Below are 288,358 nucleotides of genomic sequence, written 5' to 3'. Positions count from 1 at the left end.
TAATACTTACCTCTTAAAAGATTTGAGATAAATTTGAGAAGACATGAAAATTACTAGGTAAACACTAGTATTTTTCTTTCTCTCTTCTCTCTCTCCCTCTCTCTCTTCTCCCCATTCCCCCTTCCATCCATTCTCGTCACTCTTCCACACAATCATGCTGACAAATGTTTAATACCTGACATCTGACTCTGGGAGAAACCTGATTTACAGAGTTCCAATTTCCATGGTGTAAATACTCTCACCATGACAGATTTTAAGCTACCAACTTGATGGAATTCAAAGTGGAGTTAAGAAATGGGCAGTATGGCACCACTGTGTATCCACCATATAAGTACTACTATGGTCTGAATGTGTCCCCCAAATTCAACGCTTCTACAAAAGGGCCTGTGGAGTGGATTCTCACTCTGCTGGTCATGGAGTTAATTGCCTTCCCTACACCCTCCAACATATGAGGACACAGCAAGAAAGGTGACACCGCATACTAATGGTATCTTGGACTTCCTAGCCTCCAGGACCGTGAGAGAATACATTTGTGTTCTTTACAAATTAACCAGTCTCAAGTATTCTTTTAAAACAACACAGAATGAGGGGGCCAACATTGTGGTGTAGTAGACTAAGCTGCAGTGCCAGCATCCCATATGGGCACCAGTTCAAGTCCCAGCTGCTCCTCTTCAGATCCAGCTCTCTGCTATGGGCTGAAAAAGCAGATGGCCCAAGTGCTTGGGCCCCTGCACCCATGTGGGAGACCCGGAAGAAGCTCCTGGCTCCTGGCTTTGGATCAGCCCAGCTCCAGCTGTTGTAGCCACTGGGGAGTGAACCAGCAGATGGAAATTTTTTTCTCTGTCTCTCCCTCTCTCTATCTGTAACTCTACCTCTCAAATAAATAAATAAAATCTTTAGGGGTCGGCACCATGGCTCACTTGGTTAATCCTCCGCCTGCGGCGCCAGCAACCCATATTGTCACCGGTTTTAGTCCCGGTTGCTCCTCTTCCAGTCCAACTCTCTGCTGTGGCCCAGGAAGGCAGTGGAGGATGGCCCAAGTGCTTGAGCTCCTGCACCGCATGGGAGACCAGGAGGAAGCACCTGGCTCCTGGCTTTGGATTGGCGCAGTGCTGGCTGTGGTGGCCATTTGGGGGGTGAACCAATGGAAGGAATACCTTTCTCTCTGTCTCTCTCTCTCTCTCACATTATCTAACTCTATATGTCAAATAAATAAAAAAATCTTTTAAAAAATAAAATAAAGCAACAATCAATGGAACAAGACAGATACAATAGATGCAAATAACTTCAACAGCACTTATAAAATTAAAGGTAATGAAATTTCAGGAAATGGTGAGTTCTACATATTTTGTATCTTCGTATTTAACATAATTTATTTAATTGTAAGTTTATATAATAAAATTTTAATGGCAGCTGAAAATAACAACTGACTTATCATAAGAAAAAAATAAAGTGCTGGACATGTAACAATTGGCTCTGTAGCTTACTCCAGTCAGCACTGCTATGGCGTTTATCTGCAAATCAAATGGGCAGGAAACAAGTCTTGGAAGACCTGGGAGGTGGGAGGGGAATACCAAAACATTTTTAACCCCCGATTACCCACATATCCACCAGGCACAGCTCGGTTAGTGGCTGTCATTTACAGAGATGCAGTACTAGAATAAACATCACTGGTTATTCAGCTGATTCTAGTGCCATTATTCTTATTCTCCAATAAGCCATCCCTGCGAGAGACAACTCTGTATGAGCCCATCAGGGAAGAGAATGTCAGCCTTTCTTGGTGACTCCTGGGAAGTGCCTTCTCTCAACTAACCTAAGTCCCTTTTGCTATTGCAAAGGCTCATTCCTGTCTGCTCTGTCTTCTGTGAGGATGGAAACAGCTGGCTACCATCCCCTGCATTATAACTCTTCGTGTAAGGAAATGAAACACCCCAAACCAGCTTCCAAATCTGTTCAGCTGTAAAAACAGGCTCTTCTTGAGCAAAAACAAACAATAAATTAAATGGAATTGGGAGTTGAGAAGTGCTGCATATTTCACTCCAGGGAAACACCTCGGGCCAGGTTATACCCTCGTCAGCGCCTAGTGATCAAAGGCTCATTTTCCCTGGAAACAAATTCAAAGAATGAAGCAGACAGGATTATTAATCAAGTTGCTGTTAGCATTTTGGGCCATCTTACAGAACATCCTTACAAAGGAGGCATCCTAGGCTTTGTCTTGTAATAAGATTGTAAGATCTTGGCAACATGCGTGTCACCTTGTATACTAACACCTTGCTTGCTATGTCCAAGGTTTTCTTCTTTTTTTTTTTTTTCAATAAAAAATAATGTAATAAATCAGAGTAGCTGTAGAAGTCACAACTTGGGTAGTACAAGTAGGCCAGCGGAAGCTAAAATGCCAACCAATACTCAGAGGTATGCCACCCACATTTTAAGGCTAGAGTTATTAGCTCTCTGTCACATCCCCAGAAAAGAATAGAAGAGTTCCTTTTGCCTGGATCCTCAAATGGGACATGTCTGGGGGGGTTGTTTCCTACAGCTGAAGTTCACCCCTGCTTTCATCCATGGAGCCTGAGAAATTCTGTGATCCTGACCCACAGTTAACACTGGATGTGATCACCTCTCTGGCACTTCCTCATTAGCCTCCCATTTCTCAAGAAGAGGTTACAGAGTTCCAGAAGAAGACAGGAGGCAGAAGCATCCTTCACACAATTTAAAGCACACCCAGCCACTGGTCGTATCTATATATATGATGTGCTGGTGTTCCCTGCTAAGATACACAACAGACGTTGAAAACTGGCAGCCCACAGTCCAAATCCAGCCAGGATAGGTTCATTACGTGGTCTTTAATCTCTTTAATTAGTACTTGAATTAGTTGGATAGTATTTTAAAAGTGGGAAACTTCTGGGGTAGGCATTTTTCCTAGCAGGTAAATCATCAGTTTGGATCCTCACAAACCCAGATCAGAATGCCTGGGGTTAAGACCAGCCTCTGGTTGCTGATTCCAGTTTCCTGCTAATGCCTACCCTGGGAGGTAGGGATGTTGGTCCAGGTAGTTGAATCTCTGCTACGCATGTGAGAGACTGGGATTGAGTTCCTGACTTTGGGCTTCAGGCTGGCCTAGTATCAGTTGTGGACATTTGGAGAGTGAATTAGTGGATGTGAGTTCAGTGTGTGCATGTGTGTGTGCATGCACACGTGTGTATGTGTGTATGTGTGTTTCTCTGCCTCCCAAATAGTTTTAAAATAATAAAATATAACTGACTTCTTTTTAAAAAGTAAATATAAAACTAGGAAATTTCACTTACAAATGTAATTTCTAACTTTTCCAGAGGATTTTGTCACAGTGTGTCACACACCACTGTGGCAGCAAGTGTTATAGCTGAATGTGACTGCTCCTCCTAGAGAGTACAGTCCACACTGCTTCCTCCAACCCAAGTGTCCACTGCTATTTATCATTGTCTTTACACCATCAGATCTTGTGGTCAGTCTTTTTTTTTTTTATATATCTTTCCTCCATGCTAGTGGCCTGAGATATTTTAAGAAACAAGAGGCAAAGCCATGTCCTCCATGAGAAGTTAATATGAAAAGGAACTTGATTTTGAGATTTAAAGAGATTGTATAAAGCAGACAAAGAAAATGATGTCCACCAAACAGCTCTGTTGCTTTGCTGCTGGCTTTCCTGTTTGTTATCCAGGAGCTGGCAGAATCGCCTGAATATGAAGCACTGGGGATTGTGCAAGGAAAGAAACCAAAGCATTGGTCAGTGACCCACCTGTACCACTCCAAAGATGGTCTTTAGCAGTTTCTCTTTGCTATTTACTTTCTAGCATTATTACAATATGAATGTGTTACAGAAAGTTCAGAAAATAAAGGAAGGACATCTTCCTCTCAGTCTCAACATCCCCTCTTCTAAAGAAGCCATTACTATTTGTTCACTGGGAATCACTGAAGAATGTCTGGTATCTATGCGTACTTATATTCATTGTTGTGCACAAATGAAATTGCATTGTGGTCATTTTCACTTAATGATATTGGCAAATGTATTTCTTCATGTTTTGAAAGTGATGCATTTATAGTTTTTTTTTAAATAATGCTCACTTGCTCACTTATAGTAAATCATTCAAATAAAAAAGTTAACAAGAGATTAAATTATCTAAAATCATTTTCACCAAAAACAATGGTTACTTCCACTTGAAGATCAGTATTCACCACAAACATCTTCCATGTATATATACAGACAGAAGATGAATGGATGGATACATGGATAGGAGGAAGGAAGGAAGGAAGGAAGGAAGGAAGGAAGGAAGGAAGGAAGGAAGGAAGGAAACACATTGATCAACAGATCAATAAATAGTAAATAAATAGCAAAATGAGATCATTTTATCATAAGATTTTGAAGTAAAAGCTTTACCCATAATTTTTCTTGATTTTGAAAGTGAAGCAAAAAAAAAAAACTAAGATGCTATTCAGCTTCAAAAAAAGAATGCAGAACTATGTGAAAAATATTAAGTGTTAGATAGTTATCTATTGACTGACTCTTCTCTACGAAAAGTCTGGAAACCACCATTCCTCATTTTATTATGCATATTACTTTTAATATTTGGATTTTATGACACTTGCATTCTGTTCTGTAACAGTGACTTCAATAGTTGTTTAGTTTTACTGCTGTACTTAAATAACATCAATACTCACCACCAATAACCTTTTATCACAGCTGCTCCATTTTTGAGATTTTTGTATTCCTTCTTCAACTCATTGGCAGGATTAAATATTCCAATATTTTGTCTTGTGTGTTTTTAAGAAATGCTCTTAGATGTTTTATTATTTAAAATTATGCTTGAAGGGTGACTTGGCAGGACCCATAATTCTCAGCTCACATTCTTCCTCAGAACCCTGTGGGAATTGTTCTAGTGTCTTCCGGCATTGGTTTTTCTATGTAGATTTTTGAGAACAACTTGGTGTCTTCCCAGTTAGTGCTTGCCTTCTCTGTTGGCAAGCCTGTGTAAACCTTTCCTTAACAATGTTTTAACAGCTTCACTAGGATTTATCTTAGTGTTGATTATTGCATCACCCTTGTTTTGGACAATATGTACCCACTGGATATGAAGATTCAAGTCTTACGGGAAACTTTCAGGAAGCTGAAGGCACAGAGAGACCTTGTGAAGACCCCACTCAAGGTCACATAGCTCATAAGTGGCAGGATCTGGATTTAAATACAGTTAACTGTTTGAAGCCAGAATCCATTCCTCCCCCTGTCAAGCAGGATAGTTAAACCTGGTGAAGAAATGTGCTAATACTTCCTCCACTCTAAGCCCACCTAATCAGATGGCTAAACAGAAATGACTCCAAGAAGATCTGCATTTGACAGATACTAAGCAATTTAGACAGTCCCCCACATTTGGAAGTCACTGTCTGTTGAAAAGATGCCAGTAAGGGTTTCAATCATTCTGTTACTGTACTTTTGGGAAAAAAAAAAAAAAAAAAGGAGGGGGAGGGAGAAGAGGAAAAGAAAAAGGTAACCAATCAAAAGGAAGCAGAAGGGATCAACACTGTGGCACAGCGGGTTAAGCTCCACCTGGGACACTGGTGTCCCTGTATGGGCACCAGTTCAATTCCTGGCTGCTCCACTTCTGATCCAACTTCCTGCTAAGGCACCTGGGAAAAGAGCAAAAGATGGCCTAAGTACTTGGGCCCCTGCACTCATATGGGAGACCCAGGTGGAGTTTTGAGCTTCAGACTTCACCCTGGTCCAGCCCTGCCCATTGTAGCCACTTGGGGGAGTTAACTAGCAGATGGAAGACTTCTCTCTGTGTGTCACTCTGCCTTTCAAATAAGTAAGTAATTAAATTTTTAAAGAAAAAGAATCAGAGGGAGTAGATATGAAGTGAGAGGAGCACAGTTTGCTCCTGCTACTCTATAGGCCAAGGACAGAACTGCCTTCATTCCCTGGTTTTATCCCTAGACATCCTTTCCCCTGAAGGCAACTGTACCAGTTTCTTCTAACTTCTTGGCTCAGCACAGAATCACCAAGAAAAGATCATGTGCCTGGCACAGTCAGCTCCCTAGAGGACTGGCATAGACAGAAATTCTCCAGGTATGGCTGGGCACAAACCCCACCCTTCTCCAGACTAACTGATCTGAGGCTCTGAAACCTCAACTTTCAGGATGATTTATTGGGTTTGACATTCCCTCTAAAAAAGACCAGGCTAAGGCAAATTTGTCTGCCTTCAACCTACTTGGAGAACACAACCATAGACTCACAAAGTTGGAAAGGGCTTTGGAGAACAATGAGTCCACCCCTTCATTGTAGAGGAGAGGGAGCTAGCTCTTGATTTTAATGAACTGTGATATTAGAAAACAAGAGGCCGGTGCTGCGGCTCACTTGGCTAATCCTCCGCCTGTGGCGCCGGCACCCGGGGTTCTAGTCCTGGTCGGGGCGCCGGATTCTGTCCTGGTTGCTCCTCTTCCAGGCCAGCTCTCTGCTGTGGCCCGGGAAGGCAGTGGAAGATGGCCCAAGTGCTTGGGCCCTGCACCCACATGGGAGACCTGGCTCCTGGCTCTGGATCGGCTCAGCGCCGGCTGCAGAGCGCCGGCTGTAGCAACCATTTGGGGGGGTGAACCAACAGAAAAAGGAAGACCTTTCTCTCTGTCTCTCTCTCTCTCTCACTGTCTAACTCTTCCTGTCAAAAATAAAAAATAAAAAAAAACAAAAAAACAAAAAAATTAATAACAAGGGACATGGAGGCATGGGGGTATAGCGACCTGGAAAAATATGAGAATGAGTAGAGGAATAACCAGAGTAGGATTACAGGTGTGGTGGATGTCCTGCCCATATTCCTTTTACTGGACAGGCACATTCATTCCCCAGCAGCTTTGAGCATTTACTGCCAGTGGCTCCCCTGCTACCCTTCATCTCATTTTCTCCAGAGAATGTCTGAACCACCAGGAGCCACCTAGCCTAAGAGATTATGCCCCTTACCTAAGGTAGTACAAAAGCTAGCTATTTCTGACTGAGACAGGAATATACAAGAACAGCTTCTTGGGGCCGGCACTGTGGTATAGTGGGTAAAGCCACCGCCTATAGTGCTGGCATTCCAAATGGGCTCCAGTTCAAGTCCTGGCTGCTCCACTTCCAATCCAGCTTTCTCTGCTATGGCCTAGGAAAGCAGAGACCACTTTCTCTCTTTATCACTCTCTCTCTCTCTCTCCTACCTCTCTGTAACTCTGCCTTTAAAATAAATACATAATTTTTTTTAAAAAAACTACAGCTTCTTTATATCAAGGTAGGACCATATCTGTGGGGGAATGTATGCTCCAGCGCTTCCCACGGGATATGTCTGAAGCTGGACCACATTCTTATCTCCAGTCCTTGCCCCTCCTGCTTCCCTCACCTCTTCAATAAATCACACACACCTGAATTTCTGTCTTAGTCTCTGTTTCCAGAAAGGAAACCTCAGACAAGGAGGATACTAATCTGGGAAAACAGCAAGTAAATTCTCAATCTACTTTGCACTTGGACTGAAGGAGACTTTGCTCCCAGAATAACTAAGGATTTCTGTATTCGCTATTTTTCTCTCTCCAGTGTTTCAGCTAGGAAAATATCTACTAAGTCTGAAGTCCATTCCTAACTATACAGTCATAGCAGCACTGTGTTCAGGTCCTACGAAGGGTCTGTGCTTCTGCTGGTGACATATGACCATTCCTTCTCCCCAGAGTTGGGTACATCTTGTAAAATGGGGTAGGGCAGGAAACATAGTTGATTCTCAAGAACAGTCTCTAAAGGAAGCCAAATGATCCAACAAATGCCAATTAGTGCCATTCAAGGAGAATTGCAACAGTGCCTTTAAAATATATTGCTTCATTTACAGTTACTTCTGTTCCTCAAAGTGGAAGCTACCTAGAGAAATTTGGTATCATTCTGAATTCATTACTGCTGTTAAGAATTCAGTGGCAGCTACGCTGACTCCAACATTATAACTGAAGACCATCATTGAGTCCAGAGCTGAGTTTAATACTGATCCTCTTTCTTGTTGATTACTAAAAATAAGTATTTGTAAAATATAAGCTTTACAAGGCTCCAAGTTGGAGCCTTAGCATAGAAGACAAAACAATCAAATAGCCATGCTTTATCAGTGAGCAGATGCAAAGTTATGCAACCACGAAAAGGAACAAATGAATCTCAGTGGCTGAAAATTACAAAGGAGTATTTCTTGTTTAGGCCACAGGCCTACTGCAGGGACCATGTTAACAGTAGTAGACACTATGACAAAAATCAAAGATCACTCTGGAAATTAATTACTCAGCTCAGAAGTGATATGTTAGTTTTAGTCACAGCAAGAATTGGTCTCAAGAATAGCTGGACAGGGCCAGTGCTGTGGTGTGGTGGGCTAAGCCTCCACCTGCAGCACTGGAATCCCATATGAGTGCTGGTTCAAATCCCCGCTGCTCCACTTCTGATCCAGCTCTCTGCTATGGCCTGGGAAAGCAGCAGAAGATGGCCCAAGTCCTTGGGCCCCCTCATCCATGTGGGAGGCCCAGAAGAAGTTCCTGTCTCCTGGCTTTGGATAGGCTCAGCTCTGGCCATCTGAGGAGTGAACCAGAGGATGGAAGACCTTTCTCTCTTTCTCTCCCTCACTCTTTAGCTGTACTTCTCAAATAAATAAAATAAAATCTTTAAAAAAATAGCTAGACATATTCAGCAAAGACATTTAGTGTCTAACCAAGCTTGGATTCCAACTCTTTGAGTATTCCCAATAGAAATCTATCCACTTAGGAAACTCTCTACACTGAGCTGTACTCCATTAATAAGTATTGATGAAATTCCTACCAAGTGCCCAGCATGGTCACTATAGTATGAACCACACAATAAGCTTAAAACATTTTATTTATCTTGTAGAAGATTTTAAAAAGTTTTAAAAAAACTACTTCGTAAGAGAGCATCAGAATTAACTGACTTATTGCTAACCGCTGAGCCAAACATTTTTCAGACTGCTGGTACATGGCTGAAGAAAGGATGTTTAAAATTATACTTTTTCTTGGAAGTCTGTCTGTCTTTCTGTCTGTCTATCTATCTATCTATCTATAGCTGACTTTTACTCTACAAAGTGGTCCAGTTCTGTGAACTGAACATAGTTATTAGCACTGCATAGAGTACACTGGGAAGGAAACACTAACCCATCCAAAGTTAGGGAATTCAAGCAACAAACCAAGAACATGTCCTGCCAGGGCTGCAGGTGGGGGAAGGGATTAAGAAGAGGGGTGAGAGTGTTGAAGATGTGCCTAATAAAAGACTGCTTGTTGGAACTTGTGGGAGTGGAGCCCTTTTTCTTAAAAGGTTAAACAAAAAGCAGGGCCACTGTATTTCAGCAGGCTAATTACCAAGAGTGACTTTGACCTTTTCCGTTTCTGGAGATTTATGATAGAACATTTTCCTTTGACATGGCACAGGGCTCTTTGAATCCAGGTTGAGTGTAATCAGGTGTGCTTCTGGTGGAACCTTTTCTTTGCATAAAGGCATGCCTGTGTTCCCAAGCATGCTCAGGAAGAGTCACATGGTGGAAGACTGAATACCAGGCTGCTTAACAAGCACCTCACCCGTTGGAGAAGTACACTTATCTATGGAGAACCACATTTAGTAACAGAGTTGAGGAAACACAAAAATAAACCATTTCACAACAGAGACTATTGTGGACAATGAGGGCTGTGGAACTGGAGCCTCTGAAAATTCTTCCAGAGACCAGTTAATCTAATAAAGCCCTTGATATCCATGGGCTAAGCTAGTGGGAAAGTTTGACATTCCTTCTCAGAGCCAACAAAATTCCTAGGTGAGTTTTTCAGGTGGTTTTTCTTGAGTTCCCAACATGCCAATTTCACACTAACTAAATGTCCCACCTATTCAGGATAGTCATATTTCTCCTTATTCATCATTTTAAAAACTTATTTGTAGAAAGAGAAAAGATTTCATGTATTTCATATATACAATTTTAATCACATAATGATACTTCCCTCCCTTCTTTTCTTTTTTTCCTTTTAATTTTTGCAATAACATACTTTCAATTTATTTTATAGTCACAGGCTTAATACTTCACTAAATAAAGAATTCAACAAGTAGAACGTGGAAAAACTGTTCCACAGGAATACAGACAAGGGCTATAAACAAAAATCAAATCTCAACATGTCAATTTCACTCATATACATCACATTTAAACTTGAGTTTTGGTTAACTCTGATCAGCTCATCCATCCAAGTTAAGTACACAAACTCAGTGACCTTGGTAGTTGCTTTGGCTCAGTTTTTTTGTGCTAATGAAATAAAAGGTATTTTTATAAGCTCCAGCTGGGTTTGCTAAATAACTGATTCCAGTCACCTTGTAATGCTTGTCAAAGCTAACAAAGGAGGAGAATCTAGTAGAGGAGCCATCAACTGAGCCAACTTGGAGAAATTAACCTGCTCCCAGAAACACAAATCAAGAAGCAGATACTATCTGTGAATGGATCCTGGGTACACCTCTATATCCCAAAGGCAGTACTACTGAACGTAAAGCTTTGTCCTGCATCTACCACTGCATTTTTCTCTCAAAATTGCCTCTTTCAGATGGAGCCAGCAGATTTTATTTTACCACCATTTGCTAAAGGTCTTTAAAAAGTTCATGGGGGTGGTGTTTGTTCCAGTGGTTATGATGCCAGTCAGGATACCTGCAAGCCATATCAGAATTTGCTCTGTGCTTGATTCCAGCTCCCAGCTAAAGCACACTCTGGAAAATAGCAAAGTAGCAGGTAGTGGGCTGAAGTATTGGGTCACTCCCACCACATGGAAGGCCCAGCTTAAGTTATTGGCCCCTGCATTTGGGGAATGAACAAGATTAGAGTGTTCACTCTCATGCTCGCTCTCTCTCTCTCTCTCTCTCTCTTCCTCTGCAATAAATAACAAATAAATACATTCTTTACAAAAGTTCATGGAAAATATGCATTATCTTTTTCCACAAACTTTTTGAAGTATAAACTATAAACCATAAACCATTGGTCAGTCTTGCTCTTTATAAACACATTTTGAAACCTCAATTCAACTCAATTGATTCATATTAATAACCTTACTTAACTATGGTGAGAAAGATGAAAAATGTCTATTTGGAGAATTAACTGATGTTAGAGATCACTGATAGGTGGGTTGATGGAGACAGCAGTGGTTTAGGATTATTTGGACTCTTCATACTTCTTATTTTCCTGAAATGCTGGGGTGAACATAGAGCATTAGGTAGAGCTGACTTTGCTAATTACCCATTGATAAAGGGCAAATCTGATGATAGGAAAGAAGCAGGAACTTCCTTCTCTGGTTTTGACTTTCAACATACCAATGCTCTGGAAAGATAAATGGAAGCAGCATTACGTTGCTACTAGTTCCATTTTTCAGATCTATTTTTAGAAAGCTATTGAAAAGAAACTCTTAATCCAAACAAGAACCAAACGGTGATGCCTACATCCCCCCAGGGAGAAGCAAAGCATATGGCTATTTATAATAATGACAACTGACAGCAAGCGCTTTAAAAAACGCTCTCCCTCTGGTTGTCAGTTCTGGAATGGAGTTGGAGGCCAGCGAAGCCCTGATAACATTGGTGTATTGTTCCTGTAGGTCCTAACCTCAGCAGGCTGCATCAGTATCTTCTGTCTGAAGAAGTTGCTTTCTTTTCATCAAACACATTCCAGAAGTCAACAGTAAAAGCACTGATGAGGGAGAGCAGATTGATCCATTAACTCTCACCCAGTTCCTTGGCTGAACCCTTGCTTCACATTCCAGTTTTAAAGATTTGGTGACTTATCAAACAGGAAACAAGCTCTGAAAGGAATTGTGTCTTTGGAGGTTCTTGCCAAGGCTCCTTCTTATAGCCTGTGCATCCTGGAGAGGATGAGAAACCTGATTTCCTCACAACAGTTTCTCTGAACATCTCAAACACAATGTGCCTAAATCATAGGACAGGGAATCTTCCAAACACATAATCTAATCAAGGAGTCATGGACCCTGAGATTTGTGTTTCTTTGCTTTCAATAACTCCCAGGTGATAGTAAGCAGCCATTGTTGTAAGACACACTTTGAGGAGCAAGGAGCTAAAAACACTGAGAATATGACAGAAGTCAAGGTAATTGCATTCCTACTCATTGGAATTTGAACTTAAAAAGTTACCTGGCTAGGTATATATTGTACATACTTGACAAATGATATGGCATTGTGTACAGGGGAAATAAACTCATAAGAAACTGTGAAACTGCCAAAAATGTGCTCATACAAACTCCCACACAACAGTATTGGGATGAACACTACACCATTTTTTTAATACTTTTTATTTTTTTGACAGGCAGAGTGGACAGTGAGAGAGAGACAGAAAGGACTTCCTTTTTCCATTGGTTCACCTCACAATGGCTGCTGCGGCCAGCGCACCACGCTGATCTGAAGCCAGGAGCCAGGTGTTTCTCCTGGTCTCCCATGTGGGTGCAGAGCCCAAGGACTTGGGCCATCCTCCACTGCACTCCCAGGCCATAGCAGAGAGCTCGACTGGAAGAGGAGCAACCGGGACAGAATCCAGTGCCCCAACCAGGACTAGAACCCGGGGTGCTGGTGCCACAGGCAGAGGATTAGCCTATTGAGCCATGGCGCCAGCCGAACACTTCACCATTTCTAAAGGCCCAAAAAGAATAAAGAAGTCAGGCAAAAAAAAAAAAAAAAAGGCACATATGCCTCTAAGATGAGTAGATTGACAGGGGAAGAAAACTTGCCTACTGATTGCACTCAAATCCAAAGCTTAAAGAGAAATAATAATGAGTATTTATGCTAAGTTCTGCTTCAAGGTCACCATTTTCAAATTTTTTAAAATTTATGTATTTATTTTAAAGGCAGAGAGACAGGCAGAGATCTCCCATGCACTGATTAACTTCCCAAATGCCCACAACTGCCAGACCTGGGCAAGGCCAAAGAGGAGAGCCAGGAACTCAATTCTGTCTTCCAGGTGGTTGGTAGAAATCCAACCACTTGAGGTATCACAGTTGCCTCCCAGGGTGCACACTAGCAGGAAGTGGATTCAAAAGCACAGCCAGGACTTGAACCCAGGCACTCTGATCCAGAGCCTTAGCCACTATGAAAACCATCTGCCCCAAGGTAACTTTTAAGCTAATGAAGCACAAAGGGCACCCAACTGGGGTGTAGCCTTTAAAGGCACCATTCCATGTGACTAAAATAAACATCAAAGGTGAGAACCAAAGCACAATGAAGTTCTGCATCAACAGATCCAAACTTGTGGCAAGTTGCAGCTCCTCACTGGAATCCAAGTTTCATTTCTGTCTGAACAGATGAGCTTAGGGTAACAGTTGAACTTTGTTTTAGTCTTCCCCAAGTAGAGTGTCCTCTTACCTGAAACTCTTAAACTCACTGATAAAGTTTGATGTCAGACAAACCTGGCATCAGTGCTCTGGCATGCCAGTCATGTCATCTTGGATACCATATTTACCTTTTATCTCCTGCAAAATTCATAACTTGTATTGCATTGCTGTGCACTGTAAACAAGCTAATGCACAGCCCAAGGAGGTTAGTACAAATAAATCAGTTAGCCAGAAAATAAAATGCACTTGTCCTTCCAATTACTGAGGAAAGTAGAATATCTTTGTGCTCAGAGCAGCTCAAAATTCTAGAAGTAGAAGGAGCATTATAAATGTCCAAGGATTTCCTTCAGTGGTGGATTTGATGGCTGTGAAATATTTTAGGAGAGAGAAGACCATAATTTAAAGTAGCTTGACATCAATAAATATTTCCTTAGCATTTAGTTGTAAGAGCTCTGAATCCTCCGTCTGTTCAGAAGTTTCTAATTTAAAAATAATATGGTGGTTTTGGAGTTTGTTAATCCACACCAACGTCAGAAAGGCCAGGTGCCACCGTAGTTTTCCACACTTAGGGATACACATATGCTACCTTATTTCTTTGTGAGATGAGGAAGGAAGACAAATTGATCTCCATTACCCTTTTGCCCCCATGTCTCTTTGATTATATTTAGGAAAGGTTCAGAAAGAACATTAGTTCTAATAGGGTGGAATTGGCATTTGGCAGGCTAGTGCCCGACTGTCTACATAACACCTTCAGTATTCTTATGGCTCCATTGCTAACAAGCTGCACTGCACACCCATCTTTTAAAAATAGATTTATTTTATTTAATTAAAATTAGAGTTACAGAGAGAGAAAGGAGGGAAAAGTTTATTCTCCAAATGGTCACAATGGATGGGGCTGGGCCAGGCTGAACCCAGGAGCCAGGAGCTTCTTCTGAGTCTCTCATGTGGGTGGCAGGGTCCCAAGCACTTGGGGCATCTTCCACTGCTTTTCAAGGCACATCTGTAGGGAGCCAGATTGGTGATGGGTCAGCTGGGACTTGAACCAGCACACCGATATGGTATGCTGTCAATGAAGATGGCAGTTTTATCACTATGCCAGAACACAGGCCCCTGCACAGCCATCTTGACCATTTGTTTTCAAACTCAGATAGCCCTCTTCAGATTACAGAATTGGATGAAGAGTTTATGGCTAAATATTTGTTAAAGCAACTAACAAGTCCCTCAAATAAGTTTCAGGTAAGTCCTTAACTGAAAATAAGTTTTTTTCTGTTCACATTTGATTTGCTCCCCCACTTCTTTCTCCTTCCTTCCCCATCACCCTTCACTGGTGAACCCAGACCAGATACACTCAGGATGCCCACAACACAGAGATGGCCTTCTGTTGAACATGGTCTGTGTTGTCTTACAACACCAGCACCAATTTACTGTGTGGTTTATTCTGATTTCAATAAGATGGCACTTGGACATCACTTCCTGGATTCAGTGCCTCGCCAAACATATATTTCTAAATGTGTCTAGTAAGATCTTTTTACTGGCTGATGTACCCCGTTTCTTCATTGCTAAGGACCATGACTTATTCACTGATGTATGCCCACAATCTATAATGTGATATGCCATATAGTAAGGACTGTGCAAACATTTGCTGAATGAATGAATTTCTATATACCACAATAGTGATTTTTTAACATATTCTGCAGTCCAGCAGCCTCAGTTTCATTTGTAGATTTCTTAGAAATGCAAATTCTCAGGTATTCCAGAAGACCTACTCAATGGAAAAATTTAAGAGTGCAATCTGGCAATCTTTAACAAGTCCCCCAGATGATTCTGATACATGCTAACACTGGAGAAACGGTACACGGTACACACGAGAAACAGTGCTCACTTTGGCTACACATGACAATCACATGGGATGTTTCTACATATCCTTGAACCATCCCTTCTCTTCAAGATTTTATTCAATTAGCTTCATGTGGATTCTGCAGTCAATTTTTAAAAACTCACCCAAAGAGTCTCATATAAAGCTGTGGTGGAAAGCCACTCTCTTGAGTTTTCCATTTCCTTCTCCTTTCTCCACTACATACACATAAAATTACAGCTTAGTGCTACTCTATCAATGCCCTGCTCTCTCCCAGAACAATGGCACCAGGGATCTTTCATCAGACACAGCCTAGTTTCTCTAACTTCATTATTTAAGGTGTGATTTATGAAATTACAGAGTTTGCATCTCCTGACAACTTGTTAGAAATTCAGAGTCTCAGGCTCTACATGGACTTGCTGTGCCAGAGTCTGTGTTGTATCAAGACTCACAGGTGACTCTTGTGCACATTGAAGCCTGAGGAGCACCAGACTGGGAGAGAGAAAGCATCAAGCATGGCTTTACAGAGTACACAAGGACAATCATACTTTGCAGATCTTTAGATAGAGATCAGTTAGAGTCATATATTGCCATCAGCTTTCAATAAAATTTCTGAACAGGGCCAGAAATGTAACCTTCAAGTTCATATGGCTTCCCAGGTTCATAGCATAGAATGGAATTCATGAGTCTTGGCTTCCATTGATTGTTGGCTGAAGAAGATAATTACCATATGTATGTTTGAAAAGCTAGGCTATCCAGGAAGACCCATACATGCACAAGTCAAAATAATGCATCATGGGTGCTTCTAGCCCGACTACATTCACTGAGTGATTACTATATTTCAGGCATCATGCTAAATGTTCAACACACATTAATTTATTTAATTTCCCCAATAAACCCATCAGGAGCTGTGAAAATAATAAAGGAGGCAGAAGCATGGAGGAGTTAGGTACAGCTCAGAACCAGAACCAAAGTTTAAACCCATCTTTCTCTGGAATCTGCATAATAACCACAAAAGGATGTTCCACCATTACTCTCAAAGAGAAAGAACACTGGCCCCAAACAACTGTTTTTAAACATTAGTCTAAAATCCCCTGACTGTTCCTCCAACAATTAGAAGAGCCAGAATTAAACAGAATGGTTGCTGTGCCAACCCACAGAAGTGAAATATAACCAGGCAGCAAATTAGAGTAAACATTTAGGAATCCTTTGCATGTGGCACACGACTCCACCCACCCTTCTTGGCACTGGCCACGATGCTGATTATATGCATCCCGCTGGCATTTCATGTCCTCATGCAAGTCATACAGAGCATCCTCCTTACTGCCGAACAAGAACATGACCAGACTCATTTGAGTAACTTGGCATGTTACGGTGTTGACTCAGTAGTGCAGACAAGGGCAAGAGCTCCAGCTTAACATTCCTCCACCCCCTTTACCCTTTTCATTCAATCATCTGGAATAAGTGGAGGGAGAAAAGATGTCTGGCATGATGGTCAGGGCTGAAGGTCATTTGCTGAGGACCACAATTGTTTGAAGATCTAAGTAACCAACTGGCCTGGAGCCATTGACTACAACTGATTAATAAGCGTTGGGAAATATATCCCATCTAAACCTTTTTTGCCATGTGAGATAAGGAAGGGGAGGGACGAGAAGGCATCCAGGGGCCTATGTTTGGAGTTGAATTTATGCACCACATTTGCCAGTCAGTCAGTGTGGCTCATCTTTCCCCACATTCCATTTTACTGATTGTCCCCCTTAACACAATGGGATTTTCACACCTTAACCCAATTTGTAGCTATGGGAGTTTCCCTTGAAAATTCCCTGAGCACTGGTCAGAGGTAGGTGCCCTAAATTCTTTTCTTTTCTTTTTTTTTTTTTTTTGACAGGCAGAGTGGACAGTGAGAGAGAGAGACAGAGAGAAAGGTCTTCCTTTTCCATTGGTTCACCCCCCAATGGCTGCCGCGGCCAGTGCACCATGCTGCGCCGAAGCCAAGAGCCAGGTGTCTCTCCTGGTCTCCCATATGGGTGCAGGGCCCAAGCACTTGGGCCATCCTCCACTTCACTCCTGGGCCACAGCAGAGAGCTAGCCTGGAAGAGGAGCAACTGGGACAGAATCCGGCACCCCGACCAGGACTAGAACCTGGTGTGCCAGTGCCGCAGGCGGAGGATTAGCCTATTGAGCCGCAGTGCCAGCTGTGGTCTCTCTTTTCATTGGGTCACAAACACTCTTGTTGACAGGTAACCCCAGGTGAGAGAATACTAGGCTGTGGTCATTGAGCCCTTGCTGAGTTGGATGGAGTAACTAAGACACCTTGCATCAGATGTGTGGCCCTATGAGCTTATTCTTTTTTAAATTTTTATTTATATAAAAATAACAGATTTCATGTATTTCATATACACAATTTTAAGCCTGTAATGATACTTCCTATCCTTCTTCCCTCCCTTATTCTTAATTAAGAACATACCATTATCAATTTATGCAATTCATACCCCAAGTTTCTTTGAGATCCCCTCGACTGCTCATAAACTCTCAAAAATTATTACTAAGGGGCTGGTGCCGTGGCTTAGTGGTTTAAGCCACCACCTGCAGCACTAGTAACTCACAGGCTCTGGTTCAACTCCCAGCTGCTCCACTTATAATACAACTCTCTGCTAATGCACCTGAGAAAGTAGTGGAAGATGGCCCAAGTGCTTGGGCCCCTGCCACCCATGTGGGAGACTTGGATGAAATTCCTGGCTCCTGGCTTCAGGCGGGCCCAGCACTGGCTATTGCAGCCATTTGGGGAGTGAGCCAGTGGGTGGAAGGTTTCTCTCTCTGTGTATCTCTGCCCCTCTCTCTGTAACTCTGCCTTTGAAATAAATAAAAGTAAATCTTAAAAAATATTATTATTTGAAGAAACTTAGAGATAACCTTGTCTAAGTCATTTGTTTCATAAGTGAAAAAAAAATGGGGTCCATCTACTTGACAGTTTGCAAATATTATGCAATAGATGGCAAAGTCAATGGTAGAATGTGGAGCTTTGATTACCAAGCCAAGTACCAGCTCCACTGCAGGTGTGGAACAATGGGTCCCAAATCTGGCTGCTCAGGATCACACAGAGGTCACTTAAAGATATAGATCTCTTGATTACACTTTAAGATTTGTTGAGCTAATAGAAATCTAGAACAGGGCCCAGGAACCTGTATTTTAAGTGCTTCCTAGACATCTCAGTACCTACTCAGAAGTGGACTAGACTGTACAAAATAAATTTCAGAATAAGACCTTTCATAACTATATGAACAAAAATCATGAAACATTCTTAAGGCAATTACAGTAGATCTCTGAGTTATCAAATCTTTGATTGGGTCTCTACGCAAAGCTTCATTAATGTTGAGTTTCTCCAAAATATTTTTTTCTTTATATCAGAACACCCATATGATCAAATTAGTACTGCTTCCATGTTCATAAACTCAAAAAAGTAAGAAGGCTGGATGTGAAATCCCACAGTTGAGTAGTGATAAACTTAGATCTGAATCAAGATTCTATTATGTGTGTACATTTTACCTCCTTTGAACTATTGAACAGTGGTGATTTGAGAGATTGTGATGCAAACACAAAACTGATGATAGAAGAAATCATTCAAAGCCTTGGTGAGGAATATTCTCTAGCCCTGGGGATTTTCTTCTTATCCTTGCCTTATTCATTCCCCTCCCCTTCTTTCACAGAGAGGCTTCACAAGGACTGAAGGAAGCATTCATAATAGTTTTATTTATTTATTGAGAGACTATGGCTCTGCCTTTAAACTTGATTCATTCGTCAACAGGAAGGTGGGCTAAGAGAAGGAGTCTCCTAACACTCATTTTTAAAATGGCATCATAATTTCAGTCACCTTTCAAAGTCCAGATAGAGCATGTCTGATATTTTTAATAAATATGAGATTTTAGTCACTTATTTCTAAATTTGTTTTACGTGATTTAAGGAGAGTTAAATTCTTAATAATAGGGGGGTACTGCTTAAAAACAGGAGAGTCCACATTTAATTCAATAATGTTTGTTAGAGAATAGCTTAGGGAGTATTTTGCAGTATATGAAGTCCAACTTTGGGACTTTCTATATTTCCAAAGGCCTTCTGTGCAGTGACCTTTTCTGCCTTGCCTCTTCAATCTTTAAAAATAACTCTCTCAAGAAAGGATCAGAAACTCATTAACACTCAGGTGTTAATGGCTGACAAGGATAGCACTTAGAGTGGTTTTGAGTTATGGAATATTTAAGAAGAGGTTAAACTAACATTTGGCTAATTACTAGTTGCTCAGAATTTTTTTGTTTTGTTTTGTTTTCACTTTTTTACTTGAAAGGAAAAGAGATAGAAACAGAATGACAGAGAGAAAAATTTCCCCCTTTTTTCTGGTTTAGTACAAGGGGATTCAGAAAACTTTTCATGCAAAGCTCCAACATGAGAGCAAGCAATCTAAACTAACCCAATCAGCTTACCTATCCCCCTTGGCCATAGTGATTAGTTCAGAGTTAATCCTGTGACCGACCCAGACCAATCAGTGTAAAGTACAATGTCGCTCCCCGTCTTCATGGAGGAACGACACAGAACCCTGCGCTGTTCTCTCGTCTGCTCAGCCCTTCCCGGGTTAGCTGCTGGTTCTTCCCGGGTTGGCTACCGACCCTTCCACCTCCGTGGAAGGGCGGTTCCCCTAGCCACTTTCCCCACTTCCACGGGGGAGCGGCACACCGCTGGCCGGCTCTCTCGGGGGCTGCACAGGTGTTCCTCAGGTGTTCCTGGTGCATGTTGTCTCTCTCCTCCTTTATAGTCCTCTTCCACCAATCCCAACTCTGCTACCCACACACCGAGTACACTGCTCTCCTCCAATCAGGAGTAGGTCCTACAGTTTATTGGTTGAACTGGAGGCTGCTGTGTAGAAGCTGTTTCTCCCTTCTCAGCGCCATATTGTGGAAGAGCAGATGCATAGAATAAGTCTTAATTCCAGTAACTTAGTCTAGTCCGAGTTGCTCCCCACAGTACAAGACTTTGGAGGGAAGTTGAGGATCGTGGAATTCTGTTAACAAAATGCTTTCTCTTTTAGGCTAGACATAAATAATGGATCTTGTAGCCTCAACAGGTGCTGAAAACCATATAGGGACTGTAGGAGGAACATAATACATCTGAATATAGATTGGTTAGATATCTTAACTTTTAAGAAATTCTTTATCTTGGTCTATTTATATTGTCATACTTAATAACTCTCTACCATCTATGTATTGTATATCTATATACTATACTATACTATACTATACTAAACTATACTATACTATATCCTATGCTATCTATTCTATATTATTTGGGAGTAGGTTGTAAATAATGTGACCCTTTACCTTAAAATGCTTCATCAAAGAATGCCTAAGTAAAAGGACATCATCTTATTCCCTTATGTAATTGCAAAGCAGGTGTGGTTATAACCATGAAGTTAACATTAATACAATACTATAAATCTTCAGCTCATATTGGAATGTGATCCATTGTCCAAATAGTATCTTTTATAAATATTTTATTTGCTATGCTCCAGGTCCCAATCCAAAATCACATTTCCATCTCTTTTGATAGTTCTTTTAATCTGACATGTCTTTTCATCTGTCTTTTTTTGAGAGTTCTTAAAAGTCTAGGTTGCTTTTTATTAGCATGTCATTCATCTGGAGTTTGAGGTAGAGATCACTTTAAACCTGCATATGCTTAATAGGACCTCAGTGAATTTATGTATAGTGAACGGAAGTTAAAATATAGGGACATTCTTCATGCATATTTTATTAGCAGACCACAGCTTGTAAAAGTAGGAGTGCATTTATAAAATATTATGTGTAGAAGAGGGAGAATAACAAACTTGTAATTTTGGAAATTACAACAGTTTGACAACCTGTTGCCTACATTTTCCCTAACTACTGACAAACTGAGGAAGAACAGGAATTATCTAACTCCTCTATTAAGGTGAAAGTGCTGAATGTCTTCATGCTAATAATCAAGAAGAGGCCACTTTTCACTGTACTCTCCAATGAAAAGGACAAGGCCCAAAAATAAAAAAAAAATGGGATTTACCAATCAAGAAGAGAGATGGCCAAAAACTGTGAGATGCTGGCAGCAGCACAGTATCTGAGTGGTGAAGTGGGAAGAATTGTAGGCGAGGAGTCACAAAGCCAGGATCCTACTCACTCTCTGAGTGATCTTTGGCAGGATGCCCATACTCTCTGGAGTACAGTTTCTTTATCTGTAAAATGAGGGGGTGGGACGAGATGCTCTCTAATGCCCCTTCCAGCTCAATGGGTCTATGAAAGACTCATATCAACATCATTCAAAATCTGATCAGATGCCAGACTGGGCAGCAGATCAGAGAAAAGGACTGTCAACATGCACAGCAATAATGGTAGGGTCTGTGTTAAAGATGAGAGTAGGAGGGTATTTTGGAGGAATAGGAAGGAATTTGGTAAGTGGAGGGAGAAGGAGGGCTGCTGAAATGGACAGCAGTCCAAGTGGATGCACAGTCAGAAGGCAGCACACGATGTTCTTGAAACAGCAGACTGTCCTGATTAGTGTAGAGGTGTGAGTTCAAGAACCTAAACATACCAACAGCTTCTATGCAATATAGTCAGTGTGCTATTGTGGCCACTTTTAACATGGAAACTTTAACTGATGAACTCTGTGAAGATGAATTTGCATATAAAAGAATCCATGGGAACTATGTAATGACTGGCTTGTCACAGCTTCATAAGAATTTTTTTTTTAACTATTTAGTACCTATGTCTCTGCAAAAACTTTCTTTATCTGTAGATAGCAACATTTCTCCATCTTTTCACAGACAATTTTGACTCATGCCTCAAGAGTCCTTGCTACTATTAAATGGTTTCTCAGTGGTGGAAATCATGCCCTTCATTGAAAATATATCATAGCTACATGAGTTCATTTAATCTTCATTAATTCTGTAACAAGAGCTATTATTTTCCCAATTCTACAAATAAATTTGTGCTCAAGATGAGGCTATTTAACTTGCTTACAACTGGGATATGAATTTAAAATTATGCTGTTGACCTCCATGTTGATTTGGACATATTTTCATTAACCATTGTAAATGATGCCTTATTTTCTGAAGATAGTGAAGGAGGCTCGAGTACTGAAGAAAAAGATCTCAAGGATTCTCCCTAAAGACATCTTTCTAACACTAGTCAGATTATTGGTGCCAACTTCAGGCAAATACTCTGAGTGTCATTTATACAGGAAACAGAGGTGATAATAAGAAAATGTGTCTGAACTAGTTATAAGTGTTGTCACCAAAATGTGTTTTAGCTGGTTATACATGCTGTCATCAAAACAATATTGCTGAAATCATCGGAAAGTATTTTCTATTAGCTTAAGGTGCCTTTACATGTATTTGGGACTTCATATTATGACTATTTCAAAAATTTAGTGAAAAAAGTAGAATTAAAAGGTAAGTTCATTGCGTTACAAAATTTTTAAATCCATTTTTTTTTACAATACATGTCTTTCACGAACTTCTTGAAGACCTCTCATATGCATGAGGAACCAGACAATTTATTTTTATGGCAATGAGACATCAATTCTCTTTTACTCACAAATCATGAACCAAGTTCAAAGACAAGTAGAAGAAAACATGAAGAAGGCACATTATTTAAGGGAATGTATGTAAAATATCCCTGGAGTAGTTTTTGAAATGACTATTAATTAATGGTAGCAGAGATTGTGGGCATACTTATAAGATGAATATACACTTTGAGAGTTTTATTGTTGTTGTTATTTTTCAATATTTCACATCCTTTGCAGTGTTTTCAACTTCTACTGATTTAGTGAAAGAAGATTATAAATCTGCGTCTATCTGGGGTAGAATTATAATTGTTGGTGATGACTGTAAAGTTTGTTCTTGTTAACAGGATTTCCTTCCTCCCTTTTTCTTTCTTTCCTGTTTCATTTTTTAAGTTGGTAAATTCTACTCAAGGAAAATAAAAAGTGGCCCTCATTAATATACAAAAGTAAAGAGCCATTCAGGGGCATTAGACCAAATCCTATGACAATAAACAAATTCAAAGACTTTTTAAATTTTTTAATTAAACCAGGAAGACTTAATCATCTTTCCTATGGAATTCTCTTTTGTAATATTCTATATGGGATTTTTATACCTATGTCTTCAGTATAAAGCCAACTTCAAAGTACACATTCCTGAGTTCTTAAAAAGTTCACTTCTATTTGCTGGAGACTAATAAGATTTATTAAAAATGGATTTCAATTTAAGTTTATGTGAAAGAGGTTTTATTTTCTATTGATTTTTATGGCAATAGCAGAAATCTGTTACCAAAATCTGTATTACATTTGTATGACTGCAATAACAAATTACCACAAACTTGGTCATTTAAAAGGACACAAAGCTATTCTCTTACAATTCTGCAGATCCCCAGATCAGTTTAACTGGGCTAAAGTGAAAGAGTCAGCAAAACTGGTTCCTTTCCTAGGCTCTAGGGGAGAATGTGTTTCTTTGCTTTTTTTAAGCTAAGTACTTTGAACATCACTAACAGCCCAAAAACAGTTCGTTTTTGTCATTTTACAGATCAGGACCACAAGGCACAGCATGGCAAAGTGACTTATCCTGAGTCACACAGCTTCTAAGGACCAGAGCTGGAATTTAAACCTATGCTCTGAATCTCATACTGCCCTTCCTCTTAATCATGAAATATCAGCAAATTTTAAGACTGTAGAAAACAAATTACTTATCTTAAAAATGATGCCTTGGATTAAATTAATATACTTCTCAAAAACAATGCTGGGGATATTTTAAAGTTTGACACAGTTCTTTTTCTTTTTTGACAGGCAGAGTGGACAGTGAGAGAGAGAGACAGAGAGAAAGGTCTTCCTTTTCCATTGGTTCACCCCACAATGGCTGCTGCGGCCGGCGTGCTGCGCTGATCAGAAGCCAGGAGCCAGGTGCTTCCTCCTGGTCTCCCATGAGGGTGCAGGGCCCAAGGACTTGGGTCATCCTCCACTGCACTCCCGGGCCACAGTAGAGAGCTGGCCTGGAAGAGGGGCAACCAGGACAGAATCTGGCACCCCGATCGGGACTAGAACCCAGTGTGCAGGCGCCACAGGTGAGGATTAGCCTATTGAGCCGCAGTGCTGGCCATGAGTCTTCTTTTTATTATGTGCTTACAAATCAATGCTGTTCATTTGCAATAAAGTAGTTCACTTTCTTTAAACAAAGTCAGGGATTCACTACAACCTTGTTTTTACAGTTAATTTGAGTTGTATTTCTTTTCCTCCAAAAGGATGGTAACATCAAACAGTGTTCAATAATTGTCTATAGGAATAGGACACCAATTTTCTTGTTATATTGAAGTCCTATTGCCCAGTGGATGGTAAGGAAACTCTGATAAGGTCATTCACAAGCAATAATCACAACAAACCATGTGATATCTTTGTTTGTTTACAAAGTCAGGCATTCAACATGGCTAACTACATATATTCAACATGGCTCTCTCTATAGATAGACAGACAGATATAGCTATAGAGAGATATATATAGAGAGAAGGCATGCCATGTTGAATATATATATATATATATACACACAGAGAGAGAGAGAGAGAGAGAGGTGTATTTCTTTGTGAGGCAACAACAGTGGCTCTATTTGACTAAATTATTTGTAATAAATTTCTAAGTCATCCCTTAGCATCTTTGTTGACAGCATTCTTTCACCTCCCAACAGCTTGGTACAGCTTGGTCCCAAACATCTCCTGTTATCTACTGATTCAGCACAGTAAGACCTTTTCTTGGATTATGCTTGACGATTAGGATGGAGAAGGCCTGGTCTCTGTTCCCAAGCAAGTCACAAACAAGGGAGAAAGCTGATAGGGAAACAAATACAGTGGTATGAACTATAACAGAATCGTGGGACTTGTCAGGGGTTATTGCTTAAGTCAGGTTTTTGAGCAGTGTTTTCCACAATGAGTATCAGTGTCAGGGGGCATAGCATCTTCAAAGATACACCAGGAGGACAGTGTGCTCTCAGGGCTGGGGAGGTCATTAGGGGATAGATTATGAAACTCTTTTATCTATGCTAACAAGCCTAAACTTGATCTTAGGGGAAATTAGGAAGCATAAAAGGATTCTAAATTGGAGTGGGACAGCACCTACCCTAAAATAACACACCCAGTTTCTGACACCCTAGAAAAATTCCTCTATATCCTCATTGTGTTCTCCTCTCTGCAAAATCCCTTCAGGCCTTTAAAGGAAAACTGGTGTCAGTGATCCCAGAATTCCTTGATCAACGTAGGTCGGAGCACAGCACTTGAAATTCTGAGTCCCATTAATTGGGCTGTTGCTTCCTGGGGGGGGGGGGGGGTGGAGGGGAAGGGTTGCCCTTCTATTCGCATTCTGTGGGAAGGGTGGGGCCTGTGGGACTCTAACTTCTTTCAACCACAGCAGCTCACTTGGTTTCTTACACAGACTGGTTTTCCTAGAGGGGGTTTCCTCTGGGAAGAAATAAACCCAATTACTGAAACAGACGTTTCTACGCCATCCCCAGTCAGTGTTGAGGTGAAGCACCCACGAAAGATCTGGCATCTAGTTCTCCCTCCGCCTCTAACCTGTGATTTATCTGTTGTCAAGGTGTTGAAAGCTGCATGTGGGTCAGTTTTCTTCTATATGTCCACAGAATAAAGTCATTCCTAGAGCAGGCAGGAACCGAGAACCTTGATTGCAGTGACTGAACAACAGCACCAAGGAGACTCCCGTTCTCCATGTAACAGACCCAGCGTTCATTCTACTACTTCCAGCTCCCTGCCACTCCTCCGTGCCTCCACCCATGGCTATTGGCTGAAGCCACCAACCAATCCACCAGCCTCCCTCAGTAGCCTAACTGGTCTTGCTGCTTCTTGCCCTGACCATTCTCAACAGCAGCAATCAAAGCCATCCTGATACAACTTCTAGGCTCAAGGTCTAAGTTAAATGAGATTTGTATTAACTACATCACAGAGTCACAAAATCAAATAAGTTGCAATAACTCTTTGAAATGTGGAACATAGTTGTTTCTATCTCCAGCTCCTAACTTAAATTAAATTAACCTGCTTAAGAAGCAAGGTGAGGCCACTTGGCATTGCCAAGGGTTTCAGAGGGGCCTCCCATCGCTCATCAGTCCCTCCATTTACTTCCTCTTCTGTGATCACCTCTAGCGCAAACAACACAAAGTTCGCAGAAAGGACCGCTGGCCCAGCACTCCAAGCTGGGGAAAGAAGTAACAAAACTGAATACTGCCATCTACTGGGAAAGAAAAGCACACAATGCAGAAAACTAAGAAGAGTTAATTCAAAGAGACAAAAGATTTCCCTTAGGCTGAGCTGCTAAGGAAAGATGAAAGGAAATAAAGACACAGGTGGCAAATGGTGGAAGCAGGAAGCTCTACAGGTAAAATTAAATGGTCCTGAAAGGGCATGTTTCCCACTCCATTTTTCAGAGGGAAAAGTCAAAGCTCAAAAACTCAATGATTAAATAACTACAGTCACTAGATCTTTCGCTTAACTACTGATGCATTGCTTTATCTTCCAAATTCCAACTAAGCAAAGCCCATTCTATCAACATTTTTGGTTACACAGTTACCCGTCTACTGATGTACCTAGGAATGGCATATTCCTGTGTGTTTCAAAGGTACTGATATAGCTAAATGAGAAGACAGTGGATGGCACCAAAATCATTTATGGATGAGACACAGGAACGGGAACTGGGCAAATAGAGAGCCTGAGTCATCAGAGGGAAAAGCCACGCAAGAATAAAAGAAGAAGAACTATGCCCCCCAGTAATCTCTTATCAGTAGCAGCATTTACTGGAGGAAGCTGTTTCCAACAGGTATTCTTTGTTCTTTGATGAGTACTAGTGACAGGGACTAACCCCACAGTTGTTATGTTATCCTCAAATGAAGAAAACCAGAAAATTCCACTGAACCATGTTCTATATATATCCAAGTTCTTGCCATTTCTTCCCACCTACACCATGGCCAAGTTGAACTGATTACCATCGTCTCAGGAGCCTCCTAGTTGGTTGTCCTGTTTTTAATCCTGGCTATTCTCAACAACAGCAGCCAGAACCATCCTGTTACCACTTATGGGCCCAAGACCCTCCAAAACCTCCTCTCCTATCTCATTCATCAATGAGTGAAACTCTTTAGCTTAAGATGTCCTACTACCTACAATCTGGACACCGTGTCATTCCCAACCCTCTGCCCATGACTTGCTCACCTCTCAGTGCATTAACCTCCCCACTTTTTCTCTAACCAAGTAAATACCCCCGACAGGATGCTTGCACTAGTGATTCGCTCTGTCTCTAAGTTTCCTCCCTCAGGTAGCCTTACAAACTACTGCCTCATCTTCAACTCTCTGTTCACAGGTCATGTTCTCATTAATCCTACAATTTAAAATTGAAAACTCTAACTTTTGTTATTATGTTTACAGGTTTTTTGGGAACTTATCACTTTAAGCATATAATTACTTACGTATTATCAAGGTGGAGAGAAACCAAGAAAGCAGACCCCTCAATTTGTAGCAGTTACTACATTCATGGCCCTTTGCTCCCAGGGTCTTACCTTCCAGATCTTGTTTGCTGGTCAGAAGGTTCAGATATGGGAAGGAAAGCATTGAGAAACCAGGTTGCAATCCAATTGCAGAAGACCTAGCAGCGAACTGCATATTTTTCAGAGGATGATGGGAACCATAAGCAGTGTTGATTTGATCCAGCACAAATGTCTTCAGTGGGAAGAAGGAAGACATCAGAGGCCGGGAAACACTAGAGTCAGTTGGTGTCAATGTCCTTGAACAGGAAGTGGCCATCCCGGTTTTCCCCTTTTAGAGAGCTCAATGCTGGCCTTTCCTCAGCAGAGAGTATTCATGATCAAGTGTATGTGCCTTCCTAGGGCTGACATCCCTGCTTCTAGGCTACATACTGAGCAATCAAGATCTGAGGATTCCCTGTCCTGATGGTCATGCAAGGTCCCTTACTCAGTTCCGTTCACCTAGAGGTGACTCATGCGCACATATACAGGTCTAAGGGTGGCAAAGGGGGTTTCTGCATGGAAGAGCGAGAGGGGTGAATGCTGACATGTGTAGGTCCTCCCACATGGACACAGATGGACATAGGATGACATGGGGGCAGGCCATGGGCTGGGGGCTCCATTTTGTTCTGGTTCTAATCCCAACAGAATGAGAAGCAGGCCTGGTTACCATAGTCTCTGGAGGGAAATAATGAGAGGCTGACACAGGATGGTCACAGAAGAGGAATGTTGGAGAAAGAAGACCTCACAACTTGGCTGCTCACTGGGGGGCAGCCCTGCCCCCGTGTGGTATCTTGGGATGCTTTTCAGATCCAGTAATTACAGGTCTGGCCAAGGGATGGGATGGGGTGGGGCTGAGGTAAAGTGGGTGAGGTCCTTTGGGAAAAGGTGGTTAGCTGTCCAAGGCTGCAAAACTTGATTACTGGCCAAGTACAAAGCACAATGTTTGGCAGGGAACAAGGGGCGGGGCTGCTCCTGGCTGCCAGGCTTAGCCAGGTGCTGGGTCTGCTGTGGATGTGTGGGCATGGATGCCTGCACTTTCCCCACAATGAGCCGTTCCTTGGCTGTCTTCAAATGACGGCTGAGGTAAGAACACATCTGGGGATGCAGCTGACCCTTAGGAAGATGACCTCATCTCTGCCGCCTGAGTGCTTGGGGAATCGCAGCCCTTTGCCCAGTGGCTATTTTAATAATGTGATACTTACAAGTATCCTTGAGGATTGCAACCCACACTTCCACAGGAAGTTTTCCCTGCCTCTTAGAGGACACAGAATGCTTCACATGGAGGGTTACAAGTTGGGCTACACGTCCTTAAGGTCCCTTCTATGACTGAGATGCTCTCCTGTTCTTCCCTACTAACTGCTCACCATCTCCGGGGTGGGGGGTGGGATTCTGTGCTGAACTCACAGGTATGGAGAGAGAAAGCAGTACTTCAGTGAGTCATTGTGTTGCTACTGAAGAGGTACCCTGATAATTCTATGATCAGTGGTGCATACTTTTACAGTCAGATTTAGTACACTTTTGTGAGTTTCAATTAGGCTAGTAGGTACAATTAGATCCTTTTTATTCTTGAATGTAGATAATTATAAGCAAATTCATTCCAGTTGTTTAAGATGGTACACAAGGAGAAAAGAGATAAAGTTCTGAAAAAATTGGAATAATGAAGATTCTTTCACTGGGGCAAAGATGTTGTCGATTTGGCATAAAACCGTGTATTAAAACATCCCAGTGCTTTCATGGGCCAATTCCTGTGGAACTCTTTATTCCCACATATGATTCTGGGTTCAAAAGCACGACTAATTCTATAGATCAATATGGAGACTCTAGGAAAGAAGAAACAATAAAATGCACAGTCCTAGAGTGGGGAAGTCTAACTTGAGGGGAGAGAGAGGAGGAAGCAAAACTTCTCAGAAAAAAATGAGTATTAGCAGGAAACTTCTGTTACTACCAAGTGGACAGAAGGCTTTGGGACATTGTGAAGAGATGCAGGGAAAGACATTAGGAGGCCTTAGTCCCTGGCAGATAGCAAGAATGCTTCCTCCTGGCTTCGCTAGACCTTCAGGATCCAAGGACTAAAGTGAAGGGGCCTGCTACCTAGGTAACAGAACAATCGTCCCATTTGACACTTTATGTAAAACACAAGGGGCTGCACACAGAACATGCACAGTGGCCAAATCTATTCAGAGTACTGGGGACCCAGGTAGGCCCTTCAGCAGTATAGGAATGATGATAGCTTCCAAAGGAGGCAGCCATGGTGGAGATTCCAGAGAAAACTAAGGGTGCACCACCAGCTGTTCCATGCAAGTCATCTTCATTTAGAAACTCCTGGCCGGCGCCGCAGCTCAATAGGCTAATCCTCCACCTTGCGGTGCTGGCACACCGGGTTCTAGTCCCAGTCGGGGCACCGGATTCTGTCCCGGTTGCCCCTCTTCCAGGCCAGCTCTCTGCTATGGCCCAGGAGTGCAGTGGAGGATGGCCCAAGTACTTGGGCCCTGCACCCCATGGGAGACCAAGATAAGTACCTGGCTCCTGCCTTCGGATCAGCGCGATGCGCTGGCCGCAGCACACCGGCTGCGGCAGCCAGTGGAGGGTGAACCAACGGCAAAAGGAAGACCTTTCTCTCTGTCTCTCTCTCTCTCACTGTCCACTCTGCCTGTCAAAAAAGAAAAAAAAAAAAAGAAAGAAAAGAAACTCCCAGAAACTGGTCATGAGGCACGGATTGGAGTTGGAGGAATTTGTTTGGAAGATAATGTCATAAAAATCTGATAAGGGGAAGGAAAGTTATACATGGAAGGGAAAGTAGTAAATAAAGTCAATGTGCCATTGAGTAAATTACCACTGTGGGTACGGGACCTCAGTTCCACCAGGCATCTCTGGGAGACAGTGAGCCACACATGCTCTAGGGGTAAAAGGAGCTGAGTATTCACCAACACCCATCAGTCGGTTGAAGAATTCTCCCAGATAGTTTTGATTTCTCAGCACTTCAAACTTGCCTGGTTCAAATGGTGTTTTTATCAAGTGTCCAAGACCCCAGGCTATTTGACATATTCCTCAGTCATGATTTCATGACTTCTACTAATTCTCCTTTGTCCTCCCTTCCTCTCTTTCTTATGGTCTCTTTATTTTGCTCCCTCTCTCCACATAAACTCACCTTATTTAATTTTTAGGTGAGTAATAGTAACATTTCTGTTACTCAAAAAGTGGTCACAGGGACAGGAATCTTGGGAAGGCTTTTCAATTTTCTTAGATATCAGCCTCTTTTTTTTGGTCATTAAACCACCCCGCCATGACCAGATCTTTAGATGGACTTTTTCATTCAATCCTCACTTTATCCTTTAGGTTGCTTTCTACTGCTGCCATTCCAGAAATGGAGATACCGAGACTTGAGTTAAAGACCTTTCCAAAGACACAGAGCAATGAGTAGCCAGGCCTATATAGTTGTTGATCTGAGATTGTTAACAGCCATATTCTCCTGCCTTCAATTACTCTCAGGTAATCTGTGGTGCTTCCATTAGTTGGCCTGGATACACTGGATGAATTCATTCCAACAATGTCAAAGAAATAAGTAAAGAAATATAAGGGCACTTCAAAAGCTCATGGAAATTAGAATTAAAAGACAAGTTTATTTTGGCACAAAAATGTTCAAAAATCTGTGCACAGTATTTTCATTGTACAAATTTCTGTTAACTTGTTGAAGACCCTTCATATTCCTCTTAATAATCTTGTTAACCAGCCGCAGCTGGCTCACTAAGCTAATCCTCTGCCTGCGGCACCAGCACCCTGGGTTCTAGTCCCGGTTGGGGCGCCGGATTCTGTCCTGGTTGCTCCTCTTCCAGTCCAGCTCTCTACTGGGGCCCGGGAAGGCAGTGGAGGATGGTCCAAGTCCTTGGGCCCTGCACCCACATGAGAGACCAGGAGGAAGCACCTGGGTCCTGGCTTTGGATCGGTGCAGTGCACCGGCCGCAATGTGCTGACCATATCGGCCATTTGGGGGGTGAACCAACGGAAAAGGAAGACCTTTCTCTCTGTCTCTGTGTGTAACTCTGCCTGTCAAAAAAAAAAAAAAAATCTTGTTAACCTACATGTTGAAAAGTGCCCAAATCACAAGTGTTCAGCCAGCTGAATCTCTACAAAGTGAACAAGACAGTGCAAGATCCAGCGATGACAACACAATTAGAATCCAATTGGACCTCTCACTCCTATTTTCGCCATGATCAAAGATCAAAGTAACTGCTATGTTCATTTCTAACACCATAGACTATCTTTTCATGTAATTGGGAGATATTATGTTATACTCGTAAGATCCATTCATGTTGTTTCATGTAGCTCTAGCTAATTGATTCTCAATATCTCATGTGTGTGACTATAACACAGTTAATTCATCACTTTGTTTTTCATGGATATTTGGGTAATTTTCAGTTTGAGACTACTGCAAATAGTGCATTTATGAAATGTCATATATACATCTTTTGCATTTCTGTATGCATTTCTGCAAGGTTTATGCTCACAAATGGAACTGCTGGTTCATATAGCATGTTCACCTTCAAGGGAAAATTGGATGCATAAGTTAGTCCTCTCTCTGTGAGCTTCCTTTCTTTCCAGGATCTGAATGCTTAGACACCTTTCCCAGGCCTTCAAATACATACTTTCTATGTTTGATTCAGCTTTTCTTGTTTCTTTCCACATGGGCTTATTTTCTATTATAAGTTATTCTCACATATAGGAAGCAAAAGTGTACTCTCAACACATTTAGTAATTTATTTCTATGCACTTATTTAATTTCATGTCCTATCTATGTCAAAATAACTCTATAGACTAAGTGTTTTAAAAAGTCTAAGCATGAGTGATACTCCCAGCTGCCTTGTCTGACTCTAGCTTGCTTGCTTTGGTCTGGATTTCCCACTGCCCTTAGAAGCTGCTATTAGCCTGCCCATTTCAGACTTGAAAACCAAAACCAAGGACTACTGAAGTATAGAAGCCAAACGCCTGGTTAGCACCTTTCCACTGTGCCATTGAACTGTTAGGTGCCCTCAAATCACAGGGTTCTCTGGCCCTTCCAGCTTCCTTGTGCCTTGCTACTGTTTTCTGTGGTCCACGTCTCATTTTTAGCCCTTTTTTGATGCATCAGCATTCTTAGGGTGGGGGCAGGGAGTGCTCTCAACAACACAGATTGTTGGGTCCTAACCTCAAAATTTCTGTTTCAGTGGTGCTGGCTAAAGCCCAAGAATCTGCATTTCGATCATGTTCCCAGGTGATGCTGGGCAACTGATCTAGAAAGCACATTTTGAGCTATGCTGTTTAGTGCCATTTCTATTTTTCTTTAGAATATTTGAACTATCTTTTCAAAAGAAGGTATTGTATCTACGCCACATGTTTCTAATTTCCTCACACTGGATTGCACCCATCAACCAGAGAGTGATAAAACAGAGGATTTTAAAAGAGCTGGACCTGGGTTCCTTCTGCATCAATTTTAAGAAAACAAAGCAATGATATAAATAGTAAAACAGGTCGTCCCCCTATAACCAGGAATCAAAAGCTCCTTTTCAACTGAGGGTTATATTTAAAGGCACTTTCTTTACATTTTGGACATATTTGGGAGGAGGGGAATTAAACGGAAGGTTCCTGTACAACTCAAATCTCCCCCCTTCCATCATTTTAAAAAAATGTCATTTATGACTGCAGGCTTGTGAAGCCAAATTTATTTATAATTCTCAGTAGCCCTCGGGTTCTGGGGCAATCTAAAGACACAAACCTTTCTTTGTTTTTAAGTGAAATATCGGTTGAATACACATTTTATGCATATTTGTCCAGATTTAGCCGAAACAACACAAACTCTCAGCTATCAGGAAGTGTACTGTGATGTACAGTAGATAAAACAAACACAAGGCTGACTTCATACAATGGCATTCATGGTGTTTTGTCAACTTTTCAACCTTCACAGTGTGGGGTGTACACTAGCAGCCTGAGCTGTCTGTAATCACAGCCCCATCTATCCCTGCGAGGTGGGAGGCGTCGGGTGAGGGGGAAGAAGCATGCCCTTGCATCTGAGAGGAAACAGGCAGAGCTGTTTCTCAGGCTCGCCAGGCACACTCCAAGCAGGACAGCTTCCATGTAAGGGAAAACTGCTCCTTTTAACAGAAGATAAATTAAGCCCTTGGGTTAGAGTGCAACCTTTCAGGGCACAATTTGGATGATAAAAGAAAATGGAGGTTTCCTCCAGTTGGGTTAGAGGGCCTAGTAAGGGGTGAGGTTTATCTGCTTTCCTGCCTTGGTGCTAATGAGTGATAAGGAGCTCTAATGTGAAGACACCCCGGAGCTGTTAAGGTGCGTGTGAAATGCAGACAATTCATCAGCAACAACCATCTGCCCTACACCAGAAAAGCCACTTTGGTGTGCTGGGATTTCAGACCAAACTCTGGAAAACACAGAAAATGGAATCTGAATTTGAGAACACTTGCACCAGCGCAAGGGTCAGTCTTCTGGTATCATCCCCACTAAAACTTTTCAAATAGGGCCCCAGGTTTACAGATGAGGAGACTGAGGCACGTTGTGGTTAAATGACAGTCTGTACCTCAGTTTCCTCATCTGTAAACATGGCTGATGAAAGAGGAGATAAATATTCAAACCCAAATCTGCCTGACCGTAAATTCTCTCTTATTATTACTTATACCTCACTCCTATATATATATATATATATACACACACACACACATACACATATATATACACACACACTTGACTTCTAATTGGAGTTTGTTTTTTTTTTTTTTCAGGGAGTGCGTAACAAAATTTTTAAGGTAAGCATAGATAGGTTGAGAGCCCAAAGTGGCTGTAACTCACCTCTCTAACCCAGGGTACATTTTCTTGCTTTTTCTCTCCCAGACCCACCAAAAATCATTGATTACATGACAATGGTGTTTCAGTCTAGTGAAAACCTGCTCCAGTGGAAATTTGAAATTTTGGGTCAGTACTGCCACTGATAACTGTGTCACCTTGGAAACTGGTTGAACATATGTCATTCATTTAATCAATATTCATTTACTGAGTAAAGATTTATTACAGTGCTTCCACTGTAACAGGCTCTGTGCTGGTCAGTGCAGACAGAAGCTTGCACAAACTCGGCTATTTGCTTTCAAGTTGCCCACAACCCACTGAGGAATCCAGACATGTAAGCATGTTTAACATTCATCGTCACACCTCACGGCACAAATTTCCTATGAGTGCTATGAGAACATGGCTCCAAAAGCCATTGCTTCTGCCTGAGAGAGCAGAGGGGTCAGGGAAGTGTCGATGAGAAAGGAGGGAACTGAAGGAATTTGCAAAGAGGGTAGATTTCAGGGTAAAGGAAGAACATGTGAAAGACCCAAGGTCATGTTCATGAATCTGAATGGCATTTGATAGAGCTGAGTCATAAAGTACATGGTATACTATATAAAAGAGTTTGAACTTTATCTCCTAAGTTGTGGGACATGGAATCATCAGGTGGTTAAATTTGTGTCTTGGGAAAATCACTTAGCTGGTAATATAACAAATGAATGGGAATAGGATAAGACTAGAGGCAAGGAAACCAATTAGAAAGCTGTTACAAAGGTTCAGGTAGGACATGATGTTGGCTTGATCTATTAAAGTATGTGCATGAATGTGTGTATGAGAGAGGAACAGAGATTCTATAAGGACTTGGCTCACACAGTTACAACATCTCAACATCTGATGTCAGTAAGTTAAGAGACCCAGGAAAGTTGAGGGAGTAAGTTCCAGTTCAAGTTCAAGTGTAAAGGCAGAAAAGATCATTGTCTCAGCTTGAAGACAGACAAAAAGAAAAATTAGCCTCAATGGTAGAATGAGGCCCACCCACATTGGGGAGGGCATACTGCTTAACAGAGTCCACTGATTCAAATGTTACTCTCATCCAGAAACAGCCCATCAGACACACCCAGCAATAACACTCAATCAAATGCCCCAGTACCTCAGGATTTAGTCCCCATGAAACATAGACTTAATCAGCTCAACTGTGTGAACCACGATAGAGCCGTCCAGGGAGAGGAAAGAGTATGTGTAGAGGTCTCATGTGAAAAATCATTCGCTGTACCCATGCAACTGAAAGGCAATGCACATGGCAGGAGGATTAGTAGGAGAGGTAAAAAAAAAAAAACATGTGTTTGTTTCTTTACCCAGTCCTAGAAATTGTAGTCAGATACACAATGGAATACCACTCATCCGCAAAAAAGAATGAAATTTTGTCTTTCATAACAGAATGGATACAACTGGAGACCATTATGCTCAGTGAGATAAACCAGTCCTGAAATGACAAATACCATATGTTTTTCCCTGATTTAAGGTAAATAATATACACAGTACGGAAAAAAAAGGTAATGCATATGGGCAAAATTGACATTTTGATATTGATTATTGTTTATAACCCTTGTCTATACCCCTGAGGAACAGTGGCTTTTTTACTTAATATTTGTTGAATTATTTATTTAGTGGAGGGTTAAGCTTGTGATTATGAAGTAAATTGAAAGTCTGTCATTGTAAAAATTGAAAGAAAAAGAAAAGAAGAGGGGAGTGAGGGAGGGATGGCAGGCAGAGTGGAAAGTATCACTATGCTCTTAAAACCTTACATGAAATACATGAAATGTTGTTCCCTTTATATAAAGATAGAAAAAATACAAATATGTAAAAAAGTTGATCAGCTAAAAAGAGTCTGAATTATCCAGAAACCCTTAAACCAGAGTAAGGATTTGAATCATTTTTCTAAATGTAGCAGAACATTATACACAGGCTTTACACACAGGTTAATTAGACTTTTATTATAAGGTTATATTTTTTAACTGTTAAAAATGAATTGTATGGGGGCTGGCGCCGTGGCTCACTTGGTTAATCGTCCGCCTGCAGCACCGGCGTCCCATATGGGCGCCAGGTTCTAGTCCCGGTTGCTCCTCTTCCAGTCCAGCTCTCTGCTGTGGCCCAGAAGGGCAATGGAGTATAGCCCAAGTGCTTGGGCCCCTGCACCCACATGGGAGACCAGGAGGAAGCACCTGGCTCCTGGCTTTGGATAGGTGCAGCACCAGCCGTAGTGGCCATTTGGGGAGTGAACTAAAAGAAGGAAGACCTTTCTCTCTGTCTCTTTCTCTCACTGTCTATAACTTTACCTGTCAAATAAAAAAAAAATCTAAAAAAAAAAATGAATTGTATGGTTCAGAAATGAAAATACATAGGTTAAAGATGATTTCTACTCTCTTAGTAATAAAGTTTAGAGAATGAGTTAACATGAAGAATATAAATATGTTCTGAGAAACAACAAAAATTATAGATCTCTGTGTGTATGTACAAAATGTGAATACTCAAATAGAGAATATTTGTAAGGCGGTACATTTATATAAAATTCAGTACAAGTGAGGTCAAACAATAAAGAAATACTGCTATTATTAGTGTTGAATTAGTGTCCTTAGTGTGCTGTACATTGAGATTTAATGCTATAACTAGTACTGAAACAGTATTTTTCACTTTATGTTTCTGTGTGGGAGCAAACTGTTGAAATCTTTACTTAATGTATGCTAAACTGATCTTCTGTATATAAAGAGAAACGAAAATGAATCTTGATGTGAATGGAAGGGTAGAGGGAGTGGGAAAGGGGAGGGTTGCAGGTGGGAGGGACGTTATGGGGGGGAAGCCATTGTAATCCATAAGCTGTACTTTGGAAATTTATATTCATTAAATAAAAGTTTGAAAGCAAAAAAAAAAATAAAAATAAAAAGTGATTACCTATCTTAATATCTAAGGCCCACTTTTTTAGATTTCTTTTTGTGTACAAATTGTGCCTATTTATTAGCTCAGATTTTTCCAATTCAGCAGTAAATTCAGAATTTTTAAGGGATAAATGTAATCTGTTTATAACTATTTTAATTACTGATCTATTTGTATTTATTTCAACTCTCTTATTTTCCTTCTTCTACTTCTTAAGATGTGTCTGCCTATTTGTTCTCTTCTTATGCCTTCAGTTGTGCTACCTTTAGTTTTCCCTGAACTAGCTGGGAAGCTGCATCATATATAACTAGTCTGTTCATTAACATACACAGGAATGGACACTTAGCCAAGAGGTTAAGATGCCCATTTCCCACATTTAAGACCTGCGTTCTGTTGTCAGTTCTGGCACTTCACTCCAACTTCCTGCTAATGTGAACTCTGAAAAGCAGTAGTGATGACTCAACTGATTTGGGATTCTGCCCCACACATAGGAGACCTGGATTACATTCCCAATTCCTGGCTTTAGCGCAGTCCAGCTCTAGCTTTTATTATCTATTTTTTTTGTTAAAATATCCATTTATCTTTATTTTTTTAAAATACAAAAATCAAACATCAGACCATTGTGCTCATCACTGGACAGGGGGTTGGGGTGGCTGGACACGGCATGGACATCAAAGAGCTTCAGCGCTGTGGCGTAGAGGGTACCACTGCCATCTGCAGTGCCAGCATCCCATATGGGTGCTAGTTCAAGTCCCGGCTGCTTCACTTCTAATCCAGCTCTCTGATATTGCCTGGAAAAGCAGTGGAAGATGGCCCAAGTGCTTGGGCCCCTGCACCCGCATGGGAGACCCCAAGGAAGCTCCTGACTCCTGGCTTTGGATTGGCACAGCTCCAACCGTTGTGGCCATCTGAGAAGTGAACCAGCAGTTGGAAGGCCTCTCGCGTGCGCACATGCGCTCTCTCTCTCTCACTCTCTCTCTACCTCTGCCTCTCTGTACCTCTGCCTTTCATAAACAAATAAATCTTAAAAAAAAAGAGCTTCCCCCTTCATATTATCACCCTCCCAAACCAGCAGCTTCCTGCACATACACCTAAAAGCAGCTACTGGAAAGACTTTTCCCAAGTCTGGACAAGACCCCACCAGTCAGGGAACCCCCGTGTGAGGTGCATGCAGAGCAGGGAAGCCCTGCCAGGGGGCAAAGGCTCAGCATGGCCCAGGGAGCAACCAGGGAGTCTGCTGCTTAGGTGGACAAGGCCTTCCGGGGCCCCCAGGTGCTGAGACTGGGTAACGAGATGTGAGCTACAGGCAGCCAAGGGGACCAACGGAGCCTGCACAGCTGCTTTCCTGTGTCGTCCCCGGGAGGGAGTCCCAGCTAGGGGAGTTCCCAGAGTGAGCAGCATCCAAGACATGGCCCAGAACCCTCCCTGTGCCACCTTGCAGTCTGGCAATTGTTCTCAGGAGCACCTGCCCACACAGCATGCCATGGCCACCTCTCTGCCTCTCGTGAGAAGCAACCTGGAGGAGCAGGGTGTGCCAGCACCTGCTGTTCCGAGTCCTCAAGTTTAGTGTTCCTTTTTGGTCCAGACAGTGCTAGACTGTTCGGACCCTCTGACGTCAGAACCTTCACTGCACTACGTCTGTGCGGTCTATAACCTCAGACCACGCAGCTGTTTTTGGGTGGCCCAGCATGTCCAGGGACCCAAGAATCTGGCTCCACTGAAGAGGGTCCTGCCACAGACCACTCCCTTCTTACCAGGTGTCAGGAAGTTTGCAGGCATTTGGGGGAATGAACAAATGCAGGTGCTCTCTTTGCCTCTCCAACAAGTAAGTTTTGGTTTTTGTTTGTTTGTTTGTTTTGACAGGCAGAGTGGATAGTGACAGAGAGAGACAGAGAGAAAGGTCTTCCTTTGCCGTTGGTTCACCCTCCAATGGCCACCACGGCTGGCACATCGCACTGATCCAAAGCCAGGAGCCAGGTGCTTCCTCCTGGTCTCCCAGGAGGGTGCAGGGCCCAAGTACTTGGGCCATCCTCCACTGCACTCCCGGGCCATAGCAGAGAGCTGGCCTGGAAGAGGCGCAACCGGGACAGAATCCAGCACCCCGACCGGGACTAGAACCCAGTGTGCCGGCGCCGCAAAGCAGAGGATTAGCCTATTGAGCCGCAGCACTGGCTCCCAACAGGTAAGTTTTAAAAACATACTGTATTTTTAATAAATTAATCTATAACTCTTTTCTTGTCCTAAGCTCAAGAAATAGATCTCTCTCTCATAGTTCATGTCAATATCAACTCTACAGTACAGTTGAATAATAGAATGTTTTCACTTAATTCTTAAGTAGTGACCTCTAACATCCCTCTTTTGTCTTTCATGTAGATAGTATGTAGTGTTTTATTTCCCCCTGGTGTTAAGCACAAACTAATTGCAATGTATTTGCCAGCACATTTCATCAATTTCTATGCTTACAACTGTGCCTTGCATTCTATTTCTTCCTTTGAAATCTTTCTTTCTCTTTAAAAGATTTATTTATTTATTTAAGAGGCAGAGTTACAGACAGAGAGATGGAGAGACAGAGAAAGAGACTATCCATCCACTGGTTCACTCCCCAAATGACCACAACTCGGACCAATTCAATTCCAGGAGGCAAGAGCTTCTTCTGGGTCTCCCACGTGGGTGCAGGGGCCCATGCACTTGGGTCATCTTCCACTGCTTTCCCAGGACATTGACAGAGAGTTGGATGGGAAGTACAGCAGCCAGGACTTTAACTGGGGCCCATATGGGATGCTAGCACCACAGGTAGAGGCAGAGCCTACTATGCCATAGTGCTGGCCCTTGAAATCTTTTCTTTCTTACCAAACTATATCCTTTCGGTTTTTTTCAGCAAGGGTGGTGGATTTTTATGAATCTTAATTGCTGGTTCACCCTCACCTTCATTGAGAGTCACAGTTCAAATGAAACCCAAGGTTAGCAGTTAATTTTCTTTAGTACTTTGAATACATTACCACATTATCCTCTAACATCATTTACTGCTGATGAAAAAAATGCCCTTATTTCCTTTTTTCAAAACTCAAAACAAAATAATTCAAATTCTCTTGAAGGTTAACACACTAGACAGCTCTGGCCGCTGTGCAAGAAAACAGCAGCAGTAAATTTCAAGGCCTATGGGCTGCTTTGCTCAATCCACCTGCTGAAGGGGAGCCATGAGGGTCTTAGATGTTTTTACATGCCATGAAAAAGTCACAGAAGGCAGGACCTGAACCCAGAGGTTTCCCCCCATATCACAACACTGGTGTTCTTTCAATTAGCAGCAAAGAATATCTTGTTCTACAAGCTCTCCACAGTTTTCCAATTTTTGATGGAACTAAGGAAAGGTAACCAACAAGTCCGAGAAAGGTGGAATGGGAAGGAATTCTGCAGTATTGATAGAGATTCAGTGATGGATCCAGCTAGTGATAGAACCAGCAGTAGAACCAGTCCTTGACTTTCAACTGGGTGTTCTTTCTATGACCCTGCACTGGTCAAGACAAAGAAGGGACAGCCGCACGAGACCCGCTCCCGCCGTGGAGGGAAGCTTTCCTCTCCAGAAACCGGCAGACCCATGCAGTCTTTCCCTGTCTCCCTGCTTTCAGCAGTAGAATTCAGAGTTGCTATATTACATCTATTTTCTTAATTGTAAAAATCCACTAAAGCTAAAAGAAAAATCTTATATAATAAGTAGGAGGTTTTTAAAGTCATGTTAGCTAAAATTGTGTTTTCATAAGGAGTAAATCTTCATTGTTATTTCCAGTTGATAGCAGATGTAGTCAAATGGAAATAGTGTGGCACAGAACTGGACCAGCATGCTGAGATTCTCTCATCTCTGCCTACTCTACATTTGAGATCTTGCCACCAAAACAGGTGGAGAATGAGATCTCAGTTTTTGAGATACGTTATCAAAAACTAGAATATCTTTCCAAAGAACTCAGTGCTGATATGTTGTGGTGGCCCATATGTGGGTTATTCATGTCTATGGCATTCTCTGTGGATTTGGGGGATGGAAGAGGTACTTTAAACATGGCTATTACTTAGACATGACTAACACTTTTGCTTCAACTTCAAAATATTTCTATATCAGAAAGACATTGCTTTTTTCAAGAATTAAATTGTGATTTATATATCGTGGATCTTTCTCAAACATTAATCAATTACTTTTCACCACTAACCAGAACTGAGTTACATCTCAGGAACTTCAGTGGTACCACTCCTGTTCTAGTCACTGTCTCTCTCCTGTATTATGCAGTAGCCTGCAAATTTGGCTTCTGTTTCCTTTCCCTCTTTTCTCAATCAGCAGCGAGAAAGATGCTGATGAATCAGTCAGGCGCTCCCAATGCTCCAGTGGCTCTTCCCTATCAGAGAAGGAGCTACAACCATTTGATGCCTGGAGAACTCCTCTTGCTCAGTCTTTTCATGACCTTATTCATCTCATCTTCTCTTCTTGTTCTTTTAACCCCCTTCAAGCTCAAGACATTTTCCAACCCCAGGACCTTTGCATTCACTGTTTCCTCTACCTGAAACTCTCTTCACCTGTGTTCCAGATGGAATGTTTCTATCTCCCCTAAAATTCATGTTTAGATTCTCATCTATAATGTGTTGGCATTAGTATTCAGGGTCTTGGGCACATAATTAAGTCAAGATGGGTGAACAATCATGAATGGTGTCAGTATCCTTATAAGAAGAGACTCCAGAGCTTGCTCCCACTCTCTGTCTTCCACTACATGAGAACACAATGAAAACACATCCATTTGCAAAGCAAAAAGAGGACCTTCACCAGACACCTGGTCTGCTGGCGCCTTACCTCGGGACTCCCTAGCATCTGAAACTGTGAGAAATGAATTGCTATGCCACCCAGTTTTTGATATTTTTGTTACAGCAGCCTGAACTGAAACACTTCACCTTTGTCCTTGGCTAACTCTGTTCTAACATTCACGTCTTTATCTCACTGTCATTATTAGCAAAGTTTACACATAGAACCTATTCAGGAATTCCTCTTACCCACCTCAGCTTTAGAATTTATCACAGAACGTAGATAATATGTTATGTTTTATTTAAAGGATTTCTTTGTATTAGAATACAATCTGGCACATGGTAGATATAAATATCTTTGAATGAATAGATATGTTAGCTGATTTTTAACAAGCATCATATTACACAGTTTATATAGCTCTTGCTTAATTATTGAAGCAGTTCTGACTTGTAGATACTATTATCTTTATTGGAAAGATGGGGAAACTGAACTACACAGAAATCAAATAATATCCCCAAATTCACTCAGGTAATAAAAGTTGGAAAATGACACCGTGGCCTCTGTTTTTCAGCCTCCTTAGTCCTCTTTGCTTTGAATGGTTGAAAAACATAGTTGTATTCATGGGGTAACCTATGAAGCCTGGCCCACTGAACACATTTCTTGGGTGGTGTGTAACTCTGCAGCACACGACTCACAATACTCTGCAGTGCAGCATTAAGGAAAGCAGATGTCCCTCTCCTACTTCTCTTTGCTATGAGTGTGAACTTCAAATAGTTGCCAAAGTCTACAGTGACAGCAATACACATTCATCACTTAGAAGTGTACCCACTTATAGGGTATGCATGCACATACTTTACAGTTGCTTTTTTGGGAAAGAACCACACAAGAAACAGAAAACATGCATTTTCCCATCAGAAATGACACACACCTCTGTTTGTGTGTCTATTATTCTGTAGTCATATGTTATCTGTGCTTCAGTTGGTACTTTTAATGGGGTCTTGCTCCTTGTTGAGGGAAAGATACCACAGACCTTTTCTAAGGCAGAAATGACCTGTTCTTCTGACCTGCTTGTAGATATTCTCTTGCCAATGATTTTAGGGCTGTCTCTGAGAAGTATGTGTTGGGAGAAGGGGGCAAGGGAGTGAATTCCTTTCTACACTTGCTTGTATGACACCCATGGGTCACACTGGGTCAAGGAAGTGAGCCGGGGAAGTATATGACATTCCTGACCCCTTTCATCTCACAGACCCTGTAATGATGGTGCCACGGAACATGAGATGGACACACATTCACACACTCAAGCGTATATTGAGCACCTACCCTTTGCTTAGCTGTGTGGTAGTCAGCATGACAACACACGTATGAGGGGGAACTGTGACCTCATGCCTACACTATCAGAGAAAGAGTATGACTTGGGGCCGGCGCTGTGGTTCACTTGGTTAATCCTCCGCCTATGGCGCTGGCATCCCATATGGGTGCCGGGTTCTAGTCCCGGTTGCTCCTCTTCCAGTCCAGCTCTCTTTTGTGGCCCCAGAGGGCAGTGGAGGATGGCCCAGGTACTTGGACCCCTGCACCTGCATGGGACACCAGGAAGAAGCACCTGGCTCCTGGCTTCGGATCGGCACAGCACCAGCTATAGCGGCCATTTGGGGGGTGTACCAATGGAAGTAAGACCTTTCTCTCTGTCTCTCTCACTATCTGTATCTCTACATGTCAAATAAAAAAAAGAGTATGACTTAAGCTTTTCAATTTATGATAGTCAAAAAGTAAGTGATGACTTGAATGTAATTCAGTAAGAAGCTAGACCATGAAGATGCACTTTGAGTAGTCAGAGAAGAATCAGATTACTTCAACCTAGAACATTTGGGAATGTTTTCATAGTGAAGGTTTGACGCAAAAGAGAAAAACCATGAGCACTTGCAAAATAGATATATCAAAATTTCAAGTAGAAGTGGTAACTCAAATAGACACACAAAATTTAGTATAACTGAATAGGATATAAAATCTATTTGTCTACTAATGGAAAGATTATGGACATTTGAATGTTTGCAAAAAATAACTGAGCAATCACATTTATACCATTAATCTAGAAAATTATGGAAATGTTGTCCTCATTAGAAGCAAAACTCATTGTTCTTTACTGCAGAGAAGTTCTAAAATGCATTCCAAAAATGTTTCACCTAAAGAAACTCTTCCATGTAGATGATATCCAAAGGAATAAATTGAACACACCAGTGTTTTCATGTCTGATTCTTATTAAATATATTAATGACCCATTAATTCACTGCAGAACCTAATATATTCTTTATGTCATAAACAAAACATTTTAAAAGTCAAGTAGGCATTCTCCTGATGGCTGCTCACCATGGAGTCGAATTTTGAGAACATCGAAACTCAACCAATGGCTTCCCAAACTGTTACTGTGGGAATTAAGTCAGGAGGGGTGAACTGCCATGAATGGTATCAATATTCATATGTTTTGCATTATTTGAAGCTGACTGATAGTTTCAATCTTCTGAAAAATGGGGCCAATTATGATTCCCCTCTCCTATCCACATGAGGTTATAAGGAAACAACAAAAGCAGAGTGGGAAATCTTCAGAACTAAAGAAGAAGAAAATTAAACGTTTGTAACCACTTTGCTATATCCCAGGAACATAACATTACTTCAATTAACATTTTATTTTATCCTCAGTTCACCTTGTGTAGCATGTTATAGATGGGGTATTATGGTTTATTTGTGCTTTTCTGTTAAAAGGAGGTTTCCTTGATGGTTAAAAACCTAAAGTATTTGTGATCACCTTCCTGCCTCTATGTGGAGAAAACAGAAAAAGCAAGTTCTGATATTGGCAAATGAAAAAAGTCGCTTGGAAATGAGTCCAGATTTATTTTTCAGTGTAAAGTCTTGAAATAAGGATAACAGGGAAAATTGAATAGTCACTGAATGTGGGTAAGTCCCTGGAATTTTAATTTTCTGATTAAATTTTCACTACGATTCTACTTTCTTCAGGTTTGCCTTGCCCCTTAAGAAATGAAATGGAGGTAGAAGGTAATTCATGACACTACAGATAGTCTCTCCACTTTAGAAAAGGAGGTAGCCCATGGCCTTAAGCCTGGTTCCCTGGAAGCAGAACCTAAAACAGGAATTCTAGTGTACCTTCTTGATTGTAGGGAGAGAGATGGGAACAGTGTTGTCAAGAATGGGGGCAATAAGGGAAGCAAGACAGGGCAAAGGAAGGAGTTGGGCTCAAATTTATCCTCAACTTGGCCCCCAGGGAGAGCTCTGGAGTGTGAAAAACACCACACAGTGGTCGGATGTTGGGATTAACCTTTTTTACTCACATGTCCCTCAGTTACTGACTGTTAGGAATGCATTAACCCCAAAAGCAGATTGTCTTCTATTTGGTAATTTTCTAGAGAGAGGAGAACTTCAGCTCTGAGCCATTAGTGGCGCACCTTAATAGCAGGTGGAGGATGAAGACTCCAGCCTGAAAGGCAGCCTAGGTTATGGAATCAATAGCATCTATTGCATTCATTCTTCTTTAACAGGCATTATGGGATTTACTTGATGAGACCTACAAAAGGTCCTTGGAAAAAGTAACACTGAAATCTGAGCCTTAGACTGGGCCTTTGGCCTAGCAGAAGTGCATACATTTGATACCTAGCTCTAGCTCCTAACACAAGCTTTCCACCAGCATACGCCCTGGGAAGCAGCAAAGGTAGCTCAAGCAATTAAGTTCCTGCCACCTACATGGGATACCTGGATTGTGCCCCCAGATCTTGGTCCTGGCCTTACCCAAACCTCAGTAATTTTAGGCATTTGGGGAATAAACCAGAAGATGTGAGAGCTTGCTCTCTCTACCTATTTTTTTTTCTATTTCTATGCCTCTCAAATAAACAAAAGAATTTATAAAAGATTTTTAAAAAGCAGGCTTGAAAGTCCAGTGTCGTGGCTCAACTGGCTAATCCTCCACCTGCAGCACCGACACCCCGGGTTCTAGTCCCGGTTGCTCCTCTTCCCATCCAGCTCTCTGCAGTGGAGGATGGCCCAAGTGCTTGGGCCCTGCACCCGCATGGGAGACCAGGAGGAAGCACCTGGCTCCTGGCTCCTGGCTTTGGATTGGTGCAGCAAGCCGGCCGTAGCAGCCATATAGGGGGTGAACCAATGGAAGTAAGACCTTTCTCTCTCTCTCTCTCACTATCTAACACTGCCTGTCAAAAAATAAAAACAAAAAAAAGCAGGCTTGAAGAGTGACTAAAATTTCAATGGGCAGATCTATTTGTTGTTCTTTTGATGTCAGACAGCAGACACAACACCTTCTCATAGTTTCTACTCCTCCTGCAGCAATGACTGGCTTCCCACTACAACATTCTCCTATCTATACAATATAGTGGTAATTAGGAAGTGGCTGCCCAGCCACAGGGGACACTGTCCACAGTTCTTGCAACGGAGTCTATCTATATTTGAATTTTCACCTGTGGAAAGGAAGGAGCAGTGGTAGTGACATTTCTAAGCCACATCTACAAGAAGCAGGCATCCCTGTTCACGTTGTCTTTGCCATTTCCATCAACTGTGTTATGAAATGGCAGAGTCATAAAGTGGATAGAGACTGTGTTTACTTGTGTTGAATAGAACTCTACTTATTAAAACCTTAGACATGAGCCATAGTACAGTGTACTAAATTAAAACTTCTATTTGTCACAATAATATCTTCTTTTTTTTTTAATTTGACAGGTAGAGTTAAAGACAGTGAGAGAGACAGAGAGAAAGGTCTTATTTCCTTTGGTTCACTCCCCAAATGGCCACTATGGCCAGAGCTGCACCTATCCGAAGGCAGGAGCCAGGTGCTTCCTCCTGGTCTCCCATGTGGGTGCAGGGACCCAAGCACCTGGGCTATCCTCCACTACCCTCCCGGGCCACAGCAGAGAGCTGGACTGGAAGAAGAGAAACCAGGACTAGTACCCGGCACCCCAACCGGGACTAGAACCTGGGGTGCCAGTGCCACAGGCAGAGGATTAGTCAAGTGAGCCATGGCGCCAGCCCACAATAATATCTGAACTGATAATTCTCACTATTGTGACATTGACAAAAATCTTTTTGCCAGATAAAGCCAGAAAGTAGAGTCATTTCTGATGCAATAAGAAATTTTCTCTTCTGATAGTATCTTGGATTTTTCTAACTTTCTTCTGTGTATTTTCTATAGCTTTGCCATGAACTGGTCACTTCCTTGTAACAACATCCAATTTGAGTTGTGGAAGATCCTATTTCTCATTTACTGTTTCTACTGTTTACTAGTTCTACTGTTTACTAGTTACTAGAACTGTTTACATAGTTCTCCTCTCTCTAGAAAATTACTGTTTCTCATTAACTGTTGAAAATGTGTATTAAAGAGAGTGACATCATATATACCCAATCAATTCCTGTTGCCAGTGTTGAGGTTAGCTAAGGGTACATCTATTTGTGAGGTACTGTACTACTTCGTACTATCATGATAATAGCATTTATATTATATTATATCCCAAGTCTTCTGGAATAACAAGAAGATATTGAGGGATTGGAATGGTAAAGGAGGATATTATTTTCTGACATTTTGACAAGTAATGGTACTTTCTATGCAGAGATTCTATTAAAAATGCACACCTATTCAGAGATATGATAATATTTGTTGTAAGCCAGCACAATGAATGTAACATTGAAAGTGAAATTTTCACAAAGAGTCAAATTTCTGAGTGATACTTGTAGAAAAAGGAACTCAGATATTTGAATCTTCATCAACTTCACAGTCCATGTCACTTTCATTATGCTGGCATACAATAAATATTATAAATCACTTAGATTTTTTTTTTTTGACAGGCGGAGTGGACAGTGAGAGAGAGACAGAGAGAAAGGTCTTCCTTTGCTGTTGGTTCACCCTCCAATGGCCGCCTTGGCCGGCGCGCTGCGGCCGGCGCACCGCGCCTATCCGAAGGCAGGAGCCAAGTGCTTATCCTGGTCTCCCATGGGGTGCAGGGCACAAGCACTTTGGACCATCCTCCACTGCACTCCCTGGCCACAGCAGAGAGCTGGCCTGGAAGAGGGGCAACCGGGACAGAATCCGGCGCCCTGACCGGGACTAGAACCTGGTGTGCCGGCGCCGCATTGCAGAGGATTAGCCTAGTGAGCCGCGGCGCTGGCCAAATCACTTAGATTTTATATAGACTGTATAGTTCTTTTTAAAATTAGCATCAATGCCATCATCACTGATGGAGAAAGAAATGTGACAAATAACGTTTCCTTCAAACTTGGAAGAAACTATCTGGAGTAGGAAATATGTACATGAAACCACATCCAGCAAATCTCTAATACCTTAAATTATTTTAAATGTTTTTGGCAAATTTTAAAATTTGTCAATAAAATAAGTTACTATCACAAAATATGAGTTAAGGAATGGAATCCAAAATCTTTTAGTCTTCCAGATTAGATAGTATCAGGCCAAATGATTAAAGTAGAGTAAATTCTTTTGATGTTCTGGGAAAGAATTCCTTAACTAAAAACATACTATATTTTATGTCTCATAAAGGATGTTTTATAATGAAAATTTGTGTTCCACAAGCCACTAGAGTTTTGTCAGAGTTTAACCAGGCGTCACCAAAAACAGGTGATACTCTTCTCCCCTCCACCCCTCTTGCTCACATCACTACTCCCTCAGACCTGTTTAGCTCTGAAGAACACGTTCCCCAACACACAGCCTGTCTTCACAAAAGTCTGTCTGGTTAATCCACAACGTCTGAGCAATGCACCGTGACCATTTTCTGACCCACTAACACAGCTGTAGGTTTTACCATGTTCCTGACTACAATGGCCTGTATAGCATTTCAAATACAGAGTCATGACCTCCATTGTTTGCCAGATGGGCTGTGAAATGTATGCTGATGTTCATAATAGGATTATACAAGGATGTTTGTTGTCTGAAAAACAATATGAGAACTATCCTCCTTTCGTTCTTTTCCCCCAATGGATTTTCTCTTTTACAGGTATTAGGAAGTCTAATTTTGATTAAGAAAATATCAGCTTTCAGCTTTACAAGTGATGATTCATTTAGGCATCCAATCTGATGGTATTAAAAGTGGAAAACAAGAAAAATTAGCCAGGTAAATTAAAGTACAAAAACATGTAATACAGAACTATGCATGGCAATTTGCAGCATGTACATATTTCATGCTAGAATTAAACATAGAGATTCAACTCAAGTCATTTATAAGACAAAGAACTGTGTGTGTGTGTGTGTTATGAGGGTGACACTTAAAAATATAGAATACAGGTGTATCCATGATACCACTGTTCTTCAAATCTTGTTTTATTTTGTATATAGTTATTCAGTTGTGATCTATCTAGTTTATTGCTTTGGAATATCAGCAAAAGTAGATGGTGTGTTTTTAGGATTTGGGTTTAAGGAGTTTACTTGAGAGGGGATGATGGATTGCGCAATACAGGGATACAGAAGGGACGTGGACAATGAAGAACGTTCATAAAGGGCATGTGGGATTGAGTGGGATATTGCCATGGGCAACATGGCTCAACCCCCATTGAGATCCACAAGAGAGACTGCAGAACTTGCTGCAGAATTGTCCCAGTGAGGTGCAAGGAAACTCAGGCAATTATTCCCTTGTGATTTTCCACACAGGTTGACAGCCACTCCTGGGATGCAGAACAAACATAACCAGCTTCTTGGAGAGAGCTGTCAAGTGGAGAAATACAAAGTCATAAGCACACCCAGCAATATAGCAGTGAATTCTAGCACAGGTCAAGCATACAGCCTCTGCTACATATGCCATCACCATGTCTATGTGGCTATATCTTTGCAGAAGTATATTGCCACCAGGGCCTGGGGTCTGAAAGAAGCCAGTCTTGAATCTGATTCTCCCATTTATTTATGAATTATTTTTATGCCATACTCTATCAATTTGACCTTTGCGGGGTGGAGATTGGAACTCTATTTCCTCTTATCCTCATATAACACAGATATGAGAGTTATTTCAAGGATTAAATTTGATAATGGCTGCATTAAAAGCATCTAAAATAGTTCTTGGCTTATAATACACACATGATAGATTTTAGGATCATATTCTCATCCCCTACTTCTGCCTCCATTCCCCCTTCTTCCTTCTCAATAACATTGTTGATAATATAATAGACAGTAACCTCAGATGGAGGTTAACATATATCAAGGCTCCCCCAAGGCCACCATCAAGTCAAGTGACTTCTTAGAAGGAGGCACAAAACTCAAAAAAGCTGTTGTGCTCATGTTGGGGTTTATTATGGTAAAATAATCCAGATTAAAATCAGCAAAGAAAAACGCACATAGAGAGGGGTCTAGGAGAAACTGAGCAGAAGCATACTGGAGTCTTCTGCCAATGGTGTCACATGGACAGCACTTAATTCTCCCAGCAGTGATATGTGCCAACTAGGGAAGCTCCCCCAAGCCTTGGTATGTAGGGTTTTCATTGGGGGTCAATCACCCAGGCACAGACACCCCTGCCCCCAAGTAACATATCTGAATGACTCTACTTTCCAGCCCCTTAGGAGATAAACTGTTAAGTTGTAGCCCAATTAGAGGTAATGCCTCAGATGACTCAGAGAACCTTTGGGAGTTTTTAAAAGGTATCTTCAAAGGCCGGCATTGTGGTATTCCTGGTAAAGCCACTTAACTCCAGTATGCCATATGGGTGCCAGTTCAAGATCCAGCTGCTCCTCTTCTGATCCAACTCCCTGTTGAGGGCCTAGGAAAAGCAACAGAGGATGGTCCAAGTGTTGGGCCTCTGCCACCCACATGGGAGACCTGAATGAAGCTCCTGAATCCTGGCTTCAGCGTGATCCAGCCCTTGCCATTGTGGCCACTTGGAGAGTGAACCAGTGGATGCAAGATTTCTCTCTCTCTCTCTCTCTCTCTCTCTCTCTCTCTCTTTCTCCATAACTCTACCTCTCAATTAAATAAATGTTTTTTTAAAAACATTATGTTGGGGGGCTGGCGCTGTGGTGCACTGGGGTAACACCCTGGCCTGAAGTACCAGAATCCCATATGGGTGCTGGTTCGAGTCCTGGCTGCTCCACTTCCAATCCATCCCTCTGCTGTGGCCTGGGAAAGCAGTAGAACATGGTCCGGCTCCTTGAGCCCCTGCACCCACGTAGGAGACCTGGAAGAGGCTGCTGGCTCCTGCCTTCAGTTCAGCGCAGTTCCAGCCATTGTGGCCAATTGGGGAGTGAACCATTGAATGGAAGACCTTTCTCTCTCTCTGCCTCTCCTCTTTCTGTGTAACTCTGACTTTAAATAAATAAATACATCTTAAAAAAAAAAACATTATGTTGGTTCAATGGAACAGTGCTAACAGAAATTTAATGCAGGCCACAAATGTGACCCCCATGTGTAACTTTAAAATTTCTAACAGCCATATTTTTTTTTTTTTTTGACAGGCAGAGTGGACAGTGAGAGAGAGAGACAGAGAGAAAGGTCTTCCATTTTTGCTGTTGGTTCACCCTCCAATGGCTGCCGCAGCCACCACGCTGCAGCCAGCGCACCGCGCTGATCCGATGGCAGGAGCCAGGTGCCTCTCCTGGTCTCCCATGGGGTGCAGGGCCCAAGCACTTGGGCCATCCTCCACTGTACTCCCGGGCCACAGCAGAGAGCTGGCCTGGAAGAGGGGCAACCGGGACAGAATCTGGCGCCCCGACCAGGACTAGAACCCGGTGTGCCGGCGCCGCAAGGCGGAGAATTAGCCTAGTGAGCCGCGGCACCGGCCAATAGCCACATTTTTTAAAATGTAAAAAGAAAGAGGTAAATTTATTTTAGCAATATATTTAACTCAATATGTCCAAAATATGTTTATATAATCAGCATAAACTTATTAGTGAGATACTTTATATTCTTGTTTGATACCAACACTCTGTTTCCCTTAATTGTCTTTGTTGAACATTTTATCAAATTCATACACAACAATTTCTTGCATATGTCGCATCATATCAAAGCTTTTAGTAACAAAATTTTATTCCCATATTAAACACTAGAAAATGGATTCAGAGAAGTTGGGCAACCTGCTCTGAATCTCAGAGTTAGGAACAGATCATGGGGTCAAAACTCTGTTTCTCTCAGCTGAGCCTTCCTGTACATCACCCCAAGTAACATGGGTGTGAAGGGAGTAATGGCTTGTAGCCAAGGTGGACCGTGGGACCCAAAGTGACTCAGAAAGGCTGGGCAATAAAAGGGCAGAGCTATCAGCCTTTCAGAGCTCTCTTCTCCAAAAGGAAAGAATGAAAGCCCTTGGAAAGCCCTGCAGTTCCACTTGAGCCTTAGATCTTAGGATAAGATGTAAGGCCACCATCTTACATTGGTAAAGAATGAAACTATTATTTACAAGTCATTTACAAACACATTTCAATTCATGAGGCAACATTTCATGCTAATTTCTGGGAACTCCAACCAAGTATCCAGTCACTTGGGGAAATTGTACAGTTGGAACTCTGAGCATCTCCTGAATCAATCCAGTGTTTCCAGATATTTAAGGGCATCAACCCCACGGATATTTTTTGCCCTTTACCAACCTGCAGTTCTAGGGTGACCTAGTGAGAGAAGTAAGTTGGTCCCAGGCTCTGGCACCTGAAAAGGCTGAGCAATTGGTTGACTGCTCTGCCAACCTAGAGGTAATAATTCAATCTCCCCACTAACATACCTTGCAGCCTACTGGTTTGTCCAGGTTCCACTTTGCTGACTTCATTATTCAATTACTTTCCCATCAGACTACCACTTTGTGTGTTAGTTGGCTATTACTTGATTGCAATCCAGCATTAATCAAAAGCTTTACTAGAAAGAGTGATACATTAAAAGGGCTGTTTAACAGAGACAGCAACTACTCGGTCCTTTTTCATCAGTGGTTCTTAGCCTTGACTGTACAATGGAATTGCTGGGGAGCTTTAAAAAAAAGCCTTGATTCCCAGCAAAAGTCTTGATTCAATTGGTCCAAGATGTGATATGGGCATCAAGATTTTCCAAGCTTCCCTAGTGATACAAATACACTGCTCTGTAGTCTGTGTACATTATCCCTCAGTTAAGTAAGCAGTATATGCTTAAGAAAAGTAAATGGACCGTATTTCCTAAGATTCACATAAAAATGCCTTTAGTGAATAAATGTAATGTTATGGCATTAGTTTTACTGGATAGTAAATAAAAACATTCAAACAATATTTCTGCCATGAGTATTTTATAACACATTAAAATATGAAGCTATAGGGCCAGTGCTGTGGCGCACTGGGTTAATACTCCACCTGCAGTGCTGGCATTCCATTTGGGCACCGGTTTCTAAAGTCCCGCTTGCTCCTCTTCCAGTCCAGCTCTCTGCTGCAGCCCAGGAAGGCAGTGGAGGATGGACCAAGTTCTTGGGCCCCTGCACCCAAGTGGGAGACCAGGAAGAGGCACCTGGCTCCTGGCTTTGGACTGGCGTAGCTCCAGCCGTTGCAGCCATTTGTGGGGTGAATCATTGGATGGAAGACCTTTCTCTCTGTCTTTCTCTCTCACTGTCTGTAACTCTACCTGTCAAATAAATAAATAAAAAATCTTTAAAAAAAGAAAATATGAAGTTGATACTCATGATAGCTTCTTTTATAGATAAAATCCAAGGAAGAATAAGTTTATCCTTTGCTAATCAGACTACACTTTTGTTACTAGTTGTTCCTCTAGAAAAAAATATTATCATATTGTGTTCAAATTCATAAACCACATATATTTTTTGGAGGCTGTGGATAGTGTTTAACAAAGAATGATAATAATCCAGGGAGGATGTGTGGCCTAGTGGTTAAGCCACCAGGTAGGATGCTTGCATCCCACAGGAGCACTTGAGATGAGCCCCAGATCTTTTCTCCATCCTAGCTTTATGCTAATGTCCACCCTGGGAGACAGAAGTGATGGTTCAAGTGGTTAGGTCCCTGTCATTCACAAAGAGAGGCCTGGATTGAGTCTGTGACTCCTGCCTTTGGCTTGGCCCAGCTTCTGACCATTGAAGACATCTGAGGAATGAGCCAGTAGATGGGAGTTCTCTTTTCTTTTTTTTTTTTTTTTAAAGATTTATTTATTTATTTGGAAGTCAGAGTTACAGAGAGAGAGAAAGAGCTGTGCCAATCCAAAGCTAAGAGCCATGAGCTTCTTCTGGGTCTCCCACACAGGTGCAGGGGCCCTTTCCAGTTTTCCTTGATCTTTCCCGTGGCTATGGGAGTATTTTAAAAAATTCATATAGGAATGGAATTAAAAGATAAATTCATTTTGATGCAAAAAGAAATTTAAATCCTTGCATGGTTTTTTATAATAAATGTTTTACATGAACTTTCTGAATACTCCTTGATTTATAGAATAAAGTGTTTTTCACTGAAATAAAATCTTTTTGTTTTATGCAAATGCTGAAGTACTCTCATATATTGTTGCTACATTTTATCCATTGCTCAGAAGTTTTAAGAAATATATGAAATATTTGGGGAGAGGAACCTTAGCCTATTCCTCAGTCCTTCTTCCTCAGCATGCCACGCTCTGGATCTTTCTCTTTATCCTCCATTATTCATTAGAGTTCAATTGTCCTGGGTGTCAATTTTCTCTCTAATAAACATGCAACACACTGAACTTCCCCTCCAGTCAGCTGGCTCACATCAGAGTCAGAGTATATCTGGGGTATACCCTAAGCCATTGGTGAAAATATGCAACATACTTTATAAATGAGTGAACTTACAGTGAGATTCAATACCTGCCCAAAGCTCTAAGTGAATAGGACCAGGAGCCAGGAACACCATTGTGGTCTCCCACATGGGTAGTAGGAGTCCAAGTACTTGAACCATCTTCTGCTGCTTTCCCAGGTACATTAACAGGAAGTTGGATTGGCAGCAGAGCAGCTGAGCCTTGGACAGGCACTCCACTATTGGACACTGGCATTAAAAGCAGTGGCTAAATCCACTGCACCACAATGCCAAAGCAAGGATCAGTGTTTTGATACTACCTTTTGAAAACCTTTGGGTAGCTCTTGGATGTACATCTGTAGAAGACAGGAAAAGAAAGCAAGATTAGAGAGAAGATGTTGATCTGCAGTTAAGTTATCAAAGAGACCTCCACTTTGGGGATCTCAGAAACTGTTATGGCCCTGTGGTTTGGGTGAGGGTCCTACTCCCTTAGGATGATCAGTCAGTGGTTTCATTCAGCCCTTTGAAGGGGAGGTGATCACAAGGGAGATACTTCAGGGCCATCTTCTGCAGTATCCTGGAAGCTGGGACATAAGTTCTCCATTACTGAAAGAGCTCTTGAGGGAACACCACAGAGTGCTCCCCAGGGTTGTTCTGAGGGGACCACATTAACCTAAAAACATGTGTCTCCAAAGACTAGGCTCACTAATACCAAGCTAGATAAACACTGCTCATAGCAAAAGAGAAGGCCCCATTTTTTTGTTAGTGAACTTTGTTGCAGTGATTGGCAGTACAGAGTTACACTCAGAAGATCACAGGGAAAACTGTACTGATCTGTAACTGCATTGTGCCCACAGGTTGATAGGCTCTCCTTAACTGCCTACCACTAAATCATAGTTCAGCTACTGAACTGTTCAGGATTTAGCCTCTCCCTTAAAACAATCTAACTATTCCAATAAATACAATTATTCAAATGAATGGCAACCTTTAAAATATGTATATACAATCAATTGTTTAAGGAAAACATCACACCAACACTCTGTAATCACTTCCACAAGGCAGAAGCATAGGGAGGATTTTCTAATTCTGTGAGATCAGTATCATCCTATTACCAAAACCAGAAAAAGGCACCATAAGAAACCTGTCAGCCAATATCTCTAATGAACATAAAAGCAAAAATGCTCAATAAAATGTTAGTAAATTGAATCCCACAATGCATGAAGAGAATTATATACCATGATTAAATGGGATTTATGCCAAGTATGCAAGCTGGTTTAATATTCAAAGGTCAATTAATATAATCTGTCACATCAACACACTGAACAAGAATAATCACACAATCATATCAATAGATACAGAAAAGCATCTGATAAAATTCAGTATCTATTCATGATAAAAATCAAGATGAAAGGCAGCCGGCGCCATGGCTCACTAGGCTAATTCTCCGCCTTGCTGCGCCAGCACACTGGGTTCTAGTCCTGGTCGGGGTGCCGGATTCTGTCCCGGTTGCCCCTCTTCCAGGCCAGCTCTCTGCTGTGGCCCGGGAGTGCAGTGGAGGATGGCCCAAGTGCTTGGGCCCTGCACCCCATGGGAGACCAGGAGAAGCACCTGGCTCCTGCCATCGGATCAGCGCGGTGTGCCGGCCGCAGCGCGCCGGCTGAGGCGGCCATTGGAGGTGAACCAACAGCAAAAACGAAAGACCTTTCTCTCTGTCTCTCTCTCTCTCACTGTCCACTCTGCCTGTCAAAAAAAAAAAAAAATCAAGATGAACGGGAAATTTCTCAACTTGATAAAGAATATTTATCAAACATCTATAGATAACATCAGACTGAATGATGACAGATTATGAGCTACACCATTAAGATCAATAGCAAAGCAAGGACATGCCCTCTCACCACTCCTTTTTAAAACAATACCAGAAATCCTTGCTAATGTAAGAAAAGGAAATAAAAGGTATACAGATTGGGAAGGAAGAAATAAAGCTATCTTCTCTCACAGGTGACATAATAATCAATGAAGCAAATCTAAATGAATAAACAATAGCTAAACTTCCAAAAGTAATAAATTATTATAGCGAAATTGCAAGATAAAATGTTAACATGCAAAAATCAACAGCCAACTATTTACTAGGAATGAACAAGGGGAGTTTGAAATTAAAAACATAATTGTGTATAATTTTTATGTGCCAGCTAAATAATTTTAATTAAGAAAGTAGTACAATTTATAGTAGCATGCTGAAAAGTGAATATTTCAGTATAAATTTTACAAAATAAGTACAAAATTTATGAGACAAATCCCAAAACTCTCATAAAAGAACTAAACAGATACATATTTCATATTTAAACAACCCAATTTAAAAATAAGTCAAAGACCTTAATAAATACTTTATCAGAGAAAATATGTAGATGGAAAATCAGAATATGAAAAGATGTTGTACATTATATGTCATCAAATAAATGCAAATTGAAGTGAGGCAGGACTACACATTCATCGGAATGGTCAAAATTCAGAACACTGACAACACCAAGTACTGGTGAGGATGTGGAACAAGAGGAATACCTTTGGCTACTGGTGGAAATGCAAAATGGTACATTTGAGTAGACACTTTGAAAGGCAGTCTGGCAGGTTTAACAAAATTAAACATACCATACTAGACAGTAATTGTTGAAAAGTATACCCATCCAGAACTCTGCATATGGATGTTTTCAGCAGCTTTATTCATATCACAAATACTTACAAGCAACCATGTATAATTTTTGTCACCATTGTCCCTCTGTCACACCACTATAAATTGAACCAACGTGTGCTCTGGCAATTCACCCTAAGAATACAAATCCCACATTCCCTTTTGTAAATAAGTATGTAGCAAGTTCTCCTGATATCCGAAATGGCAGTTTAAATGCAAAATATAATTTCTTTTAAATATGTATTTTTACAATATTTTAAATATGTATTTTTACAATATTTTACAATATTTCTTTTAAATATGTATTTTACATATTTAAATATGTATTTTTCTTATTTTTCCAATAATCTTTTTAGTACTTGGCTCTTGTATGCTTTGAGAAATACGACTTCCAGTTAACAGATCAGAATTTTATGAACAGACATTTTACTTTTGGTGAAAGCTGCCCTGGGGGTCCTGGAGGATCATATCCCTAGGCCAGGTTGTGAGTTCACATTGCTTCTGGATAGGAAAGCAAATGGAATCCCAATTCCTTACACCTAAGCTGCAGTACAGCAGGCTTTTGTAGGGATGGGCAGGACTTTTGATAAAAAGACTGTATATGGCCTTGGGGCAGCTGGGCAGGCAGGTGAATGCAAGGAGAGGTTCTCAATGGTGGTATTGCTACAGTTCTGGGACTACTTTCCTACTCTTGGAATTGTGGTGAAGTTGACATTTTTGGAGGATATGGTTAAATCAGATATACTGACCAAAAAATGAAAATTAAAGATAAAATTTTTAAAAAATGTTTATAATCTGCTGCATAGACACTGCCACCTCCCTTCAAGGACTTGTCCACACTTGGGAGGGTGACTTTAGCATCAGAGTTCTCCACGAGGCTGGCCAAGGCTGACCAAGTTTTCGTTTCTCCCTCTCCCCACTCCTGCTTCCCTCCTCTACTCCTGGTCCCAGTGTTTGCATTGGGGGAAATACAAACTGTGGCTGGAACTAAGATATACAGCAGCCTTCAGAAAAGAGCAATATCCTTTAGAATATTTCCCACCCAATGTCAGAATCCCTTTTTAACCCCTATAATGGTCCTCCCTCATCCATAGAGGATCCATTCCAAGACCCCTGGTGAATGCATGGAATCTCACATCGTACCAAATGCAAACATACAATATTTTCCTATCCATGCATACCTATGGTGAAGTTTTGGGGCACAGGAAGATATTAATAACAATAATGATGGAGGCCAGCGCCGTGACACACGAGGTTAATCCTCTGCCTGCGGTGCCGGCATCCCATATAGGCGCCAGGTTCTAGTCTCGGTTGCTCTTCTTCCAGTCCAGATCTCTGCTGTGGCCTGGGAAAGCAGTAGAAGATGGCCCCTGCAGCCGCTTGGGAAACCAGGAAGAAGCTCCTGGCTCCTGGCTTCGGACTGGCGCAGCTCTGGCAGTAGCGGCCATTTGGGGAGTGAACCAACGAAGGAAGACCTCTCTCTGTCTCTCTCTCTCATTGTCTGCAACTCTACCTGTCAAATAAATAAATAAAATATATTTTAAAAAAACAATAATGGGCCAGCACCGTGGGTCAATAGGCCAATCCTCTGCCTGTGGTGCCGGCACCCTGGGTTCTAGTCCCGGTCAGGACGCCGGATTCTGCCCCAGTTGCTCCTCTTCCTGTCCAGCTCTCTGCTGTGGCCCGCGAGTGCAGTGGAGGATGGCCCAAGTGCTTGGGACCTGCACCGGCATGGGAGACCAGGAGAAGCACCTGGCTCCTGGCTTTGGATCAGCATGGTGCGCCGGCCACAGCAGCCATTGGGGGGTGAACAAATGGAAAAAGAAGACCTTTCTCTCTGTCTTTCTCACTGTCCACTCTGCCTGTCAAAAAAATAAAAAAAAAAATTAAAATTAAAAAAAACAATAATGATGAAGTATAACTATTACAACAAATCATAAAGGGTGATGTGAATGTTGTCTCTCTCTGGAAATAACATATCATACTTTACTCACACTTCTTGTGGTGATAGGAGACGACAGAGTGCCTGTTCAATGAGATGAAATGAAGTGAATGACGTAGTCATTGTGACACAGGGTTAGCTGCTATTGATGTTCTAATGAAACATCAAGAGGAAGATCATCTGCTTCAGGTGATCCTGAATCGTGGAGTTTTAACAAAGTTGGGTGAGCAGCATATACAATGTGGACATTCTGGACAAAGAGATGATCCATGTCCCAGGTGGGAAAGAGCAGAAAGGTTTGTGATTTCATTATGCCACTCAGAACAGCAGGAAATTAAAATATATGTACTGTTTTTATTTCTATAATATTCCATTTAATATTTTCAAGCCATAGTTGGCCACAAGTAACTGAAATTGCCACAGGCAAAACCTCAGATAACAGGGGACTACTATCTTCTTAGGTAGAACTATCTCTATGTACCATTCCATCTTTGAACCACTGTAACAGAAAGTCAATGTTCCTTCATGTTAATTTGAGATTTATCTCCCTCTCAGTTTCAGCCTTTGGAAACTAAACCTACACAATGTTATACCACTACACACCCACCAGAACATCTACAGTCGGAGTCAGAAAATGTCATGCATTGTTGATGATGTTGAGTAACTGGAATGCTCATATTGTATTGTAGTCATTTGAGAGAAATGAGCATATATGTATCCTATGATGTAGCAATTCTGCTGCAAGGCAAGGATCCAGCAGAAATGTACACATGTGTTAATAAAAGGATATATAGAAAGATGCTTATAGAAGCACCATTCATAACAGGTACAGCATGGAAATAAGCCAACATCCATCAACAATAGGATAAATAACTTACATAGTGATACAATGGGATACTGTACAGCAATTGAAATGAACAATTGTCACAATACAATAACATACACAAACCATATAAGCAAAACATCAAATGAGAATAATTAATTAATTAATTAAAATTAATTTATTGTGTTAGAAATCACACTATCTCGTAGAAGGGACCAGTTTCTAAAAAGAAGTACTAGAAGGGCTTCTGTAATATAAATACTATTGTTTCTTGATCTGGGTGGTAGTTATACAAGGGTGTTCATTTGGGGAAAATTCAGTGAGTTATACTCTTTATTATTTGTGCACTTTTCTGTAATACATCAATAAGAACAATTACTTCAAAATGAACTTTATAGTAAATATTTTATCTTTAATTGCAGAGAATCGGTGTTTATTTTAGAGAGTGATTGTTATTTCATAGCAATGTCTGCACTGGGTGGTTGTTCCTTTGTGTTTCTTTCACATAAATGCTGATTTCATGAACAGTCAAGTGTCTTGGTAAAGAACATAAACACATATAGTGCAGTAGATGCACAACTCCAGAAAGTGCATTTCTTTATTTCAAAACAGCTTTGTTAATGTATAGTTGACAAAGAGTTACCTTATCTAAAATATGAAATTTGAGAGTTCAGATGTGTGTGTGTGTGTCAAACAGCCAGCATGGTCAGGTTAGTGAACACATACATTACTCTCAGGAGCCTCTTTGTGTCACCAGGTAATCTCTGCATCCGGGCTCTCCAGCATGACATAATGCATACTCTATGTGGTTTATTTTGAGATCCAAATAGATGCATAAACACACACACACACACATACACACACACACACATAGATAGATAAATAGATAGATAGATAGATAGATAGGTAGATAGATATAGATAGATAGATAGATAGATAGATAGATAGATAGATAGATAGATAATTCCTTTTGGTTTCTGAGTAGCATTCCATTGAATGGATGTATAACAATTTGTGTATCTACCTACCTCTTGATGGATACTTGGGGTGTTTCCAATTTTTCATAATCACAAACAGACCTGCCTTGAACATTCATTTGGAAGTCTTATTACAGAAATGTTTTGCTTTTTCTTATGTACATACTGAGGGATTTAATGGCTAGCACATATATATGGTAGGTATATTTTTAAGACTTGTGACTTGTTCGAAGGCAGTTTTTGACAAACACCATCATAAAAGTCCACCCTTATTCAAGAGGATACAATTTACACCTTCATCTCTAGAAAAATTGGTCCCCTGTATTTTGCCTCCTGAGATGGTACCCCTCTATCTTCTGATTTTTTAAATTAATTTCCTTAGGAGAAAGTGTAGAATAAGGAATAGATTCTACTGATTACCTATCTCATAGTAAACCTCTTTTCCTGTGTCTTCTTTGTAGAAATTACAAATGCACAGATACTTCTGGGATGAAAGCATTTAACATATGATGATGCCTGTCTGCTGGTTCCATATCAGAAGAGTACTTCCATTCCCTTGTCTTACTATTTTTAACTTTATCTGAATTTTATTAAAATGTACACACCTTTCATCCTCCACAGTATTTTAAACTCAATTCTAGATTAAAATAAAACCTAGGTATTAGCAAAAGAATATCAGGAAATATTTTAAAAGCCTTTTTAAACTAAGCAGATTATAAATGAGTGACCTAACAAATTCCCGGGTTTTGACACTTGCTCACTGGCTAAAAACTGTGCAAGAAGCTCATGACTCTGTGGTGGCCATGCCGCAGACACAGATCTAGTTCATCTGGACCTCCTACTGTTGGATGATGGGAACAGCATGTGTGGAGTCCCCTGGGACAGGAGGCAGTTCCATCCATGGATCTATGCAGCTGAACACCCTACTCTGTGGGCAGGACTGACTCAAAGTTATTTCGGGCAGAAAGAGAGGGTGGAAAAGATAATGAAGTAGATGCTGGGATCTATCTGTGGACTGGGGAAGACTGTGATCATCTTGGAGATTGGTTGCAGACCTTCATGTCCAAAATGCTGATGACCACCCGCAGAGGTTATGACTCAGGGGAAGAGGGCTTCAGGGCAAATTACATAGTGTGAGACTCGCAGGATATTTTTGTAAAAATGAAATCAAGTTAAAATCAACAGCAGTGATGATCTTTGTAGGAAAAAGGAGGACTGCAAAATTAGCCTAGGAGATGCCTTTCACCTGATGACACTGAAACACGTGTGTCTGCTCCTAACCATAAACACTTTATCTGGACTCTGCATCTCATCCCGTTCCTCTCCAAGCTATTTCTTTCTTTAAAAAAAAAAAAAAGCTTTGAGGTATAATTTATTGACTATAAATTTCATCTAAACAGGTTGAGCAGGAAGATTTCTCTCACAAAATAGCTGAATACTGGGGCAGGCATTAGCCCAGTGGTCAAGACACCGGTTCAGACACCCATCTTCCATAGCGGATAAAATGCCTGGGTTTCATACCTGACTCCAGCGTCCTCGAATACAGAACCTGGGAGGCATCAGTGATGGCTCAAGTAATTGGGTTCCTGTCACCCACATGGGAGACCTGTGATAATTCCTGGCTCTAGGATTTAATCAGCCTAGTCCAGACAGTTACAGGGATTTGGGGATTGAACCAGTAGATGGGAGCTCTCTGCCTTTCTCTGTGTTTGTGTCTCTGCCTTCCAAAACTAGTAAGTAAATAAAAGTCAGAGTCATGAAAAAAAATAAACTACACAATTCTTCTTCTGGCCCCAGTCCCATTGTGTGCCCTTTTCAGACATCTCTTTGACCTACTTCATGGAGCTATAAGCGTAGCTTTACCATGCAGTCAGATGTCACATCACCTCTGTGCATTGATGGGTGGCAAAGGGTGGTGATTGGCCTGGATGTTCTACAAAAGGTTCTTTGGTCACTCTATTGATTTCACAATCAGCTCTTTTTTCCTGGATTTATGGGCCTCTGGCTTGACCTTATCTGGGCTTGTTTTAGGGAGAATGACTTTCACCTCTCCAGCAGTTCACTCATCAGACCTGTTCCATCCGCTTTAGAATTCCTAGAAATTTCTCCAGACTTCTGGTCTACTAATGAGACCAATTTCACTGACTTTTAGGACCTGTTTTATACAACTGTCATTTCATTAGGCTTATGCAGGGTCTTAGTCCACCTGTACGAGGATGGACTGGGCCTGAGGAAAGGTAAGTGTGCCGCTCCGCTTGCAGTTCCCCAGCCTCCCGATCATCCCGGAGACAATCAGTCGCAGCGGGGAGCCAAGTCTAGCAAGAACTCACTTATTTCATGCATAACAGAGCCTTTTATAACACAAAACTGCGGAGTCATTGGGGCAGGGCATAAGGACCAACCAATCACTTAAAGGGTCACTTTACAGGGCTATTTTCATAGGACTAGCCATATGTCTATACACTTGCTATCAGTTTTTGCCACTTCCCCTGATATTGTGTAGCCAATTAGTTTTGGTGGTAAACAACTTTGGATTCCGCTCACCTTACTTCCTCTCGGCACCATCTTTGAATTGCCTCATGTAACTAATTTCCCCACAGGCTTAGGCTTTGTGGAGTGAAAACGGCTGATGCAAGTAAGTTCTGGCTTAGGAATTTCTGGCTGAGAACCTCCAAAGTTGCAGTCTTCCTTGGACAGTGCACACACCTATGAAAAGCCAATCGGATTGTCTCCCCTGGCAATTGCAATCAGTAAATAAAGGAACTAGAGTCTGTTCATGGGTGGTGGGATGAGGAGTTGGAAACTCAAAGATTATCCATGTCTCAGAAGGGCAGGGGGAGTCCCAAGTGAGATGCTCTTATGAATCATCTTGGTTCTGAGTAGCAGAAGTGGTGGCTCAGCAGACTCTGTGGTGAAGAGACACAGAGATAGAGGTGGAGGAGAGGACAGAAGAAACAATAGGGCCAGTGCATGACTGGCAGCTAAGGAATGCCTGATGCCAAGCAAGCACCAAGGACAGCCAGAAGTGACATCCTCCTGGTCCTCCAGGTCCTGAGATCTCCCTTGTTCAGCCTACTCTCCAGTGTTTCTCTAAAACAGTGAGCACTCTGAGAGGTTTTGTTGCGTTCTGTGGAAAGTGCAACAAATGTCCACTGACTTTGTACCACTGAGGACTGGGTTTGAGAAACACTGAAAATGGCTGCAAGGTTTTGTCTGAGGACAACACTTACCTAAGTCATTCACTACCAGAAGCTCAAAAGTTCCTCCCAGCTGTTCAGGAAAAGAAAGTGAAGGGAGAAAATGGATATATGAAGCAAAGGGAAAATAGGAGCAGCAATGTCACAGGGGAGAAGAGAGACACACTCATTGTTGGAGGTCAACTGTACACTGCTTTAAATTATTCTCAAATAAAAGGGAACATCCAATTTCCTTAGAATATATTTGACTAGGGGCCAGTGCTGTGGCATAGCGGGTAAAGCCTCCGCCTGCCGTGCCAGCATCCCATATGCGCATTGGTTCATATCCCGGTTGCTCCACTTCCAATCCAGCTCTCTGCTGTGGCCTGGGAAAGCAGTAAAAGATGGCCCAAGTCCTTGGGCCCCTGCACCAGTGTGGGAGACCCAGAAGAAGCTCCTGGCTCCTGGCTTCAGATTGGTGAAGCTCCGGCCACTGCGGCTAACTGGGGAGTCAACCAGTGGGTGGAAGACCTCTCTCTCTCTGCCTCTCCTTCTCTCTCTGTAACTCTGCCTTTCAAATAAATAAATAAATCTTTTAAAAAAAATACATTTGACTAAACACACTTACGGCTGTCTGAAATCCATTTGACCTGTTGTGTTTTAAAAAGAATATTCAGAGGCCAGCACTGTGGCATAGTAGGCTAAGCCTCCACCTGCCATGCTGGCATCCCATATGGGTACAGGTTTGAGCCCAGGCTGCTCCACAAATATTTTTTAAAGATTATTTTTCTGTCATATAAAAGAAATCCAGGGAAGGTAGTGCAGTGATCTTTAGAAACCCAAGAGTTTTGGCTATTTTTCAGCATCACCATACTTAACACAGGCTTTCATTTCCAAAGTAATAGCATGAGCATAAGATGGCATTGCAGCTCTAGTTGTTGAATCTGTATTCCAGATGGCAAAAGTGAGAAAGGGAATAGAATCAAACATGTTTGCTTTTCACCAGCCCCTTCTAAATAGTATTTGCCAGAAGTCCTACCAGTAACAAGCATTTTATGTTTTGTTATTTCTAGCTATAAGTGAGGCTATTAAATATGGGATTTTAGTTACATCCATTCCCATGCTTAATAATATAAGGATTCTATTAAAAAAAATAGAAGGGAAGAATGAATATTGTTTAGACAGTTAGGATTCTACCCCTCTATATAACACAAAATTAACCTTAAACATATAAACAATCCTTATTGTGCTACATTGAAATTTTTGAAAATTATATGTGCCTTGACCTTTTTACTAGGTTCAGTATCCAGTGCTTTCACCTATGTTGTATCACACATTTCTACAAAATTCTGTTACTAGATATTATTAGCATCACTTTATAGATTAGAACACAAAAGGTCAGCCTGTAAAAGAATTTGCCCAAGGCCACAGAACTAAGATATATCATAATTAGGACCCAACTGAAAGTCCCCTGATTCTGACTTCAGAACTATTTCAATGACATCACTTCATCCAGTGACCTCTCCTGCTCCAGGTCACATTTCCTTCACAGCGTCTGTCTTCCAATGGGAAATTATATATACTTATGCCCAACTACTATCTTATCTACCTACCTTATTAGCTAAGTCCATCAGCTATACAACACTATAAAGTATTTATATCCCTTACTCAATGTTAAAAAAAAGTGATACACCAAAATGGTGACCAATATTAAATCATCTAATGCCATATTCTATGGCAAAGAAAAATGTAGGAAGTGAGCACTTAATTTTTATTGAATTAAGTTCTATGCAATCAACCCATTTTTTTTATTAATTCAATACCTACTACCACTAAGAGAGATCTTTAAAGCAGCCAGATGTAATGCAGCATGTCTCGAAAGCCTCTACAGCTACACACTAAATGCAGAGATTGACCTTGCTCTTAAGTACCCAGAAGTTTCTGAGACTCAAATTTCATGAGCATACTTTCTTTGAAGCATTCCAAGTTTTAGTTAAAAACAGAGCCATTAGTATTTATCTCAGTACAATTGGTGGGGATGATTACTCATAGAAGTGGATTAGATGCAGGGATTGGTGTAGTGGAGCAGCAGGGTAAGCCTCTGATTGTGATGCCAGAACTGCATATTGGAGCACTTCTGATCCAGTTCACTGCTAATGTGCCTGGGAAAGCAGCAGAAGACAGGGCTCAAATACTTGGGCCCTTGCAACCCATGCCGAGACCAGAATGAAGTTCTAGGCTTCTGGCTTAGGCCTGGCCCAACTCAGACCATTATAGCCATCTGGGGAGTTAGCAAGAGGATGGAAGATCCCTTTCTGTCTTTGTCTCTCCTTTCTCTGTCACTCTGCTTTTCAATTAAATAAATCTTTAAAAAAGAAGCATGTTAGATACAGTAGAACCCAGTGTCAGAGCACCTGTCTATGAGGTTTGCTTCCAGACAAATCTATATTCTAACTACAAAATGATTTTAATAAAATATGGAAAGCAGGGTAAGAACTTAAGGGGGGGAAAGAATAATGGAAAATTACTAGAGGCCTTGTCTCTTCAGAGAGGTAATCAATATTGATCAATGCTAAGAGCAATAGAAAAAGCATTGAGTGATTCAGAGATGACATATAAGACAAAAGGAACATATGCATAGATCACAAACATTTACAAAAATATTGCACCAGTCTTATTAAAGACAGTAGGTGAAAAGAAACAAGGAAACCACAAGAGAAAACATTTTTTGGAAAACAAGATACCAAAAAATTATTAAATTTATCAGTTATTAAAATAGATATGAACAAGTCATACTGATTAAATATGGATCAAAGACATTTTTACTCGTTGATACATGCTGAAAACAAATAATAATAATAGATTAAGAATTGACTTCATCTACAATGAAATAAGAAGTATACATTGCCAGAAATGAAAACTATGAAGCCCACATACCCTCTGGACCTCAAGGCAGAAGGCAGGTGTGGTTGGCACAGAATGTCTCCATTATTGCTCAGGAAACAGATTTCCTACTTGTTGTGGCACAATATTTAAAAGCCCATCTAATGCTTCTTTGTTAGTCATAAAATCGAACTCTGTGGTCTGGGCATGGGAAAAGGCGGATGATGTCCCTCAAGAGACCCAACCTGAAACCAAAGAGCAGCAGGCGGTGTGCAGCTGGAGGAGAAGTAGACATGCCACTTGTAATTACCTATGACCTATCATGGGGGCCTCAGGAGACTGCTGGAGGTGAGGCACAGCCAAGAAGAGAAAGCTGCTCCCAGCTTACAGCACAGGTAGCGTGACTAAACGGCCGTGACTGGGATCAACCAGAAATCGAGAGGGTTGTGTCAAAGATTAAAAAAAAAAAAAAAAAAAGATTTCCTGAGGTGTTCAAAGATAAAATAAACCCAAATAGAAATTTCAGTCTGTTCTATCTTCCTGCCTACCCTTAAAACACACTAGAAAATAGCCTGGCATTTCCAAGGCAAGTAATGGAAGGGAAATGACTAGGTCACACACTGGGGGAGAAAGGACTAGACCTCACTATAATAGTCCAGCCAAGTCATTGAACAAACAACTAAGCCAACATCATACCCTCTGGAGAAAGAGTCATCATCCAGTACTTGCAAGGAAACAAGAAAGTAGGGCCTGTACACAGGAAAAAAAAAAAAAAAAAAGGCAACAAAAACTCCATGTGAGACAGCAAAAGGGCCCAGATGTCTGACTCAGCACACAGACTTCAAAATGGTCACTGATGAAAACCTCACTGGAGGCAAGAAAAATCACCAAAAAAATTTTTTTTCTAAATAAAAAATGTATAGGGCTATAATAGGAAAAAAAAAAAAAACCTTGCTGGAAAGAAAGATATGAATTTACTGCTTTAAACAGACATGTACTCCAGGAAAAATTGATACAAGCAACAACAGTCATATGTGGCAAAGTCACTGAACTTCAAGGAAACGAAATGAGCATATGTAGATCCACATTTTCCAAGTGAAAGAAAAATTTAGCTCAACAAAAAGATATTACTCACAGGGTTCAGCTCTGTGGCTAAGCGGATAAAGCTACTACCTGTGGTGCCAGCATCCCATATAGGCACCAGTTCAAGGCCTGGCTGCTCCTCTTCCAATCCAGCTCTCTCTGCTATAGCCTGGAGAGGCAGTAGAAGATGGCCCAAGTGCTTGGGACCCTGCATCATGTGGGAGACTAAGAAGAAGCTCCTGGCTTCTGGCTTCAAATTGGCCTAGCTCCAGCCATTGAAGTAGTCTAGGGGGGTGAAACAGCGGATAGAAAATTTTTCTGTCTCTCTGCCTCTGCCTCTGCCTCTCTGTAACTCTGCCTTTCAAATAAATAAATAAATCTTTAAAAAAAAAGGTATTGCTCATAAACTCCTTCAATTTAAAATTTAGAAATCATTTCTAAATTACTTAGAATAAAGAGGGAATCAAAACTGAATTTCTAGGCACTGTTGTAGGGTACAAATCAATGGCATAAAATTAAGAGTCCATAGATAAATCCACAAATCTATGTTCAAATAATTTTTGACAGAGTATCAAAATATTTAGCGGGGAAATAACAATCTTTTCACAAACAGTGGCAGGACAAATAGATACCCACATGTGAAAGAGTGAAGTCAGATCCTTCACCCACATTATCTACAATGGTAACTCAAAATGGATCAAATACCTAAATCTAACAGCTAAAATTGTAAAACTCTTAGCAGACACAGGGGTAAATCTTCAAGATCTTGGATCTGCAAATGGTTTCTTAGATATGATATAAAAAGTATCAGCAACAAAATAAATTAGACTTCATCAAATTATAAGCTTCTGTGCACCAATGGAAAGTGAAGAAAGTGAAAATACATATCACAGAATGGGAGAAAATATTTGCAAATCATATATCTGAAAAGGAACTAGTACCCAAAATATATAAAGAGCTATTACAACTCAAAAACAAGGTAACAATTTTAAAATGGTCAAAGCATCTGAATGACATTTCTCTAAAAATAAATACAAATGATGAACATGTTTATTAAATGATACATAACATTTATAGTCATTGGAGAAATGCAAATCAAAACCTCAGTGCAATACCACTTCAAACCCATTTAGGATGACTATAATAAATGTAGAAATGGAAAATAACATGTGCCGATGAGGATGCAGAGAAATTGAAACCGTAATACATTGCTGTTGGATATGCAAAATAGTGTACTAAACTTACTAGCTATAATCAGAAAATCCATGAGGTTTCTCCTCAAGAGAAACAGAGCTTTTATTTAGCTTCTTTTAAGTGGTGGGAAAGGGAATGGGGGAGGGATTGCTAAACTGTTGGTTTACTCTGCAAATGCCTGCTATTGCTGGGGTTGTACCAGGATGAAGTCAGAAGCCAGAAGCTCAATTCAGGTCTCATATGTAGTGGCAGGGACCCAGCTCCCCGGGTCATCGCCTTCTGTCTCCCAAGATGCACATGAGCAGGAAACTGGAATCAACCAGGAATGGAGCCCGGACTCAAATGCAGGCACCCTGATATGGGACAGCTTCTTAAACACTGAGCCAAATGCCTGTCCCAGGATGCAGATTCTTTATCCAACAAATGCCTAACCTGATAGAAAGATAAGTCTGAAGATAGGCAAAAATATCAAAACTTCACTGAAAATGTTGTCTTTGATCAAATACAGAATGTTCACTTTTTCTGCCTCCCAGGAAAATGATCTTGCTTGTATTTGTGGGGAAGCTGCGGAAAAGGCTTGTCCCTTCCCTGATCTCACTTTCCAAAGTCTCAGTGACACTCACCAGCCTCTACAATAACACTCAGTTGCAACTTGCTGGTTCTGAGGCAACTTCACAAAGCCACATGGCAAAAGAGCGAAAACAACACTCAAAGTTCCCTCTTTGCTTTGCAGGCAGCATAGAACAGAATCATGTCAGAGGGTAAAAAAAACCACATGAACTCAGACTTCTTAAACAATCCAGTGCATCCCAGACAACTGAGACCAATAAGCACAACAGCACTGGTTATTTATGAGACACTGTCAGGAGAAAAAGAACAACAGAAAAAGAGCTTAGACTGCATGAAAAAGCCAGCGGTCTCAGCCCCGCGCAGGGCTCCACGATGTTCTGGTGCATTGTTCGGTGCTGAATGTGCACAGATCACGGGGCTTTTCATCGCCTCTTAAATCCACTGCTGCTCAAGCATGAAATATCTTTGGATTCCATTAAAAAAAATAAATGTGCTAACAAGCTGTTAAACCACATTTTACAACAAACGCATCAAACTGATGACTTAGCTTCAAAAATATGAACTAACCGAAATAATAAAGGCTTTGTAGAACTTGGATAAATGAAGTGATTGCCTCACAGTGAGGGAAATCTGTGAAGCACATCACTATGTAATCAAAAAAATAAGTTCCCAGTCCCCAGAGGAACATTCAACAGGCTCTGCCATTGCCTCCCAACAGTCCTGAGCCCAAAGGGTTTGGACAGGAGGAAAAACAACACAGGTACAAAAAAAGAAGTGGGCGGGAGTGGGAGAAAGAAAAAGAATCAGTCAGCTCTTTGATTAACAAGTCTGCATGCTGGATTTAAGTACAAACAGCTGCCTAGCCTCCAACAGCCAAGCCTAAATCTAAACACTCCACTGTTTACATAACCCAAACTTAATCAAGTGACCATATAATCCACCAATTTAAAGTATCCCTAAGAGTTTCAATGTAATGTTGCTTTTCTCACAAGCCAGTCTGTCAACAAGCTGTTTGAAAATGCCAGCGATTACAGCTCCATTTCCAGTCCTGCAGCATCTCCCGCGTGGTCATGCCACAGGGATGTGTACAGGATTCAGGACCATAAACCATTTCCTGTTGTTCTGCTGCATAGTGCACAATGCTTGTTTATTAAATCCAGAACCAGGTTGTACTTGTAAGGGAGTTTGGTGTGATGAAGCTTACTATTACAGCAATATTTACTAATAAGGAAATGTATTTGTTAGAAACTTGTTGGGTGAAAAATGCCATAGAAGATGAGCTGTGAGATGACAGATAATGGTAATTTTCATGAAGGAAAAATGAGAAATGGGAAAATATCACAATAAAGATACTAGAAAGTGGAAAATGCTGATGAACATTAAGGCTGAAAAACACCCTAAATGTCTACACCATCTGGGCCCCACTGTGGGGGAATAGGTATGGCACGATGGGGGCTATACCAAACTAGAATTTATGTTCCACATCTAAGTTAAGTGTGTTCTGCTTAAGGTCAACCCATTTTAAAAAATAACATCTGTGTTGAGATATAATTCACGTGCTGTGTAATTCACACATTTTAGGTGTGAAATCCAACTTGTATAGTTACAGATAGTGTGACCATTAACACAACCACTCGTAGGGCATTCTCATTCCCCAGATGGAAGCACATACCCTGTAGCAGGGTATTTCCTTCCAATCCCTCAGCCCTGGGAAACCAGGAATTTACTTTCTTTCTCTACAACTTTGCCTATTCCAGACATTTCACATAAAAGGAGTTTTATAATATATGCACTTTTTTGTGACTTGTTTCTTTCGTTTAACATAATGTTTTCAAGAACTCCAACCCATTTTTTCAACAAATGTGGACCTAGCATGGCCAGATCTTCCAAATGCTAAGAAGAGCTGGAAATCATGATTCTTACATGAAATTTCCCAATGTTTAAATATTGGCCACTAAATTAAACTAATTAAATGTATACTGTACAGCTTTCCCTACACTGTTGGTCAAACAAATGATGTCTATATGCTGTATTCACAAACAGGCCACCATTTTGCTTCTTCTATGGTTCACTGGACAGAGGGAAGGAAAAATAAGGAATCAAACAAGATTCAAGAAAGCAGCGTAGGATCAAACACATCCAGACAAGCAATGAAGACAGGGAGGTCTAAATGGAATAGACAAGAAAGCTATCACAAAGTGTCTGAATCTGGACTTGGTAAGCAGCCCAGGGAAAGTTCAATGTACTCCTCAGCCTTCCACAGCCTCCAGCAGGCTTGCTGTGACTCTGCCCTGGAGAAGGCCATCTGCATGGCAGAAAGAGAACTTGCTCTGCTGCACACATAGGCCATGAAGGAGCTAATTCAGTTCATCTCTAGAGAGAATGAGAGAGCCCAGCACCTTAAGCAGGATAATTCACTGAGTTATTGTTCATTTGTGTGGCTCTCTCTCTCTCGCTCTCGTGTGTGTGTGTGTGTGTGTGTGTGTGTGTAGGCATTCCTCATGTTGGCCAAGCCCTTCCTGCCTTCTTTCCTTCAGGGGGTTTAGAAAGTTTTCCAAATCACCTTTCTAATTGTCCTTGTAAAACCTAAAGCCCTTGGGATAATAATGCTGGATGTTAATCACCGAGGGAAGAAGACAGAAGATTATTCCTCAAATAAGCCAGATGCCAAAGGAGTGGAAGAGGAAAGACCGCCAGATGAGGACAAGGGGGCTCCTCTGTGGGTTCTAGGAGCAGCCCATAGCATGCACACACTATGAGAATCATAGGCACAACACTGAGGAGAATGCTTGCTTATCTAGGAAGACTGATGGGGTTACCAATATCAGCAAAGAATTCCAGGCTGAAATTGTCACAGAAGGAGAAAATGTGTGTCTTCCAAGTGCCATGATGTCCCAACCATGGGAAGACATCAGCAGAATCTCCATGACCTGGACTGGAGAGGGGTCTTAGCTTCAAGTCTGCATTAATGTACAATTTCTCAAGGGAGAATATTTCAATAGTACTATTATTGATTTGATGGAAACCTATTTTTCTAGGAACATAAACCCTAAATTCCATTCCCATCAAATTCAAATCTTTACTATTTCTGGGATTTACTCTCTTTAGGAATTTCTGCTTGCAGGTTTGCACTGGATTTAACTTGGGTAAAATTCAAATGCATTTAAAATGTATTTATTGTCTACAAATCATGTGCCAGGATAGGTTCAAGGGAGGCACGCACTTCACCCCAGGGAATTCGCAGTGAGGCAAGAATTGTATACATTGGTGGATACTGTTAATATGCATAAAATGCTAATAAGTTACATTAGACTAAAAGCCTAAAATACATCCTCCAAATAAAAACTTCACTAAGCGAAATTTTACAAATATAACATGTTCTCCCTCATATATTGAAACTATAAATTCTAGACCTGAAAACAGAACAGTGACAGCAAGATGCTGAAAGCAACAGGAGGCATAGAGGAAGGTTGGATAACAAGTGCCAAATCAAATAGAAAGAAGGAACAAGTTCCTAAGTAGGGTTACACAGCACAAAGAGGTGACCATAGTTCTGGAAAAGTTATTATATATTTTCTCAGCAAATACAAGAGATGAGCTCCAAGACTCCAATCATGGACAAAAATTACCCTTTATTGAGTCAACACTCTGTATACATATATTGGAACACTGCCACTCTACTTCATAAATATGTGTAAGCACTGTTAGCCAAAAAACTCTTAATTTTTTAAAAAGAAAAAAAAATCTTCAGATCTATACAAATGCCTCTAAAATATATAAAAGTGTCTTAAATTTATCATTTTTAAGTAAAGGGAATTAGAATGATCATAGATAAGTTAAATAATAAAATGAGTAAAATGTATGACTTGTAGCTACTGTATATGTTTCCATTACAAGGATATGTTAATGGAGCAGCTGAGAGGAAATCTCAGTCACCAACTGACTTCTACTTCAGACTGGGGAGCAGCTGACTGGGCTCTGAACAACTGCCAGACTTGGAGCAATGAAGCCGTCCTGCTTTCTTCCTCCACCCCACTCCTTCAGAGTGCCACACTTAGCAGTGAAATGTTGGGTAGTGTTCCTCTCTTCTGCTTCTACCAGTATCAGAATCAGCATCAGCAGGAGATACCATCTTCTTAAAGAGAAGTGAGAGGAGAGTGTGACAGCTTATGTCACTGGTGATACTTCCACAGGGACTCTGAGTCTGGTCTGGAACACTAGCAGGGAGGCAGGGTGCCCACCTAAACCCATGAAGTGAGAGCATATTGCTTGCTTGCCATCCTCATCACAAGGGCTCCTAGAAAATACCAGGGAGGAAGCGCCATCTTAAAAGGTGAGTACAGACTGCCATGGCTCATGTGCATGTGATGAGGGGATTTTATCTGAGGGATAAATCTGTAGTCCTCACTGATTTTGAGTCTGGCCTGGAGGGTTGGCAGGGGGTAGGGTACCCACTTAAGCCTCTGAGGCACTCCCTTCCTCTCTAAATCACTGGCACCAGTACTCAAATTGCCAAGTTAGAACACTGACAGGCAGCTGGCGGGAAGGCGTTGGCCCTCTCCATGCATGGAGCAGCCTTGCAAGGCTCCGAGTGTCTCTCCTGCTCCCTGTGACTGTGGGAGTTCTGTGACTGCATGATAGGGTGAGGAGCAAAACCGAGTCTCTGGGCAATCACTGTATCTGGCTTCAGAGGCTCAGAATTCCCTGAAAGCCTGTGGTGGATCATTGCAGAGGGTTCAGTGCTCACACTGAGGATCACACAGATCCTTTGTGTGGTTCTTGAGAAATTGTGGGTGGGGTGGGTAGCCACTGTGGGCTCACCCTAGGCATTGATCACCTTGGCAGAAAGGAGGTGAAGCAGTTATCACACCAGCCAACATGATCATACCTTCCATTGTGCCTACAAGAGATCTACCACACCCAATGTGAGTGTCACCCTGGACTCTTGCACCACCCCTAAGCATTGACTAGAGGTCCCAGGCCCCAGCTAGCACACACCTCTGAATATCCACTGAAGAAGCAGATGTTCGACTAAGCCACAGAAGAAAATTTCAAAGTTAATAGCCATCAGAGGAGAAAAATCAACAAGTGGTTCCACAAATCCCTAAAAATAAATGTAAAACACAAGAAACATGAACAAGGAAGACAATATGACTTCCCCAAAGGAACACAACAACATTTCAATACTAGAATGAAAAGATGAAAAGATTCATGAAATGCCTAAAAAGGAATTCAAAAGAATGATTGTAAGATTACTCAAAAGCAATGAGAAGCAAATTCATGACTTAAAGTAATCCATATAATACATGGATGAAAAATTTTACCATGAAATAGAGATACGGAAGAGAACATAAACATAAATATTAGAAATGAATAATTCAACATGTCAAATAAAAAATATAAAAAATATAGTGGAAAGCTTTAAAAACAGACTTGGTGAGGCATGAGAAAGAAGATCTGAGCTAGAAAACAAAACTTTGGAAATAGACAAAAAAGAAGGAAAGGGCAAGCACTGTGGCATAGCGGGTAAAGCCACCGCCTGCAGTGCTGGCGTCCCATATGGGCGCCTTTTCAAGTCCTGGCTGCTCCTCTTCCGATCCAGCTCTCTGCTGTGGCCTGGGAAAGCAGTAGAAGATGGCCCAAGTCCTAGGGCCCCTGCACCTGTGTAGAAGATCCAAAAGAAGCTCCTGGCTCTTGGGTTCAGATCAGCAAAGTTCCAGCCATTGCAGCCAATCCAGAAGTGAACCAACAGATGAAAGACCTCTCTCTCTCTCTCTCTGTAACTCTGCCTTTCAAATAAATAAATAAATTTTATTTAAAAAATGAGAAAAACTAAAAATATTGTTCAAGATTTATGGGATACTATTAAAATGTCCAACATACATATCTTAAGAATTCCTGAAGGTATGGAAAAGAGAATGAATAAGAAGTCCTATTCAGTGAAATAATAACTGAAAACTTCTCTAATTCGGAGAAAGAAAGGGAAATCCAAGTACAGGAAGCACACAGAACTTCTAATAGACATGACCAGAAAAGATCTTCACCATGACACATTATAATCAAACTTTCCACAGCAAAACATAAAGAAAAGATTAGATTACCTTCAGAGGATCTACAATTAGTTTCAAACCGGATTTCCTATGAGAAACCCTACAGATTAGAAGAGAATGGAGATGCATAGTCCAAGTCTTAAAAGAAAAATAAACTGTCAACCAAGAATATGGTACCCTGTGAAGCTCTTATTTATAAGTGAATGTGAAATAAAGACCTTCCATAAGAAACAGAAATTGAAAGAATCTTTCACCATTTGTCCAACCTTACAAATGATGCTTATGGATGTGCTACACACAGAAACACAGAAAGATAGATGGTCATCATCCTGAAAGAATGTGAAGGCAGAAAATCTAGTAAAAGTACAAAGCAAATCCAAAACAAATAGTGGGAATATTTATGGGAAAACGGCAGGGCCAAGTCAATACTAATCAATAATAATCTTGACTGTACATGGCTTAAATTCTTCACTTAGAAGATAGAGACTGGCTGAATGGATTAAAAAGCAAGGTCCATCTATTTGCTGCCTGCAAAAAACACACTTCACCAACAAAGATACACAAAGCCTGAAAGTGAATGGATTGAAAAAGATATTCCATGCAAACGGAAAGCAAAAAAGACCAGGGAGAGGCATCTTAACATCAGACAACATAGACTTTATCACAAAAACAGTTAAAAGAATCAAAGAAGGGCAAAGAAGGGTAATGATTAAGGGATCAATTCATCAGGAAGATGTAACTTTAGTAAATGTATATGTACCCAATGCCAGGGCACCTGGCTATTTAAAAGTAATGTTAATGGATCTAAAGAGATACACAGGCTCAAATACAATAACAATGGGGGATTCAACACACCACTTTCATCAATGGACAGATACTAGACAAAAAAAAAATCAACAAAGACACAACAGAACTAAAGCATACAATGGGCCAAATGGACCTAATTGCTGTCTGCAGATACAGATGCAGAACACACCCTCTTTTCATCAGTGCATGGAAATTTCTCTAGGATAAGCCATGTGCTAAGCCATAAAGAAAGTCTCAATGAATTATAAAAAATTGAAATCATACCATGTATCTTTGTTGACCACAAATGAAGCTAGAAATTAACAATTTATGAAACTCCAGAAAATATGCAAACACATGGAGACTGAACAATAGGCTCCTGAATGAATAATGGGTTATAGAAAAAAATCAAAAGAGAAATCAAAAAATTCCTGGAAATGAATGAAGATGACAACACAACATATCAAAACCTATGGGGCAGGCGCCGTGGCTCCCTAGGCTAATCCTCCACCTTGTGGTGCCGGCACAGCGGGTTCTAGTCCCGGTCAGGGCGCCGGATTCTTTCCCGGTTGCCCCTCTTCCAGGCCAGCTCTCTGCTGTGGCCCAGGAGTGCAGTGGAGGATGGCCCAAGTGCTTGGGCCCTGCACCCCATGGGAGACCAGGAGAAGCACCTGGCTTCTGCCTTTGGATCAGCGCGGTGCGCCGGCCCTGGCAGCCATTGGAGGGTGAACCAACGGCAAAGGACCTTTCTCTCTGTCTCTCTCTCTCACTATCCACTCTGTCAAAAAAAAAAAAAAAAGAAGACCTTTCTGTCTCTCTCTCTCTCACTGTCCACTCTGCCTGTTAAAAAAAAAAACAAAAAAAAAACTATGGGATACAGCAAAAGCAGTGTTAAAAGGGAAGCTTAGAACAATTAGTGCCTACATCAAGAAACTGGAAGGGCATCAAATAAATGATCTAACAATGCATCTTAACGACCTAGAAAAACAAGAACAAACTAACCTAAAATTAGTAGAAAGAAATAATTAAAATTATAGAAAAAATAAACAAAATTCAGACCAGAAGAGATACAAAAGATCAGTGAAAAGAAGAGCTGACTTAAAAAAAATTGATATAGCATTTGAGCAACTAAAAAAAAAAAAGAGGGAAAAGACCCAAAGCAATAAAATCAAAGATGGAAAAGGAAATGTAACGAGATACCACAGAAATAAAAAGAATCAACAGGAATTAATACAAAGAGCTGTATATCCACAAATTGGAAAACCTAGAAGAAATGGATACATAAAACCTACCAAAATTGAGTCATGAAGACATAGAAAATTTAAACAGGCCAATAACCAAGACTGAGATTGAATCAATAATAATGAACCACCCAACAAAGAAAAACCCAGGACTGAATGGCTTTGTGCTGATTTCTACAAACTTTTAAAGAAGAATTAATTACAATTCCTATAGGCCAATATACTTGATGAACGTAGATGCAAATATTCTCAACAAAATCCAACAGCACATCATAAAGATCATTCATCTGGACCAAGTAGGTATGTACACATGGTTCAACACATGATAATCAATGTGATACATCACATTAACAAATCGAAGAGTAAAAACCATATTATTAATCTCAATAGCTGCAGAAAAAAACATTTGATAAAATATAACATCCTTTCATCCTTATGCAAACTGGATATAGAAGGAACATACCTCAACATTATCAAGGAAATCCATGACAAACCCACTTCAGCATCATATTGATCATATTGAATGGGGAAAAGTTGGAAGCATTTTCACTAAAATCTGAAACCAGACATGATGCTTTCTTTTTTTTAAGATTTATTTATTTATTTGAAAGTCAGAGTTACACAGAGAGAGGAGAGGCAGAGAGAGAGAGAGGTCTTCCATCTGATGCTTCACTCCCCAATTGGCCGCAACAGCCGGAGCTGTGCAGATCTGAAGCCAGGAACCAGGAGCTTCTTCTGGGTCTCCCATGTGGGTGCAGGTGCCCAAAGACTTGGGCCATCTTCCACTGCTTTCCCAGGCCACAGCAAAGAGCTGAATCAGAAGAGGAGCAGCCAGGACTAGAACTGGTGCCCATATGGAATGCTGGCGCTTCTGGCCAGGCGTTAACCCACTATGCCACAGCGCCAGCCCCATAATGCTAAAAAAAAAAAAATTCACCACACCACTGATATTCAATATAGCTCTGGAAGTTTTAGCCAGAGCTATTAGGCAAGAAAAAAAAAAATCAAAAGGATACAAATTGGAAAAGAGTAAGTCAAATTATCCCTGCTTGCAGATGACATGATCCTAAATATACAGGGAAAACAAAAGACTCCACTAAGAGACTATTGGAAGTCATAAAAGAGTTTGGTAAAAGTTGAAGGATATAAAATCAATACTCAAAATAGCCTTTGTATACACAGAGTATGCCATGAGTGAGAAAGAACTTATAAGATCAGTATCATTCCTAATACCTACAAAATATGTAAATACTTCAGAATACATTTATCCAAGGAGATGAAAGATATCTACAATGAAAATTGCAAAACATTAAAGAAATAAATGAAAGAAGACACAAAAAATTGAAAAATATTCCATGTTTGTTGATTGGAATAATTAATATCATCAAAGTGTCCATACTACCAATAGCAATACATGCATTAAATGCTATCCCAATCATAATACCAAAAATATTCTCATATCTAGAAAAAATATGCGAAATTTATAGGGAAACACCAGAGACCCCAAAAAGCTAAAGCAATCTTAAACAACAAAAGCAAAGCCAGAGGCATCAGAATACCAGATTTCAAGATATACTACAGAGAAGTAATAAAAGAGCCTGGTATTGGAACAAAAATAGAGGCATAACCAATGGAACAGAATAGAAATCCCTGAACAAATCCATGCATCTATAATCAACTAATCTTTGACAAAGAAGCGAAAATCAATCCCTGGAGCAAGGACAGTCACTTCAACAAATAATGCTGGGAAAATTGGGTCTCCGCATACAGACCTATGAAATAAGACCCTTGCCTTATGGCTTATACAAAAATCAACTCAAAATGGATCAAGGATCTAAATCTATGACCTGATACTAGAAGAAAACATCAGGGGAACTCTGCCAGACATTGTTATACGCAAAGACCTCTTGGAAAAGACCCCAGAAGCACAGGCACTAAAAGCAAAAAAAGACAACTGGGATTACATCAAGCCAAGATGCTTCTGCACTGCAAAGGAAACATTTTCCCTTTTTTTATTTGACAGGTAGAGTTATAGACAGTGAGAGAGAGAGACAGAGAGAAAGGTCTTCCTTCCATTGGTTCAACCCCCAAATGGCCGCAACAGCCGGCGCTGCACCAATCCGAAGCCAGGAGCCAGGTGCTTTCTCCTGGTCTCCCATGCGGGTGCAGGAGCCCAATCACTTGAGCCATCCTCCACTGCCATCTTGGGCCACAGCAGAGAGCTGGACTGGAAGAGGAGCCAGTGCCCATATGGGATGACAGCACCACAGGTGGAAGATTAACCAAGCGAGCCACGGCGCCGGCCCCAAAAATATTTTCAAACTATGTAACTAATAAAGGCTTAAAAATCCAGAATCTCTAAAGAGTTCAAGAAACTCAGCAACAAAAAAACAAACAATGAAGTTAAGAAATGGGCAAAGGACATGAACAGGTCTTTTTCAAAGGATGAAATGGAAATGGCCAACAGACATGTGAAAAAATGTTCAGGATCACTAGCTATCAGGGGAATACAAATGAAATCCACAATGAGGTTTCACCTTACCCCAGTTAGAATGGTTCTCATACAGAAATCAAAAAGCAATAAATGCTAGTGAGGATGTAGAGAAAAGGTACTCTAACACATTGCTGGTGGGAATGTAAACTAGTATAACCATTATTGAAGGCAATATGGAGATTCTTCAGAAGTCTGAAAATAAATCTACCATACAATCCAGCCATCCTACTCCTGGGAATTTACCAAAACTAAAGAAATCAGCATATGAAAGAGTTATCTGTACCCCCATGTTCATTGCAGCTCAATTGACGATAGCTAAGATATGGAATCAACCCAGATGTCTATCAGCTGGTGACTAGATAAGGAAATTGTGATATACATGTATATATAATGATATATGTTGTACACACACACATACACACACACACACACACACTATGGAATACTACAGCAAAAGGGGTACAACTGGAAACCCAGAAACCATTGTTTGGTGAAATCAGCCAGTCTCAAAAAGTCAAATGTCAAATGCTTTCCCTGATCTGGAATAACTAATAGAGTACAAAAAATGTATTGTATATGAGCAAAATTAACATTTTGAGATTTGATTATTGCTTGCACCTTTTTTCTATGCTGTTGAGAAACTATTTTTTCTTACTATTTGCTGAATTTTTTACTTAGTTGAGGGGTTAAACTTATGATAATGAAACAAACTGAAAATATATCAGTGTAAAAATTAATAGAAAAATAATAAAGGAAAGAGAAGTGAAGGTGAGAGTGTGAGCATCAGGCAGGGTAGGGTGGGAAGTATCAGTATATATAAAATACATAAAATTTACTCACTTTATATAAATAAAAAATAAAAAGTATATGTTAAATAATGCCTCAACTGAAGTTCATTTTTGGTCAAAATGGAAAACTCAACAAGTGACAAAATACAGACATTGTCAAGACTAAAGCTCCTAAATACAGCAAGTTTCTTATTAAAGGTCATAAATTCAAAAGCAACCCATTAAATAACTATTTCCCAAAGTGAAATCAAAACCATAATATACAATATAACAAAGGTGGTGGGAGAAATGATTAACAGGAAGTGATTTGGGGACATTATCTGTTTGAAAAAATATATTTATATTTCTATCTTGTAACACATGCTACATTTATTTTAGAATGATGTAAATACAGGATTGATATCATAAAAGAAATTGAGGAAGTTACAGTGAATATTTATCTCATAACAGATTGAGAAATATTTCTTTCTTTTAACTTTTATTTAATGAATATAATTTTCCAAAGTACAGCTTATGGATTACAATGGCTTCCCCCCCATAACTTCCCTCCCACCCGCAACCCTCCCCTTTCCCAATCCCTCTCCCCTTCCATTCACATCAAGATTCATTTTCAATTCTCTTTATATACAGAAGATCAGTTTAGTATATATTAAATAAAGATTTCATCAGTTTGCACCCACATAGAAACACAAAGTGAAAAATACTGTTTTTGTACTAGTTATAGCATTAAATCACAATGTACAGCACATTTAGGACAGAGATCCTACATGAGGAGTAAGTGCACAGTGACTCCTCTTGTTGACTTAACAAATTGACACTCTTGTTTATGGCATCAGTAATCACCCTAGGCTCTTGTCATGAGTCGCCAAGGCTATGGAAGCCTTTTGAGTTCACCAACTCTGATCATATTTAGACAAGGTTGTAGTCAAAGTGGAAGTTCTTTCCTCGCTTCAGAGAAAGGTACCTCCTTCTTTGATGACCTGTTCTTTCCACTGGGATCTCACTTGGAGAGATCTTTCATTTAGGTTTGTTTGGGTTTTGTTGTTGTTGTTGTTGTTTTTGCCACAGTGTTTTGGCTTTCCATGCCTGAAATACTCTCATGGGCTTTTCAGCCAGATCTGCGTGCCTTAAGGGCTGATTCTGAGGCCAGAGTGCTGTTTAGGACATCTGCCATTCTATGAATCTGCTGTGTGTGCCGCTATCTGCTGCTTCCCATGTTGGATTGTTCTCTCCTTTTTAATTCTGTTAGTATTAGCAGACACTAGTCTTGTTTATGTGCTCCCTTTGGTTCTTAGTCCTATAATTATGATCAATTGTGAACTGAAATTGATCACTGGGACTGGTGAGATGGCATTGGGACATGCCACCTTGAGGGGATTGAATTGGAATCCCCTGGCATGTTTCTAACTCTACCGTTTGGGGTAAGTCAGCTTGAGCATGTCCCGAATTGCACATCTCTTCCCTCTCTTATTCCCACTCTTACATTTAACAGCAATCACTTTTCAGTTAAGTTTCAACACTTAAGAATAACTGTGTATTGATTACAGTATTCAACCAAAAGTATTAAGTAGATCAAACAAAAAAAAAAAATACTAAGAGGGATAATGTATTAAGTTGTTCATCAACAGTCAGGGTAAGGGCTGATCAAGTCACCGTTTCTCATAGTGTTCATTTCACTTTAACAGGTTTCCTTTTTGGTGCTCAGTTAGTTGTCACCAATCAGGGAGAACATATGATATTTGTCCCTTTGGGACTGGCTTATTTCACTCAGAATAATGATTTCCAAATTTCTAACAGGGATCACTTTTCAGTTAAAATTTAAACACCTAAGAATAATTGTGTGTTAATTATAGAGATCAACCAATAATACTAGAACAATGAAAATACTAAAATGGATAAAGTATTTCATTGTACATTAACAGTCAGGACAAGAGCTAATCAAGTCACTGTTTCTCATAGTGTCCATTTCACTTCAACAAGTTTCCCATTTGGTGCTCAGTTAGTTGTCGCCAATCAGGGAGAACATATGATATTTGTCCCTTTGGGACTGGCTTAATTCACTCAGAATGATGTTTTCCAAATTCCCCCATCTTGTTGCAAATGACCGGGTTCCATTGTTTTTGACTGCTGTATAGTATTCTATAGTGTACATGTCCCATAATTTCTTTATCCAGTCTACTGTTGATGGGCATTTGGGTTGGTTCCAGGTCTTAGCTATTGTGAATTGAGCTGCAATAAACATTAGGGTGCAGACCGCTTTTTTGTTTGCCAATTTAATTTCCTTTGGGTAAATTCCAAGGAGTGGGATGGCTGGGTTGAATGGTAGAGTTATATTCAGGTTTCTGAGGAATCTCCAGACTGACTTCCATAGTGGCTTAACCAGTTTGCATTCCTACCAACAGTGGGTTAATGTCCCTTTTTCCCCACATCCTCTTAAGCATCTATTGTTGGTACATTTCTGAATGTGAGCCATTCTAACGGGGGTGAGGTGAAACCTCATTGTGATTTTAATTTGCATTTCCCTGATTGCTAGTGATCTTGAACATTTTTTCATGTGTCTGTTGGCCATTTGGATTTCCTGTTTTGAAAAATGTTTATTGAGGTCCTTGGCCATCTCTTAAGTGGGTTGTTTGTTTTGCTGTTGTGGAGTTTCTTGATCTCATTGTAGATTCTGGTTATCAACCCTTTATCTGTTGCATAGTTTGCAAATATTTTTTCCCATTCTGTCGGTTGCCTCTTCACTTTCCTGTTTCTTTTGAAGTACAGAAACTTCTCAATTTGATGCAATCCCAAATGTTAATTTTGGCTTTGACTGCCTGTGCTTCTGGGATATTTTCCAAGAAATCTTTGCCGGTACCTATATCTTGCGGGGTTTTTCCAATGCTCTCTAATAATTTGATGGTGTTGGGTCGTAGATTTTGTCGCTCCCCCTCTTCGTGGAGGAACGACACAGGACCCTGCGCTGTTCTTTCGTCTGCTCGGCCCTCCCCGGGTTTGCTGCTGGTTCTTCCCGGGTTGGCTACTGTCCCTTCCACCTCCGTGGAAGGGCAGTTCCCCCTGGCCACATTCCCCACTTCCGCAGGGGAGCGGCACACCGCCGGCCGGCTCTCTCAGGGGCTGCACAGGTGTTCCCTTAGATGTTCCCCTTAGATGTTCCTGGTGCTTGCCGTCTCTCTCCTCCTTTATAGTCCTCCTCTGCCAATCCCAACTCGGCTGCCCACACGCCGAGTACGCTGCTCTCCTCCAATCAGGAGCAAGTCCTACAGTTTATTGGTTGAACTGGAGGCAGCTGTGTAGAAGCTGTTTTCTCCTCTCCCAGCGCCATATTGTGGGAGAGCAGATGCATAGAATAAGTCTTAATTCCAGTAACAGTCTAGTCCGGGTTGCTCCCCACAGATCCCCCTTTTTATTTTTTTGGTGTTGATACGCGCCTGTCTTCGGTGTCCCGCGGCACACACTCTGCTCTACTTGCTAGAGTTGCCACAGGTTCTTACAAGTCCTATCAATCAGGCAAACCGAATCCGGGTCCTCTCTTCGCCATGTTGTGAGGAGGTTTTTAGGCACTGATGCATGCCTGTGTTCGGTGCCCTGCAGCGCATGCTCTACTCTGCTAGAACTGCCTGCAGGTGCTTACAAAACCTATCAGGCAAACCGAATCCAAGCCTTCTCAGCGCCATATTGTGGGGAGGCTTATTGGTGTTGATTCGTGCCTATCTTCGGTGACCTGCGGTGCATAAGCTGCTAGCCGCCCGCAGGTGCTCATCGCCTCACTTATCGGGCAGACCGAATCCAAGCCTTCTAATTGCGGTATTGTGGGGAGGCCTTTCTATTTCTCTATTTCTCTATCTCCGGGCATTCCTATTTCTCCCATTTTACTTCTATCTTCCAGCATTCCTATTTCTCTCATTTTACTTCTAAACTTCTGTTTCTCTTATCCCCGCGGCTTCCCGGCGCCCGCCCCGAGGCTGCTTCTCGGCGGCTTTCTGGCTCTGAGCCGCTTCAGCCCGCGCCTCTCTCATCTGCGCGGGTTCGCGGCTCTGCGCGGCTCGGCTTTGCACGCACACTCCGCGGTCTCCGCGCTAGCCCCGCGTTCCCTATCTATTTGTGCCCCGCACGCTCTGTCTGCGCGCGGCAGCCTCCGCGAGTCACACAGCGTAGCTTACGTCTCCGCCACTAGTATTCAATCTAAGTTCCCCGGGCTAGCCTGGCGAATTCAACCCAGCTCACGTCTCCGCCCCACGATTTGGCTACCCGTCCTTTGCTCCCTGGGCTAATCAGACGGATCCCAACCAGGCTTATGTTTCCGCTTCTGGTTTTAACATTTCGCCCCCTATTCCCGGGCTAACTTGAGAATCCCAAAGTGGCTTTCGTCTCCGCCTCGGCCTGCCCCCCGCGGCTTCAATTTCCCCAACATTTTTCTCTACCCAGTATGTTTCCCCAAGCTTTCTTCCAACAATATTCCTCCCTCATTTCTCCTGGCTTCTCCCCACAGTCCGTATCTGAGTCTGTTTGTTCTAGCTTTCACTTTCGCTTTCGACCTTAGAGATTTCTCCCAGCTTCCCCCTGTAGTCCGTATCCGAGTCTATGCCTAGGCTTTCAACAGCTTCTTCCGGCACCCTTTCGTCCGGCTTTTCCCTAGGCTGTTTGCTAGTCTCTCTCTCCGAAATTTTCCCATTTCTTCCCGTTTCTTCCCTCCTAAGTTTCCTATCCGTCCTAGGTTTCCTATCCGGCTTTTCCCTAGGCTGTTTGCTAGTCTCTCTCTCCGGTAATTTCCCAGTTCTTCCCGGGTTTTCCCTCCTAGGTTTCCTATCCGAGTCACGGCACCATTATGTCGCTCCCACTCTTCGTGGAGGAACGACACTAAACCCTGCCTAGGCTTCATATCCGAGTCACGGCACCATTATGTCGCTCCCCCTCTTCGTGGAGGAACGACACAGGACCCTGCGCTGTTCTTTCGTCTGCTCGGCCCTCCCCGGGTTTGCTGCTGGTTCTTCCCGGGTTGGCTACTGTCCCTTCCACCTCCGTGGAAGGGCAGTTCCCCCTGGCCACATTCCCCACTTCCGCAGGGGAGCGGCACACCACCGGCCGGCTCTCTCGGGGGCTGCACAGGTGTTCCCTTAGATGTTCCCCTTAGATGTTCCTGGTGCATGCCGTCTCTCTCCTCCTTTATAGTCCTCCTCTGCCAATCCCAACTCGGCTGCCCACACGCCGAGTATGCTGCTCTCCTCCAATCAGGAGCAAGTCCTACGGTTTATTGGTTGAACTGGAGGCAGCTGTGTAGAAGCTGTTTTCTCCTCTCCCAGCGCCATATTGTGGGAGAGCAGATGCATAGAATAAGTCTTAATTCTAGTAACAGTCTAGTCCGGGTTGCTCCCCACAGATTTAAGTCTTTAATCCATGTTGAGTGAATTTTTGTGTAAGGTGAAAGGTAGGGGTCTTGCTTCCTGATTCTGCACGTGGAAATCCAATTTTCCCAGCACCATTTATTGAATAGACTGTCCTTACTCCAGGGATTGGTTTTGGATCCTTGATCAAATATAAGTTGGCTGTAGAGGTTTGGATTGATTTCTGGTGTTTCTATTCTGTTCCATTGGTCTATCCATCTGTTTCTGTACCAGTACTATGCTGTTTTGATAACTGCCCTGTAGTATGTCCTGAAATCTTGTATTGTGATGCCTCCGGCTTTGTTTTTGTTGTACAAGTTTGCTTTAGCTATTCGAGGTCTCCTGTGTCTCCATATGAATTTCAGCATCATTTTTTCCAGATCTGAGAAGAAGGTCTTTGGTATCTTGATTGGGATTGCATTGAATGTATAAATTGCTTTTGGGAGAATGGACATTTTGATGATGTTGATTCTTCCAATCCATGAGCATGGAAGATTTTTCCATTTCTTGGTATCCTCTTCTATTTCTTTCTTTAAGGTTTTGTAATTTTCATCGTAGAGATCTTTAACGTCCTTGGTTAAGTTGATTCCAAGGTATTTAATTGTTTTTGTAGCTATTGTGAATGGGATTGATCTTAGAAGTTCTTTCTCAGCCGTGGCATTGCCTGTGTATACAAAGGCTGTTGATTTTTGTGCATTGATTTTTATATCCTGCTACTTTGCCAAACTCTTCTATGAGTTCCAATAGTCTCTTAGTAGAGTTCTTTCGGTCCCCTAAGTAAAGAATCATATCATCTTCAAAGAGGGATAGTTTGAGTTCTTCCTTCCCAATTTGTGTCCCTTTAATTTCTTTTTCTCGCCTAATAACTCTGGCTAGAACTTCCAGAACTATACTGAATAGCAGTGGTGAGAGTGGGCATCCCTGTCTGGTACCAGATCTCAGTGGAAATGTTTCCAACGTTTCCCCATTCAATAGGATGTTGGCCGTGGGTTTTTTGTAAATTGCTTTGATTGTACTGAGGAATGTTCCTTCCAAACCCAGTTTGCTTAGAGTTTTCATCATGAACGGGTGTTGTATTTTATCAAATGCTTTCTCGGCATCTATTGAGATAATCATATGGTTTTTCTTCTGCAGTCTGTTAATGTGGTGTATCACATTGATTGTCTTGCGCACATTAAACCATCCCTGCATACCAGGGATAAATCCCACTTGGTCTGGGTGGATGATCTTTCTGAAGTGTTGTTGCATTCTATTGGCGAGAATTTTATTGAGGATTTTTGCATCTATATTCATCAGGGATATTGGTCTGTAATTCCCTTTCAATGCTGCATCGTTTTCCGGATTAGGAATTAAGGTGATGCTGGCTTCATAGAAAGAATTTGGAAGGATTCCCTCTTTTTCGATTGTTCTGAATAGTTTGAGAAGAATTGGAGTTAGTTCTTCTTTAAATGTCTGGTAGAATTCAGCAGTGAATCCATCTGGTCCTGGGCTTTTCTTTGTTGGGAGGGCCTTTATTACTGTTTCAATTTCTGTCTCAGTTATGGGTCCGTTTAGGTTTTCGATGTTTTCCTGGTTCAATTTAGGTAGGTTGCATGTGTCCAGGAATCTATCCATTTCTGATAGGTTTCCCAGTTTGCTGGCATACAAGTCCTTGTAGTAATTTCTGATGATTCTTTTTATTTCTGTGATGTCTGTTGTTACGTTTCCTTTTTCATCTCTGATTTTATTGATTTGGGACTTTTCTTTTTTTAGTGAGTTAGGCCAATGGGCTGTCAATTTTGTTTATTTTTTCAAAAAACCAGCTCCTCGTTTGGCTGATTTTTTGTAATGTTTTTTTGGATTCAATCTTGTTGATTTCTTCTCTGATTTTAATTATTTCTCTTCTCCCACTAGACTTGGGTCTGGTTTGCTGCAGGTTTTCTAGATCCTTGAGATGCATTGAAAGCTCATCTATTTGGTGCCTTTCCAATTTCTTGATGTAGGCACCTATTGATATAAACTTTCCTTTTAACACTGCTTTTGCTGTATCCCATAAGTTTTGGTATGTTGTGCTGTTATCCTCATTTACTTCCAGAAAGTTTTTGATTTCTCTTTTGATTTCTTCTATGACCCATTGTTCATTCAGGAGCATGTTGTTCAATCTCCATGTGTTTGCATATGCTCTAGGGATTCCTGAGTTGCTAACTTCCAACTTCATTCCTTTATGGTCTGAGAAGCTGCATGGTATGATTCTAATTCTTTTGAATTTGCTGAGACTTGCTTTATGGCCTAGTATGTGGTCAATCCTAGAGAAGGTTCCATGTACTGCTGAGAAGAATGTAAAATCTTTAGCTGTAGGATTGAAAGTTCTGTAGATATCTGTTAGATCCATTTGGGCTTAGTGTCGTTTAAATCTACTGTATCCTTGTTGATCTTCTGTCCTATTGATCTGTCTATTTCTGAGAGTGGAGTATTGAAGTCCCCCAGTACTATTGTATTGGGGTCTAAGTCTCCCTTTAAGTCCGTTAACAAATCTTTTAGATAAACCGGTGCCCTGTAGTTAGGTGCATATACATTGATAATTGTTATATCTTCCTGTTGAATTGATCCCTTAATCATTATGTAGTGTCCCTCTTTGTCTCTCTTAATGGTTTTTGTGGTAAAGTTTATGTTGTCTGAAATTAAGATGGCTACGCCTGCTCTTTTTTCATTTCTGTTGGCATGGTATATCTTTTTCCAGCCTTTCACTTTCAGTCTGTATGGATCTTTGTTGGAAAGATGAGTTTCTTGTAAGCAGCAAATAGATGGGTTTTGTTCCTTAACCCAATCAGCCAATCTGTGTCTTTTAACTGGACAGTTCAGGCCATTCACGTTCAATGTGACTAATGATAAGTGGTAACTTTGCCCTGCCATTTGCCAAAGATAAGTTCTAATATATGCTTTGAATTCCCTGTGATCTTTTGCTGTGAGGTTTCTTTCCTTGGTTTCCTTCCTTTACCTTCTTTCATATTGATGACCGCGTTTCTGTGTTTCTGTGTGTAACACATCTTTAAGCATCTTTTGCAGGGCTGGAATAGTGGCGACAAATTCTTTCAATTTCTCTTTGCTATGAAAATTCTTTATTTCACCTTCATTCACAAATGATAGCTTTGCAGGATATAATATTCTGGGCTGGCAGTTTTTCTCTCTTAGTACCTGGGCTATATCTTGCCATTCCCTCCTAGCTTGTAGAGTTTCTGATGAGAAGTCAGCTGTGAGTCTGATTGGAGATCCTCTGAGAGTAATCTGATGTTTCTCTCTTGCACATTTTAGGATCTTTTCTTTATGTTTCACTGTGGTAAGTTTAATTACAACGTGTCGTGGTGAGGATCTCTTTTGGTCATGTTTATTAGGGGTTCTGTGGGCTTCCTGTACTAGGATTTCTCTGTCCTTCTCCAAACCTGGGAAATTTTCTGCTAATATCTCACTAAAAAGGCCTCCTAATCCTTTCTCCCTCTCCATACCTTCAAGAACTCCTAGAACCCGAATGTTGGATTTTTTAATAGTATCCTGCAGATTCCTGACAATATGTTTTAGATTCCTAATTTCCTCTTCTTTTCTTTGGTCTGACTGTATCCTTTCCTGTTCTCTGTCTTCTAAGTCCGATAGTCTCTCTTCTGCTTCACCCATTCTGTTTGTAAGGCTCTCTATTGTGTTTTTCATTTGATCTATTGAATTCTTCACTTCATTATGATTTCTCGTCACTATCACAGTTTCCTGTTGTACTAGTCGTTTCGTTTCATTTTGATTCCTCCTTAATATTTCATTTTCACGAGAGAGATTTTCTATCTTGTCCATTAAGGATTTCTGTAGTTCAAGAATTTGTTTTTGAGAACTTCTTAATGTTCTTATCAATTTTTTGAGATCTGCTTCTTGCATTTCTTCTAACTCATCATCTTCATAATCTTGAATTGGGGTGTCTTTTTCATTTGGGAGCATCATGGTGACTTCCTTGTTTTTATTATCTCGGTTTTTGCGTTTGTTATTTGGCATATTGGAGATATTTGGTTTCTTCACTGTGGTGCTTTTTCTTGTTATACTATGACTCTAGATTAAGTGGACCGTCTGTTTTTGATGGAGCCTTAGAGGCTTCAGATGGGTGTGGCCTGAGAGCTCTGTTTGGTGTGCCAAAGGTGACACTCCCAGGTTAGGCATGGTAGATCTCTCTCTCTCTTTCTTTCTTTGATTCAAAAGGGAAGTAATTCCACACAGCTGAACGAAGTTGGAGGTAGTTAGCAGGCAAATGATATACCCACAGGAGCCAGAGATCGGAAGCTCTTTCCCAAGGACCACACAGGGAATGTGTTCGGCCCTCAGGGTGGGCTCAGATTCTCCTTCAGTCTCCTACTGGGTTGCCAAAGTTACGGAATTGTAGCGTCTCTGGAGAGTACTCACGTGAATTCCGTGAGTTCTCTCCCCCACCGTCTCTTTTTTCACAGTCTCAGTTCAGTAGCACCACAAATTTACTAGGTCCTAATCTCCTGTTAATTCGCCCTGCCCAGAGTCAGGTTTTTCTGCTAGGCTCAGGGCCGGTGCAGACCTGAGGTCGCTCTGCTTATGATGTATGTCCAAGATGGCGCCTGCTCTTTGTCTTGCTCGCCCTTGAGAGGTGAGCGGAGAGAGAGAAACCTGTGTCCGTACCAGTCACCTTTTTTTTCTCTCTCTCTCTCTTCCAGGTAGCCTGGTGAAGTCCCCTCCCCCCCCCCGGGGGTCGTTCCCTCTAGTCTCCTCTCTCTGCTTGCCTGCCAGTGCCTCAGGCTATTGAGGTTCGGCTCACCTCGCGTTCCAGCGCTGGTGTGTTGAGTCTGCCGCTGGTGTCCTGAACTGTGGGCTCCCACGCTCTCCACTCAGGTCCACTGTGAATCACGCGTTCTGGAAGAGTTTCTTCTGCTGTTTCCTCCCCTACTCTTCCTTGAATCTGCAGTATCTCCACTTTTATTAAACTGTCTCTCCCCGGACTATCAGTGTGCTCCCTTCCTATTCCGCCATCTTGCCTCCTCCTGAATGTTGGGTTTTTTAATAGTATCCTGAAGATTCCCGACAATATGTTTTAGATTTCTAATTTCCTCTTCTTTTCTTTGGTTTGACTGTATATTTTCCTGTGCTCTGTCTTCTAAGTCCGATAGTCTCTCTTCTGCTTCACCCATTCTGTTTTTAAGGCTCTCTAATGTGTTTGTCATTTGATCTATTGAATTCTTCATTTCATTATGATTTCTCGTCACTATCACAGTTTCAAGTTCTACTAGTTGTTTCATTTCATTTTGATTCCTCAATATTTCATTTTTGCGAGAGAGATTTTCTATCTTGTCCATTAAGGATTTCTGTAGTTCGAGAATTTGTTTTTGAGAACTTCTTAATGTTCTTATCAATTTTTTGAGATCCACTTCCTGCATTTTTTCTAACTCATCATCTTCATAATCTTGAATTGGGGTGTCTATTTCATTTGGGGGCATCATAGTGTCTTCCTTGTTCTTGTTACCTTGGTTTTTGCATTTGTTTGGCATATTGGAGATATTCTTTGGTTTCTTCGGTGTGGTGTTTTTTCTCATTACACTGTGACTCTAGATTATGTGGACTGTCTGCTTTTGATGGATCCATAGAGGCTGTGATGGGTGTGGCCAGAGAGCTCTGTTTGGTTCTTCAGGGTTAAGGGTGTGCCAAAGGTGATTCACCCAGATTGTTCTCTTGATCACACTCTCTCTCTCTCTCTCTCTCTCTTTTTTTTTTTTTTTGACTCAGTTGGGAAGTAATTCCACACAGCTGAGTGGAATTGAGAGTAGTTGATGTATGAAATCTGGCCCCTGTGGGTATTCATCTGCTTACCTCTAGGACCACACAAAGAGTTTATGTAGCCCTCAGTGTGGTCTCAAATTTCTCTGCCTTCTCTCGCCAGGTTGTCCAGGTTACTGAGTTTGTGTACTCAGTGAGTTCTCTCCCCCATCACCTCAGTTTTTCACAGTCTCAGTTGGTTAGCTCCACACTTTCATTAGGTGCTAACCTCCTGTTATTTCTCTCCAACAGAGTCAGGTTTTTCTGCTTGGGTAATGAGGGGCACCCGCTTTACATATGCAAAATGGCATGCGCCGCTTTACATACGTAAAATGGCACCTGCCCTTTGTCTTGCTCGGTTTTGTAAGGTGAGTGGAGAGAGAGGCTAATGTCTGTGCTGGTTTCCCCTATTTATTCAATTTTTCCTTTCCTCCAGTCAGCCTGGTGAACTTTCCCCAGTGAGGTTTCAGGCCTCGTTCTCTGCAGGCTCTTTCTGCCTTTCCCCGCCAATGTCTCAGGTTACCGAGGTCTTTGTCTCACCTCTCCTTCCAGTGCTGGCGCGCAGACTCTGTGGCGTGGCTCCCTTGGCTCCCGTGGCTCTGGCGGCTCCCACGGCTCTGGCAGCTTCCATGCGGTGGGCGACCTTGCTCTCCCCTTAGGTCCTCCGTGTCACATCCACTAGATCTGGAAGAGTTTCCTCTGCAATTTTTTTCTGATCCTTTTCCTGAGGCTACAGTAACTCCACTTTTATTAAACTATCTTTTCCCGGACTATTGGTGTGCACCCTCATTATTCCACCATCTTGGCTCTGCCCCTCCGAGAAATATTTCTAGAAGTGTGAAGAAAAAGCAGAGAAACCATTTAAATGTCGATATTTTAATATGTAAAGAGTTAAATTTCTGTATGTCATAAATGAGAGGCTTTAAAATTATTGGAATATATATTTAAAGCATATTTTAGTGTTAACATAATATATGCAATATTATGTAAATATTCTAGAAAATGATGAATGTCCCAAAAGAAAATGCATGACATATAGACATAAACAAAAAGAAATAATCAACAAATATTAAAAAAAAAGGTCAAACTCACAAGCACTAGAAAAAAATTTCTAATAAAGACAAGGAGTTACCAACCAAGCTGGCAACAATCTTTTGAAGTTCATCATTTGGAAAAAGAAATGGATGTTCCAACATGGACAGTTGGTGGTAGCAAAATTTATAGTTTTGCTATAGGAAAATTTAACAATATATATCAAAAGGCTTAAAAATGTTCATCTCATTTTGCTCCATAATTTCTGCCTGGAAATTCAGTTTAAGTAAATAATCCTAGATCCACACTAAAGTTTATGTTCGAGGATATATACTAATATATACAGTCTGCATAATGATGACAGTGGTCCCAGAACATGATAACAAAGCTGAAAAATTCCTGTCCTCCAGTGATGTCATAGCTATCATAAAGTCACAGCACAATGTATTACACATATGTTTGTGGAGATATTGGTGTATACAAACTACTACATCGCCAGTCATACAAATGCCAAAAATACTGTTACGTACAGAATATAGTGCTTGGTAATGACAATAAGAGACTACGCTACTGGTTTGTGTACTGATTATACTACATCTTTTATTGCTGTTATAGATTTTGTTTCTTTTACTTATAACAAAGGTGGAATGTAAAATAGCCCCGGGAAGATCCGTCAGAAGTTCTGGAGGAAGGCATTGTTATCACTGGAGATGGCAGCTCCATGCATGTCATAGTCCCTGAAGACCTTCCAGTAGGAAGGCATGGAGGTAGAAGATAGAGATATTGATACTCCTTACCCTGTGTTGGTATACGCTAATGTATGTATTTAGTTTTTATGTATGTTTGGTTTTAACAAAGGAGTTTAAAAGCGAAAAGACAATTTAATAGAGAAAAGGTTCTTGGAATTTTGTTCAATTTGTGTTTGAAGCTAAGCGTTAGAACAAAAGTTTCAAAAAAATAAAAATTTTATAAAGAAAAATTTATAGTAAGCTTAGACTAACTTATTATTTAAGATAACTTTTTACTTCATTTAAGTATATAGCCTGTGTAAAGTCTAGAGTAATTACAGTAATTTCCTAGCCCTTGACATTCACTAAATACTCACTCAGAGACTCACCCAGAGCTATGTCAAGTCCCGCAAGCTCCATTCATGTAAGTATCCTAAACAGGTGTCCTCTATATTATATTTTTACTGTATTGTTTCTGCTTGGTTACAAAAATCATTACCATTCTATGACAATTGCTTACTGTGTTCAGTGCACCAATAAGATGTATAATTTACAATCTGAGAGCAATAGGCTACACCATGTTATCTAAGTATGTTACAGACTATACCACGTAGGTTTATATAATTTTACTCTACCATGTTTACATGATGACAAAATCACCTAGTGACCCATTTCTCAGAACTGTCCCCATAATTAAGCCACACATGACTGGAATATATAATGACAAAAAATGAAAACAATCTAAATAACTGACAAAAGTAGACTGATTAAATAAAAAATATTGCATGAACATGATTAACTGATGTCATAGTCAAAATATCATTTTCTAAGAAAATATATGACATATTCAAAGAGTTCATGGAAATGTGTATTATGAATAAATGTCATGGATTTCAAAATTCTGTTGCACCAAAGTTAATTTATCTTTCAATTTCATCTTCCATGAACATTTTTAAGGGCCTTCAAATGATGACATGAAAATGCTCATGATGTAATTTATAATGGAAATATTTACATGTAACATGAGCTAAATTTTGTTTAAAACAAAAGAGTTCACACCTGTGAGAAAAAAGACCAGGAGCGTATACAACAGAATGTCAATGGAAATCTCCATAGTAGAAGATTTGTTATGCTTATATTCGTACTTATATATATTTTATATCTATCTTTATATATATTACTATGTATGAGTTTTCTTATTTTTTACATTTATCTATATAAACCAGTTTCCAAATGCATATGGTTTTCAAATGATTGATTTTATCATTTAAGAATTTACAAATGGAAGAGGTGTTTGGCTTAGCAATTAAGATACTATTTGGGCCACCTGCACCCCATTTTGGAGAGCCCCAGTTTCAGTCTTGGTTCTACAACAGGTACCAGTGTCCTGCTAATCCACACTGTGGGAGGCAGCAGGTGATAGGCTCCATGAACTGAGTCTTTGGCACCTATGTGAAACCTGGATTGAGTTTCTGTCTCCCAGCTTTAGCCTGGCCCAGCCCCTATCTGTTGTGCGAGTGGACAGATCAATGGGTGCCTTCTCTTGCTCTCCCTCTCTATTTCTCTCTCTTTCGCTGAATACCTCTCAATATATAAAATGAAAAATTTTTAAAGAATCTATACAATAAATACTACCCTAGAAAGAGAAAAATCATTCAATTCTCTAAAAACTGAGAAGTAATCAAATGCAATTTGAAAAAATATGCAATATTCAATTATTCTGTTTATAATAGAATATGAAAACCCATAAAATAAAAATTTAGAACAAATATTTATGAAAAGAAAAACCATTTCAAAATAGCAAGATAAAAAGAGTATTAAAGACAAATCGGGGGTGCCAAGGTTGCAGCACAGTGGGTTAAACTGCTGTTTGTGACACTGACTTCCTGCACTGGAGTGCTGGTTTGAGTTCTGGCTACTCTGTTTCCAATCTGGCTTCCTACTAATGGTTTCTGAGAATGCAGCAGCAGGTGACCCATGTGCTTGGGCAGCTGCCACACACCCCTACCTTCTGGCTTTGGAATGGCCCAGACCTGGCTTTTGAGGCCATCTTTAGGGTAAATGAGTAGATTTGAAGACTTCTCTCCCCCTCTCCTTTTCTCTACTGCTATGCCATTAAGGTAAATAAATATTCATTATGTCTATAAATATTAATATGTATGTTTATTTAAAAAAGAGACAAGGGGCTGGCACTGTGGCGTAGTGGGTAAAGCTGCCACCTGCAGTACCAGCATCCCATATGGGCGCCAGTTCAAGTTTTGGCTGCTCCAATTCTAATTCAGCTCTCTACTATTGCCTGGGAAAGCAGTAGAAGATGGCCTAAGCCCTTAGGCCCCTGCACCCATGTGGGAAGACCCAGGGGAAGCTCCTGGTTCCTGGCTTTGGATCAGCACAGCTCCGGGTGTTGTGGCCAACTGGGGAGTGAACCAGTGGAAGGAAGACCTCTCTCTCTCTTTCTCTTTCTGCCTCTCCTTTTCACTCTGTGTAACTCTTTCAAATAAATAAATAAATATTTAAAAAAATAGACAAAGCAGGAATCAACTAACTAAACAAAGTAGAACATAGAATTAATAACTACAAAAACTTCTTTTTTTGAAAGAGAAGTAAAAAATTTCTAACATAAAAACAGCCATCTCCACTATTGTTTGAACAAAGGAAAGCTTACAGTTTGTTTTGCCCTTTCCTAAAAATTACTTTTCCCTGTGAATTCAAAAACACTATCATGGCTGCTCTGAGGGTATCTTCCCATCCCTGGAGGTCTATAGTTCTGATTGTGTGAACTTTGAAACAGAAGGTAAAGTCAATAGCCTCCACAAGGTGGTAAGTCAAATGTAGACTCCAAATAGAGCTAGGACTCTAAGAGGCATCAAGAATTCCCATAGAATTTGAATATCCTGTGATCAGAATTTTAAAAAATCACAAAACACATGAGGAAATAAACCACTCCAAAGGAGATTCAGCAAGGAAAGCATTACTCACCCTGTCACACACACACATACAGGCTTCAAAAAAGTTCATGGAGAATGTGCATTATATTTTGAATACATCTTTTTCACAAACTTGTTGAAAGCCCATTGTATATGTGAGCATATAAACAAGTATTTACCTATAACATATGTATATATTCAGATGCTCCTTGACTTATGATGGAATCAGGTACCGATAAACCAATCCATAAAATGAGATATCATAAAATGATACACTGAATATTCCTAACCTACCAAACATTATAGCCTAACCTAACCTACCTTAAGCATTCTCAAAACAAAGCAGAGGCCGTTGCCACGGCTAAATTGGCTAATCCTCCACCTGCGGCGCCAGCACCCTGGGTTCTAGTCCCGGTTGGGGCGCCGGATTCTGTCCCATTTGCTCCTCCTCCAGGCCAGCTCTCTGCTGTGGCCCGGGAGTGCAGTGGAGGATGGCCCAAGTGCTTGGGTCCTGCACCTGCATGAGAGACCAGGAGGAAGCACCTGGCTCCTGGCTTCAGATCAGCACAGTGTGCCAGCTGCAATGCGCTGGCTGTAGCGGCCACTTGGGGGTGAACCAACAGAAAAAGGAAGACCTTTCTCTCTGTCTCTCTCTCTCTCACTGTCTAACTCTGCCTGTCAAAAAAAAAAAAAAGGCAGAATCATTTGTGGACATCTGATAATCTAGGAAGACACTACATTTCAATGCTGTTAATATATGGCAACCAAAATATCAAGCTTCACACTAAAAACCTATAGGTTAGCTCTCTCTACTATTATCATCATGTCCCTGCACTTTTTCAATTTTCACATAATGTCATCTTCTTTTCACTTTCCTGATTAGTGCTACTTATGTATTCAATCCCATGGTTTACGTTATGCTTTCAGTGTCCACATTAGCTTCATGAGTGTTGAGTCTCCAGGAGTTACATGAGACACATTGGTTTCTTTGGTTTACTAACTAATCCAACTGTGTTAATTCACCCCTGCTTCCACTGATAAGCACCCTGTCAAATCCGGGTCCAAAAATTCCACTTATTCAACCTGAGGCCATCTGTGTCTATATGGTCACTTTCTTCTCCAAATAAGATCCTTCCTAGGAGAATATAATAGAAACTAACAAAGAAAGAACAGTGTTCCTGTGAATAATTACTTGAGTGATAATCTTTAGCTTATCTATATCAGATTGCCACTCATGCATGGTTTTGAAGTAAATTTAAACACTTGCTCACCAACATTTATAGTATTTTTTTCTTTTTTCCAGATTTATTTTACTTTTTTTTAACATTTTGCCAGATTCACTTCAAATGTAGATATCATATGCATACACATATACACTATTTTTCTTTGCAGAGATTTCCACAGTTAGGTATTCATGATAATGGTCACAATATGAGGAAGGGAGAGTATATTGTCATTTACATGGTATGATTCAATGAAGATAAGTAAATAAATATGCAATGACATGATAGCCATGGAATTTTTATACTCTATTTCAATTTTCACAAATAAGAGAAAACATGATGTTTGTCTTTCTGTGTTTGCTTGCTTCACTTAGCATAACGATCTCCATTTGCATTCATTTTATTGCAAATGTCAGGATTTCATTATTTTTATGATGGAGTAATATCCCATCACATATAAATAGCACATTTTCTTTACCCAATCATCAGTTGATAGATACCTATGTTTATTCCACATTTTTGCTACTGTGAATTGAGGTGCTATAAACATGGGAGTACCGGTTTCTCTTTCATATGTTGATTTGATTTCTTTTGGATATATTCCCAATGGTAATATGGTAGAATTATTTTTAGTTTTCTTAGGAATCTCCACACTATTTTCCATCATGATTTTACCAGTTTGCATTCCCACCAACATTAACTGTATGTTCCAAGATTTTCTTGACTGGAAGCAATCAAGAAACTCAACTGACCTTAGCTTAAACAAAAAGATATTAACAGCTGGAACTGGCATCAGGACCTAGTCTCTCCATTGTCTGCTCTGTAACTCTCTGTGTCATTTCTTTGGACATACAGGTTCTCTTCTCACCATGGCATCTCCAAGGCTCCATTTTCACAGTTTAAATTCCAGAAAAGAAGAACATCTCACCCAGAAGTTTAAGGTAAGTCTTATGCTTGATTTTTATAGTTAAATATCATTTTTTGAACCAATCACTATATGAGCAGGTTACAATGCAATGATTGCCATGCCAGAGATAAGTAGCCAAGTCTGGAATAAAAGATAGAATCAATATCCCTTAATGTGGGGAGCAACCAAGACTAGACTAAATTACTGGAACTGCTAGGACTAATTCTATGCATCTGATCTCCCACAATATGGTGCTGAGAGAGAGCAAACAACTTCTACGCAGCTGCCTCACCAATTCGACTAACAAGCAGCAGGAGCTGATCCTGCTCCTGATTGGAGGAGAGCAGCGTGCTCGGCGTGTGGGCAGCAGAGCATGGATTGGTGGAAGAGGACTATAAAGGAGGAAAGAGACAACATGCACCAGGAACACCTGAGGAACATCTGAGCAACCCCTGAGAGAGCCGGCCGGTAGTGTGCCGCTCCTCCGCGGAAGTGGGGAAAGCGGCAGGGGTGCCGCCCCTCCACGGAGGCGGGGGGGGGGGGGGGGGGGAGCCGGCAGCTAACCCAGGATGGCGTCGTTCCTCCGTGGTTGGGGGAGTGACACCTTAAGAATTATTTCCCAGAATAAAAAAATGTACATTTTTACAAAACAAATAAACAATCAAAAACCTCAAAAAGTAACTACAATAACCTCTGGTTGCTCCAGTCCTTTTTCGTGCCTCTGAAGTAGCCCTTATTTTACTGCATAGCAATGTTTTATGTTCTGTCTTTCCTCCACCAAGTTTAATTATGATTTTACTTATATATATATAAAATAGTACTAGGACATTTTTCTTTAATTTAACTTAAAAACATTCAAACTTTAGGTCAGTTACTTAAAATATTTACCATAGTGGAAAAATTTCAATAATCAGTTCTACTGAAGAATCGTGAGGTTCTGTATCAATAACCATAATGACTTGGTAATAATTATTATTGTAGTTAGTATATTTCATACTTATTACATGCCAAATACTATGCTAATTTTTATTATTTTTATCTAAAAAATAAAAGTAGTCATAACTAACAAGTTAATACAGCAAAGTCACATGATACAAAATTAATATATAAATATCAATAGTATTTCTACACATACCAACAAACTCTTCAAAAAATAAACAATCACATTTATAATAACTATTAAAAATTTAATGATAAATTTAACCAGTGTGTTGAAAGATATGTACAATGAAAACCATTAAACACTAAGGAAAGAATTCAAGGAAGATATAAATAAATAGAAATATATCCCCTGTTCATAGATAAAAATAATTATTATTAGGGGGCTTCGAAAATTTCATTGAAAAAAGTATGTTATAAAAAACACTATGCATGGAATTCAAAAATATTCTTCACCAAAGTAAATTTGCCACTGTTTCATATTTCCACAAAAGTTTTGAAGTATCTTCATATTATTAAAGTGTCCATATACCCCCAAAGAACACTTCAATGCAATGATTATCAAAATTTCAATGAAATTTTTCACAAAAATAGTGAAAGCATCCCTAAAATTCATAGGCAGCCTTACAAAAGCCTGGGTAGTCAAGCAATGTTGAAACAAAGAACAAAGCTAAGTGCATCATATATCCTAATTTCAAGATCTATTACAAAGCTATAGTAATCAGTTAGCCAGACACAGAAAAGACAAATGCTACATGACCTCACTCATATATGCATCTAATAAAAAAGGTGAGCTCATAGTAACAGAGAAGAAAGGCTGTTCCAGGAGGTTAGGAGCAAAGGAACATGTTGGTTAAAAGGTACAAAATTTCAGCTAAAAGTGTGGGGAACCGCAGGCTGGCCACCTGTGGGAACTTCCTCACTTTGCTGTTTGCATGGCCTGTTGTAACAACTTGTGCAAAACAAGTTAAGGAAGTGCTGGCTGCTGAGAAAAACAAGTCAAGGAAGTGCTAACCACAGGATGTCCTGAAGACACACAACCCCATGGAGCAAGAACTTTCATCCTGAGGCACTATGTGCCCTTCAACTTGATTGGACTGTGCCTGCATGGATTGCATGTGAACAGACTTGCCATTGGCTGGGAGCGTCCTGCTAGAGGAACCTTGGGTATATAAGGGGGATAGTATTGTGCAGAGAGAGGGCTTGGCTTCTTTTCTTTCGCCTTGCATCTGGATGAATAAAGTTCCATGAGAACTGAGTAAGCAGCGATCGTGTCTTTACTACGCTGGACTCTCGCTGGTGAGCGTCCGGCAAAAAGGTGAATATGTTCTAAAGTTCTTGATATCTAGTACTCAGCATGGTGACAATGGTTGATAATAACATGGTGTACACATTAAATATTATGAAAGTATTCTCAAGTATCCTACCACACACATGCGTGCACACATATACACATACACATAGTCATTATGTACTTAAAATTATATATATGAAACACAAAATTTTGTGTCTTTCTATAAATAAAGCAACCAAATAGTAAGTAGGTAAATTGGTAGATATGGTAACTTGATGGAAATAATCATTTTACAAGTATTCATATATCAAAACATTATATCATATACCTTAAAATATGCAATTTTTGTCAATCATAGCTTAATAAGAAAGTAAGGGACAGGAGAGTTCAACATAATCACCCAAAGTCACTGAGCCAGTATGTGGTAGAGTCTGATGATAGTTTAAGTCCAAGTCCAGTTGGTCTTTCTCTTAACTAGACTCTGACACTGCCTTAGCTAGTATATGCACTTCCTTTGACTCATTCCTTTAATATGACCAGTAATTAAATCTAAATAGTGTCATTTTCTCAAAGATCTTCAAGTGCCCTCACAAGGATCAAGCTACTCACAACATAGTATCAATAAAGAGCTATATTTGAATTATGAATGATGCTTAAGTTTTGAGGTATAAAGAATTTAATGTTACCTTAATCATACCTCATCTAGATCAAATCCCATGATTTTAGCCTCTTATTTCTGTCCTTATTACTGAAATAGTAAACATAATGTTTATATACTTATATGTTGAATGGAGACTTTGGATATATAAAATGTAACAGAGAAGAGAATACTAATGCGGTAAGATTTCATTTAATTTACTCTGAATCAGGCCATTTATTAAGTGATTTCCACCATGAGACCTTACTTTCTTGAAGAGCAAATTGATTCAATTAAAAATAAGAACATTGCACACTAACTATAAGAAAATAAATCTGGGATCAATAGTTTGAGGTTTTCCTACACAATTTCAAAGATCCTTGGTAATTCCCAGTAGCAACAGAAGTTAGATCAACAAAGGATAGGAGTGTATCTTACTCTCAAAATAATCTGAATAATTATGACTCAGAAAAGCATCACACTGCAGACTTGAAAAATTCAACACAATGTACTCTTGTAGTTGAAAGGCTAAAGAATCCTGAGAAGCCTCAGAAAGACTATCAGAAACAGAGCAGAAAAGTTTATTCACCTCATCATTGGAAATAAGGTTTACCCACACCTAAAGCTATGGGCATCATTTGGTCAGAATAGCTCAAGAAAGCCATGAACTGGCATGGAGACAACCAGAGAAGAACAACTAAATCAAACAAAGAGCTGCTTTATGAGAACAGACTAAGAAGTTGTATTCATCAGTTTGGAAAGACAAAAACTTTAAAAGAATATAACAAAGAGTCTAAAATAAAAAAGAGTTTGGCTAACAAAACAGAGTTTACCTTCAACATTTAAAAGTTAAATCTAAGAATAATAGAGAAAATTTCTGTTGTTAGCAACCATAGCAAGTTTGTAATCCTAAGAAATGCTACAGTTCACAATATAAATAATTTTAAAATAGTAATAATTTATTGAACTATTAATTTAGTCAGAAGGCTATGAAGCAATGAATTTGTGGATGATAGATTTATTACAGGTTGCTAAGTAGACCAGAGATAGTGAGCCCATGCTTTTAAGTTTCCAACACTGACATGAAAAGCAACCATGAAATTGCTTTCATAAGACATTTTTCTTACTGTTGATGAAAACAGAAAATTGTACTATTAGTAAACTAAGTCAACTAAAATTAAATCCTCATCTGTTAATATCTCTCTGAAGAGTTAATTCCTCCATGATATCAGTAAGATCTGGCTCTCACTAAACTTAGCTAGCTCTGGATATTCCCTGTCCAACTATCACCCAGGGTCTCCTTCAGTGTAATACAGAGATCCATAAGCAATTAACAGAAGACATCCTAAAGGGCTATCTGACTAGTTGAACATGTTGGAGCTCTCCATAATTCCCAGTGATGTCTTCTCATTTCTGTGCATGTTCCCCTCTTTGCTCTAAGTTCCTAGTGGAAATATGAGACTTTGACAAGTATGGCCAGAACCCTTCCATGGTTAAGGTATGGGTCTTTGGCCCAAAGGTTAAGGCACCTCTTGGGATGTTCACATACCATATCAGAGTGCCCAGATTCAGTCCCAACTAAGCTTCCAATTCTACCTCCTTGCTAATGTGTACCCCAGGAAGCAGCAGGTGACTGGTCCCTGCCACCAACATGGAAGACCCAGATTGAGTTCCAATTTCCTGATACAAGCCTGGCCCAGCACCAGACATTGTAGGCATTTGGAAAATGAATTGGCAAATGGAAAATCTCTTTGTATCTCTGCCTGTCAAATAAATTATTTTAAAAATTGCTTGTTGTTATCCAAAAACCTCATAAAAGCAGCTGAGTAAATCACTTTTTTTTTTTTGACAGGCAGAGTGGACAGTGAGAGAGAGAGAGACAGAGAGAAAGGTCTTCCTTTGCCGTTGGTTCACCCTCCAATGGCCGCCGCGGCCTGCGCGCTGCGGCCGGCCCACCACGCTGATCCGATGGCAGGAGCCAGGAGCCAGGTGCTTTTCCTGGTCTCCCATGGGGTGCAGGGACCAAGCACCTGGGCCATCCTCCACTGCACTCCCTGGCCACAGCAGAAGCTGGCCTGGAAGAGGGGCAACCGGGACAGAATCCGGCGCCCCGACCGGGACTAGAACCCGGTGTGCCGGCGCCGCTAGGCATAGGATTAGCCTGCGGCGCCGGCCTAAATCACTTTCTTGATATACTAGTTATCCAAGTACAAAAATGTCTTGGGTTTATGGACCAATGTTTCTTTACACTGCCCAGATACAGGTACAAGGGATGATCCTGACGACAGTCTATGATCAACTGTCATGTGTCTCTCTGTGTCATCTGAAATGTTATTGTGCCAATAGACACTGGATTGATTGAATTTAAAGGATCAGAAGTTAATACAGCCAGAAGGTATAAAAGGAAGAGAATTTTAGACAATGAGGTAAAGCAACAGTCACAGATAAAAGAAACACCAGAACAGACCCATAAAAGAGCATTGATTTTTTAGCTTTGCATGCTATTGTATTTTAATTGGATTTCTCTGTCTTTTGAAGATCACCTGCTGGCAATTATAGAAATAATGAAAAAACTGTTTAGCTCCAAACACTTCTCAATAAAACAAACTCCAGGTTTGGGGGTTGTGTGAGAGTTGCTGCTATTAAATAGAAGAAATAAGTCTGTTATGAGGGAAAATAAAGTGTTTAGCTAACATCTACAGATTCTCTTCAATATGATGTGATTAAAATGACATCTCCAGAGGCAGACTTGTTTGTTTGTGAAATTGTTGCTTTAATTGGGTCATTATGTATAGAGTTTCCTAAGGAAAAGCCCGAAGGGTAGTATTCCTTTTAAATATAATGTGTTTCATTCTTTTCAACATTTATTACCACAAGCCCTGGAATCTGGCTTCTCTGTTATTTAGGAAATGTTTGGCTGTTTCCCAAGAAGGTAGTTTGATGATTCTAGGACACCAAGTACTCAGAATGGTTCTACTGGGTAATTCAGTAAGTGCCAGGCATTCTCCCTCAAGACCATTAAATCTAAACCTTGCATTCTAATGTAAATGGACAAAAGGTATTTTAATAATAGAACCATAATAGTGAAAATTGCAGCCTCACAAATAGAAGTGACTGACAATCCAATAACCAATTATATTTAGTTTTAAAACAAGTTACATATTCATTTCCAGTAAATTGGCCTTTCTGATTATGATTGCTCACGGATAGGGTGATGGAGAAGTAGAAAGTAAAAGATCTCAGGAGGAAACTAGGCAGTGAAATCAGACTCCAATTATCTGATTCTGCTGTTAAAGGGAAGGCGCACAGATCCAACAGCATTACATTGCCAGGTTTTTCAACCCTTTGGCGAATGTAGGTACAGCCATTATTTCCAATGATTGTGACCATCCACTTACCATGAAAGGTTTCCACTAAGAATAACAAAAGCTGATTAGATTTCACTGCCTTCCTGGTTACCATTCTACCCTAAAGTAACCATGTTGCATGCTGCTAAAGGAGGAAGATGTCCACCCAAAGAAAGTCAAGGAGGAATTTTCTAACTGTAGAGCTGTATAGTTCTGCATACACTCCTATGGACTCAATTCTAAGGGTACAGTTTAAAAACTTGTCATGGGACCCCAAATCCCATTGAGCTGGGTGGTAAAAATGTCACCTTAAGTGTTAAAGTGATCATATTAAGTGTTAAAGTAAGCATATAGATAGGATTAAGTGTTAAATGGACCATATAAATAAGATCAAGTGTCTGGTAATAATAATAGATAGAATTAAAAAAGAGAGAATGTTCTAACATGGGAAGCAGTCCACACAGCAGGCTCATAGAATGACAATCGCTTTAAGTAACACTCTGACCTCAGAATCAGCCCTTAAGGCTTTTGGTTTGGCTGAAAAGCCCATGAGAACATTTCAGGCATGGAAATCCAAGACACTGTGGCAAAAAATGTTCAACATGAAGGATCTCTGTGAGTGAGATTCCACTGGAAATAGGGATGTACTTTTCTCTAAAGGGAGGAGAACTTCCACTTTGCTTATGGCCTTATTTAAATACTGACGGAGTTTATGGATTCAAAAGGCTTCCAGAGCCTAGGTAACTCATGTCAAGAGCCTTGGGGGGTCACTGGCATCATACATAAGAGTGTTAATTGTTAAATTAACAACAGGAGTCACTGTGCACTAACTCCCATACAGGATCTCTGTCCTCAGTGAGTTGTATTATGAGAGTTAACTGTAAAACTAGTTCTCAAACAGTTCTGTGTGTGTGTGTAAATTGTTAAAATCTTTACTAAGTAGAGATTTGGTCTTCTGTGTACAAAGTTAACTGGAAACAAATCTTAATGGAGAATGGGACTGGAAAGGGAAAAGAGGGAGGAAGAGGGGTGGGAAGGCAGATATTATGAGAAGAATAACTATATTCATGAAGTTGTACTTATGAAGTTTGTATTTCTTAAAAAATAAAAAAATTCAAGGCAGATGTCTTGCTTTAATGAAGCCCGGAAGTACTCTCATCTGAAATTCAGAACTCACTCTAAGTATTTCGCCACAATTTCCTTAAGACACTTGGTTAAATTATCCCAAGATTCAAGTTAAAACAAACAAAAAAAGAAATTTCAGTAATTTATAAAGATATGTCTAATTTTTATTTCTATACCAGCTTAAGGGTATAACTAAGATTTGTTTTTAGGTCATAACAAGCAACAGGTAGGCAAACATTTCTCATAATTTTATTTTAAATATAAATATGAAATAACAGAGTGCCAGACACATTAAATAACATGTCCAGGGTTACACAACTAACTAGGTGCAGGGCTGGGATTTAATTCCACACTTCTGCTCACCATCCAAAGGAAACACATTGATTCTTAGTAATAAATACTTTGGTTCCTTTTGAAAAATGGTGACCTGGGGTGGGCATTTGGCATAACAGTTAAGTAGCTTGGGATGCCCAATTCCCATACCAGAGTGCTGGTTCAAATCCTGGCTATTCTGTTTCTTTTTTAAAAAAGATTTATTTATTTATTTATTTGAAAGTCAGAGTTACATAGAAAGAGAAGGAGAGACACAGAGAGAGAGAGAGAGGTTTTCCATCCACGGTCACTCCCCAATTGGCTGCAATGGCTGGAGCTGTGCTGATCTGAAGCCAGGAGCCAGGAGCTTCTTCCAGGTCTCCCACATGGGTGCAAGGGCCCAAGGATCTGGGCCATCTTCTACTGCTTTCCCAGGCCATGGCAGAGAGCTGGATCAGAAGAGTAGCTGGGACTCAAACCGGTGCCCATATGGGATGCTGGCACTGCAAGTGGTGGCTTTACCTGTTACGCCACAGCTCCGGCCCCCGTGGCTACTCTATTTCCAATCCAGCTATCATGTACCCTGCAAGGCAGCAGTTGATGGCTCAAGTACTTAGGTCTCTGCCTCCCATGTGGGAGACCTAAATGAAATTCCTGGCTCCTGGCTTCAGTCTTGCCCAGCCCTGGCTATTGACGGCATTTGGAGAAGATATAGTGAATGGAAGGTATATCTTCCTCTCTTTCAATAAATAAAAAATATGGAAAAAAAATACTAACCTATCTCAAGTCAGCCACATTCAAGAATACTTGACAGGAGCAAACAATATTTCTAAAAAATGTAGATGCTGAGTGAATGCCTGCTACATTCAAAGTACTGAGGTACAGGTACTGAGTTGAGTGCTCTATGTTATATTCTATATTCTCCAGACTTTAGAACCCCAAAACTATGAAATTTATAAAGTCCAAATACCATATTTTTATAATATTGATAAGCCAAACCTCTGAATTTCTTTAAAGATTTATTGATTTACAGAGAGAGTGGGAGACAAAGAAAGAGTTCTTCATCTGCTGATTCACTCTCCTGATGTGTATCTGGGTCTCCCACATGAGTGGCAGGGGCCCAAACACTTGGGCCATCTTCCACTACTTTTTGGAGGGCAACTAGCAAGAAGCTGGATCAGAAGTGTAGTTGCTAGGACATGAACTGGTTCCCATATGGCATGCCAGCATCGCAGGTGGCAGCTTTACCTGTTATGCTACAACCTCAGCCCCACAAGACTCTAAAGCTTTGACTCACAGTCACAAAGCCAATTAGTTAGGTGTAGAATTGAGAAAAAAACTCAGGTTCCTTAAATTCTAGAATAATACCACTCTTGAGATACAATTTAAAGAAGTATGAGAGAAGTCTTAGCCTTCAAGAAATGTATAGTCTAATTGGGGAGACAGATGAAAACATCATGAATTTTTTTTAATAGCACAAAATTTAAATTCCAACAAGAATAGCAAGACAAATTGCCACAGGAGCATATTATGACCTATTAAGGATTGTGACTCAGAAGAATGAGAATCTAATGCAGGCTGACAACCTGTCTTCATGGAGAATAAACTTGGCCACATGAAAGAAGTCAGTAGAAGATACTTGGAAAATGATTTATCTGGTAGGACTTATATGTGAGTAAGTAAAAGTATTGTGTCAGGAAGACTAATATTACTATGGAAATTCAAGTAGGGTTTCTATCAGCCTCCTATCCTTGATCATAGCATTACTCTAATTTGTTTCTGGAGGCTTTTTCCACTAGCGAACTCAAAATTATATACTTAAAATTCTCATGTCTCAGATGAATAAATAAAAGAATGGAATTTACGATTAGAATTACAGATAACACTAGAAAAGAAAAGAAACAGTACCTTTGGGATTAAAAAATATTACTAAAGAAATTCACCTGCTCTCTGCCCTCATTCAAAACTACTACGATTCCCACAAAAGCATAGTTAGAAGCTGCTATCAGCACATACCTAAGCACAGCCTGCTTATTGGCACACTGACATCATCTGGTTAGGGTAAATTGCTTCAGATTGTGGAAGGCATTCAACAGACAAAATGTCTTCACCAATTTAAGGTAGAGAAGAGGTGTTTAAGAGAAAAGAAAGAGGAAGGAGATTGAGGATGTGCATTAATAAGTGACTTTTCAAATATAAATACACACTTAGTGAGAAAATGCTTCTAAGCTGGGGTCATTTCCTGTACAGACAATGTAGCTTTTCTAAAACCCGTACTGAATTGCTGCCTGGCTGACTATCTAAGCTAATCTAAGACTATGTCCCCTCAGCAGGTGAGGGATAAACTGAACACCAGTTAATCAGGCATAATGGAAGTCTAAGTCTATGAAGTAGTGCATGATTAACCACTTGGAGAAGTCCTGCCAAGGGCATGGTGCTAGTAGTGGAGCTCTTCATTCATACTTGATGTAAATACAATTCATTAGTAGCTACTTAATGCTAAACTGTGCTGAAAAGAATGTCTTAGTGCTGAGCTATGCTGAAAAGTGGATGAAGTGAAGTACAATGAGACATTAAATTATCAGTTTTATCTTACATGGGAACACAAAAATAACCATCTTTCTTGGACAGAAATAACAGGGTCAGAATTTTTCAGCTCAAATGCTGATAGTTTAAGAAACCTTCATGCTATGCTTGCTAGAGTAGGGATGGTACAGAAAGTGCACTTTGGTCAAACATATATTTGGGGTAAATATCATATAGTTATTTTACCTGTGTGGAGACAGTTACTCAGATTGGACCCTGGAAAGGTCTCTAAGTTTAGGTAACCTTGACCTGTATTATAGCAATGACACAGAGCCTTGTCCAAAGCTCTCAGGATATGCTAGCAGTGATCCAGAAAAGCAGTGGGGGAAATGTGAATGTTGATTGCAAGTGCTGCACAGGTCAAGACATCAAACAGTGAGGAGTGGACCAATTAGACACAGTCAAATAGCTTGCCATGGTGATACCTGTGTGGTTTGTTTTAAAAGTAAATTTCTAGGTTCAAAATTAAGACAGTAGGACAAAATCTAGCAATACTATGGAATTGCGGAGTATTTTCTGAAAATTTCTTTTTATTGCATACATATTTTTTCAAAGATTTATTATTGTTTATTATTTATTTGAAAGATGGAGTTACAGAGAGAGGTGGAGGCAGAGAAAGAGGTCTTCCATCCACTGGTTCACTCCCCAAATGGCCACAATGGCCACAGCTGTACTGATCCGAAGCCAGGAGCCAGAAGCTTCTTCCGGGTCTCCCATGCGGATGCAGGGTCCCAAGAGCTTGGGCCATCTTCTACTGCTTTCCCAGGCCATAGCAGAGAGCTGGATCAGAAGAGGAGCAATCAGGACTCAAACCGGTGCACGTATGGGATGCCAGCACTTCAGTCCAGGGCATTAACCTGCTCCGCCACAGCACCAGCCCATATTGCATACATTTGAGGTATACAACATGCTATGTTGATATACATAGTGAAATGACTATCATAGTTAAGCAAATCAATCTACTCATCACCTTCCATAAGTACCTCTTTTTTGTGATAAGAGCACCTAAAAATCTACTCTTTCAGCAAACTTTCAGTATATTGTACAGTATGATTAACTATAGTTCTCATGCAGTAGGTTAGATCTCTAGACTTACCCATCCTATTTATTTGATCTATATCTTTCCATTTCCTCCACTTCTCTACATCCTGATAACCACCATGATACTGTTTCTATCTTTGACTTTTTCTGAGATTCCACTTATAAATGAGATAAACAAGTTATTTTTTCCTTTTTGCCTGGTTTATTCAACTTAAATAAACAGGCTCATCCATGTTATTGCAAATGGCACTATTTTGTAGAGTAAATCTTTACTCTAAATATACTGTAAAATAAAGAAAAATAAAGAAATACTTCCATTTGCAATAACATCTAGTGATGGATAATTAGGCTAATTCCATATTTTGGTTATTGTGAATAATATTGTAATGAACATAGGAGAGCAGAAATTTCTTTGAGATGCTGATTTCATTTTCTTTGGTTATATACCCAGCAGAAGGTTTGCTGGATCATATGGTAGTGCTCTTCTTAACTTTTTGAAGATCCTATTTACTCTTTTCCATAATGGTACCAATTTACTTTCCCAACAGTATAATAGGGTTCCCTTTTCTCCACATCCTTGCCAACACTTGTTATCTTTTTGTCTTTTTGATAACAGTTATTCCAGAGTATGAAGTGAAATCTCATTGAGATTGGATTTTAATTTCCCTGATGATTAGTGATGTTGGATTTTTTATGTATCTGTTTGTCATTTATATGTCTTTTTTTGGCAAATCTTTTGCCCAATTTTTAATAAGTCTGCTTTTATGCTAGAGTTATATGAGTTTTGTAGCTATTTTGTATATCAACCCTCTATCAAATGCATGATTTGCAAATATTTTCTCCCATTACAGAGATTATCTCTTTACTCTGTTGATGATTTCCTTTCCTGTGTACAACCTTTTTGTTTAATGTGGTCCTACATGTTTATTTTTGCTTTTGTTGCCTGTGTTTCTGGTGTGGTTTTGAAAAATCATTGCCACAGTCAGTATCGAGGACTCTTTCCCTTATGTTTCTCATAGGAGTTTTACAGTTTCAGGCCATACACTTAGGTCTTCAATTTGTTTTCAGTTGATTTTTGTGTATGCAGTAAGTTAAGAATCCAGTTTCAGTCTTACATATGTGTGTAGCGATTTTTCCCAGTACCATTTATTGAAGAGACCCTCATTTCCCCTTCACTTCTTCATGGTATCTTATTCAAAAATCACTTGACTTTTACTATGTAGATTTACGTATTTCTGGGATCCCTATTCTATCTCATTGGTCTCCTTGTCTGTTAAAATGCTAGCACCATATAGTTTTTTTTTTTTTTACTTTAGCTTTGAGATATGATTTCAAATCAGGAAGTGTGAATATCTAAATCATAGCAAGTATCTTTTCCAACCACAATGAATGGAACATAGAAATAAATACCCACGGCCGGCGCCGCGGCTCACTAGGCTAATCCTCCGCCTAGCGGCGCCAGCACACCGGGTTCTAGTCCCGGTCGGGGCGCCGGATTCTGTCCCGGTTGCCCCTCTTCCAGGCCAGCTCTCTGCTGTGGCCAGGGAGTGCAGTGGAGGATGGCCCAAGTTCTTGGGCCCTGCACCCCATGGGAGACCAGGAAAAGCACCTGGCTCCTGGCTCCTGCCATTGGATCAGCGCGGTGCGCCGGCCGAGGCGGCCACTGGAGGGTGAACCAACAGCAAAAAAGGAAGACCTTTCTCTCTGTCTCTCTCTCTCACTGTCCACTCTGCCTGTCAAAAAAAAAAAAAAAGAAAGAAAGAAATACCCACAAGGAAATGGAAAAATTCTCAAATATGTAGAAACTAAATAACACACTCTACAACAACCACTGGGTCAAAGGGCAAGCAAAAGAGAATTTAAAATATCTGTTGATACAAACAAAAACAAAAACACAACTTACCAATGCTTACAGGAAGTTGTAAAATCAGTAAGAGGGGGGAAGTTTATTGTGATAAACACCCACTTTTAAAAAGAAGACAAATTTCAAATAAACAACATAATGTGACACTTCAAGGACACAGTGAAGAGAGGAAAGGAAACAATAAACATCAGGGGAAAAACAGTTCAAATAGAGACTAAAAAAAAAAGAAAAACAACAACAAAACTAAGAGTTGGTTTTGTTTTGATGTGCTTAAAAACAAAGCAATAATTGGCAACCCTTTAGCTGGACTAAGAAAAAGGAGTCAAATAAATACTGAAAAATGAAAAAGGAGACATTAGAATGGATGCCTCAGAAATAAAAAAGGATATGGGGGATTATAATAAATAACTATATACCAACAGATTGGGTAAAGTAAAGCAAATAAAAGCATTTCCAGGAGCATACAACCTACTAGGCCTGAACCCAGATGAACAGAAAGCTTGTAGGAAACAATAACAAATAGAGAGATCAAAGTAGTCTTCAAATGCTAACCACCAACAACAGAAGCCTAGCATCAGATGGTTTTATGGCTAAAATCTACCAAGCATTCAAGGAATTAATATCAATCCTTAAGCAATTTATCACCTCTCCCCCCCCAAAAAAAATACAATGTTAACAGGATCAAAAAATACAAGCCAATATCTCTGATGAGCTTTGATGCAAAAATTCTCAATATAATGGTAGCAATCCAAATTCAACAATACATGATACTAGACTTGTTTATGTGCTCCCTTTGACTCTTAGTCCTTTCATTATGATCAATTGTGAACTGAAATTGATCACTTGGAATAGTGAGATGGCATTGGCACATGCCACCTTGATGGGATTGAATTGGAATCCCCTGGTATGTTTCCAACTCTACCAATTGGGGCAAGTCAGCCCGAGCATGCCCCAAATTATACATCTCTTCCCTCTCTTATTCCCACTCTTATGTTTAACAGGGATCACATTTCAGTTAATTTTCAACACTTAAGAATAACTGTGTGATAATTACAGAATTAAACCAGTCATATTAAGTAGAACAGACAAAAAAAATACTATGAGGGATATATTATTTTTCACTTTATGTTTCTGTGTGGGAGCAAACTGTTGAAATCCTTACTTAAGGTATACTAAGCTGATCTTCTGTATATTAAGATAATCGAAAATGAATCTTGATGTGAATGGAAGGGGAGAGGGAGTGGGAAAGGGGAGGGTTGTGGGTGGGAGGGACGGTATGGGGGGGGGAAGCCATTGTAACCCATGAGTCGTACTTTGGAAATTTATATTCATTAAATAAAAGATAAAAAAAAATTCAACAATACATCAAAGAGAGTATACATGATGATCAAGTTGAATTTTTCCCAAGGAAACAGAGTGGGTTTAACACTGACAAATCAATCTATGCTATTCATTACATTAACAGAATGAAAGATGATCATCTCTACAGAAGCAGAAAATGCATTTGACAAAGCTTGACATAATTTTATGGCAAAATCCTCAATAAAATATAAAAAATGTTAAAGGCCATTTATTAGAAGTTCACAGTTAACCAGCTAATATTATATTCCATGAGACAAAACTGAAAACTTCTCTTCTAAGATGTTATACAATCCAAGGATTCCACTCATAACTTCTATTCAACATAGTAACTAGAAGTACTTGCAAGATCAATCAGATGAGAAATTTAAAAACTTTTAAATCAGAAGTATGGGCCGGCGCCACGGCTCACTAGGCTAATCCTTCACCTTGCGGCGCCGGCACACTGGGTTCTAGTCCCGGTCGGGGCACCGGATTTTGTCCTGGTTGCCCCTCTTCCAGGCCAGCTCTCTGCTGTGGCCCAGGAAGGCAGTGGAGGATGGCCCAAGTGCTTGGGCCCTGCACCCCATGGGAGACCAGGATAAATACCTGGTTCCTGCCATCGGATCAGCGTGGTGCGCTGGCTGCAGCGTGCCAGCCGCCGCGGCCATTGGAGGGTGAACCAACGACAAAAGGAAGACCTTTCTCTCTGTCTCTCTCTCATACTGTCCACTCTGCCTGTCAAAAAATAAAAAAAAAATAAAAATAAATAAATAAATAAATCAGAAGTATGAAGTAAAATCAACTATTTATCGACAACAGGATCCTGTATGTAGAAAAACCCTAAAGATTCTACCAAAAAAAGCTATTTGAGCAAACAAATGAATTTATTAAGGTAGCAGAATAAAATACAGCATGCAAAAATAATTTTCATTTATTATACCAATAACAATATTTCTGAAAAAAGAAATCAAGAAAGTAAAATACCTATACACTGAAAATTATAAAACATTGATTAAAAAAGAACTGAAGGTCTTTATTTGTAAATAAAGATTCCTATGTTATTAGACTGGGAAGAATGAATGCAGTTAAAATGTCAATAGGATCCAAACTATCATGTAGATTCAACAGAGTCCCTATCAAAATTTTAATGACATTTGCACAAAAATAGAAAAGCAGCTTCAAAATTTATAAGGAATCTCAAATGATCCCAAATAACCAGAACAATCTTGATACCTGAATACAACAAGTTGGAAGCATCATACCTACTAGAAATTTTGTAATGAAATCACTTTCTCATGGAAATATATATATATATATATATATATATGGAGAGAGCTAAATTATTTTAGGTGGATAGTATTCTTCACCTATAAATGAGAAACTGCGCTTGGTACTCTGATAATGATGGAGATTTGTATCACATGAATAAAGTATTGCTAAAGAAATATTGAGCAGCTATGTGGGTGCTCTGCAGCAGAACCAGCCAGTACTGTATATAAAGAAAACAACTAAGGTCTTATTTGAAGATCATTGTCATTGTGCAATTGGTGTGCACATAGTTCTTCCCAGTCTCCCCAGCTGATTTGGTTTTTCCCCTCTGGGAACTCTGTCCTTCTACTATTTCCCAAAGTTAATAATCTTTCCTCTTCTATGGACTGAAATTGCTTGTTATTTTCAAAGTTGGGCACAGTCACAAACCCCCGGCTCAGGGAACATTTTTTTTTTTCAACCAAGAGACCCTCCTTCTCTTCTAAATCCCTGAAGGGATCACAGGAAATATGGGTTGTCTCTTCTCTGTTCAGGGCTTTAATTCAAATCCTTGCTGATGACATCTGCTGAGTCAGCACATGGTCTTCGAAGATGCCATTGCTGTATGAGAAACTGGACTTCATGCACAGAGAGGAGGTGAATATGCCAGACATGCAAGCATTCCACCTGTGACATACCTCAGCAAGAGGGTACTGAGAGTTGCTTAAAGCTTAACTTTAACTAATACCAATCACTCCCATAATCCCGAGGTGATTTCCTCTGGTGTGACACTTGTCCACTGCCACCACCAGAAGGGCCCCTAAATTCCCACAAAGCTTTTAGTTTAACAAAACAAACTGTATTGGGAAAGTTTTCTCCAAATACCCAGGCCCTCAAGAGATTGCATAAAAGAGTCTGCCTTCTTAGATTCTAAACCCAAAACAGAGATTCATTCATCTTCTTGAGTAATCCTGCACAACCTGTTGTCTATCAGGGATAGTTGCTGGACATCCATTGAATTTCCCAGGTTAATTATCCAAGTTCCTGCTGGTCTTAAGAACTGGGTATCGGGGGCGGAGCCAAGATGGCGGAGTAGTGAGGGCGCGCACCGATAGTCCGGGAAAATTTAGTTTAATAAAAGGGGAGTTATGGTAGCCTCAGAAAAAAGAACCAGGAAAATATTGCAGAGGAAACCCTTCTGGATTGAGTGGTCGTGAATCGGAGGACCTACTGGGAGAACAAGGTCGCCCACCGCGCGGAAGCCGAGCCGCGAGACCGAGCCGCGGAAGCCGAGCCGCGGGACCGAGCTGCGCAAGCCGAGCTGCGGGACCGAGCCGCTGGAACGCAAGGTGAGCCGAACCTCAATAGCCCGAGACACCAGCAGGCAAGCGGAGAGAGGACACTAGAGGGAACGACCCCCGGGGGGGGGGGGGGGACTTCACCAGGCTACCTGGAAGAGAGAGAGAGAGGAAAAAAAAAAGGTGACTGGTATGGACACGGGTTTCTCTCTCTCCGCTCACCTCTCAAGGGCGAGCAAGACAAAGAGCAGGCGCCATCTTGGACATACGTCATAAGCAGAGCGACCTCAGGTCTGCACCGGCCCTGAGCCTAGCAGAAAAACCTGACTCTGGGCAGGGCGAATTAACAGGAGATTAGGACCTAGTAAATTTGTGGTGCTACTGAACTGAGACTGTGAAAAAAGAGACGGTGGGGGAGAGAACTCACGGAATTCACGTGAGTACTCTCCAGAGACGCTACAATTCCGTAACTTTGGCAACCCAGTAGGAGACTGAAGGAGAATCTGAGCCCACCCTGAGGGCCGAACACATTCCCTGTGTGGTCCTTGGGAAAGAGCTTCCGATCTCTGGCTCCTGTGGGTATATCATTTGCCTGCTAACTACCTCCAACTTCGTTCAGCTGTGTGGAATTACTTCCCTTTTGAATCAAAAAAAAAAAAAAAAAGAGAGAGAGAGAGAGAGGTTTACCACGCCTAACCTGGGAGTGTCACTTTTGGCACACCAAACAGAGCTCTCAGGCCACACCCATCTCAAGCCCTAAGGCTCCATCAAAAACAGATAGTCCACTTAATCTAGAGTCATAGTATAACAAGAAAAAGCACCACAGTGAAGAAACCAAATATCTCCAATATGCCAAATAACAAACGCAAAAACCAAGGTAATAAAAACAAGGAAGTCACCATGATGCCCCCAAATGAAAAAGACACCCCAATTCAAGATTATGAGGATGATGACATAGAAGAAATGCAAGAAGCAGATCTCAAAAAATTGATAAGAACATTAAGAAGTTCTCAAAAACAAATTCTTGAACTACAGAAATCCTTAATGGACAAGATAGAAAATCTCTCTCGTGAAAATGAAATATTAAGGAGGAATCAAAATGAAACGAAACAACTAGTACAACAGGAAACTGGGATAGTGACTGAAGTGAAGAATTCAATAGATCAAATGAAAAACACAATAGAGAGCCTTACAAACAGAATGGGTGAAGCAGAAGAGAGACTATCGGACTTAGAAGACAGAGAACAGGAAAGGATACAGTCAGACCAAAGAAAAGAAGAGGAAATTAGGAATCTAAAACATATTGTCAGGAATCTTCAGGATACTATTAAAAAACCCAACATTCGGGTTCTAGGAGTTCCTGAAGGCATGGAGAGGGAGAAAGGATTAGGAGGCCTTTTTAGTGAGATATTAGCAGGAAATTTCCCAGGTTTGGAGAAGGACAGAGAAATCCTAGTACAGGAAGCCCACAGAACCCCTAATAAACACGACCAAAAGAGATCCTCACCACGACACATTGTAATTAAACTCTCCACAGTGAAACATAAAGAAAAGATCCTAAAATGTGCAAGAGAGAAACGTCAGATTACTCTCAGAGGATCTCCAATCAGACTCACAGCTGACTTCTCATCAGAAACTCTACAAGCTAGGAGAGAATGGCGAGATATAGCCCAGGTACTAAGAGAGAACAACTGCCAGCCCAGAATATTATATCCTGCAAAGCTATCATTTGTGAATGAAGGTGAAATAAAGAATTTTCATAGCAAACAGAAATTGAAAGAATTTGTTGCCACTCGTCCAGCCCTGCAAAAGATGCTAAAAGATGTGTTACACACAGAAACACAGAAACACGGTCATCAATATGAAAGAAGGTAAAGGAAGGAAACCAAGGAAAGAAACCTCACAGCAAAAGATCACAGGGAATTCAAAGCATATATTAGAACTTATCTTTGGCAAATGGCAGGGCAAAGTTACCACTTATCATTAGTCACATTGAACGTGAATGGCCTGAACTGTCCAGTTAAAAGACACAGATTGGCTGATTGGGTTAAGGAACAAAACCCATCTATTTGCTGCTTACAAGAAACTCATCTTTCCAACAAAGATCCATACAGACTGAAAGTGAAAGGCTGGAAAAAGATATACCATGCCAACAGAAATGAAAAAAGAGCAGGCGTAGCCATCTTAATTTCAGACAACATAAACTTTACCACAAAAACCGTTAAGAGAGACAAAGAGGGACACTACATAATGATTAAGGGATCAATTCAACAGGAAGATATAACAATTATCAATGTATATGCACCTAACTACAGGGCACCGGTTTATCTAAAAGATTTGTTAACGGACTTAAAGGGAGACTTAGACCCCAATACAATAGTACTGGGGGACTTCAATACTCCACTCTCAGAAATAGACAGATCAATAGGACAGAAGATCAACAAGGATACAGTAGATTTAAACGACACTATAGCCCAAATGGATCTAACAGATATCTACAGAACTTTCAATCCTACAGCTAAAGATTTTACATTCTTCTCAGCAGTACATGGAACCTTCTCTAGGATTGACCACATACTAGGCCATAAAGCAAGTCTCAGCAAATTCAAAAGAATTAGAATCATACCATGCAGCTTCTCAGACCATAAAGGAATGAAGTTGGAAGTTAGCAACTCAGGAATCCCTAGAGCATATGCAAACACATGGAGATTGAACAACATGCTCCTGAATGAACAATGGGTCATAGAAGAAATCAAAAGAGAAATCAAAAACTTTCTGGAAGTAAATGAGGATAACAGCACAACATACCAAAACTTATGGGACGCAGCAAAAGCAGTGTTAAGAGGAAAGTTTATATCAATAGGTGCCTACATCAAGAAATTGGAAAGGCACCAAATAGATGAGCTTTCAATTCACCTCAAGGATCTAGAAAACCTACAGCAAACCAGACCCAAATCTAGTAGGAGAAGAGAAATAATTAAAATCAGAGAAGAAATCAACAGGATTGAATCAAGAAAAACATTCCAAAAAATCAGCCAAACGAGGAGCTGGTTTTTTGAAAAAATAAACAAAATTGACACCCCATTGGCCCCACTAACTAAAAAAAGAAGAGAAAAGACCCAAATCAATAAAATCAGAGATGAAAAAGGAAATGTAACAACAGACACCACAGAAATAAAAAGAATCATCAGAAATTACTACAAGGACTTGTATGCCAGCAAACAGGGAAACCTATCAGAAATGGATAGATTCCTGGACACATGCAACCTACCTAAATTGAACCAGGAAAACATCGAAAACCTAAACGGACCCATAACTGAGACAGAAATTGAAACAGTAATAAAGGCCCTCCCAACAAAGAAAAGCCCAGGACCAGATGGATTCACTGCTGAATTCTACCAGACATTTAAAGAAGAACTAACTCCAATTCTTCTCAAACTATTCAGAACAATTGAAGAAGAGGGAATCCTCCCAAATTCTTTCTATGAAGCCAGCATCACCTTAATTCCTAATCCGGAAAACGATGCAGCATTGAAAGAGAATTACAGACCAATATCCCTGATGAATATAGATGCAAAAATCCTCAATAAAATTCTCGCCAATAGAATGCAACAACACTTCAGAAAGATCATCCACCCAGACCAAGTGGGATTTATCCCTGGTATGCAGGGATGGTTTAATGTGCGCAAGACAATCAATGTGATACACCACATTAACAGACTGCAGAAGAAAAACCATATGATTCTCTCAATAGATGCCGAGAAAGCATTTGATAAAATACAACACCCGTTCATGATGAAAACTCTAAGCAAACTGGGTTTGGAAGGAACATTCCTCAATACAATCAAAGCAATCTATGAAAAACCCACAGCCAACATCCTATTGAATGGGGAAAAGTTGGAAGCATTTCCACTGATATCTGGTACCAGACAGGGATGTGCACTCTCACCACTGCTATTCAATATAGTTCCGGAGGTTCTAGCCAGAGCTATTAGGCAAGAAAAAGAAATTAAAGGGATACACATTGGGAAGGAAGAACTCAAACTATCCCTCTTTGCAGATGACATGATTCTTTATTTAGGGGACCCAAAGAACTCTACTGAGAGACTATTGGAACTCATAGAAGAGTTTGGCAAAGTAGCAGGGTATAAAATCAATGCACAAAAATCAACAGCCTTTGTATACACAGACAATGCCATGGCTGAGGAAGAACTTCTAAGATCAATCCCATTCACAATAGCTACAAAAACAATTAAATACCTTGGAATAAACTTAACCAAGGACGTTAAAGATCTCTACGATGAAAATTACAAAACCTTAAAGAAAGAAATAGAAGAGGATACCAAGAAATGGAAAAATCTTCCATGCTCATGGATTGGAAGAATCAATATCATCAAAATGTCCATTCTCCCAAAAGCAATTTATAAATTCAATGCAATACCAATCAAGATACCGAAGACCTTCTTCTCATATCTGGAAAAATTGGTGCTGAAATTTATATGGAGGCACAAGAGACCTCGAATAGCTAAAGCAATCTTGTACAACAAAAACAAAGCCAGAGGCATCACAATACCAGATTTCAGGACATACTACAGGGCAGTTGTAAGCAAAACAGCATGGTACTGGTACAGAAACAGATGGATAGATCAATGGAACAGAATTGAAACACCAGAAATCAACCCAAACATCTACAGCCAACTTTTATTTGATCAAGGATCCAAAACCAATTCCTGGAGCAAGGACAGTCTATTCAATAAATGGTGCTGGGAAAACTGGATTTCCACGTGCAGAAGCATGCAGCAAGACCCCTAACTTACGCCTTACACAAAAATCCACTCAACATGGATTAAAGACCTAAATCTACGACCTGACACCATCAAGTTACTAGAGAACATTGGAGAAACCCTTCAAGATATTGGCACAGGCAAAGAGTTTCTGGAAAAGACCCGGGAGGCACAGGAAGTCAAAGCCAAAATCAACTATTGGGATTGCATCAAATTGAGAAGTTTCTGTACTGCAAAAGAAACAGTCAGGAGAGTGAAGAGACAACCGACAGAATGGGAAAAAATATTTGCAAACTATGCAACAGATAAAGGGTTAATAACCAGAATCTACAAAGAGATCAAGAAACTCCACAAAAACAAAACCAACAACCCAATTAAGAGATGGGCCAAGGACCTCAATAGACATTTTTCAAAAGAGGAAATCCAAATGGCCAACAGGCACATGAAAAAATGTTCAAGGTCACTAGCCATCAGGGAAATGCAAATCAAAACCACAATGAGGTTCCACCTCACCCCGGTTAGAATGGCTCACATCAGAAATCTACCAACAACAGATGCTGGCGAGGATGTGGGGAAAAAGGGACACTCACCCACTGTTGGTGGGAATGCAAACTGGTCAAGCCACTATGGAAGTCAGTGTGGAGATTCCTCAGAAACCTGAAGATAACCCTACCATTCGACCCAGCCATCCCACTCCTTGGAATTCACCCAAAGGAATTTAAATTGGCAAACAAAAAAGCGGTCTGCACCCTAATGTTTATTGCAGCTCAATTCACAATAGCTAAGACCTGGAACCAACCCAAATGCCCATCAACAGTAGACTGGATAAAGAAATTATGGGATATGTACTCTTTAGAATACTATACCGCAGTAAGAAACAACGAAATCCAGTCATTTGCAACAAAATGGAGGAATCTGGAACACATCATGCTGAGTGAAATAAGCCAGTCCCAAAGGGACAAATACCATATGTTCTCCCTGATCGGTGACAACTGACTGAACACCAAAAAGGAAACCTCCTGAAGTGAAATGGACACTATGGGAAACAGTGACTTGATCAGCATAGCCCTGACTGTTAATGAACAACTTAATACATTATCCCTCTTAGTAGTTTTTTTGTCTGTTCTACTTAATATGACTGGTTTAATTCTGTAATTAATACACAGTTATTCTTAAGTGTTAAAACTTAACTGAAATGTGATCCCTGTTAAACATAAGAGTGGGAATAAGAGAGGGAAGAGATGTATAATTTGGGACATGCTCAGGCTGACTTGCCCCAAATGGTAGAGTCAAAAACATACCAGGGGATTCCAATTCAATCCCATCAAGGTGGCATGTACCAATGCCATCTCACTATTCCTAGTGATCAATTTCAGTTCACAATTGATCATAATGAAAGGACTAAGAGTCAAAGGGAGCACATAAACAAGTCTAGTACCTGCTAACACTAACCGATGGAATAAATAAAGGGGAGAGTGATCCAACATGGGAAGTGAGATACTCAGCAGACTCATAGAATGGCAGATGTCCTAAACAGCACTCTGGCCTCAGAATCAGCCCTAAAGGCATTTGGATCTGGCTGAAAAGCCCATGAGAGTATTTCAGGCATGGAAAGCCAAGACACTCTGGCAAAAGATCTCTGCGAGTGAGATCCCAGTGGAAAGAACAGGTCTTCAAAGAAGGAGGTACCTTTCTCTGAAGGGAGGAGAGAACTTCCACTTCAACTATGAGCTTGTCTAAAGAAGATAAGAATCGGAGAACTCAGAGGGCTTCCATAGCCTTGGAAACTCATGACCGGAGCATAGGGAGACTACTGATGCCATAGACAGGAGTGTCAATTGGTAAAGTCAACAACAGGAGTCACTGTGCACTTATTCCTCATGTAGGATCTCTGTCCTTAGTGTGCTGTGTATTGAGATTTAATGCTATAACGAGTACTCAAACAATATATTTCACTTTGTGTTTTTATGGGGGTGCAAACTGTTGAAATCTTTACTTAATGTATACTAAACTGATCCTCTGTAAAAAAAAAGAAAAAAGAAATTATCAGTTCCCAACTTGACTCTCACTGGGATTAAACATGACAATAGGTCTGATCTGATTTCATCATCATTTAAAAAAAATCATCTATTATTTTTCACTTTATGTTTCTGTGTGGGAGCAAACTGTTGAAATCCTTACTTAATGTATACTAAGCTGATCTTCTGTATATTAAGATAATCGAAAATGAATCTTGATGTGAATGGAAGGGGAGAGGGAGTGGGAAAGGGGAGGGTAGTGGGTGGGAGGGACGGTATGTGGGGGAAGCCATTGTAATCCATAAATCGTACTTTGGAAATTTATATTCATTAAATAAAAGTTTAAAAAAAAAAAAAGAACTGGGTATCAGGGGCTGATATTGTGACTCAATGCTTGCAATGCCAGCATCCCACACTGGAGTGCTTTTTCTTTTTTTTTTTTTTTCTTTTTTTTTTTTTTTTTTTTGACAGGCAGAGTGGACAGTGAGAGAGAGAGACAGAGAGAAAGGTCTTCCTTTTGCCGTTGGTTCACCCTCCAATGGCTGCCGCGGCCGGCGCGCTGCGGCCGGCACACCGCGCTGATCCGATGGCAGGAGCCAGGAGCCAGGTGCTTTTCCTGGTCTCCCATGAGGTGCAGGGACCAAGCACCTGGGCCATCCTCCACTGCACTCCCGGGCCACAGCAGAGGGCTGGCCTGGAAGAGGGGCAACCGGGACAGAATCCGGCGCCCCGACCGGGACTAGAACCCGGTGTGCCGGCGCCGCTAGGCGGAGGATTAGCCTAGTGAGCCGCGGCGCCGGCTTGGAGTGCTCTTTCAAGTCCTGGCTGCTCTGTTTCCAATCCGCTTCCTGTTAACGCGACTGGGATGGCAGTGGACAATGAACCAGGTGCTTGGGCCCCTGTCATCCATGTGGGAGAACTGAATGGAGTTCCAGTCTCTTGGCTTCAGCCTGACCCAGCCCTGGCTATTGTAGACATTTGGGGAGTGAACCAGCAGATTCACTCTCTCTCCCCCTATAGTAAATCTTTGAAGAACTGGGTAAAAAATGTACATTTTTTTGAAGGGAGGGGAACCAAATATGAGGAGTCTTTTAAAAATGCAGGAAAAATCATGCTATTATTTAAATCCATTGTCTGTGAATTTTCTAAAGTACCCTTTTATCCTTCTATATTTTATAATCATTTTTAAAACTAAATAAATTTAAATTTATGCAAGTAAGAATAGTGCCAGAAGTTCTATTGGGTCTTCTCCTAGATACACCATCTTCAATATTTTGCTATATTTGTGTGATAATCCTTTTGATACATATACACACATGCTTATACAAATGAATATATATGCACATGTAGTACATTTTTCTCTAGCCAATAAGTTGCAAATATCATGTATCTTTACTTATAAATTATTATGCACTTTCTAAAAATAGGGATATAGTCTTATATAATTAGAGTATAATTATCAAAATTAGGACATTTAAGATTTAACCTGCAGTTAATATTCATACCATCAATTGGCCCAAACGTGTTGATAGCTAACCCATTGCCCTGCACCCCAAAGTCCAGGATCACTTAAGGTATTTTAGTTGTCACGACATTTTAACCCTCTTTAAGAGGTTAAATGGGAAGGGTTCCTCAAAATTTCTTCATCTATATGGTATTAATACATGGATGAACAGAGAATTGTTTTTGAAGACTTATTTATTTGGGGACTGGCATTGTGGCATAGCAGGTAAAGCCAACACCTATAATTTGGTCATCCCATATGAGCACCTGTTCAAGTCCTGGGTGCTTTACTTGCATTCCAACTCCTTGCTAATGAGCCTGGGAAGGCAGTGGAGGATGGTCCAAGTGATTGGGCCCCTGCATCCACCTGAGAGACCCAGAAAAAGCTCTTGGCTCCTGGCTTTGGACCCAACCAGTCCTGGCCATTGTGACCATTTGGAGAGTGAATCAGAGGATGGAAGCTCTCTTGCTCTCACCCTCTCATGCACACATGCTCTCTCTCTAACTCTGCCTTACAAATAGATAAATAAAATTCTTTTTTAAAATTGTTATTATGACCCAATGAAGTGAGGTAGGACTATTCTTATTCTCATCTTACAATGAGGAAATGAAAGCAGTGGACTTGAGTAATGTGTTCAAATTAAAGCAGCTTGTAAGATCAGTATCTTGAACTACAGCAATCTTCTACCAGAATTTGTACTCTTAAACCACGATAATGCACTGCCTTGGCACAAGTGCACAAATTCTTTCTTCCCCAATTCTAAGATGCTATTAATAGTGAACATAAACTACTACTTGCAATAGAAAACAGGTGGCCTGGTATTTTTAAACTAATAATACCTAATTAAATTATTGCTAATGTTTCCCTAAAAGGGAAGAATCATATAGAGATAACCCAGAAAATCCATTTGGGAGGAAAAATAAAGACTAATGAAGCCACGGTAGGGAGATAGAAGTAAATATGTCCTATAGATTCAGGAAAGAAATGCCTCCATAAGGCGCAGGGTACCTGTCTTGATCCTTGAAGAAAAATCTGAGTTTCTATGCCAGTGTCTGGGAAAGAGATAACACCAACTGGGCAGCTCATCTGCAGACACAGAAATGTACTAGGGAGTAGGAACATGGAACCTATGCCAATCAGTGGAGTGAGGTTTGGGACAGGAGGCAAGAACATTTGTGAGAGCCCAAAGATGCTCCTCAATCTTGTCAGGCACAAGTGACAGGTGGGAGCAGTTGAAATTTCTAATAATTTTATTGACAGAAGCACAGGGAGACTTGAGACTCTCAGCCATAGGGGACAGGGAGATCAGGAAAACTTTTGTCACTGCCTTTCTCCAAGCAATGTAAATGCTGTTACAACCAACTCAGATGAGTTATATTCCTTTAGCACAAGTGGCTCAAAATATTGAAGGTCACAGGTTTGCAAACTGTGCTCAGTTGTCCTACCAGGCATTACATGTTAGAAGAACCAAGTTTCCATCCCCCTTCCAACCACACCAGCTCAGCTTCTGATTGATTCTGGGCTCCTTTGAAAACTTATTTGAAGAAAAGGGGGTTAAATAGGACTTTAAAAAATACTGTTGAGCAACGAAAATATCACCAAGATGATTTGAATTAGTGTCTATTCAATTAAAGGTAAAACACAAAACACAAGGAAGAATTTGAGAACATTCTCTGCTCTAGTTATTGGTGACTCCACCCAAGGTTAAAGATGACAGATAAATGGAAAATGCCCTCTGGGCCTCCACCATATGTAGCAAACTCTCCAATTGTAAGGTTTGTAAATGTATGGTGCAAAAGATACAACACTGTTCAACAAGGCAGTTATACCTTCCCCGGCAGTCCCCAGCCCCAGTGCAATTGAGAAGAGCCAAGTGACTGGATCTCATTACTGTATCTGCAGACAACAAGAAGTATGGCACTTCTGAATCAAAGCAAATGGGTGGAGTTCTCTGCAAACCCTCTTAATATGTTCCTGCCACCATTGAGGCCTTGGACTGTCATGATGGAAGCAACCTGGGCCATTCAATCACGACATGGAGGAAGTGCCTTGGAGCAAACAATAATCTTGTTCCAGTAAGGCACTGATTTGTAGAGAACCAGTCCAACCTAACCTAATTCAGTGAAAAAGTATATTGATTAGAAGCTGAGAAGGAGTTTATTAAAATTACCATATATATGTGCCTAAAACAGTGGTTCTCAACCAGAGGGTTTATCTACACCTCCTCACCACCTCCCCATGTCCTGGGGACATTCGGCAATGTCTGAAAACATTTTTGGTCATCATTGTCAGGGGAGGAATGTCCTACTGCCATCCAGTGGGCCAAGAACACTGACAAATACCCTACAACACACATGACAGCATCCACAATAAAGAATGAACTGGCCTAAAATGTTAGTAGTGCTGATGTTGAAAATCCCTGAGCTAAAAAAGGGGACTAGCGTCTTCACTTTTGCTGGGAAATACTTACTTTCCGCACAGATATCCACCAAAAAAAAAAAAGATACACTTATGCCTACTATGTTTTCAAGGTTAACCAAAATCCATACATTTCATAGAATTTTTAAACTTATTGTGATGTAACAAATTTCTACAAGCATAAAAAATTTACCACACTGTCTTTTTGTCCCTATTTATAAAATAATCAAACATCAGTCATCAAAGTTGATCTGTATTGTATACTTAGCAATTCTTCACTCCTTCCTTTTCATGGATTCAGAAATTCATGTTCAAAAGCAATTTCTTAACCTAATTCCCTCATGTTTCTGTAGTTCAGAAAGGTTAGGTGATCTTGTAGTGATCATTATTTGCAAGTGCCTATACCAGAACTAGGCTTCTCAATTCTCTCCTCGCCATTTTTTTCCACTACATCACTCTATTCTCCTTCATTAAAAAATGAAGGTAGAGGTAGAGGTCTGACAAAAATAAACAGCTGTGTGAGCCATAGGTAGGGCTGGAACAGTGGCAGTGCATCATGTTTGAAGAGGATGCATAGTTTCCAGGTGAGAGTGTTTGGTTTCGACGGGAAGGGCAGTGTAGGAAAGGCAGACAGCCTTCACAGTGAGCTCACCAACACAGCATGTCCCCATTCAACCAGTGCCCCACAAGCCATGTGGCCACAACTGTCTGCACCATCTTTCCTCCCAGGTAAGCTGAACAGATGTACAAGATAGAACTGAACCACGGTTTGGCAAGAGCCATTAGAAAATTCACAAAGTAACTAGATTAGACAATTAGAACATCTACTTTCAACCACATTAATTATGTGGCTTTTGTCAAGCCAGCATGGGCCTAAATTTTCTCACATTGAAGTGAGCAGCATGAATTAAGTCATCATAATAATCACATAATAACGTTTTTGAGTGGTTTCCATATTCCAGGAACAGTGTCATGCACATTTCATTACACACTCAAGATCAACCAGGGCAGCATTACTTTCTTTACAGATAAGGAAACAGGAACTCAGAGAGGCAAAGCAACATGACCAACACTCTAAATAAGAACCAGTATTTGAATCAAGATCCACCTGATTACAAACCTAGTTTCCTTAATGTCTATACCCTGCTGCTCCCCATACTATTTCTACAACCTTAAATCTTTAGACTCCCTATTCAAAGTGATTTAGTTTCTGTATGTGATCTGTGGGATTTCAATCAATTGGAAGCATAATCCTGGGTCCTTCTCTGAGATTAACCATCTCAGACATTTTTATTACTCATTCAAAACCCTAAAGGGAAAATGGATTGTTATTAAACCTCACTGGGTTTGGTTCTCACACTAAAAAACAAAATGCAAATAAAATTTAGAAGTCTGAAGCCCACAATATTCAAAGTTAAATCAGAGTTTGACAGAATATCAAAGTGAGCTGGAAATATACATAGCAAATGAATTACTGGAAGTAAGAGTTCTATCAGGCTGGCGCTGCGGCTTATTTGGCTAATCTTCCGCCTGTGGCACCAGCACCCCCAGGGTTCTACACCTGGCTGGGGCGCTGAATTCTGTCCCGGTTGCTCCTCTTCCAGTCCAGCTCTCTGCTGTGGCCTGGGAAGGCAGTGAAGGATGGCCCAAGTGCTTGGGCCCTGCACCCGCATGGGAGACCAGGAGGAAGCACCTGGCTCCTGGCTTCAGATCAGCGCAGTGCACTGGCCGTAGCGGCCATTTGGGGGGTGAACCAGTGGAAAAGGAAGACCTTTCTCTCTGTCTCTCTCTCTCACTGTCCACTCTGCCTGTCAAAAAAAAAAAAAAAAAAAAAAAAAAAGGATATCCTAAACTCAGATTCCTTTACCCTCATCCTCCATTTATTTGGGGATTCTTCTGTGGTAAGGAGAGGAAGAGGAGGTAGTTTGAGTTACCTTTCTGTTAGTCACCTTTTATTCCTTCTCAGGGATTCTCAAACTCTCTCATTTCATTGACCCTGGCTGACATCCAATTCCCTGTATGCTGTGTCAATCTAAACACTAATCTACTTAATCAGTTCCCTCAAAATGTCACCAAAATAAGGTGGGGATATATTCAACAGAATTGTATTAACTTGAAAGGAAAATGGTGGGAGGAAACACAAAGCAGATAACAGAAACAATATTAACACTGAGTACCAGTGTTCTTAAAAATACATATGCCGGGGCCAGTGCTGTGGCACAGTGTGTTGACGTCCTGGCCTGGGGCGCCAGCGTCCCATGGGGGTTCCGGTTCAGGACCCGGCTGCTCCACTTCTGATCCAGCTCTCTGCTGTGGCCTGGGAGGACAGTGGAGGATGGCCCAGGACCTTGAGCCTCTGTACCCATGTGGGAGACCTGGAGGAGGCTCCTGGCTACTGGCTTCAGATCAGCGCAGCTCCGGCCATTGTGACCAGTTGGGGAGTGAGCCATTGGATGGAAGACCTCTCTCTCTCTCTCTCTCTCTCTCTCTCTCTCTCTCTCTGCCTCTCCTCTCTCTGTGTAACTCTGGATTTCAAATAAATAAATAAATCTTTAAAAAAAAACACATATGCCAGGCCGGCACTGAGGCTCAATAGGCTAATCCTCCGCCTGCGGTGCTGGCACCCCGGGTTCTAGTCCTGGTTGCGGGCACCGGGTTCTGTCCCGGTTGCCCCTCTTCCAGGCCAGCTCTCTGCTGTGGCCTGGGAGTACAGTGGAGGATGGTCCAAGTGCTTGTTCCCTGCACCCCATAGGAGACCAGGAGAAGCAACTGGCTCCTGGCTTAGGATCAGCGCGGTGCACCGGCCACAGCGTGCCGGCCGCAGCAGCCATTGGAGGGTGAACGAACGGCAAAGGAAGACCTTTCTCTCTGTCTCTCTCTCTCACTGTCCACTCTGTCAAAAAAAAAAAAAAATTCCAATCTCATGACCTGGAATTGGCCACTATTTGTCCTCGGGGTCCCAGTCCTCTCATTTCAGAAACCCTGGCTCTTCCTCTTCAAGCTGCCTATAGAAAGAAAGTACTAAAATTTATTTTATCATAAGTTACAATTTTGATCTTTTGTTTCTATCTTTCCCATCTGGAGCATACCTAAGATGGTGAACTTTGATTGGAAGTTTCAAGGTTGCAAAACAGTTCACCCAACCAGGTTGACACACCCCAAAGAATCACCTTCCTTGGGAAAAGTTGGGCTTTGTGACTCAAGAAGATCTGCAGTTAGAGTGACAGATGTTACAACAAAGCCTTTCAGAGATAAGGGTGACAGAGGGGCTAAGAGCAAAACCAGGCAGCCCCACTCTGCTGGGGAAATTTCAGTGCACCCTTGGTGCTCAGATGCCATAAAGCATCTCCTAGCATTCAAGTCTTGTGAGAAGAATTCAAGTTCAGGGAGTAAAAGAAATCCAATAATGAAGACTTACAATGTATACACCAAACATTCATTGGGTCCTCTTTCCTCATTTAGTAGAGAGTATACATGTTTGGTAGTTACTTTCTGAACTCAAAAAACAATTGGAAGTGGATGGGAGGCAAAGTCACATAAATAATTAGGTACAATAAAACAATCCACTTGAGTAACTTTATTTTGAATGGGGCGAGTTCAAAGGTATACACATACATAGGAATACACAAACAGAATCTTCCCCAGTCAGGAAATCTTAGAATTTTTTCAGGAAGGAACTGTTTGGACAGGAAAAATATCATGTGCACCATGCCCTTTCATCTATTCTATGTTACATGACTGCCAAACTGTCATTTCATACTCTTAGGAATGATGGGGAAGAATAGAAACTAGATTCCTAATGAGAATCAAACCCTTTGGAGGAATGGAAAAGAGACCCCAAGAAGCTGTGGACTTCCTTGTAGGGATGCTCTTTGCAACTCTCATCCTCATTTACTCTCCCTTTCCCAGGCAGCTTCTGACACACAGGCTCACTGATAAGCAGAGGGGAAGCCAGCCAATTTTCTTTGTATCCAGATCAGTGGCTGTGAGCCACTCATCATTTACAGCCATTCTCTTGAGACCTGAGGGCTGACCTCATGCTTGTAATCTGCTGGGAGGTTCCTAACCTCATCCTGCTCTCATTCTGGCATGGTTTCCCCATGATAACTAGCAGAGCTTGAGATAAGGGAATAGATCTTGGGTTTCACTGTGAAACACAGGACACTGAAACCCAACATTAGTAGGCTATCACTAGTGAAGTTTGATAGAAGATAGACCTTTTCTGATCTATCTTCTCTCTCCCATTCTCAAACTTTATAACATCTCTCATTTGGTTGGATGTCACAACCACACACTGGTACAGACAGTCTGTACAGTCCAGTTACGGATCACTTAAAGAAGATGTTTTGAGAACCAAGAGTGAGGATGATCCACCCCAACTTTTTGTTCTGGATCAAAGGAAACCCAACGGCTAGTGTGTGTAAAGAGTCTGAATGGTGGCATGGGGCTTGGATTCTCAGTGTGTCTATGCTGTTTCTTCACTGTAGAGCTGTGACCTGTTGTTTAACTTCTCTAAACTTGACAATTGCTCTTGAAATTTTAAAAAAAAATAAGAATAGAAAACATGAACAGGACTGATCCTGTCTATAAGTGTAGAATAAGATAAAACATTTAATTGAATCACTTTATTTCAAATAATGTGAACTCAAAGGATGACACATACATAACTGATACACAAATAGAATATGTGCAAGTTAGGAAATTTTACAATTTTTCATGTTGGAACTATTTAGAATGGATAAATAAATGTCCCATACCCTTTCATCTATACTACACCTTGTGACTGCCAAACTGTTTCTTTTCATCTTCTGAGAAGCAATAGAGCAAAAAAAGAAACTAGATTTCTTCAAAGATTTCATGAGATGTGTGTTATTAAAAAACTGTGCATAGATTTCAAAAATTTCTTTCACCAAAATAAACCTATCTTTTAATTCCATTTTTCCACGAACTTTTGAAGCCTCCTCATATAATAGAACCATCTACATATGTTAAAAAAAAAAAAACTACCTTTATAGCAAAGTCCATTGGTTATCGTGGGCAGTGTTCAGAAGCACCATGATGCTCTGAGACCTAAACTAGAATAAACAACTATGGTATTCCAGAAAATTCTTCTAAATCCTCAATGCCCTCAGCCATGGGTAAGTGGAAAGACCGCTGGACACCTATATGAAATGCAATGGTTTGGTGATTCTCTCTGACCCTACTCACACAGTGAGTCATTCAACTATGATTCATTTGTACTCGGGAACTTGGCAAAGAATGGCAGGACAATGAAGGATGTTTCTTTTTCCCTCTTTGCCCCAGGATTCTGAATCATCAGGTGTCTTTCCATCCCATTTGTCTCCTGGGAATGATTGTGCTCTCTGACGTATGAAGCCCTGTTGTTTGGGGCATATTAATAAAATTAGCCTTTCAGGGACCAATGACTGGACACATCTGTAAAGTTCAGGATGAGCTACGTTATGCTGCAGTAACAAAAACAAAGAAAGTTCAGTGGCCTAAAACATCAAAGGTTTGATTTACTGCATGACCATCATGGGGCAGTTGGGGCTGAGTTCAATATTGACCTCACACTGAGAACTGGGCTGACAAAAGAGCCTTTATTTGGGATATTTCTGGTCATCATGGCAAAGAGAAAGAGATCGAATGGTGATCTTTTTACTCTCTTAGAGCTTTCTTCTGTGTGTAACTTGCAATCACTTCTCACATCCTTAGCTAAAATAAATCACATGACTATAGCTGACATGAAGACCTGGAAGGAATGGGAAACATTTTTGAATAACACTAAGGATAACGATAGAAATGATTTTTTTATTACAGCATTTCAAAGAATTTTGTTTCAGGAGCTCTGTTTTTGTGATGATAAATGCGTTTTGATCATGCCCTTTTAGGTACATCCTACCTAGTGGAAAAGACTCAAGAAATCTTCCATATCCTTGCATAAATCCTCTGTTGCCCTCTGTGACATGAAAATCAGGTCTCCTGACAAAGAAGAAACAAAGGTTTGCTTTCTGAGTTCCTAAAAAAAATGGGTATATCTGGAAGCAGGTTGGGGAAAATAAAGCTGCCGAAGTTGCTTTGATAGAAAAAGAGGGAGATAACTAACCTTGAGCAACATGTTCTATTGTCTGAAAATCCTCGAGGCACACATGCAAAAATAGCAGTTTCAGCAATTCACATTATACCAATGTTGGACCTCAGGACGTGCCACACAAAATATGGTTGCAGGAGACTAGAAGATGCCACCCCAAAATACATCTCTTTAGCACGATTATTTTAAGCTGGGTATTCTGAAAAACTAGAAGACACAGGAGTAGCTCTGAAATGGTGTCCTCTTACAAAAGAAATTTACATCTACAGGGACATTTTCATAACTGAAAGTGTCTGTATCAAGAAGAGAAGTAAAGTTTATCACCTTCCATACTTTTATACACATAACAAGAGAATTTTCATTCAGAACATCCCCCCTCCCACCAACCCTCTGATAATTTGTCTCCCTGATCCCCCAGAAGCCCCAAACCTCCGTTCCTCTCTGCAGGTCACTGTGCTATCATATCAGCTTCAATCCTCGGGTTCTGTTTTGAGTCTCACAGATCTGAGACCCCTGTGCATAGGTGGGTATGCATAAAATTAAAACAATTTTTCTCTTGTTAATCTGTTTTAGGTCAATTTAATTTGTAGCTCAACCAAAGGATCTAAGAAGACTTAAGGGAAAATATTTTTCCCTCTCCTGCACCAGACACCAACTGGATCTACTTTTATTATTTTTCAGTGTTTTCATTTGGGGTTTTATTTACTGAACCTTAAATATAACTGGAATCTGGTGGGAAGGGATGTAACAAATAATTGAATTAGAAAAATTAATTGGTTATGATTCTGAATCCAGCTAAATTAAAGGGTAGATTCTGTGCAAATAAAGGAGAAAATTATGATGAAAGCAATTTTTAAGGGAATTTTCAAAATGGAGCTGGAAGATCATTAGGGAAGCAGGATTTCTGCATGATCCGAGCAGCTGTCAATAAATGTGAAATTTGGTTACCTCCATCCTTTGAATTCAGGCATCTAGAACAGATGATTACATTGTTTTTTAAACTTTTATTCTATTATATATAAATTTCGAAAGTGTAACTTTTGGATTATAGTGACCCCCCCCATAATCTTCCTCCCACCTGCAAACCATCCCATCTCCTACTCCCTCTCCCACCCCATTCTTCATTAAGATTCATTTTTAATTATCTTTATATACAGAAGATCAACTTAGTATATACTAAGTAAAGATTTCAATAGTTTGTACCCACACAGACACACCAAGTATAAAGTACTGTTTGAATACTAGTTTTATTGTTAATTTGCATAATACAACACATTAAGGACAGAGATCCTACATGGGGAATAAGTGCACAGTGACTCCTGTTGTTGATTTAACAATTGACACTCTTATTTATGACGTCAGTACAGATGATTACATTGTGTCTAGAGACTCCAGAGGCATATCAAGATGATATCAGACTCTAGTTTTATGGACATTTTTACAAAGCATATACATTCTTTATCTACTATATACATGGTCCCTGTCACACATCCCATGTTCTCAACTCCATCAGAATGTTCCCAACAAAAGAATCTTTACTGTTTCATACTAAAACAACACTGCTTGCTCATACAAGCCTCCACCTTTCCCGCTTTCTGTGAAACACTGTTTTGGAGCTATCTAAATCTGTACTTCCTAAATTGTGATTTTAAAACCCCAAATAAAGTCCTTCTTACTTTTGCAGTTTATGATTTGGATTGATTGACAATACACACACACACACACACACACACACACACGTGTGAAAAGGCAACGAAGAAAATAAAGCAGTCGTACCAGGACTGTATGAGAGTTCCAGGTGATTCATGTCATTGACAACAGTTGATACTGTCATTCTTCTACATTTTAGTCATTTGAACTTCTTTGGAATTTTCTGGCATTTCACTGGTAGGTTAAAAGAGTCATTAATCTTTTACTGAATGGACTAAAGAGAAATAGAGAAAATCCCTGAGGGTTACTTAAAAGGGGGGGAGGGGCGTAACATTTTGAATCTGATATTTTCAAAGCTGCCTTTAGATTTGACAACAGAGCAGGGAAACTTTTCCTGAAACTTGTGCTGCAGCTTTTCCTAATCCAGAAAGGGGTGCAGAAGAGTGAGATGTGTGCAATCCTCCCAACTGCTTTGGATAGAATCCAGTGACATGATTCCTACCATCATCATGAAAACATAGAATATTGATTAAAATAAATTCTAATGTTCACCTACTTATTTCCATTTTAAAAGACTCAAAATTTACAGAACTTGGACAATGAGAAGAGAGAATTTCCTTACAAAGTAAATTTCAAAGATCTCCAAAGTTCTTCTTTTCTTAATTTTGAGTAACAAGGTTAGCATGAAAAGAAGCCACATTTATGTAAGTTTAATGTAGACAAAGGTTATCTATCTTCATTTTAAAACAAATGCTAAGTTGTCATTCCTGTGAATTCAGGCCTTTAAGAAATTGTTTAGGTGTTATTATTATCCACATTAGACTGGAATGACATTTAAGCATGTCCAAAAGCCAAGCCTACCTCATCTAGCTGAGAATGCTCCAAAATAACCTGATCAACTCACCTAGAAAATAAATTATTCAGGAAGAGTTTGTATCTATCATGGGGCTAATAGATAAGCAAGTATTTCCATTTAAAAAAAAAAGTAAAGTAATGCAAATGTAGTCCCAGACATAAACATGGCTTGGTTACAGATACACTGCTGCCTCACTAAAAACAAGAAATAGAAAACATCAACTGAGAAATCTATATATGAAATAAAGTTAATTACATTTATGAAGTTAGAGGTATGTAATATTTTTAAAACTTTAACATGAGTGAGCTACTGCTTAATAAAAAATTTAAAGGATTTTTTATTATAGTTAATAAAGTTTTAAATATTATAGAAATATAACTGATAAACAAACATTGGAATCTGGGTCAAATTTATATTTCATGTCCCACATCCATTTTTGCCCTAGTTAAGTTCTAAAATATTTTTTACTTTGCATTTCTAGTGTTATTGTACTAACTAATAGTTGGTGGACCAAATGCTCCATTATTTCAGGTCACAGAGAAGTAAGCTAATACACAAATAGTTAAGTCAACCAAAGATGAAAGGAGTAATATTGATGGGCATGGAAGGCAGAGTGAAGAAGAGAACAATGGATCCTTGAGAGAATCAGGTGCCTCTGCCCATATCCAAGAACACCTCACAGAGGGCAGAAAAAGGCCAAGTGGTTCTTCAAACACTCTTTAAAGTGCCACTTGCTAGGTTGACCCATTAATCCAAAGGGCAAGGCACTGTGGACCATTATCTGCTGAGATGCCCTCCTCAATGAGCTGTGTGTCAGGAAATATCATCAGGCAGTTTCTAAACTAGTCCATAATCACTATTCTCTTGAACTTTGAGGCCCAACCAATCTACATCAATGAACAATGTTAAGCATCACCATAAGACACTGAACAAACAACAATGCCTTTTGAGACATTCTAGTGCATCTTGGTTCCATGAGTTAGCGGCCTCCAAGAATGGAAATACATGAACAAAGTACAGTGGTGAAATGTTTTGGTTTGGGACCTGATGGCTTCCCAAAGGATATTTTAATATTTGAAAAAAAATAGGATGCAAGGAGTCATACTGTAGAGATGATCTGCTCATGGAATAGGAATATAGGATAGAGCAACAAACAAAGGTGAAAAAGAAGAAATGGCATGAAGTGGGTTCTGAAGTCAGCAGGATGAGAGTCAAGCTATTAGCAATTGGCAAATAGAGTCCAACTTTTCTTTAAAATACTGTGAAAGCTGGGAAAATGAAAACAGATATTCTTGGTAAGAATCAAGAGAGCTATAGGAGCAATAAAACATGTGCCTTCTTAATGACTGACCTAGAAATTCATTGTGTACATCATGGAGAAGGAAAGAGGTAGAAGGAAGCCAGGTCTGACCCAAATCCTCTCTGAATTGAAAAAGTAGGTGTTAGAAAGGGTTTACCTTGTGTGTGTTTATGTGACCCCAAATAAGACCAGTTGGGAACAGTCACCTTTTGGAGTGGGAGTTTCAGGTATAGGCTTATGAGGCTCTAGTTTGGGTAACATGCATTTTAACAGCAACACGACTTAAGTAAATATGTGGTACTATTGGATCTTATTAATCTTTAAAATATATTTGAGTTTCTGTTTTAGTCACTTACTGAAAGGTTTACCTTTTAACTCCACTGGTTTTTTTAAACACCATTTCAGTAAATGAGAGTAATAATAGAGCCAACTTCATGGAATTTTTCTGAGGTTATGTGATAGTACGTTAAAGGCTTAACAGATGCAGTAAATTACAGTTCCCATTTTCCCACCTCTCTCTGCATTCACACTTTTTCTCATCTAACTTGCCAATTTTCACAAAAGACAGAGTTTATTTCCCTGTGTCATTAATATCAGGCATAGTCATGTTATCTCTTTGACAAATTGGATATGGGCAGAACTTTCCAGCATATGCCTTCAGAAGAATACACTATATTTACTTCCAACCTCTGTCTTAAGAATATGTCCTGCTTGTGTCAGCCTCTTTAGTCTGCTTTCCAGAATGAATGCATTTACAGCACACTGTAGCCAAAACTGCACAACATTCAGTTTGTGAATAAATGCTTCTTGCTGTAATCCACTGAGTTTGGGGTTGTTTTGTTATGCAGCAATAGTTGACTGATACTACATAGTCTTGGAGTAGGGTCTAGGAATGTGTGTTCCCAAAGTTACACACAATAACAGAACCTGTAAATCACTGTAATATCCATGCTATTTTAAAACCATGCCACTGTATAATGAACTACCTGAAGCTTACCATTGAAAGATACTTATCCACAGATGGTTGACTTTGGGGGAAAAGTATCCTTTCTTTGAAAGTATTATTGAATTTCCTTCCCTATATTTTGGCTCAAAGAGTACTCTACCCTCACTTTCTTAAAAAAATTCTTCTAAGTAGATTTACTTTCTACTGTCCTACCTAGGAATTCTGTCAACAAGCCTTGACTACTACACATTGATCTTCCTTTCTCTTGCATACGTGTGGCTCTGGTCATCAACTCTGTACAGCTAAGCCTAGTTTCATAGCAATTTCATGATTTTCTTTCCTCCTCCAAACTAGATTTGTAGATTCTCAAAGCAGAACTTCTTTCATTCCTGTATTTCCCACAGTCTCAAAGAGAGAGTCATTCAAGGCTTTCTCAAGTCCATAGTCTTTGCTCTGAATTTTCACTTACAAAAGAAGACTCATTCTTTGAGACAATGAACATGAATTTGCATCTCAGAACAACAGGACAGCACTTTTCCCTTTCCTTTTTTTATAGGTGTTCTAATTGAGACAGGGTCTGTGAGTTCTGTAGAAGCATAATTGCTCCAAGTTGGAAGGCTTCTGTTTAAAACTCTCACTTATCCCAGATAAATCTACCTTGACCTCATTTTCCAGACCTTGAAAGCTGTAGAACAGAACTATCCTTAGTACTGTTTCAACTTGCAGTTTCAGGAAGTGTGATGTCTCCTACTTGGACCAAAGCTTACAATTCATGGAAATAATTAATTAGGAATATTCACAGCTGATTCTGATCCATAAACAATTGTATCTTTATTTCTTGTTATCTTTTTTAATCAAAATAACTGATATTTATGAAAAATGGCATTCATCACACCATCATCTAATTTTTGCTAACCATGATTTTTGAGACTTTGGGAGGTAAACAGCATCATAGAGTGGTGCTTTCCACTAGTTTAATATTGTGTTTAATCTAAATGTTTTAAATTTACCATTTCTTATGTCTAGGTTAAATTTACACAAATGACTTTTTAAAAGAATATTAACTATTAAGCAGTATCTCCTCAAGATAAACTTACCTGCCTAACATACAACTCCACACATCTGAAACTCTTGCACCTCTCCAACAAAAATTATTATTTATATACACAAAAGACCTATATAGGAATTCTCATTGAAGCTCCAAGATGCAAGCTATCCAATGCTTATCAACTGTAAAATGGACCAATTACACTGTATTCACACAATGAAATATTATAAAGTCATTAAAAGAATGTAACAACAAGGATGAATCTCATAGACATGATTTTGAATGAAAGAAGTCAGACCCAAAGAAATTCTGTATCATTCCAGTTTAATGAAGTTCAAGAAGGGGGGGGGGGGGTGGCACCATGGCTCACTTGGTTAATCATCCACCTGCGGCGCCAGCATCCCGTATGGGCACCAGGTTCTAGTCCTGGCTGCTCCTCTTCCAGTCCAGCTCTCTGTTGTGGCCTGGGAAGGCAGTAGAGGATGGCCCAAGTGCTTGGGCCCCTGCACCTGCATGGGAGACCAGGAGGAGGCACCTGGCTCCTGGCTTTGGATCGGCGCAGCGCCAGCTGTAGCGGCTATTTGGGGAGTGAACCAACTGAAGGAAGACCTTTCTCTCTGTCTCTCTCTCTCTCACTGTCTATAACTCTACCTGTCAAATAATAATTTAAAAAAAGAATAGGGAATAGAAGACAGAAAAGATGTTTCTTGAGGAAGGGTGTATTAATAGGGAAAGGGCAGAGGACAACCAAATGGCTCACATCTTAATGTGGATTGTGGTTACACTAGTCCATGTACTGTAAAAATTCATCAACTTGTAGACTACAAAGTACATGGTGTATGATAAATCTCAATTTTATGAAAAAAAGATAAAAAGAAAATCTCCATGGAATTAGGTGGGGAAAAGACAATTCAAAAATACCAGTACTCATAGTTTCTCATGCTTAATTTTTCAAGCCTTTACGTTTCAGTATATCATGGTATCAAGACAAAGAGATGTAGCTAGTTGATGAAGGGTTAAGCCTCATCATGAGACCTGGAGTCAGGTAAAGATTTCAGTTACTTGTATAGCTGGTAGAGGAGTGCACAAAGACACATATCAACAAGGCCCAGCCACATTGCTGCACTGACTGGCTAGCCATCCATCAGTGGTTATGCTTCATGCCAACATGTCTGCAGATTGACAAGATAGTGTTAATGCCTCAGCAAGGGAAACAGAGACAAAGGCAGGTGCTGATGCTGTCTTAACAATGAGGGCCTATACTCTCCCTTGCACCTGAGAACACCGGTGAACTTTGTCATTGTTCAGCACCAGAAACCATGCAGTTTCTCTCATCCTTAGCCCTTCGTCATGTGACCAAATTACTCCTTAGGAGGTGACCCTGCCCTGTGTCCCTTGACAACGGAACACTCCAAACCCATAAATTCTGTCATCAAGATTGACCAGAGGCCACCATGCCCCAACCCCCCTCCTTTAGCATGAGGTGTTTGCTCTTATTGTTCATTTGAAAAAATATATTTTAAAATGTAAAGGAAGGACAGATAGCAATCTGAAGTATAGTAACATGCAGTACAAAAGACTCATTTGTGGAGAGCAAAGATTAACAGCACTAGTAGCTCCAGGGGTTTGGGGAAAGCCTATCTGATTCAGAGAATCAACAGGGAAAAGTTGAGCACAGACAAATTGCTTGCTCCAAAGGGTCTACTATGTGGGAAAGACTGGAAATAATTGTGTTCTGGGAGCCTGTTTTACATTCTGTGGTATTGTGCCAACAGGTTCAGGGAAGCCTTATCTGAAGAAGAATGTGATAAACTCAGCTGTCTCTTTCACCCAGAGACTGAACATTGACTTCTGGTTCAGAACCGTAGACAGTGAAGCATCAATTGAGTGGGCACTTTTAGTGACTTCATCAAACTGATGAAGTCATTCATTCATCTAAATGGGAAGGAAAAACAATCTCCAGAGACAATACAACTTCATCTACAACTCAAGTCCTAGAGTTTTATATGAAATTGTTTTCCAAAAGGTGACCTTAAGGCATCATAAGGTCCTCACTGAAACTTTCTAGATTAATGCTCTGAAGAAATGTTTGAGAAGGTTAAAACAAGAAGAATATGTTGGTTAATGTTCAGTTTAAATTTAATATTCATATTCACCCAGCCTCTGTAAAAGAAGGGTGATTATTTCTTACTCTTCTTTTACTGTTGTGTTTCAAATAAATACTAAATGAGTACAATTTCATGGAGAAGAAATAAAACATGAGATAAGACTACATCCAATTGTACTGTTCAGACTCAGCAGGAAGGTGTGGGGACAGCAGGAAAGCCTCCCAAATTATATCATTTCATTGTATTTTTCCACATAGACTATTTTCACAGATAATCAAGACTTTCCATCCCAATATATTTCACAATTCCTTCTAATTAATGCAGAGAGAAATGTCTTATCTTTGCTGATCCCACTTAGAGTTACCATTTGGCCTCTACAAAAGTAATTTTCAAACAATGGTGTGAGCTAGAAGAACTGGAAGTACTTTTTGAACAGATAGACCCAATATTTTCAATCAGCATGTCTAGGGTGGGTGTTAGAAATCGCATTTCCATGCAACATTTCAGGTAATTCTGGTGGAGGAGGTCCACAGACTGTACTTGGAGACTCCATAACTCTACCACTAGTGTACTAGTGTTGAACAGTTAAGCCTCAGTATAAATGCCATTGATGTTAACAGTTCAAAAATTAACAAGGAAGTTTGAAAAATGCAGGACACATAAGCCTTGCCCCATTGCTTCTAACACTATGCTGAAGGACTGCACAAGACACAGAAAGGAACCTGCTCACTTTCTCATCAATTAAAATCTTGTAAGTCAACCCATCCTGTATGTTGACTGGAGTCAGTGCCAATTTTGCCCCATTATCCACTTTGGAAACTCTCTGAAAACATGCAAGTTGTTTAACTGCATAGGGAGAGTGAAAAGTCTTCAGAATTATCAAGAAAAGTTGAAAACCTGATTTTTTTTCCAGTGCCTTTGCTCCAGGCTCACGTTTAACCTGAGAAGCAAATGTTCTTATTTAGAACATTCCATTTTCCCAGCAAAGCACGGGTTACCACCATTCCCCTTTTCTCTGTACCAAAGAAAGCAGAAAGCCCATGCTCTCAAGATAAGAATGTGAAACTAGGGCCCAAGGAAGAATCCCATATCAACAGGAGCCTTACCAAGGCTATAAATTAAACTGTACTGAGCCTAATGAAGTTTTATTTATTTATATTTTCCTCCAGTTCTCCTGCCTGTCATGTGAAAGTTGTTCCGCCAGCCTTCCCTAGTGAAAGGACTTCAGAAACAGGAGCTGCGTTCAGGAGAGGAAGAGTGAAGTGTTGATACACTGACCCACAGGGCACAAAAGCCCACTGACAGATGGGATGAAAAAAGGAAAGTGCCAAGAGGATTAAGCACAAAAGGATTTTATAAGCAGTAAAGGCAATAATGAGTCCCTCTGGAAAGAGGCCATGGTGTATTAATAGGTGTCATTTGATCTGTTCCAAGGCACAAACTATGTGAGGGGTAAACAAAATGCCCAGGGAGCATTTGGGTGAGTGGCAGGGAGAAGATCACTTTATGAACAGACGAGCACCCGCACTGCCAACACATTTCCTGGGCCTCTGGACGCTGGACTTTGAAAGTCTAAGAAAGTTATACTGATTTCAACATATGCTCTTATCCTTGGGATCTGGAAGGCAATTATAAAGTCATCTTTCATGAACAGGCTTTCCCACAAACATTACTCTGCTGCTATTATGCCTGTCAGTTGGGCCAACTTCTGGCTCAAAAATAGCCCATTTGTCCATTTCCTCTACTCCCTGCTATTGTAAAAGAGGCAGAATTAGAAGGCATTGCTGGACTCCAGTCGGACTGCACTGAAATTGTGGCATTGGCTTGTTGGGAACAAGAGAAGGCTACAGGCCCCAGGGGACAGGAGAGGACAGTAGATTGCTGAAGAGGAAATGCCCACTTTGGGATTCTCTGATGTGAGTTACACACATTATTGCTACACAAATGCTTCCAGAGATCTTTTGGACTCACAGTACCACTCTGCCCTGTTTGGTCAGGCCTCATTCTCGCTTCTCTTATACTCTGTTTAAATAGAGTGATGAAAAATAAACAAAATGGGAATTTGCACCATAGCCCTCAGAAAAGCACAATAGCCATTGACAAGGGCCCAAGGAGCACATAGGCTGTTATGAGCACACCATGTGCCTTCACAGATGACTTACTCAATGGCCTCTGAATCACTCCCATAAAGAAAGCTCAAACATACCTTTCTTCTTTTAGACTAGAGCCCAGCCCAAAAATGCACACAGGTAACAAAACATAGACAGACAACTGCCTTCCCGAGAGACAGCCCCATCTCAACAGCAATTTCATGGGGCTTCACTTCCTTAATGGAATTTTTCACAAGATCCATGTTCCCTCTTCTAATTTAGGTACTGGGGGGAAGGGGTCAATAAATAAATCCCTCACTTTTGGAACATGCTCACCATGCATCATGGAAGACAGCGGATCACAATCAAGGCAGCAGGATGATGAACCAATAATGGATCCAGGATAGAAAGCCCCCTGCAGAGGTAAACAGCACCATGAAAAAACATGTCACTGTAGCTATCTAGCATCCCCAGATGAATGAACTTTGTTGATAGGTTGAAGGTAGGTACATAAATTCTGTCTCAGTCAGAGAATTGTATCAGTTTCTTCTGACATAATTTGGTATGTACATGTCTTCAATCACCATAAACATTTGTATATAAATACACTTGTGAGATGCAGAACTTTGTGAGCACATGAAATATATTTTGGTTATACAAAATGTAATAGACATTTGTCTGCATTTGTCAGGAACGTGAAAAACCACCTCTTTGGGAAGATGGAAATATACTTCAGATGCACATCAACAATCCCACATGGTTCAACCCTATGTGTATACATGGTGATCATGAAGTTTCATCTCCAAGCTCACCTTCTAAAGGCTAGTTTAGATGGGACTCAGCCAACCGCATTTCTATGTTGCCACCTGCTCTCTGCCAGGCTGGGCCTGGAAGGGGCTTTAGACAGAGACTGCACACTAGGAAGAGAGAAAGTACTACCTCTTTCCATCAGCTTGTTGTGGCTATTCAGATGAGCCAGCCTCCTTTCTTCACCTACCAGTAGCTTTGACTCCACCTTCCAATCCTGTGGTTTCATGCATTTATTTTTATACCATGTCCCAAGAGTTAGTCTTGCTGTATCCCCTCTGATGCAGTTCTGCTGGGTCACTTATCCAAGCTTCTGATTACTCCAGGTCCCTCTGTTTATTCCTTTAGCATAAACTGTAGTAGCTACCTATAATATCTGTTATTCTGTAATAAATTAGATTCTTCTGTCTATATTCTAGCAAATATGTTTTCTATTAAAATAATTGGCACTGTATATAATATAATCTCCCCAACAGAATACGCATTGTTTTTTCACTTGCTTTATTTTGACCTCAACATTATGTTTTTAAATTTATCCCTATTTCAATGCTGTATACTATTTAATTTTATGAGCATATGAGTATGCGTATATCCATTAAGAAAAAGTAACTGGCACAGTTTCTGCTTTCCTGACTATGGATCTTGACTGAAACAGAATGTGTAAGTATGTAAAACATCTATTTTATGTACGTTTGTTTTTATTCACATGGAAAGAGACATAGAGACAGATAAATAAGAAACTGTAAAATCGCAATGATGTCACATATATTTTAATATATTCAAGCAATGTTGGCTGCCAGAACTACTTATTTCCTGAAGCTCAACCTCCTTCAATCCCACTGAAAATTTAGCCATGTGGCAAAAAACCTGCAAAACCAGAAAGACTTCAGTGATCAATGGTGAAAATTTGTAAATCCATTTTTGGTCTGTTAAACCATTGCAAAAGCGAAATTCATGACTGATTTGTTCTCATTTTTAGGTGTATTTTTTTTATAAACTCTTCCCCATTGGTGTATTTTTTTATAAACTGCCCCATTTGACACAAATGGCTTTCTAGCATGCTCACCCTAGCTAACAGGGCTGTGACCTTCAATATTCTGTCCACTTGCCTTTCTTAGTCACGTGCTCTTCTGGGTTATTGACTCTTCCCTCAAGTCATATGGGGAAAGAGATGGACTATAACAGGCTTCCCCAAGCCAACTCTCTTCGTGACCATCACCCAGGACCTCAAATTTCCACAATACAGGAAGACCATTGGTGTGGTCAAACATTTTGTTCCTAATTTTAGCACAGAACCCATTCGGAAAGAAAGAGAGTGCTTTGATAGAACCGGGAAAAGCACCTGGCTTCCATCCAGCAGCTATTCTGACCTCTGATCACTTTAACAAATTATTTCATAATACACCATAACACACTGGATTGAAGGGCACTTTTCTAATCAAAGCATTTGCATTTGCCATTTCCTCTTAAGGAAGTCCATACGTGTACAATAAATGTGGTGATTTATATCATATATGCATTAGCATGTCCAACCAATTTTCCTTCAAAGTCTAAGGCCGAGGTAATACTGTCCAGTGCACAAGAACACACATTCTCTACACCTTCCCAAACATGCAAACCAATTTAAAAGTATTAAATAAGCCTAAGGATGCTTTTAATGCACATAAAACTATCCAATACCAAAATAATCTATTAATATAGGAGATCATCATCAGTATACAATTATGTGCGCAAGTTGGTATCCCAGCATCCTCAACCAACGAAGTAATATGACCAACATATCAGAGGCACATCCCAGATTAGATTCTAAGACCTTTAAGAACTTCCTAATTGCAGCCAATGTTTCCAGCCCACCCTTCAAGGCCACTGAAATCTCCATTCTTCTCAAACATGCAACACTACAGGTAAGTGTCTGTCTCTTATGGTATAATAAGGGATAAGACTTGGAAGTTAAATACCCTTTCAGTTTCTTTGCCCTGTAGTAGGACAATTTTGAGGGTTTCTAGCAGAAGTGAGCCTGACAAGTCCAGCATTATAACCCACTCCTAAACACATCTTCTATAGGTTTTCCATTCTTATTCTCCCACCCCCACACCTTCTTTCCTGGCATTACCTATAAAATAAATATTCAGATGGCAAACACTTGTCTCCAGATGTACTTTTGGGAAGCACAAACCAAGAGAGCCACTCAGCCTCTGAGGGTCACAGCTGCCTCCAGCACTGCACTGCCCTGTGTCAATGGTCAGTCTCCCTCTGGCTAGCATTCAGCAAAATCCTGCAGGCCACATCCTTCTCCTCCTACAGGAGAAGACAGCTTCAAGACTTGTGCACAGTCCTTCTTCTTTTGTGCAAAGACGATACATTTTCTAAGTGTGTTCTTTGCCTAAAGGAATGGGAGCTGGTGACCTGTGCAAGAACATTTTCTTCCCTGCTCTACTAAGAATCAAATCTAAGAACTACAGTCCCAACCCAGGGATAATGCTCCTGTGATGGATGGAAACTTGATACCATCTCTCTCATAAAAAGAACAAAGTAACAAAGTACCTAGCTAAACACACATACACACACACACACACACACACACACACACAGAGATAACTGCAGGGATTAGTCAGGCTCTGACATACCTTCTTTATCTCCAAACTGTGGGATAAAATACTACTACTAGAATTCAGGTAGTGTCAGTACGTTTACTATACTGTGTAACAAGGTTCTTGACTGCTATAAAACAAGTGACAGTGGATCCTCATAATCTCAATCTGATAGCTTCTGTCTCTTGCTGGTATTCAGACATATTCCTTAGAAGAGTTATGGGCTTAGTATCATTTTTTTGTCACCTCCAAATATATCAATGAGTAATCTAGGTCCTTCTATTTCCTTGGCAGGTGACAGTTAATGTCTGCTTCCAACAAGGCCAATCTAAAACTCTATCTTGTAGGAATATTCTTATCTATGTGACCTGGCTGGTGCTGGGCTCTTAAGAAGGTGAATTTGACAATGTGTTGCCCGGTTGTGATAAATAAAGCCAGGTCAATGAGATATGCTTTGGAGATGATGTTCTCAACCCTGAACACATAAAAGAATATACCAGTTGCTCCAGTTTCACTCAGCACCAGAGAATCTCTGGGTATGGGGCTGATCCTATAATTTTTGAGATTTTTTTTTTGGTGGTTTTCTATTTTTTTTTTTTTATTTTTATTTTTTATTTTTTTTTCACTTTTATTTAATGCATATAAATTTCCAAAGTACGACTTATGGATTACAATGGCTTCCCCCCCATACCGTCCCTCCCACCCACAACCCTCCCCTTTCCCACTCCCTCTCCCCTTCCATTCACATCAAGATTCATTTTCGATTATCTTAATATACAGAAGATCAGCTTAGTATACCTTAAGTAAGGATTTCAACAGTTTGCTCCCACACAGAAACATAAAGTGAAAAATAATAGATGATTTTTTTAAATGATGATGAAATCAGAGCAGACCTATTGTCATGTTTAATCCCAGTGAGAGTCAAGTTGGGAATTGATAATTTCTTTTTTTTTTTTACAGAGGATCAGTTTAGTATGCATTAAGTAAGGATTTCAACAGTTTGCACCCCCATAGAAACACAAAGTGAAATATATTGTTTTGAGATTTTGAAAGTGCTTTGCAAAACTTTTCACATATCCTAATTTCCAAGTAATGTGGAGAACTGTATGAAGGGGTTCACTTAACTGCACTACAATCCTGAATTCCCAGAAACAACTCTCATGCCTTTAGATAAATTTTACATACAGATAAAGAATCTGACGGGTAGAAGCAAAGTGGAATTAACACATACTCTACACACATTAGAGGAAAGGAAAGAAAACCCTACACAACCTTGTTAAAAAATAAACAGAAAAAATGAAAAAGAAATCACTGATGTACAAAGATGGCATGATACAGAAATGTCAAAAAACTTAATAAAACATACTATTAGGGGTCATTTTCAGAAGAGTAACCATTTAAGGGAAAAGAAGAGAGGAGGAGGGGGAGCAAAAAGTAAAATAGGCATGAAAATATAACTGGATTTGGTTTATGAGAAAGAAAAGATTGAGTTGGAATCTTAAAAATCTCTTCTACAGTTAAGAAATAATTGAAATTTTGAAAAACCTTCTGAAATAGAAATAATAATAGGCATAATATTGTAGTGTACATAGAAACATTAAAACTGCAACAAACAATATCACATCATACTATGAGGCACCATGAATCACAGTGTGACAGTTCAATATTTGGGAGTCCTGGAATACTTATGAGATGATAGCAATGGAATTATGAATATCTGTTGAAGATGTCTTCAAGCACACTTATTTAATTCTAGTATCTTTATACTGATTTCTCACATTAATCAATTACAAAGCTAACCACTGGGCACTTCATCTAGGCTAAACTGATGACCCTCTGCCTCTGCTTCCCTGAAATTTCCTCAACAGTAGCCTTGGAAATTGCCTCAAAGTTGAGCCCTTTCACTGCTGCCCAGGCCAGTTCTGGCCACTTTTTGAGTGCCACAGGCTCTAGTTCTGCAGTCAATATCATCAGCCTACTGTTTGGTTTTCACTAGTTTTCCAAACCTTTGCCACTGTTTCACTTCATAGTACTGGGATACAGATCTCAGCTTCAGCTCTCTGTCCAGAGAGGCTGAAGCCACCTTCACAGCCAGTCCCACAGCAGCTTCCACATGACCTGATGCCAGATCTTTCTGAGGATAGGCTTTCTTCTATATCCTACTCCCAGTTATGAAGCAAGCTTCAATTCTCTGCCCCAACTCTACCCATGTCCCCCTTGGCCATTTGTTCCAACTGCTGCCCTTCTATCAAGTAAGCTGCATATCAACGTTGCCCTGGTTGCCTCATCACTGTCCATTTATCTGCAATATTGAGATCCATCATGTTCAGAAGCAGTCTCTCAATGCTGATTTTGAAAACACACCTGGCACCAAAATAAATAGATTCCTATAAGGGACATCAAGAGGCCAGTGCTGTGGCATAGCAATCAAACCACCATCTGCAATGCCAGCATCCCATATGGGACTGGTTCATGTCCCAGCTGCTCTTCTTCTAGCTCCCTGCTAACGTGCCTGGGAAAGGAGTGGAGGATGGCCCAAGTTCTTGGACCCCTGCACCCATGCAGGAGACCCAGAAGAAGCTCCTGGCTCCTGGCTTCAGCTTAACCCCACCCTAGCCATTGGGGTTGTTTGGGGAGTGAGCCAGTGAATGGAAGAATTCTCTCTGTATCTCTCCCTGTGTGTGTGTGTGTGTGTGTGTGTGTGTGTGTAAGTAACTCTACCTTTCAAATAAATAAATCTTTAAAAAAGAGAGATAGCAGTAACAAAACAAACAACCTAATAAAATGATGGGCCAAGGACCTTAACAGGCATTTTTCAAAAGAGCAAATCCAAATGGCCAACAGAAACATGAAAAAATGCTCAGGATCTCTAGTCATCAGGGGAATGCAAATCAAAACCACAATGAGGTTTCACCTCAATCCAATCAGAGTGGCCCTCATACAGAAATCAACAAACAACAAATGCTGGAGAGGAAGTGGGGAAGAGGGCACCCTAACTCACTGTTGGTGGCAATGTAAACTGGTAAAGCCACTGTGGAAAACAGTATGGAGATACCTCAAAAATCTGAATATAGACCTGCCGTATGACCCAGCCATCCCACTGCTGGGAATTTACCCAAGAGAAATGAAATCAGTAAACGAAAGAACTATCTGTGCCTCCATGTTTATTGCAGCTCAATCCACAATAGCTAAGGCACGGAAGCAACCTAAATGTCCATCAACCAAAGAGTGGATAAAGAAATTATGGGATATGTACACAATGGAATACTACTTAGCAGTAAAAAAGGATGAAATCCGGTCCTTTGCAACAAAATGGAGCAAGCTGGAAAACCTCATACTTAGCGAAAAAACCCAGCCCCAAAGAGACAAACATCATACGTTCTCCTTGATTTGGGAGAATTAATAGCACACCTAAAATGAAAGCTATAGAATGAAATTGTCACTTTTAGAATCAATGTCTTGAAGAATCCTTGACCTGATTATCGAGGGACAGTTTACCATTGTTACTTTTTACTGTGTATATTCTTTGTTTTGTTTTTCTGTTTTTTTCTCTGTTTTCTTTCTTTCTCTCTCATTTCTCTACTTCATACTATATGCTGAATTCTCTATGTAACACAAAGTTAATTATATGTATTTCAAGGCAATTGGAAAAAGATCCCAGTTAAAAATAAGAGAGGGAATAAGAGATGGAGGAGGTAGTCTAAAACTGTAAAACAGTCTAGTTCTGCATACAGTCATACAGACTTACTTCTAAGGGTACAGCCTAAGAACTAGTCATGGGGCTCCAAACCCATAAGAATAGGTGGTATAAACACCATCTTCACTGTTAAAATGATCATATTAAATGTTAAAGGCAATAGATAAATTGATCTAAATTTAAAAGGTATGATATAAATTACATCAAGTATCCAGTAAAAATAATAGAATTTAAAAGGAAGGAAGGACCAACATGGGAAGCAGTCCAAACAACAGACTCCTAGAATGACATTTGCAGTAAATAACACTCTGATCTCAGAGTCAACCCTTAAGGCTTCCTGATCAGGCTGAAAGGCCCGCAAGAGCATTTCAGGCATATAAAACCAAGACTCTGTGACAAAAAAAAAAAAAATCCTACACGGAAGATCTCTGTGAGACCTCAGAGGAAAAAAAGGGTCATTAAAGAAGGAGACACTCTTCTCTGAAGGGAGAGGAAAACATCTACTTTGCTCATGGCTGTGTCCAAGTACCAATGGAGTCTATGGTCACAAAAGGCTTCCATAGCCTTGGAAGCCTGTGGCAAGAGCCTCAGATGATCACTGATGTCATAAAAAAGAGAGTGTTAATTGTTAAAGGAACAACAGTAGTCATTGTGCACTTGCTCCCATGTAGGACCTCTGTCCCTGTTGAATTGTAATATGAGAATCAACTGCAAATTCTCTCCCCAAAATGTTCTCTATATGTTGTGTGTGCGCATGGGTGCAAATTATTGAAGTCTATGATTAGCATAGAGTTAGTCCTCTGTATATAAAGTCATACTAAAAATGAACCATAATGAAGAAGGAGACGGGAGAGGGAATAGGAAGTGGGATAGGGCTGAGGGGGCTAAGGGGGGAGGACCACTATATTCCTAAAGTTGTTTCTATGTAAAAATGCATTCATTAAATAAAAATTTAAAAATAAATAAATAAAAAGAGATGTAGACATCAATGATCAGAGCCACTGACCTTTATGTTCTCCATGTAGACACCACGAGATTAAAGTCAGACCTGAGTTTCCATGTCTTCAAACATTCTATGTCCAGAGCACAGGAGCCTGGATTTTGAGTGGGATTAGTGTAAATCTTTGAGCATAACAACAGACATGAATTCTCATGTGAATGTCCTGACATGTTATTTGATTTAAAAAAAAAGTTTAAAAATATTGACAGTCATTACACTACCCAGTGGGTAACCTTTAAAATTTATGAGCAATAGCAAAAACATGCATCTTCTGCTGTCAAAACTTTCTCCTTCAGATATTAACAATATTCCTTGATTTAGTCCCAGAGCCAAAGCCCATTTATTTGCATAATTACACTCTACTTTAGTACTCCAGTGGCTCCTAGCATACTGAAAGTGCTTTCTGTTTTCAGTATATGTGAACATTTAAATTTGAGGGCTGGGAGCAGGCATTTATTGCCCATGTTCAATTCTCAGTCCAGGTCTTGATTGTGGCTTCCTGCTGGTACCAGACCCTGGGAGGCAGCAGTGATAGCTTAAGTTATGGGGTCCTTGTCACCCATGTGGGAGCTGTGGATTGAGTTCCCAGCTGTTGGTTTTGACTCAGCCCAGCTCCAGCTATTACAGACATACAGTGAGTAAACCAGCAGATGGGAGATCTCCCAAATAAAAAGTTTCTTTAATTGAGAGAACAGCCTTAGATCAGATCAGGCCATAACATGTGAAAACTCTACTGGTTCATGCAAATAATTCTATGGGCTATTAATCCATACATAAAAAACAAACCATGCTTCAGTGGACAAAAAACTTGAAGAAACTCAGGTTAAACAAAATTAAGCCAATTCATGCATTGCAAACTTTGGATACATTTTCAGATAATAACATGATTGTCCATAAGACAAATGGAACTCTCTTCTTTGTGAGACAATTCACAAGATTAGTTCTTCACGGAACTCCTTGTGAGCCAGTAGTTTACCTACTGGTCATTGAACTAGTCCATTAGCGCAGTTCTAGCTACAAATAAAAACAAAATTGGAATGGAATGGGGTGCAGTGGGGTAGAATGGAGTGGAGTGGAACAGAATGGAATCACATAAATGGAACCAAGTGGAGTAAAAACCCTGAGGACACTGGTAGCTTGCTAGAAGAACACAATAGAACCCCAGCTGTAATCAGCTTCAATTTCCACACTAAATTGTGGAAAGTTACCCATCCTATTGTTAAAGAAGGTTCTGTTTCATCTGAGCAGATAAATGTTTGGTAAACATATGCACTGATGTAGCAAGATATCTAACATTTGCATTAAAAAGTGTTAGAACTCAATAGGCAGATTCTGCTAGAATCAGGCAAACCATCAGAGACCTGCTTCTATACATGGACAGCAGCCTTGCTTTGTCCCCCATTTCTCCAATTTTGTCTCACTCTCCTAAATGTTGAGATCCTGTGCCAATGATCTCTGAACCAGTCAATTCTGGCCATATCCTATAGATCAGCAAATACTGTTCCTTTGGAGCCCTTGATATCCACTCACTCCCCATTAGTCCTCTTCATCCTGGATTCCTACTCTTTGTCTCTAATTGGAGCTACTCTTAATTAAGCCCAAGTTCTAGAAATATTTTTACAGTTGTATCTAGTGTCAGGCAATCCCCTGGTTTGTCTAGGAATAGGTCCAGCTGTCCCTTCTAGACACAATCAACCATTCCCACCCTGTCAAAAGAAATTTGCTTACTTACTCTAGAAGACAGGAGCCTATAGGAAGAGGGAATTTTCTCTAATTCAATAAAGTTCTTCACTGAACTGAAGTCCATCTAAGTCTCCTCCAAGACCCCACCACATCTTGGAGTCATAGGTCTCAGCCAACCTTTTTCTTTTTCTTTTTTGGACAGGCATAGTGAGACAGAGAGAGAGGCAGAGAGAAAGGACTGCCTTCCATTGGTTCACCCCCCAAATGGCTGCCACGGCCGGCGCACAGCGCCGATCCGAAGCCAGGAGCCAGGTGCTTCTCCTGGTCTCCTATGCAGGTGCAGAGCCCAAGCACTTGGGCCATCCTCCACTGCCTTCCCGGGCCACAGCAGAGAGCTGGACTGGAAGAGGAGCAACTGGGACAGAATCCGGCACCCCAACTGGGACTAGAACCCGGGGTGCTGGCGCTGCAGACAGAGGATTAGCCAAGTGAGCTGTGGCACCAGCCAGCCAACCTCTTTCAAAATTGAAAACAACATACTTCCCAGTATCTGAGAACCAAGACCGTTCTATTAAGTCTATGATTGGATCTAGCCATACCCTCTAAGTTCAAGTGTATATTTGAACATTTCTGTCTATAAAGCAAAATAGTACATGCCATCTACCTGGTTATTCAAGAGGCAACTGTAATGAAGTTGCCTTGGGACCTAAAGGAAGAAAGAATGGTTTTATTGGGATCTTAAGGTCCCTAACTGCAATCAGTTTTGGTCACTGGGCTTTCTTTATTTCTTCTCAACCCTCTCCCACCTAATTACACAGTTTTAATAAATGGAACTTTCCCTAGCCCCCATCTGTTAGTCTCACAGTTGGCTGGTTTCACCTTTTTATATTCCCTAGTGTTTGCAGGAATACAATTCTACTCACAAATTACAGTCCCCATGGAAAGTAGACCTCTCTAATTTCTGAGCCCCTAATTCTCACTGACTTTCTTGGATGCAGAGTACTTACACCTGCTTGTGGAACATCCTCCAGTTTCCCGAGCTGCTGCTCAGCCTAGACCCAAGCCTTGGCCTGGCCTGGTTTTGAGTAAGCCCTGCCTTTCTCACATATAACTCCAACTGGTGCATATGCACAGCAAAGTGGGTTGGTTTAGAAAAGAAAAATGGTTGAGGTCAGATTCTAGATATCTCAACTTAGATTCTATATCTACACAATTTCTAATGTGAATAATCCCTCAAAGTCAGAGGCACACTCTAATGAGCAAACAGATTCTGGCTCTAAAGAATTTGGTTTCATAAAAAGAAAAGGTTTTCAGAGGAATGATTTATGTTCACATGGCTCGAGTACTCTCTGTTGAGATCTGAATTTCCAAGGTGAAATGTGTCTCTTGGCTGCTTAGAAGCCTCCACGTCTCTAATTGTGCTCCTAGCTTGGAAGCTATTGGGGTGCTTGGACCAGCAGAGAATTCCTGATGTGTGATGCTTCCACGGGAAGTACTATTTCAATAGCAGAAGGCAAACACATCTGATGGGCAGTCTGCCCACTGGGCCATCTTGTCTGCCAACACTCCCACATTTATTAAGCTTCTTTTGTGAGATAAAGAGGCTGGACACCTGGATCCTTCCAAAAACAAAACAAAATTAAAGCGGCAATTACCTGTCTGCCCTGTGCAAGGCAATCTACCTGGCCATCCTTTGGGTTTTACTGGTGACAAGCAGATGTCACCCAGAGCAATTTGGAAACCTGAGCAAACAGAATTCAGATAAGGTTCAAAAGAAGAACTTAATCCAAAAGTACAACCTCCCTGCCAGACAGTGAATGTGGGAGCTAAGAGATGAGAAATTGGAAACAAGCAAAGAGGCTCAATATAATGACTCTCTTGGGCTCCAATTCACTCGCACACACCTTCTCCTTCTGGCTGAGGGGACTTGGGCCCAGGCTACAGGTTAGTCCTGCTGCAGATTCCAGGTCTTCATGGGAATCTAAAGTACTCTATATACTCTTTGAATGAAATTGCCGGACAATTTGCTGCTTTAAGTTTAACCATTAGTCTACTATTTTGTGCTGAAAATCAATCCATCATCTTGGGTCCCTGGTCTGAGCTGTGCTGGATTCTCATGTTTTGCTTCAAGACAAGGATCTGATTCCAACCTCAGTTCTGTGGATAACTCACTCAAATAAATACTGCTACATTTCCTTCATGTAAGCAGATACTTTGCCTGCTTGGAGCTGCATATAATGACCCTGTCCTTGTCAACCTACTTCTGCCCAGTTCTCTTGCTTTATGAGAGATCTTCAAAATTGTAATGCAAAAATGCATGTTACAAAAAAAATGCATGGATTTCAAAAGTTTTTGCACGAAAATAAACTTTTATTTTGTTTTAAAGATTTATTTATTTATTTGAAAGTCAGAGTTACACAGAAAGGAGAGGCAGAGAGCAAGAGAAAGAGAGAGAGGTCTTCATCTGATGGTTTACTCCCCAATTGGCTGCAATGGCCAGAGCTGCGCCGCTCTGAAGCCAGGAGCTTCTGGGTCTCCTACTTCTGGGACTTGGGCCATCTTCCACTGCTTTCCCAGGCCATAGCAGAGAGCTGGATCGGAAGTGGAGAAGCCGGATCATGAACCAGCACCCATATGGATGCTAGCACTTCAGGCCAGGGCATTAACCTGCTGCACCACAGTGCTGTCCCCTAAACTTCTTTCAATTACCTTTTTTTTTTAATGAACTACTTTAAGGTACCCTCGTATATCTTGAGACACCACTGACTTTACATAGAGCAGACAGTAGGCTATTGCCCATTCTCTGGACACTTTGCTGGGCCTGGATCATGACCCACTGTCACCTGAATATGAGCTATTCCCAAATGTCTACATGATACTTGGTCAATCTTCTCCTCCTATTCTGAGTAGCACCCATACTTCCCATCTTCCTAAGAAAGCTGCAGCATCCCATTCTGTCTTGCATACTAGTGAATTGTTACAAGACTATTTTGTCCATTCTTAAGATCCTTAAAGGAGAGAGTCAAATCTTAGTCATCACTTCAATTCCTACAGTATTTCAAAAGTCTTGTTTTTCCTAAAAAATACTACAGTTCCCTCTTATATGCAGGACATACATTCAAAGACCCACAGTGGATGTCTAACACTTTGGATATTGAACCCTATAAATCATCCACTATTTTTTCTTATACATACATATATATGATAAAGTTTAATTTATAAATTCAACTGAATAAGATGAACAATAACCAATAAATAGAACAATTTACAATATACTGTCATAAAAGTTATGTGAACATGATCTCCCTCTGTTTAAATAGCTCATTGTATTATAGTCATTCTTCTTGTTGTGATGATATAAGATATTTGTGATGATATGAAGTGAAGTGAATGACAGGCATTATAACTTCACATTAGTACTATGTAAGGATTACTTGAACACAACACTGTGATATCACAATAGTCCATCTGATAACCAAGACAGATAATAAGTGACTAAATGGATGAGTAGCATATATAATGTGGATAAGTTGGACAAAGGGATGATTCACAACCCAGGCTGGATGGAAAAGGATGCCACAAAATTTCATCATGCTACTCAGAATGGCAGGCAGGGTTGGGTGTTTGGCTTAGTGGTTAAGACACTGCCTGGGATGCCTGCATTCCAAATTGGAGTACCTGGGTTCAAGTCCTATCTCTGCTCTGGATTCCAACTTTCTGCTAATGCACACCCTGGGAGACAGCAAGTGATATCTCAATTACTTGGGTCCCTGCCACCAACTTGGAACACCTGGATTGATTTCTAGGCTCATGTTTAGGCCTGGTCATGCTCTGGCTATTGTGGGAACTGTAGGTATGTGTTCAACATTGACTCAGTTAAACCTAGGAATGTAAGTCATTCACAATGGCCTAGAACCTCAGACAATTTTTGAAAGGATCAGAATCCAATCATGCTTTGTAAAGAAAGAGAAAGATTAGCCATAACTTAGAAAGATATTTAAATTCAAAAAATATAAAATTTGAGAATGACACTGCACTAATAATGATTCCAGCATAGCACCTGGCCATATCTTATACTTGAGATTATGCTGGAAAAAGTGCAAAAGACTAACAATGCCAGGTACTGGTGTGATTTTCATGAGATAACTCATCTTTCCCTGACAAATTTCCATTTAATGTTTGCATTATCCTACACCCAGTTTGTAGCCTAGGAATTTGATGCACAAGAGCAAAAATGATCATTATAAAATATGTTGTGATAAGTAGTCAATACATTCTCACATTGACGTGTTAACTTGGAATTTTTTAAAAGAAATACGACTTGGGTGCATCAATGCAGCAATGCAGCACAGCAGGTAAAGCTGCTACCTACAGTGCCAGCATCCGATATGATCTCTGGTTCTAGTACTGGCTGCTCCAGTTCCCATCCAGCTCCCTGCTAATGTGCCTGGAAAAGCAAAGCAGGATGGCCCAAGTGCTTGGGACCCTGCATCCACATAGAAGACCTGGAAGAAGCTACTGGCTCCTGGCTTCAGCCTGGCTCAGCCCTGGCCATTACAGCCATTTGGGGAGTGAATTGGGAGTTACAAGGATAGAATCTCTCTCTTTTTCTCTTTCTCTCTTTCTCCTCTTTCTCTCTCTCGCTCTCTCTGCCTCTACCTTTCTGTAACTCTGCCTTTCAAATAAATAAAAAGAAATAAAAGAAATAGAACACTCTAATTTGTTTCATATTTTTAAAGTTTTTTCTTAGAAAATAATTTTAGAAATTAGCATCTGTCATTAAGATGTTTTTCAGAGTAGTTCATTCAGTTTTACCTTAATTATTATTCCTTTCTCAAAATTAATTAATTAATTTAATTTTACTTGATTTTGAAAGGCAAAGAGACATACAGACAGATCTTTCATCTACAGATTCACTCCCTAAATGCCCACAACTGAGTCTGACTCAGCCCAAAGCCAAGAGCCAAGAATTCCATCTGGATCTCCCACATGGGTGGCAGAGACCCAACTACTTGAGTCATCACCTGCTACCTCTCAGGGTGCACATTAGCAAAAAACTGTAATCAGGAGGGGAGCCATGACTCAAACCCAGGCACTCCCAGATGTAGGTTTTGAGCATCCCGGGGAGGCAGGGTGAGGGGAGGGGAGAAGAGTCTTAACTGTTGTGCCAAATACCACCTCTTAGTTACTGCTTCTTAGGATAAACTGAAAATACTTATGCTAGATTGGATGGGAAGTTGAAAAGCAATATAACATAGACATACGCTAGAGAAATGGCTTATGTCTAGAGAAGAAGTGTAACTCAAACTTCATTGTCTAAAAGAGGCAACTGGAGAATAGACACTACAGCTTCCAGACTTCTGCTCAGACTTCTCAGCTCCTTTCCTCCTTTTTCTGGGGGGTCTGGGATTGACCCATGTTCATATCACTCACAGGGAAGTTCAGGCTAAGCATTAAAGATTTTATTTCCGGGACCAGCATGTGGCATAGCAGGTTAATCTGCCACTTGTGACACCAGCATCCCTTATGGGTACTGGTTTGTGTCCCACTGCTTTACTTCCAATCCCATTCCCTGTTTAATGGCCTGGGAAAGCAGCCAAAGGTGGCCCAAATACCTGTGCCCCTGTACCCATGTGGGAGACCTGGAAGAAGCTCCTGGCTTCAGCCTGGCCAAGCCCCAACTTCCATGTCCATTTGGCACAGAAGATCTCTGTCTCTCCCTCTCTCTCTGTAACTCTGTTATTCAAATAAATAAATAAACCTTTTTCAAAAAAATTTTTATTTCAATACTTTTGTATAATAATTGTATAATTTTTTGCTGGATGAAACTGATTAGAATTAATAACTACTAGATTTTCACATCCATTAAAATCTACTCATAATTATAGAAGTACATGAGTCTCACTCAGTGTAGCTGGGTGACAAACCTATAGTCTGTGCCTGGTTGGATAGGCACTTGCCCTTCTATATGAGGCTGGAGCCAGTTTCATGCCATCCCCCTCCCATTCTCTCAATCTATGGCAGAGTCATGTTGCTGCAAACTCTATTTACTTGTTTCCTTCGTGCCCAGTTAACAAGGTACCATGTGAGGTATCCTTGTCCTGGATTCATGGGTTTCATTTGAGAAGAAAAGGTTTTCTAAGTGCCCCATTGCTTGAGGGAAACCTCAGCATCAAAATGTGGAGCAGTACCATTGTTGGAACTATAGGGAGGGGAACAGAGGGCCTGGGACCAGAGACAAAGATCGTACTCCACACATGTTTACAGAGCAGCCTCATTTGTAAGTTCTAGGTCCAAAATCTGCATCACTGCATAATAGATGAAACAAGGGTTCTCCCCTGTGGCACAGGGAGTTCTTTCATCCAGCCAACAGCCAGTCTGAGAAGAGAATAGAACACATTTCCCATAGAGTTTGCCAAGCATATATTCACAAACTTTCTACCAATACTTCAAACTGCCATAATTATTGATAGTGTAAAAAAATAAAGGAGAAAAATAATCACTCGGTCTTTCTTTCAACATCATGTCTATTCTTTATAAGCACTTGGGTTATAATTTTCAATAACAATTTGCTATATTAGGAATTTGGAAAACATTATGTTGAGTGAAATAAGCCAATCCCAAAGGGACAAATACCACTTGTTCTCCTTGATAGGTGACAACTAACTGAGCACCAAAAAGGAAACCTGTTAAAGTGAAATGAACACTATGAGAAAGTGACTTGATCAGCCCTCACCCTGACTGTTGATAAGCAGCTTAATATGTTATCCCTCTTAGTATTTTTTTTGTTTGTTCTACTTAATACTTTTGGTTGAATACTGTAATCAATACACAATTCTTCTTAAGTGCTGAAACTTAACTGAAAAGTGATCACTGTTAAATATAAGAGTGGGAATAAGAGAGGGAAGAGATGTGCAATTCGGGACGTGCTCAAACTGACTTACCTCAAACGGTAGACTTAGAAACATACCAGGGGATTCGAATTCAATCCCATCGAGGTGGCATGTACCAATGCCATCTCACTAGTCCCAGTGATCAATTTCTGTTCACAATTGATCGTAATGATAGGACTAAGAACCAAAGGGATCACATAAACAAGAATAGTGTCTGCAAATACTAGCTGATAGAATCAAAAAGGGAGAGAATGATCCAACATGGGAAGTGAGATACACAGCAGACCCATAGAAAGGCAAATGTCCTAACAGCACTCTGGCCTCATAATCAGTCCTTAAGGCATGCGGATCCGGCTGAAATGCCCTGAGAGTATTTCAGTCATGGAAAGCCAAGACACTCTGGGGGAAAAAAAAAACCTAAATGAAAGATCTCCACGAGTGAGATCCCAGTGGAAAGAACGGGTCATCAAAGAAGGAGGTACCTTTCTCTGAAGGGAGGAGAGAACTTCCACTTTGACCATGGCCTTGTCTAAATATGATCAGAGTCAGTGAACTCAGGGGGCTTCCATAGCCTTGGCAGCTCATGACAAGAGCCTAGGATGATTACTGATGCCATAAACAAGAGTGTCAATTTGTTAAGTCAACAACAGGAGTCACTGTGCACTTACTCCTCATGTAGGATCTTTGTCCTTCGTGTGCTGTACATTGAGATTTAATGCTATAACTAGTACTCAAACAGTATTTTTCACTTTATGTTTCTGTGTGGGAGCAAACTGTTGAAATCTTTACTTAATGTATGCTAAACTGATCTTCTGTATATAAAGAGAATCGAAAATGAATCTTGATGTGAATGGAAGGGGAGAGGGAGTGGATAAGGGGGAGGGTTGTGGGTTGGAGGGACATTATGGGGGGGGGGAAGCCATTGTAATCCATATTCTGTACTTTGGAAATTTATATTCATTAAATAAAAGTTAAAAAAAACAATTTGCTATATTGACATATAATGTAGCAAAACACAAAAAAATCAGTTCTATAAAAGTCACTTTATTTATGGTTTACCATAAGGGTTTAAGCCATGATTAATACATTAATAATAGGTAATTATTTGGATTATATTCTCTCATTCATTCATGCTGAGATTCCATTTGGATTTAAGGTGATAACTCTTGTAGCAATTGACAAGCTGGATTAAATTCAGAATATTAAAAATGAAGAAACTAATTAGGAGACTTACAATATTGAGTCAGAAAAATTACAGTGCTGGCAATCAGCATGAAAAAGATTATGAAGGCATAAAGGCTAAACTAATAGGAAATTATGTCTGTGGATTATGGGAATTGATTTAAAGGGAGGATTAAATAAACCTTTAGGATTTACTGCTCTGTATACTCAACATTGCTTTTATGCCTCCTATAAAAGGAACTTCCCAAATCCATAAGGTTGATCACAATAAAAAGCTTCTAGTTCAATGGATCTCAAACATTTCAATGGGACACACAAAAAAGGCATGGAGACATGTATTCCATAATGATGCAAGGCACAGCATTTCCCAGGCAACAACTCTGATGAAGCAAGCTAAGAGAGGAGTAGAAGTTGTCATTGAATCTTTGCCTTCCAATTCCTTTCTTTCCTTTATGCCAAATCACTAAATCTGCTCCAAGGTGCAGCCCGACACATTTCTCCTCATGAGTCAGATCTAGTGAATGGTACATCAGTCTGGGACCAACAGCATTATCTCAAAAAAAAAATCTCTGATGTCTAAAAATATGAAAGGCAAAGAGAAATACTAGACACTCTGTCAACCATCCAAGTGTTGGAATCTAAGATGAGCACCTTGGACATTCAGATGATAGAGGGGAAAATGTTAATCCACAACATCAAACAACAATGTCAAAATAAGGAAGGGTACGGTTCTTGGTCATGGTCAAGAGAAGTCATTGTCAGGTACACACCTGACAAGACAAAACCAGTGCTGATCCATACACAAAGCAAATCTGAGTGCTCAGATGGTCTTTACCAGATTCTAGTTTTCCACAGCACAATGGGGTGACTATACCTCAAAATACTGTATGTGTGGAAGAAAGTAGCCATTAGGTTCCAAGCACTAAGAAAAAAAAATGGATGTGCTAACTGCCTAATTCGATCAGTATACACTGAATGCATGTATTGAAATATTGCCATATGTTTATCAAAGTTTTCTTAAACTTTTTTTAACTTTAAAAAATTATTACAAAAATCATAATAAAGCTTATAATTCCTTCCATTTTTTCAGGAGAGACTGCATGCAGGGACTGATAGTTAAAGTCCTACACTTTACTCTTGGTTCCATTCTTAACTTGTCTTGGCATTTTATACAAGAGCTGAGCCTCAGTTTGCTAATCTTCATTTTCTGTTAAATAAAAAGATTGAGCTAGACCCATACAAAGTCTACATAGAGCTGCACTAAACATGAGGATAATTCAAAAAGTTCATGGAAAATGAAATTAAAAGCAAAAAAGTTCTGAAATCTATCATGCAAGGGGTCTTCAAAATATTCATGGAAAATGTGTATAATAAAAAACCTGCTCATGGATTTCAAAAAAATTTGCACCGAAATTAACTTATCTCTTCATTTCATTTTTCTGTGGACTTTTTAAAGTTTGTTCACACAAAGGGAACAAGGTGCTCTGGAGAAGGCAAAGGAGGGGAAGAACAGGAGCAGAAAGATCTTGGTCACATTTCTGCCTCTGCCAAGACTGCTCCATTCATCTCACTCTCATGTTAACTAATATTAAATAATACCAATGTTAAACTTTCAAAGGGCTGGCACTGTGGCATAGCAGGTAAAACTGCCACCTGCAGTGCCAGCATCTGGTTCAAGTGCCAGCTGCTCCACTTCTGATCCAGCTCCTTGCTACGGCCTGGGAAAGCAGCAGAGGATGATGACCCAAGTGCTTGGGCCCCTGCACTCATGTGGGAGACCTGGAAGAAGCTCCTGGATCCTGACTTCAGCCTGGTCCAGCCCTGGCCGTTGTTGGCAATCTGGGGAGTGAACCAGCAGATGGAAGAGATGGAAGACCTACCTACCTCTCTCTCTCTCTGCCTCTGCCTCTCTGTAATTCTGCCTTTCAAATAAATAAATAAATATTTTTAAAAAAACTTTCAAATAAAATTTCCTTTGGAAATCGTGTTGTGGTTCTAAAAATTCATAAAACTCACTGGGATTAATGATCCTTCAGGTCTTGCAATTCAATTTTAACTCCTTAGAATATTATATTTTCATTTTTTAAATTTTTAGTATTAAAATATTTCATATAATTTTAGAAGGATTAAAGCTTTAATTCTGTTTTCATGGCAATTTAAATATTTATCCATATATTTTGTCTGACTGAACCACTGAGTATGTATTAGGTACAGGATATACATGCTGCTGAAGTGATATTGTACATACAAAGCTTTTAGTAGACTGATGCTGTACTGTGAAATCTTGAGAAATGCCAGTTTCAGTTACCCTAACTAGAACTAAATGGGGTGATGCTTCTCATTAATCATGATACTTATTGTGGCATCACAAGCAATCAGTTATTCTCATCTTTAAATCCAGTCCATTGCCAGCCCTTCCAGTCCTGAGCTGTTGCTGAGAGAAGACTAGTTTGAAACTTGTTATTCTTCAGCAGAGTAGTTCATCCATCAAAATTACACTTCAACAAGCTGCTAAATCTGCTAACCCTTATCAATTAAAAAAATGTGCTTCAGATGACCATACAGGAAATGAGCATTTGAATGTTTGTATTGATCTGCTCAGCAGCAGAAGAAGATTAAACAATATTCGACTTCAATTTTGCTGCAGCCACTTTGGCTACAGAGTCAGAAGGCAGCCATCTTTGCCCATCTCACCTGTCCCAGTCCTCTATGTCATGGCCTAATGAGATCCTTAAATGTCACTTATTCTTTGGAAACAGGAAGAGTTAGTTCTCCCATCTTGAAACTCATAATGAAGCTTATATTTGTGACCATACAGAAAGCAATAGCATTCTCTTAGAGAGTTGATTCAACTACAAATTCCTCTGCATTAAGCTAAGAGAAATTAGCAGGAGGTAGAGCCACGCCCAGTCAGAATCTTAGCTTCTCAAATGTTACTCCTTACACAACATGACTGTTCCCACATGTGTTACCCATTACTCATACTGTCTTGAAATATTAATGTAGTCCAGTGAGAAAAGCCCTGAGGTCAAACAGCCGAGCTGTAATCTCCATTTCTGTTTTAGTTTCCACCTTCTCTGATCTATGGAAGTGACACCTCTGTAATAGTTTCTAATTCTTCTTCAACACCTACTCCTTGGAGAGGAACTAAAATGAGAAGACTTTAGGAAAAACCAAAAACATAATTTTACCTCCAGGACCCTCCCTTGAAACCAAACTCAATCCCCTTCACCATATCCACTCTGACTTTACCTAGTCCTCCTAAATGGGCCACTAGTCTTGGAGCTTTATCCCTCTATTATCAATACCTAAGCTTTTTCTTAAAGCTTCTTCCATAATTATGCTAAGGGCCCTTAATATCACCAGTCACCCAAAACCTTGCTAATCGTAGGCATGTCCCAACAAGTAGTGGGGTCTGAAGATGACCTTGGTACAACTAACATCTTAATCTGTAGCTCAAAGTGATAGCCTTGGAAATTTTTGTCACATATATATGTTTTTCCATAAGAAAACAGCCTTGAAAAGTCTAAATGGATTCAATCATCCACAGCTCTATATTTCTCTCCAAATTCCATTTAAAAAGCAAGACAAGTCCTTTCTAATAGAAAGAACCTGAAGCTTACAAAGGCTTTGCCCAACACTTTTTTTTTTTTTTTTTTTTTGAGAGGCAGAGTTAGACAGTGAGAGAATGAGAACAGAGAGAAAGGTCTTCCTTTTCCGTTGGTTCACACACACCCCCAAAGGCCGATACGGCCGGCACGCTGCGCCAATTGGAAGCCAGAAGCCAAATGCTTCCTCCTGGTCTCCCATGCGGGTGTAGGGCCCAAGCACTTGGGCTATCCTCCACTGCCTTCCTGGGCCAAAGCAGAGAGCTGGACTGGAAGAGGAGCAACCAGGACTAGTACTCAGCACCCCAACCAGGACTAGAACCTGGAGTGCTGGCGCTGCAGGTGGAGGATTAGCCTAGTGAGCCGCGGCACCAGCCCAACACTTTTTTACAAAGACCTCTTGTGGGGAGCAACTGGGAGCAACTCGGACTAGACTAAGTTACTGGAATTAAGACTTATTCTATGCATCTGCTTTCCCACAATATGGCGCTGAGAAGAGAGTAGCAACTTCTGCGCAGCTGCCTCTCGCTAGCTTGGGTGATGACCTGCAGGAGCTGATCCTGCTCCTGATTGCAGGAGAGCAGCGTACTCGGCGTGTGGGTAGCAGAGTTGGGATTGGTGGAAGAGGACTATCAAGGAAGAGAGAGACAACATGCACCAGGAACATCTAAGGGGAACACCTGTGCAGCCCCCGAGAGAGCCAGCCGGTGGTGTGCCGCTCCCCTGCGGAAGTGGGGAAAGTGGCCAGGGGGAACCGCCCTTCCATGGAGGTGGAAGGGACAGTAGCCAACCCAGGAAGAACCAGCAGCAAACCTGGGGAGGGCCGAGCAGACAAAAGAACGGCACAGGGTCCTGTGTTGTTCCTCCATGAAGAGGGGGAGCGACATAATGGTGCCGTGACTCAGATATGAAGCCTAGGCAGGGTTTAGTGTCGTTCCTCCATGAAGAGGGGGAGCGACACCTCTCAAAGGCAGTAGGAGGCAAGCACAACACTACATCTTCTTCTGCATCTCTATCCATGCAATGAGGGTGTCATTCTCACAGCTAAAACCCTCTTAGATGAGATCAGGAGGGAGAAGGAGGTAAAGCTCTGACTCTTTGCAACTTGACTAGGTTGCACAGTATTTCGACATGAAACACAGGACATAATTTAAAAAGTTATTTTGAATGTCTTCTTCCCATGTAGATTTACTATTATTAAACCAGAAGCTCATTGTTTTAGGAAGCTCATCACAACCAGGAATATAAGAATTTGGTCTTCATGAACACAGATACACAATCCAGTAACCCTTAGTAATAAATGCTCAACACACATACAGCAAATTCCAACTTCTGAATGTGTTCTCTTGATAGTAAAAGTGCAAGTCTATATGATTACATTCATATCTCCTTCCCTCTAACTTATTCTATTAAAAGATCCCACCTGAAACCCCAATAGATTGTTAGACAAGGGTAAAGGAAAAGAGATGGATCCACTCTTGTTACCCAAAGCATGGTCCTCATAACAGCAGCATGTTGGCTAGACATGCAGATTCCCAGGCATTGTCCTTGACACCTAAAATAAGAATCTGCATTTTAACAAGATTCCCTGAATTATTCTTAATCATATTAAAGCTTGAGAAATGCCATCTATAGTTGTGGTTATCAAACTCTGCTGTCCGGTAGAATTATCTAGGAGATAATTCTTTAAAGCCAATGATTATCCACCTTCAACCCAAACCAATAAATGAGAATTCCTGAAGCAGAGATCTAGGAATCAGTAGTTTGAAAAACCCTCCAGGTAATCCCAATATACATCCAATTTTGAGAACCAGTCTGTGAAGAATTAGGACAGCAACGCAGATATTCATATTTTTAAGGTAGTACAGGTGAACAGAGAGAGCTGAAAGGAGAAATCAGAGGAGTGGGTACATTGTAGGCACTGTTCCTCCAAAACAGACTTCAAACTCTCTGGTGAAGAGAGTACACAGCAGGAACCTGTCACAACCAAGACCACCTTGAACACCACAACTATTACATGGTCACATAGTACCAGCCTGCTATGTCAGATGTCCTCAACAACAGTGAAATTTAATTGAATAACATTTTCATAATATAAAAATTGACATAATCTTCTCTCAATCATTTATCAAGTTGCATTAATTATCTAACATGTCTAGTGCTGAGTTTGCCTATGTTTCTTTTCATTATTTCAATAAAGCCTCAAGGTAGTTTCCCACGTAGTCATTCGAGTTAAAAAAAAAAAAAAAAACTTGAGAAAATGGAGGTTTAGACAGGATACTTCAAAAAGTTTGTGAAAAATGAAATTAAAGGGAAAGTTTGTTTTAATATGAGAAAATGTTGAAAGTCATGCATAATTTTTTTCATAACACACATTTTCCATGAACTTTTGGAAGTTCCCTCACCCACATTAAGAAACTAGGAGTCTCTGTAAGTGTTCTCAAGTTAAACAGCTGGTAAAATGCAGGAGTAGAATGAAACCTCTCCTCACAATGTATTAGTTCAATTTTCATTACTTTAACTAAAACATCAGAGAGGAACTTCCTTGGGAAAGAAAAAGCTCATTTCAGCTTACAATTTGGAGATTACGGCTCAGGATCGCGCAGTCCCACTGTCCAGCATGTGTACAGGCTGATCATAGCACGTGCAGAGGCACAATGACCAGATGCTGAGCCTGGTAGCAGAGAGTCTAGATGGAACATGAACTCAAATAGTGAAGGCTCTCACAAGAAATAGAAAAGGCTCTCACAAGAACTCCCCTCCAAGGGACACTCCCACTGACATACAGACCGCCTACTGATCCCACCTCCTAGTCACCACATTTAGAGCAAATTTCTACCCTTAATCCAACAACTATTAACATTAAGATGTCAGAGTTTAAATATCTGTATGAGTCTTAGGGAAACAAATCCTATTCAACCCATAACATTCATTCTCCCTAAGTCCTTACACTGCAAATCTCAGTGCATGGTCACAAAGAGAGAAATAGCCTGACAGCACTGATTGGTGTTGAGTAGCTGGCTTTGTGTTCATAACTGAGTCAGTGTGCTATATTCTTGAACAGAAAACGTCCCAGAACACCAGCATCAGACAAACCCAGTCTCTACCACGATGGATCAAGACAAAAACAAAACCATTCCATAATCCCGTGTGAGCTCAGACAAAGGTATAAGTATGGTCCAAACCAGAAAAAAGACAAAATATCACCATCTTGACTAATATGGACAGCTCCAGATTCCTTACAATTGCAGGCTTAGCCTCATTTTATTTCTTATGCATTCTAAATAGGAATTATTATGATATTCATTCATAGAATTATCTGCTTCCCAACAATTTCTAATTAAAAGCAAAGCTTTCCTTTCTTAAATTCTCCCTCCCTCCCTCCCTCCCTCCTTCCTTCCTTCCTTCCTTCCTTCCTTCCTTCCTTTCTTTCTTTCTATTTGACAGGCAGAGTTAGTGAGATAGAGAGACAGAGAGAAAGGTCTTCCTTCCATTGGTTCACCCCCCAAATGGCTGCCACAGCCGGCACGCTGTGCCGATCTGAAGCAAGGAGCCAGGTGCTTCCTCCTGGTCTCCCACGCAGGTGCAGGGCCCAAGCACTTGGGACATCCTCCACTGCCTTCCCAGGCCACAGCAGAGAGCTGGACTGGAAGAGGAGCAACAGGGACAGAATCTGGTGCCCCAACTGCGACTAGAACCCGGAGTGCTGGCGCCGCAGGCAGAGGATTAGCCTATTGAGCCGCGGTGAATTAATGCTATAACTAGTACTGAAACAGTATTTTACACTTTGTGTTTCTGTGTGGGTGCAAACTGATGAAATCTTTACTTAATATATACTAAATAGATCTTCTGTATATAAAGATAATTGAAAATGAATCTTGATGAGAATGGAATGGGAGAGGGAGCGGGAGATTGGAGGGGCTCGAGGGGGAAGGAAATTATGGGGGTGGGGAAGCCATTGTAATCCATAAACAGTACTTTGGAAATGTATATTTACTAAATAAAAAAAAAAGGAAAAAAAGTTTGGTGCATTTGAGCCTTGGAGATAATTTATGCTTCCATAATATCCTAACACATTCCTTAGCCTAACTTTCTTATTTCCATTTCAAAGAAATGTGCAATAAAATAAATTCCAATGAGGTTTTAAAGCATGGTACTAAATGAATAAAGTTAGATTCAAAGGACTACATACTGTCTGATTCTATTCATAGTAAATGTCTAGAACAGACAAATCTGTAACTCATGAAGTAAATCAGTAGTTATATAAGGATGAGATAAGGAAAAAGGGAGCTGGGAATAACGGGAAGTATCTGTAAACTAACAGAGATGCAGGGCTTTTGGGAGAACAGTGAAAAGATTTTAAAATTGATTGTTCTGGAGTGCAGGGATGTTTGATGCAGAAGTTAAGACACTACTTGGAACACCCACATTCAATATAAGACTGCTTGGTTTCAAGTCCTAGTTCACTCCTGATTCCCTGCAAGTGCTCCCTGGCAACACCAGCATTTGGGAAATTAACCAGCAGATGGAATTTCTTTCTCTGCCTGTCTCTCTCTCCATCTTGGTCTCTCAGCATTTCAAATAAAATAAATAATTTTCAAAAATTGGTTGTAGTGATGAATGTACAAACCTGAATATAATAAATCATTGAATTGTATTCCTGAAATGAGCAAATTATATAGTATCTAAATTTTATCTCTATAAAGCTGTCTAAAATTTGATTACTTTTCTTTGCATTTTTCTTTCTACAGGAAATGACTCTACAATGTTGTGCAAAAGTATCCTGTGATTTTTTTCTTACATTTTCCTTCCCTGGGTAGAGAGCTATATGTAAATTTGGAAGGAAGCAATGGGTGTATCATTCAATATTGGTCCCTGCAAGTGTGGTGCTTTCAGGATAGAAGTGTAGACAGGTATTAAGCAAATAAACACTCAAATAAAAATGTGATACAATATTGTGTTGAATGAACATGACACTGATGAATTATTGGGCCTTTGGCCAACTCTATCTCCTGGCACTGAATTCTCGCACCATGTATGCCTCTATGGCCAGAAGCACTAAGTGGAAATTGTGCCTTATTTATCTCCGGATACAGTTCTCAGAACAGTGGCATGTGCATAATACATTCTCTTTTTTAAAAAGATGTATTTATTTATTTGAAAGGCAGAATGACAGAGACAAAGGAAAAGACAGAGGGAAAGAAACTTGATCTACTTGTTCACTCCCCAAATGGTGAAAACAACCAGGATGGGCCAGACTGAAGCCAAGAATACAAAACCCCATCCAGGTCTCCCAGCTGGGTGGCAGGAGCCCAAGCACTTGGACCGTCTTCTACTGCCTTCCCAGGCACATTAACAAGGAGCTGAATCAGAAGCAGAGCAGGCCAGGACTTGAACAGTTGGTCTGATATAGGAAGCTGCCATGGCAAATGGTGGTTTATCCCACTTCACCACAATACCAGCCCCAAAATGGATTCTTAATGTACATTATTGACTGTAAATACAAATGTAAAAGCCCCATCATCACTCAAAGAACACAGACTTTGGTGGAAAATGTTGAGAAGAGCTGCCTTTATCACTTTCATTACTCAACTAATTGATTATATGAGGGTACTTCAGGAAGTTCAGAATGTGGGAATAAGAGATGCGTTTATATTGGTGCTAAAAATTGAAACCTATGCATAATTTTTTCATCATACACATTTTCTACGAACTTTCTGAAGACCCCTCATAAATACCAAAACAGAATATGCACCTCTTCAATAGGCCACTTCTTAAATCTTTTGCTAGCTGTTACTACCGTAGGTGACTATGACTTCTGGAATATTCACATTCTTCTCTCTATATATAAGTAGATTGAAGTCACAGCTGCTGTATTTAGAGTCTGATTATTTTCTTCAGCAGCAAACTCAAGCAATTATTGCCATAATTTAATGTGCATATGAATTACCTGGGGATCTCTAGGGGCAACAGGTTCTGATTCAGTTAGTCAGTGTGGGGCTGAAATTCTGTTCCTCTAATGCGTGATGCTGATACAGCTGGTCAATGAACAGCAACTCTATCATTTTTACTTTGTCTTGGACACATAATATTGTACATATTCACAAAGTATGATGTGATGTTTTAATACATGCATATAATGTGTAATAACCAACTAAGTTATTTATCATATCCATCACCTCATACAATTATCATTTCTTTATGGCATGAACATTCAAAATACTCTTCTCTAGCTACTTTGAAATATTCAATACACTATCATCACCATAGTTACCACTGTACAGTAAAACCAGGACTTATGCTTCCTATTCAACTGTAATTTTGTACCCTTTGACCTATGTCTCCCACTACTACCCCTAACTCTCCCCAGCTTGTGAGGATCAACCTTCTATTCTCTACTCCTACAAATTCCACATCTTAGTGAGACCGTGCAGACTTCAGAGACCACTCTGTGAATATAAAGGCAACTGATCTCATCAGAGGACCTTCCTTTACAAAGAAGCCCTTTCTTGTGTTATAACGTCAAGGTTAAAACAGAGGTTGGAAACCAGTCTTCACAGTGTAAAAGTGAGCTTCAGCATGGGGATTCTTTTTATTGTGGTTATTTTAAAATATTAAAAAATGGGACATTTTATGTAACAGTTTTGGTTTCCCCTAAAAAGTCACTGCTCTCACACTACCACACGACATCCAGAACATACTGAACCACACAGGTCATGGCTGATGTTGGATATTTTAATCTCCTTTCTAAACTGAAAGGAAATAAGAGGAGACTGGGTCAAGAGCCCACTCTCTTTATCTAACAAGCTAAACAAGATGAAAAAAAAATGATGAGAACAAATTGAGATTTGTATCCTGAGTGTTAGTCATGCTGTTTAAGAAATGCTGGATGACCTTATAGAAATTTGACTCTGAAGTTTAAATGTGAGTTCTTGGAAATGGTTTAATATGTTACATTTCCAAACAGAAAATAATTTTCAGTTTCAAAGAGAAAAGGGAAACCCAAACTCTCTAAGAAACATTGAGCTCTAGAAGGATCAAAATGTGTTCAAATTCCTCTAACTCCTACTCTCCTGGTTGAGAATCTAAGATACCACACTCAGAGTTTTGCCCAACCTGTTGACTTACCATAGTCTTATCTTGATAAAAATAAACTTCAATGTGGTTGAAATCATGGTTTCCAAGTTCCTTTCCATATCACTTCCTGTTTTCCCTTTGGCTAGGACCGTGTTCATTTTCTATAAAAGGCAATCAGATTCTCAGACTCTTCCTGGTGGCATGTCACACAGAGACATTCTCCACAGTCCTTCCTACTTAGCGGGATGCTTAGGACGACATCAGCAACTCTTCTCCACTCCCAAAATCCTCAAAGCAACAAACATGTAGTGACTCCTTCAACAACACAGCCAACACATGTTATTGGATCTTTTCCTTGTGAGAGATAAGATTTAAAATCATACTGATGGGGCCAGTTTTGTGGCATAGCAGGTAAAGCCACCTCCTGCAACATGGGTACCAGTTCATGTCCTAGCTGCTCTACTTCCAATACAGCTCCCTAATGATGGCCTGGGGTTAAACATCAGAATGTGGCCCAAGTGTCTGGAACCCTGCTACCCATGTGGGAGATGCAGATGATTCTGCTTGCTCCTGACTTTGGCCTGGCCCAGCCCTGGCTGGGCTGCTGCAGCAGCCATCTGGAGACTGAATCAGCAGATGGCAGATAAATCAATCAGTCAATATCTCTCTCTTCTCTCTTCTCTCTTCTCTCTCTTTCTCTATTCCCCTCCCCCTCTCTCTGTAACTCTGATGTTCAAATAAATATACAACTCTTTTTAAAAAATCATACTGATAGAAAGTGTAATGTGGTGGGGAGGGATTTCAGGGAGAATTATGACACTATAAATCAAGCAAAAACCTAGTGGCTTCCACATGGTAAATACCATTTGAGTTTTGCTATGGTTTGGGTGTGATTTGTCCCCCAATAATTCATGTACTGGAATCTTGGTGCCCATTGTGGCGTTTTGCGTGGTAGTGAAGCCTTTCAGCAGTGGGGAATAGTTATAAATCAAGTGTGACTTTCTCAGTCACCCTCTTGCTACCTTTGTTGCCATGTCAGCTTTCTCCCACATGTTTCTATCATGAGACACTCTCTACCATGTTGTGACCCAGCTAAGGTCCCTTTCCAGACACTGGTGCCATGCTATTTGAACTTTCTAGCCACCAGAATTGTGAGCTAAAGAAACTCCACCACTTCAGGTATTTTTTCATAGCACAATAAAATGAACTAAAATAAGTATAAATATGGCATTTATCCATTGATTTATTAAGGGTTGTCTGAGGTTAAATTTCCCAGAAGCAAGGGGATGTGAGAAAAACTTTCATTCATGCATTGGGAGATAACCTCAGAAAACATAGCTGGGGAGATGGATAAGTGAGCTAAGAAAAGAAAGGAAATGAGTAAGTATTATACTAGCAAGCAAGTTACCACTGCAGGGAACTGGAACTCAACCCAACTGAGGAACCCTTGGAGATGGTCTGCAATACTTCCAAAGAGTCACTGTATCCCTGGGTAAGGAAACCTGGACATGTATACACAACTTCTCATCTGCATTATTTGGAAACTGCTTCTAGACCATTAACTCTCAATGATTCTGGCTTGCCCTATTCATGAGTCTATCAAGCACCGTCAGACAGAAAAACCTTAAGGAGAGTCACAGGTAACAGTAAAGCAAACCTGAGCTTTAATGGATGAGTGCTGACATAATGAGAGCATACCACTAGATACATCTGCTGCAAGGGACATCTGCATGATAGATACTCAGCTAGATACTCCACAGAAGTAGGTAAGAAAAGAAAAAGGTATCTGCCTTCAGCAAGGGATATCATAGAAGCTCACTTAAAAAACTGATTCTTCAGATGGCATCAGAAAGCCTGCAAGAGCCGGCTATGCCAAGGCATCAGGTAAGAGCATTTCAGGTGAAGGGACGAGCAGATGTGAAGATACCAAGGTACAAGTGGGCAGCACATAAAGGAGCAGAAAGCAAATGCAGTTCAGTGTTGCTAGAGTGTAGGGAGAGAGGTCATGGTAAGCAGCCTGGACGTTACCTGGTACAACGTGAAGCCAGTGGAAGCTCTATGCAGAGAGAACAATAAGGTGATTGACAAGGACACATACTGTGCAGCAGCTGTCAATGCCTCTCTCACATGTCCTCACATGACCAGGTGAAGAGAAGCATTAAGACCTCAACATTTATTCTAGTTCACTGCTGACCATTGATCCTGAGATCAACCGATTTTGACGCTTAGAGTATGTGCTTAGTAAGCATATATTTAATGACTGAATGGGCCCAGAGAAAAAGCAATGGAGATGGAAAGTCTCCAAGCTCCCTATTCCAGTCCTTTGAATCCAGATACCTGCAGATGATAAAGAAACTCAAAGAAGGGAATAACAATCAAACAGAATGATGAGAGAATGTTTATGTAGAAAGGGAAATCTGAATGTGAGTGGCTTTTGGTTGGTAAGGATTCTGTCCCCTGAGACAGATGCTAGCAGGTTCCAGGTTCCAGTTCCCAGGGATTTGTGTCACTGAATGTCACTGTGATGAAAAGTAACAGCTACCACAGCTGTTGTTTGTTGAGCCTCCTGCTGAAAGAAACATCCCCACTTGGATGTTTTTCAGACATCTTAAATGTAACATATCCAAAACCAAACTTGTAATTTCCCCCAGACACTTCAAATATTCTTCCCTCAATCTTTCCCCTCCTAGCTAATGGAATCCTCCTTGACGCTCCCTGTCACACCCATCAGGAAATCCTGTCATCTCCTCCTTCAAACTATAGCTGAAGTCAATTCACTTTTCCCTCCAAAGCCTTCAACTCCCCACAGCCAGGCTATATTTTTGCAATAGCTTTCTGCTGTTCCTACCAGAACAATTATATCCCACTAATATCACTCTCCAGGAAGTTGTCTCTGGCAAGTACCAATGACAACATCCAAGGTCATGATTCTACATACCTTTTCTCTAACAAAGGTACAAGTTTATGGCAACACTCAGGACTTTCTTCAATTTATTCCTGGCTTTGGTCCTGGCTTTGGTCCTGGTTTTTGGCTTCTCTTCAGCTCTAGACTTCACCTCTTAATTCCAGATGTATTCATGCCTCTTGGATGTGTTGACTGAGCCTGGTTTCCTAGGATAGACATTCAGAATTCTAAAAGACTAAATTTAGCTCACACTGACCTCCATGGCCATCATTGCATAAGTCTCCCCGTATAGGTTAGCCCATGTTTGCACTTGTACTCTGCATACAAATCAGATGCCACCCAGAATAACGACCGTCCAAGTACAGTACAGTCCCCTAGAGGGTGGGAGGAAGTTTGTGCACAGAAAAGAGGGTCATGTTGAGGGTTGGTGTTTGGGATTATTTTTTTGAGACAAAAGTGGATTAAAGAACTCAGTAGTATGCCTTTGTCAATATTAAGCGGGAATCCGGTCAGCAACCTAATGCTTGGGCATTTAATGCCCTAGAGGACTTGTCTAGGCCTCTGGAATTACTAGAATTACCAATCTTTGTGAAAAGGGACTGTGAAAAAGACTACAATTATTAAAACTGGGATTCAAGCCGGCGCTGCGGCTCACTAGGCTAATCCTCCGCCTAGGGGCGCCGGCACACCAGGTTCTAGTCCCGGTCGGGGCGCCGGATTCTGTCCCGGTTGCCCCTCTTCCAGGCCAGCTCTCTGCTGTGGCCAGGGAGTGCAGTGGAGGATGGCCCAAGTGCTTGGGCCCTGAACCCCATGGGAGACCAGGAGAAGTACCTGGCTCCTGCCATCGGATCAGTGCAGTGCGCCAGCCGCAGCGCGCCGGCTGAGGCGGCCATTGGAGGGTGAACCAACAGCAAAGGAAGACCTTTCTCTCTGTCTCTCTCTCTCACTGTCCACTCTGCCTGTCCAAAAAAAAAAAAAAAAAAAAAAAAAAAAAAAAAAAAAAAACCTGGGATTCAGCAATCATACTAAATATACTTGATAAATATCACCCATATTCTAAAGGATCTACCATTCTAACATAGCAGTATTTTCAGCTGGAAGCACATAAATTTACTAAGATTTGGTGCTCTAAAAATTGGCAGTAATGGGGTACGTATTTGGTGCAGCAGTTAAGACACCGTTGAGACATTTTTATCCCATATCAGAATGCCTGGGTTTGAGTTCCAGCTCCACTTCTGATTCCAGCTCCCTGCCAATACATACTCTGAAAAGCAGCAGTGATGGCTCTAGTACTTGGGATTGAGTTTTGGGCTCCTGGCTCTGGCCCAGCTCTGGCTGTTGCTGTCATTTGGTGAGTGATCAAATGTATGTAAAACCTTTATCTCTTTCTCAAATAAATTTGGAAATTAATTAATTAATTAATTAAAAACCAGCAATAGGGCATCCAGTCTACTTTTGGGTTTCTGCACTTAGGTAACCCAAAATCAAGGAAGGGAGAACTAGTTCTTTTGTGTGATTACTTAATGTCCAGTACTACACTTTTTCAACTGCCAGGCCTTTTTGTAATGATAAAGGAAATTATAAATTCTTACATGTTCAGAATGATGATTCTGCTTTTTCTTTATTTCAAATACATATAAATATTTATAAAGTTCCTGAGTAAAACTTATTTTCTTTGAAGACTTTTACAGGTTTAATGAGGATTTTAGTTAATTTATTCAATTTTGTGTTTGTAAGGTTTATTCATACTGTTCTAAGTAACTAGAATTATCTTATTTCTACTATCTACAGTATCCATTGTATCAATATTCAAAGCTGACATATCAATTCTACTATGAATAGACCCTTGGGATGCCTTGGGATGTTTTCCTTCGGTGATCAATACAATACAATCCTGTTCTGAACATTCATATTTTCTCCTCCAGTAAATCTGCAAGAGTTTCTTCAGCATCTATATCTAGTAATAGAATATCTAGGTTATAGGGTGTGCCTTTTTGGACTAAAGTGGATATAAAAGCTCCCACCCACACTAGCAGTATGAAACAGTCCCTATTACTTCATTTTTAATAGTATTTCCTACTATATCTCCCACCATATATATTGAGAGGGAGGGAGAGAGGAGAAATAGGTAACTTATTTTGATTTTTGTTAGTAGCTTCCTGATTATTAATGCAGTTTCTTTGTGGATATTTTCTTTTTTGAAATTCTTGTTCAAGTCTTATGCCCACTTTTCTATCAATTTATCTGGGTTTTAAAATGTATTTCTCAATTATTTTTTACCTATTGTGGATATGTTATTTATACTAAATATGAAACTTCTTCCACATGCAGGCTAGTCTTTGATATATTCACCTTTTGATTATTTTAATATTGGCATATGTAACATTTTATGATTATCATAATGTACATCAGTGATCACAAACATCTCGCTGCCCTTTTTCAAAGTAACATTAGGCTATAGTTTCTCAGACAGCCTAGCCATTAGATGAGGCTGTGGGATACCAGATTCCCCAGTGGAATATGCCATTCTCAGGCCTGTGGTTGCCACAATCAGGGTATGCTTGAAAAACTACCTGTTGTAGAAAAAAGCACATCCTCAATTTATATCCATGAATGTGATAAGGAGCTGTGCTGCTGATCCCAACATCCTCTCTTCATTTAAAAAAAAAAAAAAAGAAATACTCTTCTTTATCCATCAGCTACTAAAATTTGCCTACGATTACAAAACACACCCTTAATTATTGCTATTTTATCTTGACTTAAAAACTCTTTCTTAACCTACAGTAATAAAGATATTCTCCACACCACTGTCTGAAAACATTATTGCCTTTTTTAAAAAATTTGTTGTATTTATTTAAAAGGCAGAGTGACAGAAAGAGAGGGAGAGATAGGGAGAGGAAAAGATCTCCCAACTAATGGTTCATTCCACAAGTAGCCTTAATGGCCAGAGCTAGACCATGCCAAAGCCAGGAGCCGGGAACTCCATCTGGGTCTCATATGTGCATAGCAAGCATTCAAGTACTTTGGCCATGTTCCACTGCTTTCCCAGGTGCATTAACAGGGCACTAGATCAGAAGAAGCAGAGCAGCTGGGATTCTAACCAGCACCCCAATATGAAATGCTGGCATCCTAAGTGGTAGCTTAAATAACTGCACCACGGCTCAATAGGCTAATCCTCCGCCTGTGGTGCCGGCACCCCGGGTTCTAGTCCCGTTCGGGGTGCCGAATTCTGTCCCAGTTGCTCCTCTTCCAGTCCAGCTCTCTGCTGTGGCCCGGGAAGGCAGTGGAGGATGGTCCAAGTGCTTGTGCCCTGCACCCGCATGGGAGACCAGGAGGAAGCACCTGGCTCCTGGCTTCGGATCAGCACGGTGCAGGGTGAACCAATGGAAGAGGAAGACCTTTCTGTCTCTCTCTCACTATCCACTCTGCCTGTCAAAAATAAATAAATAAATAAATAACTGCACAACAACACCAGCCCCAGCACTTTTTATTTATTTGCATTTATTTATTTATTCTTTATTTTAAAAAATTTTGAGATGACATATGCTTAATTTACATTATAATCAAAAGCTTAATGGCTCCACTCAATAAAGAATTCAACAAACAAAGAGCTCATATTAGAACTTTAATTCACTGACTTGAAATTTATTCTTGAAAAAGGAGCAAAGTAGGAATAGTTTTCTTTATTTTTTCCCAGTAAGGATATTCAGTGTTCTTGGCATAATTTGTTGAAAAGTCCGTCATTTTACCACTAATCTCTAATACTACTACTGCTGTATTATGAATATCCATAGAAGTCTGCGCCTTTTCTATGCCTGGCATGTTTGGCATATGAAATATCTACAGTTTTATGAGTCTCAATACTTTGTTTTCCTAAGAAACACATTATATATTCTGAATTTTCATCCTTCTGTGTAAATTTCAGTCATCTTGCAAAAATCCCACCATTTTAAATTGGACTACAATGAATTTTTAGAATAATTTGAAAGGAATTTATGCATTTATCTATCAATCACCGAATTCATGAATTTGGTGTATCTTTTTATTTAATCTTCAAAGTCCCTGGATTAATTCTTATAACTTTTCCATCAAGATCTTCCACATATTTTGTTACATCTTGTCCTAGTTACTCACATTTTAAATGTATTCTCTAGTTTCTTTTTATTTTTATTGCAATTGATTTTATATTCATCAACCTTGCTACCATTTTACCAGAACATGGTGGTGCTTTTTCTCATTACCAATTTTAAAAGATTTTATTTATTTGAAGCCAAAAGGGGAAGATACAGAGAAAGAGAGAGATCTACCATCCACTGGTTCACTTCTCCAGATGGCCTCACAGCCAGGGCAGAACTAGGCCAAAGCCAAGAGTCAGGAGCCAGGAGCCTCAACGAGGTCTCCCATGTGGTTGACAGGACTCCAAGCATTTGGGCCATCTTCTGCTGCTTTTCTCAGGCCATTAGCAGGCAGCTGGATTGGAAATGGAGTGGCCAGGACTCAAAGTAGTGCCCATATAGGGTGCCAGTGTCACAGGCAGCACTATGCCACAACACCAGCCCTTCATAACCAATTTTAATAACTTAAATTTTCTATTACCTTCATTGTAAGCCTACCAGACACCTGTTGGAAATCACAGAAAATGTTCTCCTGTAAAGAGCCAGTGTTGAAGGGGCACAGCAAAATAAGCCTCTACTCGCAATGTCAGCATCCCATATCAGTGTGCTGGTTTGGGTCCCCGGAGCTTCATTTCCAACCCAACTCCCGGTGAATGTGCCTGAAAAGGCAGCAGAAGATGGCCCAAGTACTTGAGCCCCCGCCACCTACATGGAAGATCCAGATGGAGTTCTGGGCTCCTGGCTTCAGCCTGGCCCAGCCCTGGCTATTGCAGCCATTTAGGGAGTGAACCAGCAGATGGAAGATTCTCTCTTTTTCTCTCTCTCTCTCACTCTGTCTTTTGAATAAATAAATTAATTAATCTTTTTAAGAACAAAATTCTGTATGTGAGCCATTCTAACCGGGGTGAGGTGAAACCTCATTGTGGTTTTGATTTGCATTTCCCTGATGGCTAGTGACCTTGAACATTTTTTCATGTGCCTGTTGGCCATTTGGATTTCCTCTTTTGAAAAATGTCTATTGAGGTCCTTGGCCCATCTCTTAAGTGGGTTGTTGGTTTTGTTTTTGTGGAGTTTCTTGATCTCTTTGTAGATTCTGGTTATTAACCCTTTATCTGTTGCATAGCTTGCAAATATTTTTTCCCATTCTGTCGGTTGTCTCTTCACTCTCCTGACTCTTTCTTTTGCAGTACAGAAACTTCTCAATTTGATGCAATCCCAATAGTTGATTTTGGCTTTGACTGCCTGTGCCTCCCGGGTCTTTTCCAGAAACTCTTTGCCTGTGCCAATATCTTGAAGGGCTTCTCCAATGTTCTCTAATAACTTGATGGTGTCAGGTCATAGATTTAGGTCTTTAATCCATGTTGAGTGGATTTTTGTGTAAGGTGTAAGGCAGGGGTCTTGCTTCATGCTTCTGCATGTGGAAATCCAGTTTTCCCACCTCCATGTATTGAATAGACTGTCCTTGCTCCAGGAATTGGTTTTAGATCCTTGATCAAATATAGTTGGCTGTAGATGTTTGGATTGATTTCTGGTGTTTCAATTCTGTTCCATTGGTCTATCCATCTGTTTCTGTACCAGTACCATGCTATTTTGATTACAACTGTCCTGTAGTATGTCCTGAAATCTGGTATTGTGATGCCTCCGGCTTTGTTTTTGTTGTACAAGATTGCTTTAGCTATTCGAGGTCTCTTTTGCCTCCATATGAATTTCAGCATCATTTTTTCTAGATCTGAGAAGAATGTCTTTGGTATCTTGATTGGGATTGCATTGAATGTATAAATTGCTTTTGGGAGAATGGACATTTTGATGATGTTGATTCTTCCAATCCATGAGCATGGAAGATTTTTCCATTTTTTGGTATCCTCTTCTATTTCTTTCTTTAATGTCGCTCCCCCTCTTCGTGGAGGAACGACACAGGACCCTGCGCTGTTCTTTCGTCTGCTCGGCCCTCCCCGGGTTTGCTGCTGGTTCTTCCCGGGTTGGCTACTATCCCTTCCACCTCCGTGGAAGGGCAGTTCCCCCTGGCCGCATTCCCCACTTCCGCAGGGGAGCGGCACACCGCCGGCCGGCTCTTCTCGGGGGCTGCACAGGTGTTCCTTCAGCTAGATGTTCCCCATAGATGTTCCTGGTGCATGCCGTCTCTCTCCTCCTTTATAGTCCTCCTCCGCCAATCCTAACTCGGCTGCCCACACGCCGAGTACGCTGCTCTCCAATCAGGAGCAAGTCCTACAGTTAATTGGTTGAACTGGAGGCAGCTGTGCGGAAGCTGTTTACTTCTCTCCCAGCGCCATATTGTGGGAGAGCAGATGCATAGAATAAGTCTTAATTCGAGTAACTTACTCTAGTCCGGATTGCTCCCCACAGATCCCCCTTTCTTTTTATTTTTTAGCGTTGATACGCGCCTGTCTTCGGTGTCCCGCGGCACACACTCTGCTCTACTTGCTAGAGTTGCCACAGGCTCTTACAAGTCCTATCAATCAGGAAAACCGAATCCGGGTCCTCTCTTCGCCATGTTGTGAGGAGGTTTTTAGGCGCTGATGCGTGCCTGTGTTCGGTGCCCTGCAGCGCATGCTCTGCTCTGCCTGCAGGGGACTTACAAGACCTATCAGGCAAACCGAATCCAAGCCTTCTCATTGCCTTATTGTGGGGGAGACTTATTAGTGTTGGTTCGTGCCTATCTTCGGTGACCTGCAGCTCATACTCTGGTCGAGCTGCTTGCTGGCGCTTACCGCCTTAAATCAGGCAGACCGAATCCAAGCCTCCTAATTGTTGCATTGTGGGGAAGCTTTACTGATGTTAATTCGTGCCTGTCTTCGGTGACCTGCGGCGCATAAGCTGCTAGCCGCCCAGGTGCTCATCGCCTCACTAATCGGGCAGACCGAATCCAAGCCTTCTAATTGGCATGTTGAGGGGAGGCCTTATTTTTCTCTATTTCTCTATCTCCGGGCATTTCTATTTCTCCCATTTTACTTCTGTCTGCCAACATTCCTATTTCTCTTTTACTTCTAAACTTCTGTTTCTCTTATCCCCGCAGCTTTCCAGCACCTCGCCCCGCCGGCGGGTTCCCGGCTCTGCGCCGCTTCAGCCCGCGCGCCTCTCTCATCTGCGCAGCTTCCCGGCTTTGCGCGGCTCGGCTTCGTGCGCTCCGCGGTCTCCACGCTTAACCCTTTCGCGTCTGAACCACAGCCTACGCCAGCCCCGTTCCCTATCTATTCACGCCCCGTGCTCTCTCTGCACGCGGCGGCTTCCGCGAGTAACACAGCGTAGCTCACGTGTCCGCCACTAGCATTCAATCTAAGTTCCCCGGGCTAGCCTGGCGAATTCAACCCAGCGTACGTCTCCGCCCCACGGTTTGGCTTCCCGTCCTTTGCTCCCCGGGCTAATCAGACGGATCCCAATCTGGCTTACGTCTCAGCTTCTGGTTTCAACTTTTCGCCCCCTATTCCCGGGCTAACTTGAGAATCCCAAAGTGGCTTTCGTATCCGCCTCGGCCTGCCCCCCGTGGCTTCAATTTCCCTAACACTTTTCTCTACCCGGTATGTTTCCCCAAGCTTTCCTCCAACAATACTCCTCCCTCATTTCTCCTGGCCTCTCCCCACAGTCCGCATCCGAGTCTGTTTGTTCTAGCTTTCACTTTCGCTTTCGACCTTAGAGATTTCTCCCAGCTTCCCCCCGTAGTCCGTATCCGAGTCTATGCTTAGGCTTTCAATAGCTTCTTCCGGCACCTTTTTCGTCCGGCTTTTCCCTAGGCTGTTTGCTAGTCTCTCTCTCCGATATTTTCCCTAGTTCTTCCCGTTTCTTCCCTCCTAAGTTTCATATCCGTCCTAAGTTTCCTATCCGAGTCAGGTTTCCTATCCGAGCTAGGTTTCCTATCCGAGCTAGGTTTCCTATCCGAGTCACGGCACCATTATGTCGCTCCCCCTCTTCATGGAGGAACGACACTAAGCCCTGCCTAGGCTTCATATCCGAGTCACAGCACCATTATGTCGCTCCCCCTCTTCGTGGAGGAACGACACAGGACCCTGCGCTGTTCTTTCGTCTGCTCGGCCCTCCCCGGGTTTGCTGCTGGTTCTTCCCGGGTTGGCTACTATCCCTTCCACCTCCGTGGAAGGGCAGTTCCCCCTGGCCGCATTCCCCACTTCCGCAGGGGAGCGGCACACCGCCGGCCGGCTCTTCTCGGGGGCTGCACAGGTGTTCCTTCAGCTAGATGTTCCCCATAGATGTTCCTGGTGCATGCCGTCTCTCTCCTCCTTTATAGTCCTCCTCCGCCAATCCTAACTCGGCTGCCCACACGCCGAGTACGCTGCTCTCCAATCAGGAGCAAGTCCTACAGTTAATTGGTTGAACTGGAGGCAGCTGTGCGGAAGCTGTTTACTTCTCTCCCAGCGCCATATTGTGGGAGAGCAGATGCATAGAATAAGTCCTAATTCGAGTAACTTACTCTAGTCCGGATTGCTCCCCACACTTTAAGATTTTGTAATTCTCATCGTAGAGATCTTTAACGTCCTTGGTTAAGTTTATTCCAAGGTATTTGATTGTTTTTGTAGCTATTGCAAATGGGATTGATCTTAGAAGTTCTTTCTCAGCCATGGCATTGCTTGTGTATACAAAGGCTGTTGATTTTTGTGCACTGATTTTATATCTTGCCACTTTGCCAAACTCCTCTATGAGTTCTAATAGTCTCTTAGTAGAGTTCTTTGGATCCTCTAAGTAAAGAATCATATCGTCTGCAAAGAGGGATAGTTTGACTTCTTCCTTCTCAATTTGTATTCCTTTAATTTCTTTTTCTTGTCTGATGGCTCTGGCTAAAACTTCCAGAACTATGTTAAATAGCAGTGGTGAGAGTGGGCATCCCTGTCTGGTGCCAGATCTCAGTGGAAATCTACCAACAACAGATGCTGGCGAGGATGTGGGGAAAAAGGGACACTCACCCACTGTTGGTGGGAATGCAAACTGGTCAAGCCACTATGGAAGTCAGTCTGGAGATTCCTCAGAAACCTGAATATAACCCTACCATTCGACCCAGCCATCCCACTCCTTGGAATTCACCCAAAGGAATTTAAATTGGCAAACAAAAAAGCGGTCTGCACCCTAATGTTTATTGCAGCTCAATTCACAATAGCCAAGACCTGGAACCAACCTAAATGCCCATCAACGGTAGACTGGATAAAGAAATTATGGAATATGTACTCTTTAGAATACTATACCGCAGTAAGAAACAACGAAATCCAGTCATTTGCAACAAAATGGAGGAATCTGGAACACATCATGCTGAGTGAAATAAGCCAGTCCCAAAGGGACAAATACCATATGTTCTCCCTGATCGGTGACAACTGACTGAACACCAAAAAGGAAACCTGTTGAAGTGAAATGGACACTATGAGAAACAGTGACTTGATCAGCATAGCCCTGACTGTTAATGAACAACTTAATACATTATCCCTCTTAGTAGTTTTTTTGTCTGTTCTACTTAATATGACTGGTTTAATTCTGTAATTAATACACAGTTATTCTTAAGTGTTAAAACTTAACTGAAATGTGATCCCTGTTAAACATAAGAGTGGGAATAAGAGAGGGAAGAGATGTATAATTTGAGACATGCTCAAGCTGACTTGCCCCAAATGGTAGAGTTAGAAACATACCAGGGGACTCCAATTCAATCCCATCAAGGTGGTATGTACCTATGCCATCTCACTAGTCCAAGTGATCAATTTCAGTTCACAATTGATCATAATGAAAGGACTAAGAGTCAAAGGGAGCACATAAACAAGTCTAGTACCTGCTAATACTAACCGATAGAATAAATAAAGGGGAGAGCGATCCAACATGGGAAGCGAGATACTCAGCAGACTCATAGAATGGCGGATGTCCTAAACAGCACTCTGGCCTCAGAATCAGCCCTAAAGGCATTCCGATCTGGCTGAAAAGCCCATGAGAGTATTTCAGGCATGGAAAGCCAAGACACTCTGGCAAAAAAAAAAAAAAAAAAAAAAAAAAAAACAACCACACACACACACCTAAACAAAAGTTCTCTGTGAGTGAGATCCCAGTGGAAAGAACAGGTCTTCAAAGAAGGAGGTACCTTTCTCTGAAGGGAGGAGAGAACCTCCACTTTGACTATGACCTTGTCTAAACAAGATAAGAGTCAGCAAACTCAAAAGGCTTCCATAGCCTTGGAAACTCATGACTGGAGCATAGGGAGATTACTGATGCCATAAATAGGAGTGTCAGTTTGTAAAGTCAACAACAGGAGTCACTGTGCACTTACTCCTCATGTAGGATCTCTGTCCTTAATGTGCTGTACATTGAGATTTAATGCTATAACGAGTACTCAAACAGTATTTTTCACTTTGTGTTTCTATGGGGATGCAAACTGTTGAAATCTTTACTTAATGTATACTAAACTGATCTTCTGTAATAAAAAAAAAGAAAGAAAGAAAGAAATTATCAATTCCCAACTTGACTCTCACTGGGATTAAACATGACAATAGGTCTGATCTGATTTCATCATCATTTAAAAAATCATCTATTATTTTTCACTTTATGTTTCTGTGTGGGAGCAAACTGTTGAAATCTTTACTTAATGTATGCTAAACTGATCTTCTGTATATAAAGAGAATTGAAAATGAATCTTGATGTGAATGGAAGGCGAGAGGGAGTGGGAGAGGGGAGGGTTGAGGGTGGGAGGGACGTTATGGGGGGGAAGCCATTGTAATCCATAAGCTGTACTTTGGAAATTTATATTCATTAAATAAAAGTTAAAATAAAAGAATTAATATGGAGACTGTTAACCATCAAGTAAACCAGAATTTTCAAGCTTTAGGAAGCATCAGATTGACCCACCCCAGGAATCTATGAATCTGTATCTCTGCAGTGGGAGTTTGCATTCCTGACAAGTCACGGGTGAAGCAATGTTGTTCTTCTAGGGACCACACTTTGGGAACTATGGGTGTGAACTGTCAGCTGAACAAAAATGCCTTTCAAAGTTGAATCACAGGGAGCACTCACTGCCAGAGTAGGTGAGGCTGGTGTGTCTTGCTGCTCAGGACTTGGTTTTCATCCTTAACTATTAGGGTTCCTGCCACAGGTATACTGTTGTTCACTGAGCAGGGAAGGGAGACACTACACACTCCTCTACTGCGTAATCTGAAAGTGTGAAGGGTTAGGCAGAATAACGTCGTGGTTGGCTTGATCAAAGTATATGCAGAGAGAAAAACACCCAGGGTACACAGAAGAGCAGAGAAACAATTACAAAACAGGTCCAATTTATAATCAGGAGGCACTAAAGTAGATCCAATGGTGAATGTGACTTTCCAATTAGACAGTCTGGGTCAAAGTAGTTAAAAGTAAGAAGCAAAATAATAAATCAAAAGGATTGGGTTCATAAAGGAATTTTCTTACCTTGGGCTACTGCTAGCAGGCTGTCCAGATGCCTAGCGAGAGAAGTTCCGTATCTATCCTAATTGGATGTGTCAGAAAAGGCTTCATGGAGAATGTTGGTCTCTGGAGAGGTCTTAAAGGATCAGGAGGAGTTCTCTGGGCAGAGAGCTCTGGATGGGGCAGAATAGGCAATGTGGTGGTCTGGGTCAATAAAAGACTGCCAGATAGTTCACACTCAGAAAGACCAAGGGAGAATCTGGCCAGATATAAATCTTTGCTTATGGAACTTGGTAGGAGATAAGCCAAAGAGAGCAGGCTGGAGATGTTCTAAGGCTAAGGAGTCTTGAAATTATCCTGTGTGCCTTTTGGCAGCACTAAAATTTTTGAGTAATGAGTGAAATAACCAAAGGTGTTACATTGGAAGAATGCTCTTGTACTCATGATTGGTATTGAAAAAGGAAAGCCTGTTAGATGGCTATAGAAATAGCCAAAGGAAAATAAATAAGAGGCTGAATTCAATTTCACTTATTTCATTCACATTGATGGTAGACATTTAGCACCTGCTGGGAAATATCACCGTTACATAGAATCATGGGGCGAGAACAGCAAGAAACTACATGTGGACACTGGGCAGTCAAATGAAACATACATAAGAATGAGCTTTGTGGAATCTTCACCCTTTTTTCTGGAAGCATTAACACTAACCAAAGAAGTTTAATCTATTTCAGAGGCTGTTCTCTGAAGAACAGTATGGTAAATTTTTGCTCTTTGCATGTCTATCCCCCCCCCTAATAACTCTTGGAATCCTTGTTGGTGGTAATGCTGAATGAGTTCTTCTCTGCAAATACTCAAGTCCTACTTACTAGAAATTTCCTAGAGAATTATATTCATTTTGCTGAACTGACTATTAAAGATGTACATGGAACAGAAAAAAGAAGGGCTTAAGTCAATGTAAGCCCTCCTAAAACATGGCATGGCATTTTTATTGGTGAGTGGCACTGAGGCTCCTGGGTGCATTAGGAGAATTAGAACCAGCTACTCCACTTCAGTAGGGAAGTTACAATGTGTTGACACAACAAATACTGACTGTGGGATTGCCAGATGGGGGCATTCTGTGTTCCAGCTAACAATCTGTGGGCCAAACAATGAAGTGATACCCACCGTCTTGGGTTCTTAACAAGGTCCCCCATTGTATACTGACTCTATTGCTCCCTGGCTTGAGCAAATCAGATTTTAGACTACAGCAGGGGCCAAAAAATAGGCATATGGGTAGCATAGCAGTGAGTTAACAGACCTGAACTCCAGAACGTTTTAATAAACAGTTACCCAAAGGTTTGGGCAGGGAATAAGCCATTTAACAGGAGATTAAATGGGTTCTTCTTACCTCCTGGTTTCCTGAAAAAGCCAAACCTAATCAAATTCCAGTGGCACAAACAGGGCCACATGGATAATTTGGGGGTAAAGAATGCTTTTATATTAAAGGCAGTGTTTGTCTCTAGCATTCCATTACCCACAAACCAACATGGTTTCAATTTAAGCTCCTGTTAATCCTGACCGTGTCTTTCAAGTGTTTCTTATTTAACATAAGAAATTCCACATTCAACATTTTAATAACATTAACTGTCAAAGGCAGCTGTGATCGGTTTCCCTTTCAATTCTCTGCCAGATGTCGATATTTGTGATCACTGATGCCCTCTGTTCTCCCCTCTTTCCCTTGTTAAATATATCATTAGTAAGATACAAGTCCCAAAGAAATCACTTTTCACAGAGAATCTACCATGAAGGGGTGAGGAAACAACAGCCAGAGTGGCTGACAGATCCTCGCCAGTCAGCCATGGTCCACAGGGATGGATGCCAAAAGACTGCGTTATTGTGCTGGTAACTTAACGAGGAGTTACTACTTTACGACTTCTTCCATTGTTGGAACAGATGTTTTTTGCTTCCAAAGACAGGACAAAAAAGTGAATGTCAATTTACTGCCTCAGAATAAACCATATGCATAATTATAGGTTTAAGGGCTATTAAAATACATGAACTTCAAAGTGATCCCATAGAAAAGCCAATACCCAGGTGAGTCAGGTTAGAAGGAATCATATGAGATAAACATGTTTCCTAAAAATTAGGAAAAGAAAGCTAGATATTTTCCTTTCAGCACCCTAGGAGTCAATATTGCTTACCAAATGCATCTTACTGTTGGATTCTTAGTGTAAATAAAACTGATGAAAACAAGTCTGGAGAGAGTTAGTATTCAGGAACCTGTAGTCTCTGCACTTATGTGCATTTGTGAGGATTACTTGGCCAGAAAGGAGTTGCTCCTTGTAAGAACATGTATTTTTTTTATTTATTTGAAAAGCACAGTGACAGCAAAAGAGGGAGAGATGGAGAGAAAGATATCTTCCATCCACTGGCTCATTTTCCAAATGGCCATAATGGTTGAGGCTGGCCCAAGTTGAAGCCAGAAGCCTGGAACTCCATCCAGGCCTCCTATGTGGGTGGTAGGGGTCCAAGTACTTGAATCACCTGCTGCTGCTTTCCCAGGTGCATAATCTGGAAGCTGGATGGAAGTGGAGCAGCCAGTACTTCAATCAGCGCCCAGATAAGTGGTGCTGATGTTGCAGGCAGTGGATTAACCTACTGCAACACAACACCCATCCCCAAAGATATGCTCCTTTTTTTTTTTTTTTTTACAGGCAGAGTGGACAGTGAGAGAGAGAGACAGAGAGAAAGGTCTTCCTTTTGCCGTTGGTTCACCCTCCAATGGCCACCCCAGCCGGTGCGCTATGGCCGCCACACTGTGCTGATCCGATGGCAGGAGCCAGGTACTTCTCCTGGTCTCCCATGGGGTGCAGGGCCCAAACACTTGGGCCATCCTCCACTGCACTCCCTGGCCACAGCAGAGAGCTGGCCTGGAAGGGGGGCAACCAGGACAGAATCCGGCGCCCTGATCGGGACTAGAACCCAGTGTGCCAGCGCCGCAAGGCGGAGGATTAGCCTAGTGAGCCGCGGCGCCAGCCAAGATATGCTCCTTTTAAGAATATACTGCCTCTATGGCCGGCGCCATGGCTCAACAGGCTAATCCTCCGCCTAGCGGCACCGGCACACCAGGTTCTAGTCCCGGTCGGGGCGCCGGATTCTGTCCTGGTTGCCCCTCTTGCAGGCTAGCTCTCTGCTGTGGCCAGGGAGTACAGTGGAGGATGGCCCAAGTGCTTGGGCCCTGCACCCCATAGGAGACCAGGAGAAGCACCTGGCTCCTGCCATCGGATCAGCGTGGTGCGCCGGCCGCGGCAGCCATTGGAGGGTGAACCAACAGCAAAGGAAGACCTTTCTCTCTGTCTCTCTCACTATCCACTCTGCCTGTCAAAAAAAAATATATATATACTGACTCTAGTATTAACTTGATACAAAGAACACTGATCCATCTTTCTGAACTTACCATCAACACTCTCCTACACACAAACTCTATCCCTGCAAGTTTTTCTACATACTATCATTTAGCATGACCTTGCTGTTTCTGCCTCATCAACCTTCACTTCTTGACCCGGTGCTCCACTTTCCTCACTTTAATCCAACTCTAGTTAATCTTCCAGACCTGCCTGGCCCACATTCCACCACTTATGTAGGGATTTAAATGCCCAACCACTTCTGGACTTGTAGATCACACGCTGTCTGAACTCTCCACATGGTATGCAAAGCACATCATTGTTATGATATCTATTTTTTTCTTGTACATATTTTCAGTTTTATGACTTTTGTATCACCACCAAATGGAGACACTGATGTCAAACATATTTCATGGACACCATGTATAATGTCTTCATAGTGGCATGGTTTCCAACCTAGCAAATGACTTACCAATTGATTGGCAGTGTGATATTAACATTGATTGGCAGTATAACATTAACCTTGTTTTTCTGTGGCCATGAGTAGCTTACCTACTGATTCATGATACAGATATCTTATTGCAAGTAATGCTTGTAGTAAAATAAACTGGTTACAAGGAAAAATTTCACCTGTAAACTAGACTACTGGTCAAATTTAAGAAGATGAAATTCCATATGAACAATGTTTAATCTGGGAACTAGTCTCAAAAAAGAAAGTGAAGCTGCATGTGTTAACAGTAGCACTGGTGAATAAGACAAAGATCACACATTTCTCTAAGCTCATTCTGAGTCAAGCAATTGTGTAGCTGTCAAGGTCTTCAAATTTGGACTGAGTTAAAAGGGGTATGTCCAAAACAGAGAAGTCTGACACACCCTCTTGAGTCCTGTGTCATTCTGTGCTACTCATACATTGAGTATGGACTTTGACTCTATAACATGAAACAGAAGCATGTCCATAGCACAGTCACCACAGAATAATGAACATGGGAAACTTTGTGATTTTATTCAAATGGAAAGAGGCCTTGGGACAAAGCTTTCTTCAGATACTTAAAGGGTTGTCATGAAAGTGAGAGATTAGACTTGTTTCAACTGGTTGCAAAGGAAATCACTATAATAATTACAGAACACATGAAATGAAAACTTGGGTAATTGTTAACATAAAGTTTCTCAGTGCTGCATGCAATGAAGACAAAGGTATATAAGAGGTAGATGTTATGGATATAGGGCATAGAGATGAAAGAACTCATCCAACCTTAACATCCTCCTTTGTCAACAATAATGGAAGAAAACTAAGATATGAACGTTTCATTTCTCCTAACCCACCTTTTCACATATGCCAAGTTTCTGGCTTTCCACACTCATCAAACGATATATTTTATTCCTAGAATGAGTGTCATCATTGAACTAAGTACTTTTTCAACAACTACTCTCTTTATAAGAATGAGAACTATTCCCTTAATGAGTGTCAGGGCATTGTTACCATTAATTTTCAACAATTTTCTCCCAAACAACATGGTCTGTTCCACTGGTTTTAATAAGTTAGGTGCAGATATTGCAAAAATTTCTTCACAGTTACATGTAAGAAATTTACTCCTACTCCCCATCTATAAGTTCTACAGCAACCAAAATTTTAGCTAATATTTTTAGTAAATGAACATTATTATCAAATGTAAGGCTTAAAACAGTCACTTGATTAAGGTTATGAGCCCCTATAACTTATGTGTATTAAATCTTACATCAACACTACAAGGAAAGTATTAATATTGTCATTTTGTGCAGGAGAGAAACTGAAGTACATGGGTTACAGAGTTAATAAATTATGCAGTTGAAATCTGAACCCAGCCATTGGCTGAAAGATTGGCACAATTACCCATGAGCATCTATGCCATCATACTTCCAGAGTAAAACTGAATCTTAATGTGAGAGATCCTGCACAATGGAGTACAATCAAAACACTTGTCTGTACAGTAGATTATTATTTCATTTGTTGCAAATGACAACTGATGTTTTTAATCTGTCATGTATGTGATATTTCCCACAAAGGTATACATGCCAAATAGCTAGAGTTGGAAGAGATTTTTATTTAAATATGAAGGTTGGAATATTAACAGTGTCTTGAATGAAAACCATCTGCAGGGAGATTATGGACTTATAGGGAATAAAAGATGTTAAAATAATGAACATAACTGGAAAGGGAGAAAAGTAAAGACCATTGTTCAGGTAAACCAGCAACATTTCTAAAATGTCTTAATCTTGGAGGCATATCAATGACTCGAAAAACTTATAAAGATAGATCTAGGAATATGCATGAAAGAAAGCAATTCTGGAATTAAACCATCTTAGAAAATAATCAAATATATATATATATATACAGTATATATCCTATAAACAAAAATACATTGCCTTTTGGTTATACATATAACATGAGACCTCCTACTTATTCCCTATTCCTATATCCTATTCACTTCTTCACTAGTTGGACCATGATTTCCACTCCACAAGCTTTAGTTCTCAGATGAACTCAAAGATGAAAGCTTACAAGTAAATTCTGTATCTCTACACAATGGAACTGAGAATCAAGTTATCCACTATGCATGATGATTCCAAATATGTCATCCTAGTGGTGCCTACTTTAACACCCTCTTGTTACCCAGACACTCATAGTATTACTGTTCTGATTCTATCATAAGTTGTCATGCCCTGGTTTCCAGAGTCCATCGAAAAAAATCCATCCCCTCTTCTGAATTCACATAGCCCTTTTGTGTCTGACCTCACCATGGTCCCTGAGAATTGCTCAAACTTGATATTTTTATTTTGGTAGCTTGTTTTCTTTGGGGACATGCATGTTAAAGACCTTTGGAATCCATCAGACACCACTGATCTGCACAAACATTCTACTCCAGATACCAGAAGTAATGTTAGCATCCAAGTCAGACCCGCTTTGCCCAAGCCCTGAGAGTAATGGCTGCTAATGGTTCATAAAACCTCTTTGTGGATACCTGGGATCTTCTGAACTCCACTCTTGGAGGTATCCTACAGCCAATGAATCATTGATGTTAGAGTACAAATGCCCAGCCCTTTTGTCCCAAAGTAGCAAATCCTTTCGCTAACTCAGCCACATAGATATTGCAGCACCATGACTCTCAGCCAACTAGCAGTGGAGGGTAACTGCAAACACACTCTCCGCCTCTAAAGAATATTGTTTGTTTGTATCAGAAAGTTTATTAGGTGCAGGCATTTGATGCAGGAGCTAAGCCTCCAGTTTGGATGTCCACATTCCCATATTGGAGTGACTGCATTCAAATTCTAGCTCCACTCTCAATTCTAGTTTCCTAGTAATGCAGACCCTGGAAAGCATCAGGTGATGGCTTAATTGGTTGATTCTCTGCCACCCACATAGAAGACTAAGACTAAGTTCCCATCTCTCCAGCACTTGAGAAGTGTACCAACTGATGAGAGTTCTCTCTCTGTGTGTCTCTCTCTGTCTCTCTCTCTCTCTCTGTTCTTCTCCCTCTCCCTCTTCTTTTCTCTCTCTTTCCATCTTTCTCTGTCTCTCTTTGCCTCTCAAGTAAAATACATTTATCACAGATATGTATAATCACAGTTGAAATTCATTGTTTTCTTACCTCATAGATGAAGAAATTGTGTCATAAAGAGAGAAGGAAATCTATTAGCAGAAGAAAGCAACACAACAATTTAGTGATCATCTAAGAACAGGTCTAATTTTGTTGACCCACTTCCCTTTCTTCATCCCTGAGACTCTCAATAGCTCTTTGAGAATAGAAGTCTGAAAACACTGAGTACTAAATTTGTTGTATAATTTTCTAGAAATCAATATATCAGGAAAATGGAATGTAAGCCTATATATAGCCATGCTCACTGCCTTTGTGCAACTTCCTTTTTTTATGATGAATAAAACCATGCAAACATATTTGCTAACATCATTATTAAAAACCTAAACTGCTTGGACTTTTACCTCCAATGATTTTAATGGTTCACACATAAAAGGCATTTCTCTCAGCACCAGTCTGTTTGTTATAACAGAATCGGCATAACAAAGTATGCTTTTGCCAAAAGAAGATAATTGGAATTACCTGATGGAGGAGGGAGGGGTTAGGAACAGAATTTATCATAGTGTTCACATCACCAATTAATTAGCAACATGCTGGTTATTTAAGCAGGGACAATGATACTGACCTTTGCCCTACAGAAAGGGAAGCAAATGGAGAGGTTTTAAAGGCAAACATCCTGCTGGTAAAAGCTGAATAAAACATCTCAAATACCCATCTACACAAGGTAATACAGAATGTAATTGGAGATGGGGGAAGGGAAGGAAGAAAGCAATAACAGAATTTGGCAGGAATTAGAAAATTGTTAATATGTTGCCAAACTGTCCAAAAAGCAATTATATAAAACCTAGCAAAATCCAAGGTTCTAATTCCAACATCACAAATACAGCCAGGATAGCAAGCCACAATGAATAAAAAAAAAATGGAAAGATGAGATTGTGGGGGCTGGCTCTGTGGCTGGCTCACTTGGTTAATCCTCCAACTGCGGTGTCAGCATCCCATAATGGTGCCGGTTCTAGTCCCGGCTGCTCCTCTTCCAGTCCAGCTCCCGGGAAGGCAGTGGAAGATGGCCCAAGTGCTTGGGCCCCTGCACCCGCATGGGAGACCGGGAGCAGACACCTGGCTCCTAGCTTCAAATCAGCGGCCATTTGGGGCGTGAGCCAGTGGAAGGAAGACCTTTCTGTTCTCTCTCTCTCACTGTCCATAACTCTGTCAAATAAATTTTAAAAAAGAAGAGAAGATTGTGAGTTCAGTCCATGACATTCATATGATTATTTATTAATGAAAAGTATCAAGCTAAAGAAGAGACAGCTTTATTACATCTTTGCAAGAGGAGATATAGTTCCAATTCAGGCAATTTAAAATAACATAACATGTAGTGGGTATTTGGTGTGGCATTTGAGATGTCACTTGGTAAACCCGTATCTCATGTCAGAGTGCCTGGTATCCACTTCTGATTCCATATTTCTGTTAATGTGTAGAGAGGCAGCAGGTGATGGCTCAGTTACTTGGGTCCCCGCCACCCTTATGGGAAACCAAGATTAGGTTCAGAGCTCTTGGCTTCAGCTTGGTTGAGCTCTGGCTACTGCAGGCACTGAAAAAGTGAAAAGAGGTTGGAAGATTCATTCTCTCCTCTCTCTCTTTCTCTTTCTCTCTCTCTCTCTCCCACCCTCCCTCCTCCACACTATGTGTCTGTACCTTTCAAACAAAGCAATCATTATTAAAATAACAGAATAATAACTAATAGCTCTTGAATATTTATTGTGAATTATACATAGCACTATGTACTTCCTATGAATTATCTTGTTAATACTCAAACCACTCCTATAAGGTTATAAGCTAGCATAGTATGGTATAGTGCAGAAGGTTCTTCAATTTGAGCATATTACAGAAACATGCAAAGTACTTCTTAAAAAGAGATTTGGGGCCCTAATTTCAGAGTCTCTAGTCAGTAGGTCTGGGATACAACCAAAGCTGCATAATAAAACCACCTGCGGAGACTCTTATAAACTGTACATTTATCGGGTATTAAGCCAATGTTTACCAAATTACAGATGAGAAAAACTGAAGTATCTGGAAATTAGGTAAATCCAATTTCACAACAACTATAGGGTCTGCACTCAATCTTAGGACCATCTCTAAAATGTTTTGTACTCTAGTAGGCTCTCTCTCAAATAATTCATTGAAAAAAAATCATCTAGATATCGCAATAAGAATATCTGCTATACTACTAAAAAGGACTGGAAAGCAATGATTCTTTTGCTTTTGCTAACATTTGAATCACCAAGGAAAAATTTTAAATTGTTGATGCCTGGGCAGACTGGATTAAGATGGCAGAGCAGGGAGGGAGCTTTCTGCTCTAGTCTAGGAGAAGATACTTTAAAAAAAGTGGAAAGAGTACAGTCTCAGGGAAGAGTTAGGGAGAAAACAGCAGAGGAAACTCTACATAAATTTGAGGAATACAGTGGACCTACATGGAGGGCAAAGATGCAAACAACTTAGGACCCCACCAGCTGAGGGCTTCTGCACCAGCATTGGAGAACAAGGTGAGACCAGACTGCAGCAGCCCAAGCCACTGGTGAAAAAGCTGCAGGAAGAGCCTGGAGGGAATCTGGCTTGGGGCCCCGTGGGGGATAGAGTACCTGCCAAACTAGAGGAGGAAAAAGGTGGGGGGAGCACATTTTCTCTCTCCCTGATCATCCTGCAAAGGTGTCCTGTAACAAGCTGACAGACAGCAGCCACCATTTTGGACACACATAACAGCTGCAACAGCTCATGTCCGCACCCAGCAACTAGCCAAGCAGAGACTCCTGAGTCTGGTGGGGAGAACAGACTGGGGGCTGGGTGCTCGTGATTGTAGGAGGCTTGTGTGCCTGGACTGTGAAAACACTGAAGCTGTGTGGTAGGACTCAGAGTGTAGCTGGGACATTGGGTAATCACTGTGGGAGGCTCCACACGATCAGGGCTCCCTGATTATGTGGCAAGAGACATTGCTGGGGAATCTGAGCTTATACTGAGGTCTGCACAGGTCCTTTGTGTGGTCCTTGTGGCAGAGCAGATGAACAATATATTCACTGGGTCTAGCGCCCAGGCACTGGTGTCCTTTAAGGAAAGGAGCTCAGCTGAGTCTATGCCAACAGACAAGAAACCTCCCCTCTGATTTAAAAAAAAGTGAGAGAAATTTATCACACCAAACCTGAGTATGTCACCTCAGACACCCACTTCACCCTGGAGCACTGAACAGAGCTCTCTGACCACTCCCCCCACATGCCTCTAGGTATTTCCTGAAAGCAGATGCTTGAGTAATCCAATCACAGTCCAAAGATAAAAGCTGCCACAGTGAAAAATCAAAGAAGAAACCAATGAGAATCCCCACAAATGCCAAATAATAAACACACCAGTCCAAAAACAAAACCAAGGAAGACAACATGATACTCCAAAAAGAACACACCTCAATACTAGATTGTGAAAATGATGAGATTGAAGAAATGCCAGAAATGGAACTGAAAAAACTGATCATAGGATTACTTAGAAGAATCAGAAGCAAATACATGAAATAAGGAAATCCATACATGACATGAAAGAAAATTTCTCCCATGAAATTGAGATCTTAGAGAAATCAAAATGAAATCTTGGAAATGAAGAATTCATTAGAACAAATAACAAATAGAGTGGGTTCTTAACAACAGAATTGGTGAAGCAGAAGAAATATCTAACTTAGAAGACAAAGAACAGAAAATTATTCTCAGACCAAACACAAAAAGAAGAAATTAGAAAAATAAAAAACACTGTTGGTAATCTACATGACACTATCAATTGACCCAACATATAGGTTCAATGAGTTCCTGAAGGCGTGGAAAGAGAGAAAGAATTAGTAGGCTTTTTTAGTAAAATAATGATGGAAAATTTCCCCAATTTGAAGAAAGAAAGGAGCATCCAAATACAGGAAGCACACTGTTGGGAAGAATTCCTAATAGACATGACCAGAAAAGATCTCCAACATGACATACTGAAATCAAACTCTCCACAGTAAAACATAAAGAAAAGGTTCTAAAATGTGCATGAAAGAAACACCAGATTACTTTCAGAAATCTCCAATTAGACTCATGCAGACATCCCATCAGAAACCCCACAGGCTAGAAGAGAATGGCAAAATACAGTCCAAGTCTTAAGAGAAAAAAATGTCAACCCAGAATACTATACCCTGCAACACTCTCATTTATGAATGTTGGTGAAATAAAGACCTTCCATGACAAAGAGAAACTGAAAGAAGTTGTCACCACCCATCAAGCCCTGCAGAAGATGCTTAAGGATGTGCTGCACACAGAAACATGGTGATCACTACGAAAGAAAGTAAGGGAAGGAATATTCCAAGTAAAAGTACAAAGGAAATCCAAAATAAAAAATAGAAATATTTATGGAAAAATGGCAGGACAAAATCATTACTTATCAATAGTCATCTTGAATGTAAATGACCTTAACTCTCCAGTGAAAAGAAACAGACTGGCTGAATGGATTAAAAAACAAAACCCATCTATTTTCTACCTACAAGAAACACATCTCACCAACAAAGATGCATACAGACTGGGTGAAAGTATGGAAGATATTCCATGCTAATAGAAATCAAAAAGGAGCTAGTGTAGCCATCCTCATATCAGACAAAATAGACTTTAATACAAAAAAAATTGTTAAAAGAGGCAAAGAAGGACACTATGTAATAATTAAGGGATCAATTCAACAGGAAAATGTGACTATATTAAACGTATATGCACCTTAATTACAGGGTACCCGGCTATTTAAAAGCAATCTTAGAGGATCTAAAGGGAGAAATAGACTCCAATACAATAGTAATGAGGGATTTAAACACCTCACTTTCAGCAATAGACAGATCAACCAGACAGAAATCAGCAAGGAAACAGCAGAGTTAATCAACACTATAGACCCAATGGACCTAACAGATATCTACAGAACTTTTCATCCTTCAGTTGCAGAATACACATTCTTCTCACCTGTTCATGGAACTTTCTCTAGGATTGACCACATGCTAGGCCATAAAACAAGTTTCAGCAAATTCAAAAAAACTGAAATCACACCATGCATCTTCTCAGACCATAATGCAATGACGCTGGAAATCCAAAACTCAGGAATCTCTAGAACATATGCATGGAGACTGAACAACATGTTACTGAATGAACAGTGCATCACAGAAGAAATCAAAAGAGAAACAAAAAATTTTATGTAAACAAATGAAGACAATGAAACATATCAAAACATGGGATATAGCAAAAGCAGTGTTAAGAGGAAAGTTTATAGCAATAGGTGCCTACATGAAGAAATTGGAAATGCATCAAATAAATGGGATATTGAAGCATCTCAAAGATCTAGAAGAAGAACAGCAAATCAAACCCAAAACTAGTAGGAGAACAGAAATTATTAAAATTAGAGAAGAAATCAACAGAATTTAAATCCAAAACTACAATACAAAAGATCAGCAAAACAAAGAGCTGTTTTTTTGAAAAAATAAAATTGACACACCATTGCCCAACTAACTAAAAAAACGGAGAAAGGAGACCCAAATCAATAAAATTAGAGATGAAAAAGAAATGTAACAGACACCACAGAAATAAAAAGAATCACCAGAATCCACTAAAAAGAGGTGCATGCCAACAAACTGGGAAACCTAGAAGCAATGGATAGATTCCTGAACACATACAACCTACCTAAATTGAACCATGAAGACATAGAAAACCATAACCAAGACAAAAATTGAATCAGTAATAAAGGCCCTCCCAACAAAGAAAAGCCCAGGACCAGATGGCTTCACTGCTAAAATCTACCAGACATTTAAAGAAAAACTAACTCCAATTCTTCACAAATTATTCAAAACAATTGAAAGGGAGGGAAACCTCCCAAATTCTTCCTACAAAGCCAGCATCACCTTAATTCCTAAACCCAGAAAAGATGCAATAGAGAAAGAGAACTATAGACCAATTTCTTTGATTAACACAGATGAAAAAATCCTTAACAAAATTTGTACCAATCGAATGCGACTACACATCAGAAAGATCATTCACCCAGACCAAGTGGGATTATCTTTGGTATGCAGGGATGGTTCAACATTCACAAATCAATTAATGTGATACATGATATTAACAAATTGAAGAATAAAAACCATATGATTATTTCAATAGATGCAGAGAAGGCATTTGACAAAATACAATCCTTTCTTGATGAAAACTCTAACCAAACTGGGTTTAAAGGGAACATTCCTCAACACAATCAAGGCAATTTATGACAAACCCATGGCCAGCATCTAATTGAATGTGGAAAACTTGGAATCATTCCCACTGAGATCCGGTACCAGACAAGAATGCCCACTCTCTGCCGGATTCTGTCCCGGTTGCCCCTCTTGCAGGCCAGCTCTCTGCTGTGGCCAGGGAGTGCAGTGGAGGATGGCCCAAGTGCTTGGGCCCTACACCCCATGGGAGACCAGGATAAGTACCTGGCTCCTGCCACTGGATCAGCGTGGTGCACCGGTCACAGCGCACCGGCCGCGGCGGCCATTGGAGGGTGAACCAACAGCAAAGGAAGACCTTTCTCTCTGTCTCTCTCTCACTGTCCACTCTGCCTGTCAAAAAAAAGAAATATAATAAAAAAAAAGAATGCCAACTCTCACTATTGCTATTCAATATAGTCCTGGAAGTTTTAGCCAGAGCCATTAGGCAAGAAAATCAAAGGGATACAAATTGAAAAGGAGGAAGTCAAACTATCTCTCTTTGCAGATGACATAATTCTATGTACAGGGGATCCAAAAGATTCCACTAAGAGACTATTGGAACTCATAGAAGAGTTTGGTAAAGTAGCAGGATATAAAATCAATACACAATAATCAACAGCCTTCGCATACACAGATAATGTCACAGCTGAGAAAGAACTGCTAAGATCAATCCCATTCACAATAGCTACAAAAAAATAAGACCTTGGAATAAATTTAATCAAGGATGTCAAAGATCTCTATGATGAGAATTACAAAACATTAAAGAAAGAAATAGAAGGAAAAGCAAAAAAATAGAAAAATATTTCAAGTTCATGGATTGAAGAATCAGCATCACAAAATGTCCATTCTTCCAAAAGCAATTTACAGATTCAATGCAATACCAATCAAAATACCAAAGAAATTCTTCTCAGATCTGGAAAAAATGATGCTGATATTCGTATGGAAACATAGGAGACCTCGAATAGCTAAAGCAATTTATACAACAAAAATAAAGTCAGAGGCATCACAATATCAGATTTCAAGACATACTACAGGGCAATTACAATCAAAAAAGCCTGATACAGGTACAAAAATAGTTGGAGAGGCCAATGGAACAGAATAGAAACACCAGAAATCAATCCAAACATCTACAACAAACTTAAATTTGATCAAGGAGCTAAAACCAACCCCAGGATCAAGGACAGTCTCTTCAACAAATGGTACTGGGAAAACTGGATTTCCACATGCAGAAGTATGAAGCAAGACCCCTACCTTACACCTTACACAAAAATCCACTCAACATGGATTAAACATCTAAATCTATGACTGATACCATCAAATTATTAGAGAACACTGGAGAAACCCTGCAAGATATAGGCACAGGAAAAGACCCCAGAAGCACAATCAGTCAAAGCCAGAATTAACAAATAGTATTATATCAAATTGAGTAGCTTCTATACAGTAAAAGAAAGTCAGGAAAGTGAAGACACAACCAACAGAATGGGAGAAATTATTTGTAAACTACACAACTGATAAAGGATTAATAACAGAATTGACAAAGAGATGCAGAAACTCCACAACAACAAAACGAACAACTCAGTTAAGAGATAGGCAAATGACTAAAATAGACATTTTTCAAAAGAGGAAATACAAATGGCCAACAGTAAAAATGTTCTGGATCACTAGCTGTCAGGGAAATGCAAATCAAAACCACAATGAGATTTCACCTCACTCCAGTTAGAATGCCTCTCATATAGAAATCAACAAACAACAAATGCTAGAGAGGATATGGGGAAAGGGGTACCCTAATCCACTGTTTGTGGGAATGTAAACAGGTAAAGCCACTATAGAAGACAGTATGGAGCCAGCGCCATGGCTCAATAGGCTAATCCTCCGCCTTGCGGCGCCGGCACACCGGGTTCTAGTCCCAGTCGGGGCGCCAGATTCTGTCCCGATTGCCCCTCTTCCAGGCCAGCTCTCTGCTGTGGCCAGGGAGTGCAGTGGAGGATGGCCCAAGTGCTTGGGCCCTACACCCCATGGGAGACCAGGATAAGTACCTGGCTCCTGCCACTGGATCAGCGTGGTGCACCGGTCACAGCACACCGGCCGCGGCGGCCATTGGAGGGTGAACCAACAGCAAAGGAAGACCTTTCTTTCTGTCTCTCTCTCTCTCACTGTCCACTCTGCCTTTAAAAAAAAAAAAAAAGAAGACAGTATGGAGATAATTCAAAAATCTGAATATAGACCTAGCACATGACCCAGCCATCCCACTCCTGGGAATTTACACAAGGGAAATGAAATCAGTAAACAAAAGCACTATCTGCACTTCCACGTTTATTGAAGCTCAATTCACAATAGCTAAAATATGGAATCAATCTAAATGCCCAGCAACTGAAGACTGGAAAAAGAAATAAATTATGGGATATGTACACTATGGAATACTACACAGCAGTAAAAAAAAAATCTGGTCATTTGCAACAAAATGGACCAATCTGGAAAACTTTATACTTAGTGAAATAAGCCAGTCCCAAAGGAACAAATACTCTATGTTCTCCTTGATCTGTGAGAACTAATAGCACATCTAAAATGAAAGCCATAGAAGTGAAATTGACACTTTGAGAAACAATGACTTGAACAGCCCTCATCTTTTTTCTTAAGATTTTATTTATTTATTTATTTGAGAGCTAGTGTTACAAACAGTGAGAGGGAGAGACAGAGAAAGGTCTTCCTTCTGTTGGTTCACTCCCCAAATGGCCACAATGGCTGGAGCTGTGCCAATCCTAAGCCAGGAACCAGGTGCCTCTTCCTGGTCTCCCACGTGGGTGCAGGGGCCCAAAGACCTGGCCCATCTTCTACTACTTTCCCAGGCCATAGCGGAGAGCTGGATTGGAAGAGGGGCAGCCAGGACTAGAACTGGTGCCCATATGGGATGCCGGCACCACAGGCAGAGGATTAACCTATTGTGCCACAGTCCCGGCCCCAACCCTCATCTTTTTTTTATTTTTTTTTATTATTTAATAAATGTGAATTTACAAAGTACAAGTTTTGTATTGTTGTGGCTTCCCCCCCCACCTCCCTCCCTCCCACGGCCTTCCCCTTTCCCACTCCCTCTCCCATCCCACCCTTCATCGAGTTTCATTTTCAATTACCTTCATATACAGATCAACTTAGTATATACTAAGCAAGGATTTCAACAGGCTGCACTCACACAACCACACAAGGTATAGGGTATTGTTCGACTAGTAGTGTTGTTTTTAAGTTTCATAGTAAAACACATTAAGGACAGAGATCCTACGTGGGGAGCCTGTTCCCAGTGACTCCTATTGTTGATTTAACAATTGGCACTCTTATTTATGGCATCAGCAATCACCCGAGGCTCTTGCCAACCCTCATCTTGACTGTCAAGGAACAGTTTCTTATTTTTATTTTCTTTTTTTTTTATTTTTTATTTTTTTTATTTTCTCTTCTTCATACTATATGTTGAACTCTTTACTTAACAGAGTTAATCATATATATATAAAGTCAAACGAAAATTGATCTCAGTAAAAAAAAAGGGGGGGGATAAGAGAGAGATGAGGAAGTTTGTATCTGTAAAGATGTAAAATGCCATTTTAATTGTTTAAGTGATCCTATTAAGTGTAAAAGTGAACAAATAGATAGGATTAAGTGTTAAAGAGACCATATAAATAGTATCAAGTGCCTGGTAATAATAATAGACAGAATTAAAAAGGAGGGAATGTCCAAAATGGGAAGCAGTCCACACAGCAGACTCATAGAATGACAATCGCTTTAAGTAACACTCTGACCTCAGAATCAGCCCCTAAAGTATCTGGATTTGGCTGAAAAGCCCACAAGAGCAATTCAGGCATTGAAAGCCAAGGCACTGTGGCAAAAAATATCCTACATGAAGGATCTCTGTGAATGAGACCCCAGTGGAAAGAAGAGACCATCAAAAAATGATGTACTTTTCTCTGAAGGGAGGAGAGAACTTCCACTTTGCTTATGGCCTTGTCTAAATACTGATGCAGTTTGTAGTCACAAAATGCTTCCATAGTTTTGGCAGCTCATGGCAAGAGCCTCAGGTGATCACTGACATCATAAATATAAGTGTTGTTGAATTAACAACAGAAGTCACTGTGTACTTACTCCCCACGTAGGACCTCTGTCCTTAATGAGTTATACTATGAGAATTAACTGCAAAACTTATTCTCAAATAGTACTTTTTGTGTTATGTGTGTGTGTGTACAAACTGCTAAAATCTTTACTTAGAGTTGGTCCTCTGTATATAAAGTTAATTAAAATGAACCTTAATGAAGAATGGGATGGGAGAGGAAGTAGGTGGTGGGACAGAAGTGGGAGTGGGAGTGTGGATATGGGGAGAAAAACCACTATATTCCTAAAATTGTACCTATGAAAATTGGATTCATTAAATAAAAACTTTAAATTAAAATTAATAAAAAATAAAAGTATATATTTATTTTCTTTTTTTATTTTAACTGATACATGAAATGCGTGCATATTTACGGTGTGCTGTGTAATATTTTGGTACATGTATACTTTGTGTAATGTCCAATCAGAGAAAGTATTTCTAACTTCTCAAATATTTAATATTTGCTTATAGTTAAAACATTCAAAATCCTTTCTTCTAGTTTTGTAAACAGAAGTATATAGCACATTAACATGTACAGTCACCCTATTGTGCAACAGCACTCCAAACTTGCTACGTTGATCTAACTGTAACTTAATGCCTATTAAATAACCTTTCGCCATCCTTCCTTCCTCCTAATCTTCCCGGCCCCTCGTAGCCACCAATATACGCTCAACCTCTATGACATCAACATTTTAAAATTCCATGTATGAGTGAGATCACGCAGTTCTTGTCTTTCTGTTTGACTTCTTTCAATTAACATTATGACCATAATGTTCCATCCATGTTGTTGCATGTGACACAATTTCATCTTTTTTAATTCTAACTTGAGTAATTACTATTTAAGGGGGGAAAAAGTGAATCTGTGTTTGATGATTTGGAATCAAGTCAGAAAAATAGAAAATGTAAGGACAAGTTGATGTGAAGGTTCAGAAACAAAAATAAAAGTTTCAAACACTAATACATTTTATCAAACAACCACTATTTAACCCATTTAAAATGTTCTAAGGCATCTGATTGTGATTTTTATCATTGCATGTAATAGTTGCTTTTCCAGCCTCTCTTCTCTATTGAAATTTAATTTTTATAATATGAAAACATAATAGGCTCTCTTACAGGCACGGAAAGCCAAGACTCTGTGACAAAAAAGTATCCTACATGGAGGATCTCTGTGAGACCTCAGAGGAAAGAAAGGGTCATCAAAGAAGGAGACACTCTTCTCTGAAGGGAGGAGAGAACATCCACTTTGCTTATGGCCTTGTCCAAATATTGATGGAGTCCATGGTCACAAAAGGTTTCCATAGCCTTGGCAGCCCATGGCAAGAGCCTCGGATGATCACTGACATCATAAAAAGACTGTTAATTGTTAAAGGAACAACAGTAGTCATTGTGCACTCGCTCCCCATATAGGACCTCTGTCCCTAATGAGTTGCAATATGAGAATCAACTGGAAATTTTCTCCCCAAACCGTACTCTATATGTTGTGTGTGTTCATGGGTGCAAATTATTGAAGTCTATGCTTAGCATGGAGTTGGTCCTCTGTATATAAAGTCATACTAAAAATGAACCATAATGAAAAAGGCAATGGGATAGAGAGAGGCAGGTGGGATGGGAACTGGGGGGGAGAGGGAAGGGGAAAAGAACCACTGTATTTCTGAAGTTGTATCTATGAAAAACTGCATTCATTAAATAAAAACTAAAAAAAACATAATTTCCTCTCAATTATATTCTTAAAAGATTTACTTTATTTATTTGAAAGAGTTACAGAGAGAGGTAGAGACAGAGAGAGGGGTCTTCCATCCACTGGTTCACTACCCAGATGACCGCAACAGCCGGAACTGCGCTGATCCGAAGCCAGGAGCCAGGAGCCAGGAGCCAGGAGCTTCTTCTGGTCTCCCACGCGAGTGCAGGGGCCCAAGTCCTTGGGCCATCTTCTACTGCTATCCCAGGCCATAACAGACAGCTGGATCGGAATAGGAGCAGCCGGGACTAGAACCGGTGCCCATACAGGATGCCGGTGCTTCAGGCCATGGCTTTAACCCACTGCGCCACAGTGCTGGCCAGAGCTCTCAATTATTTTTTTTAAAATTGTGTGTATATATTTATTAAAAGGGGAATGGTATTTTAAAAATACAGCAAGGGATCGATAAATACTGTGTTGTTAGCACTGGCTATCTTGGTTTGTGCAAGAATGGTGATAAGAAGGGAAAAAAAGAAGTCTTTTAGTGTGTATACTTATGGATCACCTGAATCTGTCAAAACAGATATATATTATATAATAATTAAATGGTAATAAATACTACTTATAAAAAACAGGCTATAAAGAGTTATTCTCATGAAGATTTAGGACAGTTACTGTCATGGAAAAAAATTATTGAAACTGAAAGCAAGAGAACTAGAGTTTTAATCTGCATAATCTGTGTCCTTCCATTTATTATTTAAGGGACACTTAATGGGTTGCTTAGCTTTTCCAGGCCAGTCTCCCATTTAAGAAGCATTATTCACACAGGATTGTTGTCAGGAAGAAATGACACTATGGTTATATTCTTTGAAAATTACAAAGTTTCTCATCAAATTTCAGTGCTATCATGGTAACTGAGTTTGTACATCTTTTCTACTCCGCAGAGACATTTTTCTGTGCAGTAAGAAACAGAATGCAAAACTAAAAATTAACATAAGATAAACTTGTAAGTTCCTACAAGAGACACAAAGAAAGTGTCAGATAGTAGAAATTCTCAATTGGTCCATTAGTAGAGCTCTCAGCTTTGAGATGACAATACCTAGATAAATTGCAGTAGATTAGAATGTGCTAAGCCTTATGAAATTTTGTTTCACTAACTTTGAGCATTTGATTTTCCACACAAGCCTTTAATGGTGTCAACAGCAGAACAGCAGATCTGAATCTGCCTTAAGCATGGTTGAATCTCTGCTTTACTAGGACATGGTTTTCCATGATAGACACATAATAGTAAATAGTTGTAGAATGAATGAATGAAGATTAGAATCCATTAGGGAAAAGAGACTAGAAGAGCAACTATTATATGCAATAATAAAAGTCACAAAAGCCTGTCATGGAACATATTTCAAGCAGGTTCAATAGTGGTTTTTTTTTTTTTGGTAGAATGTATTTGTGTTTGAATTTTCCATTTTTATTTCTGCATCTTCACTTATTTATTCTGTTTCTCTTATTTTCAATCTATAAATTTTCTATAAATTCCATGTCATCCTGGAGAATGCCAGAAATCAACACAGAACCAGTGCTTCAAGTGTTTTATTACACATTGGAAAATCGGTAGAGGTTAGCATAATCCCAAAAACCTCCATTAACCAGCCATAGTTCCTAAATAGTTACTTAATTTTTACTACATTCTCAAAGAAAAGGAAGTTCGAGTTAAAAAATAATATATAAATCTATTAATGTAAAGCAGGAGGAAAGGATGAATAAAGGAATATTATAAGAGAATAAGAGTAAGAGATGTAAGTAAGATGAATATTTACTTAGAGCCATGTACTGACCCTGGCATGGCTGCTAAATTTAATTTAATATTCATAACTTCCCTGTTAGGTATTTTAGCCACATTTTACATGTGAGAAGACTGGAGCTTAAAGAAGTTCACTGACTTTCCCAAAGAAGAATATCTGGACTCAGGCCATGTTGACTTCCAAGTCCATTCTTTAAGCTTGATTTATTCTCCAGTTGTCTTTATAAATTCATCACCATTTAGAATGTTTCTAGAAGTAGATTTACACACACACACACACACACACACACGCACACATCATAAAATCTTGTCAAGGTCCCAGCTACGCCTGCTGCTGTATTGCCAAAATTCATACTTGATATTGGTATATACCTCATAATGACAACTTGCATAGTCTTGACTTAAACTCTTCAATATGTGGGATCACCAAGCCATATTGGGATATCAGACCTTCAGTCACATTTCCTTTCATTGTTTAAGTAGTCAAATTTCACACTGTCGGGTTGTAATGGGCTGAAATGCATTAACCACCATGTGTGGTGAATATGTATTTAACTTCATACATGCAACACCTCACTTCAGCCAGCAAAAGGAACATTCAGAATCCACATATCTATTTCCCTGACTTAGAAACTTTAAGTTCAACAATATATTCCATAAAAATCAATATACTACCAAATTATTATAAAAATAAATACCTGTCTTCAATACTAAAATAAGTAGCAAGCAACTAAGAAGGAAGAGAAGAATGAAGAGAGGAAAGAAAAGCAAAGTAAGGATTAAACTCAATATCTCATTCTCTTGATTATTGTAGAGCACTTTTATTTGAGCTGTGCAACTTTTGACATGACCAAACCTTCTTCCTAGAATTCCAATCCTAGAAGCATTGCTAGGATAAGACAATTATTTGGTTACACTAAATTATTTCCTTCAAGATGCTTGTTTCTAGACACACCAATAGCAATGTGAAACAGCTTTAGTGTACTTGCCAGGTTGGGAGTGGTGCAATTTGAAATACTGTATTGCATATGCAATTTCTGATCTTTGCACTTACTTGTCAAAGCATAAAATAAAACAAAATCTTTGAAATGACACTGCAAAGCCCATTTTTCAATCAAGGACTATCCCCAAATGGAAACAAGCTGGCTGTACCACTTAACTACAATTTCATTCCTGATTTACGTCTAGCCTGCCTTACAGTTTGGAATATTTTATGGCACAAGATTGGACAGAGGGAGGAGGGAACTAGATGGTTCAATAAACAATAGTAAGTACCTAATCCTCAAAGAAATTAGCTTCTTTAAAAATGGCTGGTTTTTCTGTCAGACTTCATCTTCTTAAGTTTCCCAGGAAGTAATTCTAGCTGAATAAATCTTAATGCTCTCCCTACTTAGAGAAGTTCTCCCATGTGCCTAAGGAACAATGGTGTCACAGTGGAGAACCCTGAAAACTTTGAAAACAAATGCAACTTCCCATTAAACATCTGAAAACAAACTCCCAGCTAATAATTTCAGTGGTAGAGAGCAGACACTTTCTTTGATCTGTCTTCTAGGGTAGGGAATGCCAATATCAACATTGCTGGGATTTTTGGTTAAATTTGTGAATTATTATGTGACCTAATTTCATTAGTGTGATCCATTGCTCCCCAGAGCTTCTCAACAGGCCTACCCCTCAGGAGACAGGGCTCTATTAAGACTCATAGGCCTAGTTGGCCAGACAGCAGGTTTACATTTCCAACTAAATTAATGGGCCTCATGATGTATACACCTGACATACTCCACTGTCCTTTCATTTTATATGAACAGGAGAGGTGATACATGATTTAATGAGAAAAAGAGCTCCAAATACTCACAGTCAAGGATATGCTGAGAAATGTTCATCTTACTTGCATGAGATTTCAGTAAAGTCAGAAAATATATAAAATAATATAAAATATTAAAATGTAACAGAAGAATACAAACTGGAGTTTAGATAAAAATATTTCAAAGTTATTATAATAACTTGGGTGGATGAGGAGAGAGCATTTTATGTAATGTCTGACATAACAAGGTCTTTAATAAATAATTATTTTTTACATTAATTTAAGCATAACATCCAAATGTTTTTTCTGTATCTAACTTATCCTTTAAGAAAAACATAAGCTCTTCCCTTAATACACCAGACTAGCTGCCAGTCATCTAGATTCAAACCTCAGTCTTGAGTCATATTCTAGGTAGATATGCATAGGAATTGGTACTTTAAAAGATTTCACAAATATGACTTTTAAGATATAGGTTACTAAGGATCCATTGTCTGTTCTACTACAAAACAAAAGTTACTCTTTATTGTAACTACTATGAAATAAATTTTTCATAGAGTACCTTGACACAATATTGTCTATTCTCCTTCAGTACCAATGCATGAATATTACAAATAATATAAAGTCACATCTTTATTTTTTCTTTTGAATACAGGACAATTAAAATGGTACTATTTTCCTTCATCCCAATTATAAACTCTGTCTGGTAAAATTTATTTAGAAATGCTCTGGGTTGAATTTTGTTTCTCCAAAAGATGCTGAAGTCCTCATTTCCAGTAACCCTGGAAGTGACCTTATTTGCAGACATTCAAGTTGAGATAAGGTCATTAGGGTGATCCCTAACACAATATGACTGATTTCCTTAAAAGAAAAGGAAATTCACACACTCACACACACACACACACAGAGAGAGAGAGAGAAAGAGAGAATGCTATATGAAAATGAAGGTATCCACAAGCAAAACAATGCCAAAAATTGTCAAAACCCCACCAGTAACCAGAAGAAAGGCATGGGATATTCATGGGATATTCTCCCTTACAGCTCTCAGAAAGCTCCAGCCCTGTTGCCAACTTGCTCTTGGACTCAGCTTCCACAACAGTGAGGCAGTAAATAGCTGTTAATCCATTCAGTTTGTGGTATTTTGCTACAGTAGTGCTAACAAACTAATATAGAAGGTGACTCTCCATAAGGGTTCTGAATGTTTGTATTAATTTTTCCTTTGTCATTCTTAAAATTTGAAATATATACATGATAGAGAATTTGCATATCTTTTAAACCACGTTCATAGTCCACAAGGCTCTACAATTTCCAGTTTGAGAAACATTGTAAAGCAAAACTCAGTAATATTAATACCACATGTTACATATGCATCTTCCTTTCTCACTGGCAATGTAATCCAAAGGCCAAAGACTTGCATTAGAGGCTCTTTGGCATTATGCCAGAACCATGCAAAAAATATTCTAAAGGGCAGAGTTCAGAGGAAAAAAGTCCTAATGATGTGCTTTTTCAAAGTAGTCACATCCATTACACCGCAGCCCTTCCCCGTGGTCCAATAGGACCACACACTGGTTGCCATTTACCAATATAGCCGTGAGTTGCTATAGCATTGGAGACTAACCTTGGCTTTACAGCCTTAAAGGAAAAAGTGCAAAAAAAACACCAAAAGGTTTGAGAAGAAAACCTGATCTCCATCAGTTTGTTTCCTGCAGTTAGCAGAAACCTGCTTATTTGTTTAGCACTGGGCAGGAGATACTGCTTCCCTGGATTTTAAATATTCCAAATGCTTCGGTGTAAAGCCTGAGGCTCTGCTGCGTTCTGTTTAGCCTATATTTAGAACAAAGCAAACACGTGCACTTCTTTAGAACTAAGTACTTCTGCCAGTGGGCCCTGGAAAATTGCTAACCCCAAATAAAACAATACTGCTTTTTTTAAATACTTCTGCTTATACTTACAGTGAGAAGATATTGACAGCACGCGTCAGTTTGAGTGACTGAAAATAAACAGAAGTGAGGAAAACAGGGACTTTGGCTATTAAAGACAGATTTATTTAGAGGAAATATATGACAAGCACTATTATTTTCTCAAATAGCAATCTCAAGATATCTCACCCATGAAGAAATGTTATGATGTCATTCTCATGACTCCTAAAGGCTTATTAACAGCTACGCACCATCTGACTATACTATTGATTCCAAATTGAGATTAATGCAGGAAGGTAAAGAAGAGAGATTAGCTTACCTGGAAAGGCAATACACAATAAGAGCAAAAGAAGCAATAAGCTAAAGTGATCCTATTTTTGCAAAGCTCTAAATTTACCCTAGAGGGGCCAGTGCTGTGGCACAACAGGTTAAAGTCCTGGCCTGAAGCACCGGCATTCCATATGGGTGCCAGTTCTAGTCCCAGCTGTTCCTCTTCCGATCCAGCTCTCTTCTATGGCCTGGGAAAGCAGTAGAAGATGGCCCAAGTCCTTGGGCCCCTGCACCCACATGGGAGACCCGGAAGAAGCTCCTGGCTCCTAGCTTCGGATCGGCACAGCTACAGCTGTTATGGTCAAATCGGGAGTGAACTAGTGAATGAAAGACCTCTCTCTGTCCCTGCCCCTCTCCCTAACTCTTTCAAATAAATAAAATAAATGCTTTTTAAAAATAAAATAAAAAATAAATTTACTCTAGAAAAGTAGCAACATCTACAAATATTGGAGAGTCCAGCCAGGGTGCCCAGTGTGAGAATAGCAGGAAATTCTGTCACATGGCCCTCACGTCTTTCCCACACCTCTAGCCCTACCACAAGCTCACGTTAAGAATGTGGGTAGAGTGAGGAGAGATTCCATTGTTGTGCCAGCCTTGAAAATTTAAAAGCCTGTTGGGCCTTGGTTTCCCCATCTGTGAAATGACTGAGTTGAATTAAAGACTAAGGTTCATATCCATGTTACCATTTGGGAGGGAGGAGGAATCCAATTATGCAACTCTCATCTGACAATTAAATTTGCTTTAACACTGTTGAAACAGTCATTTTATATTCCTTTCACTAATCTCATTCTTTCAAAGTTCACATCCAACCCTTGTATCTATTTAGCTAACATTTTAATACATAATACCACATAATTCATGATGATTTTCTCAAGACATCTTAAAAAATTAAAATTCTCAATTCACTTCTTGAAGGTTACAAGAATGTCTAAAATTTAAAGTCTGTTTTAAAATATAAGAAAAACTGGAATCAGATACACAAGGTATTTAAAATTGTTATCTTGGGCAAAGAGAATATAGGTAATTTTTATGTCCATTACACATCCAATTTTCTAAAATTTTCATAATAGAAATGTGTTATACTTGTAATCAACAAAAATTAAAAGTGTGTTTTAAAAATCTGTTTCAAATGGTGGCACAAATAATGCTATCTCTTGGGCCATCTTCCATTGCTTTCTCAGGAGCATTAGCAGAGACCTGCAGCCACTACTCTGTTTGACTTTTCTGGGTATTTCATAAAGATGGAATCATGCAATAGATGATCATGTCTGACTGCTTTCATTCACGTGTTTTGACGTTCATCCTCCATGTTGTACATGTTTGTAGTTCTTTACTACTGTTTTGTGAACAGTTTTCCATTGTATGGATACATGACATTTTGTCCATCCATTCACCTTCCAGTTGTTACTGTAATTTTTTATTTTTTTAACTTTAATAAATATAAATTTCCAAGGTACAGCTTTTGGATTTCAGTGCCCCCCCATAACTTCCCTCCCACCCGCAACCCTCCCATCTCCCACTCCCTCTCCCATTCCATTCACATCAAGATTCATTTTCAATTATCTTTATATACAGAAGATAGATTTAGTATATACTAAGTAAAGATCTCAAAAGTTTGCACCCACACAGAAAAACAAAGTGTAAAGTACTATTTGAGTACTAGTTATAGCATTAATTCACATTGTATAACATCTTAAGGACAGAGATCCTACATGGGGAGTAAGTGCACAGTGACTCCCATTGTTGACTTAACAGTTGACACTCTTGTTTATGGCATCAGTAATCACCCTAGGTAGGCGCTTGTCATGAGTTGCCAAGGCTATGGAAGCCTTTTGATTTCACCAACTCTGATCTTATTTAGACAAGGCCATAGTCAAAGTGGAAGTTTTCTCCTCCCTTCAGAGAAAGGTACCTCCTTCTTTGATGGCCCATTCTTTCCACTGAGATCTCACTCACAGAGATCTTTCATTTAGGTCTTTTTTTTGCCATAGTGTCTTAGCTTTCCATGCTTATACTACTCTCTTGGGCTCTTCAGCCAGATCCAAATGCCTTAACAGCTGATTCTGAGGCCAAGTTGCTGTTTAGGACATCTGCCATTTTATGAGTCTGCTGTGTATCCTGCTTCCCATGTTGGATTGTTCTCTCCATTTTAATTCTGTTAGTATTAGCAGACACTAGTCTTGTACAAAAAATCAACAGCCTTTGTATACACAGGCAATGCCATGGCTGAGAAAGAACTTCTAAGATCAATCCCATTCACAATAGCTACAAAAACAATCAAATACCTTGGAATAAACTTAACCAAGGACGTTAAAGATCTCTACAATGAGAATTACAAAATCTTAAAGAAAGAAATAGAAAAGGATACCAAAAAATGGAAAAATCTTCCATGCTCATGGATTAGAAGAATCAACATCATCAAAAGCTCCATTCTCCCAAAAGCAATTTATAGATTCAATGTGATACCAATCAAAATACTAAAGACATTCTTCTCAGATCTGGAAAAAATGATGCTTAAATTCATATGGAGGCACAGGAGACCTGAAATAGCTAAAGCAATCCTGTACAACAAAAACAAAGCTGGAGACATCACAATACCAGATTTCAGGACATACTACAGGGTAGATGTAATCAAAAGAGCATGGTACTGGTACAGAAACAGATGGATAGACCAGTGGAACAGAATAGAAACACCAGAAATCAGTCCAAACATCTACAGCCAACTTATATTTGATCAAGGATCTAAAACCAATTCCTGGAGCAAGGCCCGTCTATTCAATACATGGAGCTGGGAAAACTGGATTTCCACGTACAGAAGCATGAAGCACGACTCCTACCTTACACCTTACAAAAAAATCCACTCAACATGGATTAAACATCTAAATCTATGACCTGATACCATCAAATTATTAGAGAACATTGGAGAAACCCTGCAAGATATAGGCACAGGCAAAGACTTCTTGGAAAAGACCCCAGAAGCACAGGCAGTCAAAGCCAAAATTAACAATTGGGATTACATCAAATTGAGAAGTTCTGTACAGCAAAAGAAACAGGAAAGTGAAGAGGCAACCGACAGAATGGGAAAAAATATTTGCAAACTATGCAACAGATAAAGGGTTAATAACCAGAATCTACAAAAAGATCAAGAAACTCCACAAAAACAAAACAAACAACCCACTTAAGAGATGGGCCAAGGACCTCAATAGACATTTTTCAAAAGAGGAAATCCAAATGGCCAACAGACACATGAAAAAATGTTCAGGATCACTAGTAATCAGGGAAATGCAAATCAAAACCACAATGAGATTTCACCTCACCCCGGTTAAGATGGCTCACATTCAGAAATCTACCAACAACAGATGCTGGCGAGGATGTGGGGAAAAAGGGACACTAACCCACTATTGGTGGGAATGCAAACTGGTAAAGTCACTATGGAAGTCAGTTTGGAGATTCCTCAGAAACCTGAATATAACCCTACCATACAACCCAGCCATCCCACTCCTTGGAATTTACTCAAAGGAAATTAAATTGGCAAATAAAAAAGCTATCTGCACCTTAATGTTTATTGCAGCTCAATTCACAATAGCTAAGACATGGAATCAACCTAAATGCCCATCAACAGTAGACTGGATAAAGAAATTATGGGACATGTACTCTATAGAATACTATACAGCAGTAAAAAAAAATGAAATCTGCTCACTTGTAACAAAATGGAGGAATCTGGAACACATCATGCTGAGTGAAATAAGCCAGTCCCAAAGGGACAAATATCATATGTTCTCCCTGATCAGTGACAACTAACCGAGCACCAAAAAGGAAACCTGTTGAAGTGAAATGGACACTATGAGAAACAGTGACTTGATCATCCCTTGTCCTGGCTGTCGATGAACAACTTAATACTGTATCACTTTTTGTTTGTTTGTTTGTTCTACTTAATACTATTGGTTGAACTCTTTAATTAACACACAATTATTCTTAGGTGTTTAAATCTAACTGAACAGTAATCCCTGTTAAATATAAGAGTGGGAATAAGAGAGGGAGGAGATGTACAGTTTGGGCCATGCTCAATTGGACTTGCCCCAAACGGTAGAGTTAGAAATGTGCCAGGGGATTCCAATTCAATCCCATCAAGATGGCATGTAGCAATGCCATTTCACTAGTCAAAGTGACTGTAATTTACTTTTAATAACAAGTTTTTCCTTAACAATGATTCCCCTTTCCCACTCTCAATTTTCTGTATAACTCCTAGAGTACAATCTTGTTAAGTTCATTTTCCAGAGCCACTGAAAGAAAATTGAGGTTTCCTGGCAATAGCTAGAACCAATTTCCTAGCCACATTTATGAGATATTTTTTAAATAAAACTTCCATTTTCATTTAATTCCCAAGTAACATCTTGTCTATAACTTATGAGACATCAAAAGTCCAAGTCACCTAGTTAAGCTGCTCTCAAATTCCTAACCCTTTGAAATCAGGTGAGGTAACAAATATTTATTGCTTTTAAGCCACTTCCATTGGAGTAATTTGTTATACAGTAATAGGTGACAAACATAGATACCAGATAATCTTCTGTCTCCCAAAAATCAGCAAAATCTTTGATTTGCTTATCTCTTCCTACATAACTCCCCCATCCATTCTCAACAAATTTTAAAATTCATAATGTTTAATTTCTCACTGTCATTTTTTAAAAGGTTGATTTATTTGAAAAACATGGTTACAAAGAGGGACAGAAAGAGATTTTTATATGCTGGTTCACTGCCAAATAGCTGCAATGGCTGGGACTAGATCAGGCCAAACCCAGGAGCTGACAACTCCATCAGAGTCTCCCAGGTGGATGGAAGAGGCCCAAGCACTTGGGCATCTTCCACTGCTTTCCCAGGCATATTAGCAGGAAATTGGATTGGAAATGGAGTAGGCAGGACTCCAACCAGTACTCATGAAGGATGCGGGCATCTAAACTGTTGCACCACAACTCCAGTCCTCACTGTCATCTTACTGGAGAGAAGGAGGAAGGAATATTTGAATACAGACTACCACTTTGTTCCAAATCTCACAGTATTTCGTTTAACTAATCCATGTTTTTCTGAATGAAGCCAGAACATGTACTTCTAGGATGTCTTCTAGGATGCCTTCTCTTGCCATGATTGTTGTTGGTCACAATCTACCATTTTGTCTCCTGATAACCTTCTTTCTTGAATGCGAGGCAAATGTGTTAAAGTTCATGAGGACTTTGGAAACATGCAACTGAATGGACATCAAAATCACCTGGGAGATGCTGATTTCTAAAACTACTCACTAAGATTCTTGAGTGGGACACTTTGGGCACACTTTTTAAAGGAATACCATAGAAAATGGAATAGAGTAGAGAATCCAGAAATAGACCAAATTAACCATAGAACTTTAATACCTATTGAAGCATTTTAAATCATCAGGGCAAATATTAATTTTTAGTAAATGATACTAGGACAACTGGTTTGATCATTGAAAATATCATCCAACAAAACAACTTGTCACTTAAATTCATCAACCAAGCCAGAAAAGCAAAAAATTCACTCTTCCAACTCCAGTCAATACTTATCAGTAGAAGAAAGTATGATGGCTTACTTGTAGCTAAGTATTTTTTTCTAATCAGTGAATTGTATAGCTTTATGTGAAGAATTTAATTACAGTTTACATATGTTCTCATAGGCTTTGCCAGATTTCACTTGTCGAACCAGCAGCAACACTGCCACTTAAGCTTTCCTTAAAGGAAAGAAAATGTACTTAGGATTCCAATTACTAGGATTCCAAAATATTAGTAAGAATCACCAGGTAATTAAATCCATCATCTGTATGCTCCCTGTGTATGACAAGCAACTGCTCAGTTGCTGAATCAGCTTGCTACTTTTTGCCAGTTTCCACCAGTTTCTGTTTACAGGGCTTTTCTATCATGAATCTCTTTGAAAATTTCCCGTCCTACAGTATAAAAATAATGGTATTTGCCATTGTTCCAATGGTCACTGTAAAAAATATATTCCCTAGGAAGCTCCAGGAGCTATAAACAAAGCAAGCAGGCTTGATGTGAATTTTAAGATCCAATTTCATTTTCTTTTTCCTTATGGATAGCCAATTCCCTCAGTATCAAGTGAATGATTGATCCTTTTCACACTGATCTCCATTGGAAACTCTGTAATAGAAAGGATTATACAAATTGTTCTCCATTGTTTTCATTTTTTCTTCTTGGTTACCTGTGGGGAGCAACTCGGACTACACTAAGTTACTGGAATTAAGACTTATTCTATGCATCTGCTCTCCCACAATATGGCGCTGAGAAGGGAGTAACAACTTCTACGCAGCTGCCTCTCACCAATTTGATTGACTGAGCTGCAGGAGCTGATCTTGCTCCTGATTGGAGGAGATCAGCATACTTGGCGTGTGGGTAGCAGAGTTGGGATTGGTGGAAGAGGACTATAAAGGAGGAGAGAGACAACATGCACCAGGAACATCTAAGGTGAACATCTATCTGAAGGAACACCTGTGCAGCTCCCGAGAGAGCCGGCCGGCGGTGTGCCGCTCCCCCGCGGAAGTGGGGAAAGTGGCTAGGGGGAACCGCCCTTCCACGGAGGTGGAAGGGACGGTAGCCAACCCGGGAAGAACCAGCAGCAAACCCGGGAAGGGCCGAGCAGACAAAAGAACAGCGCAGGGTCCTGTGTCGTTCCTCCACAAAGAGGGGGAGCGACAGTTACCCTTACACATACCACTTTCTAGAGTATTTAGCTCTAAAGTAAATATTGATATGTTGAAAGGCAACTTCCCCCAACCTACCCCATCCATGACCATCTTATTTATATTCTTTAAGAATCTCTAATCTTGGCATCTGGCTCTTCCACATAAGGTTCAGAAACAGCTTGTAAAGTTCCACAAATGTTTTGCTGTGGTAGCGGGCATCTAACCTAACAGTTAAGATTTCTATATCCCACATCAGAGTATTTGACTTTGAGTCCCAATCCTGGTTCCTGATTCCTGATTCCTGTTAATGTAGACCCTGACATACAGTAATGATGATCTGATAAATAAGGTTCCTGACACCAATGTGAAAGACTTGGATTGCATTCACAGATCCTTATTTTGGTCCCAATCATTTTAGATATTTGGCAAGCAAATTGGTGAATAGAAGACAACTATCAATTCATATATGAACACACACATACACAAACATACATGATTTGTTAGGTAAATTAGATTCAGATTGCTGAAAACCAAGTGTAAAAGGAAAATCTTGAATTCAGGCTGAGGAAAACACACATTATCTACAAATGAATAAGGATAAGTTTTCTCTTCAGGTATCATTCAACAAGAAGACAATGGAGTGATATCTTTGAAGTACCAAAAAATAAGCCTGTAAAACCAGAATTCTATACCCAGCAAAAATATCTTTCAAAAGGCAAGGAGGAAAAAAAAGTTCTCAGAAAACAAAAGCTAAGGGAATTCTTCACCATCAGACCTACTCTACAATAAAAATAGGTATTAAAAGGAGGAAAATAAATAAATATGAGGAAGGAGAAAATATTAAAAAATTTAACCTAAATGAAGAAAAGTCTAGAAATGAAATAAAATGAAGGTATGACCATTTATTTTCTTTCCTGTAATTGCTGTGAAAGAAAACTTCCAAATGTAAAAATAGTGATAATGTACATGCACTTAAACTGCATGAAAAAGTAAAATGTGACAATATTAGCATGTCTTCATTCCTTTATGAGGGATGAATTGGGAATATCCTATTTATATACACTCTATATCTGAAGTGGCATGATATTATTTGAAGGTAGGTGCATACCGATTAAAAATGCACATTATAAATCCTATGGCAACCGCAAAAATGTATTAAAAATAAATCATAATAAGCCAAGCAGGATACAAAATGGAATAGTAAAAATATCCAGTTACTCTAAAAGAAACCAAAACAAAAAGAGGAAACTTAAAGACAACAATTGGAAAAACAGGAAACAGCAAGAGAGTAGAATTTAATATAATAATATTGATAATCACTTTTAAATGTGAATGATATAAATGCTCAATTAAGAATTGTCAGATTAGGCATAAAAGCAAGACCAAACTGTAGACTGCTTAAAAGGATGAATGGGTCCATTCTAGCCTCTTGATGCCATCTCTTTGTATAATGATTAAAGAAGACAGGGAAACCAGATGTTTTCACATAAAAAGTTGTTCTAAGACGTGGGTATTTCTTCCTACTTCCACAAATCTACACCCAATTCTACAGGTAACAAGACAACAGAGATCCCCTAAGGGAATCTTGTGAAAAATTAAAAATAGTTAACAAATTACTTTGACTCTCTTATTTCCCCTCTTCCATCATTAGCTTATAATTCAATAGGATATTAGTAAGTATTTATTTCATTTCCTTTCACCACTATTTTATGTCAACATTTATCAAAGGTCTATACTCATACAAAACCTTAAAAAACAATTCTTTGCTCAAATTCCTAAACTCTAAGGAATAGTGTGTGAACAGCTGACATAAGAGAAAAAAATTAACAAAGACTCAAAACTGTGTGTGACTGAAAAGCAGACTCTTGACCAATTATGTCATAGAGAATTAAACTGTCCATTCAACGGAATGGAATCACAGTAACACTTTTTAAAATGCAGAGTATGGGTTCCACTTGCTTTGTTAGGAGAACTCCAACCAGTACTCATGCAGGATGTGGGCATCTAAACTGTTGCACCACAACTCCAGTCTTCACTCTCATTTTAATGGGTTCAGAGAAGGATGAAGGAATATTTAAACAAACACTATTTTTTTTCTTGAGTTAAGGGAAACTATGGTATAAACATTATTAAGCATAAACCAAAGTAACATCAAATGTTTCAGCCAAAAAAAAATTATGTGTGAATATAGGTAAGGATCTGGAGACCAAGACTTTCAAGCTTCTAAGAACCAAGGGAAGCAGCAAAATTGTATTGAGAAAAAAATAAGCAGAAGGTAAAGTCATTGCAATAACTTAAGATATACCATTCACTATGTTGTCATATTTAAAAGAAAAAAAATTCTGTTAGTATGGCATTTGAGTGATGCCCTGAGCCCTTTCACACCATTGTAATACTAATTACTCCTTATCTTAACTATTTGTTTCATGGCTCATTTTCCCTACTATGCTGTAAAATATATTAAGAGAAGAGTTCTGTCTCTCATATCCCCACTATGTATCTTCGGCTTTGTTAAATGAATGAGAACTCTTAGATTGGGAAAGCATGTCATATATGTTCTCCCTTCCCCCATTATTCTCAAATCATTCTAAAGTGATTAAATCAGAATGATCGTCATTTAAACAAAACTTGTTGAGATGCTGTTTGTTTCAAATGTCCCTCACTACACACTCAACCCTAAATTCTTCATCTACTTTCCATTCCTGAAATTGTTATAACAAAGAAAAAGAAATAAAGACAAAATATCCAAATACCAGTTGAGACTATTTTTTCTATACAATTAGTCAATCAGCTAGTGAAGATAAAGAGCATCCCTCTGTGTTATTAGTCAGATTTCTGTTGCAATTATGCTGCGTCACAAATAGCCCAAAGAGCTCTGTGGCTTCCAACAATTAGTGCCTTTGTTTCACTCTAATGACTGGTGCTGATCTGATCTCATCTTGGATTAGCAGTACTTAGCTCTAGGCTGCTAGTTGGGTTTAAGTTTCCACTTCATGATTAAGCAGCAACTGCAAAGGACAGGTTCTCTTCGTGAAGGATGGCAGAAACCTAAGACGCCAAGCCAAATCAGCCGAATCATGCCAGCACACTTATACCCTTTGCTCATATCACAATGACTCCCATTCCTTTGGCAAAAACAAGTCATGTGTCCATGAATTCTGCAACAAGGGAGGGGAGAAATATACTCCACCTACTCTATAGGGAAATACTATAATGTTCTATAGCATAATGACTGACCATGTAATTCTACAACAGAGCAGCAATGCAGATTGGGAACAATTATTCAATGTATCACTCAAAACTTCCATATTTTAATATCAACTTCCATATTTGAATACCTGTTTGTCTATGGATGGTTACCCACACACAAGGAAAAGCAGAAAATTGTAAAGAAATCATTCACATCACTACCATTTAACCTAAGACAGACTCTACTTTGCTTCCCTGAGATAAAGATAAGTCATATGTATTCTACATCCACTCTAGGGCTTAGTTCCTTAATTCCTTAGGTACAGCATGCTCTGGGACATATCAAGTCTGCCCTCTGCTAGAAATACTCCCATATTTACTCTTGATACTCTTTTCTTAGCTAATTCCTGCTCATAACTCAGGTTTCAGTTGAAATGCTGACTTCTCAGGCAGCCTTTATCTCCCACCTCCACACCAACTCCAATTTGTGCCAGAATTTTTTTAAAAAGCATAATCTTTGCCAAAACATTATCTTTATTTAATCCATCTCAGTTAGCAATTGTGTGATTCTTTTATCATGTCTTCCCTCCTTGTGGGCCACATGAGGGCAGGATCATGAATGTGTTTCCACCACCATGGCCAGCACCAACCCTAGATGAAGATAGCTGATAAATAAATATTTGTGGACTTGATAAATGGACAATTTTTTCCAAGTAATAATATTTGTTGCCAAAGGAAGTTCAGATTTCAAATATGCAAAAGATTTAATATATAATACATGCATTTATTATCACACATGCTAACTCAGAGATCCTTTGGTATTGCACTTTCCAATATGGTAGCCACTGGACATTAACTAAAATTTAAACTTAAGTTCTTTAGTTGCACATTCAAATACTTAGCCACATTCAAATACTCAAAAGCCACCATGAACTAGTAGAGATTGAACAATATAGTTGAAAAACCTTTGAATCACTGAAAGTTTTATTGGAAGGGGGTGCTTTGGAGAAATCATTCAAAGGAGTAACCAAATTCTTTTTGTTAAGGTAGTATGAAGTATTTTGAAGTTGTATGAAATTTTCCCAAAAATAGCTGATGCCTAAGAATCAGTTTATAAACCTTGAGGTTCTGACTCAGTGTATCCAAGGTACACTTGCCTCGTGTACAAATCCTTAAGAGGTCATTGTAAAGTGAACTGCACCACCCTATGTTGCTAAAGAATATTTTCCACTAGTTTATAACTAGGATGTTATTCACTACATCAAACTAGGCCTTTCCTTGGTGAAATCAGCTCACATAGGTTTGCAAACTCCAGAGTCATCTATGATTCTGCCTCCTCCTTTTTACCCATCATTTCTTGGTTTTAACTCAGACCTGTCAATTTTTGTCTCCTTACTTCTTTCTGGATGTTTCTTTTCTCTATTAGTGCTGTGGTATCTGTAGGTCAGGCTCTTTTAAGTTCTTATTTGGACAAACTGCAATTGGCCTTGCCTTGGATAATCTCTTCCACTCCACTCCATTCAATAATCAGTTTCCAAATAAATATAATCTTATTGTGTCACTTTGCTGCTCAAGTAATGTTCAAGGATTACTCACCAGACAACCTTTAAGATTCTTGGCCATTTGTGCCCAACTTCCCTTTCCAGTAATGTTCCTACCACTTTCAATTGCCGCAGCCAGACTCAGGCTTCATTCCCAAGCACACAGAGGCCATTTATGCCTCACATATGTTCTCTCACCAATTGTCCCCCTGATAATTCCCCTCCTTCCTTCATAACCTCCTCAAATATCTCTAACCCCCATTGCTTCTTCTTTTCAGTAACTTTCAAAAGCATGCTTATTTGTACAGTATTGCTGTTTCAACTCTAAATCACATGCTGCCTGTGTCATCACTTGTATTATATCATCGTATTTTATTTTTTGCTTAAGTAGTGGTATGTTGACATATCCTTTTCTCTCCTACCATAAAATAAGCTCTTGAGATTAGGAACTTTATATTATTTCTTTTATCCTCTACAGAAGTTAGTACAGCATAGTATTATCAGGAGAAAGAGAGAAATAAAAAAGATTTAATAAATGTACTTACACATTATCGGTAGGCATTATATATACATATGTGTGTATGTTTATAAATCCATAATGAATGAATGAATGAATGAGCCCAGTTGCACTCCCACAGTTTTTTTCTTGATTTATTTGCATATGTTTTCTTTGAGGATATCAAATAGGAAAATCATGTATCATGCCAGAAATCACTTAACAAAGTAGGTTCAAAACCATCATGCAAGGTGCCGGCACTGTGGCACAGCAGGTTAAAGCCCTGGCCTGAGGCGTCGGTATCCCATATGGGTACTGGTTCTGGTCCTGGCTGCTCCTCTTCCAATTCAGCTCTCTGCTGTAGCCTGGGAGGGCAGTGGAGGATGGCCCAATTCCTTGGGCCCCCGCACCCGCATGGGAGACCTGGAGGAAGCTCCTGGCTCCTGCATTTGGATCGACGCAGCTCCGGCTGTTGTGGCTATCTGGGGAGTGAATCAGCAGATGGAATACCTCTCTCTGTCTCTACCTCTCTCTGTAACTCTGTCTTTCAAATAAAAATAAAATAAATCTTTTAAAAAAAATCATGCAAAAGCAATTACTTCCTTCCAATTGTCACTTGACTTGGTCTCTTCCTTTCTCCTAACTAGTTTCCTCACAAAACTACTACTTCCCTATCATTAGAAAAAAAAACCTTAACACCCAAGCTCTGGAGTCTGAAACCTATTTTGTAGGAAATATATTTCTTTTGGTAGTTGGAGATTAAGAAACAGGACAAATCAGAATAAGAAACTATCTGTATTCAACTGCACAAATACGGCAAAGAAGGAAAAAGAACAATTTAAGCCCTTGTTCATTTAATTTAAATGGAAACTTTCAGTTTAACACACCAGGCAACTTAAAGATGGTGATGGCATCAAAATATATGAAACTATGTTGGTAATCAATGAGTCCCTCTGTCACAGTGTGGACATGCCTCTTCTAAACTTCCCTTTCTTAAGTTCTTTGGAGAAAAGCACTACAGCCAATTCTCAATTATTGATACTAAAGAAAACAGCAAGAAGTTTGGATACTCCCTAGAAATAAATAAGCTAAACTAGAATTTGCTATTGAAATATGTGCTAACATATTAATATGTGTGCCAAGCTTTCTAGGAATTCTACATTGACTAAAACCCTAAGGTCATATTACAAAGAACTCAATGAGTGTAAAAGTTGTCCAAAATCTTGGACCATTTTTGTGCTGCAGTGGTGTGAGCCACTGATGTTAAGCAACATCAGCTTCCCAAATGGGCACCAGTTCAAGTCCCAGTTGCTCCACTTCCAATCCAACTCCCTGCTAATGCGCCTGGGAAAGCAGAGGAGAATAGCCTAAGTCCTTGGGCCCCTGCACCCACTTGGGAGAACCACAAGGAGTTCCTAGCTCCTGGTTTGGGCCTGGCCCAGCCCTGGCCATTGCAGCTATTTGGGGTGGGAACCAATGGATGGAATCAATCTCTTTCTCTCTCTCTCTTTCTCTCTCTCTCTCTCTTTCTCTCTCTCTCTCTCTCTCTCTCTCTTTCTCTCCCTGTCTCTCCCTCTTTCTGTTAACTCGGCCTTTCAAATAAACAGGTAAATATATTTTTAAAGTTGTCCAAAGTCTTCCATGGTTGCCTTTCCCACTTGCCTTTCCCACCCTGACTGGAAATGTACTGATAACATATCTGTCATCTCTAAAATTTATTTTGCTTAAAAGAAAATGGAAAGGTCAAGCACTTAAGTTTTAAAGAACTTTTCTGAATACAAAGCAAATAGCTATTTAAGATTTCAACAATATCACAAACTGGAACATATTTTTATGTATAATAACTTAAGTTATTATACATAAACACAGCAACTAAACAACAACTAAATGAAAGATCTCTGCTAGTGAGAGCTAGTGAGATCCCAGTGGAAAGAACAGGTCATCAAAGAAGGAGGTACCTTTCTCTGAAGGGAGGAGAGAACTTCCACTCTGACTACGACCTTGTCTAAATATGATCAGAGTCAGTGAACTCAAAAGGCTTCCATAGCCTTGGCAACTCATGACAAGAGCCTAGGGTGATTACTGATGCCATAAACAAGAGTGTCAAATTGTTAAGACAACAACAGGAGTCACTGTGCACTTACTCCTCATGTAGGATCTCTGTGTTTAATGTGCTGTACATTGAGATTTAATGCTATAACTAGTACTCAAACAGTATTGTTCACTTTGTGTTTCTGTGTGGGTGCAAACTGTTGAAATCTTTACTTAATATATGCTAAACTGATCTTCTGTATATAAAGAGAATAAAAAATGATTCTTGATGTGAATGAAAGGGGAGAGGGAGCAGGAAAGGGGAGGGTTGCGGGTGGGAGGGAAGTTATGGGGGGGAGGGAAGCCACTGTAATCCATAAGCTGTACTTTGGAAATTTATACTCATTAAATAAAAGTTAAAAAAATTTTTAAAAAAACTGTAAAAAAAATAACTTAAGTACCTCTCCTCTGGAATCCTCTCTCCCCTCTTTGTTCTGCTTTTTGTTGTTGTTGTTTTGGGGGTTTTTTTGTTTGGTTTTAGAATTTTAGTTCTACCATTAAAAATAAATTAGTGATTACTTTTCTTACAGTCAATATTTACCAATACATCAGTTGCTCTTTAATATTTTACTCTTAATTTTTAAAAGATTGATTGATTGATTTAAAGGCAGAGTGACACAGATAGAGGGAGAGAGGTTCACTCCCCAAATACCCTCAACAGCCAGGTGCAGACCAAGTCAAAGCCAGAAGCCAGTAATTTCATCCTGGTCTCTCACACGGGTAGCAGTAGCCCAAGTACTTTGGTCATCATCCACTGCCTTCCTAGGCACATTAGCAGGAAGTTGGACTAGAAGAAGAGAACCGGGACTCAAACCAGCATTCTATATGGAATGCAAGCATCACAAGCAGCAGCTTAACCTACTATGGCACAATGTAGGCCCCTTTCTTTTTATTAGGCAATATCTTCATTGAAGGATTCTGGGTGGTTACATACACTCTCTTGGCACATCTGAAAATACACTCATTTAACACTTGTGTTTGAAGAATAGTTAGCTTGGTATAGAATTCTTAGCTTAATGATGTGATTGAAGGGATGTGACTGATAAACTCTCGGTATTTTGCACATTTGAAAATTTGCTAAGGGGCTGGCACTGTGGCATAGCAGGTAAAGCCACTGCCTGCAGTGCCGGCACCCCATATGTGTGCCAGTACTAGTCCCGGCTGCTCCACTTCCGATCCAGCTCTCTGTTATGGCCTGAGAAAGCAGTAGAAGATGGCCCAAGTCCTTGGGCCCCTGCACCTGCATAGGAGACTCGAAAGAAGCTCCTGCTCCTGGCTTCGGATTGGCACAGTTCTGGCCAACTGGGGAGTGAACCAGTGGATGGAAGACCCCCCCCCCCTCTCTCTCTCTCTGCCTCTCCTTCTCTCTCTGTGTAACTCTGAGTTTCAAATAAAATAAATAAATCTTTAAAAAAAGAAAAACGCTAATTTCATACTTTCAAATAACAGTTTCATTGACATAGAATTTAAGCTTTTTTAAAACCCTTTGCATTTTGTTGACATCGATTCATTGTTTGGTACTGGTTATTTTCATGTGACTCAGCATTTTTATTTTCTGGTTTCTTTTGAGGGCTAGAAGAGGTGAGGATACTTGATTATCAAGATTTGCCCAAGACTGACAGTGCTCCCAGAACATGAGAATTTCAGTAGGAAATTTCAGGAAAATCCCAGAACTGAAAAGAGCTGCTGTTCATGGGGGAAGCTTGCTTCTCTCTCTGGCAGATGGTTTTGACTTTGCCTCCCTGCAGTCCCCTATGACGACTACTGGATCCAAAATTATGTAATCTGTTAGTTGCTGTGTTCTCTCATTCTAGAAAACTATAGATTTTCTGAGCCAGCAAAAAGTTTAGCCCAGCCCGGATTGTAAATCAGTCTCTCTCTCTCTCTCTCTCTCTCTCTCTCTCTCTCTCTCTCTCTCAGAGTAACAAAAGTTTTAGATGTAAGCACTGATCCCAGCCCTTGAAGCTTTCTTCATAGCAGAGGAATACCTATCCCACCACCAGTTTAATACAAGGAGATAAATATAAATGGGTGCTAAACCTATCCAACCCCAGGAGTCAGGGCTCAAACCACTCAACCCTGGAAATCAAATTCCTGACCTCCCTATACTTACTTCCAGACCAAGAGTACAATGCACCCCTAGCTCCAGTCTCAGATTGCTTGTGCTTCCCTCCTTTCTGTCTCAGTGCACCTGCATCTTTTCAATGCTTAAGTAATACTGACTATTATGTCTTTGGAATAGGAGATAGAGATTAAAGTTCAGTTTCATGGGGCCAGCATTGTAACACCACAGATTAAGCTGTCATGTGGAACACTGGCATCCCATATCAGAGTGCTGGTTCAAGTACCAGTCGTTCCATTTCCAATCCAGTTCCCTGCTAACACAACAACATAATGGGGAAAGCAGCAAAAGACGGCCCAATTGCTTAGGCCCCTGCAATCTATATGGGAACCAGAATGGAGTTCCTGGCTCTTGGCTTTGGCCTGGCCCAGACCTGGATGTTGCAGTCATTTGGGGGAGTGAATCAGAAAATGGAAGATATTTATGCCTCTCCTTCTTTGAATTACTCTTTCAAGTAAAGAAATAAATCTTTTTTAAAAAGGGTTCCATTTCACAAAATCATTTTATTTTAAAATATGTCATCAAAATGAGATATTTAAACACCAAACCAGAAGAAAGCCTTGTGGAGTCTTGCAAAGCAGTGGTGTGGCCACCAACTCCCGGCACGTTCTCTTCTCCTGTTTATTCTGCAACCACCACTTCATCCGTGGAAGGTTCACCAACCCTTCAGAAGTTTAACTATGCGTTGACTCCAAATAGTGAGAATGCAGCAGAGAATCAGGAACTGAGAAGGAATACTTGGCAAATGCTGAGAACAGGCCTCTCAATGCTTTCAGAAGAAATTACACACCAACTATCCCCAGTAAGTGTTATAATTCAACAGTATTTGGGTTGTTGGGGATTGAGGTTTTGTAAAGCTTTTTTAGTGACCAGTTAGCATGATGCCTGTCATTTACTAGATACTCAACACATTTTGAGTACAGCTGCTTGATCCTTTATGAGAAACTGTTGGGCCTTTACCCAGAGCCTAATTACTTTCACTTTATGAATATTTGTAACATGTTTGACAGCACATCAGAAGACAAATAAAAGCAAAAGAAAACTTTAAAGGCAGACAAAGGATCCAACCAGGCCAGCACAGATATCTGTAAGTTAACAGACTCCAAGAGCATTACTACATATGACAAGATATAAAAATTAAATGTATAATGATTTTCTTGATTCAGGAAGAAAAGATTAAATAATGTAAGTATGTTTTGCTTTAAAACACAGAGTAACAAAATGTATATTTTAGAATGATTCCATATATGATGCATAAATTTTTTAAAGACGTGTTTATGCTTGAAGGTATTAAACCCTAAACTATTTGGAACACTTGAGGGTTGCAAACAATGCCCTCTTTGAAAGGTAAAACAATTGAAATCTTTCTGCATAATGAAATCTCAGTTACGCACCACTTAAATCCTGTCCACCCACTATTCCTAACTGATTCCTGTAGGAGCTCTAATGGATGAGACACTGTAGGACCTAACTCAAGCGGCACTTAGCTTGTGACAGACTATGGCAATTCTCATACCACTATTTTACAGTTAAGAAAGATCCTGGCCCAGTCGCCCCTCTTCCAGGCCAGTTCTCTGCTGTGGCCTGGGAAGGCAGTGGAGGATGGCCCAAGCGCTTGGGCCCAGCACCCCATGGGAGACCAGGAGAAACACCTGGCTCCTGACTTCGGATCAGTGCAGTGCGCCTGCCGCAGCGCGCCAGCCACGGCGGCCATTGGAGGGTGAACCAGCAGCAAAGAAAGACCTTTCTGTCTCTCTCTCTCTCTCTCTCACTGTCCACTCTGCCTGTCAAAAAAAAAAAGAAAAAGAAAAAAAAAAAAAAAAGAAAAGAAAGATCCTGGGAGGTCAGTAACAAGCCCGTGTAGATGGAAAGTGATAGAATCCATCCCCAGCCTGAAAGATTTCAAAACCTTCAGGAGTCTGCGTCCACCTAACACTGCTCTAATCTGTCACCAGTTCTGCCTTCCTGGAAGTAACCAGGAGAAGCGTTTATGCAGATTACCAGAAGGAAAATCCAGTGTGAACAGAATGGGGGAAGAGACTGCATGAAGGGCAAATAGAATGCAGATAATAGCCATAGAACCATGAGTTTGATTTTCAAATATCTGGAAAATAGTTTTAAAAACCCTTTAACCATAAACATTCATATTTTTGCAAATGGTCTAATAGATAAGATGATTTTGTTTTTCATGTAAGAATTCCACACCACCTTCCAGGCTTCTCTAGAAGTCTGGTTTTGGGATCTGTGGACCCAAAGAGTACTTTCTTTTTTTTTTAAGTATTTATTTGACAAATAGAGTTAGATGGTGAGAGAGAGAGACAGAGAGAAAGGTCTTCCTTCAGTTGGTTCACCCCCCAAATGGCCGCTACGGCCGGCACGCTGCACCGATCCGAAGCCAGGAGCCAGGTGCTTCTTCCTGGTCTCCCACACGGGTGCAGGGACCCAAGCACTTGGGCCATCCTCCACTGCCTTCTCAGGCCACAGCAGAGAGCTGGACTGGAAGAAAAGCAACTGGGACTAGAACCCGGTGCCCATATAGGATGCTGGCGTCGCAGGCGTAGGATTAACCAAGTGAGCCATGACACCAACCCCATCCAAACAGTACTTTCAAAAGAAATCCCGATAGGAATGTTTTCTCAATTGTCAATTTTGCTTCAAGGTATAAAACAGAAACATTGTTGGGAGAGATAATGATGACATAAATTGATCTTTTGCAGTCTCCCATGGTACTGTTTCCAGCTCTAAACTCTGTGTGTAGCACTTTCTACATTCTTTTTTTTAAAAAAAAAAAAGGAATATCAGCTTGGATTTCATATTCCTGAAACACAACCCTAAAGTCACCCTAGAATCTTAAGCTTTTGATGAAATTTTACCATGTTCATGTTATTGAATTGCCACTAAATATTAATAAAGCCTACATGAGTAAATATAATACTTTCATAAATACCCAGATTCTTAAGATTATAATAAACTGACACAAAGACTTCTCCAATCAATAAGAACAATAAGGCCAGGAACAAAGAAAGGTAAAATTCAAGTGACCAATAAAAATATTAGGATTTTTCAAACTCACCAGGAATCAGTGAAAGTGAAAAACAGATTAAAACAACAATGACATATCACTTTATACCCATCCAAGTAATCACCTTCAAAAGACTGAAAGTATCAGTTTTGGTGAAAATAAGGAAACAAGACTCACACTGCTGGCAGTGGTGTACCTTAGCTGTATTACTTGGCAGACTAATTGGGCAATACCTATTACATTTGAAGATGTTTCTTGTTAAAAAAAAAAAAAAAAGATTTATTTATTTGAAAGTCAGAGTTACACAGAGAGAGGAGAGGCAGAGAGAGAGAAAGAAAGAAAAAGAGAGAGAGAGAGAGAGAGAGAGAGGTCTTCCATCCAATAATTCACTCCCCAATTGGCTGCAACGGCCAGAGCTGCACCAATCTGTAGCCAGGAGCTTCTTCCGGGTCTCCCACTTGGGCCATCTTCTACTGCTTTCTCAGGCCACAGCAGAGAGCTGGATTGGAAGAGTAGTAGCTGGGTCTCGAACTGGCACCCATATGGGATCCCGGTGCTTCAGGCTAGGGCGTTAACCCACTGCGCCACAGCACCAGCCCCTGAAGATGTTTCTGATCTACGTGTCTACCCTGAAAAAAAATCTTTGTGTATTCACAAATAACTGTGTAAAGGCTGTTCATTGGAAAATTGCCATAATAGTGAAAACTGCAGTATCAACTAATTAACATCACAAGCAAATAGATAAGTAACTGGATTATACAAAAAAATTGAATGCTATATAAGAGTAAAAATGGATGTGAAATTGGTGTTGTATACCAACATGGACACATATAAAAAACTTTAAAATTAATAAAAAATGCACATTGTAGATAACAGCATTCATGCACATTTTAAACATACAAGACAATATCAAAAAAGAGTAAATGTAGTCATACATTTTTAGATTCTGATGATATAGCAATTTTGGACTGTATGAGTAGCAAACGTGACTTTTACTTTTTAAATGGCATATCAAAAATCCAACAGGAAATATGTCAGGTCATGATGAACTGCTTATTATGCAGCTGATGCATAGACAGCGGCATGGTCCTTCTGTTCTAAGTCTCTGCTTTGATTCACTTGCACAATTCATTGTTACTGTTCTGATCTTCTAGTGATCATTTGTGAACTTTATGATTCTATAACACAGTAGGTACAGTCTACTTTTGAAGTATTTTTATCACAATAGTATTCATTGATTTCTTTCAATAAAATACTGAAGCACTTTCCTCTACCAATAAAGGAAACTGAAACTAACCTGCAAAAATATATAAAAAAAAAAAGATAATACCAAGAATTGTGGAATTGTACATTTGTAAGAAAAGGCAGGAAAACATGGATAGGAACAAAGAACAATTTCAGGAAGGAAGAGAAGAAATAGGATGAATTTGGGGTAATATTAATAGCATCTTATTATATAAAAGCAAAAAAAGTCTGAAATAAGGAAGATGTTTTCTCTGATGTCTTGACAATAAATATGTAATGTGAGATGTATTATTTTGTTTATAGATTTGAAATATTTTATGATTTATCATTAAAATATAAATAATATATACACATTGTATATATTTGCACTACATAATCTAAATGATAATATATAAAAGGAACATGAATAGAAAAAATACCAAATAATTAAACACAGTAATCAGTGAGGTAGAACAATTGTTGAACTCTTGCTTATGTCTTTTCTCTTGCTGTATATATATTACTTTTTAAAAGTACTGATTCGGCCGGCGCCGCGGCTCACTAGGCTAATCCTCCGCCTAGCGGCGCCAGCACACCAGGTTCTAGTCCCGGTCGGGGCGCCAGATTCTGTCCCGGTTGCCCCTCTTCCAGGCCAGCTCTCTGCTGTGACCAGGGAGTGCAGTGGAGGATGGCCCAAGTGCTTGGGCCCTGCACCCCATGGGAGACCAGGAGAAGTACCTGGCTCCTGCCATCGGATCAGTGCGGTGCGCCGGCTGCAGCGCGCTGGCCGCGGCGGCCATTGGAGGGTGAACCAACGACAAAGGAAGACCTTTCTCTCTGTCTCTCTCTCTCTCACTGTCCACTCTGCCTTTCAAAAATAAATTAATTAATTAAAATAAATAAAAGTACTGATTCGACTATAAAATTTAATTAGCAGATTATCTTATCTTTTGTAAGACAAAATTATCTTTATGAGAGATAAAATAAATGATTCATCTCCTTTGGAGGCTCTCATTAGTAATGAAGGCCTTTAAATTTGGCCTTGTAAATATTGAACTCAGCAGTTACAATAACTTAAATGAGTCAGTGGTTTTTTTATACCGTCAAGCCAATGCTTCTAAAACAGTTTTAGCTGCTACTTAAAAAAGAAAACGCTACTGCAAGTTTTGGTCATCAAGAATTCCTTTTCCAAGTAACAACATTTTCACCAGCTCTTCAGTTTATAATACCCAGCTGAAGGCTGCATCTGAATGGAAAGCCCTACTCACTAGTCAGGGAGAGCAGACAACTGTCATTTTAGAAATAACATTATGTGAAATGACTCTGTCTTCCCAAAGGCCAACAACTGCCCTGACACACATTTACAACCCTGGAACTGGAAGGGAGCTTAGCTACGAGCTCATTGATCCACTATACAAAGAGACAAATTGTGGATAATGTCTCACAGTCACAAGGTGGCAGAGCCACCTGCATTCCTGGTGTTTTGTCTTTGCAGGGGATACCCCATGTAAGCCACTAAACGGTTGGAATGACTTTAAGCATCTGCTCAGAGTTCAACACCACTCAACTGCATCATGTCCAAAAGCTCAGAGAAATGAGACCCCAAAGAAAGAGAGTTAAAGGAATGTTTAAACTGAGATTCAGTCCTCTAAAATCTCAACTGATTGGTATGAGCGCTTTCAGGCTTTACTTATACAACAGGAACACCTTCTGCAGCCCCATCCTTCCAAAAACTCTGCCATCCATTCACCTGCTTGTGAGATTCCTCTACCCTCCCCCATCCTCCTCCTTCCCTTTCTCCCCTCCTGCTGTCTGTCCTACATATAACAGATATCTCTGGATTTCCTACTATTATTTAGGCAAACAATGGTAGGCTCTGTGGTCTCTACCTTCTCAAAGCTTATAGAATAGAACCCTGGGGTCGATAAAGTAACACCCAGCCAAATGTGGCCATTTTACTATAAATTAAATTAAACTGAAATTTCAGTCCAACATTACATGAGTCATATTTCAAGTGTCAAATAGCCAGAGTTCAAATGCATAAACATTCCATGCTCAAAGAAAGTTCTATTGGAAGCCTGGTCTAGGAGAAGAAGATAGGAAGTTAAACAATGACCATGCAGGTGGTTGCACTGTGGTAAGAGAAGCTTAGAGAACAGTGCAGCACTGAAAAAGAGTCATTTAAGATTGTGATGGGCAAATGCCAAAGAATAAACACAGATGTTTATTCCACTTATTCCATCTATACCTGAATTTCTGGCTCACTTGCTTTCTCATTCTCAGACGTTCTCTTTAACCAGCCTCTCTTCCTATTTCTCCCTCTTTATTGTCCTAGCTAGTGGGAGCAGGAGGCCTCACATCCCGATAGACAATTAAAAGAAAACACCACCTCATCTGTCCTGCCCAAGCTATTCCTCAAGTCTTCTCTTAATACCTAAATCCACCAGCTTATACTTGCCCCATTCAAAACAAAATACCTCCAACAAAGGTTCTAGAGGAAGCTTTTTGTATTGGGCATGACCTCGTGGTCTCTGATGCCAAATGACCAGGTCAGGCCTGAAAAAGTGGAAGTTTATTAGGTTCTCAGAAGCGAAGTGCTTACTCTGAGCTCCTGTAACAATACAACAATCTTTTCTGTCTGGCTACACGGGCAATCAACTAATTACAAGATCTGTTTACTCACTGCTTTTTAAATATTCTAATCATCCCCTAAATGTCCTCAGAGCCAAGAGTTAACTCAAACACAGGTGCAGAAGAGCTAACACAAAGGAGAAGAAATAATACACAAGATCAAGTGAGAAATCAGACCCTCTATGGTTTTCTTACATAATGGCTGTTGTCATATTCAGAATGGACAAACCATGGGCAAACATGTGGCAGCAGAAACCCCTGTGCCTGCTCAGATTGGGCTTGGGAAAGCCAAGTGGATAAGAAAAAATGCATTCAAACACAATTTTTTAAAGGAAGAATTCTATTACATTCATTTCTGGACAAACAAGGAAGGGCAGGTCTTTGAGAGTATATTTGTCCTAGAAAAAATGGATAATGGTTATTTAAGCTGTCAAAGCAATTATGTACAGGGAAAGGCCTTCAAAGTGCTTTCATATCTTTATATGAAGACGGTTCAGAGACACCCTCCCACCCCAAAGCATTTCATTTATCATCCAATTATATAGAAAACATCTACCTCTCTCTCTCTCTCTCTCTCTCTCTCTCTCTCTCAACAGTTCAGCTTCATTATGGATTCTTTCTGAAGGATCACAATCAATGTGTCATTCAAAATCATTTTAGGGGTGGACATTTGCAATACCAATTAAGTCACTGATTCCCATATCCCACATCAGACAGAGTGCCTGGGTTCGAGTACTAATTCTGTTCCAGATTTCAGCTTCCAACTAATACACACTCTGGGAGGGAGCAGGTCAGGTCTAGGTAGTTGAGTCCCTGCCACCCATGTGGGACACCTGGATTGAGTTCCCAACTCTCAGCTTCAGCCTGGTCCAACTCCAGCTGTTACAAGCATTTGTGCGGGTGAGCCAGCAAATGGAAGCATGCTCTTTTTCTCCTTATTTTCACTACATCCAACTATCTATCTATATATCTATATCTCAAAATAAAATAATTTTTTTAAAATATTTTAAATAATGTTTTTGATTGCTGGAGGAATTACAGTTACTATACCATGAGTGTTGCTCAAGGGAATTATGAACTGGACATTCTCCCTCAGCCCCTCTGAATACATGATGTTGCCACCTCCACACTGCTCTGCATCCCAGGAAGCTCACCTCTGTGAACACTCACAATGGCTTGCTTGGGTCTGCACAATAGGAGACACCACACAAGAGACTCATGGAGTAAGAGGGGTGGGAAAGAACAGAGCAAAATCAGAATATTTTCCTCTAACTCTTGCACTCCAGGCTTTGGTTGGCAGTGGCTTCATTCCCCTGTCAAAGCCCATATTTTCTGGTGGGTGGCTCCTCTCCCATGAACACAAGCACATCTACAGCTACAGACCCTTTCTGTCCAGATAATTTCTTTCCCCTGTCCCTTTATACCTAGATGGTAACAATGCCCTAATGATAACTCCATTGGTTGTCATTAACCGTTTATAACTTTGTAAGCAGGCCTCCAGTAAAGTCTCCTTAACTCCTTCATTTGAGGATACTATTATGTTTCCTGCTGAGAGCTTGATGAAAACAAGCCTTACTGACAATGTCTTTCTCTGATATCCATCGTTATGAGAATGTAATTAAAATGAGCATCTGGTCTTCAGTGGGAAAAGAACACCTCTGCAAAATCTCCTTTTCTGTGCAAAGTAGAAAATTACATGTCTCAGGGATTAGGATATGAACATTTTGGGGAGCTGTTACTAGTCTGCCTCATCCTCATAGTGGGTCAACCCCTCCTCAATGACTGGTAGGAACTGGTGCACACATACCTCAGCCACATCCCTCAGGTTGGATCGCATTGAGGCACCTGTGGTCCTCTGGTTCTCTGAGCTCCCAATAGCATTCAAATTCATTTTAACACAGAGAACTGTCTGATGCACAACATATATTTAGTGGTTGCCTCCCCTTCTCTTTTATTGCTTCCCCAATTAAGGATTTCTGGGAATACCTCCCAAAGAAACTTCTTGTACTCAGGTATTTGTCCCAGAGCCTGCTTCTTGAGGAACCCAAAACATGACACAATGATACAGACCTCACTTTTCCCATGAGGAAGAGGATGCTACATGTCAGCTCCCAAACACCTGCAACAACTGGAGCTGGTCCAGACAATCCCAGGAGTTGGGAATCCAATGCAAGTCTCCCACATGGGTTGCAAAGACCCAACCACTACAGCCATAGCCTACTTCCTCCCAGATGCAACATCAGGAATCTTGAATCAGAAGTGGAACCAGGACTGCAACCCAGGCACTCCAATATGGAATGTAGGCATCCTACACAGTAACTTAATCAGTGGACCAAAAATCTGAAATCTGGGGGTAGGAACCGCTGCTGGGCTCCAGTTTGTAGGGGCCAGGGATGCCACACATCCTACAGTACAGAGAAAACCCCACAATAAAGAATTTCTCAGCCTAAAACATTAATAATGCCACTGTTGGGAAGTTCTCTTGTAAGATTAAACTGATTGGTGTGATTATTAGGTTTATAAGGACCAGAATTCCTTTTCTTTGTCTTCAAGGTTTTAGTTGCTCTCTTCATTCTTTGATAATTATTTTGACTCCAACAATTTAAAAGAAAGGCCATTATGCAACATGGCAATGTCACTCATAAATACTTTGCTTGTTATAGTAGTTGTTTGTTGCATTTGTTAATGCTTTTGTCACAGACTCACAGAAAACCACCTTGCAGAGGAAGCTATTCCAATTAGACCACAAAAATCACCATTGTTGTGCAAATAAATCAATTTACCATGGAAACCTGGTTCTGTCCTGCCCATTGCAGTAATGCAAAGTTGAACTTACATAAAATACTTCCTTTCTGTTTTTCCCTAAGCTATTTGCTTCTAACACCGCACAAAAGAATTAAAACTGAGGCATTAGTTACTAGGAAATCTACAACTTCTACCAGTTGTAATTGTTATTTCCATATTCCATTTTCACCTTCCTTCCCCACTCTTTGGCTTCATTTTACTTCATCATTTCATCATGATTTTCAGTTTCATCATCATTTTTTTTTTTTTTGACAGATAGAGTTAGACAGTGAGAGAGACAGAGAGAAAGGTCTTCCTTCTGTTGGTTCACCCCCAAAATGGCCGCTACAGCCACAGCTACGCTGATCCGAAACCAGGAGCCAGGTGCTTCCTCCTGGTCTCCCATGTGGTGCAGGGGCCCAAGCACTTGGGCCATCCTCCACTGCCTTCCTAGGTCACAGCAGAGAGCTGGACTGGAAAAGGAGCACCCAGAACTAGAACCCGGTGCCCATATGGGATGCCGGCGCCGCACGCAGAGCATTAACCAAGTGAGCCATGGCACCAGACTCAGTTTCATCATCTTTTAATCTCATTCCCCTTACTCCTTCTTTCTCATTTTTCTTTTCTCCCTGCTTCACTCCTTTCCAACATTCTTCTCATCCTCAAAACTTAAGATCTTTAAGTTCACTGAGTGGCACTTGCAGTGTTAACTCCCTTTCCCAGTGTTTCTGTAAACACGTAAACTTGAGCCATCTGGGCTTTTATAATGTTTCCTGCAGAGTCTGTTACTGCATCAGTCCCTGTTGTGACTGGCTGCACAAGAGGTCATTGTAAGCTAACTTTCCCCTTGGCCACTTCATCCACTTTATTGTTTGCCTCCATACTAATGTCTTCTACTCAATAACAGACTGATTTTTTTTTTCTTAAACACAAGCACAACTCCCTCACAACTGTGTACTTTTTTAATTTAATTGTACCATGCCCCCATTGTTTAGAATTATGGAAATATTAATAAGGAAAATATCTTATACCTCAAGAAAATTGCTCAAAGCTCAAAGGATGGCTTTAACTTCCTAGTTAGATAGGAGTTATGGTATTCCATTGTGCAGCAGAATGACTACAATTAATAATTATATATTGCATATTCCAAAATAGCTGAAAGAGATTCTGAATGTTCTTGTTGCATAGAAATAATGTTTGCGGTGACAGCCATAGCAATCATCATGGCTTGATCACTGCATAACACATACATGTACCAAAAGATCATATGAAAACCCCAAAATATGTACAACTTTTCTTCTTTCAACTAAAAATAAGATTATAAAATGAGAGGATGAAACAAATTCTAGGAAATTACCATAACATCAAGTAACCCTGAAAATTTTTAAATCACACAAAATAGAGACATAAAAAGAGTTTCATTGGCTTTCTATGGTATTCTCTTTATTCTAATAGAAGAGTATTACTGTGTTTCATTAGTTTATTTATTTACTTGTTTAAGATATTCTTGTTGGAATCATTATTTAATGTAGGCTGAAATTCCAGTCAATTTCTCTTTCAAAGACAGCCTTTAAATAATCCTGATTTTGAGGATTTTGAAGAAATAACGTAAAAAAAAGTTCAGTGTCAAAATATTCAGAAGTTATAATAATGTTTCAGATCAGGCCAGCGCCGCAGCTCACTAGGCTAATCCTCCACCTGTGGAGCCAGTACCCTGGGTTCTAGTCCTGGTTGGGGTGCCGGTTCCGTACCAGTTGCTCCTCTTCCAGCCCAGCTCTCTGCTGTGGCCCAGGAAGGCAGTGGAGGATGGCCCAGGTGCTTGGGCCCTGCACCGGCATGGGAGACCAGGAGGAAGCACTTGGCTCCTGGCTCCTGGCTCCTGGCTTCGGATCAGCGCAGCGCCAGCCGTGGCGGCCATTTGAGGGGGTGAATCAATGGAAGGAAGACCTTTCTCTCTGTCTCTCTCTCTCACTGTCTAACTCTGCCTGTCAGGAAAAAAAAATAATGTTTCAGATCAGACTGTGTTCAGAATCAAGGTGGCTATGTGCAGGAAGCAATATAATTGCAGCAGAACAGCAACACTCATGTATCAAGTGTTCATGCCAAGCACTGTGCTTCACTCACCAAGTCCCTAACTGTCTCAAACTTCCACTTCATCTTTATCATCTTCTAATTGTTGGCTTCTTATTTCTTCTTCTTTTTTTTTTTTTTTTTTTTTTTTTTTTTTGACAGGCACAGTGGACAGTGAGAGAGACAGAGAGACAGAGAGAAAGGTCTTCCATTTCCATTGGTTCACCACCCAGTGGCCACTCCAGTGGCATGCTGGGGCCGGCACACCGCGCCGATCCAAAGCCAGGAGCCAGGTGCTTCTCCTGGTCTCCCATGTGGGTGCAGGGCCCAAGCACTTGGGCCATCTTCCACTGCCTTCCTGGGCCACAGCAGAGAGCTGGCCTGGAAGAGGAGCAACCAGGACAGAATCCGGCGCCCCTACTGGGACTAGAACCCCGGGGTGCCAGGTGCCGCAGGCGGAGGATTAGCCTAGTGAGCCGCGGCGCCGGCTCTTTCTTTCTTTCACTAGATTTAGCTTCCATTTCTGTTTTCTCTACCACCTTCTTCATCTTCATTTTTCCAATATGTGGCTGTGATGAGCCACATGATGATGATGTAGAAACAAAGGCACTGGCACACAGTGGCACTTATCTAAAATCATTCACATTGCAGGTGGAAAGTTCACTCCCTACACAGATCTCTCTAATTCCAAAGACTGAAATCTTCTCATAAGAATGCATTCTGGCCGGTGCCGCGGCTCACTAGGCTAATTCTCCGCCTTGTGGCGCCGGCACACCGGGTTCTAGTCCCGGTTGGGGCGCCAGATTCTATCCCGGTTACCCCTCTTCCAGGCCAGCTCTCTGCTGTGGCCAGGGAGTGCAGTGGAGGATGGCCCAAGTGCTTGGGCCCTGCACCCCATGGGAGACCAGGAGAAGTACCTGGCTCCTGCCTTCGGATCAGCGCTGTGCGCCAGCTGCAGCGGCCATTGGAGGGTGAACCAACAGCAAAGGAAGAGCTTTCTCTCTGTCTCTCTCTCTCTCACTGTCCACTCTGCCTATCAAAAAAAAAAAAATTAAAAAAAAAAGAATGCATTCAAAGGTTCACACCTCTCACTTTTTTCTCATAAACTTCCCTTAGCTTCCTTGGTCTGTCTTGCTATGCCTTTCTACTCTAGCACATACATACCCACAACCCTCCCAGTTAAATTAATTCACCTGGAACATTCTCAAGTCTGTGCAGGGTATTTTTGTTGCCAAAGTTGACTAAGTAGATGATCCTTTCTCAGAACAGAAGACAAACTGATGTATTTTGGGAAAGGCTGAGTCTAAATTTAATCCTAAAGGTACATCTGACATTAACAGAAGTCCTGGATGAGCTAGTTTTGATGAAATTCACTATAATAAGCCAAGAGGATTAATGACTGAAAAAAATCTTTAAATGATTTCAAAGTTTTCAACAATGTATTATGTATATGAGAGTATGCATACATGTTATACACATAAATATTTATATAGGTATGTGCATATATGTGTAAATATATATGTCTAATATTTTACGCCCATAAAACTATAAAATACATCTTGAGTTGAAAAGTTTTCATAATTCTTGATATAAATTTTACATGCTTCCCTAAGAGTAATTCATATCCTAATGTGGCATCCTACTCAAATATAAGTAATTTGGTGGGAATGAACATTTGGTGCAATGGTTAAGGCACCATTTGGGACTCCCATATCCCATATCAGACTGCCCAGTTCCAGTGTCAGCTCCATTCTCAATTCCAGCTTTTGGTTGGTGCGTACTCCAGGAGGCAGCAGATGATGGCTGGAGTACTTGGGTCCCTGCCACCCACAGGGGAAACCTGTATTGAGTTCCAGCCTCCTGGCTTAGCCTGGCCCAGTGCTGGCTATTGTAGGCATTTGGGAAGTGAGTGGAAGATCTCTGTCTCTGTTTCTCTTTCTCTCTCTCTCTGTGTGTGTGTGTGTGTGTGTGTGCCTGAGAACCTTTCAAATAAAATGAAAAATAAAAAACTTAAGTAATTCTAACCCATATTAAGGTTATTTCTTGGAAATAAAATCCTTTTTGATACACAATCATGATACATCCTGCCTCCACTCAGTAACTGAACTCTGACAGGCAATGAATCGCACCCAAACACCAAAACCAAACTCTTGGAAATAACTGATATCAAGAATTTTCAGTTGACAACAAAAACAAGCAGGAGAAAGAGAAAAACAAGTTCAATAAAAGATAAAGGAAACAATAGAATCTCCTTGTAGTAATAATACTTAACTGCAAACTGTTTGGATTCAGGGAACAAACAGTAACAGGAATATAGGTGCTTGGCAAAGATTTCATTTGTTTCTAAAGGGGGCTTTCTGGCTAATCCTGGGTTCAGATCCCCACAAATACAATGAAATGCTAAGGAAAGAGCCCATGAGTATGCCAATAGAAAGAACAGACATAGAGATGAACACAAGGTACAATGTTGGTTGAAACCAGTTAAGCAAAACTCTCATAAACCATACTATTTTTTCAGGTTTCCTTGTATTCCATCAAACACATACAAATAACAAGACAAGGAAATAAGAACCTTTCACTGATAAAACTGTAATTACACCACACAACTGATCCAACTTTAAGGAAGCTAGATTAGACAACGTGCACTCAAAGAAATGGTCCTCTACTTTGCACATAGGACATTCTGGGCCATCCCAAGAAATAGCATGCTTTGTTAAGCCAACCAAGCTGGATATAATTTATTTTTTCTCTCCTTGTTTCTATAGCACCCTTTCCTTTCTTCCCCTAATGAAAACAACTTAGAACAAGAAACACCGGTTCATTGAGGTTAGTTTACATGATTAATCCCGGACTCTAGGATACAAACACATGGGGCTGAGGTTAACAACAGCTGTATCACTTAGTCAAAAACTGTGCATCTTTTCTTTCTTAGTCTTAGTATGTTAACCAAAGCAGCCTGCTCACATCTTATCCTGGTCTGTTAAGTTCTCCACATGAGCCCCACAATATGTAAAAGTGAAGATGTACTGCATATAACCCAAAGGCAGTAATAGAGACTTGATCAGGACTATGTGATGGAAGAGGAAAAGCTTCAGCGTTTGAGAAGTCAGTCAACTGCATGATTCCACCCTCAAAAAGCCCTTCAGGCAAGCCCTATATTCCATGTCTTCCTCATTTAGAAAATCCATAATTCTCAATCTCCAAGGGATATTCAGTTAAGCAAAACTGGAGTTCCTATGACAATAGGCATATACTCATGGAGGAATAAATCCACCAAATATTTTCCTATACAATCACAACATCAACATTTATTTTGCATTTTCTTCCTTTTATAAGAAGAAATATGAAAAAATACTTAGAATATGAATGAAACACCTTTTTTCAGGAGGCTCAGAATCTGTGGCAAACAATACCATAACAATGAGATGTGTGTCTGACCTTTTTTTAAAGATTTATTTATTTATTTGGAAGGCAGAGAGAGAGAATCTTCCATCTGTTGGCTTATTTCCTAAATAGCCACAATGGCTGGGGCTGGGCCAGGGCAAAACCAGGAGCCAGGAATTCCATCCAAATCACCCATATGGGTGCAGAGGTCCAAGTACATGGACCATCTCCTGCTGACTTCCCAGGTGCATTAGCAGGAACCTGTACAGGAAGAGTTTCGGGTGGGAGTTTATGGGGCGGGGGGGACACTATAATACAAAAGCTGCACTTTGGAAATTTATATTTATTAAATAAATGTTAAAAATAATAAAGACAACTACAATTAGAATTTGTCACCAGCAGACATTCACTAAATGAAGTCCTACAGAGAGCTGTTCTAGCAAAAGAGAAATATTACCATATAGCAACACAGAAGAATGAGAAGTGATGGAAATTGGAAATGTGCAGGTGAATAAAGTGACTATTAATTATAGAAAAAATATTATCTTGTGGTATAATTTCATGAAACCAAACAGTTTGCAATATTCTGTGTTTCTACCAGCAAGGTGTGAAATTTCATTGCTGCATATCCTCACGAGAACTTAATTTTGTCATTTTTATATTTTAATTTGACTAAAATATTAGCTATAGTATCTTTTTTTTTAGTTTTCACTTATTTTTTTTTTTGACAGGCAGAGTGGACAGTGAGAGAGAAAGACAGAGAGAAAGGTCTTCCTTTTGCCGTTGGTTCACCTTCCAATGGCCGCCGCGGTCGGTGCGCTGCAGCCGGCGCACCACCCTGATCCAAAGCCAGGAGCCAGGTGCTTCTCCTGGTCTCCCATGCGGGTGCAGGGCCCAAGCACTTGGGCCATCCTCCACTGCCTTCCTGGGCCATAGCAGAGAGCTGGCCTGGAAGAGGGGCAACCAGGACAGAATCCGGCGCCCTGACCAGGACTAGAACCCAGTGTGCTGGTACCGCAGGCGGAGGATTAGCCTATTGAGCCACGGCAATGGCCTTAGTTTTCACTTTTCTAATGACTAGCAACAGTGAGTATCTTTTCATGTGCTTATTTCTCTCTACATATTTTGATGGGACCAAATCATTTGCCCACCTTCAAACTGAATTATTTGTCTCCTTATTATTGAGTATTGAGTGTTTTATATTATTCTCGACACAAGATCTTTACCAAATACATGCTTTTGCAAGAAAAATGAAAACATATGTCTATATAAAGCCTCTTAGAATGTATATAGCAGATTTATTCAAAATCCCCAAATACTTTAAATTATGTCCATTAACCAGTGAATTTTGGCACATCCACAACAATGAAACACTGGGCTGTAATGATGAGGAATGAAATATTGATACAAGCAACAACATGAGTGAAAAATATCATATATGTGAAAGAAGCTCTACAAAAAAGAATTTATAGTCTAATGAATAACTATTCAGGTGACAGTCTGGAAAAGAACTATTTTTAAAAACCAGGGGGCTGGTGCTGTGCCGTAGCGGGGTAATCCTCCACCTCCGGTGCCAGCATCCCATATGGGCACCAGTTCTAGTCCCAGATGCTCCTCTTCCAATCCAGCTCTGTACTATGGCCTAGGAAGCAGTAGAAGATGACCCAAGTGCTTGAGCCCCTGCACCCAGGTAGGAGACCCAGAAGAAGCTCCTGGCTTGAGATCAGCCCAGCTCCAACTACTGTTGCATTTGGGGAGGGAACCAGCAGAAGGAAGACCTCTCTCTGTCTCTCACTCTCACTGTCTATAACTCTACCTCTCAAATAAATATCTTTTAAAAAAATAACCATACCAGTAGGTGCTAGGGCTGGGATGAGGAAGAATAGTAATTATAAAGGAAATGGGAACCATCTAGGGCATTTAGGGCAATGGCAATATTCTGTATTTCTATTGTGGACAGTTAAATGGCTACATGTGTCAAACTCCTGGGACTGTGTACAATAAAAAAGTAAATTTTATGGCCTGTAAAGTGCTTTCATTAAGAGTGACACAAAAATTTACAAAAAATATGGATATGGTAAATGGGAGATGTTAGGATACAAACATAAAATGCATTAAAATATAGAATTTACATTAGATATTAATAAGGTGTGGAGATATATTATAAACTCAAATAACTATAAAATGTCACTGAGAAAAATTAAATAGTCATCCTACACAGATTGGAAAACTCAATATAGTGAGATATAAATTCTCTTCAAATGATCAGTGCAATTCCAATCATAATTCTTAGCTGATTTTTGTGGAAATTTATTTGTACTTCGTTTGAAAAGCACAGTGATAAAGGGGGAGAGAGAGGGGGAGAGAGGCTGGGGCGAGGGAAAGCTAGAGCCAGAGAGAGATTTTCCATCTGCCAGCACCTGCTGTTTCCCAGGATGGGTTTTAGCAGGAAGCTGATTCAGAAGTAGTGTAGCCAGGGGACAGCATGGCACAACAGGTTAAGCTGCCTCCTGTGATGCTGGCATCCCATATCAAGTGCCAGTGGGGATCCCAGCTGTTCTGCTTCTGATCCAACTTCCTGCTGGTGCTTCTGGGGAGGCAACTGATCCAAGTAGCTCAACTACTTGGGTACCTGCCACCCAACTGGTAGACCCAGATGGAGTTCCCAATTCTGGCTTCAGCCTTGCCCAGCCCAGGCTGTTACATCCATTTCAGGAGTGAACCAGAAGATACAAGAACTCTCTCTTCCTCTCTCTGGCTTTCTGTCCTTCTCTGTGTGTCACTCCGCCTTTCAAATAAATAAACAAATCTAAAGGAAGGGGAAGGGGAAGGGGAAGGGGAAGGGGAAGGGGAAGGGGAAGGAAAGGAAAGGAAAGGAAAGGAAAAGGAAAAGGAAAAGGAAAAGGAAAAGGAAAAGGAAAGGAAAAAGAAAACAATAGTATAGCCAGGACCCAAACCAGACACTCTGATGTGGGATATATGTGCCACAAGCAGTGTGTTAACAGCTGTGCCAAACACTCACCTCTCACAGAAATTCACATACTGAATCTGAAGGATCAAAATGGACAAGCAAACCCAACAGAACAAAAATTACCAAGGAAATTCTCAAGAAAAAGAAAGTTGGAAGACTTACACATGTATAGAATCAAACGATAAAGTTTCTGGAAGCTAATAGGAGAACATCTGTATTCCCTTGGGGTAAGCACAAAAACCTCAGACCTCAAGATAAAAGATTGAATTAAGAACTCATGTCACCAAAAGATGACATTAAGATAAGGAAATGAAGATATTACGTGGAAGAAGGTATTTTTAACACATATACATGAGAAAGGACTTCATAAAACACAAGGAAGCTCTTCCAAGTCTACAAGCAAAAGAGATAAAATACATGTTTTAAATGGGTAATAGACTTGAACAAATGTTTTACAAAACAGAATACCCAAATGATCAATATCCAAATATTTGCTGTCAGTTATTATTGCAGAACTGCAAATTAAAGCTACAGTGAGATATTACTGCACACCAGACAGCAAAACTAATGCCAGTTGGTGTTTGTTGGTAAGGATGTGGACCAGCAGGAACCCTTGTACACATATGCAGAAGGAAATGCAAATGCAGACAACCACCTCAGAAAATTCTTTTGTTTATTTATTAAGGTTAATGTATGCATATATTATGATACAAAAATTCCACTCCTAGGTATATTCTCAATAGAAATATCTGTAAGAATGTTAGTAGCAATTTTATCCATAATAGCTCCAAATTGGAAGCAACATCCATCAGCATTAGACCATTCTATTTCACTTTGTAAGTTCATGAAAATAATAACTTCTAATAAATGTTTATTTTATTCTAATATGTTTATTTTATTGGAGGTAAAACTGTGTTGTGTTGGAATACTATACAGCAATGAAAAGAATGACCTCTTGATACATACAACATAATGGATGAGATGAGTCTCACAAAAATATTAGGAAGTCAAACACAAAAAGGTATGTACAATTATATGAAATTCAAAACTAGGTAAAGTGAATGGCAACAGTGGTCACCCTTCCTCAAAGCAATGGCTGGGATGGGATACAAGAGAGGCCAACAGGGACCCAATTGTGCTTTCTAGCTTGGTCTAGGTATCATTTTCATGAGAGTGCTTACTTTGTAGAAATTTATGAAAGTGTACACTTAGGACTTTTACTCTTGTCTGTGTGTGTCTTGTGTTCCAATAATAACAAATTTATCAGAAAAGAACATGCTATGAGTCTCTGGCAGACAAACTGAAATGCTGGTAAGACTAATCATTGGTCATATCAGTTTCCTAAAGGGCCCAATTAGGGCATCAAATATGGTGCATATCAAAGCAACAGCTCTTGCAAGGCAAATATTTTTTCCCTGTATATTTGTGACAACCTCAGAAACAGTGTCTGGCCACATTCTGAGGATCTATAAATAGAATTACTTCACCTGGTACTATTTCATGAAAAGACTAATAACTTTTAAGGGATATTTATTTTATTGGGAGAATCCCCCACCAGTCAACTAATAGCTTCCTGGAAGTTCCTGAGATCTAACCCACAGATGTTCCAATCCACCTCATTTACTGGAACTAGTTTATTGGAGCTCCCTGCCAGGAGAGAGTACAAGTGACAGAGCCAGTTATCTTCACAGTTACCATTCTTTCTACTCTTAGGCAATTTTCTGAAATTATTCAGATTCAGAGAATTGAAAAGTTTGCATACAGAAATTAAACCATCTCCAATTACCTTGAACAAATATCCAGACCACCCACCACCACACAACACCTTTGAAAAGGTAAAAGAGCTGTCGTTTGAGACAGTAAATCCTCATAGTGTTGGCCACTTTCCTCTATCCACTAAATTCAGTTAAGCTGAAGGCAAGTGATTCATTCAACAATGTTTTGATCAGCAGATAAATCTAATAGTCAACCTTGGTTTTAAATCCAGTTCATTCCAAGACAAAGAGAGACCAGAGTACCGAATTTTTTAATTATGATTATGTTCAGTCATACAGAACATCTGCCTTCTTTCTACCTTTGTAAATGAAAAAAATCAGGCTTTATCATAAACACACATACGCATACACACACACACACACACACACATCCTAGTGGTAGATACACTACTACATATAACACAAGATTATTGCCTATAATTTCTCATAGTGTTTTAACCTGGAAAAATAAAATTTATGGGCCTGTCATAAAGAAAAGTAGAAGGATAATAAAGCTAAGAAGAGATCTGTTCAACAAATCTTAGAACACTTTATTAATGAATCAGCTGCATCATTTAGATCATGAAAGAGTGTCCTAGATATGAGAGCCACTTGCCCCCAGTAAATGTGTATCGAGTACCTGTGACCCATCCTGGGTAGATTGGGAAACAGACACACAGTACCAGAGTTCTTTATAAATATGGCATAAGTGATATAATACATATCTTGAATGTAAGATTGTATGTAAGCACCTTACAAAACTCAAATACAAACTGAGCAACAGCTAAACTATGAGGTCTGCAGACTATGTGAGTAACTGCTGAGTGTTTGATGGTTTCTGGATTGTCATGTATCATAATTTTTTTCCTGGGGGTTCCATGACCATGGGATAACTCCAGGTATAAGTCCCATTTTATCTGCTGAAGTAGGTGTAGCTTAGTTCCCAGAGAAAACAGATAAGATAGATAAAATTCAGATTCCTGTTTCAGCATCAGACCTCAGCCTTTTTCCCTAGTGTACATAGATTGTTCAGAAATACCTCAGGAGATGCATTAGAAACCAGGCATTCTCTCTGCTGCTTTTTAAATATTTATTTATGTATTTGAAAAGCAGATAGAGCTAGAGAGAGAGAGAATGGGAGAGATAGAGAGAGGGAGGTTTTCCATCCACTGCTTCAGTCCCCAAATGGCTAGAATGGCCAGAGCTGGACCAATCTGAAGCCCAGCAATCTTCCAGGTCTCCCACATGAGTGCCAAAGCCCAAGTACTTGGGCCATCTTCTGCTTTCCCAGGTGCATTAGCAGGGAGCTGGATCAGAAGTGTAGTGGCTGGGACTCCAACCCGTGTCCATGAGATGCCAGTGCTGCAGGCAGCAACTTAACTCACTATGCCACAATGCCAGTCCAGCAAAACCGGGCATTCTCACACCAATGAGCTTGTTTTATACTTCATTGCCTATTAATCCAAAACTCTGTGTCTTGGTCATAATAGGCATCAGATACATTAGCACCAGTCTAATTTCTCAATATTTTTTATTTTTTATACCAAGTTACAAACATGTGCATCATACCTACATATCCTATGGGTGTACAAATTACAGGAAGAACTGAACTGTTGAAAGGATATAAGAAACACGGCCAGCGCCACGGCTCACTAGGCTAATCCTCCGCCTTGCGGCACCAGCACACCGGGTTCTAGTCCCGGTCAGGGCGCCGGATTCTGTCCGGTTGCCCCTCTTCCAGACCAGCTCTCTGCTGTGGCCAGGGAGTGCAGTGGAGGATGGCCCAAGTGCTTGGGCCCTGCACCCATGGGAGACCAGGAGAAGTACCTGGCTCCTGCCATTGGATCAGCGCAGTGTGCTGGCCACAGCGGCCATTGGAGGGTAAACCAACGGCAAAAGGAAGAGCTTTCTCTCTCTCTCTCTCTCTCTCTCACTGTCCACTCTGTCAAAAAAAAAAAAAGGATATAAGAAACAAATAGTAATGGTAAATAGTGTAAGAAGCTGAGACATAGGACAACTATTATTTCTGTTTGATCATTTGTGTGTTTTTATATGGATGTTTAATTTTATATCTGATGGCAATTCTCTCTTGTTTTAATGCTTGGCTACTACTTAAGATTGTCTTTTTGTCTCACTTAGAAACATATCTCTTTACATATTAGGAATGATCATTTAGTAGCAAAAACACAGGCAAGGTCTCTCACAGCCAACTCCCTGGACTGAGCCTCTGGTACTCAAAACAAATGATTCATCCATCTGGACCAGAAAAAGTATGACAAATGAGGGTTAACCACAGGTCACCCAACAGTGGCTCACACCTGTTTCCATAGTTTATAAACTCAGCTCTTAAAAGGATTATTACAGTCTTTAAAAATTCAAATACCACACTTCGGGAACAAAGCTAAGCTCACTAATAAACTACAATTTTTAAAAACTTATTAGACTCAAAAGGACTTGTGAAAATAGAATTTTGGGGGCTGACACAGGGGCACAGCAGGGAAGTAGCCACCTGCAGCACCAGCATCCCCTATGGGTGCTGGTTCAATTCCCAGCTGCTCTACTTCTGACCCAGTTCCCTCCTAATGAGCCTGGGAAAGCAACAGAAGATGGCCTGAGTACTTGGCCCTCTGCATCCATGTGGGAGACCCAGGTGAACTGACTGGCTTCAGCCTGGCCCATCTCTGGCCACTGCAGCCACTTGGGGAGTAAATCAGTAGATGGAAGATCTCATCTGCCTCTCTCTCTGTCTCTCCTTCTCACTGTAACTCTGCCTTTAAAATAAATAAATAATCTTTTAAAAAATAAATAGATCATTCAAGTCATTGGTTCCTAATTCTTTAAGGGCCCTGTGTACCCTTTGAAAATCTGAGGGAAGCTGTAGACTCTTTCTTCAAACTTCATTCAAAATCCTGTATAGACTTTACACAGACATGAATGTGTGTGTGTGTATGTGTGTGTAAAATGCATCTCATCCATGAATCTTCTCAAAGGTTATAGTAAATAGTCTCCAAATTAAAACTTCATGATTTAATCCAAGCAGGTAAAGGAGACCTAAAAAGGTTAAGTAGTTTTGTCTCAATGACAAGGTAGTAAATAGGACCTACAATGTGAGTACTCTGGCTCATGGTCCACTCCTCAACCCACCACTCCACAGTAAATAACCTACAAGTCATTATTTTCTACCTGATACTCTTCTAGATATTCCAGATTTCCTCAACCAGTTTAAAATAGTTTGAAAATTACAATTAAAAAGAAAGTAGTCAAACTCTCCACCTCTAATTGCTCAAGTCCCAGTGGTTCCTGAGCCCCTTGCTGACTGCTCTCTGTTCCTGCTTCTCTTGCCTCTCTCACTGAGGCCAGCAAACTGGCCCAGTGACCAAGTCCAGCCAATGCCCAGGTAAGTCTACTGTAACACCTGACACTTTCTCATTTGACATTCTCTCCCCATTTAGCTCCGTTTTTCCTAGTTCTCCAGCCTTCTGGCCACTACATCAGTCTCTTTTTCTGCTCCACTCTTTGGACAAATAGTTACTGAGCATTGCTATATGCCAGGCTTTCCCTAACAGCTAAAAAATTAGAGTGACCACAACACACGTGTTTTTGCCTCTGCCACTCCCTAAAATATTGGAACTCTCCAAGGTTCTGTCTTCCTCTCCTCTCATCCTGCACCCTCTCTGGACCATTTCTTCACTTCATTTTCTTCCTTGACTTCTGTGCTGACGTTTCACAAAGTCTCCATTTTCCCCCAACATACTTTTTCCATTGATTCTTCATGTCCAAGACACTTCAAATTCAATGTGTTCTGAATCAAATCCCATTGCAAACTCCTACTATTCCTGAACTTTGTTGATCTTCCCCCAGTATTCCCGAGGTGGTTCCTGAACTCCATCTTCATCTAGTCATGCACCCTAAAATTATCCTTTCATACTCCTTCTTTGACTAGGCCCCTCCAAAAGCAGATCTAGAGACCAGAAACTGGCTACAGAAAGTTTAGAAGATGAACTTAGGGGGCAAGAGTGGGAGAGCAGGGATCATGAGATAAGGAAAGAGAAATCACCAATAAGAGGAGTATGATTGATTGATTTCATCTATGTGCACCTGAAGTGCAATTCCACACAGGACTTTCTGAGAATCTTTGTGCAATAGTCTTCTAGATTCTCCTTCTTAAGGGTGAGAGTACCTATAGGATTCTCCTTTCCAGTGGTTAAGGGCTGCTGGGAGTTAGACATTCCCTCCATTCCAGTGAAAACAGCAACCATCGACCATAGCTGCAGCTGAAATCAGAAACGAGACAAGAGACATTTCTGAATCAGCCACCCTCCCCTGGGCCACACATCTGGTATCCAACTCCTAATAATTCTGCCTCCTAAATATTGCTTACCCTTATGTCTTTCTCTCCATCACTTCTTAGTCCAGACTCTATAACTGCAATGACCATCTGACTACAGCTAAATATATCTCTCTAAAAGGAAGTCTGGTCAAGTAGTTTCCTTGATTAGAAGTTCAAGTTGGCCACCATTTTGATAGCAGAGCTGGCTGTTCACCAGAACTCATATTTCCTTTTATCTTCTGTAGTGCAGCCCCTACTCTATGTCCCAGCTATTTTTCTCTCATCCTTTCTCAAATCTGGCAGAACACTCCACCATTCTTTCCCCTTGTACAAGTTGTTCCCAATGTTCAGAGCTTCCATTCTTCTCTTCCGGATCTGATGAAATTCTGCTCACCTTTTAGGATCCAACTCAACATCATCTCCTTGGAGAGTTACCTCAAAGTTTCTCGGGTGGCTTCTAGCTCTGTTTTCTCCAATGTTTCCTCAGTTCTTCAGTGATCACTCTAAGTGCTTAATTAGCAGGATATGTCTCTTTCTTCAGCTATGTTGTACATTACTTTGGGGGCAAGTTCCAGCTTCTCTTTACCTCTCCCAAACTAATTTGGTATCCATAGTAGACACTTGATAATCACTAGCTGAAAAAATATATAAAGTACATTCCACCTCTTAGGTGCACTCAATCTGAAAAGCAATTTTACTGTATATCATTTATGATCATTTGCTGTGATAATTGGGCCTCATAATTTGAACATTCTAGTTCATCATAATGGCTAGAATTCATGGTCCTTTACAAAATGCTACAATTTCAAATAACATAAGTTTTTAAATATTGAGATAAGGTTTTAATATTAGAAATTGGGCCGGGGTAAGAGCTGGGCTGGGGTGAGCACGGCCCCTCCTGTTGCAGTTGAGGTCATGGGCGCCTCCCTCCCCGAGCTCTACATGGAGAAGGTGCTGCAGTTCCTGGTGGCATCCTTCGAAGTGTCCCACCACCTGGAGTTCTACCTCACGTGGGCGCAGAGGCTGCTCCTGCTGCACGGGCACAAGCTGAAGTCCAGGGCCAGGGTGCTGCTGCCCGCCGTGCAGTCCCTGCAGAGGAGCGTCCAGCTCTACCAGGACGGCCTCTCCAGGCTCTATGACTGGAACCGCTACAACATTCAGTACACTCTGGCAGTCTCCAAGCAGCGGGGCCTGAAACACAGCCTGGAAGAAGCAACTTCCAAGGGGGAGAGGGAGGGGGAGAGGGAGGAGGAGCTGCACCTGCTGGGGGCTGGGCTGGGGCTGTAGAGGGCCTCGGACAGGTGGACCACGCTGAGCACCCTGGGAGGGGCCAGAAGAAAAAATAAATAAATAAAAATATTAGAAATTATTGAAGCGGCCAGTGCTGTGGCATAGCAGGTAAGGCCTCAACCTACAGTGCCAGCATCTCATATGGGTGTCACTTCAAGTCCTGGCTGCTCCACTTACAATCCAGCTCTCTGCTATGGCCTGGAAAAGCAGTGGAAGATGGCCCAAGTCCTTGGGCCCCTGCACCCATGTGGGAAGACCTAGAGGAAGCTCCTGGCTCCTGGCTTTGGATTGGCACAGATCTGGCCCTTGCAGCCAATTGGGGAGTTAACCAGAGGATGGAAGATTCTCTCTCTCTTCTCTCTTCTCTCTTCTCTCTCTCTCTCTCCCTACCTCTCTATAACTGACTTTCAAATAAATAAATAAATCCTTTTTAAAAAATAAATTAATGGAATAGATCAATTAACTTTTTTTAACTTTTATTTAATGAATATAAATTTCCAAAGTACGGCTTATGGATTACAATGGCTTCCCCCCCAATAACGTGGCTTCCCCCCCAATAACGTGCCTCCCACGTGCAACCCTCCCCTTTCCCACTCCCTCTCCCCTTCCAATCACATCAAGATTCATTTTTGATTCTCTTTATATACAGAAGATCAGTTTAGCATACATTAAGTAAAGATTTCAACAGTTTGCTCCCACACAGAAACATAAAGTGAAAAATAATAGATGATTTTTTAAATGATGATGAAATCAGATCAGACCTATTGTCATGTTTAATCCCTGTGAGAGTCAAGTTGGGAATTGATAATTTCTTTTTTTTTTTTACAGAAGATCAGTTTAGTATACATTAAGTAAAGATTTCAACAGTTTGCACCCCCATAGAAACACAAAGTGAAATATACTGTTTGAGTACTCATTATAGCATTAAGTCTCAATGTACAGCACATTAAGTACAGAGATCCTACATGAGGAATAAGTGCACAGTGACTCCTGTTGTTGACTTTACAAATTGACACTCCTGTTTATGGCATCAGTAATCTCCCTATGCTCCAGTCATGAGTTTCCAAGGCTATGGAAGCCCCTTGAGTTCTCTGACTCTTATCTTGTTTAGACAAGGTCATAGTCAAAGTGGAGGTTCTCTCCTCCCTTCAGAGAAAGGTACCTCCTTCTTTGAAGACCTGTTCTTTCCACTGGGATCTCACTCACAGAGATCTTTCATTTAGGTTTTGTTTTTGTTTTGTTTTGTTTTTTTGTTTTTTTGGTTTTTTTTTCCAGAGTGTCTTGGCTTTCCATGCCTGAAATACTCTCATGGGCTTTTCAGCCAGATCGGAATGCCTTTAGGGCTGATTCTGAGGCCAGAGTGCTGTTTAGGACATCCGCCATTCTATGAGTCTGCTGAGTATCTCACTTCCCATGTTGGATCACTCTCCCCTTAATTTATTCTATCGGTTAGTATTAGCAGGTACTAGACTTGTTTATGTGCTCCCTTTGACTCTTAGTCCTTTCATTATGATCAATTGTGAACTGAAATTGATCACTTGGACTAGTGAGATGGCATTGGTATATGCCACCTTGATGGGATTGAATTGGAGTCCCCTGGTATGTTTCTAACTCTACCATTTGGGGCAAGTCAGCTTGAGCATGTCCCAAGATCAATTAACTTTTAAGATTTCTTTTTAAAATTTTATTTGAAAGGCAGAAACATAGAGAGACAGAGATGGAAAGAGATCTTCCATCCTCTGATTCACTCACTAAATGCTCACAACTTGGACTCAGAGTGAGCAAGGCCAAACCCAGGAGCCTACAACTCAATCTGGATATCCATGTAGGTCAGAGGGACCCAAGTACTTGAGCCATCTCCTGTTGTCTCTTAGGGTATGCATTAGCAAGAAGCTGAGCCAGGACTCAAACTCAGGCACTCCAACATGGGATATGGGCATCCCAAGCAGCATCTTCATTGTTTTGCCAAACACCTGCCCTTCAATTAACTTTTAAGCATTCTGAGAACCCATTATTATTCTCATGTACTTTATAAACTCATCTTCCCTACTTTGCCTTATACATTTGTCTCTAAAATTTATGAAATTTGACAAAGTGAGGAACAAAAAATAATTACATAACTGGAAAGAAAATGTAGTTGTCAGTGGGACTAACTGTGCACATGAATATTTCTTCTCAGTTCTCCTTTTCCACTACACCAAATCATCCACTCCACCTATATCAGAGGGTTGCAGTTTCAAAAAATGCCTACCAGGCAACAACATTTAGCCTAGTGATTAAGGCACTCATATCTCGGCCTGTGCCACAGCTCAATAGGCTAATCCTCCGCCTTGCGGCGCCGGCACACGGGGTTCTAGTCCCGGTTGGGGCGCTGGATTCTGTCCCAGTTGCCCCTCTTCCAGGCCAGCTCTCTGCTGTGGCCCAGGAAGGCAGTGGAGGATGGCCCAAGTGCTTGGGCCCTGCACCCGCATGGGAGACCAGAAGAAGCACCTGGCTCCTGGCTTCAGATCAGCACGGTGTGCCAGCCATAGTGGCCATTGGAGGGTGAACCAACGGTAAAGGAAGACCTTTCTCTCTCTCTTTCTCTCTCTCTCTCTCTCACTGTCCACGCTGCCTGTCCAAAAAAAAAAAAAAAAGGCACTCATATCTCACATCAGAATGCCCGGGTTGAACACCACCCCCAGTTCTTGACCCCAGATTCCTTAATGCAGACTATGGGAGGCAGCAGTAATGGTTCCAGTGGTTGAGTCTCTGCTACCCACATGGAAGATCTGGATTGGGTTCCTGACTCCTGGCTTTGGCCCTAGCCAAGAACCAGCCATTGCAGGCACATGATGAGCAAAACAGCAGATGGAAACTATCTCTCTCTTTCTCTCTCTCCCTGTAAATAAATAATAGTTCACATGCCTATGATTTAACAATGTGCATACAATTGTGGAAGATATTCTCTCCCATTCTTTATGGACTTTTAATTATGTCTTTCCAATGAGAAAGAATAAGTGAAACTTGAATGAATAAAACCCAAAGCACATTTGGTTTTGACTATACTCTTTAAATTTGACTCAAGATAAAGTTTTCCTAGTTGTAGAAAGAAAACCTCAAAGGTGTCTTTTCTTAAGATTTGAAATCATCTGAAAGTCAGGCCCAGGATATCAGAAACTTTCTCCCAACCCCAGCAAAATGCATGTCACAATTAGTATCCCGTTGACTCATTTTGTGAATTTTAGTGAACAGCAAAGTAGAGCAAAACCACCTCTTGCCTAATTTGTATCTTAATCCTAGAAAGAAGGCTCAATATAGAAGTCAAAACAAAAGACAGGAAGGGAGGGATTCCTGTTGAGCAAGACTTGATGTGAAATATTGTGAACACTACTAGGAATAAAAGCTTAGGAAATAGAACACCGGTTGGAAAATCCAACTGTTTGTAAGTTTCCATCATCTTAAATGATGACATGGCCACACTCCAAGCTCATGACTCACAGAGACCAGCTGTAAGGTGAAAGCATAGGGCTTTCCCAAGAGTGCTGCCCACTGGGGTTGCTGTGAATAGCTTTCCTCCATGGGCCAGCAGCTAGAAAAGCACCAATAACAAACCCAAGTGCCTCACAGAGGAGTCCCATAGGAAAGGAGTATTCCAGAAGTGCTTCTTGTGGCCCTTGGGTACTAACAAATGACAGGTCCTTCATCACTGCTTCCTAGGACGCAGGAGGTTTTGACTACTCAGGTTATCAAAAATCTAAGTCTGAGTATTAGACCTTGGAAATAGCTGAGATGTAGGAGAATATGTTTCTACATGTTTAGCATGTAGAAAACAGGTAATAATTCCATTCCAAATACCAACCAAAACAAAAGAAAAGGAATTCTTAAATAGATAAAGCCAAACAAAGGGAGAAATAGTAAATTAAATATTTCAACAAATGTTTGGAAGACAGAAGCAGATGAAGGTGATAACTGACAGCACATAGCTGAGAAAATCATAACTAAATGCCTGCAGAAAAGGATACCAGAGAAAGAGGAAGCAATTTCTTCCAACCCCAACAAAATGCATGTCACAATTAGTATCTGTTGACTCATTTTGTGAATGAGTTAGCCCTAAAAGGCATGAAACTTGCTGCCATGGAAGGCTGGGCTCAGATGCACATCCAAATGCAGGAGGTAGGGATTTGAATTTTCTCTGAAGCTCACCCTCATTCAGGTCATTAAAGTGAACCAACTTCCTCATTCAGAGTGCAATGTTCTGAAGGCACAGATGTCCAAAAGAATAAACCAGGAGAGGAGCTGGATTTGCAGATGATGGCCTGAAAGCAAGCATCTACACATGAAGCTATGTGCTCCTTTGCTCCCCCACCCCATTCGGCTCACAGAACACCCAGTCAGCAAGTGTGAACACCAAGAGCAGCACTCCCAACCTAAAGACATGATACTGGAATTCTTATCCAGAGAATTTGAACAGCCTCCAGGAAGCCATCAGGGGATGGCTTGCTGACCCAATGATGGGAAAGTCAGCCATTGATTTCCTTAAAGTGGATTTCACTAGCCAATAAAGGTATCCCCCCACCCCCATCTACAGATGAAATTATCAATCAACTTCATAGAGCTCCACTTAAATGTGAGCAGACTTTCAAGGGTCACCAGAAGACTGAGAAAATCTAATAGAAAGAGAAATTCTTAAAAAAAAAAAAAAAAAAAAAAAAAAAAAAAAAAAAAACAGGATATAGAAATAAACTGCCAAAGGAAGCCATACTTAATATCTTCAGAGAGCTGAGAACATAGTTTGTACAGGAAAGGAAAGAACGATTAAAGAAATCAGGGAACAAGAAAGACATCTGATTTTTCAAATAAAGAAAACGAAAATGCAACAAAGTGATTATAAAAAGGAATATCCCAAAAAAGTTTATTTATTTTAAAGTCAGAGAAAGGAGACTCAGAGAAAAGGGGTGGGTGGGGGGACGAATCTTCTATTACTCCCCAAATGGCTGCAGCTGCAGCTAGGCCAGGCCAAAGCCAGGAGTCTGCAGTCCCATCTTGGTCTCCCACATGGGTGCAGCGGCCCAAGTATATGGACCATCTTCTGCTGCCTTTTCAGATCATTAGCAGGGAACTGAATCAGAAGTAGAGCAGCAGGGACTACCAAACTGGTGCTCATATGGAATTCATCTTCACAGGAGGCAGCTAAATCCACTACTCCACAATGCCGGCCTCTTGAAAAACTTTTAAGTCAAAGATACTAGAAAAGAGCATATATAAGAAAATAACGGGGCTGGCTCTGTGGCTCACCTGGTTAATCCTCTGCCTGTGACACCGGCATCCCATATGGGCACCGAGTTCTAGTTCTGGTTGCTCCTCTTCCAGTCAAGCTCTCTGCTGTGGCCTGGGAAGGCAGTGGAGGATGGACCAAGTGCTTGGGTCCCTGCACCCGCGTGGGAGATGAGGAGGAAGCACCTGGCTCCTGGCTTCGGGTCGGCGTAGAACCTATCGTGGCCCACAAACCAGTAGCCTTGACAACCACTGAGAATTTGTTAAAAATACAGATTCTCAGGCTCCACCCAGGTGTGTGAAATCAGAATCTACATTTTAACAAGACTTCATAAAGCCTTGTCCCTATACACTGCTTTTAAAAAGATAATGAAACATGGTTATCAACTTTGAGGCAATAAATCAACAAGAGGAAAAAGTAATGTTAAGCAATGCTTGTTGAAGCACTAGGGAGAATGGTTACATAGGTACCTATACAAAAAGACAAAAGAAAAAAAGTGCAAGAGAAATAATTATTAATTCATTGGAAAAACACTTTTCATGAAAGAAAATGTAACCACCACACATTTACTACCTCAACAATAAATATCATCAACAGAGTAAAAACACTGATCCAACAAATGTAACAAGTGATATATAACCATATTAGGAAAATCTTGCCCAGGAAAATGGAGATGATGGTGCTAAAGATCAAAACCTTCAGTTTCCACAGCAGGCAGTCCCCAGGAATGGTTTAAAACTAAAAATCTAGAAATAGTGGTAAAACATATTTTAAAACAGCATTAAATAGCAGATAAAATAGTACAAGAGCAGAAAGAGGCTTTCTCTGCAGATAAACAAGAGCGGACCCAATAGGTCTTCAAAATTTGTCTTTTAGAATCTTACTATTAACGTGTATTATGTAAACCAAAATATATTACTTCATTCTGTGTGGGACCAGATGATTTAGGTCATTTTACTATTGTAAAAAAAAAAATCTGTAGGTCTAAATTCAGCAAGATTCCTACTTAGTCACTAAAATAATTTGAGTAAACAGCTGAATAAGCTACTACCCTGGGCAGCACAGGAATACAAAAATGTGCTTTGTTTTATTAACACAGGTATTAGGGCTGGTGTTGTGGTAAAGTTCATGAAGCCGCTGCTTATGATGCCAGCATCCTATGCTGGAATGCCAGCAGTAGTCCTGGTTGCTCCATTTCTGATCAGCTGCCTGCTAACGCACCTGGAAAAGACGAAGAAGATGGGCCAAGTGCTTGGACCCTTGCCACTCATGTGGGAGACCCAGATGGAATTTCAGGATCCTAGTTTCCATTTGGTCCAGCCCAACCATTGCACCCATTTGGAGAGTGAAGCAACAGATGGAAGAGCTCTTTCTCTGTCACTGGCTCTCTGCTACTCTGCCTTTAAAATCAATGAATCTAAAAAAATCCATAGATTGGGAAGAATAACTAGAAAAGTCAGACTGCATAGAATTACACACACACACACACACACATACACAAATGACAAAATTTCATGCAAGACCCCTGAATTCAAGGAACTTATATCCAATTTTAGATCTCTTATTCAATTTCAAATTCATTTAAATAGCCAGAATATCAGTATGCAAGGTAGCATGTATGTGACACAGGGTGGCTTGTATAAGTAATGAGGACTACAGAGGTTATAAGGTGGGATGTGTTGGTGTGGTACAGGCTTTGGTCCCACAAGACCATGGTTTCCATCTCAGGTCTATCACTCAACTTAAAAATCCTTCAGCAAGTCATGTAACTTCTTGGAACCACAGCTACATCAATGGCAAAATAAGATTAAAATTATTATCTCCCTAAAGTTCTGTAAGAACTAAACAAGGTGAACCATATTAGGGCATCCTGTAAATACTAAAATGCTAATCATTTTCTGAGCCCATTATGCTATAGTCAAGTATCTAGAGAAGAAATTAGGTGCCAGGTACCTTTCCAATTTTCATTCTTTATATTTCTTTGAATTTAAGTGGTAAGACCATAAAAAGCCCTAAATCATGGCTCTTACAAATCTGATTAGTGAGTACAGTAGAAAATAGGTGAATATATCAGTAGAACTCATCTTAACCTACATACTCCTTATAATTCATAGCAAGATTGACTCTAAAAGCACTTAGCACATGGGAAAAGTATGAAATTTTAAAGTCCAAAGAAAATTCTCAGAAAGTCTCTAATTACTAGATTTGAGTAGACCTTTGTATGGCTAAGTGAATAACAGCCAACTAATGAGATCTCCAATGGAAACAGACAAGGAACTATACAGGACATTCTTGGTCTTTAAAAATATCAGTATCAGCTAAGAATTCAATTCCAATCTACCTTTCTACATTGTTCAAATTAGCAGAATAGTGATGAAAGTGTTGCTTTCTATTGGGCTGTGACATTCCAGTAAGATTCCCACATTTCTAATAGTATACTATGTAATCCTATCACATGCTTCATTTTCTTTCTTGCTCTCAGTTTCTGAAGATCTGTAGGATCAGAATCTGTGTCTTGATGCCAAAGCCAACCAAAAACATTCATTTGATGGCATTTGAATGTAATTTGCTGTAATTTGAATTGTCTTCCTTTCATCTGGCATAAAATACAGAGTTTAGCTTCCACTTTCACAGTTTTCCAAACCGTCCTGCAGCAGCCAACAAAAAAATAAGATAGACAGTAAGTGTGACGTAAAGGAAGAGGGAGAGTCGACAAAGGAAGGTGTAAACTTTTGAGTTGACAATTACCAAACAATACTAAGAAGGCAAAAAAAAACCATGAATGATTTGGACATGTAGAAATAAAAACATTTTTGAATCTTCTAGTAAAGTGATCCCAAACTGAGGTACACCTCCAGGGTCATTGAAAAGAATCTGCTGAGGGAAAGAATGTAATTGCTAGATGCTTTACTAGGTTACCTCCCTACAGTGGTCTGAAAGCTATGCACAACCCACCACGACCATCGTCATCCACTACTACCTCTCTGACTTCCTTCTTCATTTTTGTTCTTGTTACTCTGCTCCAACCACAATGGTCTAATTGTTTTTCAAGCATTCCAAGTTCACTATCACTCAGTATCTTTGTACTTGCCATTTTCTCTGCCTAGAAAGTTCTTCCCCCACCTTTCTGCACAACCTCCTCCCTCACCACATTCAGGTCTTTATTGAGATGTCACCTTCTCAATGAGCCTTTCCCTGACACCATATTTAAAACTGCGACTTCCCTCACCCATCTTAGCACCTCCCCACCATCTTCTTGTCTGCTTTATTTTTCTTAATACCTTATCATCTTATCATACAACATATTTTTATTTGTATTTATACAGTGTCTCTGTCACAACTAGACCATAAGCTTCATAATGGCAGGAATTCTGTCTCTTTTGTTTAGTGTTATAATTCTAGGACTTAGAACAGTGTTTGTCACACAATAGGAACCCTATAAATACTTGTTGATTGGATGAGTAAACAAATGAACACAAAAATATTGGGGTTTACTTAAAAATTATTTAGTTCAGTGGTCAAATAAATTTAATTTTTATTTTTATTTTTAATTTAAAATTTTAATTTTCCCCTAAATAACTTTAGGGGAAATGCCCTTATAATTAGCTATGGAGGGAAAAAATTGAATTGTTGGTTATGTATTTCATCCACCAGATAATAAATTCCTTAAAGCCAGAGATTTTGGCCTGGTTTGGTCACTGTATATTTCTAGCACTTAAGATGGGGATGATATTTTTAGGGAAACAGATGAACAGATGAATTTATTTTCAAGCTTATTATAATAAGATAATAAGCTTCTTTAAAGATTAATTTTTTATTATTTGAAATGCAGGATGAGTAAAAGAGAGAGAAAGAAAGTTTAGCCATCTGTTGATTCACTTCCCAAATGCCCAAAACAGCTATGACAGAGCCAGGCCAAAGCCAGGTTCCCATAATTCAATCCAGGTCTCTCCATACAGATGACAGAGATCAAGCACCAGTATCATTTCAAAGTTTGCATTATTTGGGACCTAGAATTTGAAGCAGAGCTGAGACTCAAACTCAGACACTCTGCTATAGTATATCTGCCAACCTTGGGCTGCATCTAGCCAAACTCAATCTCTCAGCCCCAGAGTTGACCTCCAGAGAAACTTCTTAATGAATCTATACAAAGAGAGCAAATCATTACAGTCTATAGAATTGCCGATTTAGCATCAGAAACATAATGGAAACAACTGTGCCCATGGAGTAATAAATATCAGTTTCATTATATGAGTATGCATGGATTTCAAAATTTACTGTACCAAAATAAATTTGTATTTCAATTCCATTTCAAAAACTTTTTTGAAGTATCATCATATCTTCCACTCATTAGCATGGGAAGAAAATGGATAAGAGGTTTTAGAAAGTACAAGTTTATGTTAAACATATTAGTGAGCAGAAAACAATAAATATGCTATTATCTCAACGGTTTCTAAGTTTTATTCATAGCCCAAGTGAGTTTTACTGGATTCTGTCTCACAGAAACAGGTCTAATAAGACTATATGCCAAAGGCTCAGGCCTGAAAGATTGGCAGGATGTTGGAAACTCATGAAAATCCAATCTTGGTGTTTTGTGTGTGTGTGTGTGTGTGTGTGTGGCATAGGAAGTCTCATGGATACTTAGGAAAAGCAGTAAGAAGAGCATTGGGCAGTGAGTAGTATCTTTTTCCTAAATCTCTCACCCTACCCAACACCAAGATCTGTAACCTTCAACATTTAACATTCACTGTGGTACAAATAAGTCTTTGGAGGGAAAACCATTTAAAATGCAAATGTTCCAGAAAAGAATCATGCTTCTACAATGATCAGTTAAATTTTCATCACATATTCATTAAGAGACAAGTAGGAGGGAAGTTTTGGCCATGAGTAGACATAGGGTTAGAAATAAAAACCTGAGGACAAGAAAATCAGTAATACAATTTTTTTGTCTAGACTGTTTATGATTCTATACATATGTCAGAATTCAACAATCTAAAAGGGATAAATTTCACTAGATTTAAACCACACTTCAATGAACATGAATTATTTTTTAAATAGGGGAAATGAATAATAAACATGAAAAATCTTTGCCACCTACTCTCCCTCTCCTTCTCTTCCTCTTTAACTCTGCCTTTCAAACAAATAAAATAAATCTTTTTTTTAAACTTCAGGGGAGGTGTGGTGAAACACATAGATGAGTTCAAGGTCACCTTTAAGATTACTGGCTAAAAAATTCTGTTGAATGAATTTCTTCACTTCTTGGATTGCTCATAAATTGAAGGCTGAAATGAGAAATTTTTTTGAACTTCAGGAAAAGCCATTTTCTCTATTTTTAAATGATAAATGCATGTTGGAATTACCACACAGGGAGAATTGAGTTAGATTACCTGGCCAGTATGGTAATGGACTGGTTCTAATTTGAGTTTGGGGAAAGAGGACTAGAGGCAGATGTCTAGGCATTTTCTTCATGCCTTTTGGTCACATGCTATTATATTTAAGCAACAAAAGAAGAGCTCAGTCTTGGCTGACATTGCCACTAAAGACATTAGAAGATGTAATTTTTAATTCATGAGGTGCTTTATAAACACTGAAATGACTAACTTTAAAAGAAAGACATTATCAACTGTTGACAAAAATGCTGAGTAACTGAAAATCCCTTGCATTATAGCAGAGATGCAAATTGATTTCACCATTTTGGAAAACTAACAGTATCTTCTAAGGCTGATGGTTTTATCACCCAGAAATTTAATCCCAATGAAAATAAGTGCTTATGACAATCAAAAAACACATGAAAAGGAATATTCACAGCAGCTTTATTTATAACTACCAAAAATAAAAGGCAATGTCCATCAACAGGAAAATGCATAGAATGTAGTATATGCCCATCCAACAAAATTCTACTGAGCAATGGAAAAGAAAAGTGAAATTATTCCATTAACACCAAGTTTAAAACCAAAAAAAAGTAACATATGGTGAAGATGTTGGAAGATAGGCTACCCTTAGAGAGAAGTATGTTGTGGGCATGATGCATATTTCCTTCCCTCTTTCAGCCTCACTGAGTAAATACAAAACACCTGGAATGAGACCAAAACGTGCAGTGCAGGCAAGGGTAACTCAGAGGTCACAAGAATTCCCAAACTTTTTCAATATCAACAGTCAATTGAATGAGAATTTTCACATAGTATACGAAGATTGCAGGATAGGGCCACACTCAAGTAAGGTAAGCCTGAGTTACTTGTACTTCCTTGAGTTAAAGCTATCATGCTACCTCCTCACTTCTAATCATAACATAATCAGCATGTCAGATACTTAATTAAGGATGTTCAGAGAAGCAGCGCACCAACTTGTCCCCAGCTTCCCAACTGCATAATGGAAGGGTAGCTTCTCTGAAAGCGACTTATTCCATGGCCCTGTTTTCCATGGTTAGCAACCAAAGAAACCTAATGTCTTTAGTGGCAATGTCAGCCAAGACTGAGCTCTTCTTTTGTTGCTTAAATATAATAGCGTGTGACCAAAAGGCATGAAGAAAATTCCTAGACATCTGCCTCTAGTCCTCTTTCCCCAAACTCAAATTAGAACCAGTCCATTACCATACTGGCCAGGTAATCTAACTCAATTCTCCCTGTGTGGTAATTCCAACATGCATTTATCATTTAAAAATAGAGAAAATGGCTTTTCCTGAAGTTCAAAAAAATTTCTCATTTCAGCCTTCAATTTATGAGCAATCCAAGAAGTGAAGAAATTCATTCAACAGAATTTTTTAGCCAGTAATCTTAAAGGTGACCTTGAACTCATCTATGTGTTTCACCACACCTCCCCTGAAGTTTAAAAAAAAGATTTATTTTATTTGTTTGAAAGGCAGAGTTAAAGAGGAAGAGAAGGAGAGGGAGAAAGGGAGAGAGAGAGAGAGAGAGATGTTTCATCCACTGGTTACTCCCCAAATAGCTGCAATGGTTGGGGCAGAGCCAGGCTGAAGCCAGGAGTCAGGAGCTTCATCTGGGTCTCCCACATGGGTGCAAGGAACAAGGACTTGAGCCATCTTTCACAGCTTTCCCAGGAGATTAGCAGGGAGATGGATCAGAAGTGGAGCAGCAAGGACTTGAACTGGCACCCATGTGAGATGCCATCATCACAGGCACAGCTTAACCGGTTAACCTGGCACCCAAAGGAAGTTTAAACAATACCATATACACAACCATGGATCTTGGGCTCCCTCGTAGAATAGCTTCCTCAGGTCTCCAAGCAAGCCAAATGAAATTTCTTGTGACCTGACTGAGAACTATAATACGAATACTTTTCCTTTCGCTGTACTCTGTTGATCAAAGAAGGTGTAAGCTCACCCAGATTAAAAGGGTAGAGAAATAAATTCTACCTTCTAATGGGAAAACTGCCAAAGAACTTACAAATTTAACACTACTACATGGAGGGACGAGTAAGTGTGTATTCTAAAACACTCATTTGGGATGTATAGTTTATATACACAGGCTGTACTGTCATCTTTTTGCCCTCAAATTCAGAAATAACAGAAAATCAATGCTGATGATTCTCCTACACTGGCATTGAGACTCTGTGAAACTGAAAAATTAAGGAAAAAGGTAGAAGACATGTTATAAGATGGTATCCCTTTTATCTGAGATCAATTCTAGTGGTATACAAAGGGACCTGGATCTATAAAAAGATACTTCCCCAAACATTCAAGAGAAGACTGAAGTTCTCTTCTTAAAGCTTAAACCCTTAAATTCAAATCCTCCACTCCTTCCCATTTCCTGCCCAGATGGCCAACCTTTCTTAATTTAGTAAAAATTAAGAATTAACTGAGCCATGCAAAAAAGTATGATAAAAGGCTAAGGTAGAGGATCCCCTGCTTAAAAGTAGTATGCAAAAGTGGAGAGCACCAGGAACACCCTACTTTCTACCTGGTTTTGTCTGTGGAAGTTCTGAGGAAAGAAGTAAGGCAATAAAACAAGATAACATAATCACAGGTTTCAATGTTGTTGCTTCATGCCACTTCCAATGCTCTGAAGTGGTTTTCGTAACCTAGACTTTAAAATAAGCTTCTGTTAAGAGCCAAATTTTCTCTTAGAATAGAAGAATTCCAGGAACCACTTTGTATTGGGCTTTGATGAATTATGAAAGGAGGATTGAAGATGTATAATTTAATCCTAAACCATGACTCAAAAAATGCTTTTCTTCTCAAAGATGGAACTTGGTGTATATGTTGGGGGGGCAGGAGGAGAGTTGACTTTAAAATATTTTTTTCTGGTTTCTTCTTTAGAAAGAGCCAGAGGGGAAGGCATTAGACCTAGTGGTTAAAACATTGCTTGTAGGCTGCTGCTGTGGCTCAATAGGCTAATCCTCCGCATGCAGCGCCAGCACACTGGGTTCTAGTCCCAGTCGGGGCGCTGGATTCTGTCCCGGTTGCCCCTCTTCCAGTTCAGCTCTCTGCTGCAGCCCGGGAGTACAGCGGAGGATGGCCCAAGTGCTTGGGCCTGCACCCGCATGGGAGACCAGGAGAAGCACCTGGCTCCTGGCTTCAGATCAGCATGGTGCGCCAGCCATAGCAGCCATTGGAGGGTGAACCAATGGAAAAGGAAGACCTTTCTCTGTCTCTCTTTCTCTCTCTCTCTCTCTCTGTCCACTTTGCCTGTCAAAAAAAAAAAAATTGCTTGTGACACCCATGTCCTACATCAGATTATCGAGCCTCCAGTCCCGGCTCTCCTCTCCTCTCAATTTGAGCGTTCAGCTCATGTGCACCCTGGGAGGAGCAGATGACGGTTCATGTTGGATCATATATCACCCACATGGGATTGAGTTCCTGATTCCAGCTTTGGCCTGGCTCAACCCTATCTGTTATGGACATTTGGGGAATGAATCAGTGGATGAGAGCTCTGGATCTCTGGATCTCTCTCTCTTTCTCACCCCTCCCTCCCTCCCTTTGTCTCTCCCCTAAGTAAATTTAAGTAAATAAATAAACGAAAAGAGAGGCAGAAGCATGAGGTAGGGAGAGAAGGGCCACAGGAAGTTGGAAACACTACTGTCATTAGCCAAAATTCCATTCATCAAGGAACTGATATCTTATCTGGCCCAAGAGATGAAACAGTTGCAGGAGGACCCAGCAAAAGTATCAGGAACTATGGGATCAGCTATCAGGATGAGGCTGTGGATCACTGACAGCCTGTATGAGCAGCAACAGCACCAGGTGCAATGTACAGACATCCCAACATGAAAAGAATATGACTATTGCTCCATCTCAGCCTTCCAAATCTTTTACGTCGAGTGGCCCATTTTAACTCAGATATATGCAAGGAAGGGAATTCTGGTGGTTGCAGTTCCTATCAAGCTGAGTTGACACAATAAAAACCAACACTAAACTGAATAGGTTTTCTAGCACCCACTCATCAGCCACCAAACTGGCTTCACTTGATTGTCTTCTCTGTCTCAGGACAAGCAGGAGAGATTGGATGCCGACAGAGGAAGGGAGGAGAGCCACAATTAAAAAGGAAGGGGCCCAGTATACTATTCAGAGTGAGGTAAACAAGGACAAAGAGGGAGTGCCCCTTAGCTCCTGGTAACACAAAGAAATGATGGAATAATCATAGCTACTTAATTATCCAGGCTGGAAACAAATGTCAGTGAACAGAACATCTGAACTAAAACATGGCTGTAATGTCTACCAATCTCCAGTTCCCATTATACTGTGGCATGCCAATTAAACTCAGGCCATACAGTGGGAAATAGAAGGGCTCGGGTCCTAGCTACCTGTCTTAGCATATCTACTGAGACTACAGACCTTATAATGTCACCCAAAACCACATGCCAGATGAGTATGTGATCACTATTTCAGGCTGGGCTTGCGGAGCACTTTCAAAACCATTAACCAGAAAAATAAAATATTCTCTAATACTTTGAATAATATATTCATTTCTAAGTATAATCAGCATCTGTATCTACTCAAGTACCCCAAGTCTGCCATTCCCACAATGGAGCCCATAGTTCAAGGTTTCTTGGATTCTCTGAAGAGCCAGGTCCAACAGGAGCCTAAAAGATAATAGAGGAAAGGCAGAAAGCATCAATGACTGCCATTTATATTATGTAGACCAACCACTTGGTCCTCATTAGCCTATGTCCAATTACTCTCTAGACATGGGTCACAGTTTATTTTCATATGTCCATGACACTATGACTCATGTTCTTGTTGAACTTTTAGTCAGAAAGTCTCTACTGGTGATAAATTACAACCAAGTGTCTTTCACTTTATTACTTCATGACAAAAATAGGCAGAAGAAGAGGACCATTGATCACATTTACTGAGTTATGTGGAAAAATGGAATCAAAAAACTGTGAAAGAAAATAAACCTAAAGTTCTTCTCCTCCAAAAGAAATATGGATTCCCACAAAAATCAGTATAAATAAGTATGAGAATTAGCTCTCTGGTTGGGTGTTTATAAGGAAGGAGGAAAAGGATAATCTATAAATGTTTGACAAAATGACTGGGGAGGCATTTACTCTCTTAGTAAGATGGATAAACTGGGAGTAATTTCAGAGATGCAGATCTAAGGAGCAATTGTAATGTGATCAAGTGAAATTAATTCATTATATTGAAATTTACACAGAAGTTTGGGGAAAGGTCTTAGAATTACAAATTAATAAGTCTTAGATCACATGAAAAAAAAATGTTCAAAGTTGGTAAGGATATTGACTTTGAACACACAGCTCTATGTTTTCCTTGAATGATAAAGAACAGTGGTTCTCAAATTTGAATATCCTAAGCCAGCAGTATCCACATCATCTGGGAACTCCTGGAAAATGTAGATTCTTACCCTTAAACACATAGACACAAATTACTAACTCAGGTGATTCTGATGCACATAAAGGTTTGAGGACCACCAATTTAAAGTGTGCAGAATTATCTTAACTCAGAGACACAGCTAGATCTGTATGACCTCTGGTTCTGTTTCCATGGTCCAAACACCCAGGACACAGCTTGACTTTCCAGGGAGCTTGCTTTCAGGGAACAACAGCCCTAGCTAGGCTGACTAAGACATTCCAGTCCTGTTAGTGTTTTATTTACCATGCCAAATTAATAAATTAGCATCCTGGTTTTTATAGATAGGTCACCTGTAGAGTGTTTTTAACCTGAGCCAACACCTCAGTCTGAAACCTAATGTTCATAAAACCGCATTGGAAACACCTCCATGTGATGCTTACACTCAACCAGAATGGAAAATGTGAAACTGCTCTAAATTAGAGTCCCTATCAAACAGAAAAAATAGGACTGCTCCAGTGGTGGCTGGAATGCAAAGTAAGGCCTCCCATTTGTAGTCTGGGGGCTGTACTCCCAAGAGACCTCAAATTTCAAGGTCATTGTTTGAAAGTTCCCCTGTCCAAACAAGACTTGGGTTGGTCCTGAAGGGATGAAGAGGATACAGATGGGCAGAGAGGATGGTCTACAGAAGATATGGGGATTCTACCTGTTCAGAATGGAGCAAAACCACTGGGGAGTGACCAGAAACAGTCAAAGATAAAGTGAGACCATGGCATCTTCATCTCTAGGTGAAAGAGTTCAGATTTGGTTCCATCATCAGGGTGAGCAGCATAAGTGTCTGAGTAGACACATGAGGTAGAAAACAGAACTCATCCCTGAATAATCTCCTTGGTGTTATGAGGCTGCCACAATGTTGGTTAGCAAAGAAATCTCACCATGTGATTGGAGAGGGTTCTTAGGAAACCTTGAATCCTAAGCATCCCTCTAAAAATTCATCCAATATTATGCTCATACATTTATCATAGCTTAAAATTAACACATACCACTAAAAGACAGCTGATGTTTCTAATCTGAGAAAGAAAGTTGGAAAGTTTTGAATGAGTTGTGACTAGCCTCTGGCAGTTGCTCATTCACAGATCATGTAGAAGAATAGAAAAAGCTTAAAAAAAAAAACTTTGTGTCCAGCCCCTCATAACACTTCCTTCTAACAGTGTTTGCAATATTAAGAAGCTTAATCTCTAATGCAACAATGTTAGGAGGCAGGGCCTAATGAGAAGTGCTTAGTTGATCAGAGTGGCACCTTTATGAATGGATTAATGCTGATCATAGAAGACTTTGAAGCTACAAGATTGAACTCTTGCTCTCTGTTGTGTTCATGTTCTCTTGACTTTCCACTTTCTGCCATGGAATAATGAATAATGTAGCAAGAAGGCCCTCACCAAATGCAGGCCCCTTGACTTTGGACTTCCCAAACTCTGGAATTCAAGAAACAAATCCCTATTCTTTATAAATTACAGAGTCCTGGGTATTCTTCTGTAGCAGCACAAAATGGACTAAGAAATCAAGTTCCTGAACTTTTCATAATCTGTATCATCATCAATAAAATGGAAACTATCTTATCAAGAAGTTGTTGTGAAGATTTAATGGCAAAGCAAGCATGAAACATCTAGCACAAAGACTGATACCCAATAGGGATTCAATAAATATCATTTGACTCTGAATATGAAAATTATGGAGGCAGAACTACATACATCACACCTGGAATTTTCAAAATTCTGAACAATCAAAAAAAAATTCAGCATTCATTGCCTATACCCACATTACAGCATAGGGGTTACATCACTCTTAAGCAGATATTGAAAAACATCTGGAAGCCTCCAAAAATGACCATTCTATGGACATATTCAGTTATCAAAAGAACAGTAAAGTCAACAGCAGAGCAGTGATGACTTTGCCTCCACTTGAGCTGGGTGTGTCCACAATGAATGAACGCTGTCCAGCACCAAGTCAATGCCAAGTCCAATCCCACAGGAGCAGGTGTATTGTCTTCAGGTTCCCATGGCAATTATCTGTGGTTTGCCCTCTTGGTGGCTTGCTTTGTACTGCCAGGTTGAGCTCATGGAAGAGACAGGTAATTTGAATGTACCCATCACCCCCACATAATTAAAATCCCAAAGCAGATGAGAAAATTCCATTCCACAGGCACTAGTCAGCAAACTCTAGCTTCAGCAAGGAGTTCCTAGGTTTGTTTTTTTTTTTCTGAAAACGTTTTCCAGGTGGCAACAAAACAAAGCAGTTTTCTCTAAGCATCCAAAATTACATTGAGTCAAATGACATCCGGGAGAGACACAACCACATGACAAAATCCAATAGAATTGAGGTCAAAGGCAGACTATTGAGACACATGAAATGCCACAATAACCTTCTTATGCAGAAAAATACCAGGGGCAGCCACTACTTGGAGAACTTTCATAGGATGTGAACACCATTTGGAAGTCAGAGGTTCTGGCAAATACTTCACTATGGACTCATTTAAGTCAGTCCTCTGCATGCATTTTAACTACCTGCCCCTTTCTTCACTCTATTTAAATTACCAAAGTATCAAATCTTTAAATCACGGGGCCAGAGCTGTGGCATAGCAGGTAAGGCCACCACCTGCAATACCAGCATCCCATATGGGCACCGATTCAAGTCCCAGCTGCTCCACTTCCAATCCAGCTCTCTGCTATGGCCTGGGAAAGCAGTAGAAGATGGCCCAAGCTCTTGGGCTGCTGCACCCGTGTGGGAGACTGGGAGAAAGCTCCCGGTTCCTGGCTTCAGATCAGTGCAGCTCTGCAGCCAATTGCGGAGTGAACCAGCAGTTGGAAGACCTCTCTCTCTCTCTGCCTCTGCCTCTGCCTCTCCTCTCTCTGTGTAACTCTGATTTCCAAGTAAAATAAATAAATATTTTAAAAAAAACCTTTAAAACACACAAAAAATTCTATTTTAAGGGTTGAGATCCACTTGTGCATTTTCTTCTTTTTCCCTTTGTGTCTTTCAAATTTCTACAAATTATTTGATAATAGTGACTTGATCAGCTCTTGACTGTTGATGTACAAGTTAATACTTTATCCCTTTTAGTATTTTTTTTGGTTCTACTTAATACCATTGGTTGAACTCTGTAATTAATACACAATTATTCTTAGATGTTTAAATTTAACTGAAAAGTGATCTCTGTTAAATATAAGAGTGGGAATAAGAGAGGGAGAAGATGTACAATTTGGGACATGCTCAAGCTGACTTGCCCTAAATGGTAGAGTTCAAAACATACCAGGGGATTCCAGTTCAATCCCATCAAGGTGGCATGTACCAATGCCATCTCACTAGTCCAAGTGATCAATTTCAGTTTACAGTTGATCACACTGATAGGTCTAAGAGTCAAAGGGATCACATAAACAAGACTAGTGTCTGCTAATACTAACTGATAGAATAAAAACAGGGACAGAACAATCCAACATAGGAAGCGGGATACACAGCAGACTCATAGGATGACAGTTGTCCTAAACAGCACTCTGGCCTCAGAATCATCCCTTAAGTCATTCAGATCTGGCTGAAGAGCCCATGAGAGTATTTTAGGCATGGAAAGCCAAGACACTCTGGCAAAAAAAAAAAAAAAAAAAAAAACCTAAATGAAAGATCTCTGCTAGTGAGAGCTAGTGAGATCACAGTGGAAAGAATGGGCCATCAAAAAAGGAGGTACCTGTCTCTGAAGAGAGGAGAGAACTTCCACTTTGACTATGACCTTGTCTAAATAAGATCCAAGTCAGCGAACTCAAAAGGCTTCCACAGCCTTGGCAACTCATGACAAGAGCCTAGGGAGATTACTGACACCATAAACAAGAGTGTCAACTGTTAAATCAACAATAGGAGTCACTGTGCACTTACTCCTCATGTAGGATCTCTGTCCTTAATGTGTTGTACAATGTAAATTAATACTATAACTAGTACTCAAACAGTATTTTACACTTTATGTTTCTGTGTGGGTGCAAACTCTTGAAATCTTTATTTAATATATACTAAATTGATCTTCTGTATATAAAGAGAATTGAAAATGAATCTTGATATGAATGGAATGGAAGATGGAGCAGGAGAGGGGAGGGTTGCAGGTGGGAGGTAAGTTATGGGGGGGGGAGCCATTGTAATCCATATGCTGTACTTTGGAAATTTATATTTATTAAATAAAAGTTAAAAAAAAAGTACAATGACAGGAAAAAAGAATTCCACAATTTTTTTAAAATACCCATCTTACACACAGTAACATTTATCTCCTTTATTTTAAACATACTTAATTATTTCACTTTGGCTGTAATAACTCTGGGCCAGTGTTATTTACCAATCTGGAATGCCTACTTCCTACACTTGATCTTAGCCAAAAGGCCGAGAAGCCTACTTCCTTTATTGTTGATTCTCTCATCTGCCAATGCCTAACTGAAGTTCCACACTCAACTTTAAGCCTTTGCTGACTGTTCAGTCTGAAGAAATGTTACCCTTCTCTGAACAGATTTCGGTATTTCCCAAAGTGTGTTCCACAGTGCATTAGTTTATTTGTAGTGTTTAACTTGCCCATTTAATTTTTTGGAAGTGTTCCATGAACAAATAAAATCAACAAATACTTCCTATTTATCCACTGTCTGGAAAGTCACGACTCACAGTGGTCAATTAAAGGCTAAAAAGTCCTTTTTCTGAATTTCCCCTTATTTGACTATGGATTCTTTCATTATTTCTTTTTCATACCCAAACACACACAATTCTCATAACTATCCAAAGAGTGAAGACACAAAACAGTCTTCGGAAATTGCTTTCTCACAGCAACACATTTGAACCTCCTAGTAAATACTTGTTGACAAACACTTCTGTCAGAAACAAACTGACCTTTGATATTGAAAAATCTTGTTGGATTAAAAAAGTATTAGAGCTAATAAAATCTATAGAAAATTGTGAATTCTTTCAGCTATCACTGTGAACACACCAATAACCTTGGGTGATATTATATAAGGAGATCATTACCCTCTTCTTGAAACCTAAACTCAGACTGTCTTATTTTGTTAGCTGCCTTGCATGGTCATATTAAGAAAAAAGCATTTTCCCCTTATCTGCATCTTTACTTTGATAAGAGAGGAGCTCAGATTTGTGAGAGGTATTGGAGAAGCAGTTTCTTCCCTCACAATTCTCGTCTCATCAGTAAGGATGGAAGACGTCTGATCCCATCTGAGATCTTCCTTCTGGGATGATTCACTTTGTTACATATGCTCCTTCCTAGAGAGTAAGTCACCAGAACAGGACTTCTACACCTGTAGCTGTGTTGTAGGTTGGTGTCTACTGGGTAAGATGGTGCATATTAGGAAGCTAGATTATAATTACAATGCAGCCATGTTCCCCAGTGCAGAGTGACCAGTCATAAACTGATGTTTTATCCTAAGCAGAATTCTGCATCCACTCCTCAGCTAGTTTAAAATCTCAGGGAGGATTATATAGAGTTGTAATATCTAAAATAAACTCCAAAAAATATGAGAGCACAGACCTCTTTAAATCTATCCTCCACAGTCTATGGCTCAATGCCTTCCCCCAACAGTGTTCAATAAACATTTATTCATTCAATGAGTAAGTAATGAAAAACTGTAATTTTTATATTAATGCTTATTCCTCAGCACCTCTGACAAAGGGCGTCTGCTTCTGAGCAGCCTCAAATGACAAAGAATGGGACCAGGACACAATTCCAGGTATTTGGGGACACAACAATTCAGAGTCTCACAATGAGAAATAGTTTTCAATTTGCCATGGATTTGATTTATATTATGACTTTCATTTTCTGGCTTACTTTCTAAATAAGTCAGAGATCTGCTAATGACATAAGCATACACAACAGACAAACTGGAGGATTTGGGCACCTTTGCTATTGCTAATATCCCAAACCTGCAATTCAAACTTCTCTCAGTCCTTAACAACTTCGCAGGCAGTTGGCTCAGGACCCAGCTGAGATTTGAAGATACTGAAAGGACAATTTTCCCTAAAACATCTAACCCACTGGATCACAATGGGGCCTTAAATTCCCACCACTAGAAACACTGTACTAGCCTAAAGCACCATCAACATATACACATAGATCACAGATAAATTAGACAGCTCTTAGATGAGAGTAGAAAGAGTAGAGAAAGAAATGAAATGGAGTTGTCAGCAGAGAAGGTTTTAAGGGCACAGAAAGAATACAGAGAGGCCGGCGCCGCGGCTAAATAGGCTAATCCTCCGCCTGCGGCGCCGGCACACCAGGTTCTAGTCCCAGTCGGGCGCCGGATTCTGTCCCGGTTGCTCCTCTTCCAGTCCAGCTCTCTGTTGTGGCCTAGGAGTGCAGTGGAGGATGGCCCAAGTCCCTGGGCCCTGTACCCACATGGGAGACCAGGAGAAGCACCTGACTCCTGCCTTCGGATCAGCATGGTGCACCGGCCACAGCAGCCATTGGGGGGTGAACCAACGGAAAAGGAAGACCTTTCTCTCTCTCTCTCTCTCTCACTGTCTACTCTGCCTGTCAAAAAAAAAAAAAAAATACAGAGAGACTGTGAGCGCTTAAGCCAAAGACACTAATGTCTCTGTAACTTCTTTATATTCAAATTTGGTTTTAAAATAAATTATGACAGAACAGAGCGAGAACACAACAGAACCTAAGAACATGCAAGGGCTGTTTATTAGAGAGGAAGAAGGGTAACATAGGAGATGCTTTGGGAAAAATAGTTTAAGACAGCAGCCCAAGACACAAAAAGCCAGAAGAGGAGGCAGGTGGCTCTTAAAGAATTCAGTAGGGGGCCGGCACTGTGGTGTAGCAGGTTAAAACCCAGGTCTGCAGTGCTGGCATCTCATATGGGTGCTGATTCAAGTCCTGGCTGCTCTATTTCCAAGCCAGCTCTCTGCTATGGCCAAGTCCTTGGGCCCCTGCACCCATGTGGGAGACTCAGAAGTTCCTGGCTCCTGGCTTTGGATTAGTGCAGCTCCAGCCATTGCAGCTATCTGGGGAGTGAACCAGCAGATGGAAGACCTTTCTTTCTCTCTGCCTCTGCCTCTCTGTGACTCTGCCTTTCAAATAAATATATAAATCTTAAGAAAAATTTCAATAGGAAAAATAAAAACCTAATCGAAGGCTAGCAAAGACCTCTGTCATTTTTATGTCACTCACCATCTGTTGAAGCTATTAATGGTGTATTGTCAGAAAATAAGAAAAAGGGGGCTAGACCAATGCTTTCCAGAACATTATTTCAGTTTAATTGATCATGAGAATTTGAATGGCATGTACCCATCCAAAGAGATTTAATTCTTAAGTAATCATCATGAGCCCTTTATTACAGTTGTAAATTTGAACATCTACCATATACAAGATAGTTTTCCAGTTAACCTTTTAAAGTCACAAGACTAATTACCTTGAATTAAACTGACATAGTTTTACTAAAACATACCCAGAAGTAGAACATGGAAATGGTATCAATAAGTAGGATAAATATCTATGAGAATCAATAAAATAATTTTTAAAGATTTATTTGAGAGGCAGAATTAAAGAGAGAGGGAGAGACAGAAAGAAAGGTCTTCCATCTGCTGGTTTACTCCCCAAATGGCTGCATGACTGTGGCTGGGCCAATCTGAAGCCAGGAGCCAGGAGCGTCTTCTCTACTCTTTCTACTCTCATCTAAGAGCTGTCTAATTTATCTGTGATCTATGTGTATATGTTGATGGTGCTTTAGGCTAGTACAATGTTTCTAGTGGTGGGAATTTAAGGCCCCATTGTGATCCAGTGGGTTAGATGTTTTAGGGAAAATTGTCCTTTCAGTATCTTCAAATCTCAGCTGGGTCCTGAGCCAACTGCCTGCGAAGTTGTTAAGGACTGAGAGAAGTTTGAATTGCAGGTTTGGGATATTAGCAATAGCAAAGGTGCCCAAATCCTCCAGTTTGTCTGTTGTGTATGTTGTGGAAGATGGCACTTGGGCCGTCTTCCATTGCTTTCCCAGGTACATTAGCACCAAGCTGGATTGGAAGAAGAGCAGCTGGGACATGAACTAGAGCCTATACGGGATGCCTGCACTACAGGGAGAGGCTTACCTACTATGCCACAGTACATAGCTACAAAGACTGACAACTCAAAGAGTTTACATTTCCCAGAGATATGATGTACCCTCTTGTAAGACTATGTCCAGCCTTCAAACAACTGGACTGTTTGATGCTTATCAGAATATTGTCATAAGGCTGAATAAACCAAAATTGAATCGCCATGCTAAGCCCAGTGCCTGGTACCGAGGAGGTGTTCAATAAGTCTTTTTTCAAAATTGGCATAAATAAATTGTGTGTGTACATGTGTGTGTTAAATGTTAAATAGTTTTTCACTTAGAATGATTAGACGTAACATCACAAGATCTCAGATGTCTGAGAGAGACAACGACTGGAGTACAATTCATTCTGTTCTTCCAATAAAATAAAACAACATAAAAAGTGTTCCAAAGACAAAAAAATATATAATTGAATTTATTGTTTAGGAGATGAAAGGGTCTGAAGAAATTCTTACTTGTTTTTTTTTTTTTTTTTTTTTATCTTTTATTTAATGAATATAAATTTCCAAAGTACGTCTCATGGGTTACAATGGCTTTCCCCCCCATACCGTCCCTCCCACCCACCACCCTCCCCTTTCCCACTCCCTCTCCCCTTCCATTCACATCAAGATTCATTTTCGATTATCTTAGTATACAGAAGATCAGCTTATTATACCTTAAGTAAGGAGAAATTCTTACTTGTAATTACTTAGTTTGGCTTCACTATAAGACAGATCTTGAGACAAAGGCTTTAGTTCAAGCAGTTTATTTGGGAAGTGATTTCAGGATGGAGAGTGAGAGAGGAGAATGAAAGAGGGATGCTGATAGAAGGAGGTCTCATCAAAGTATCCCCTGGAGGTCGGAATCATGGCGCAATGGGTTAAGCTGCCACCTGCAATGCCAGCACCCCGTATCAAAGTCCCTGCTGGTCTGCTTCCAATCCAGCTCCCTGCTAATGTGCCTGCAAAGGCAGCAGCAGATGGCCCAAGTAGGCTGTTGCAGCCATTTGGGAAGTGAACCAGATGGAAGATCTCTTTCTCTCTGTTCCTTTTGTCTATTACTCTGCCTTTCAAATCAATAAAATATATATTTTGTTAAAAAGTTGCTGCTGTATGTAAGTGGAGTGATTCTACTAGGACCTCATCTTCAGAATGCCTCCTAGGACTGGTCATGTGGAAGATGGAAGGGTGAGACAGAAACGAGCCCGCTACTCTCTTTTCTGACTAAGGTTAATCTCCAAGGGCATTAATCCCACATGCTGGACTTCACTTGGAGCTTCCAGTTGAAGACAGTACTGGGACCCAACTCAGTAACACACCCCACCTTGAAGGCAGGCAACTCTGAGAGGTAGAGGAACTGCACAGCATAGCTTTGGTGAGAATGTAAGGTAGGCTCTAGGCATGTGATGTGAGCATCTAGGATGATCTCCTAGGGCACCCTGACCGGACAACTTTATTAATCTGGATTATGTCATCAATAGTTATCAAAAGTCCATTTGATCTTCGACATAGCAAAACCATTCCTCCCCATGCAAATGCCCTGTTCTCCTCCTTGCTGTAACAGTACCTTTCTGCCTTCAATATGCTGTTCACCACTCATGTATTCTTTTTTAAAAACATTTATTTTATTTATTTGAAAGAGTTACAGAGAGAGGTCTTCCATCAGCTGGTTCACTCCCCAAATGGCTGTAACAATCTAAAGTCAGGAGCCAGGAGCCTCCTCCAGGTCTCCATATGGGTGCAGGGGCCCAAGGACTTGAGCCAGCCTCTGCTGTTTTCCCAGGCTCATTAGCAGGGAGCTGGATTGGAAGTGAAGCAGCAGGGACTCAATCGGCACCCATATAGGATGCTGGCGCTGCAGGCCAAGGCTTTAACCCACTGCGCCGCTGCACCTCTGCACCACAGCACCGGGACCATGACTCACACATTCTGAGGAACCTTCCAAATTAAGCTCATCCGCAGCAATCCTTCTACTTTTAGAACACCTTTGTATCTACTGCTTATGTGTTGTAATTTATTTAAATAACATTGGGTTGTCAAAACCTTGCTTGATAATACCAGATGTCATCAGGGCAGGGGTAGGAGAATAGGAATTATCTTCTAACATAATTATCTGTAATGAAAGCTTGTTCCAGAAGTGTCAGCTCGCATGGGGGATTTTAGGAAATGTAGCATTATCTGAGGTAACCAACAAATGCCATTATACACAATGGCTCAAAGATAACATAAGTTTAATTCCTGCTCATGCTAAATGCAAAATGGGTGTCCCTGATTGGCAAGCAATGTGATTCTAAAACATGCTGGGTTCCAGCCAGAAATCCAGGCTCTTTCTGTAGCCTTGTTCTGCCATCTTCAACATGTGGCTTCCAGAGTCACTGTGCTCCTCTGCATCAATTCAATTAGGAGCAAAAGAATCCCAGATGATTACATGGAGGGAGTCTTAATGAACCTGCTCATTCCATTGACTACAACTCAGCCACATGGCTACACCAAACTGCAAAGGAGACAGAAATGTAGAATATAAGGGTTTGTTCAACAATGGATTATAGCTAGCGTTGACCACAATCAGTATCATAATTTAGTTCACTGAATTCTTGTCAAAATTCAGTATATATTTTCCTTGTATGGTTGGTTTTGCTTGGTTTCAGTGTAACTCATTGAGTCTGGAACCATGTCTCTTTGGACTCCTCCAATCAATTAATGATTCAAGAAACCTTCTTAAGGCTCCCGTTAATGCATGGGTTATACCGTGTAATGATCTGTATAGGTGGTTGCTCCACTCGACTGTGAATTCTACAGAGATTTCTCCAACATCATTTCATTTTTGAAAAATTAATCATGCCATGATGAAGCACTTATTAAAAGTTTCTGAATAACTGTCATGCTAAAAATTTATTTATGGAGACCACTGCCCATATATGTATTAAATGTTACTTGTTCTGGGGAAGACACTGTCATAAAGATGTTAATATTTAGTAGTAAGAGGTAACTGAAAGTAAGACCACATTCTGAGTTCCTCCCCTTGGCCTATAAGTATTGTTATGCCCTGGGATTTCAGCTTAGATGCTGTTGTCATCTCTGTATTACTGGCTCCCTGTGTCATCTCATCTATTCTTTTACCTATTCTTCTATTGCTACAATAGTCCTGTGTAAAAATTACCATGAAACCTTAGTGATATACAACAAGAAGCATTTATTTTCCCTCCCTAATCTACAGATTGTCAGGGCAGTTTTTCCCAACAAAGCCAGGCCTAAATTATCTGATGCACTGACTCCTGTACCTAAGGAGAGCTGGAGAGTCACCTGGACACTGACTGGCTGGAATAGTCTCAGCTGGGAAGACTCAACCTACCTCCACTAGTCCAGCTGACTAGTTCAGGTGTGAGTTGGTTCTCATGTGAGAAATAGAGGAAGCGCCAAAGGCTGTTTAAAGCCATACAATCTCATTTTTGGGATCATATGGCAAAATTAAACAGGAAAGACAAGTCACAAAACCCATTATTAATAAAAAAGGGGAAAGGAAGAGAAATTAGTCTTCTCAAACATCAGAACATATTGTAACTCTGGAATCACCATGAGTGAGGATCAAGTAAAAAGAATAAACATTCAAAAACAGAGCCAAATAAAAGAGAGTATGGTTGATGATAAAGATAATGTTTCCTATCAGTGTTCCCAAGAACATAGGGACTTCATACAGTTCAACACCCTACTGGGAAAAAGCAGCAAGAGATCATCACTGTATCAGACATACAATAAAGTTCAAATGGACCAAGTATATAGACATTAAAAAATAAAGACTAAAAGAACAATGGATAATATCTTTATAATACAGAAAACCCCAAATCACAAAAGATGGATATATTCAACTATATAAAACCAAATATTGCTGTATGCCAATGACTCCATCATCAAAGCCAGAAAACAAATAAACAGGTGAATATTTTCTATTCATGTCACTGAAAAAGAGCTCATTTCCCAAAAAGAAAAACAGGCAAAAAAAAAAAAAAAGCAAACATGAATATAAGATTTGCAGGAAAAAAATACAACGAATGTCAATCTCACTCATCAGCAGATGTATAAATCTATAATGAAACCCTTTTCATTATAGAATTTTCTTTCATTATTCAATTTTCTTATATGAAATTGGTAAGGACTAAGAAGTTTCAGATCACTGTGTTGACAGGCTAAGGGTCAGGAATCAGCAAACTTTTCTTTTTAAAAAAATTTTAAATTAATTTTATTATGCATATTTGAGGTCTACAACATGATGTTATGATACATACATATATAGTTAAATAATTACCATAACAAAACAAATTAAACTATATATCATCTCAGTTATATTTTGGTGACAAGAAAAGTAAAACATGCTAATTTTTAAATCTAATACAAATCAATTTTGTACACTATAATCCTCCTGTTGTACATAAGCTCTATAAACATGCTGGTCATACCTGCTTTTCTGTATCATGACCTACATTTCCCCAATGCCTCCCTCAAGTCCTCATCCCACCCCCAGAAATCATTGTTTTATTCTCTATCTCTGTATAAATGCCACTGATATATAGTTCATCTATCAGTGAAAATAATGCAGTATTTTTCTTTCTGTATTTGACTTATTTCACTCAGCAGTTTCCTCCATGTCCATCTATGTTGTGGCAAATGGGAAGATCTCCTTTGCTAAGGTTGAGTACCATCCCTTTATAGATACACTAGCTTTTATCACTACAACAAATACCCAGGAGGAACAGCAGGAAGATTTATTTTGGCTTACAGTTTGGGAGGTTCACAATCCAAAAATGAGTGGCCCCACTGATCTGGTGTCTGATGAGGATGGTGGATGCCGCAGGAAGGATCACGTGGTGAGCCAGGAGCAGAGAGGGACAAGGAACACATTTATTTTCCATGCCCATGTGGTCTCTATAACACCATGATTCGATCATGGGATTCCACCCCAGCAACCTAATCTAACCCAATCACTTCCCAAATGTCCCACCTTCAGAAACTACAGTTGTATTAAGTATATACATATACATTTTACATTTTACAGTTTCCAAAAATATTTAGGTGGCTTTCATATCTTGGCCATTTTGAATAAGAGCAACTGTTTTCTGTAAAGCAACAGATAGTAAATATGTTTTGGCTTTATGGGCCACATGCTCTCTTTAACATCTACTCAACTCTGCTGTTTGAAAGCAGCTGTAAACAATACGTAAACCAATGGGCACAGTTGTGTTCCTATAAAATTTTATTTACAAAACCAGATAGTCATAGTTTGTCCACTCTTGCTGTAAACAAGAATTCACACAGAGTGCAGGTGGGACTGCAAGTCAATACTACATCAGTGGAGGACATGGCATTACATGTCAAAATTAAATGCAGATCTTTCTGCATCCAGCAATTCTCTCTTTTAAAGATTATTTACTTATATACTTAATTAAAAGGCAGTGACAGAGAGAGAGCTTCCATCCTCTACTTCATTCCCCCAAATAGCTTCAACAGCCAGGGGTGGGTCAAGATGAGGCAAGGAGCCAGGAACCCCTTCTGAGTCTCCCACATAAAGCAGCAGAGGCCAAAGTACTTAGACCATCATCTTCTGCCTCCCCTATGTTAGGAGGAAGGTAGATCACAATGGCAGTAGCTGGGACTGGCACCAATACCCCAGTATGGGATGCCAGTATCACAATGGCTGGCTTACCCCACTTCATCACAATGCCAGCCCCTCACCTGGCAATTCTTAGTCCTGCAGCTCATAGGTGCACTCATATATGTGATACAACAATAAGTATATTCACTGCAGCCAAAAGCCAAAGACAACCTAACAGTCCATTAACATGGGCCTGAACATCTATACTGTGGAGTAATACTCAACTGTGATAAACAACAAAGTGTTGTCAATTACTAAGATGGAACGACCACCAAATAATGTCAAGTGAAAAAGCAAGAAGTAGGACTAGAACGTCTAAGACTGTCACTTAAGGGATAACATGCACAGAGACATAGTACACACTTGCACATTTACAAATGCAAGAAATATCCAACATTGAAAAGATATTCATGAAATAAGAAAGTTGCCATCTCAAAAGAGGAACTGAACTCTTTATACGCGGCATTAGGTAAACTGTGAAAATGGTTTGTTACTCACTTGACCCAGAATACCCCCCAAAATCATGCAAATCAAGAGGTTCAAATCTTCATGTTTGGGGCCAGCACTGTGGCGTAGCAAGTTAAGGCTGCCACCTACAGTGCCAGCACCCCATATGGGCGCCGGTTCAAGACCCAGCTGCTCCACTTCCGATCCCACTCTCTGATATGGCCTAGGAAAGCAGTAGAAGATGGCCCAAGTCCTTAGCCCCTGCACCCACATGGGAAGACCCAGAGGAAGCTCCTGACTCCTGGCTTAGGATTGGCGCAGCTCCAGCCATAGCGACCAATTAGGGAGTGAACCAGCGGATAAAAGACCTCTCTCTCTCTGTCTACTTCTCCTCTCTCTGTGTAACTCTTTCAAATAAATAAGTAAATCTTTAAAAAAAATCTTCATGTTCACTTTAAGAACACCCAAGAAACCGTACAGGTCATCAAGGGCATATCTGAAAAGCCACCAAGTATCTGAAAGATGTCACCTTAAAGAAGCAATGGGTGCCATTCTGTCACTGTAATGGTGGAGCTGGTAGGTGTGCCTAGGCCAAGCAGTGGGGTTGGACACAGGGTTGGTGGCCCAAAAAGAGTGCTGAGTTTCTGTTGCACATGCTTAAAAATTCAGAGAGGAATGCTGAGCTGAAGGGTTGGATGTAAATTCTCTGGTCATTGAGCACACCCAGGTGAACAAAGCCCCCAAGACGTGCTGCCGTCCCTACAGAAGCCATGGTTGGATTAAACCACACATGAGCTCCCTGTGCCACATCGAGATGAGCCTCACTGAAAAGGAACAAATTATTCCTAAACCAGAAGAGGAAGTAGCACAGAAGAAAAAGATCAACCAGAAGAAACTAAAGAAACAAAAACTTATGGCTCGAGAATAAATTCAGTATAAAATAAATGTAATTTAAAAGAGAAAAAGAAGAGGAACTGAGAGGCCAGCACTGTAGATAAGCTGCTGCCAAGGCTGACACTGTGGCACAGCAGGTTAAAGCCCTGGCCTGCAGCAACACCATCCCGTATGGGTGCCAGCTCGAATGAGTCCCGGCTGCTCCATTTCCAGTCCTGGTTAATGTGCCAGGGAAAGCAATGGCCCAAATTCTTGGGCTCTTGCCACCCATGTGGGTGACCTGGATGGAGTTCCTGGCTCCTAGATTTGGTCTGGCACAGCCTTGGTCATTATGATCATTTGGGAGGTGATCCAGATGATGGAAGATCGATCAATCTCTCTCTCTTTCTCTCTCTCTCTCTCTCTCTGTAGCTCTGCCTTTCAAATACATAAATAAATCTTCAAAGAAGAAGGAAGAAGGGAGGAGGAGAACTGAGTGACTGGGAACATAGTAAGAGTGAATAATTTGAACTCAGAATTTTGAGCTGTGTTCTCATATTACTTACATAAAAGTTAAATATAAATGATTGTTCAATAATCAGGCCCATCTAATGGTGAACAGGCAAGTCACATGTGAAATGGAAACTCTAAAAAGAAAGTGTGTCATGCCAACACTTTTAAGTTCACAACCCACAAAGAACACCCATTCCCATTTAACGCAGATAGGACTACAACTGGTTCTCCAAGATGGAACGCCAGCATCAAAAGTTGCAGCTTACCCACTGTGCCACAATGCAACCCCCTGCAAAATAGTTTTTAAAAGTAAGAAAACATTCAACTCCTGCACCCTCTGACAAAAGATTTTGTCACGAATAGCAGCAGGAGGGAAAAAGACAAGGTCTCCCCCCGGCTCCATGCAAGCTGCAGCAGAGGATACAAAGGGGCCTTGGAGGGCCCAGGCTTCTCCTTCTCCCACCATCTCGGCATCTCAGGGCCCACAGGAACTCAGGGTAGAAACCATTAACAGGTGAACTTGTCTTTGCATTGCCAGTGGCCTCAGAGCCACAATAACAAATGGGCTTCCCCCTGTCTATCTCAGGAATCTGCCTCTGGGTTTCCCATCTTTATCTTTGAAATGCTATGGACAGTCCCCATCAGCTCTGCAGAAACCTGATTAGCCAGCGATTTTCTTCCCAGTTTGTCACACTGCAACAGCAGAAAATGAAGAGATGAGGAGCGATAGCCTGGGGTGCTGCAGCTACCCTGGCTGAGCCATTAAGACAAACTGAGTTTCTGGCATCTACCTAAGGACAAGGCGTATGCCCCCGTGAGACCAGCGAAGCTCTGGTTGCCTACAAACGCCCTCATGTTCACATCACGGCTGGACCCCTGACCACTGAGAGGCCCCTTGGATAAGCCTCAGTTCCACCTGCTCTCAACGGGAGCCGTCCTATCTATTCACCTCAACTGCCTTGCCCCTGCTAAGCGCTCAATCTCTGTTACACCCCTTAGCCTTCTCAGCCCATACTCATGTCATGATTTGCCCGAGGCCAAAGTTCAAGTTTGGAGAAGGGACTAATTATCTGCAGCAGCTCACCCCAGACGAGCTCCCATTTCTGAGTAAGGAAGCAGCGGCCCCTCTATCTAAGTGTTCAGGCCCACGTCAGCGCCAAATACCCACCCACTTACGTCTGGAAGGCGTTCCGCCCCGCCATCTTCATCTTCAGCGCCCGCCCTTCCATTAGAAACCGGGGACACAGTAGTGGATGCTCCCTGAGATGGGGCAGATGGGCTGGCCATCCTTGAGGAAGCAGTCCCGTGCACAGTGGATCTCCTGCGGGAAGCGTTCTACCCAGCAAGCAGGGGACGCCGTGAGAATGTGCAGGGCCTCTGACGACGGCAGCTGACGCCCCATCTAACCCGCATTAACGTGCTGGTGGAGTGAAGGCTCGGTTTCTGGGCTGTCAAACCAGCCACTGCTAGGCCACGTCCACTGCTTGCAGCCAGAATCCACCGGCGGCGCTGAGCTTCGTGAGGGCGGCACTGACAACAGCCCGGCTTCCGCTCCAGCACTGGGAACAGGACGCATACGCATGCGCACGCGCACGCGCACGCGCACGCGCACACTCACGCCCCCGCGAGGTTGAGACCTGCCTGAGCCCGGATGTACTCCTAGGCTCACTAAGAAAATTGCACGTGTAGAGGGTAGGGCACAAATCCAGCAGGCTGAGGGTCTGAAGCTGCACAGCCCCGTCCCAAGCTGTCGTTCTGAGTCTTGGCGTGACTTGCGTTAACTTTCTTCGCAAACCTTATGTCTCCTCAGCCACCAGATCTTGGGCCATGGGCACTTTAAGGAAACACTTTACAAATTGTGACCCAGTTTGTGAGCAATGAGCTCAGCTTGGGTGGCGGCTGGCACCTTTTTAAAAATGAAAGAATGGAAGTTATCCGAGTACACTGTGCGTAGTAAGGTGTTGTTTCAGGGGAGGGCGTCGTGTCTGGTGGGTCAGACGCAGGTTATGATGCCCATGGCCCACATTGTGGTGCCTGAATTCAAATCCTGACTCTGGCTCCAGAGGACAGCTTCCGGATGGGACGAGCAGTGACGGCTCAAGTGACTGGGCTCCTGCCACACTTGTGTGAGACCTGGGTTGCATGCTTGGATCCTGACTTGGCCCTGGCCCAACCCTGGCCATTTCAAGCATTTGGAAGTAAACTAGTGGATAGGAGCTTTCTCTTTCTGTCTCTCTGCCCTCGATAAAGTATTACTTTTTGATACCTTTGTTATACATACATAGAGTTGCCTATGTACTGGCTGAAATGTAAGTGTATTTCTAGCCAATAAAAATATCAAGAAACAAAAGTGTGCCCAGGAAACCTGTATCCAAGATTTTTTTCTTGTACAGATGTTTTTTCTCGAATCTTGTTCTTTATGTTCAGGACCTCATACCGTCTTTATGAAATCCTGAATGTTCTGCTTCTCTTTTCACATACGCACCTAGTGTGTCTGAGTCACCAGCCCTACCTCCTCTGCTTTCTCTTCTGCAGGTTCACCTGAGGCAAGGTGGTCAGCAAGACTCCTTTGTCAAGCTGAGTGGGTCTTGCTGGCAAGTGCCAATGCCAAAAACACAGGGCAGACAAGGCCACCTCTGAAGGAGCAAACCTTAGCCAGACAGGCTCCCATCACTCACCTGATTGGGAAAGGGTGTCTTTCACAAGCTTTCTCACCACCTGGTCCCAGTTTGGAAAGTTCAGTATGGAATCAATGAGAAGATGATGATGGAAAGAAGGTCAGTACACCCATAATGACCACAGAGAAAGATGTGATTGTTGGCTGGTGACACCATAAGGCAGCAGATGAAAGAGAGTTAGTGCCTGGGTGAACTCTAACACCTCAAAGACTCATGTTTGCACACCTGAGCACTTGGCCTCGTTTAACCACAGCCCTACCCTGAACCACTTCACCCTTCCTCTTTGCCGACTTCTCTGTTAAATCGGATGGCACACTCTTTCCAATTTACCAAGGGAAGAGGAACGTAAGATCTAAGACCTAAAGTCAAGTACCCCTGTAGCAGAGCTTGAGATGGGTTGGTTGAAAGTAAGCTCTCAGAAAGGGACAGAAGGAAGCAAGAGAGGGCTGGGGACGAAGCTGAGCAAAGATGACTCTCAGCTTGGTCTAGCTTCAGGCTGACCTCATAGGGAGCTCTGGAGCACAAATAAGGGGTCAGCCCTCTTCTGGCTGGAGACTAAAGAGAAGGGGAAGACATAGATTGCCTGGTAAAGGAGCCCTAGTTAGCCAGCACAATCCTCTGGTAGAGCAGAGAACATGCACAGCAGCTGGGGAACCAGTGCCCCGGCCTGTTAAGAAGACCTGAGCACGGCCCTGCCAACACCCACCACATCACATATGCCTTTGCATGACAGGCTGCGTGACAGGCAGCTGTTCTGACTGGAGCAAATTTCCAAGGACAAGTTATGGATCCACTGTCCACAATCTTTGTCCATATGGTAACAAACATCCTGCTGTTGGGTCAATGCTATATCATGCATGAGCCAAATGTCAGCAGCCTTTGGGGAATTTAATACTTTTTAGAGTTATCACAAAACACTGCAAACCGAGTAACTTAAATGCCAGAAATGTATGAAAATCGTCTCACTGTTCCGGAGGATAGAAGTCTCAGATCAAGGTGTCAGCAACACCACACTCCCTGTGAAACCTACAGAGAAGGATCTTTCTTTGCATCTTTTGGCTCCCGGGAGCGCCATATCTCTTAGCCTATGGAAATCTAACTCTGGGTGTGTGTGTGT

General features: G+C 40.4%; 1 long non-coding RNA gene across 1 annotated transcript; it reads right to left on the bottom strand.

Annotated features, from left to right (window-relative positions):
• Nucleotides 1-57,363: 57,363 nt before the first annotated feature.
• On the bottom strand, nucleotides 57,364-286,127 carry LOC138844330 (uncharacterized). The gene is made up of 3 exons (XR_011379989.1): nucleotides 285,740-286,127; nucleotides 143,873-143,951; nucleotides 57,364-59,209 (listed from the first exon to the last, which is right to left on the bottom strand). It is a non-coding gene; the product is annotated as an uncharacterized lncRNA (long non-coding RNA).
• Nucleotides 286,128-288,358: the final 2,231 nt, after the last annotated feature.

Source organism: Oryctolagus cuniculus, chromosome 11, assembly GCF_964237555.1.
Source record: "Oryctolagus cuniculus chromosome 11, mOryCun1.1, whole genome shotgun sequence".
NCBI classification, from domain to species: Eukaryota; Metazoa; Chordata; class Mammalia; order Lagomorpha; family Leporidae; genus Oryctolagus; species Oryctolagus cuniculus.
Note: the sequence above shows the minus strand (reverse complement) of the source record. Positions and strands in the feature narration are given on the sequence as shown.